This window comes from Schistocerca serialis, chromosome 11 (genome assembly GCF_023864345.2).
Source record: "Schistocerca serialis cubense isolate TAMUIC-IGC-003099 chromosome 11, iqSchSeri2.2, whole genome shotgun sequence".
NCBI classification, from domain to species: domain Eukaryota; kingdom Metazoa; phylum Arthropoda; class Insecta; order Orthoptera; family Acrididae; genus Schistocerca; species Schistocerca serialis.
The window spans coordinates 32,317,525-32,605,882 of NC_064648.1; the positions used below are offsets into that span (position 1 = coordinate 32,317,525).

Below are 288,358 nucleotides of genomic sequence, written 5' to 3' on the forward strand. Positions count from 1 at the left end.
GATATCATACACGTGTTACTTTGAAGAGAAACCCCGATTTCTTTTTTCTTTTTCTTTTTTTTTTCATGTATACGGCCACAGCATAGTTTGGTAATTTTGCTGATAGTCAGTGCTAGTCGCAAACATGGCCAGTTCAGGTGCAGAGCGACCTTTCTGTCTGTCGGAGTTCGATGAAAACAGGTGGGCTACCGCTGTTCAAAGATCTTTAGAACCAAGTACAGTAAGAAGCTACCAATAAGGAAGGCTATTTACCACTGGCACAATAAATTCCACCCCATTTTCATCGTGAAGTTCGTGGGTACCTGAGCACGGAGCTGCCGCATCAATGGATCGGCTGTGCTACAGAAGAGGACAGCAATTTTATGAAATGGCCTCCCCAATCACCAGATCTCGCTCCGTGTGACATTTTCCTGTGGGGACACATCTGGTTTATGTACCACCTCTACCATGTGATGTAGCAAAGCACCGGGAGAGAATACGAGAAGCGACTGCCACAGTCGAAGATGTCATGCTGGGACAGGTATGGCAAGAATTTGATTACCATATTGACTTCTGCCGGGTCACTTATGGTTCGCATATCAAATGTTTGTAAAAAGAAAACTTTCATAATTGAAAGTGTTCCCATACTTTATGTACACCTTGTACTATTATTTGGTATTTGTCTTGTAAAGTGTTTATTTGTGTTACTTTTTCAAACAACAGTCTCTTATTATTGTGCTTATTTGTTCATTTGATATTGTTTTAAGGTATTTTCACAATTTGTTCATTAAATTTAACTGAACTTGATTACCTTGCTGTTGTCGTCATACAATCAAAGGGATCACCCTTTGTTGTTTATTGTAAATGATTTATTATTTGTTCATTAGGTCACAGAAGCATCAGGTTTCCCAGTTGTCTTTTTATACTTATGTTACTTAAGTCATTTTGCATTATGTTACTAAAAAATCAAAGATTTCATGTTATGTTTTTGTTTCATTGTTGACACGCAATTTTCCTGTCTCTATCAATACATAATTTTTCAAACATTTATCAAACAATGGAAAATCCAGGATGGAATGTAACAATATTATGAAAAGGAATGTTGTTACTCACCATATGTTGAGTCGTGGATGGGCACAACAGAAAGACTGTCACAAATAAGCTTATGGCCAAAAACACACACACACACACACACACACACACACACACACACACACACACACAAACTGCAGTCTCTGGCAACTGATTTTGAAAATTTTAGATTGTTTAATAAGTACTTTATTTTAAGATAATTTGCAATGAGTTTTTTCTAGTTAAATAATGTTATTGTTGAATCTGAAATTTCACTCTGAAGAGGCATGTAACAAGAATGAGGAACCACTACACATATTTTGTATTTTTGTTTTTTTATTATTCATTACATTTCACAAATATTTTGCTTCAAAGTACAACAAAATGACAAATTTTACGATTACACACGAGAAGAACTCTTTGTGCTTGCCAGCACCACTATGTTTTTATCCCCTAGGTACACAAAGACATTAAGTTTTAAATGTTCATACTTTTCACTAGAACGTGTTGCTCATTTCACAGTGTGTTTACTACTAAGTAAGTGATTACTGACCATCCTTGTAAAAGCTAGCATCCAGTCATATAAATTGTTTTACGGATAAGATAGATGACTCCACGTCTATGTATGACGTTAATCCAAATCTTGATTAAGAATGATGTATAAATTGGAATGGACAGTTACAGAAAGTAGTCAGCTCACAACCTGTGACTACCATGTATTTTTTATAGTCCATAATAGCACTTATACAACCTCTAAATTAAGTAAAAATTGGTGCATGACTTTACACCACACCCATTAACAATGTGATAAACCTGCAATACGATGCACAAGGCAAATAAAAATCATGGATTAAGAAGATCCTTATATTTTCCTTTTACTGGGTTCAGTGGTCCATGAGCAAAGAGGCCAACATACACAATTTATGTTAAACTCTAATAAAATGTTAGAGTACTTGCTAATGACCTAAGCAGATAGTCTAGAAACAGCATTTGATGCTACGTGTATACTGATACAAATATTTGCTACAAGTTACTAAAGAGTGCAGACCTGAACCAGAATCACATTTTGTAAACAGTGCATTTCCAATTCAGGCATTTGTTGGAAATGAATGGATAGGTCTTTGTAGTAAGCTGACATTTTGAATCAATCCTAAGGCCCTACTTATACGGTACAATTGGAGAAGATCTGTCCATACCAGAGAGGTACCTGGAATGAACTCATAGTCCAGACCAATGTTTTCACTTGTTTGAGAAAAGTTTCATGTTACCCTTTTAATTATAAACTGCACACCTAAATCAGATCTTGCAATGTAGTTCACTATGCACCAAGGACAAATAATACCGCCAAACTTTACAAGGATTAACAACTACATCATTGTTCAATACCATATGCATAAATGTCCTAGCAGTACTTGTAGAATGTTGAAAATAATTCACAAATAAAGAAGGTGTAGTAGCAAAATATGTAACAACCTTCTCTTCTGAGCAATGCTAGTGACATTAATGCCTGGCCACTATGCAGAAATACAGAAATTATTTTTTCTAAATCACAAAATAAAGCTATATACAAAAGCACTTACCTCAATGGCAGTATTTAAATACTCAAGCCATATAGTTTCACCAAACTTCTTTACAGAACTGTGTAATTCAGAGCTCTTGAGTCATTGTATAAAATACCGTTACTTATAACACTTTTGTATAAACTTGCAGCATAGCTACAGTTACTGCATTTAGACTGTTGTGAACAAAGTGATGTTGATGGGGAAGCAGATGCTACAGAAGACTTGAGTCTTGCATTGTAGTGTGTATCTTGTGGGCTAATCTTAGTGGAAACCATTATGGCTTTTTCAAGGTGGCAATCGTTCATCAGGAGCAGGTACTGAAATGAATGAATAAGCATACAGTGCATTGTGTGATACAAGATTTACTTCTAATTACACAGGCAGCATTAAATAAATTGTAATAAATTACATACCAGCATTCCTTTCTAATGCTGAAAATATAATTAATCACAAAACAATGCCCTGAGCAAGAGTGAAGTTTACACGTTTTACTGGCTCATTTTCATTAATGTTTTACACGGGATCCCGGGTTTGATTCCCGGTGGGGTTGGGGATTTTTCTCTTCCCGGGGACTGGGTGTTTGTGGTATCGGTATCATCATCATCATCATCATCATCATCATCATTTGTGACGGTGGCTACAATGGATTGTGTAAAAAACTGGACTGTGTAAAAATTGGGACTTTGTACGGGCACTGATGACCGCGCAGTTGAACGCCCAACAAACCAAACATCATCATCATTAATCTTTTACAGAATCAAAGTAGTACCAATTTGTTAACATGCATTCTCCTGCAGTGCACAATTCTCAGAACATCAGAGCAGAATTTATCACAAAAGAAAAAACCACAAAAAAGTGAAAATTTCAATAAAGGTTTTAAGAATTGTCTACTAGAAAAATGCGGATAATTCAAAACAACTGATATGATTAATAAACTAATTTTATGGATACATAGGAAATGTACTAAACAAGATTTGGTACCTTAAGAATCACTACTTAATTAAAGAACTGTTGCACACAAATCATGTGCAATCATTGCAGCCCCAAGAGAGTCACATGTGCTTGCATTTTCTACCACCATTTATGTACGCTACTATACACAAATGATTACAATCACAGCACTGAATATTATCTCTGGCTTTGAGGATTGTGAAGACCCTACACACTGAAATCAGAAAATACAAGTGCTGCGGAACACATTCAAGGAGACACTGGACATGTTATGGGGACTCTCTCTCCATACAGTTTCCATGAGAGTCTACAAATAGTTTACAGTGTTCAATCAAGTATCCATGACAAACAAGTTGCTAACCAAAACATATCCAGGACACATTTTCCAGTTAACATGTCATGTGAAAGTGCAGTCAAGTACCCTGTGTATATGACATTATTCGAAGAGGTTTTCTGCATTCCTTGTCACACGTGGCTGGGCATAATCCTACTGAAGTACGCTGGGTGGTGTTGTCAGGAGGAAAATATGTACGTCGGACTCAAAACTATATTGATGCAGGAGTTGCTGTTCACATTTTCAAAACATTTACAATATAAGTCAATATATCATGTTGTATTGAAGGACCGTCAAATCATTGAACTCTGTGTTAGTCTGCTACATCACTCCACAACAAAATCAGCTGGACATGGATGGTTCAGTATGAAAGATGATAAGATTTCTCAGAGATGTATAAATAACCCACGCAAATTCAATTCCACATCTAGATAGACGGGATGTTCAAATCTATTAAATGTTACTCGTAGATGAAGGTAAATGTGCCACGGCACTCTGACATTCAGTGTCAAGACAGAAGCATAGACAGGCACATGGGCAGCAACTGAAGTCTGAAGTAAACGAACACTTTTATGTTTAACACTAACATTCCCAGCTACAATTTGTAGTGTATCAGAATGTTTTAGCAAGTATCCTGGTCGACTATGAAGAATCAGCCGAGCAAAAGATGATCACAATAGATGAAATAGGCACAAATAATGTGTAATGCGAAATTACAGACTCTCTGCACTGCTCTGTTTTGGCACAGTCATTGGCAGTGAACACACAGCACCTATCAGCTGGGCGCACATGTTATGATGCCTCCAGTTGAAGTTGTCACAGACTACCTGGAACACACACCTTACCGAAAACACAAGTTTCATCATTATGCCAAATGAATTAGTTTTTACTGTACCACTGATTGTCTGTACAGCCTTTTTAAGTCTGAAGTGTTCTAATGACTGATGTCTGTTACCACATATCCTATTTCAGTGGCTGTTAATAAGAAGTAATGCACTTTAAACTATAGAAGAGTTGAAATGAGAGTTCATTTTAAGTCATTTTGTGGCTCAGAGCAGAGATTGCTATCTTCCACTTAGTGTTCCCTGCAAGATGGAACAAAGTCTAAAAGAATTGGATGTTTGAGCATGGCCATGGCCTGAAGGATCCAGACCACTAGAATGAATTAGCAAGACAATAATTCATCAAGAAGAGACGTATGAGGTAACAGACAACAATCTAAAATGGTGTTCAAGGAATACTCAAGCTATGTAATGCATACCCACAGCTTTTACCACAGCCATTTCTCAGATTTTACACTTTACTTGATAACAATGAGGGGAGATGAAACTGTTATGCTGGAAATATTCCAAGTTTCGCAAGAAAGTATACCAATTTTCAAGAAATATTGAGAAGATAACATTTGTTGCCTGTGGCAACTGAGAATTAACAAAGTTACATTACTTGACGCATTACACTGGCTAAATATTTTGACAATTAATGAAGGATACTGAGAAATGATTATTGAAAAGTTCACAATAACATCATTCGTGAACAAAATACTTCAATAGAGGGTAGAAAACTGGCAGCCACGAATAACAACAGGACGGATGCATTACAGATATGCAACACAGATATAACACAACTATGATTTAGAAGAAAATTTGGAGAGTGTGACAGAGAAGACAGCCTGACTTATTTACTGCTGATGGACAAAACATCTACCATCTCAGCACATCCGTCGACTATGAGACTACATGTCGAACATGCCTAGCACAATATTCATTGCACCGGTAGCCACCGAGCTGATGTTGGCACTGTGGTTGCTAGTTATCGGCAACACATCCGACACAACATAACTTCTCGCCTTAATCCTGTGAGAAGTGACCAATTACTTCTCCTATTTGTTGTGTTGCACATGATTACACATCTGTGACTGAGATCACAGGAGGACTGTCATAAATTACAGGAGTAATAATAAAAAAGATTAAGTACAAAATTTCAAAAAGTTACTAGCTGATAACAGTGAAGTATCAAAAGACAAGACCCTTAAAAACTGGGAGACAAAATTAAATCTGACTTTGTGTCTAAATTGTCGAAACAAAATAACAGAATGATTACTTAGAATATAAAGTTAACATACTAGAGGAGAACTTACCATCATGGGTGCACAATATTGCTTGTAATGAGTTTTGTCATTATTTCACAATGGAAATACACGTTTTCATACAGTACAAACTGATATTTCAAATATGAAAGAGCACGTAGAGTCTTGCAACATGAAACAGTCGAGTCCTCAGTCTACGTTAACCGGCTTAGAGGAAAGATTGCAAATGTTTGTTGAATGTGAGGTGTAATCCACTAGAGCAAAACCACTTTTGTGGAAAGCAGTACTGATCACAAAAATGAATCTGAAAAGATTTGGGATGTGTTAGAGGAAACTAAATGAGCTCTAGAAATTAGAAAATTTCATCAAAGTCTGGCAGTACTGAAAGAATTATTTGAAGATTTACAGCTAGGAAATAATATGAATTTGTGAAAACATATTTCCCAAATTTAAACCGCAAACTGGGGGTGATGGTCGGAGGAGGGGGGTTTGTTCAACTAATGTATTTCTTATGTGTATTCTGATGTTCACTACCTAATAAGGGGGATGACTTGAAAAAGGTAGACTTCACACTAGATTACTTAGTGGGAAATTCAGCAGAAGGGGTAACACCCATTCAGAGGACTAAGTCATGGAATGATTTTCAGGAGAGTATTAAATCTAAGTACTGGTCTCCAAGCACTCAAGAGAAATTGATACTAAAATTATTAGACCCAAAACAACACAACAATTCTTGGGGCATGAACAAAAAGGTTTACTGAATGGCACCTTACAGGGTCATTCCATACCAAGCGGTCTAGGAAAAAAATAATTGGTTGCTCGACCATCTCAAAAATTTGATATTTACTGTGTGAGTTCCCTAATGTTCAGTCGGCTCAAAAAAAATTTAATTTCTTTTTATTTTTTATCAATTGGAAACTGTGGCCATTTTTGTTTCACTCTGTAAGTGGCTTTTTGCATTAACATGCCTTATAGGGTTTTTTTAAATTATTTTGTAATGAGTTGCCCCAGACCTTTCAAACAAGAAGCATTTAATTCAGCACACACTGGACTATAAATTAAAACTGTGATCACCTAGCATAATGTATTCCTTAATTTTTAATATCTCAAAGCTACTGGGCACAAATGAAAAACCTCAATTTCTGTAACAGTATTCCTCTAAAGGAGGAATTTCTCAGCCTTAATATTTTTTTTGCTATTACATTACACATTACTGTTACTTTTTATAGAGTATCAATGGTGAGAAGCTTACACATAAAACATACACTATTTAAAAAAAAAAAAGGATTTTGAATTTTTTCATTCTTTGGCCAGTAATATCTTTGTTACGGGACCAGATAAAAATCTGTAAATTACACACTTGATAGATCTTCATGATATCAAACTTCAGTACAAATTTCAACTTTGATTGAATGGAAACTTACGGAATGGGGAAAAAAATTGAACATGAAGAGTCAATAATATGTTTCTTAAGATCTGCAATATCAGAACTAATGGAATAAAATAGATCAATTAAATAATTCACACACAAGAATAACACATAAAATTAAAATAAATGATTACTTGTTGAATCAATCCTCTGAAGACAGTTTCACCCAATCCTCTGCAGACAGTTCCACCAGGCTAGGTGACAGCATCTGAAAGTCTGTACAAGCTCACAGATGAGCCTGTACAAGTCTGTGCATTGTCTTCCCCTTCGACCATCATCTGTTTACTCAACTTAGTTAGCAATGAGCTCTTGAAGTGTGGCATTTACCAGTGGAGTCTCAGTGTTCTATTGGTGTTCTTATTAATGAAGCTTGGCATAAAGGTGTGTATGGATTGTTTCCTAAAGACATTGCATTAATTGAAGATTATAGTGATGAAGAAAAAGTGTTGCTTTACTTACGAATTGGCTCAGAGGTTAATTCAACCTGCAAGTAGCATGAAATCACCTTTTTGACCACTCTTGCTTGGACCCTTTTAAGAATCATAACAAAAGGTCTAGAGAAATAACGTCTGATAATCATTTTTTTTTAAAATCTGTTTTATCAATATAATACCAGGGAAGTCGTTACGTCCAACATGTTATTCTAAGATATTTGTTATTAACAAAGAAAGGGATGGTGATGGTCTAGATAAAGAATTTTGTGATTTATCAGAGACTACAAAAAAGGATCGAGATTGTGAAATCCTATATGTATTGCTTACTAGTAAAATTAGAAAAAAGACCTTTCGTTTTGAATGTAAAACTGAGAATGTGGCAATTACTGTCACAAAGAATTTGGAAGTTTGATTTCAAAAGAAAAGTTGCATTAAATCGGATTGAAGTTCTAAGAATTCTCTGATCAAATATGATGATTTGACAGAAAAGCTAAAAACTAAGAATTGTATTTCAGACAAAGAGGATAAAGTTAAGATTATCAGTTCACTACAAAATTCTTGGAGTCGAGCAAAAGTTAGTAATGAATTTAATGTGTCAAAATAATTGGTTAAATTAACACGGCAGTTAATAAAAGAACACAGAATTTTACCAGCATTACAAAATAAAAATGCATCTAATTTCATAGATGAAAACACGACTGAAAACGCTATTACATTTTATGAATGAAGCAACAACAACTGTTTGATGGATGGCAAAAAAGGTTGTTTCTGTGAAAGAAAATGGTACTAAGGTTCAGATATAAAAAAAAGGTTGATATTGTGTAATTTAAATTAACTATTCACTGAACTCAAAAAAGAACATCCTGACATTAAAATTGGAAGATCGAAATATTGAGTTGAGATCAAAATGGTGTATTGTTGGAGGGGCATCTGGCACCCATTGTTGGGAACATTCATAATTTACTCTTTGATGTGTTATATGTATGGTAGTTTATGTTTTCTCCTTTATCTTAGTTATGTACAATGTTGAATAAATGGTCTCTAAAAATGTGTGTTCCTGGCAATATGGTGTTTCACGTATTTGATTAAAAGGTCAACTTTATAATCTCACAGAGGACTAATTAGAGTCAATATCTAATAGGTTATGGGCCCAGGAGAGATTAGTGAACTTTTCATACCAAAGGAATAAACTGATAAATCAAGGTTGCTATCGTATTTTTTTGCTTAGAAACTTTCAAGATTTATTTGTTTAACTATCTCAATGTATTCAAGATGGCTTTGGGTGGACAATCACTGTTTAATTTTGAGAAGTTGACCAGTACGACAAACTACAACGACTGGAAATTCACATTGGACATATACCTGAAACATGAGGGACTATGGGAAACAATTGCTGGCACTGAGGAAGATGAGAAGAATGTACAGAAAGTATTATCAAAATTATGTTTATCTGTAAATTCATCTGTGTATCCAAAACTTCGTGGAGCAACGACTGCTAAAGAAGCATGGTAAAATTTACAATTTGCATTTGAAAATAGGAGTTTATCTAGTTATATTGGGCTATTACAATGCTCAATGAATGTACGATTAGGTTCTGAGAAAAATATGGAGGCGTATTTGTCGAAAATTATGTCACTTTCTCAACAAATTCGAAGCATTGATATTTGGTAAGAAAATGGACGATGATTTCGTAGCTGCAATTACGCTAAGTGGACTCCCAGCAGATTTCCAACCCTTGATTACGGCCATTGAGAATTCGGGTGACAAGATTACTAGTGATTTAGTAAGTCAGCGATTAATTCAAGAATCGACGAAACGTCAAATTGCATCCACAAATGAGACCACAGATTCGGTGCTGGTAGCTAGTAAGCAGAATAGTAAACACCAGAAGACGAATATCGAACGTGATGTTTGAAATATCAAGCCTTTTAAGTGTGCTTGTCAGAAACCTGGCCACAAGGCGAATGGGTGTAGAACAAAGTATAAACCAAATAAATTTTCAAATTCTGCGAATGCAGTGAGTACTGAAAACGAAACTGTGTTAATGGCTCTAACTGCATCTTCGTATCATAGTGATGACTAGTATGTGGATTCGGGTATTCACGACACATGACGAATCAAACAAACTCGTTCAACACTTTCCAATGGACCACAGCTGCTGAAGTGACAGTAGCAAATAATAGCAATCTTCAGGCTATTGGAGAAGGCGATGTTCATTTTCGAGTTACTTGTGACGACAAGAATAAACAGATAACTGTTAATGATGTTGCGTATGTTCCAAGCCTTGCATACAACCTACTGTCGGTTAGTCAGATGACAAGACGTGTATTGTGTGTATTGTTTGACAATGCGCAGTGCGGTGTATACAATATAAGTGATGTAATTGTTTCTGGAACACCAGTAGCCACAGCAACTCAAATAAATGGTATGAAGTGCACCATTACGCAAATGTTGTAGAAATTGACAGTTATGAATTGTGGCATGGAAGATTGGGACTTTTCAATCGTGTAAGCATGCATTTATTAAAAAAAAAAAAAAAAAATGGCTGATGGACTGAACTGGTCTAACGTCAATTTAGATCCGTATATTCCCTGCATAAAAGGTAACAACCTTTTCCTAAGACATCAGGTAGAAGAGTAAAAGATCTACTTGACATTGTGAACTCTGATGTTTGTGAACCAATGGGCATGGCATAGTGGGGAGGATCACGGTATCTTCTCACTTTTACGGATGATCTGTCAAGAAAATCTTTTGGTTATATGTTAAAATCAACAACAGTGACACATTCATCGAATTCAAAGCACGAGTAGAAAATGAAACTGGTCGAAAAATCAAAATACTTCGAACAGACAATGAAAAAGAGTTTGTCAATCGGCGTATGAAGTTATTTTTAAAGACGAATGGAATTCAACATGAAACAGCAACTCCTTTCACGCCAGAACAGAATGGTGTTGCAGAACGCTTAAATCGGACAATCATTGAAAAAGCAAGATCAATGTTAACAGATGCAGGTCTAAGTAGACAATTTTGGGCTGAACCTGTAAACATAGAATTTGAAGAATCGATCTCCAACAAAAGCTGTTAAGAACGTCACTCCTGAGGAATTATGGAGTGGTGTCGTCGGATAAATTTGAGTCATTTACGAATCTTTGGACGTCGAGCATTTGTACATATACTAAAAGAAAAAAGGACGAAATTAGAAGACAAATCTAAGGAACTTATCTCTGTTGGATATTGCAAAGATTCTAAAGCATATCGTCTGACTGATCCAAATTCACCAAAGACAATTGTGAAAGACTGTGATGTGCAATTCATCGAAAACTCAAAGTGCACTTGTAGAAACAGTAATCCAAACAGTAACCCAATTGACGATAATCGTATAGACAGTCATCAACTAGTGCCAGCAACTAACATCACTGAAGGGGCAACTGAACTGACACAAATCTGCTGGAGTTGACAGAAATGCAGTTTATCTTGAATTAACACAAAGTGACACTGAGAAAACAGTAAATAGCAACGTACATAGTCGCACGGAAGTTGCATTACCAGAAATTAGAAAATCATCATGTGAAAGAAAACCCAATACTAAATATTTTAATGATGATTTTGCTTGTCTTCCCTGTATTTCTGAACCAAATTCGTATGAAGAAGCAATGAATTGTGGTGACTGTGGAAAATGGAAGGAAGCCTTAGATAATGAATATAAATCTTTACTTGAAAATGAAACATGGACTTTGACTGATTTACCACCAGGCAGGAAGGAAATTAATTCGAAATGGGTGTTCAAGGTGAAAGAAACGTCAAATGGTGAAATTGAACGATATAAGGCTCGTTTTGTAGCGAAAGGTTATTCCCAAATACAAGGAATAGACTTTGATGAAACGTTCACGCCTGTTGTTCGTCATTCTTCACTTCGCATCCTGTTAGCTTTATCAGCTGAATTTGATCTTGACGTTGAACATATGGATGTTCAAACTGCGTTCCTATATGGTGATCTCGATGAACAAGTTCACATTCGTCAACCTGAAGGCTACGTGAAGAACGGGGAGGAGATGAAGGTTTGCAAGCTGATGAAGGCAATTTATGGTCTAAAACAGGCGTCACGTGTTTGGAATATGAAATTAGATGTGACATTACATAAAATGAACCTAAAGAAGTCAGAATACGATTCTTGCATTTACTTCAGAATTGAGAAACAAAATATACTCATTATAGCTGTTTATGTGAACGACTTGATCATTTTCTCCAATAGAAATAATAGGTGGAAGAAAGACTTGAAGAAAGGACTAATGAATCAGTTTAAGATGAGAGATCTTGGTAAACTTAGTTGGTGTCTTGGCATGAGAATAAAATGTAACAGGAAACACGGGACGATTAGTATTGATCAAAGCAAATACGCAGCAAACATACTCAAGAAATTTGGTATGGAACATTGTAATCCGGTTGCATATCCATTTGAACCTGGCTCAAAGCTGCAAAAATGTGAAACTAAATTGACAGATGAGGAAAACCTTGTGTTACATCGCATTCTTTATCAGCAAGCCGTAGTATCACTACTGTATTTAGATCAAAGCACAAGACTGGACATTGCATATGCTGTGCAGGTTCTAAGTAGATTCAATTCTAATTATTGGAAAATCCACTGGGAAGCGGTCAAACGAATTATGCAATATATTAAAGGCACAGTCAATGTAGGAATAACTTTCCGAAAAAGTGGAACAACTGAAACTGAAGGTTTGTGTGATGCGACAGCAGTTTCCTGGACTTCAAACCGACAACAAACCGTCGCTCTATCACCTACAGAAGCTGAGTATATGGCTCTATCAGCAGCAGCGAAAGAATCGGTATAACTTCAAGGATTGCTTCGTGAATTGTGTGTTTCGCATAGTGAAAAACCAGTTACGTGTATGCTGTGACAATAGAGGTGCCATTGCACTGAGTCACAATGGTGTGCATCACGCTCGAACAAAACACATTGATGTGAGGCACCACTATACTCGTCATTTAATTAAAACAGGAAAATTCAGTTGAAACCTGTAAGTACCGATAACAGAAAGCTGATTTTTTGACAAAGGCACTGCCTAAAGGTAAACTTTCAGAGTTTACAAATTGACATCTCGAGAACTTGTGGGGGTGTTGGGAACATTCATATTTTACTCTTTCATGTGTTATATGTATGGTAGTTTATGTTTTCTCCTTGATCTTTGTTATGTACACCGTTGAATCAATGGTCTCTAAAAATGTGTGTTCCTGGCAATATGGTGTATTGCGTATTTGATTAAAAGGTCAACTTTATAATTCACAGAGGACTAATTAGAGTCAATATCTAATAACCATAATGTTTGAATTTGTTTGTATCATCAGAATGCAAATTTCATGATAGATGGCGCTAATCTTAAATAGTTGACCATAAAGACTTTTTGGAAGTTCTCATTTGCAATATTAACTGTTACAATTGTATGATCATGGGAAAATGTCAAGACTGTCCAGGCAAACAAGCTTTCCTTGACGTGTGTGAAGCATCAGAAGATGATTTGATGCCTGAAAATATACAATACAAACAATGGGTGGTAAAGACAGAATGGAAATGGTGACAATTACAAAACCACACAAAGAGTTTTTTGGAGTGTTAACCAGCAAACCTTGAAAACCTGAATTACACCATTTTATTGCCAAAGTTCAGGACAAATTTCTGAAAGACAAAAAGCAAACCTTGGCAGCTGAGTGCTTAGTTCTTGCCGACTTTTCAGAAAACAATTCCTTTATTGCTCAAGATGAAGTACAAGAGTACAACTGGATAAACAAAGAACCCACAATTCATCCATTTGTGTTCTATTATAAAGGTCAAAATAAAATCACAGTTTTTGTGTCATAAGTGACTACACTGAGCACAATGCTACAGCAGTGCATGCTTTTCAACTGCAATTAACAAACTAGATAAAACAGGACAGAACTTCCATAAACAAATTGATCTACTTCTCTGACTGTGCTGCAAGTCAATATAAAAACAAAACAAAAGAATTATTAACATCTCCTTTGCAGGAGAAGGACATGGATTTGATGCAGAACGGCACATTTTTGCATTATGCTTCAGGAAAAATGCCTGTGATTGAGTCGGGGGTGCAACAAAACAAGCTGTCACAAAATCTAGTCTTCCGTAGACCTAAGAGAACCAAATCTTGACACCTCAAGAAATGTTTAAATTATGTAAAGCAGAGGTAAAAGATTTACCAATGTTTTTAAAATGTGAGGAAATACAAGAACTCTACACCAATATCTTGGAGGAAAGATTCAAAACTTGTCAGAAGATTAAAGGCACCTGATCGTTTCATTGTTTCATATTTCAGTCAAACAACTTGCTGAAGTGTAAGATCACATCAACATTCCCTGATAGTGAACTTCCCCAGTGTGGAAAAGATGTAATACTGACACTTAAAAATAAGGACATAGTGGCATGGTTTTATGGTGAAAAATGATGGATTGGTGAAGTTGTTAATACTGATTGTAAAAACCAGTATGTGCATGTTTCATTTTACACCTACCAGGACAAAGGATCGTGTTTAATAAAGTTGAAAAGGATCTTGCCTGGACACCTGTTAAAAATGTACTGAATAACATGTCTCCCTTGGAATTTACGACTGCGACTGGCCGAACTTTTAACCTAATGCCAAAACTGAGTGAGGAAACTTATCTGTTATTCAATGAACAATGTAGTAAAAACAAATAAGGTGAGAACAAGATCAATGTAATTAGCTGGCTCATTTATTTAAAAAAAAGTGATCATAGATATGCTTAAATTATGTAACTGATATACTTTATCTATTAGTCCAGATACTGCCGACAATAAGAAAAGTCTTTCCAAATCATACGGGTAATTTTTTTTAGTAGCTTCCCATTGAGTCCCAAGGTTGAAATTTATACTGAAGTTCTACATCATAAAGGTCTATTAAGTGTGTAATTTTCAGATTTTTAAATGGTCCCCCAATGAAGATACTGCTGGCCAGAGAATGAACAAATTCAATTTTTTTTTTTTTTTTTTAGATAGTGAACTTTTTTAAGTGTAAGCTTCTCACAATTGACACTCCATTAAAAGTAACTACACTATGTAGTATAGCACCAAAAATATTAAGACCAACAAATTACTCCTTCTTTGGAGAAATACTGTTCAAAAATTTAGCTTTTTTTAATTTGCAACCAATAAATCTGACCCATTAAAAATATATTAAGAAATACATTTAGTTAGATGACCATGGTTTTAATTTATAATCCAGTGTATGTTGAATTACATGCTTATTTGAAAGGTCTGGGACAACTGCTTACTGTATAATTTTTTAAAAAACATGATGCTTCTAAATGCAAAAGAATGGTTGCAGCCCGAAACAAAATGAATGCTCTTTCTACATGAAAACAAATTTTTAAAAATTTGTTGTTGTTGTGGTCTTCAGACCTGAGACTGGTTTGATGCAGCTCTCATTGCTACTCTATCCTGTGCAAGCTTCTTCATCTCCCAGTACTTACTGCAACCTACATTCTTCTGAATCTGCTTAGTGTATTCATCTCTTGGTCTCCCTCTATGATTTTTACCCTCCACGCTGCCCTCCAATGCTAAATTTGTGATTCCTTGATGCCTCAAAACATGCCCTACCAACCGATCCCTTCTTCTAGTCAAGTTGTGCCACAAACTTCTCTTCTCCCCAATCCTATTCAATACCTCCTCATTAGTTACGTGATCTACCCACCTTATCTTCAGCATTCTTCTGTAGCACCACATTTCGAAAGCTTCTATTCTCTTCTTGTCCAAACTAGTTATCGTCCATGTTTCACTTCCATACATGGCTACACTCCATACAAATACTTTCAGAAACGACTTCCTGACACTTAAATCTATACTCGATGTTAACAAATTTTTCTTCTTCAGAAACGATTTCCTTGCCATTGCCAGTCTATATTTTATATCCTCTCTACTTCGACCATCATCAGTTATTTTACTCCCTAAATAGCAAAACTCCTTTACTACTTTAAGTGTCTCATTTCCTAATCTAATTCCCTCAGCATCACCCGATTTAATTTGACTACATTCCATTATCCTCGTTTTGCTTTTGTTGATGTTCATCTTGTATCCTCCTTTCAAGACACTGTCCATTCCGTTCAACAGATCTTCCAAGTCCTTTGCTGTCTCTGACAGAATTACAATGTCATTGGCGAACCTCAAAGTTTTTATTTCTTCTCCATGAATTTTAATACCTACCCCGAATTTTTCTTTTGTTTCCTTTACTGCTTGCTCAATACACAGATTGAATAACATCGGGGAGAGGCTACAACCCTGTCTCACTCCTTTCCCAACCACTGCTTCCCTTTCATGCCCCTCGACTCTTATAGCTGCCATCTGGTTTCTGTACAAATTGTAAATAGCCTTTCGCTCCCTGTATTTTACCCCTGCCACCTTCAGAATTTGAAAGAGAGTATTCCAGTTAACATTGTCAAAAGCTTTTTCTAAGTCTACAAATGCTAGAAACGTAGGTTTGCCTTTTCTTAATCTTTCTTCTAAGATAAGTCGTAAGGTTAGTATTGTCTCACGTGTTCCAACATTTCTACGGAATCCAAACTGATCTTCCCCGAGGTCCGCTTCTACCAGTCTTTCCATTCGTCTGTAAAGAATTTGCATTAGTATTTTGCAGCTGTGACTTATTAAACTGATAGTTCGGTAATTTTCACATCTGTCAACACCTGCTTTCTTTGGGATTGGAATTATCATATTCTTCTTGAAGTCTGAGGGTATTTCGCCTGTCTCATACATCTTGCTCAGCAGATGGTAGAGTTTTGTCATGTCTGGCTCTCCCGAGGCCATCAGTAGTTCTAATGGAATGTTGTCTACTCCCGGGGCCTTATTTCGACTCAGGTCTTTCAGTGCTCTGTCAAACTCTTCACACAGTATCTTATCTCCCATTTCGTCTTCATCTACATCCTCTTCCATTTCCATAATATTGTCCTCAAGTACATTGCCCTTGTATAAACCCTCTATATACTCCTTCCACCTTTCTGCCTTCCCTTCTTTGCTTAGAACTGGGTTGCCATCTGAGCTCTTGATATTCATACAAGTGGTTCTCTTTTCTCCAAAGGTCTCTTTAATTTTCCTGTAGGCAGTATCTATCTTACCCCTAGTGAGACAAGCCTCTACATCCTTACATTTATCCTCTGGCCATCCCTGATTAGCCATTTTGCACTTCCTGTCGATCTCATTTTTGAGACGTTTGTATTCCTTTATGCCTGCTTCATTTACTGCATTTTTATATTTTCTCCTTTCATCAATTAAATTCAATATTTCTTCTGTTACCCAAGGATTTCTATTAGCCGTCGTCTTTTTACCTACTTGATCGTCTGCTGCCTTCACTACTTCATCCCTCAGAGCTACCCATTCTTCTTCTACTGTATTTCTTTCCCCCATTCCTGTCAATTGTTCCCTTATGCTCTCCCTGAAACTCTCTACAGTCAGTTTATCCAGGTCCCATCTCCTTAAATTCCCATCTTTTTGCAGTTTCTTCAGTTTCAATCTGCAGTTCATAACCAATAGATTGTGGTCAGAATCCACATCTGCTCCTGGAAATGTCTTACAATTTAAAACCTGGTTCCTAAATCTCTGTCTTACCATTATATAGTCTATCTGATACCTTTTAGTATCTCCAGGATTCTTCCAGGTATACAACCTTCTTTTATGATTCTTGAACCAAGTGTTAGTTATGATTAAGTTATGTTCTGTGCAAAATTCTGCAAGGCGGCTTCCTATTTCATTCCTTCCCCCCAATTCATATTCACCTACTATGTTTCCTTCTCTCCCTTTTCCTACTGACGAATTCCAGTCACCCATGACTATTAAATTTTCGTCTCCCTTCACTACCTGGATAATTTCTTTTATCTCGTCATACATTTCACCTATTTCTTCATCATCTGCAGAGCTAGTTGGCATATAAACTTGTACTACTGTAGTGGTCGTGGGCTTCGTGTCTATCTTGGCCACAATAATGCGTTCACTATGTTGTTTGTAGTAGCTAACCCGGACTCCTATCTTTTTATTCATTATTAAACCTACTCCTGCATTACCCCTATTTGATTTTGTATTTATAACCCTGTATTCACCTGACCAAAAGTCTTGTTCCTCCTGCCACCGAACTTCACTAATTCCCACTATATCTAACTTTAACCTATCCATTTCCCTTTTTAAATTTTGTAACCTACCTGCCCGATTAAGGGATCTGACATTCCACGCTCCGATCCGTAGAACGCCAGTTTTCTTTCTCTGGATAAAAAATTTAGAGTCCACCAAACATGACGGAATTCACCAACTGAATATCAGTTTCTTCTGAGATGGTCAAGCTACCAACGCTGGACCACTTGATATGGATTGACCCAAGAATTAATATCTTTAAGCACAGAGAAAGATTTTTTCCCAATACTACCATTAACTGGAGTATATATTATCAGACTGAAAGGTATAAAGAGTAAATTAATTAAAAGGGAAACAAGAGCAACTATCAAAATTGGACCATTTACATTTCCATGAATTTTATTAGTGGACTTAATATAAATATTCAGGTGTTATATGGAGCAGATTGATTGAAGAAGTACGAAGCGATTTTAGATTTCCATGGATCATCAATGAAGTGCAATGTGGACAATCACCATGACAGAATACAATTTACATCACCACCTTAGCAAGTACTAAATATGTGAGGCTAAATCACATCCGTTTAGTAAATAATACAAAAGTAGTGGAGAAAGAAAATGTTAATCAGCTACAATAAACGTCACTTACATTCATAAAAATTGTATACGAGTCTGATTTATTAACTAATATGTAAAAGGAAGCATTGTACCATGTTTTACGTACCCATGAGAAAATGTTTCCAACAAACTAGGGGTCATAGGCAATCATACATGTAATTTTAAATTTAAGAATAAAGGACTATTTTTCTGCAAATCCTAACCGGTACTGATACATTTAAAACTTTAAGCACAAGAAGGTATTAATAAGATGACAGATAATGATATAGAATGTAGCATAAGTGCCTTCAACAATCCTTTACTGATAGTACGAAAGGTTACAGACAGGGTTCACCTCATGCTACATGCATGTACTTTCCATAGACATATAGAGAGTAAGGGAGGTATATCAGTGTATACCAATGAAATATTAGTACATTTTGAAGAAGCGAAGTACTTTAGTTTGATGGATTTGGCAATTGGCAGATGAGATTAAATGACAATTCAAAACCATACTCAGCATTTTTATATGATGGAATAAACTTTCAGTTTAAAGTATTACCATTTGGGCTAAATATATTTGTTTCAGTATTTATACAAGCCTTAGGTCAAGCTCTTAGCAGTCAGTTACTGGAAGAACTTTCAATCTACGTTGATCTTTCAGCCGGTCGGTGATGACATAATCGAGGCACATGCCCTGCAATTTTTTAAAATGATTTTACAGCTTGCAGCTTTATATGTCAGGTTCATTATGAGGTGCCCAACATTTCATTACTGGTCATAATTGTTATGATATTTACGTGGAAGTAAGACACAGCACGAAATTCGAAAAAGTTTGCAATGAAAAATTGGTGTCGCTATGACTTTGTGATCGGTGCAGGTTACATAATATGTTGCTGTGCATTGAAATTTAGCTAACATATTGAATTTTTCTTCAAACTTGGTGGAGGTCTGTAATTGTCACCAATCTCGAGAAAATTGATCTGATGTAGCATACTCATTTGTGGTCACACAGTGCCAGCAATAAAGCTAAGGTGATATATCCAGAACATTCCTCATATTTCATAAATGGTTTGAGATATCAAAATGAGAGTTTGACAAAGAAAAAGTACACAAACAGGAGAGTATTTTGCCATACGGTTATTATGTAATTCTTCATTATCTACCATATTGTTACACTAACTACAGACATTTCCAGTGAAGGAATGTTATTTTTAAGAGCCATCAACAGCTGGTGAAGCAAGAAATCGTATGGGCTTTGGAACAACATAAATGAACTCATTACATGTTTATTTCATACTGTGGATGTGCTTTTTCATAAAATGCTCACCTTAGTTTTCACCAGTTCCTCTCTTGATAAATTTAATGAACCACTGTGTAAGGATTCTCTCACAACTGCGTCTGCACAACACGTTAGTGAGGTTAGACTGTGTAAACTCTTTGGCAAAAGAAGCATATTTTAACATGGCAACAAGAGAAATGTGTAGGTTTTCCTCAAAATTCCCCATTCATGACACTTCTCTGAAAGTTACAAATGGTTAACAAACAAGGAGAAAATTAATCATTGTATTTTCGGTGGAATTCTTTTTGGATACTAACCACAGAAGAGGTGACAAATCTTTTTGAACAGGCACCATGCAAATGTGGGCATGAGGGGCCTCTCTTAATATTTACAAAACATGTGAGTGTAGGCTTCAGTTTAGAATAGCACTTGCCCTCCAGCACTCAGTATTTACCCTACAGTGCCTGCCCAGAGGCCCACCACCACGGATCTCCCCACACTTGCCCCATTGTCTGCGCATCTACCAGCTATGGTACTCTGCCTGCACCAGCCAAAACACAGTTCTTGGGTCACAACTGGCAGAATTTCAATAGTCCTATCTTCAGTCCTGGGTTTTCATCTTTGAATGCCTGATACAGTTAATGCAGGTTTCCCAACACTAGTCATTTTTGTGTATGATCCCTGAAACCATGCTCATTAACAGAAGCAAAATCCTTCTTCCCAGGCAAATAGTGGCTTATTATGTCTGTTGTAGAATATGACACCATTCACAATTGTTCACTTAAGACACATGTAGGTCTTGGCTTGGAATTCTCTAAGATACCACATTTGTTTTGCTTTTCTCACTAAATAGTTAGAGGATCCAAATTCATTTTCAATCCTTCGAAATCTCCAACTTTTCAGAAGATGTGTCAGCATCTGCATCTTCTCACTGTCTGCGGTGCTGGTACTGAATTTCTCTTTCAATTGCTTTACCATTTCCGATTCAACATTTGTTTCATAATCTGCATTTTTTCCACACTAGGTATGTATTTACTTTGCAATAACTCAGAACTTGCTCAATGTTTTTATGCACATATGTTTTCTTTTCCAGTCTGTTCTTTTTCACTGGGGACTTGCCAAGAGATAACAAACTATCATTTAATGCATCTAAAGCAACTTTTGGGGCTGCAGATGTGTGATTCATCTGAGGAGCAATACAGGTTTGTGGGTTCCACGTGTTTCAATGTAGCTGGGTCGGCCACCCACCCTTGACCCTGAGTTAATTTTTTTCTACATTTACCACATATTTTGTAATCTGTCATTATGCCACTAATCATCCGCATTTGCACTTTACATAGATTTTTCTTACATCTGCTGTGTCCATCTTTTCTGAATGGGTTACAGCAATACATGATGATCTCAAACTTCATCTCCAGGTGGATTTGTGTAATTTCAACACACAAGACCTATTGCAGCAACTATCTGTGTACACGTTGCAGGCACGCTACCATCCAACATTTGTTAGGTTGTTAATGGCCCGCCTACAATGTTACCTTCCAGTGCATTGTTAGACCACCACCTTTTTAACAATAAACATGTTTTTCAATGCTTTGTGTCATATTGTCAGACTCTGAACACAATTTATTTTGCATGAACAACACATTCCTGTATGTATTAATTAATACCTCATAAACCCATTATCACCCCAACTTGACTTTTTGCTGTTGTACAGTGTAACATGAAGAAGAAAATATATTATTTCATCAGTTTCATAGGTGGCATGTTTTTCAATGTTCAAGGTCAAAGGTCAAGGTCACTGATGTTAATTGTGTACATTCTTCAACTATGGCAATCTCACATATCATTGAAAAGCTTGTTTCAAGACCTTTCCAAAATTACCTGGTTCACTCTTGCGTCTTTATTAGAATGGAAATTTCAGCTGTTTTTGTCAGCAGTACTTGTCGAATTATCAGCACATTTTTAGAGCTTCAAGTGGCCATTACTCCTGTCTTACTTGTGCTAAAATTCTGTAATTTGTTATTTTTCATTCTCTTGTCATAAGCAATGAACACACCAAATTTCATGAATATTGAAATAGGTCAGGTTGAAAATTGTACTTTTCTGTGTTTATCTGACATGGAATGACTCGTTTTTATCTTTTCCCCTTTTAATCCTTTCCTTTTCACCTTTTGTATGAAGCAGAAAACTATCACCATAGTGATGATACTAAGGCGTTATAATAGGAGAGCAGGTTATACAGGGTGTTACAAAAAGGTACGGCCAAACTTTCAGGTAACATTCCTCACACACATAAAGAAAAGATGTTACGTGGACATGAGTCCGGAAGCGCTTAATTTCCATGTTTGAGCTCATTTTAGTTTCATCAGTATGTACTGTACTTCCTCAATTCACCGCCATGATTTCATACGGGGTACTCTACCTGTGCTGCTAGAACATGTGCCTTTACAAGTACGACACAACATGTGGTTCATGCACGCTGGAGCTCCTGCACATTTCAGTCGAAGTGGTCGTACGCTTCTTAACAACAGATTCGGTGACCGATGCATTGGTAGAGGCGGACCAATTCCATGGCCTCCACGCTCTCCTGACCTCAACCCTCTTGACTTTCATTTATGGGGGCATTTGACAGCTCTTGTCTACGCAACCCCGGTACCAAATGTAGAGACTCTTTGTGCTCGCATTGTGGATGGCTGTGATAGAATACGCCATTCTCCAGGGCTGCATCAGCGCATCAGGGATTCCATGCGACGGAGGATGGATGCATGTATCCTCGCTAATGGAGGACATTTTGAACATTTCCTGTAACAAAGTGTTTGAAGTCATGCTGGTACGTTCTGCTGCTGTTTGTTTCCATTCCATGATTAATGTGATTTGAAAAGAAGTAATAAAATGAGCTCTAACATGGAAATTAAGCGTTTCCGGACACATGTCCACATAACATATTTTCTTCCTTTGTGTGTGAGGAATATTTCCTGAAAGTTTGACCGTACCTTTTTGTAACACCCTGTATAATAACCATTTTGATTTTTCCAGCATAATTATTCATAGTTTTCTTATCAGGTTGCCTACTAGACTGAAAAACCATCATGACAATGTATCTAATTGACTGCCATTTCATATGAGATGCTATTTCTCAATAATGACATGCCTCGCTACTTCATTTTCATCACTGGCACCATAGAATGCACACAATGCATTAGGGGCAGCATTGATGTGCCTGGTACATATGTCACTCCATATTTTGATCTACATAATATTGCTATCTCCAAAAACAGTATCAATCAATACCTCACAGAGTAAATTTTATACATGAGATATTTCATCTACCTTTTTTCAATTACTGTAGAAGTAACATGGGGTCAAATTTCTGACACTACTCTGTTTGTTTTAGTGTAACTCAAACCATGTACACAAAATATGAATCATTCTGTACAGAAAGTGAACATTTCAGGAGTAATTTTCTGTTAATCAATAATGTAACGAAACAAATCTGTAAGCATGTAAGACTCTGAAACCCTTAACATGGGATTATAAAAGAAAGAAGTTATTTTGAAATAACAAATGAATGGAGAGGTGAAACAATTAGTAATAGGATAAAAGGAACTACTACTATCAATAAGTAAGATATTATGTAACAGACTACTGCACACAATGAAGCAGAGGAGTATATATGTAAAATAAGTTACAAATGTAAGACAGGACACAAGATAAGATAAAAAATACAACATTATAACAAGGTTTATGGTACATTAATAAATAATCTAGAGAAAATTTATAACTGGTAGAAAATAAACTTTTTCTCGCTTGCATTGAAATTTCAATACAAAACTTTCCAAGAAGAGACTTAACTCTGTCAAAATTTTAGGTCTGGTACTAATTTTATATTAACCACAACAGAGCAGAAAGTAAAAAAGAAGTCCATAAATGGAAAAAAAGTCGTTAAGATTTGAGCGTGATGCTATGTCATCACTAAAAGCATGCACAGTATAAGTGCTATCTTACGTCAATTTCGCCTCAACTTTCCAAAGTATCTAAAGAATCAAGAGTTATACTCTTATACAGAATGGCTAATGCTGAATATATAAAATTGTACTTAGGAAACTCGGGCAATAGCCTCAGACCACAGGGTACATACAGCTACTTCTGCATTTGATCACTTGGGCCTTAGAAACACAAATGTCTCTACAACTTCTTAAACAGTGACAATAAACTGCAGAACTCTGGGATCACGATCTAGGTTAGTGGAGTTGCAAGAGGAGTTAATTAAGACCAAATAATACGTAGAAAGGTTATCAGAAGCGTTGAAAAAATCCAGACCAAATGGAATTAAAATCATGCCGTATGTTTTATTACAGATACAAGTGTAGCCTTTGTAGCAAATAAGAAAATTAAAAATACTACAGGTATTAAAGGAAACTCAAATATTATATTAAAACTGGTTTTAAAAATAAAAAAAGAGATATACTGTGGCAATCAGTTGAACCTATGGACCAACACTCAGATGCTGTTGAGGTATAACACCTCTACAAATATTTACAGTTATTTCAAGCAGAATGACCTCCTCCAAACCAACAAGCACGAATTCTGAAAACCTCCATCACACAACACCCCCCTACACTTTTTTTGTATTTATTTATTTGTTTTACTCCACATACCATCCTCAAAGACAAAGATTGAGGGAATAAGGTAGATAGAATATTTCCTGATTTATAAAAACAATTCGACTTAATACTGCACCAATGTTTATTATCAAAAGTATGGTGATATGGGTATCAGACAACATATGTGACTGGGTTGATGTTTTCTAGGTAAACAGGGTACAGCACGTTTTATCTTAGATTGAGACTCTTCAACAGAAGTACTTTCTGGTGCACACAACACAACAGCAACACCAGAAATCCTGGAGCAGGTACATAAATACCTCAGCCAACTGTTCTCCTATAGATCTTGCACATCATTCTGACGGACAAAGACAAATTGAACCTGGAAAGAAGTATGGAAAAAGATGATGTCCATACCACCGTTAAATCCAGCACAGCTGGAAAATTGTCAGGATACATGGGATTCCCATTTAATTCTACCATATGTACTGGGATATCGTCAGGGACATCTTCACCAGTCATAAATGATGTGATTGGTGGTCAGAAAATACCAGAAGATTTCAAAAAGTAACACACTATCTTAATGCTGAAGAAAGCAGCATTGTGAAAAATAGAAGATTACAGACATATCACACTGACTACAATATAGCAGCACAATGCATGGCAGACAACTTAAAAGTGCTGATGAAGGAAATGATACACCCTCACCAGACATGCGCCGTGCCCAGAAGGGCCACCTATGAGGCTTTAGCCGAATATAGAGAAGTCATAGGCATTACAGCAGTAAACAAATTCGATGCTGCGATTGTGCCGATGGACTTTGATAAGGCCTTCACTAGAGTGAACCACGGCTATCTTTACAAGATTCTAGAAAAACTATGCCTGGATACTCTTTCATCTGAATAATAACGAATATACTTAAGAGCACCACCTCCAGGCCATAAATAAACGGCCGTGACACAAAACTGATGGAAGTTCAGAGGTTGGTGAGACAAGGCTGCCCACTCTCAGTGGCATTATTTGCAATGGACCTGGATCCCCTGCAGCGGAAAACCAACACCATTACTGGAATCAAGTTGCCCGGCACTACAGTGAAATGTAAAGCTTACACTGACAACATAGGATCCTTCATAAAGACAAGACAGACTTTCCAAGAATACAAGAGCCCTCCAAAATGTTGAAAAAGTGGCAAGGCCCAAAATAAATCTACACAAAACTCCACTCGTATTTATTGGAAACCACAAACTTAACAAAGGGAGCACATGGTACTTGAGACACACAAATGCCAGTGAAAATGGCAGCCAAAAACTGGCAATCAGCTCTACACAAAATAAGAGAAATTGCAAGATCAAACGGAAACAGACTGATGAACTTATTCCAGAATACAAGTCTCATCAGCGAACAACTACTCTCAAAAGTGTGGTTTCTGGCTACCTACTGGCACTTCCAAGATCAGCGAAACTGTAATGTCCTTCTTCTATGCCGAGGCAGAATTCTTCACTACGTGAAAGTGAGGCGACACAGAACTGTCTGATATTGCAGTCAATATTTGTTGATAATGTCCGCTCTTGGCACTTATGTGAGTCTATATTTGGGGTTACAAAATCAAGTCTCTTTAGCAAGCAAGCTTAGATTCAAATTATTACTATCAGCTAGCTGCACTGTTCAGTGGTTGCCACCAAAGTTACTCATTAACAGATACTAGGTGGTCAATTCACATTTCAAAATGAATTGATATCATTGATTGGCATAGCACATGTACAATGAATTAATTAATTCCTTCGAATGACAAAGGCTTCAGTTAATGCAGCATGATGTTTTGTCTGTTGAAAATTATTTCCTTTAATATTAATGTGGAATACTACATCATCATCATCATCTTTATTGTTATTCTTATTGTCCAGGGATAAGCCATACTTGGTTCACTTCTTGTGATGCTCGGTTCGAAAACGTAGGACACTACAGTTTTTCCTTAACTTGGTTTTTATTAACACAGTTTTTTTTTTAATATGATTCACTACTATGAATGGACACATTTGTTTTTGGACATGACACAGTATGAAACTGACCAACTGAGCTACATACAAAATGACAATTTCAGGGCCTACCCTCCAAATATATTTCTTGGCCAGCCACTGTCTCATCTGTCCTTAGTCCTTTAACTGTTGTTGTTGAGTGCTGTCTTCATGTTCTGCCGGTCACCAGGTGCTTTTGATGAGTTTAAGCACAGCTTGTGGGTTTTCCTTGAATGTTATTGATGAGTTAACTTAAGCCATCCTGCTGCCCCCTGACCACTATTGACAAGTACAAATGTGCAACTTCGCAGGCAGCTGTGTACTGTTCATGTATTTAAGTGCACAATAGAGCTTCTTTGAACCTATTTTTTAGCAGTTTCTCACAGTTCTGGCTACTAAGTTGGTAGTAGTACTGTGTCTACTACGATATTATTTCACTGCATTCAATTTTACTTCATCTTACTGTTCATCAAAATTAGAATAAAAATGTTTGGGATTACGGAAATGTCCGATTCCACCCGTATGCTTTGACCAATGACGTCACCAATATGGCGTACACGACTATTCACAATGTCTCCAATATGGCGCCTATCAGGTCATTATGTAAACACGATTACAAAATCCATAAATATAATCAAACTAACGGGACCAGCACGGGAAATTGGGGTTTTTTGGGTGGGGACAAACTAAACACACACACACACACACACACACACACACACACACACACACACACACACACACACACACACAAGACAACATAAAACCAATAAAAATTTCCCCAATTCCACTACATGCACAATATTCACAGGAATCTGCCACTTCCCTTCATCTACATAGCTCAACCACAATTGCCGATACCACAAAAGAACAATTGACATCTAGAAAAATTGCAACACTGCGACTACACATACCATCAAAAATGGGAATCGGACACTTCACTTGACCTATATAGGTCAACAGCAGCTCACAATACCAAAACACGTAGCTACGACGAGTCATTGGAATCGGACACTTCCCTTGACCTATATAACTCAAATACAACTGACGATACCAAAAAAATTGAAATAAAGTACTTCCCCTAAGATACATAAATCAACCACAAGTGCTGATAACAAAACACCAACCACCAACACATGCAGTAAATAACACTGACCCAACAACACACAAATACCCCACCAATCATCATAACATGCAAACAATAGATCCAAAAAAATGGCTACTTACCACAAAAAAGTTCCAGCGCTACATACTAGGTCAGCAACCACAATCCCCCCACCTCCGGCAAACAAACAAACAAAAACACATCCAAAACAAACCAGCCCCCCCTCTCCCTCAACCTTAACCCAATTAAACTTAGAAGACATATCCATACCAAACAAAAGAAGCCACAAATTAAATTAAATGAATTACCACTCGACAAACAGCAAATGACACCACAATAACATAAACACAACACAAACTTAATTCTTAACTCACTGAAACCAAGTTCTGTTCTTCTATAACAGTCATGACCGATAAATGCACACTTCAAGCAGTGATAACCAAATGAACCCAATACACCACATAATACGCGGACCATACACACGCCACTTGAGGACACCTCCAACTGCAACAAGATGACAGCTACAAACACAACACACTCATAAACTAAACTCCACACCGTCATGACGTCACACATCACAACATCCTCACGTCACGGATCAAAGCCGATGGGTGGGATCGGACGCCTCTGTTGATCCAAATGTTTTTATCTTCAGCCCTTCTATTGAATATGTTGTTGTTGTTGTTGTTCCATTCTATTGAGGAAGAAATTATGAAGATATGAAGCATGACAGTGGGGATGAATTATTCGATGTTGATACAAGTGGTAGCTCCTCCACAGATTCTGACCATGACAGTCTTGAAGTCATGTACCTCAACAAGTGTAACATGTAGTCTTGTGTCTACAAGATGTAATTGATAGTTTGTTCGAGGAAGAAAGGGTGGTGACAAATTTGACTAGAAAAAAAAATCATTTTAGTCCACTTAATCATGCATTTGAAGACTTGTCCTGAGGACACAGCAATCAGCCAGGGAATGATCCAAGCTCTCTGTCATTCTTCATGTTATTTTTCAGAGAAGATACTGTACTGACTAATACACAAACAGGAGGTTTGGAGTCCCTTGATGTCTGTTTTACACGTGTGAAGTGCACAGGAGTGAAAGTACCGCATACACTGCATCAGACAGACAAAAATTATAAATGATCCTCTGTTTATGGTATTGAAATATTCATAAATCAATAAAGATGTTTCATACACTTGGATTTACATTTCTTTGAAGATTTTATTGCACAATTGGGCATAAAACAGATCATTTTCTTTCATTTCGTGAACTGATGGTTTTAAAGTTTCCTTGAGGTGTATGGGTCTCAGCTTTATCTTTAATAATGATAGAAGATGAAGAAATTAATTAAAATTTGTATCACAGCCATGACTTGAACCTTTTTTCAACTTTATTCAACTGACTGTATACATACAAATAGAGCACATTAATAAGAAATGACACATTATATTTAGTTTCAGATTTTCTTTTTAAAAATTTCTCCTTTATTACATTTTTGTTGACTATCTTTTCAGTGTTGGGAGTTCATTTTGGTTTTACATTTAGGATATTTTTCCATGTGTGTGTTTTTGTAATGCTTTCAGCTATTTTTATGAAGTTTTTGAGTTAGCTTTGTTGACTTCTTTCCTCATTGATGATTAATGGCAGCAAATAAACAGTTTTATGTTACTAGTGTAGGTCGGCTCAGTGACAGAGAGCTGTGACATCTCTCCCCCGCCCCCCCTCCCCGCACATCTAGTACAGCAAAGGCTGCCCCAGGCACCCCATCCCCACCACACCTCAAGGTGGCACTCTGGAGCCAGTTGACTGTCGCCAACAAAGCTTCCAGCTGCATTTGGACTGTGGCTAACTCCTCCTGCATCCGCACACAACAGACACAGTCCCTATCCATCTAGCTAATATGTGATTTACTATAAGAAACTTAAGGAAACCTACTGCCACACAAGGTTAACAACTACACTCTAGGTGGCAGAAAGGACACTCAACAATGAAAAACAATAAAAATTTATGGTAGAAGCTAGATCTGGTGCTTATTTTGCTGCTAGGGGCTATCAAGTGGATACTACAGGAAAAAACAGTGACCTACAGTATACTGCTAGGGGCTATCTAGTGAATGTTACTTATAAATGTTAAACAGTAACCAGCGGTAAACTGCACCTACTGGTTATCCCTCGCATTTACAGTGTAAACAAACGTTTACGTACACGCGAAAATGACCTAATAAAACTATAAAAACGGCTACATTCAATGTATTGAGTCGAAATGACACAAATAAACGTAAATTCTGAGTATTGTACACTGACAGATGCAGGTACAAAACAAAACCTTTAGCTAACAATAAGAGTTCAGAATGAAAAGCACAAATACGAGCTCTTCTTTATAGGAACCCATAGGCTCACAGTACACGATCACTAATGCCCACAACAAACTAAGGAAAATAAGCAGACGGCGAGGAGAGTATTAGCTTTCTGCTGACTAAACCGTATGTAAGAAGGGCTCAGAAGTTTTACTGTAACATTGATTTACTCAGACAGTTTAGTGTAACACTAATTTACCACGTATTTTACGTCTACTTAACCGTTAACGCTCGCAGATTGCGCTAGTCAAACGTATGCAAGTGGCGTTAGAGTTCACCGTCAGTATCACTTCTCCTAATAAAACGTATAAAAACTGCTACCTTCAATGTAACGAGCCTAAATGACACTAATAAGCGTGAATACTGAGCATCCAACACTAACTTAAACTGATTAACCCTCGTATTTATAATGTAAACAAACGTTCACGTACACGCGAAAAATGACCTAATAAAATGTATAAAAACTGCTATCTTCAATGTATCGAGTCTAAATGACACTAATAAACGTAAATACTGAGTATTGTGCACTACTTAATTGATGATCCCTCGCATTTAACAATGTAATTTAAATGTAAACAAACGTTTGCGTACACGCGAAGCTGTCCGCTTTTCCTATTCAGACGCAAATAAAAACTGAAACCTTCAATTTATCAAGTCTATTTCACACTAATGCACGCAAATACTATAGAAAATACAGAAAAAAACTATTAATTACATATCTCGTAACACTCACTGAAAAAGACGTAAAATTCTGCTGTTGGCCACACGAGCGACAAGATTCACGCTGGTTTTGAATGCATCTACTGGTTCTGCGATACTGTCACCCTTCATGTACCTTGTAGTCAGCAGCAACTTCGTGGTGTTGTGGAAATTTGTGTGTGATATTTATAAACTGCAAACAAGAGTATGTGAAGAAATGTGTTTCGGAAGTAAATTAACATGGTACTTAATTTCTATCACAGTAACAGTTGAGTTTGATGAGCGTAATAGTTCGCGAATATCTTGTGATGACTCTGCTGTTTGAGGCTGCTGTCTTTTTTATGTTTTAATTTTTAATGGGTACATAAGGATGAGATTTTATTCTGTATTTAATTGTGATCACATCACCTATAGTGTGCTTGGTGACGGTGTGTGAATGTTGTAATTTTTCAGGTTATGTTCATAACAACTAAATACCTGAGTTGTTTGTGCTTGTTTTTGGCCTGACCGGTAAAATCGCTACGTGTATCTTCGTAAAAGAAACGGCTGAGTGTGTGACGTGCTGTCAGGAGCAGTTTGTCTACGAAGTAATCTCGTCATATACTTCGTGGCTAACGAGAAAAGGCGGACAGTGAAATTCAAAGGTTGTCAATGTTAGTACGGTTATTTTGACATACTTAGCAGTAATAAAATTGTGATGATAATTTTCTGTGATGTGATGTAGACATTCAGCGGCTCCAGATTTTAGGGCTAACGTAAGCATTTTTTCAAGTGCCCACAGTTACTACATCATTTCATGGTTTGAGTATGTTCGCATGAAAGGAAATGCTGCAATTCTGTTGCATTTTGTTAGTTTTCACTGTGCTTTGATTATTCGTGTCGTTAGTATTCGTGTAATCATATGTAAATACCAGTTTGTTGTAGTGTGTGGGTTTTAATGGAGTTCTGTATAAGAGTACTGTAACATCAATTACGAACTGGCGGAATACAAGGTACAGATTAACTATAATCTGTCTAACATAAAGCATTACATGTCATCAGAACTCAATAGATCATTCATCATATTCACAGTTAGTATGATGTCGTTTCAGTAAATCAGTTTTGTTAGAAAATGCTAACCAATGTTTAATCTTGATGGTAATCAAAAATGAGAACCTCCGCATTGCAATGTGCAGTCTACAGTGCAGGTATTGGTTTCCTTTAATAGCAGGTAAAGATTCTAAAATGATAACGCTTCCTGTAAACTGAGCATACATCCGTGAATGAATACAGATGAAGTAAGTTTCAAGGTAATGCCTATGTTGAAAATGCATATTCACTGATAAACAATCCGTATGTCCGGATTTTCTTCATGTCCCTATCACACTGAAATTAACACAATGAACCAAGTATAGAATGAAATATTTGATGTTATTAAGTAATATCGCTGCAATCAATTGACTGCTGTGATTGTTTGAAATGCTGAAGTTAATGCATGCACAAAAAATTACACATCTTCCATAATTGTCACAACAGGATGGTATCCATGAGCCAGTGTTACAAAGAAGCAGTAGCAACTTTAAATGCTCAGTTTCCATTGCATGTTATTTTATGATTGTTCTCACTCTTCATGACCTGCAAAATGTGAATGAGTTTATATCAGTGAACACACTTTTCCTCAGCCACTTTGAATCTGTTTCCTGTGTAATCACCCGTTTACTGCACGCAATATATGAGTGAAAATACTGCCTTTGAGCTATACCTCATCGTAAAAACGGAAACTGAGTGGGCCAAAAACTTTTCTTATCTGATTGCTTTTTCTTTTCAGACTGTAGAACTGAAGCGATGGACCAGGAGCCAACTAAGTGGATAAAAAAAGATGAAACTGATGAAGTACAAACTGAGTTACACTTCATAGTAAGTAGCTTACTTGTATTTCTTAACAGGGTTTCATTAATTTCTGTGTGCAGTGTGATGTGTGAATACATACAATTGATGTCATACAGCTGGAAACATGAATAATTCGGTTTACTAAAATGATGAACTTACTGTGTTAAATATGACATTTTGCACAGTGCATTGAAATAAGCGTTGTATTAAACCTCACATAGAATTGAGCAAGAGTTTCAATTTAATGTTTAGTAAACATGGAAAACTTTTTTTAATGCACAACCCAATTATACTGATAAACTGGTTGCCATAAAGTGGGTATATTCTGCTCTGATACACTTCTTTTGAATGACAAAATTTTGAAGTGACATTCGGATGGTCACTGATCTGAGAAGTACATTTTGTTTACTTTGAATATGTGAAACATTTGTAAGTAGAACTCTCAGCAGTAAAGTTAAATTTCAGACAAATATCACATGGAAGCATAAATTGTTACACAGCAGAATGAATTTGTATGTTGGCAGCAAAGTTTTGATGAAGCCATGGGGCTACACATCAAATATTGACAGGTTTGTTCATAACCACTTTCTGCATTTGCTGCACATTGTTACGCATATTGTTTGTGAAACTGTCACAATGTTACAGTTACTGGTGTAAATAATCTTACATATACATGTCACTTGAAATTTGATGTAGTGCAACCGGTTGTAGGGTATTCACCTATCAGCAGCAAACAAGTTCACTTGGTGCCACTAGTATTTTTATCCTGCAAATGAGAATTGAGCACACTGATACAATCACGCAAACTACTTGTGAACTATCTGTGCTGAAAAAATCTGTTTCAACATCCATCTTGAGTGCAACTGCAGAAGTACTGGGATAGCATTAATGCAGCATTTGCATTTGAATATATGTGAGTACTTCATTATAGATTATACAAACTATGTGAACAGCTTGCAATTCATTTGACAAGCATTATCACAACAGTAATCCTAAACAATCACTGTGAGGAAATGATAGGAAAATAAATATACTAAATTTTATTAAATACAGTAAAAGAGTGGTTAGACCCAACACAGTTCAGGCTTTGGCTTTGACCCCTGATGTAATGATGGTTTGGCATTCAGGATGATATGTATGCACAACACACATCATGTAAATGAAAAGCAGTTTGAAGATCCATTGACTTTGGACCTAAACTGGAGAACTATTCAAAGGCTACAAGGTTAAAATGTGGTTCTAGACCCACTCCCCCCTTGTAACATTAGTTGTAGAGGGAGTCTGATTCATAGTGCATCTCAAGGCTTAGCCTATGTTCAAAAGTGGCAGTGTGGCTGTGAGCTGACAAAGTCTAGAAATGTGAAAGCCAAGTAAAGGATATGGTAACAAATCGATCAGTATCACAGCCTAATGTTAACCAAAACATCCAAATGGTGCCCATAACGTAACTTTTTACCTACAAGAAGTCTTCTCATACTCTGTGTGCTGTGTTAGTTGATGAACTGAACTTCCCTATGACCTTAACATTGTATCAGTTGAAAGCCACCTTCTTTGCCAAATTAATTAAATGTTAATTTTTAATTGGTGTATATTTTGGGCATGAGCACATGCTGGAAAGTAATGACACAAAATTTCTATTCGGAAATTATTGAAGCATTTTAATTAAAACAAACTTAATATTTAACATATTTATTCTTCGTGTTTGTATATTTATTCTTCGTGTTTGTATATTTATTTCAAACATAGTCACCGTGGCACTGAACACCTTTCTCCCAGTGAGACACCAGGTTGTCGGTGTCGTCACTGTAGAATGCTTGATTTCGTTGGCAGACCCACAGCCTCACCTACGCTCACACTAATTCATCACTATCAAAGTTGAGTCCCTGAAGGTGTTCTTTAAGTTCTGCAAACAGTTACACACACACACACACACACACACACACACACACACACACACACACACACACACACACACACACACACACACATGTTACACCCTGCAGTTCAGAACTGTTCATCAGGAGGGTGCTGCATACTTTGTCAGCAAAGTGGTAACATCAACAGTGTCATATGCATGACAACTGATATTAAGAACAGAATCAAAATTTTAGAGGCATTATTTTCTGGCACACCCTTGTAATAAATTGATGCATTTTACAATTGCCTCAAATGTTGCAGAATGGTTCCGTTGGCATTGCCCAGAATCCACTTGGAAGTCATAATACTAAATCCATATACACAGCAGCCAAAACATTATGATCACTGATCTACTATCAGTACAAACTCATCCAAGCAATAGCATCTCACCTTGCCTTCTCGTCAGACGCACACACATTGCATGGAGTATCAGTGAGCATCTTGTCTTGTTGTAAAATAGGAAATGCGCACAATCTGAGTTTCACCTAGAGCAGATTTTGATGGCCTGAAGGCTTGGTATGAGCGTTTTGGAAGCTGCACAGCTTGCCGGGTGTTGAAGTAGTACTATGGCAGTTGTCTTCAACACATGGCAAAACAAAGGTGAGACCATGGCCAGACGTTATGGGGTTGGGCAAGTACTCCTCATCACAGACGGTAGACATCATAGGCTGGGCAGACTGGTAAAACAAGACAGGCAACAAACTGTGGTGTAACTAACATCAGACATTAATGCTGGGCAGAGTACAATTGTGTCTGAATGCACAATGCTCCAAACACTTCTAATGATAAGTCTGTGCCGCTGATGACCCACGCCATGACATCGACAACAACTGAAATAGGTATATAACTATTGGCGCTGGATGTTGGCACAATGGCCGAGCACTGCGTGGTCTGATGAATCCTGATACCTTCATCGTGCCTTTGTTGTTGTGGTCTTCAGTCCTGAGACTGGTTTGATGCAGCTCTCCATGCTACTCTATCCTGTGCAAGCTTCTTCATCTCCCAGTACCTACTGCAACCTACATCCTTCTGAATCAGCTTAGTGTATTCATCTCTTGGTCTCCCTCTACGATTTTTACCCTCCACGCTGCCCTCCAATGCTAAATTTGTGATCCCTTGATGCCTCAAAACATGTCCTACCAACCAATCCCTTCTTCTAGTCAAGTTGTGCCACAAACTTCTCTTCTCCCCAATCCTATTCAGTACCTCCTCATTAGTTACGAGATCTACCCACCTTATCTTCAGCATTCTTCTGTAGCACCACATTTCGAAAGCTTCTATTCTCTTCTTGTCCAAACTAGTTATCGTCCATGTTTCACTTCCATACATGGCTACACTCCATACAAATACTTTCAGAAACGACTTCCTGAAACTTAAATCTATACTTGATGTTAACAAATTTCTCTTCTTGAGAAACGCTTTCCTTGCCATTGCCAGTCTACATTTTATATCCTCTCTACTTCGACCATCATCGGTTATTTTACTCCCTAAATAGCAAAACTCCTTTACTACTTTAAGTGTCTCATTTCCTAACCTAATTCCCTCAGCATCACCTGACTTAATTTGACTACTTTTCTTTATCCTCATTTTGCTTTTGTTGATGTTCATCTTATATCCTCCTTTCAAGACACTGTCCATTCCGTTCAACAGATCTTCCAAGTCCTTTGCTGTCTCTGACAGAATTACAATGTCATCGGCTAACCTCAAAGTTTTTATTTCTTCTCCATGGATTTTAATACCTACTCCGAATTTTTCTTTTGTTTCCTTTACTGCTTGCTTAATATACAGATTGAATAACATCGGGGAGAGGCTACAACCCTGTCTTACTCCCTTCCCAACCACTGCTTCCCTTTCATGCCCCTCGACTCTTATAACTGCCATCTGGTTTCTGTACAAATTGTAAATAGCCTTTCGCTCCCTGTATTTTACCCCTGCCACCTTCAGAATTTGAAAGAGAGTATTCCAGTTAACATTGTCAAAAGCTTTTTCTAAGTCTACAAATGCTAGAAACGTAGGTTTGCCTTTTCTTAATCTTTCCTCTAAGATAAGTCGTAAGGTTAGTATTGCCTCACGTGTTCCAACATTTCTACGGAATCCAAACTGATCTTCCCCGAGGTCGGCTTCTACCAGTTTTTCCATTCGTCTGTAAAGAATTCGCGTTAGTATTTTGCAGCTGTGACTTATTAAACAGATAGTTCGGTTATTTTCAGATCTGTCAACACCTGGTTTCTTTGGGATTGGAATTATTATATTCTTCTTGAAGTCTGAGGGTATTTCGCCTGTCTCATACATCGTGCTCACCAGATGGTAGAGTTTTTGTCATGACTGGCTCTCCCGAGGCCATCAGTAGTTCTAATGGAATGTTGTCTACTCCCGGGGCCTTGTTTCGACTCAGGTCTTTCAGTGCTCTGTCAAACTCTTCACGCAGTATCTTATCTCCCATTTCGTCTTCATCTACATCCTCTTCTATTTCCATAATATTGTCCTCAAGTACATCGCCCTTGTATAAACCCTCTATATACTCCTTCCACCTTTCTGCCTTCCCTTCTTTGCTTAGAACTGGGTTGCCATCTGAGCTCTTGATATTCATACAAGTGGTTCTCTTTTCTCCAAAGGTCTCTTTAATTTTCCTGTAGGCAGTATCTATCTTACCCCTAGTGAGACAAGCCTCTACATCCTTACATTTGCCCTCTAGCCATCCCTGCTTAGCCATTTTGCACTTCCTGTCGATATCATTTTTGAGACGTTTGTATTCCTTTTTGCCTGCTTCATTTACTGCATTTTTATATTTTCTCCTTTCATCAATTAAATTCAATATTTCTTCTGTTACCCAAGGATTTCTATTAGCCGTCGTCTTTTTACCTACTTGATCGTCTGCTGCCTTCACTACTTCATCCCTCAGAGCTACCCATTCTTCTTCTACTGTATTTCTTTCCCCCATTCCTGTCAATTGTTCTCTTATGCTCTCCCTGAAACTCTCTACAGTCAGTTTATCCAGGTCCCATCTCCTTAAATTCCCACCTTTTTGCAGGTTCTTCAGTTTCAATCTGCAGTTCATAACCAATAGATTGTGGTCAGAATCCACATCTGCCCCAGGAAATGTCTTACAATTTAAAACCTGGTTCCTAAATCTCTGTCTTACCATTATATAATCTATCTGATACCTTTTAGTATCTCCAGGATTCTTCTAGGTATACAACCTTCTTTTATGATTCTTGAACCAAGTGTTAGCTATGATTAAGTTATGTTCTGTGCAAAATTCTACAAGGCGGCTTCCTCTTTCATTCCTTCCCCCCAATCCATATTCACCTACTATGTTTCCTTCTCTCCCTTTTCCTACTGACGAATTCCAGTCACCCATGACTATTGAATTTTCGTCTCCCTTCACTACCTGAATAATTTCTTTTATCTCGTCATACATTTCACCTATTTCTTCATCATCTGCAGAGCTAGTTGGCATATAAACCTGTACTACCGTAGTAGGCATGGGATTTGTGTCTATCTTGGCCACAATAATGCGTTCACTATGCTGTTTGTAGTAGCTTACCCGCACGCCTATTTTTTTTTATTCATTATTAAACCTACTCCTGCATTACACCTATTTGATTTTGTATTAAAACCCTGTATTCACCTGACCAGAAGTCTTGTTCCTCCTGCCACCGAACTTCACTAATTCCCACTATATCTAACTTTAACCTATCCATTTCCAATTTTAAATTTTGTAACCTACCTGCCCGATTAAGAGATCTGACATTCCACGCTCCGATCCGTAGAACGCCAGTTTTCTTTCTCCTGATAATGACGTCCTCCTGAGTAGCCCCCACCCGGAGATCCGAATGGGGGACTATTTTACCTCCGGAATATTTTACCGAAGAGGACGCCATCATCATTTAATCATACAGTAGAGCTGCATGTCCTCGGGATAAATTACGGCTGTAGTTTCCCCTTGCTTTCAGCCGTTCGCAGTACCAGCACAGCAAAGCTGTTTTGGTTAATGTTACAAGGCCAGATCAGTCAATCATCCAGACTGTTGCCCCTGCAACTACTGAAAAGGCTGCTGCCCCTCTTCAGGAACCACATGTTTGTCTGGCCTCTCAACAGATACCCCTCCGTTGTGGTTGCACCTACGGTACAGCCATCTGTATCGCTGAGGCACGTTAGCCTCCCCACCAACGGCAAGGTCCATGGTTCATGGGGGGGATCGTGCCTTTGGGAGGGTTCATTTCCGTCACCCACAAAGGGAACAGCCTCTTGACTCCTGTACTGTTGGGGCCTCCATTATACTCTGGGAAACAAACACGTGGGCACCCATGGGTCCAGTGGAGCTCGTGTGAGGCACTGTGTCACAAAAGAAGTATTGTAAACTGGTTGCAAAGCACATCCACCCCTTCTGTTGTTGTTGTGCTCTTCAGTGGCAAGACTGGATTGATGCAGCTCTCCATGCTACTCTATCCTGTGCAAGCTTCTTCATCCCCGAGTAACTACTGCAACCCACATCCTCCTGAATCTGTTTAGTGTATTCATGTCTTGGTCTCCCTCTGATTTTCACCCTCCACCCTTCCCTCCAATACTAAATCGATGATCCCTTGATGGCTCAGAACCTGTCCTACCAACCAGTCCCTTCTTCTATAGGGTGGCGCACAAAATGTGTTACCATTTTGTTTTTGAATATAAACTTTATTGTCGATACAATCTGAAAGGAACATACACTATAATGAAGAGCCGTCCATGGAGATTTGTTCGAACTCAGTACATGCTCAATATGCCCACCATTTCGTTTCCTAACTTTCTTCAAAGGAACGCTGAAGTTAGTGAGTAACCTACAGCACATGTCTTCCTTAATTTCACTGAAAGCTTAAAGAATAAGTCTTCTGAGCTCCATTAAATCACGTGGACATTTCAGGAAATTTTTTTCCTTTAGGTACCCCCAAAGAAAAGAGTCACATGGATTGAAGTCTGGACTATTGAGGGGCCAATTTTGTCCATCATTAAAGCAACCTGGAAACCTGAGTGAAATGATCCGCATGTCGAAATGCTCGTGTAAAAACTCCAACACAGTGTTTGCAGTATGTGGCCTTGCTCCATCTTGCATGAATCACTGTGTGTTGTTCAGCAAGGCAGTAGCAAGAAACTGTGGAATGAATCTATTGCGAAGCATGCTCAAATAACGTTCACTGTTTAGTTTCTTCAAAGTAAAAGGGTCCAGTAAGTCCGTGACTGGAAATTGCTGCCCACGCTGTAATCCTCAGAGCATAATGTCGTTCATGAACCACTTGTGGGTTTTCAGTGGCCCAAAAGTGTTTGTTAACCACACCATCTAAATGAAAATGCGCCTCATCTGGAAACCAAACGTTGTTGAGAGTTTCTTCCCTATCCTCCACCCACTGAGCAAACAGTAGTCTCTCCGCCCAGGGGGTCCACAACTCTTTTGTGGACACATGCATAGCGAGCACAGGACCCCGAGCTAATGTGGCCCTCCTTCCTTTCCGGGCTGCATACCTTCCCTTTTCGCATCCTTCCCCGTCCCCCATCTTGCCCCCCCCCCCCCCCCCCCCCCCCCGCTCACCTCTGGCTCTTTCCTTCCCTTTCTCCCCCTCTGGGAGTATGGTTTGTGCCTACGTCCGGAGACGGACGCTCGAAACTGTTACAGATTCCTTGCTTTCTACACTTGCAAGTCTTCGTCTTTCCTCTGTCCTTCTCTTTTACTTCCCTCTTCTCTTTGCCCTTTTCTCCGCTGCGGCGTTTGAGACCCCTCTTCCTTTCCCTTTCCCTTTTTTCCTCCCTGTGCGTGTCTGAAGGCCGACCCACGCACTTCCATGCGTAGCCGGTGATGGGGTAACGCGTAATTCCCCGCCCCGGGTAGACAGGTAGGACACGTACGTACCTCCTGGTAATGGCCAGGCCCAGGGAGGGGTGATTACCCGAGCTGATACCTTCCGAAAGTGCCGATTGGTCCCTCCGTCCGTTTGTCGGGAGGTGTGACCTGAGGTGTGAACAAACACCTAAGGCGGGCGTGCACTCAGTGAGGGCCCCCACAAGGGAGGAGCGCGCCATCGGAGACGCCGGTAATCATGGGGGATTCTTCCGCAATGGTTTCCCCACCTTCCACTCTGTCTGCTCACATACGTAAGTTCACTGAGTCTCAGCAACAGACAGTTCTTCCATCGTTGCCACAGTTCCTTGTTGTTTCTCGGTCTGACGAAGGTCACGACTTCTCCATGGTCAACCCTTTCATTATTCAGAAAGGTGTCGACGCAATTGCAGGTCCTGTAAAGTCTTGTTCCAGATTACGGAATGGCACCCAGTTGTTAGAAACAGTCAGTGCCCTCCAGGCACAAAAATTGCTGCGTACTTCTCTGCTCCACACCTTCCCTGTCCGGGTGGAACCGCACCGTACCTTAAATTCCTCGCGTGGAGTCGTTTATACACGCTCCCTCGATGGATTGTCTGACGAAGAAATTCAGCACTACCTGTCTGACCAGGGCGTAACAGCTGTTCATAGAGTTATGAAAAGGGTTGACACGAACATCATTCCAACCCACACTGTCTTCTTGCCATTTGACAAAGTTCAACTCCCATCGAAAATCAAAGCAGGCTATGAGATAATTTCCGTTCGCCCTTACGTCCCAAACCCTACGCGTTGCTATCGGTGTCAGCGGTTCAATCACACCAGCCAGTCCTGTTCCAATCCGGCCAAATGTGTTACGTGTGGCAAGGATGCCCATGAGGGTGCTTGTCCACCTCCATCCCCTCGCTGCATCAAGTGTATGGGTGACCACGCTGCTTCCTCTCGAGATTGCCCCGTTTTTAAGGACAAAAAGCTCACCCAGGAAATAAGAGTGAAGGAAAAGGTGTTGACCTTTGCTGCTCAAAAATTATTCGCCAGTCGACAGCCCACCATGCCTCAGACAGGAAAATACAGCACTGTCCTTGCTTCTCCTCGGCCAATAACGGAGGCTGCCACGCAGACTTGCGACCTCACTTTTAGTGCCACGGTCGTCAGATCGGCCAGCGCAAAGATCGCCCGTTCAACCTCACCACTTTTGCCTGCCCACTCTATGGCTCACCCTTCGTCGGGTTCTGCTAAATCTCGAGCCCAAAAGACAGACACCACGACTTCGAAAAAAGAGCATACTCGTGAAGAGTTTTTACGTACCGCAACTTCCCAACCATCGGTTCCTCCTTCATCTAAACATCATACTTCCAAGAAGGCTACAAAGAAAGCCAGTTCCTCTCCTTCTCCGCCAAGGCATGTCCCATCTACAGCACCACCTGGCAGAAATCGCCCTCGGCCGTCTTCTGTGTCGCCGAGGCACACTGCTGGTGGCCGGTCAACCGGCCGATCGCTGGTGGCAGGAGCTGCTCCTGACCAACCTATGGATCAGGATCTTCTGCCTTCGGCTGAATGCCATTCCATGCTGTCGGTCGCAAGCTCTGAGCAGTCGTTGAGTTGACAGCACCCTTGGTCACATTCTTCCATTTTCGGTTCACCCTATGTCCATTATCCACTGGAATATCCGCGGAATTCGTGCCAACCGGGATGAATTGTCGATCCTCTTATGATCCTACTCGCCGGTCATCTTCTGTCTTCAGGAAACAAAGCTGCGTCCCCATGACCGCTTTGTTCTTCCTCATTTTCAGTCCGTCCGATATGATCTCCCCTCTGTTGAAGGCACTCCAGCACATGGAGGACTCATGATTCTTCTCCATGAAACTCTCCATTATTACCCAATCCATTTAAACACTTCCTTCCAAGCTGTCGCCGTCCGTCTTTCCCTTTCCGGATACACGTTCTCTCTTTGTACTGTATACATTCCATCGTCCACACCAATGGCACGAGCTGATCTCCTTCATCTTCTTGGTCAGCTTCCACCCCCCTATTTGCTGGTTGGGGACTTCAATGCCCACCACCCGCTTTGGGGATCTCCACATCCTTGTCCACGTGGCTCACTATTGCTAGACGTCTTCCACCAAGCGGGTCTAGTTTGCCTCAACACTGGGGTCCCTACATTTTTATCTGCCTCCACGACAAATTTATCTCATTTGGACCTTGCGGTCGGTACTGTTCCGCTAGCTCGGCGCTTCGAATGGTTCGCCCTTGATGATACATACCCCACAAGACAGATTTTTAAATTCAGTTGTGCACTGGAACTGATATTGTCAGCAAAGAAAACTGCTGCTTGGTTACAGTTAAACTTTCTATATTTAACATGTTATAACATGGAAATAAATGGTCCTTATTAGAGCCACCTTTAACTATCATATCTATAAATATTGAAGGCATATCATCAGCCAAAGAACATCTGTTATCCAACCTATGCCATGACAAAAAATGCAACGTCCTGTGTATACAAGAGACGCATAGAGATGAGCGACAGAGACGACCAAAAATACCGGGCATGAAACTAGCTGCAGAAACACCGCACTCTCAGTATGGAAGTGTTATATTTGTTAAGACCAGGGCTTTAGATAATCAGTGCTCACTGCACCGTAGAAAATAACATCGAAGTCATTTCAGTGGAGCTGAGTAACTGCGTGGCTACCTCTGTGTATAAGCCCCCTTCGGCTGCATTTTCCTTCACACCACCCAGGAACTTCCATAACAGCAAGACGTCTGTAGTATTCGGTGACTTTAACAGCCATAGTCATTTGTGGGGATACTCTGAAGATGACGAAAATGGGGAGGCAGTCCTCTCCTGGGCTGAATCCTGCCAGTTGTCTCTTATACATGACAGCAAGCTACCCCCCTTCCTTCAACAGTGGCAGGTGGCAACGTGGATTTAACCCTGACCTCCTCTTTGTGAGTGAAGACATCACACAGCTTTGCTCCAAATCAGTGTGCTCGCCCATACCAAAGACGCAACACAGGCCACTACTGTGTCAAGTTCTTCCAGCAATAAGGCCACAGGAGGTGAATTTCAAACGGAGATACAATTTCAAGAGAGCTGATTGGAAAAAATTTGCTAAGATGCTGGACAAGAAGATTAAGTCTGTGCGGCCTATTCCTGAAGAATATGACAGCTTTGTTCAAACTGTCAAACATTGCTCCCGGGCATCAATTCCAAGAGGGTGTAGGACAATGTATCGGCAGGGTGTGACACCTGAAACAGCTTCTCTGCTGTACGGATACTATCGACTATATGAAGAAAACCCTTATAGCGAGGAGACTTATCTGGCTGCGCAAAATACTCTCTCCTCAATCTCTGAGGTGAAGAGAGAACAGTGGATTAAACTGATGACAGAATGTGAGATGAGTAGAAGTAGTCAAAAGGCCTGGAGATTGTTACGACACCTTAACAATGATCCCTCCCAACCCAATACGCATACAAATGTGAAGGCAGACCAGATCGCATACCAGCTTTTGAAAAATGGTAAACCTGATCATACCAGTAAAATCGGGAGATGAACCCTGGAAAGGGAGCCCGAACAAGAGGGAAACACTCTGTCTCGACCATTCAGTTTGAATGAGCTCGACTCAGCTCTAAATAAGTGCAAAGTCGGAAAAGCAGCAGGGGTAGATGACATAAGAAGTGAACAGATCAAGAACTTTGGTCCAGGCGCAAAGTGCTGGCTACTTGAGCTAATGAATAATTGTCAAGAGTGGCAAGATACCAAAATCTTGGCGGAAAGCAAAAATTATAGCTATACATAAACCAGGGAAAGACCGGGATGACCCCGAAAGCTATAGGCCAATCTCCCTCCTATGCCACTTGTATAAGGTATTGGAAAGGTTGATCCTCCAAAGAATTACAGGTATGATAGAACCATTACTGATCCCTCAACAGGCAGGATTCAGACAAGGAAAGAGCTGTACAGCACAGGTGTTGAATTTGACACAGCATATAGAGGACGGCTTCCAAAGGTGGCAGATAACAGGAGCGGTGTTTATAGATCTTTCAGCCGCCTAGGACACTGTCAACCACAGACTCTTGTTGTTGAAGCTATACAACCTCACCGAGGACTATAAACTAACCTGTCTAATTAGAAATCTTCTGCAGAACCGAAGATATTTTGTGGAATATCAAGGACAAAGAAGCAGATGGAGGCAGCAGAAAAATGGGTTTCCACAGGGCAGTGCACTGGCACCCACCCTCTTCAATATATACACTAATGACCAGCTGTTACCAGAAGGAACACAAAGCTTCATATATGCAGATGACCGAGCAATCACAGCACAAGGTCACAGCTTTGAGAGGGTGGAGCGGAAGCTAACTGATGCTCTGAAAGAATTAACTACCTATTACAGGGACAATCAATTGAAACCAAATCCTTCTAAGACCCAGACCTGTGCTTTCCACCACCGAAACAGACAGGCTAGTAGAACCTTGCAGATAGATTGGGAAGGAACCTCTTTAGAACACTGCAAGACTCCAAAATATCTCGGAGTCACTCTGGACTGTGCTCTTACATATAAGGAACACTGCTTAAAAACAAAGCAAAAAGTGGCTGCCAGGAACAATGTGGTTAGGAAGCTGACAGGAACAACATAGGGAGCACAGCCAGACACAGTGCGCACATCCGCATTAGCCCTCTGCTACTCTGCAGCTGAGTACGCTTGCCCAGTATGGTGCAGATCTACACATACAAAGAAAGTTGATGTTGCTCTGAATGAGACATGTCGTATCACTACTGGTTGTCTAAGAGCCACACCTTATCCGGCATAGCGCCCCCGGACATCCGAAGAGATACAGCAGCACGGAGTGAAATGAAGAAGGCATTAACATCCGAAGCCCATCCACTACATGGGCACCAACTGGCACAGCAAAGACTTGTGTCTAGAAAGAGCTTCCTTCACAGTACAGAACCACTCGCTGACACTCCACATCAACACCGGGAGAAGAGATGGCAGGTCAGATGCCAGCATCTGGAGAAGTGGCTGATCCCGCAAGAAGTATTTCCCCCAGGCCACACAGAGAAATGGTCCACTTGGAAATCACTCAACCGCCTGCGTTCTTCTGTCACAAGATCCAAGAGTAATCTGGAGGGGTGGGGCTTCCAGGTGGACTCTCTCCAGCGTGACTGCGGAGCTGCCATGCAGACATCAACACATCTACTACAATGCACATTACCTCCAACTGTGTGCACCATGGAGGACCTCGTAAACGCTACACAAAGTGCACTGGATGTTGCAAATTTTTGGGCATCCACTGTATAGATTAAAATTACCTTACGTTTGACAACACAATCTGTGTCTAATATTTATTTCATTCTTGACTAGTTTAATTTATAAACCATAATGTATGTATGTATGTATGTAGTAATGTATCTAATATTTTTTTTTTTTTTAGTTTGCTTCTGACACGATAAATAAGTAAAATAACATGGAAACTAATTACCGTACAAGAACATAACTTGGTAGCATTAATGTCAAGGACATGGGGAAGAGAGATAATGCAGAATCAATTCAATTGAAACACTTTTAATGTGCTGCTACAGTACACCATACCATTACATACCAGTACCATTACTGGTGACGGTGATGGAGGCTGTTATGAAAAGCTTGCGATATTATTCGAATCTAATATGGCAAGTTAATAGAACTTTTGATCCATGTCAGTAAAATTATTGTGTAAAATCGATAGTGCAGCTTCTTACAGAAGTCTGTTCAGGGCCTTCGGAGTCTTTCACTTACATGTCAACATACTTACTCCCTAATAGTATTTGTTGTCCATAATAGGGGTAATTTTACTCTGTTCAGTGAAATGAACTTGCAAAATACTGGAAGGAAATGGAATTTCACATTCTGATTGAAAGTCTTTAAGAGGTTGCTGCAAGACATCAGGCAGCAAACTGAAAATCTTAAGATATTAATAAAATACAGAGTAAAAAAATTATTTTATTAGCCTCTCCTTCTATAATTATAATTAAACGTAATGTTCTTACTCAAGGATGCATATGATAGTTAACACTAAGGTTCAAATTAACAGGGTTTTAATGTTACCGTTATATGTAGGGCTGCCAGTACTCATTGTAAAATTCTGAAATGCTTGGTACAAAGTATGAGAGAAACAGCACTTGAATAAAAAAACCATTTCTAGCTTTCAGGGTCATTACTTCCTTCCTTTGGGAAGATGAATATGTTTTGTGACTGGAAATGAGGGGAAGATCACTTAGACCACCCGTATCGAACACTTACGTGACACATTCATGAGTACTGCTCCAAAGTTTGAGATCCATGTCCGATTTAAGCAACACACTGAAGCAACTCAGAGGCTGGATGGTAGATAGGTTACCAGTAGTTTCAAACTATGTGCGAGTATTATTTTGTATAACACTATTGAGAAAATTTAGAAGGCATGAGAAATCAGGGCTCGGATGATAGACAGCCTTTCTTCCCTCTCTCTATTTTCGAGTGGAACGGTACCATTTGGTTGCTTGTGTAGTATGTATATACATAAAAATATGGAAGAAAATTGTGACTGCCTACTACATTAAGAAGTAATAGTTGAACTAACCTAAAGCTTCAAATGTTTTGTCCCACTGACACACTCTGACAATCAGTGACTTCCATCTATAGCAGTCTTACAATTTGGAGATGTCAGTATTGCTTCGATCTATTAATATTCCCTCACTGAGCTCTTTTTATTTTAAGATCACATAAACTGGATTTTTGAGAAACTACATACAAGAAGATGTGATTGGCATATAGCTGTTTATTTACAGAAAAACAACGACCAAAATTTAAGCATATCGGTAACGCACACAGGGCAAGAGCACATATCTGGGCAAGAGCACTATACTGGATTTCGCCCACTTTTCCCTAGAAACCTTGACTGGAGTAATAACTTTATTTGTAGCATAGTCTGAGGTCTACATTAGGTTGAAAAGCGATAATTTCGTTGACAGTTGTGGAACACAGCGAATGAGAAATAAAGGTTGTGGTAACAGACAGACGTGTGTCTTTGCCTAATATTTGTTTGTGGCATATTTAAATGCACTTTCCCACATTTAACGCATTTCTCATAATACAAAAAAATAAAACTACTAGGTCATCCCCAAAAAACATATATTAGAAAATGAACAAGCATCCGACGTGTTTTGATGCATATTACGTACAGATATCGTACACAAACTGGAAAAATGCAATGGGCGTTCCACTACGCATCCTTTACCATATTTGATTCGTTTTTCCGCATTTGCTACTGCTGGTATGGGTTCAAAGACAAATTCGAGCTGCAAACGTCTCAGTGGTAGTTAGCCTACATTAGTAAGCAGCACTTAATGCGTTAAAAACATTTAGACACATTGTTCGCAATGCGTAATATGTGTTATGCTATAAATCACTCTGCCTTTCGACCAATAATTTGTAATGAGTTGGTTTCAATCAATCACGTACGGCTCTAATGTGTAACCTTGACTACACTGCGGATTTATCATGTCACCATAATACAGATTATTCGCATTTAAACCTTCTTTCTACATTTTATTCTGTTAATGGAAGCTTCATTCAAACAATCTGGATTGATTTGACATTCCAAAACAACAGCTGAAGGCAAGTCTGTATAAACATTGTAGCCAACGTGTGACGTCACTTACGTCAACAGAGTTGTTTACAGGTCTAGTCACCAGGCAGCGCTGTCAAGCTTTCAGCCTTGTTGATGACGTCATGAAGCGATTCCTCGGGGCCTGCGAGACGCACTTTATAGCTTTTGCACAGCATGGCCAGTCTACTAGTATCTATGGTCGAAGTATCCTGTCTAATTTAATTTTCGCGTTTTATCTTTCCGGTTTTTCCGTACTGGTTATCTCACAGCCCACGGCAGAGTGCTTTGTCTTGCTATAAGATCTTTGGTTTAGGTGGTTTCTTTGATTCTTTCAGTGTGTGTGTGTGTGTAGGCAGGTGCAACGTCATAGTTTAGCGGAATTTTCTGTGTGACATTCTCCAGGTAAATTTTAAGCGTTTATAAACTGCAAGCAAGAGTAAGTGAAGAAAACTGTTTCGTAAGTAAGTTAGTGCGCTACTTCATTTTTATCACAATAACAGTTGAGTTTGACGAGTGTAATAGTTCGCGAATATCTTGTGATGACGCTGTGGTAGCTATGTTTGAGGCTGTTGTGTTTTAATTTTTAATGGGTACATAAGGATGAGATTTTATTCTGTATTTATGATCACATCACCTATAGTGTGTTTGGTGAAGGTGTAAGAGTGTTATAAATTTTCAGGTTATGTTCATAACAACTAAATACCAGAGTTATTAGAGCTTGTTTTTGGCCTGTCCGGTAAAATCGCTACGTGTATCTTAGTAAAAGAAATGGCTTAGATTGTGATGTGTTGTCAGGAGCAGTTTGCCCATGCAATGATCTCCGCCATGTACTTCGTGACTGATGAGAAAAGGCGGACAGTGAAATTCATCACATTTGCTATGTTAGTACGGTTATGTTGACTTACCTAGATATAATAATGATTGTGATGTTAATTTGCTGTGATGTAGACATATAGCGGCTCCAGATTTTAGAGCTAACGTAAGCATGTTTACAAGTTCCCACAGTTACATCATTTCATGCTTTGAGTATGTTCGCATGAAAGGAAATGCTGTAATTCTGTTGCATTTTGCTAGTTTTCCCTGTGCTTTGATTACTCATGTCGTTAGTATTCATCTAATCATGTGTAAATACCAGTTTGTTGTAGTGTGTGGGTTTTAATGGAGTTCTGTATAAGAATACTGTAATTTAGGAGCTGGCGAAATACAAAATACAAATTAACTGTAATTCGTCTAACATAAAGCATTACATGCCATCAGAACTTAATAGATCATTCATCATAGTTACAGTTAGTAGGAAGTCGTTTTATTAAATCAGTTTTTTAAGAAAAAACGAACCACTGTTTAATCTTGATGGTAATGAAGAATGAGAACTTTCGCACTGCGGTGAGCAATCTATGGTACATGTATATGGTTTTCTTTAATTGCAGGTAGAGATTCCAAAATGATGATGCTTACTATAAACTGAATACACATCCATGAATGAATACAGATGAAGGAAGTTTCAAGGTAATACCTATGTTGAAAATGCATATTAACTGATAAACAAACAATCTGTACTTCTAGATTCTCATCATGTCCCTATCAGACTGAAATTAACGCAATGAACAAAGTGTAGAATGAAATATTTGATGTTATTCAGAAATTTCGCTGCAATCTCTTGCCCACTTTGATTGTTTGTAATGCTGAAGTTAGTGCATGCACAAAAAATACACATCTTCCATAATTGTCACAATAGAAAAGTATCCATGAGCCAGTGTTAAAAACGAGCAGTTGCATCTATATATACTCAGTTTCCAGTGCATGTTACTTTATGAGTGTTCTCACTCTTCATGACCTGAGAAATGTAAATGAGTTTGTATCACTGAACCTACTTTTCCTCATCCTTTCTGATTCTGTTTCCTGTGTAATCACCCATTTGCTGCACCCATTAGATGAGTGAAAATACTGCCTTTGAGCTATACCTCATGGTAACAACGGAAACTGAGTACCACTGTTCTTATCTGATTGCTTTTTTTTTTTTTCAGACTGTAGTACTAAAGCAATGGACCAGGAGCCAGCTATGTGGATAAAAAAAGAGGGAACGGCCGAAGTGAAAACAGAGTTATACTTCATGGTAAGTGGCTTACTTGTATTTCTTAACAGTGTTTCATTAATGTGTACAGTATGGTGTGTGAATACGTAAAATTAATGTCATACTGCTGGAAACATGGGTAATTCTGTTTACTAAACAACTGATGAACTTTCACTCTTAAATGACATTTTGCACAGTGCATTGAAATAAGCCTGTTATTAAACCTCACATAGAATTCAGCAAGAGTTTCAATTTAATGTTCAGTAAACAACGAAAACTTTTTAATGCACAATTCAATTATACTGATAACGTGGTTGCCATAAAGTGGGTATATGCTGCTCTGATACGCTTCTTTTAAATGACAACCTTAATGTGCAACTTAAGAATGACTATGACCATAGTGAGTCTTAGCAGTGCCATTAAATTTATAAATGGTATGGCTGCAGTTAATGCATTATTGCAGTGTATCGTGGTATTGAATAAGAAATGTAATTTATGGGTGATGTTGAAGTGACATTTTCACGTCACTAATCCGAGAAGTAAATTTTGTAGTGCTATTAACATTAGGTGTTGACCTTGAATATGTGAACAAAGTGTAAGAAGAACTGTCAGCAGAGTCATTCCATGTCAAGTGGCCTAAGGATCCTCACTCGACCATCTCCAATTTCCATGAAATTTTTAGAGGTTGTACATAGACCTTACGTGAAACACTACCAAATTAAAGCTTCATAAATAGTATGGTGGGGCTACTAGCCACCTTTTCATAAAGGCTCAATTTTTGACATTGCGATTGACTAGAATAAATTATCAACTTTGTTTTACCATTGTTCAGGATCTGAGAGACCTGTCGTTCTGGAACTTTGTGATTCTGTTCAACTTTTTGAGTACAATTTCGTAGCTGTAAAAGAAAAGGTCAAACTATAGTAAATTCATCATAGTGTGCTATCAATGTGGCTCATAAATCTTTTCAAGCCAAATTTTGACTGTACTTCATTGCCTTGTATCTACTGAAAGAATAACTTTCTGAAGCTGGTACTTTAGTTATCTGCAGCCTGTCAGCATATCATAAAGCACTGCCAGTGGCATCCAGATTGCTCAAATAATAACTGAGTTATCTGAGCTCACCTTGTCTGATCAGAAAAGTTTTTATTTTAGAGACAGACCAGTTTAGTGTCAACAGTTGAGTTTAATAACATGCTTCAACAATCAGTCTGAACGACATTGTTATGTAGCGAAGAGTGTTCAGATGTTGTGTGTGCCTTTTTAAATGATGTAAAGTGTGTTGCCATCACTGAATAAACATCGTTTATTGGTAAGTAAAAATTATTTCAAGGTATGGGGTGACTTTTTAGAAGTGTTTCAGGTTGTTTAATTTTTCTGTTGTATTCTCAAGGAAGTTCCCATTACCTATGATTGTTTAATATTTTTCAGTTGGAAATATACACTACTTTTACTTTATCTAATAGTGAAACAAACAGCAATTAGAAGCATAAATTTAATTGTAGTGTAATGGATATCAATGAGGTTTCAGTACGGTGTGTCATTGGTCCTGCAGATAATTATGCATATCAGCTGAAAATATACACAATCAGTGAGACTCCATTCCAATCAAAGATTTTTAAGTAGTGATAGGAATTAATAAACCAAAGAAGTGAGGTATGTCTTACTGAAAATGCATAAATATGCTTTCATCACAAAGCAATACTTGTGGAAAAATATGACTTTCTACCATGATATTGTTGTAACCCTTTTGGTGCAAAGAACCATTCTGTTAATAAGGGTTTACAGATTGTCAATGTGGAAACAGCAAAACAATTGCAAGCAGTGACTAAGAGCAATGTGAAACCTGGTCGGAAGATATGTCCAGCTTGCAGAAACAATTTTTAGCAAAGAAAGCAGAAAAATCACAGTCAACTTCAAACCAGTCTGAAGATGAAGCATATTCAGAGGTATCAATTGATTCAATTCTAACTGCTTTTGGGGTCTCCCCACCAAAATTTCAGAGAATATCCAAAAGGGATGTGAAAGGTTACACAAAACAAAAAATAAGCGTAGCTCAACAGGCAATTGTGAATAACATTGCTGCTGCTGGAGGATTCCCCCCAAAAGATCTTCAAACACCTAGTACAAGCAAGACATGTCCAGATTGTGAAGATCATAAGCAGCTGATTAAGGAATTGAAAGAGAAGTTGCAATTGTCAAGGCAGCCTGAAAAATAGCAGATACTGACATTAGTACCACAAAGCTGTACTATAAAAGAGGCAATGCAAGAATTTGGTGTTTCAGAGAGGATGGTAAAAGCAGCTAGGAAGTTACAGGCAGAAAAAGGTATACTAACTCTTCCAAAGAACAAGTGTGGCAAGAAGATTCCAGATGCTGTAAAAGAAAGAGTGGTAACATTTTTTCAGAATGAAGAATTAGTCGAATTTGTCCAGGTAAAAAGACTGTATCAATTAGAATAGAAAGAAAGATAGTTTTGATGCAAAAATACCTTCTCCTGAATAATTTGAAAGACATGTTTGCTGCATATCAACTTCGGCATGGGCCTGAAATTGGATTTGTCAAATTTTGTGAATTGAGGCCAAAATGGTGCATCGCTGTGGGTGCTGCAGAACCCACTCAGTTTCTGTCTGCACTTTACACCAAACTGTGAAACTGATGCTTGCAAGCACTCCAATTAAAGAAGATTATAAGATTCTGATTGCTAAAACAGTGTGTAATTTGGAATCCAGACTGCATGCTTCATCGCTGAAATCTGTCCGGGAAAAGAACTACTTGAAAGTTTTTAGAAAGTAGTTTATAAGACAGTGATCCAAATGATACCATTGAGTTCAAACAGTGGGTGCACACTGATAGATACATTAGAAACAAAGCAGATGACTGCTGAGGATTTTATTGAAGATCTGATTTCAAAAATTTACAAACTTTCCACTCATTCTGTTGCAAAGCACCAGAGCAAGCACCTAAAATTATAAAAGAAAACTGTAAGCCACCTGAAATGATCATATTAATGGACTTTGCTGAAAATTATTCCTTCATTGTGCAGGATGCAGTTAAAGGCTTTCACTGGAACAACAGCCAAGCAACTTTACACCCATTTGTTGTGTACTTCAGAAATAACTTGGACATCAGCAGCATCAGCTACTGTATAATAAGCGACAGCCTGAAACATGATGCAATTGCTGTAAATGCTTTTATAGTAAAATTAATAGACGATCTAAAGTGTCTCCTTGGAAAAATGACACACATTTACTACTTCAGTGATGGGTGAGCAGTGCAGTGCAAAAACTTCAAAAATTCTCTGAATCTCTGCCACCATCAAAATGACTGGAATCTCAGCTGAATGGAACTTTTCTGCTACAAGCCATGGAAAATCTCCATGTGATGGGATTGGAGGAACTTTAAAGTGCCTGGCAGCAAGAGCAAGCCTTCAAAGACCAACTGAGGACCAGATTTGACACCAACTGACTTGTTTAAATACCGTACAGAGAATAACAGAGGAATCCAATTCATTTTTTTTAGGAACAAATTGAAACATTAAAAACTGAGCAGGAAGCAAGGTTAAAAAATGGCTGCACAGTATCAGGAACAAGAGAATCGCCATTTTGTGCCATTAAATGAAGAGCAACTTAGAAGAGTATTCAATGATACAAACTTCTTTGTGGCAAATGTTCACCAACATCAAGCGTTTCATTCAGAAATATTAAAGCCTTACAACTGGGCCCATAAATTGCCTGTATATATGATCAGAAATGGTTGATTGGTACTGTGTCTGAAGTTTCAGAAGAAGAAAATGTTTCATTTTCATGCACCCCAATGGACATGCACATTCATTCTATTGGCCAGCTAGGCAGGATGCTTGTTGGATTCCAAACCAACACATTATTTCTGTCATTCCAGCTCCATCAGCAAGAAAGCTTGTTAGAATCAACTGTAATTTCTATTAATAACAAATTTTAGCAAATGAATTAATAAGAACTGAAATATTTGGCTTGGAAACCATAAAGAGTACATGTATTTTTTAATGTAATATAAATGTAAGTTTATTTGATATGACAAGATTTATGAACCACTTTGATAGCACACTATGATGAATTTACCGTAGTTTGACCTTTTGTACTAAAATGAAGCTATTGTACCCAAAAAGTTGAACAGGATCACAAAGTTTGAGCACAACAGGTATCTTAGATCCTGAACAGTGGTAAAACAAAGTTTATCATTTATTCATTTCAGTCGCAATGTCAAAAACGAGCCTTTATGGAGAGGTGGCTGGTGGCCCCACCATACTATTTATGAAGCTGTAATTTGGCAGTGCTTCATGTAAGGTATATATATATAATAGAGGGAAACATTCCACGTGGGAAAAATATATCTAAAAGAAAGATGATGAGACTTACCAAACAAAAGCGCTGGCAGGTCGATAGACACACAAACATACACACAAAATTCAAGCTTTCACAAAAAACTGTTGCCTCGTCAGGAAAGAGGGAAGGAAAGGGAAAGACTAAAGGATGTGGGTTTTAAGTGAGAGGGTAAGGAGTCATTCCAATCCCGGGGGCGGAAAGACTTACCTTAGGGGGAAAAAAGGACAGGTATACACTCGCGCACACACACACACACACACACACACACACACACACACATATCCATCCACACATATACAGACACAAGTAGACATATTTAAAGACCTTAAATATGTCTGCTTGTGTCTGTATGTGTGTGTGTGTGTGCGCGCGAGTGTATACCTGTCCTTTTTTCCCCCTAAGGTAAGTCTTTCCGCCCCCGGGATTGGAATGACTCCTTACCCTCTCACTTAAAACCCACATCCTTTAGTCTTTCCCTTTCCTTCCCTCTTTCCTGATGAGGCAACAGTTTTTTGCGAAAGCTTGAATTTTGTGTGTATGTGTGTGTGTTTGTTTTTGTTTGTGTGTCTATCGACCTGCCAGCACTTTCGTTCGGTAAGTCACGTCATCTTATATATATATATATATATAATCTCCTGTAAAAATTTCATAAAATTGGAGATGGTCTAGTGGGGAACTTGTCTAAATTTCGGCCAACTTGACATGGAATGACCCAATAGTAATGTTAAATTTCTGACAAATACCATATGAAACATAAATTGTTACACAGCCCGTATCTGCAGAATGAATTTGTATGTTGGCAGCGTAGTTTTCATGAAGCAATGGTGTTACACATTAAATATTAACAGGTTTGTTCATAACCACTTTCTGTCTTTGCTGCACGTTGTTACACATACTTTTGTGAAACTGCCAGAATGTTAGTTACTGGTGTAAATAATCTTACATATACATGTCACTTGAAATCTGATGCAGTGCAGCCATTTGTAGGGTATTCAGCTATTAGCAGGAAAACAAATTCACTTGGTGCCACTAGTATTTTTATTCTGCCAACCAGAATTGAGGTTCCTGACACAATCACAACTACTTGTGTACTATCTGTGCTGAATAAGTCTGCTTCAACGCCTGTCTTGGGTGCAACTGCAGAAGTACTGTGATAGCATTAATGCAGCATTTGCATTTGAATATATGTGAGTACTTCATTATAGTTCGTATGAACTACGTGATCAGCTTGCAATTCATTTGACGAGCAGTATCACAACAGTAATCATAAACCATCACTGTGAGGAAATGATAGGAAAGTAAATATACATTTTATTAAATACAGTAAAAGAGTGGTTAGACCCAACATACTTAAAGCCTTTGCCTTCACCCTTGACGTAATGATGGTTTGACATACAGAATGATATGTATGCACAACACACATCATGTGAATCAAAAGCAATTTGAAGAGTCATTGACCTTGGACCTGAACCTGAGAACTATTCAAAGACTAGGTCAAAATGTTGTGCTAGACACCCCCCCCCCCCCCCCCCACTCCCCTCCCTCCTTGAAATATATGTTGTGGCGAGAGACTGTTCCATAGTCCAGCTCAAGGCCTAGCCTATGTTGAAAGGTGGCAGTGTGATTGTGAGCTGACAAAGTCAAGAAATGTGAAAGCCAAGTAAAGGATGTGGTAACAAATTGACCAGTAGCACAGCCTAATGTCTACCAAAAAATCCAAATTGTGCCCAGAATGTAACTTCTACCTCTGACATTGTGTGCTGTGTTAGTGGGACTGAACTTCCCTATGACCTTAAGAGATGCATGTAGAGATTATATTAGTTGAAAGCCACCTTCTTTACCAAATTAATAAAGCTTAGTTTCTAAGTGGTGTATATTTTGGCATGAGCACATGCTGGAAAGTAATGGTACACAATTTTTATTTGAAAATTATCAAAGCATTTTAATTAAAACAAACTTGATTAACATTTTACATCTTTATTCTTAGTGTTTAAATATTTATTTCAAACGTAGTCACCATGGCACTGAACACCTTTCTCCCAATGAGACACCAGGTTGTTGGTGTCATCACTGTAGAATGTTTGACTTTGTTGGCAGACCCACAGCTTCACCTCTGCTCACACCAATTCATCACTATCAAACTGAAGTCGTTGAAGGTGTTCTTTAGGTTTTGGGAATAGTTGAAAATTGGGTCAAACTGGGACAGTATGGAGGATGATCAATAGCAATGAATCAAAGGTGTCAGCCTGTTGCAGGTGCAAAAAAAGTTGTGTGTGGTCTATCATTGTCATGCTGAAGGAGAGGGTGCTCCACATGTGGGTGAACTATTTGAATTTGTGTTCTGTTTTCTGAGGGTTTTCTGACGTGCTGACACTGTTAAATAACACACACACCTTACACACTGCAGTTCAGAACTCTCCAGCAAGAGGACGCTACATATTGTGTCAGCAAAGTTGTAACATCAACAGAGTAATATGTATGACAACTGACATGAAGAACAGAATCAAAGCTTAGGAGGCATTATTTTCTGGTACACCCTTGTAGTAATTTGATGCAATTGACAATTGCCTCAAATGTTGCAGAATGGTTCCCTTGGCATTGCCCAGCATCCATTTGGAAGCCATAATACTATATCCATAACATCAGCCAAAACATTATAACCACTGATCTGCTGTCAGTATAAACTTATCCAGGGAATAGCACCTCACCTTGTCTTCTAGTCACACTCACACGGTGCATGGAGTATCAGTGAGCATGCTGTCTGGGTGTAAAATAGGGAATGCACACAATCTGAGTTTGACTGAGAGAAGATTTTGATAGTCTGAAGGCTGCAAATGAGCATTTTGGAAGCTGCACAGCTTGATGAGCGTTTGAGGAGTGCTGTGGAAGTTTTCTTCAATACATGGCAAAACACAGGTGAAACCATGTCCAGACATTATGGGGGTTGGGCAAGTACCGCTCATGAGAGGTGGTACACATCATAGGCTAGGCAGACTGGTAAAAATAGACAGGCAGAAAATTGTGGCATAACTAACATGCAGCATTAATGCTGGGCAGAGTAAAAGTATGTCTGCATGCGCAATGCTCCAAGCACTCCTAATGATGAGTCTGTGCAGCTGATGACCCATGAATGTGCCAGTGTTAACGTCATGACATCGACAACTACAACTGAAATAGGCATGTAACTATTGGCGTTGGATGTTGGTGCAATGGGAGAGCACTGCATGGTCTGATGAATCCTGATACCTTCATCATGCCTTTGGGAGGATGTGTTTCTTGTTGCGATCTTCAGTCCTGAGAATGGATTGATGCAGCTCTCCATGCTACTCTATCCTGTGCAAGCTGCTTCATCTCTGAGTAACTACTGCAACCCACATCCTCCCGAATCTGTTTAGTGTATTCATGCCTTGGTATCCCTCTGATTTTTATGCTCCGCCCTTTCCTCCAGTACTAAATCAATGATCCCCTGATGACTCAGAATGTGTCCTGCCAACCGATTCCTTCTTCTAGTCAAGTTCTGCCACAAATACCTCTTCTCCCCAATTCTATTCAGTATCTCCTTATTAGTTATGTGATACACCCATCTAATCTTCAGCATTCTTCTATAGCACCACATTTCAAAAGCTTCTGTTCTCTTCTCATCTAAGTTATTTATCATCCACGTTTCACTTCCATACATGGGTACACTCCGTACCAATACTTTCAGAAAAGACTTCCTGACACTTAAATGTATACTTTAACAAATATCTCTTATTCAGGAATGCTTTCCTTGCCATTGCCAGTCTACATTTTATATCCTCTCTACTTTGACCATCATCAGTTGTTTTTCTACCCAAATAGCAAAACTCATCTACTACCTTAAGTGTCTTATTTCTTAATCTAATTCCATCATCATCACACGATTTAATTAGACTACATTCCAATATCCTCGTTTTGCTTTTCTTGATGCTCATCTTATATCCCCCTTTGAAGGCACTGTCCATTCTGTTGAACTGCTCTTCCAGGTCCTCTGCTGTCTCTGTCAGAATTACAATGTTGTCGGCAAACCTCAAAGTTTTTATTTGTTCTCTGTGGATTACAATGCCTTCTGAAAATTCTTCTTTTGTTTCATTTATTGCTTGCTCAATATACAGAGTGAACAACACTGGGGTTGGGCTAAAACCTTGTCTCACTCCGTTCCCAACCACTGCTTCCCTTCCATGCTCCTCGACTTTCATAACTGCCATCTGGTTTCTGTACAAATTGTAAATAGCCTTTTGCTCCTTGTATTTGATGACTGCCATCTTCAGAATTTGAAAGAGTATTCCAGTCAACATTGTCGAAAGCTTTCTCTAAGTCTACAAATGCTGGAAATGTAGGTTTGCCTTTCCTTAATCTATCTTCGAAGATAAGTCGTAGGGTCGGTATTGCCTCATGTATACCAGCATTTCTATGGAATCCAAACTAATCCTCCCTGATGTTGGCATCCACCAGCTTTTCCATTCATCTGTAAAGAATGAATGTTAGTATTCTGCAGCTGTGACGTATTAAACTGATAGTTCGGTAATTTTCACACTTTTTTTTTATTGCAATTATATTCTTCTTGAAGTCTGAGGGTATTTCACCTGTCTCATACATCTTGCTCACCAGATGGCAGAGTTTTGTCAAGGCTGGGTCTACCAAGGCTGTCAGTAGTCTTATTGGATCTTTCTACTCCCAGGGCCCTGTTTCAACTTAGGTCTTTCAGTGCTCTGTCAAACGCAGTATCATATCTCCTATTTCGTCCTCATCTACATCCTCTTCCATTTCTGTAATATTGCCCACAAGTACATTGCCCTTGCATAGACACTCTGTATACTCCTTTCACCTATGCCTTCCCTTTGCTTGTAACTGGTTTCCCATCTGAGCTCTTGATATTATTACAGGTGGTCCTCTTTTCTCCAAAGGTCTCTTCAGAATGCCAATAGGCAGTATCTATCTTACACCTCGTCATATATGTCTCTACATCCTTAAATTTGTCCTATAGCCATCCCTGCTTAGCCATTATGCACTTCCTGTCGATTTCATTTTTGAGACGTTTGTGTTCCTTCTTGCCCGATTCACTTACTGCATTTTTATATTTTCTCCTTTCATCTATAAAATTCAATATCTCTCCATTATCCAAGGATTTCTACTACCTTCATTTTTTTACCTACTTGATCCTCTGCTGCCATCACTATTTCATGTCTCAAAGCTACCCTTTCATTTTCTACTGTGTCTCTTTCCCATGTTTTTGTCAATGGTTCCATAGTGCTCTCTGAAATTCTCTATAGCCTCTGATTCTTTCAGTTTATCCCGATCACATTCTTAAAATTCCTAAATTTTTGCAGTTCATTCAGGTCTGCATAGATGTCTGCCTATTACACATTAAAACCATCTTCAACTGTCAGTCGTATCTGTCAGTCAAGAGACTAGATTGGCCTGCATGTTTTTGTACTGCTTGTGTCCCTTCACATTTCCACTTCACTATCACATCGAAATCAGTGGACCTAGGGATGCTCAGGACTGAGGAAATCACATACAGATGCGACACAAGTGACACCCAATCACTGACAGCGTTTGATGTCAACGAATTCCGCAGAGCACCCAATTGTGCTCTCTTATGTTGTCTAATGGCTACTCAGGTTGCAGATATGGAGTGTCAGGCAGTATGTAGCAGCATATTGCACCTAATATGAAAAAGTGTGTTTCTGGCGGTAACCGGATACCTTTGAGCACATAGTGTATGATGAAAATATGCCCTGTCCAAAATTCTAACAGATGGCATCCTCTTACATTCCTTGTCCACATTCCATATCCGCCCACTAATTTTCCCCCTCTGCCTTGCCTCTTCCCCCCCCCCCTGCCTTGCCTCTTCCCCCTCTCTGCCTTGCCTCTTCCCCCTCTCTGCCTTGCCCCTTCCCCCCCTCTGCCTTGCCCCTTCCCCCCCTCTGCCTTGCCCCTTCCCCCCCTCTGCCTTGCCCCTTCCCCCCCTGTGCCTTGCCCCTTCCCCCCCTGTGCCTTGCCCCTTCCCCCCCTGTGCCTTGCCCCTTCCCCCCCTCTGCCTTGCCCCTTCCCCCCCTCTGCCTTGCCCCTTCCCCCCCTCTGCCTTGCCTCTTCCCCCCCCTCTGCCTTGCCTCTTCCCCCCCTCTGTTTTGCCTCTTCCCCCCCCTCTGCCTTGCCTCTTCCCCCCCCTCTGTTTTGCCTCTTCCCCCCCCCCTCTGCCTTGCCTCTTCCCCCCCCCCTCTGCCTTGCCTCTTCCCCCCCCCCTCTGCCTTGCCTCTTCCCCCCCCTCTGCCTTGCCTCTTCCCCCCCCTCTGCCTTGCCTCTTCCCCCCCTCCTCTGCCTTGCCTCTTCCCCCCCTCTGCCTTGCCTCTCCCCCCCCTCTGCCTTGCCTCTTCCCCCCCCTCTGCCTTGCCTCTTCCCCCCCTCTGCCTTGCCTCTTCCCCCCCTCTGCCTTGCCTCTTCCCCCCTTTTCCTTGCCTCTTCCCCCCCCCCTCTGCCTTGCCTCTTCCCTCCCCCCCCTGCCATGCCTCTTCCCCCCCTCTGCCTTGCCTCTTCCCCCCCCCCCCCCCCCCTGCTGCCTTGCCCTTTACCTTCTCGGCCTTGGCCTGTAAAACTCAACTGAAAACCTGACGTAACACGGGGCACAATGCCTGAACAACAGCATTATTGGAGATAAAGTGTCAGCATGAATCATAAATTTGGTGATCCACAGGATGGATTTCACCTGTTTTTAAATTCTTAATTGAAAGTTCAATTATAGCTTGAAGCAGTAACATATTTGGTAAGGTAATTTCCCAAATGAATTCCCTTCTCATCTTTGAAGGTGTCCTATAGCATTACTACTAATTGCAGCAGTTATCTGTTAGTGGGAGGATCTTGTTCACCACCTATTGCTCCTAATTTGTCTAAATTAATGTGGGTGACCCCTCTTAGCAAGTAATGCGCCTGCCCCTGTAACTGCAGAGCTAATGTATCCTGCTCAGAATAGAGATTACATTGTGGAATATCCCACAAGTGATTATCCCATTGGATCAATTGTGCCTGGATTGTATGTATTTGCTTATGGTGGGGCTGACAACTTTCTAAACACTCTGTTCTGACACAAGGGTCTCATGATCGGAGCTCAGTCAGCTAGTACAACATATACCTCCTCGGTGCAGTTGGTTCTAATCACCAAGGGGTTGTCCACACCGGCATGCAGACAAGCCACAAGTTCGGCAACACTACCCTTACTACATGGAAGCTGACACACTTTCAATTCGTAGATTAACTGTTGCTTCTGCAATAAGTACAAACTGGGTGAGACATGGGACCCCATGTTCAGCAGTGGATACCTACACACACACACACACACACACACACACACACACACACACACAACCTCATGGTGAATTGAACAGTATGAGGATACCTCTCCTTTACTTGCAGGGAAGTAACCATCCTCTGTTACCAGCCAAACATCCAGCGGGAGAAAGGGAAATGAAGTGGAAGCACTGGATGGATTGGGGTTCACATGCGTCACCATTGTTTATTGAAATGTATTTATTTAGGAAAAATAACTAAAATCAGATACATTAGCAGGATTACAAACGACACTCTGAACTTTGATTTTATCCATACTGGATGAGAGGTCATGGTTGTGATTGTCAAAGTTAAAAAAATATATCAGCTCAACTACTTCTTTATAGTGTAAAACACTAAGATTGACAGCTGGAAATTGATACATAGCATGGATAATCAGAACACACTGAATGAACAGCTAACTGATGATACAAATAACTTTTTGAAACATTTCACTGGTTTCTTTTGGTAACTACATTTTTAGCAATTGGCAGGATACCATCATTCATGAGGTCCTTGGAACATGTATACATTATGTTTGTATAGACATCTGTGACTTCCTTGTTTACTTGTGCGTGAGCTCACTCGCATTTGTGTCGTGTTTGGCTACGTGGTGTGTGGTATCAATGAAGATGCATGGGCGATTTAAGACGATAGAGGAGACAGCCATGTGGTTAGATGTTGAACACCATAGGCGACACCATTTTAGAGTATTTTTTATATTTTGACAACTATGTGGAGATGCACCTCGGAAGACACGGCTGCAACTAGGGAAGTAGCCACGATGTTTTAATTTTATTATCAGTTTATTGTGCCTGGTGCATGTTCCATTTTAGCAAGTTTTAACAGGTTCCTTTACTTTTTATTATTCTGATGATGGAAGCTTGACTTCCGAAACGCATCAATCTTAGTGTTTTACACTATAAACAAGTGGTTGAGCCGATATATTTTTTAAGATTGACACTCTGAACTTTTGAAATTTATGACGTTACCCACCCTAGTTTAGTGACAATGCAATTGAGGCAATAGTGAAAGAGAAAAGCTGTGTCTGACATCAGTCCTTAGATTTTACATTCAAAATATTCAGCTTCACAAACTGCAGCTCAGAAAATGCTTCAACAAATGAACAAATAATTGTTTGGAAAGAGATGGCTCTTTAAGATGACACAGAAGCATAATTCATCTCAAAGGTTAAAACTGAATAGCTATACTGGAAGACAGAGAAATTTATATCTGCCTCGAGACCACTAGAAAAAGGAAATTATTAAAATACACCTCAAAGTGCATCTAGATAGTTTAATAAAGTAAACAGGTGCACTGATTTCTAGAGCAGCGTTCAGCAGACAGGGCAAGTTGCTTTAAATCTTGCCCCAATGAGCAGTTAAGTAATTGAGAGTTAGTGTGCACAGATTGATATAACTGGCTTCAGACACGGTAAAAATTCTATGAAGTTATACTGTAGCAGATGCGCAAGTGCTTCAGTAAGTGAATGTGCATGCATAGGAGCTCAAGAATGCTATTTAAAAAGGAAAACCAGTAATTAGTACTCAGAACAGACTTTTAGCAGTACATAAATAAAAGGTGAGGAAAGGTCACCCCATGACAACTTTAAAATAACAAACAGTTGGACAATTAAATTTCTTTCACTCTTCAATTCACAAATGGCCAGTGAACAAACACACAAAAAACGTTCAGAGCTCAATAAGACTTACAGTTCTACACACTTTTGCTTCTTCCAGCCCGTGAGCCTCTAATGTGCCAGTTACTTACCAACAGGCTATATTTTCACAAGTCTGGATGACATCTAAATATGACGTGAATGATTCACATAGAGCTGATCAGCATGTGGCCATTCTAACAGTGCGCAGTGGTATGTACAAGAAAAGCACTCATCCCATCAAACCCCCAAACATCAAAAGGTACAAAATTTTTGTACACATTTCAAATAGTAATTTACATAATTTGAGTGAAGGCTGCCCATTCGTAACTGGCAGTGGTGCATTCCATGAAGCTGATGTACAGAGGCAATGTTAACAGCCACAGTATGATGAGCACGCCCTAAGAGTCGAGGAGGGTGGTCTAGGGGTAGCGTCTTTGATTCATAATCAGATGTCTTGGGTCCCGTGTTCGATCCCCGCCACTGCCTAAATTTTGATAAATAATCAGCATTGGCGGCCGAAGACTTCCGGCATAATAAGTCAGCCTTATTCTGCCAACGGCCTTGTCAAAGAGGACGGAGGAGCGGATAGAGGTTCAGGGCACTCTCTTGTCCTAGGGGTGGGAAATTGCCCCTAAAGGCGGAAGGATCAGCAATGATCAACGACATGAGGATGCAGAAGGCAATGGAAACCACTGCATTAAAGACATGTAACGTGTATCCACAGGACAAGTGTCCTGTAATTGAAGAAGTGTCATGGTGATCTCTCCATTGGCAAAAGATTCCGGAATAGTCCCCCATTCGGAGATCTGAGAGGGGACTGCCAAGGGGGAGGTTACCATGAGAAAAAGATTGAATAATCAACGAAAGGATAATGTTCTAAGTGTCTGGGCATGGAATGTCAGAAGCTTGAATGTGGTAGGGAAACTAGAAAATCTGAAAAGGGAAATGCAAAGGCTCCATCAAGATACAGTAGGTGTCAGTGAAGTGAAGTGGAAGGAAGACAAGGATTTCTGGTCAGATGAGTATCGGGTAATAGCAACAGCAGCAGAAAATGGTATAACAGATGTAAGATTCATTATGAATAGGACGGCAGGGCAGAGGATGTGTTACTGTGAACAGTTCAGTGACCGGGTTGTTCTAATCAGAATCGACAGCAGACCAACACCGACAACGATAGTTCAGGTATACATGCCGACGTCGCAAGCTGAAGATGAACAGATAGAGAAAGTGTATGAGAATATTGAAAGGGTAATGCAGTATGTAAAGGGGGACGAAAATCTAATAGTCATGGGCATCTGGAACGCAGTTGTAGGGGAAGGAGTAGAAGAAAAGGTTACAGGAGAATATGGGCTTGGGACAAGGAATGAAAGAGGAGAAAGACTAATTGAGTTCTGTAACAAGTTTCAGCAAGTAATAGCGAATACCCTGTTCAAGAATCACAAGAGGAGGAGGTATACTTGGAAAAGGCCGGGAGATACGGGAAGATTTCAATTAGATTACATCATGGTCAAACAGAGATTCCGAAATCAGATACTGGATTGTAAGGCGTACCCAGGAGCAGGTATAGACTCAGATCACAATAAAGTAGTGATGAAGAGTAGGCTGAAGTTCAAAACATTAGTCAGGAAGAATCAATACGCAAAGAAGTGGGATACGGAAGTACTAAGGAATGACGAGATACGTTTGAAGTTCTCTAACGCTATAGATACAGCAATAAGGAATAGCGCAGTAGGCAGTACAGTTGAAGAGGAATGGACATCTCTAAAAAGGGCCATCACAGAAGTTGGGAAGGAAAACATAGGTACAAAGAAGGTAGCTGCAAAGAAACCATGGGTACAGAAGAAATACTTCAGTTGATTGATGAAAGGAGGAAGTACAAACATGTTCCGGGAAAATCAGGAATACAGAAATACAAGTCGCTGAGGAATGAAATAAATAGGAAGTGCAGGAAAGCTAAGACGAAATGGCTGCAGGAAAAATGTGAAGACATCGAAAAAGATATGATTGTCGGAAGGACAGACTCAGCATACAGGAAAGACAAAACAACCTTTGGTGACATTAAAAGCAACGGTGGTAACATTAAGAGCGCAACAGGAATTCCACTGTTTAAATGCAGAGGAGAGAGCAGATAGGTGGAAAGAATACATTGAAAGCCTCTATGCGGGTGAAGTTTTGTCTGATGTGATAGAAGAAGAAACAGGAGTCGATTTAGAAGAGATAGGGGATCCAGTATTAGAATCGGAATTTAAAAGAACTTTGGAGGACTTACGGTCAAATAAGGCAGAAGGGATAGATAACATTCCATAAGAATTTCTAAAATCATTGGGGGAAGTGGCAACAAAACGACTATTCACGTTGGTGTGTAGAATATATGAGTCTGGCGATATAGCATCTGACTATCGGAAAAGCACCATCCACACAATTCCGAAGATGACAAGAGCTGACAAGTGCGAAAATTATCGAAGCTGCTTACAAGAATAATATACAGAAGAATGGAAAAGAAAATTGAGAATGCACTAGGTGATGATCAGTTAGGCTTTTGGAAAAGTAAAGGGACGAGAGAGGCAATTCTGACATTATGGCTAATAATGGAAGCAAGGCTAAAGAAAAATCAAGACACTTTCATAGGATTTGTCGACATGGAAAAAGCGTTCGACAATATAAAATGGTGCAAGCTGTTCGAGATTCTGAAAAAGTAGGGGTAATCTATAGGGAGAGACGGGTCATATACAATATGTACAACAACCATGAGGGAATAATGAGAGTGGACGATCAAGAACAAAGTGCTCGTATTAAGAAGGGTGTAAGACAAGGCTGTAGCCTTTCGCCCCTACTCTTCAATCTGTACATCGAGGAAGCAATGATGGAAATAAAAGAAAGGTTCTGGAGTGGAATTAAAATACAAGGTGAAAGGATATCAGTGATACGATTCGCTGATGACATTGCTATCCTGAGTGAAAGTGAAGAAGAATTAAATGATCTGCTGAACGGAATGAACAGTCTAATGAGTACACAGTATGGTTTGAGAGTAAATCGGAGAAAGACGAAGGTAATGAGAAGTAGTAGAAATGAGAACAGCGAGAAACTTAACATCAGGATTGATGGTCACGAAGTCAATGAAGTTAAGGAATTCTGCTACCTAGGCAGTAAAATAACCAATGACGGACAGAGCAAGGAGGACATCAAAAGCAGACTCGCTATGGCAAGAAAGGCATTTCTGGCTAAGAGAAGTCTACTAATATCCAATACCGGCCTTAATTTGAGGAAGAAATTTCTGAGGATGTACGTCTGGAGTACAGCATTGTATGGTAGTGAAACATGGACTGTGGGAAAACCGGAACAGAAGAGAATCGAAGCATTTGAGATGTGGTGCTATAGACGAATGTTGAAAATTAGGTGGACTGATCAGGTAAGGAATGAGGAGGTTCTACGCAGAATCGGAGAGGAAAGGAATATGTGGAAAACACTGATAAGGAGAAGGGACAGGATGATAGGACATCTGCTAAGACATGAGGGAATGACTTCCATGGTACTAGAGGGAGCTGTAGAGGGCAAAAACTGTAGAGGAAGACAGAGATTGGAATACGTCAAGCAAATAATTGAGAACGTAGGTTGCAAGTGCTACTCTGAGATGAAGAGGTTAGCACAGGAAAGGAATTCGTGGCGGGCCACTTCAAACCAGTCAGTAGACTGATGACCAAAAAAGAAAAAAAAAAAAAAAAAGAGACGAGGTCCAAAACAGTGGGCCACAATAGTAGAAAACTGTAGCAGACAGGGAGCATCTAAATTCCACTGTCATTCTCACTTAATACAGCCACATGACCACAGTAGTTGTACAGATCAACGGACTTGTCAGATGATTCTCTTCAAAAACTTTGTCTAATGCTAAACATGGTCACTCTTAAAACAGTGTTCAGGTTTACCAAATCATTGAATCCACTGTTGAACATGGGAATTGAATAGCAATAAGAAGCTTGTCTGGTTGCTAGACATTACCCCAACCCCTTCCAAAGCAACGCCACGAAGTATTAAGTCATGCAGCACAATCCAAATCAGGCAGTTGTTTGGATGGGAAAGCTCCTTGCATAATGTGACTTCCACAGAGAAGAACCGACAGCAGATACAGACAGCCAAGACCACACCAATGTTCCGTCTTTTGTTAACAGTTCTGCCTGCAACTATTAAATTGACATAACTTTTAAAGGGCTACCAGTCTCTTCAATCTGTTCATTTCGGCTGAATTGCAAATACTGTTTACGTACCCTGTGCGGCTGTACCGTGCCCCATGGTGCCACAAGCTCCAAGGAAAAGAAATGACATACACCAGGTGTGGGGCATGAATTCAAAGAGGAAGCCTGCCATGGCTCAGATAGTAATAATAATAAAATCATTGTTATCATTATTTGTACTAGTATATTAGTATTACTGTAGGCAGTTAATTAATACAAAGATCAATTAATAACATAATGTTGCTGTATTCTTTTTATCTCCTGCCCAGCATCTCTCTTCAAGCCATCCTCTTTCTGTACACCATGTTGTTTCATTATTGTATCGATATGCTTTTTCTTAAAGTTAAATGGTCTACTATGTTTCTGTCAGTAAGGTGATTTCCAATCAAATTCTTTGGCTGCTAATTATCTAACATTCTCAACAGATGTCGATATCAGTTTAATGAATTTCATTCTATTCTATCACTGTTTCATTTGTTCTCATTCCAGCACTTACTTCAACATTACAAGTTTTTCAGTCTTGATATGCTGGTGCTGCTCCATTAATAATCTTTCTAGAATTTTGTCTTCTTTTGAGATCAGCAAGTAAAACCCATATATAAAATCCAAAGAATAGGACTGTTTCAGCCTGTAGCTCATACTCTTTTTGTACTGTTAGAAACATGCTTGCCCCACCAAAAGGCGCTAATGATGTTAGAAAAGTAGTAAGTAGTGTGCCAAGGTAGGGTGTGTGTTTTTTAAATAATTTTATCACAAATAAGCATTTACTGAAGTGAAAGGTTTTGATTTAACTGTTCTAGACATTTTATGATTCTGATCGTAATAGTAGTATGAGTGATGTGCCACTTGACAGTCCAGTTCCTCCTTCCCAACACAGTTGATGTACGCTGTATTGTGTCATTTGATATGAACAACATTGATTTCATTGTTTTAGGTAGTAGCTGTGTCATTTTATTTGATTACACTACCATTATATGCATATGAAGATAATGAAGTTAGAAAATATGACTGAAAACAATAGCATAGGGAGAAGGCTTAAGTTGAAGGTCATAATGGATTTTCAAAGGTGTCGTCATTAATTAGTCTTAAAATTTTTTCTGCCTCCCATTGAAATATACCATGGTGAACTTGTCACTCAGAATTTTGAACTCAAAAGAGAACACTTAACCAGAAATACTATTTAGTTATTAAAAAGTATGACAATTGGGCTTTATATATGTGATACATTTTATATAATATGGGAGGACTGTGACTGCTTAAGTGTATTTATTACAGTTTGTTATTTTTACCACAGGCCCAAGTTTACCCACACAACATGAATATAAAAGAAGAGTTGGAGGAGGGTGTGAATAAAGAGGTAATTATAGAATTTATATGACCACATGGAATTAATCATCGCTGAGTTGTTGTGAAAAAATGAGATGGTTATCAATTGTGTGTGTATTCACTTTAGCAGTCCTGTGTTTACTTTAAATTACAGTATTATAGCATGACACAGGTTGGAAACGAGGAAACAGGTAAAATAGAACATTTTGTTATAGTATACCCATATGGATTTAAACATTGCCTTTGAGCAGGTGTAGTAATTTAGCTTATGAGTTCATAGAATTGCTTCTTTACATTATAAGCACAAATAAGAATTACGTAAGATTGCATTGATGAAGTTATATTAAAATTCGTACCAAGTCCCAAGACTCAAGCTATGATTTCCTGTTGTAATGAGTAGTTCCCTTAATGGTTCCATGTATGTGAACGCCAGCATTGTATGTTTTTATTTGCCATGTGATACTGCTGTGACAATTACATTCAAGGAAAACCTACACAAAGTTGTGCAGAAAAAAACAGGTGATCCTAACCTACTGAGTAGAGACACTGCAGGTGTTATGGACAGGCAGTCTTGTGAAGTACTATTGAGCAGTTTTCTGAAAAGTCACAGGAAATATGTGCAAGACTACAGACATATCTAGTTGGTGTAAAAATCTTCTTGAATGATTTTGTGACTCTGTATGATGGCTCTTGAAAAAAATAAATTCATCTGCAAGAATGGAAATGGATCCCAAAATTACTGGCCATGTGAAACATTTTAGTGTGCTTATTCACAGTGCTACTGTAATGTAGTCAGCCTGTAAAATGGGACCATAGTTCTGTAGTAGTATTTGGGGGGAAAGCTAGCTAAGTTGATGAGCCTTTCAATGACTCAGCACTTCTGCCGTGCAGTTAGTCGTTACCTTATGCCTTAAATTACATGCAAACAGTAAGATACATTAGAACTGAATGGTACAAATGGATAGGTGTGATGTACCTGCCATTACCACATTGTAAACTATACAAGTACCTTTCCTCGTGATGGTGTCAGTCATAGCTAACACACACAACCTGTGGAATGAAAATGAATCTTCCCATAACTGCCTACCTATTTGTCGCAACAAGTATTTTAAGTATAGTTATATGTTGGCAATATAAAAATATTATTGAGTCGAAGAATCCTACTTTCACTACTGTTTGGGGGTTACCACCAATAGCATGCGCTTTCATTTATTGCACAAATTTCATCCATATTCATTCTTGCCCTTCGTCTCCCCTCCACTCTTCTGATGCTACCGTCCCAGAGGTGTATCATTTCTCTCTTCAGTCTACATTCCATGGCTTGCTAAATATTTCGAGGGTTTCTGCTCAAGGTTTCAGCCAGCTTTGGTCCAAGAGTATTTTGAACATGACAACTTTCTTGGAGGGCATTACATTCAGGAACTACAAATACATCAAGAATTTACTACTCAACAGTTTGATGGTAGTATGGTCTTTACATTTTATTCAGTCTGATTTCTGTTTCTCCGCAGTGACTCTCCACACAGCGTGCACATGTTATGTCCATTCCAGCACTACTATTCAAGAATTAACTATAAAACACACAGAGAAAGCAATATATCTAACTTGCTATTGTTATGATGTTTCACCAGTGGAGGCTAATGCATTACTGTGCTGTGTAGCTGTTCATTCAAAAGAATTAAGCTGTGTAACAGACCACATATACACTTTAAAGTTACTAAAATATGGGATTGCACCTTTTGACTAGAACAACATGGAAGGAATGTAATCAAGAAATAGAGAGGGGGAGGGGGAGGAGGAGAGCGAGAGGAGTGCTACATATGTAACTTGATTCTGAAAAAGCCCAATTAAATTACAGTATTCTTAGCAGTTGAATAAAATACAGGCTTAATCTTTGTTTCAAGTAACGGAAATGTAATGCGTACATGCTAATTGGTTTTGATTGCTATGGGTGTTGTTTCAGCCAGAATTTGGCTGCTCAATAATGCTACATTCGAGGAGCAGAGATTTTTGACTAAACAAGGTCATGAAAGTTAGCCCGAAGTAAAGTTACATATTTTTGGTTAAAGATAAATGGAAGGAGTAACTATCACTGCAAAATAAATTTTTATTCATATCTAATCTCTACATGTCAAATATGCTTGTGTTGTCCATTGTTTTGGACATGTCCAAGGGGACAGACAGTATTTTGATCCTGCAACCACAATGACTCAGGGGACAAAGTAGAGACATGGGTTATCTGTCGGCATCAATTTACATAAATGGGGAGTGTTGTTAGACACTGTAAAGGACAATACTACTACTTCAATAGCAGCAGGTGAGTTTCTCACACTTGTAACTTCGCAGCTGCGAGAGGCAGTTAGGTTGAGATGACGACTTCGACATGGTGCTACTTGCACGTTGATAGCTTTCTTTTTTATTGTAGTCATAGCTCCTTTCAATTCTGACATCTTAACTGAGCAACTGTCACAGCCTATACCCACACAGTTCTCCAGGGTCAGAGAAAGGCTTTCCATTCTCCTTAGAATTGTAGTACCTATACTTCACCAGTAATGCTACGCTCATCATCTTAACACACTTGAGGTTCATCTTCCACTACAATCCTTGTCTTTATTGATATCAATGAAACTCAAAGAATCTTTCGTGTAATTTGCCATCACCATCAACATATCTTGCAGCTAAATTCAGTTGGGCAGTGTGTGCTATGTCCATAGCCTCACCGAAGAGTATCCTGTTATAATGATAATCTTTGATTTCCTCCAGTAATCTCGATAACATCACTGTTTCACAGCATGAATTAAGTTCCTTACACATTGTTTTACATATGTAAGTGGCATTCGCTTAAGTGGTCTCAAGGTGATGGTTTAGTTGCAAGTCTCCAGTGTCAATTCTAAATCTTACAAGAGCTCTAAAGTTTCCCATGTTACTCACTATACTTTCACGATCATTATCGTTTTCTAATAGACTTCCATCATCTGTATGACCACGCAGGGGAATATTTTGATTTCCATGAAATATGATTGTTTTTATTATAGGTACAAGATGGTCTCTGTTTTCTCTAATTGATTTATGACATCAGGTTTGCATTCCTAGTGTAGTGATTTAATTTTGCATCTGTTGGTGCTTTAATGTGGTACTTGAGCTGAGAGTGAGTCTCGAGGTCACCATATTTATCAGTAAGTTTGGCAAACTTTGTTTGTGGTTCAGTCACAATTTTCTTGGTGATAATGGATTTCTTTCCTCCAGCCATTTTATTATTCACAAAAAGTGAACAGTTAGTGCAGAGAAGTCCCTTTTTAACTTGTGAGAACACAAGCTGTGGATGGATACTGTTTAAAATAATTATCTTGCACTTGCTTACGTTCAACTCGCCCTTCATTGTTGTGCTCAGAAGTAGGAAAGACAACTTTTTCCAGGTTTCATTGGAGCTGTGAGAAGCTTGTGTTTTATATCATCAGTAATATACGGATTGTAATACATCCTATTAAATGCCAATATCTGTGTGTTTAAAGGAATCGGTTGATGAACTTCGTTGTGGAAGTTTCGACGAAATGCTGGTTTGTGCCTTTACATCTGGTGGTGTTTTTTGCGGCTGAATGGTGACCAGAATCATCAGATGTGTCTACTTTTTTTTTCTTTATTACATACCAATCCATTTTATTATATTGTTATGATGTAGGTAAATTACATGCAAATTATTCACGAATAAACACTTTATTCGCACTGAAAATTGCAACACTGGTACACTTAGCACTGAAACACACTCAGTCACGCTCCCCATATTTCTAATATCACTAAGCACAATACTGACTGAAGTCCATGGTAATAGCCAATATTGCAGTTGCTCACTTTTAATCACTTCGAAGTTATGGCGAAGATGGTAGCTTTCAAACTGACTACCTGCTTCTCATATGTGGCTCGGTTGTTTTGAGAACATTCACTGCCAGAATGTCAAATGTACTTTTGGCCACTTCTAAGTCACACTGGTGATGTTGCCCTCTGAGCTAGGTTTTCAACAGATGCTTGTCTGTCACATGGTAGTGGCAGCTACAGCAGGGTTAAGATTAATGAAATAATTAGTAAATGAGGGCAAGGCTCTCACATTACCACAAACAAGGAAAAGCTAAATGCAGATAGAGAAAAGCTTACAATATTGGTTTCCACACAGAAAGACAGAGTAAAAGGAAATTAACACAAATATATTTATGCACCTGCTAATATTGCTACTGCAGAAGTGCTGTATTTGTTCTGCACACATTGTACCACTCAGTTAGCTTTTTTCACACACGTGCCATGAGAACCTTTCAGTTGAGTGGCCCAAAAACAAAATTTCTTATGCCACTGCTTTTATAGGGATACATTTGAGATACTGGATATTGTGGATGCAGAGAAAGTCCACCCATCAGATAGGAGATTTCACAAAAATCATGGAAGAACAAATACGGATGTAACAAGAGGGAAATTGCTGTAAACTTCACTTTGGTGGCTTGCATGGATATTCACTGACAGCTGTAATAGTACCAAGAGTGTGACTGCATAATTACACCACTTGACTGAGAAAAGTGGTGGAGAGTAAACCAGCTGTGAATTTGTACTCTACTGCACATAAAACAAGTGGTCACTGCTTTTTACATCAAAGGCTATTCCTTGTGCCTGTTCATTATAGTGGAAAATTTATCTTTAGTTTTGAGGTACTAGCACAAATACCATAGGTGTCCAAAGGGCATATATGTGAATTGTTCTCTGTGACTTCTGAAGGATTGTTAGTGGTGCAAGCCAAACGATTATATTCATTTTTATTTGTAAAAATTTAGGACAAATTCACAATTACATTCAATTGTAAAATAATTAAATTTGTAACTGACATAGCATCCATAATTCACATCACTACCGTGACTGTGACACTGGAGAGAAGCAGAAAGTTGTCATAATATCTTATATGTTTTATATTTTGTATAATAATATGGCATTGATTTTCAGAAGGAAAGAAGTTTTATTTAAATAAAATTAGTGGACTTCTTGGCTTCAGCTGGGTATGCATTTACTCCAGTTCTAACCTCCTCGACCGCCATTACATTTCACTCCATTCTCTGTCCATGTCCCACCCCTCCGCCCCGGGGGCCTTTTAGGGTGATTCATTGGCTGAAAAGGTCAAGGTGGTGGTACACTGATGTGATGTGAAATCGTAGATCTCTTCCCCCCACCCTCCCCCCCCCCCACCCCCATCCCACCCCTCTCCCTGTGGTGCTTAGTGTCTGGAATTTGGGCACATGTTTGCATTGCAGCACTAACCTCATCTGTAGAGACTGTGGATGAGTGTCGCCTGCAAATGCTCAGTGTGCCTCTCTCCACATCTGTGTTGACTGTGGAGAGCACCGCACTCCCTGCTCACCAGATTACACTGTTCTCTAGAGAGTGAAGAAGGTACAAGAGTACAAGACTCAGGACAAACCTACTGACAAAGAGGCCGAAAGGAAGTACAAGCATTTGCCCCCAGCATGTACACAATGTCATATGCTACAGCTACAAAGACATTTCCCCTTTGCTGATGGTACTCTGGCCTGTTACTCTTTCTGTAGTGGGCCCCTCAGGGCCACTGAACCATCCTTGCACCCCTGTTGGTTTGGGGGATCCCCTTTTGCTGCTTTTTCCACACCTGCTTTGGGATCGATAGCTTCCCATACACCAGGGACATTTGTCCCCACCTCCCAGCCTGAGATGAATAAGCTTCTTCTGGCTTCTCTTGCAAGTAAGAGGTCCTTGGGGTCATTTCCTTCGCTGGGTTGTACTGGTCTACAACTGGACACCAGCAAGTGCTAAAGGAACTACAAATTGTTGGTCACACAGCTTCATGATCATCATCTTTACCTGAAACTGATTCAGAGAAGTCCTTGGCATAATCAAAATCCTGTAAGGAGAGAAGACAAGAAAAGTGTTTTAAGGAGGAGGATGACCTTCCAGTGGTCCCCCATACCAGCAGATCCACCTGTTCAACTCCTGTGGCCAAGGCAGAGATTCCAGCAACCCCTGAGGCCCTAGTTTGAACCACACAATGGTACCCAGAAAGGATTTCACACATATGTTCTGGATACTCTGTATATCAAACTTTTGCCTCTTGATACAACTTTGAAGGCTGTGGTTGTTCAGGTAAGTGCATTCGGCATAGTACGATCTGCAGTGTTTACCTCCCTCCTGATGATAAAGTATCTCATGAGATATTGTTTGCATTGATTTCTCAGCCCCCCCCCCCCCCCCCCCGGCCCCCATATTCTCTAATCTTGGGCAATTTCAATACATATAACCCTTTGTGAGCTTTAACCATGATCACTGGCCATCATAAGGACCTCGGAGTCTGACTGGCACAACTTGATTTGCCTCTTAAATACTAATACCCCCTCACGTTTTTGGCATGGCACACCGAGTGTTCTTGGTCATTAACCTTTTCATATACAGCGCTTGGCTTCTCCCATCCATCCACTGGGGAGTTCATGACGACCTGTGTAGGTAGGGACCATTCCACAATCTTCCTGTCCCTCCCCCAGCATAACTGCCCTGGATGCATGACCAGATGGGGTCTCAACATTGCTGACTTAAGTGCTTTTGCCTTTGCTGTCGGCCTTGACTCCCCGCCGCATGGAGGCATCAACAAGGCAGCCCAGAATATAATTACAGCCATTCATTTGGCAAGTGATTTAGCAATCCTCTGTTCTTTGGGCCTGCTCTGACGAGAGATTACCTTGGCGGTCATCAGAGAGTGCAGAGGCCATTAGTGATAGTAGGCAGGCTCTCCAGTACCATAAGTGGCACCAATTGGTGGAGCATCTTATTTACTTTAAGTGGCTTCATGCCCAGTTCTGCCACCTGATGAAATAATAAAAAGAAGAATGCTGGGAGCAGCATGTTTCAACCATCAGACCACGTACCTCCTCTCTTCATGTTATCAAGCAGTGGGTAGAGCAAAAGCAATTATCTTTTACTACATGCCACCTGGAGCTGTATAAAGCTCCATTCATTGAGTGGGGATTCATCAGTGTCCTAGTCCTCTGTGCTGATACAGCACCAGGGCCAGGTCACATCCACAACCAAATGATCAAGCACCTATCAGTGGATTGTCAGCATCATATCCTTGCCATCTGTAACTGGATCTGGAGCGAGGGCCAGTTCCCATCATAACAATTAGAAAGTATCGTTGTCACAGTGCTGAAATTGGGTAAGCTCCTTTAGAGATGAGCAGTTATCACCCAGTAAGTGTCACCAATGTTCTCCGTAAATTGCTTGAATGCGAAGTGAGCTGGCAGCTGTGTGGCTCCTTGAGTGTCGGGGTCTTCTGGCTGCATCCCAGTGTGGTTTTCACCAAGGCTGTTCCACTACAGACAATCTGGTTTGCCTGCAGTCTGCCAGCCAATCAGCTTTTTCCCAATGTCAATGCATTATAGCCATCTTCTTTGACTAGCAAAAGCTGTATGACAGCTGGAGGTGATGCTATATCCTTGCTGCCTTACACAAGTGGGGTCTGTGGGATCCACACCCAATTTTTATGTAGAATTTCCTGTCACAGTGTATGTTCTGGCTTCTAGTTGGTGCTTCCCGCAGAACTCCACATATCCAAGAGAATGAAGTCCTGCAGGGCTCTGTACTGAGTGTCCTTGTCTTTCTACAAGCCATCAGTGGTCACCTCCAGCTGTGAGGTCATCAGTATCACCAACCTTACATGCTGACTATTTGGGCCTCTTACTATTGCTCCTCTAGTGTGGGTGTCATTGAATGTAGACTGCAAGGCACCATATGAAAGATGCTGTCATGGGCACTGACCCATGGATTTTGGTTTTCAGGTGCCAAGACCTATGTCATGGTTTTCTGTCAACATGGTATGGTTCATCCACAACCAGAACTTTATCTTCCTGACAAACTACTCAATGTGGCAGGAACTTACTGCTTTTTAGGACTGGTCTTTGTTTCTTAGTTGACATGAGTTCCCAGTATTTTTCAGTGTAAGTGAAAGTGCTTGCTGCACCTCAGTACACTTTATCACGCGAGTAACACCAGCAGGGGTGCATAGTGCACTACCCTTCTGCAGCTTTACAAAGCCATGATACAACCCTGTATTGGTTATGGGAGTCTGGTATATGGTTCGGCATCATCCTCAGCATTGTGGATACAGGATCTGATGCACCACTGTGGTGTTTGATTTGCAACAGGAGCCTTTTGAACTAGTCCTGTGGACAGCTTATGTATGGAGGCTGGGGTCCATTCATTGTGTATCAAGAGCCAACAGCAGCTTCTCAGTTATGCTACCTATGTTTGCGACTCTCCTAAGCATCCAAACTATCATCCCCTCTTTCCAAACATGGAAACCCATCTTCCATAATGGCGGCCTGGATAAGGGATTTTGATCACATTCCACACTGTCCCTCACCTCTGAACTCCAGTTACTTCTTCCTCCACCTCTCCTCTGGGCCCACTCATGTACACCTATGTGGGGAACCCATTGGTCACAGCTTTGTTTTCCCCCCAGGGGGTCCACAACTCTTTTGTGGACACGTGCGTAGCGAGCACGGAACCCCGAGCTAATGTGGCCCTCCTTCCTTTCCGGGCTGCATACCTTCCCTTTCCTTTCCGCATCCCTCCCCGTCCCCCATCTTCGCCCCCCCCCCCCCCCCCTCACCTCTGGCTCTTTCCTTCCCTTTCTCCCCCTCTGGGAGTATGGTTTGTGCCTACGTCCGGAGACGGACGCTCGAAACTGTTCCAAATTCCTTGTTTTATAAACTTGCAAGTCCTCGTCCATCCTCTGTCCTTCTCTTTTCCTTCCCTCTTCTCCTTGCCCTTTTCTCCGCTGCGGCGTTTGAGACCCCCTCTTTCCTTTCCCTTTCTCTTTTTTCCTCCCTGTGCGTGTCTGAAGGCCGACCCACGCACTTCCATGCGTAGCCGGTGATGGGGTAACGCGTAATTCCCCGCCCCGGGTAGACAGGTAGGACACGTACGTACCTCCTGGTAACGGCCAGGCCCAGGGAGGGGTGATTACCCGAGCTGATACCTTCCGAAAGTGCCGATTGGTCCCTCCGTCCGTTTGTCGGGAGGTGTGACCTGAGGTGTGAACAATCACCTAAGGCGGGTGTGCCCTCGGTGAGGGCCCCCACAAGGGAGGAGCGCGCCATCGGAGACGCCGGTAATCATGGGGGATTCTTCCGCAATGGTTTCCTCACCTTCCACTATGTCTGCTCACAAACGTAAGTTCACTGAGTCTCAGCCACAGACAGTTCTTCCATCGTTGCCACAGTTCCTTGTTGTTTCTCGGTCTGATGAAGGTCACGACTTTTCCACGGTAAACCCTTTCATTATTCAGAAAGGTGTTGACGCAATTGCGGGTCCTGTAAAGTCTTGTTCCAGATTACGGAATGGCACCCTGTTGTTAGAAACACACAGTGCCCTCCAGGCTCAAAAATTGCTGCGTACTTCTCTGCTCCACACCTTCCCTGTCCGGGTGGAACCGCACCGTACCTTAAATTCCTCGCGTGGAGTCGTTTATACACGCTCCCTCGATGGATTGTCTGACGAAGAAATTCAGCACTACCTGTCTGACCAGGGCGTAACAGCTGTTCATAGAGTTATGAAAAGGGTTGACACGAACATCATTCCAACCCACACTGTCTTCTTGCCATTTGACAAAGTTCAACTCCCATCGAAAATCAAAGCAGGCTATGAGATAATTTCTGTTCGCCCTTACGTCCCAAACTCCACGCGTTGCTATCGGTGTCAGCGGTTCAATCACACCAGCCAGTCCTGTTCCAATCCGGCCAAATGTGTTACGTATGGCAAGGATGCCCATGAGGGTGCTTGTCCACCTCCATCCCCTCGCTGCATCAACTGTATGGGTGACCACGCTGCTTCCTCTCGAGATTGCCCCGTTTTTAATGATGAAAACCTCATCCAGGAAATAAGAGTGAAGGAAAAGGTGTTGACCTTTGCTGCTCAAAAATTATTCGCCAGTCGACAGCCCACCATGCCTCAGACAGGAAAATACAGCACTGTCCTTGCTTCTCCTCGGCCAATAAAGGAGGCTGCCACGCAGACTTGCGACCTCACCTTTAGTACTACGGTAGTCAGATCGGCCAGCGCAAAGATCGCCCGTTCAACCTCACCACTTTTGCCTGCCCACTCTATGGCTCACCCTTCGTCGGGTTCTGCTAAATCTCGAGCCCAAAAGTCAGACGCCAAGTCTTCAAAAAAAGAGCATTCTCGTGAAGAGTTTTTACGTACCGCAACTTCACAACCATCGGTTCCTCCTTCATCTAAACATCATACTTCCAAGAAGGCTACGAAGAAACGCAGTTCCTCTCCTTCTCCGCCAAGGCGTGTCCCATCTACAGCACCACCTGGCGGAAATCGCCCTCGGCTGTCTTCTGTGTCGCCGAGGCGCACTGCTGGTGGCCGGTCAACCGGCCGATCGCTGGTGGCAGGAGCTGCTCCTGACCAACCTATGGATCAGGATCTTCTGCCTTCGACTGAATGCCATTCCATGCTGTCGGTCGCAAGCTCTGAGCAGTCGTTGTGTTGACAGCACCCTTGGTCACGTTCCTCCATTTTCTGTTCACCCTATGTCCATTATCCACTGGAATATCCGCGGCATTCGAGCCAATCGGGATGAATTGTCGATCCTCTTACGATCCTACTCGCCGGTCATCTTTTGTCTTCAGGAAACAAAGCTGCGTCCCCATGACCGCTTTGTTCTCCCTCACTTTCAGTCAGTCCGATATGACCTCCCCTCTGTTGAAGGCACTCCAGCCCATGGAGGACTCATGATTCTGCTCCATGATACTCTCCATTATCACCCAATCCCCTTAAACAGTTCCTTCCAAGCTGTCGCCGTCCGTCTTTCCCTTTCCGGATACACGTTCTCTCTATGTACGGTATACATTCCATCATCCACACCAATGGCACGAGCTGATCTCCTTCATCTTCTTGATCAGCTTCCACCCCCCTATTTGCTGGTTGGGGATTTCAATGCCCATCACCCGCTTTGGGGATCTCCGCATCCTTGTCCACGTGGCTCACTATTGCTAGACTTCTTCCACCAAGCGGATCTAGTCTGCCTCAACACTGGGGTCCCCACATTTTTGTCTGCCTCCACGACAAATTTATCTCATTTGGACCTTGCGGTCGGTACTGTTCCGCTAGCTCGGCGCTTCGAATGGTTCGCCCTTGATGATACCCACTCGAGTGACCACTTTCCATGTGTTCTTAGACTGCAGCCTCAACTGCCATATATGCGCTCGCGACGCTGGAAGTTTGCCCAAGCCGATTGGACACTTTTTTCGTCTCTAGCGACATTCGATGACCGTCGCTTTCCCAGCGTCGACGATGAGGTCACACATTTTACCGACGTTATTCTCACAGCTGCGGAACGTTCAATACCACGCACTTCCGAATTGCCCCGGCGCCCCCCAGTTCCTTGGTGGAACGAGGCATGCCGTGACGCAATACGTGAGCGGCGACGTGCTCTTCGCATTTTCCGTCACCATCCAACTTTGGCCAACTGTATCCGATATAAGCAGCTCCGTGCGCGATGCCGTCGCGTCATCCGCGATAGCAAGAAGGCGAGCTGGAAATTCTTTATTAGCTCATTTAACACCTTCACTCCCTCCTCGGAAGTTTGGAGTCGGCTTCGACGGTTCTCAGGCGCGCCTAGTTTCTCGCCGGTCTCTGGGCTCACTGTCGCGCATGATACCTTAGTGGACCCCGTCGCAATTTCCAACTCATTGGGTCAGCACTTTGCTGAGATTTCGAGCTCTTCAAATTACCCGCCAGCGTTTCTCCTGAAGAAACGTGCAGCGGAAGTGCGACATCTTGCTTTCTCCTCTCAAAATCACGAAAGCTACAATACTGTTTTCTCCATGCGGGAACTCCAACATGCCCTCTCTTCTTCTCGCTCCTCCGCCCCAGGACCGGATGGTATCCATGTTCAAATGTTGCTGCATTTATCAACCCATAGTCTGCGTTACCTCCTTTGCCTTTATAATAGAATTTGGACCGACAGTACCTTTCCCAGGCAATGGCGGGAAGCTATTGTCGTTCCCGTTCCGAAACCTGGAAAGGACAAACATCTCCCCTCTAGCTATCGCCCCATTTCTCTCACGAGTAGTGTCTGTAAGGTTTTGGAGCGTATGGTGAATTACCGTTTAGCTTGGTGGCTGGAATCCCGCAGTCTTTTAACACCAGCCCAATGCGGATTCCGAAAGCATCGTTCTGCAGTTGACCATCTTGTTGCTCTCTCCACGTATATCATGAACAATTTTCTCCGGAAACGCCAAACGGTAGCAATATATTTTGATCTGGAGAGAGCATACGATACCTGTTGGAGGACAGGCATCCTCCGCACACTGTTCTCTTGGGGCTTTCGAGGCCGGCTGCCCCTTTTTCTTTGCGAATTTATGGCAGAGCGCACATTTAGGGTGCGGGTGAACACTACTCTCTCCCGTACTTTCTCCCAAGAAAACGGGGTACCCCAGGGCTCCGTGCTGAGTGTTGTACTGTTCGCCGTCGCCATTAATCCAATTATGGATTGTCTCCTTCCTGATGTCTCGGGCTCCCTCTTTGTGGACGATTTTGCGATCTACTACAGCTCTCAACGGACCAGCCTTCTTGAAAGACGTCTTCAAGGATGTCTCGATCGCCTCCACTCGTGGAGCATCGAAACCGGCTTCCGTTTCTCACCTAGTAAGACCATTTGTGTTAATTTTTGGCGACGTAAGGAGTTTCTTCCGCCCTCCTTACATCTAGGTCCTGTCAACCTTCCGTTTTCCGACGTCGCTAAATTCTTGGGTCTTATGTTTGACAGAAAACTGTGCTGGTCCTCCCACGTTTCCTATCTTTCGGCTCGCTGTCTGCGTTCCCTTAACACCCTTTGTGTCCTGAATGGTACCTCCTGGGGAGCGGACCGAGTGGTCCTTCTCCGCCTCTATCGCGCCTTAGTGCGCTCGAAATTGGATTATGGAAGCATAGTCTACTCCTCTGCTCGGCCGTCTATTCTTTGGCGTCTCGACTCTATCCACCACCGTGGATTACGTTTAGTGTCTGGAGCTTTTTACACCAGCCCTGTGGAAAGCCTTTATGCTGCGACTGCTGAACCTCCGCTGTCCAATCGGCGGGCAGTCCTTCTGAGTCGTTATGCTAGCCATCTGTCTTCCATGCCTGCTAATCCAGCCCATGACCTTTTTTTCGACGCCTCCTTTGATGTAGGATATGCAGGCCGCTCCTCCTCCCTACTACCCCCGGGAGTCCGCTTCCGTCAACTGCTCCATTCTCTTTCCTTCCGCTTTCCTAAAACCACCTTGACAACCTGGGGTACAGCACCGCCTTGGCTCCGTCCCCGGATCGACTTGCTCCGAGACCTATGTCAATTTCCCAAGGATGGTACCCCTCCACTTGTTTATCGTAGGGCATTTGCTGCTCTATGTGCACAAATGACGGACGTCACATTTATTTACACCGACGGCTCGAAAACATCGTTAGGTGTAGGGAGTGCCTATATTGTTGGCGACACCCCAAATCACTTCCGGCTTCCTGACCAGTGTTCAGTTTATACTGCGGAGCTTTACGCTGTTCTCCAGGCTGTCCACTACATCCGCCGCCATCAGCGGATACAGTACGTAATCTGCTCAGATTCTCTCAGCTCTCTCCTAAGTCTCCAAGCTCTTTACCCTGTGAACCCTCTGGTCCACCGGATTCAGGACTCTGCGCCTGCTCCACCTGGGGGGTGTCTCGGTGGCGTTCGTCTGGCTCCCGGGACACGCTGGTATCTGTGGGAATGAGGCGGCCGATATAGCGGCCAAGGCTGCAGTCTCTCTTCCTCGGCCAGCTATTCAGTCACTTCCCATTACCGATCTACGGAGCGGTTTATGTCGCCAAGTTGCTCATTTATGGCATGCGCATTGGTCAACACTTCCTCATAATAAATTGTGGGAAGTGAAAGCCCTTCCTTGCGCTTGGACCTCTTCCTCCCGAACGCGTCGTCGGGAGGAGGTAATTTTAGCTAGACTCCGGATAGGGCACTGTCTTTTTATCCATCGACATCTTTTAAGTGGCGATCCTCCCTCACTCTGTCCCCACTGCTCTCAGCTGTGGACGGTCAGACACCTTTTAATTGAGTGCCCCTATTTTAATCCATTACGCTCCCGTCTACAGCTATCGCCTGATCTATCGTCGATTGTAGCAGATGACACGCGCTCAGCCGACCGCGTTCTCCAGTTTATTAGTGACAGTGAAATGACGTCAGTCATTTGAAGCTTTTTTTGGGGACAACCAACCCCTTTCTATAGTGGATTTTTAAGCATTCCTTCTGCCTTTAGTTTCTCAAATTTTATGACTTTGTTCCCATTGCTGCTGGTTTTAAATTTCGTTTTTTCCTGTTTCCTACGTCACGGGCTGGGCGCTAATGACCATAGAAGTTTTGCGCCCTAAAACCACAAAAAAAAAACAGCTTTGTTTTGACCCATCATGAGGTCCAAAAGACATGGACCCTCCTGAGGCCCTCTGCCACCAATTTTTCTCCATCCTTGGTACATCCTGGAGTTCAGCAGTAGTCTATACTGTTTGCTTAGTGGTTGCTGATCACATAGGCTTTGCTTACACTGTCATGGGTCCTACTGAATTGTCTTCCCTGCTGGAAGCTGTAGAGTTTGTAGCCATCTCTCATGCTCTTGAGTATATGCTTTCCTCCACTGGTGGGTCCTTCATCTGCAGCAACCCCTTGACCAGTTTTAAAGCTTTCAAGCAGTATTACCCTCAGCATACCTTGGTCATTGCTAACCAGTATTCCCAGTATGCCCTTCAGCACTGTGGATGCTCAGTGATGATTGTTTGGACTCTGGATCACATTGGGATCCCTAGGGACAAAGTTACTGATAGCTTGCCCAAACGGGCTACCGGTAAACTGGCTCTGGTAATCAGTATTCTGGAAACAGACATCTGATCAGTATCACACCGTCAAGTTTTAGGAACCTGAAATGTGGAATGAATCACTGTGACTTCAAACAACCTGTGATAAGGAGACTATGAATCTATGGAGGTCCTCCATGCAGGCCCCTCACAAGCATTCTACCATACTCTGCCAGCTCCACATGAGCTGTATCTGGTGGTCTCACAGTCATCTCCTCCAGTACCACACCACTGTCGTCATTCCGGTTCAACAGTGGTCTACATTTTGCTGTACTGTCCAACCTAGCCTCCCTGTGGCATAATCTTAATCTCCCTGACTTACTACCCCTGATGCCTCAGTGGCTGACTTAGTTTTATATAATAAATTCATGAGGAGGGCTTTTACCACTCTCTTCAAGGGAGGGCAACTTAACCTTATCGGCACATTCAGGGGTTGGCAGAACACTCTGTTGCCCCCTCTGCCCAGACCAGGCTGTGGCTGGCTAGACTTGGTTGACCAGCCCGGTTCTCACCCTACCTGCTCTTTTACTCTTCTTCCCCCCTCTCCCATTAATCTTTCGTCTCTGTACTTCTCTTGCCCTGTCTATGTTGCTAGTCTTTCCGAGGCAGTTTCTGAGTGGAGTACCTCTGGTAAGTGGTGGGGACTGGGGGATATATGTCCCCTCATTGCTTTCTGCTCTCTGGTGCTTCTGGCTGCTCCCTAAATGGGGCACCTTGGCCTGCCTTTCGTCCTCTGTCTCCTGTTTTTCTTTTTGTCCCTTATATCAGTTTCATAGACATCGGGTTTTTCTTCCTCTGGATTGTGTGTGGTAGGCTTTCTCTTACAACAGTCATGTAGACCTGCCTACCTGTTTGAGAAAGAAGGGATGTATCACCCAGTAGTTTGGTGCCTTTAATCGTTCAATCAGCCAACCACCTCTGTCCATCTGCCACCCCTCTCTGTCCATCTGTTTCTGCCACCCCTCTCTCTCTCTGTCTGTTTTTCTTCTGTTCCTTTCTCCACATCATCCTGCCCACCTCCATAGGAGGTTGCTGTTTCTTACCTTCTTAGTATTTTAGTCTAGATCTGATGGATCTGAGCATAATGTAAGTTTTCACACAAGCACTGTATTGTGCAGGAAGTGTAGTAAGAATGTCATGACACAAATATGGGGTATTAAAGCTAAATTTCCATGGATGGTGAACAATTGTAACCTATGATACCAGCAATTTTCAAAAATGTTTGTGGTCTTCCAGTTGACTCTAGTTAGCTGTGTTATTTGTAGGTTATTACCAATAGTATTTTAACAGCACTTGTAACAAGCATATCTTTACAAACCATTACCTTTGCATTAATTTTTTTTTAATGATTGTATGTAATGAATGCCTTAAGTACGTATTTGGTGCCAACAGAGCAAGGAGGACTTCCTTCTACATCTACATAACTACTCTACAATTAACATTTAAGTGCTTGGCAGAGGGTTCATCGAACCACAATCATACTATCTCTCTACCATTCCACTCCCGAACAGCGCACAGGAAAAACAAACACCTAAACCTTTCTGTTCGAGCTCTGATTTCTCTTTTTATTTTGATATAGGTTGGGCTCAACAAAATATTTTCGCATTCGGAAGAGAAAGTTGGTGACAGGAATTTCGTAAATAGAATGACTTCCATCCCAACTCACGTATCATATCTGCCACACTCTCTCCCCTATTATGTGATAATACAAAATGAGCTGCCCTTTTTTGCAGCCTTTCGATGTCCTCCGTCAATCCCACCTGGTAAGGATCCCACACCGTGCAGCAATAGTCTAACAGAGGACGAATGAGTGTAGTGCAAGCTGTCTCTTTAGTGGACTTGTAGCATCTTCTAAGTGCCCTGCCAATGAAACGCAACCTTTGGCTCGTCTTCCCCACAATCTTATCTATGTGGTCTTTCCAACAGAAGTTGTTCGTGATGTTGACACCCAGGTACTTAGTTGAATTGACAGCCTTGAGAATTGTACTGTTTATCGAGTAATCGAATTCCAACGGATTTCTTTTGTAACTCATGTGGATCACCTCACACTTTTCGTTATTTAGCGTCAACTGCCAACTGCCACACCATACAGCAATCTTTCCTAAATCGCTTTACAACTGATACTGGTCTTCGGATGACCTTACTAGATGGTAAATTACAGCATCATCTGCGAACAAGCTAAGAGAACTGCTCAGATTGTCACCCAGGTCATTTATATAGATCAGGAACAGCAGAGGTCCCAGGACGCATCCCTGGGGAACACCTGATATCACTTCAGTTTTACTCGACGATTTGCCGTCTATTACTACGAACTGCGACCTTCCTGACACGAAATCACGATTCCAGTCGCACAACTGAGGTGATACCCCATAGGCCTGCAGCTTGATTAGAAGTCGCTTGTGAGGAACGGTGTCAAAAGCTTTCCGGAAATCCAGAAGTACGGAATCAACCTGAGATCCCCTGTCAATAGCGGCCATTACTTCGTGCGAATAAAGAGCTAGCTACGTTGCAGAAGAACGATGTTTTCTGAAACCATGCTGATCACGTATCAATAGATTGTTCCCTTCGAGGTGATTCATAATGTTTGAATACAGTATATGCTCCAAAACCCTACTGCAAACCGACGTCAATGATGTAGGTCTGTAGTTCGATGGATTACTCCTACTACCCTTCTTAAACACTGGTGTGACCTGTGCAGTTTTCCAATCTGTAGGTACAGAACTATCAGTGAGCGAGCGGTTGTATATGATTGCTAAGTAGGGAGCTATTGTATCAGCGTAATCTGAAAGGAACCCAATCGGTATACAATCTGGACCTGAAGACTTGCCCGAATCAAGCGATTTGAGTTGATTCGCAACCCCTAAGGTATCTACTTATAAGAAACTCATGCTAGCAGCTGTTTGTGTTTCAAATTCTGGAATATTCCATTCACCTTCCCTGGTGAAGGAATTTCGGAAAACTGTGTTCATTAACTCCGCTTTAGCGGCACAGTCGTCAGTAACAGTACCATCGGCACTGCGCAGCGAAGGTATTGACTGCGTCTTGCCACTTGTGTACTTTACATACGACCAGAATTTCTTCGGATTTTCTACCAAATTTCGAGACAATGTTTCGTTGTGGAACCTATTAAAGGCATCTCACATTGAAGTCAGTGCCAAATTTCGCGCGTCTGTAAATTTTAGCCAATCTTCGGGATTTCGCATTCTTCTGAACTTCGCATGCTTTCTCTGTTGCCTCTGCAACAGCATTCAGACCTGTTTTGTGTACCATGGGGGATCAGTTCCATCTCTTACCAATTTATGAGGTATGAATCTCTGTTGCTGTTGCTACTATATTTTTGAATTTGAGCCACATCTCGTCTACATTTGCGTAGTCAGTTCGGAAGGAATGGAGATTGTCTCTTAGGAAGGCTTCTAGTGACACTTTATCCGCTTTTTTAAATAAAATTATTTTGCGTTTGTTTCTGGTGGATTTGGAAGAAACGGTATTGAGCCTAGCTACAATGACCTTGTGATCACTAATCCCTGTATCAGTCATGATGCTCTCTATTAGCTCTGAATTGTTTGTGGCTAAGAGGCCAAGTGTGTTTTCGCAACCATTTACAATTCGCGTGGGTTCGTGGACTAACTGCTCAAAATAATTTTCAGAGAAAGCATTTAGGACAATCTCAGAAGATGTTTTCTGCCTACCACTGGTTTTGAACAAGTATTTTTGCCAACATATCAAGGGAAGGTTGAAGTCCCCACCAACTATAGCCATATGAGTGGGGTAGTTATTTGTCACGAGACTCAAATTTTCTCTGAACTGTTCAGCAACTATATCATTGGAGTCTGGAGGTTGGTAGAAGGAGCCAATTATTAACTTAGTTCAGCTGTTAAGTATAACCTCCACCCATAGCAATTCACATGGAGTGTCTACTTCGACTTCACTACAAGATAAACCACTACTGACAGACACAAACACTCCACCACCAATTCTGCCTAATCGTATCTTTCCTGAACACCGTCTGAGACTTCGTAAAAATTTCTGCCGAACTTATTTCAGCCTTTAGCCAGCTTTCTGCACCTATAAAGATTTCAGCTTCTGTGCTTTCTATTAGCGCTTGTAGCTCAGGGACTTTCCCAGCACAACAACAACAATTTACAACTACGATTCTGACTGTTCCTTGATCCAAGCATGTCCTGTATTTGCCATGCACCCTTTGAGATTGCAGCCCACCCCGTACTTTCCCCGAGGCCTTCTAACCTAAAAAACCGCCCAGCCACACAGCCTCCACTACCGGTGTAGCTGTCAGCTGAGTGTAGTGAACTCCTGACCTATTCAGCGGAACCCGAAACCCCACCACCCTATGGCGCAAGTCAAGGAATCTGCAGCCAACATGGTCACAAAACCGTCTGAGCCTCTGATTCAGACCCTCCACCCGGCTCTGCACCAAAGGTCCGCAGTCGGTTCTGTCAACGGTGCTGCAGATGGTGAGCTCTGCCTTCATCTCGTAAGCAAGACTGGCAGCCTTCACCAAATAGATAGCCGCTGGAATCCAGAGAGAATTTCCGCAGATCCAAAGCGACACACGTCATTAGTGCCAACATGTGCCACCACCTGCAGCTGGCTGCACCCTGTGCTCTTCATGGCGTCCGGAAGGACCCTTTCCACATCAGGAATGACTCCATCCGGAATGCACACGGAGTGCACACTGGATTTCTTCCCCTCCTTAGCCGCCATATCCCTAAGGGGCCCCATTACGCGCCTAACATTGGAGCTCCCAACTACCAATAAACTCACCCTCTGCGATTGCCTGGACCTTGAAGGCCGAGAATCATCCTCTGAAACAGGGCAGGCAGCTGCATCTGGCTCAGCCAGAGCCAGTGCCTGAAACCTGTTTGTCAGACGCACCGGGGAGGCTTTCTGATCAGCCTACGGGGACATCTTTCGCTGCCTGCCACGCCTTGGAACAACCGTCCAATCAACCACAGGCGAGGGCTCAGTCCCACTGCAGGCAGCAACCGGGGCAACCACAGCGGCAGACCGATCTGGGGACAGACGGGACGAGGTTGACATCCCCGTGATACCTAAGTCCGGCTCCCCACAAGGGTGCCCATTGGCAACAGCCTCAAGCTGCGCGACCGTAGTCAGCGCCGCTTGCAGCAGTGAGTGAAGGGATGCCAACTCAGCCCTCATCCGAACACAGCAATCACAGTCCCTGTCCATTCTAATTGATGTTGAACAACAGTTACTGAAACACGAGTCTGTGCCTAGATAACACGCAAAGACACAACAAAGAAACACGCAAAGAATATATGAACTAACCTGTACAAATGCCTAACGACTGCGCTACAATTTGCCTGAATTTATGATTACAGTAACTAAAACTCGAAATAACACCTCCTACACGAAACTTACATGTAATATAAGTAAGAATCTACGAAGTAAATACTAAACCGCGATACTACAACTCTCAAATACTATAATACGCCCGAAATTTATGAATTAAACAATGCAAGTATCCAAAAACATGCAAAGAAATTAAGAATTAAACTATGTAACAAATAAGTAAGCTAAGAGTATACGACTTGCTGCTGGCAGCTGCTTATCCAACGGCGACAGGGAGAAGAAATTGTTAATCTTGTTACATGCCTCTGTGTCACAGTGCTATAACAGATGATGTGGAACTATGATATGTGATTGGTATTTTGTAGAGTTCCCAGTCATTATTCACTGTTGTATTTACATCATTACTGACATCCTGCTTTCGCTGTATGTAATTCTGTATGATTTTCATCCAGTACAAATGATATAAATTTTAATTGTTTCCTAAAGAGCAGGCACTGAAAATACATGGTGTAAATAGCATTAAATTTGGTAAATTTTGCTGATAATGTGTGGAATGCCATATTCATTTGATTAATGAACAAAAGTCCTCTTGTTTATGGGTTTACAGCTGGAAGGTTATTTGCATCTATTTATTACCTGAGCTTAATTTAGAAATGTTGCTGCACTCATATATAAAGTTCGTATGTTGGAGTACGACCACCCGATAAAGCATCCCATAGTGCCTTTGAAATCAGAGTGGATTATGTGACAGGAATAGAAAGAGAAAGTATGCCAAATAAATACTACACAATGGCTGATAGCAAAATTAGAGACAATAGAACTGATTTGGATGCATTCTGACACTCACTCTTCCCAATCGATAAGAATCTCTGTAAAGTTGGATGATACTCTTGAGAAAGGAATAGGTAGAGCTGTCATATACACACAGAAGTTAGCAAGCAGTTATAATTCACAGAATGTTTCCTTCTTTCAGTCCATTGAAGATCCATTGGGAATATCGTGGTCCACTGATTTTATCAAGGAGGATCCTGAATTAAATTTGGAAATGAGTGTAACTGAGAATATTGTAAGTATTTACATGTCTGATATATTGCCTGTAGTCAAGTAATAAGTCTTTTGTTAAGTTTGTAGAGTAAAAGATGCATTGCAGTGAAATTGGCAGATTGTCAGTTTTTTGGAACTTGTTGCTGTTCATAATTGTAGAGTATTCTTGTACTTCTGCACTTGACTTTCATTCCACCTGTTATGTGCTAACTCTTTTAAATAGAAATAGAAATGGAAGGGGATTGGTGACTGGTATAATCTTGTTTTATGTAGCCCTTGTTCGTATCAACTATATTGTATAATGGCTGTGTGCGATGGTCGCAAAATTCACATTTAGGTGAAGTGTAAGTTCTAATAGTGTAGGTCATTTGAGAAATATTCCTCCTTTCAATAACTTCTGATAAATGCAATTCAACAGATCATTGGCTGTTATCTTTTGTGTGAATATTATTCTTACATTTGACCTAAAAAAATTTTGGGTTATGAAAAAGAGAGATAAAATTCGTGTGTTGTAGATCAGCCCTGATACTTTGGCCACAACCTGTATATATTGTGGCAGCTTCTGTGGTGCCTGTTGTATTAGTTATAAAATTTTCAGTAATAGAATAACTCTGTATATGGCTTTTGGTGAATGATAGTACATAGATGAAGCCATGTATGACCTTGTCATTAGAGTCCTTTCAGATCTAAAGAAGAAAGATAAATTTTTTACATATGATTTATGACCTTAGTAAGGTAAAGAGATGCTCAAATTGATAAATATGTCACAGGAATGAAATTAGACAATGATTGGGGAACATTTAACATACAATTGCAGAAGGTTAGGTACTGGCTTGCTCTTGATCTCATTGTTCATAATCAAACTTGTTGCAGTTGCAAAGCATTCTTCAGGCACAAAATGTTGGCTTCTTCAACACAGAAATGTGTGGTGATGATACAAGCATACAGGTCAAGGAACCAAATGATCATGCTAGGGACAGCTCACATTATGTAAAGGAGTGTAGCTGATTCACAGGTAACAGGCCAAGACTTTGACTCATGTTATGCCATTTTAAACAAATTAAAGGGATGCATTGGCATCACAAGTAGACAGGACAGTAAGTGAAACAGTAGTACTGTTGTTCCACAAGAAGGGTTTTACAGAAATGAGAATGCCACACATAGTAGTCAGGGATGTGCAAATGAGGAGCTAGGCCAAAACAATGAACAGTACAGTGTCCTAGGGCATACCTGTAGTTGTCAAAGTGGCTGGATTGTAGTTGGTGACCACTTACCGTGAAAATACAAAAGGCCATACTGGCCTTCGTATGCAGTCAAAGAGATCACAGGTCAAACAAGATGTCTCCATGGCACCAGGGCCAGAGGTTCAGGGATAGTGTCCACTTCATGGAGTGCTGCTCCCATAGCAAGTGTGTAGAACAGTGTGTTTCTGGTTGTGTGGTCTGGAAAACCATGTCATGTGGTTGGCACTGAAATCACTGATGTGTACCTCCCCCCCACCCCACTTGTTGCTTTGAAAATATGTAACTTAGATTAAATAGTGGTAGACACCTGAGCAAATCTACAAATAGGATGTGTGACGATAACAGTGATCCTGAGAAGTACATGAAGTTGTGCAGTGAACATCTTAGCTCTGTCAGCTAGTGACATGCAGTGTTTGTGGTCTCAGGAGCATAAAATGCTAGGGCTTAATGATGCAGATAAATTGGGCTGACCATTTTGATACTGGCACATGGTCAGCAATATTCTGTATTAATTGTGAAATTGTGAACTTTTTTAGGTAAATACATGAGAAGCTAGAGCAAGCTAGCAAGATAGCAAAGTAATACTTTGCTGGAGAAGCAATTAAGTGATAGGCTGCCACATCTGTCATTGGTAGGTTCAAACAGTACATAGGTGTTATGGAGATGCTTCAGAAACTCAAATGAGAACTTCCAGAAGGAAGGTAATGTTCTTTGGAGGAACACTATGGAGATAATTTAGAGAATTGCCATTTGAACCCGATTGCTAAACAATTTCGTTGTTTCCAACATACATTGCACATAAGGACTATGATGATAAAATTTGAGAAATCGGGGCTGATATGGAGGCACATAGACAGTCTTTTTCCCTCATATTTGCGAGTGGAATGGGAATGAAAATGACCAGCAGGGTTATGGTGTACCCTTCCCAGTGCGCCATTAGCTGGATAGCGGAGTATCGATGTATGTGGAGATATTAGGTAAAATAAGTAGCTGACTAATGTAGTAGGAGGAACAGTGATATTTTACATAGTAGTAAATGTACATTTACATACAAAATAATCCATTAGCAGTTTCCATAATTAGCAGTGTCAGTAGATTAGCACTAGTCACAAACAGCTGGTTGTCAGTATACTTCAGAGGTAAATTTCCTGTGGGAGCTTCTGCCTTAAGATTTGCAGACTGGCTCACCCCACTTCCATCCACATCTTCATTTATGGAATGCAATGTGTAAATCAAGGAATGAACAAATGAATAACATTCACATCCCATCTCTAGTCAAAGCAGAGGTTACAGTGTTGAAAGCAAATTTAATTTTATGGAAAAATTTCTGAAACGTTCAATAAGACGCAACCCATCAAGGCAAATTATCATATTTTACTGAAAGAAACTATACCTGTATAAGCAATTCTTCAGGATGTTTAAAATCATCAGATTTCACAAAGCTGTAATATTGTAATAAATAAAGGTACAGAATTGGTGTCGGATTTTTACTTCTATATATGCTTGCAAATCCTTTATTTACAAAGGAACCATATGATCTTCCCATTGCTTACAATTCATGTGTGTGCACATGTGGTTTAAGGTGGTTTTCACAGCTGTGTTTAGGATCAGATTCATCATTTACTGATCACAAAAATCAAAATTCTTTTCAACACATTTAAGCAGCCATGTTATAGACTTGATCCATGCATTTGCAACCGTGTCAGTTTAGGAAACTCACTGCTGTTGGCATGTAGTATCATAGTTCATCCAATGATGTTGGAAGAGGAGGCACATATGTGGAGCCTTTCACAAACTCCTGCCAGTAAAAGAGATCGAGAGATTGGTCGATCTATGTTTTTTTCTAATATTGTCAACTCTCTTCAGTTTGTTACAGAATTCCCTTCTCTTCAGATTCAGTTCAGTGCCAATCCCATAAGTTTGATAATAAATCATGATCACTACCTACAAACTTCCTGTCCCATGTTGCACAGCACATTACCCTTATTAATGTTGCAGCTACCAGTTCAGGTCATCCCTTGAAGACTCATTTTATAACATGTAATGTAATTAGAAACAACCTGCTACTGGAAGAAGTAGACATTACTGTACACACACTAAATGATACATACTGCGTACAATTCCTTGGTGTCTGCTTGGGTTTCAATTGAAATGGGGTCAAGAAAATGGTAAACTTCTCAGGTTGATCCCCTCAGCATTGCTCACCTTGAGGCAATTATGATAGCATCTCTTGGAGTTTTGACTTGTTTTTGGAAATATCTTCTGGGAAATCCAACTGCAAATAAATAAAATTTTTGTTACTTAATGTACAAGCCAATAGGTAGTTCCATAGTGACACGTAGGTGAAAGATCCCCTAGGTCAGTGAAGAGGTTTATGCGAGGTGTTCAGTTGTCAACATCACATCATTCGTACTATAAGCTTGTATAGGATAAATACTCATTTGTTTATAGCTGCCATGTCCTATAAGATTATACTATAGGGTAGTACTGAGTGAAAGCATGCTAGGAAGCATTTCTGCAAGTTGACACTCTGGAAGAACACTCATTAATTGCAAGGCAGAGAGATATGAGCTTTTTGGTTAACTAATTCTCATGCTGGTGCTTCCTTAATTTAATATCCATCCAAATGCGCAAGAACTTAACTCATAAATCCTCATCCAGTGCCTGTAATTGATATCTCCTTGTATCTGTAAGCCATTTGGACTTGTTTGGAGTTGCATCATGTGTGCTTATGTAAGTCTAAAGGTTGAATTTTTATTCTGTTGCCTGTAAACCAGTTGCAAGCATGATCCATTATTCTTCTGGCTGTTTTTAGTATGAGTGTGTTTGCTGATTATCAGTGTACTTATTGGCAAGCATTGCAGATTTTGAAGAAGGCATCTCCAATGGTTTTAGCACAACATATATGTAGGTCAGGATAAATCAAATGCTGAGCCCTGTGGGACATTGTATGTATTGTTTCCCCATTTTGTATTCAGTTTTCCTCCCAAGGCATCATTTATTACTACGACCCAGTTTTTGTTGCTAAGCTAAGATTCCGTTCTTGTAAGTGTAATTCTTTTAACACCATAACACTGTATTTCCTGACTAAAGGGAGATGAAGGTTGTAATGTGATGCCAATAAGGTTTCTCCACTTCTACTGCATATTTCAGTCATGCTGTAAAGTCAGCACAATATTTTAGTTATTAGATTGTTGCAATCTTAACAAGAAGAGTTCCTGCTTCTATCAGCAGATGATTCTTGTGACTGATTTGACCATTCATCTGATGAAACTGATGTCTGGTCAAGTATACACTTCCTGACTGAGTCTGATGTAACTAATTTCAATGGTCACCTCCCCCCTCCCCCCCCCCTAGTTTTTTCAGCTACTGTTAAGAAATTATTGTTTTCATGACCTGATATTATCTCAGTTTTTCCTAAATATTAGGCTGGTGCACAAGTTGATAATCAATTGTCATTTTTTATTTGTAGTTCACTGTTGCTCTTTGAGTCTACATATTGTCATTTTGTCATTTGAATATAGTAAGTGGAACTGTGGCCACTAGATATTGGAGTGCCAAGTGGAGAAAGAGGAGCATTGTTGGGTTCTATATAGGTGTAAAAGCAATGGAGGCAGCCAGAAACATTTGCATCCTGTTTGTATTTAATACCATTGGACAGAGCTAGTCAAGAAAATTGTTTTTTCATTCTAGGGAGAATTTTTTTGCCATTAGTGACTTACCTTCAAGGTTTGATGGAGATCGTTTAAATGCATTAATTCACAATGACCCATGTCACTGTACTTGAGAACTGGCAAATTCGATGAACTGTGGTCATTTCATGACCTTCTGATATTTGTGTGCAGTGGATAAGGCTCAAAAATAGGGTGTGTGGATACCACATGCACTTAACCAAAATCACAAAAATGGAGGCCATATGCACATTCTTGCTTGCCTTTAATCAGTTGTATGTGAACAACACTAATCATTCCTGCCCTGTATCATTATGCTGATCTGAAATGGTAGCTTTGTGCTAAAATAAGGAAAAGAAAGGAATGGTTGAGCCCAAACAAAGCATCAACAAAAAGCATCCACAAAAGATAATGTACATTCTGTGTGGTTTACTATGAATTGCATCCTTGAGATGTAACCACTGATTACTACTGACATTTACTGTCAACAGCTGAGACTGGTTGCAGATGCTGTACATGAACAATGACCAGGAAGACAGTACTCAAGGAAAATGCCTGCCCACAATCTGCTAGACTGACAAAAAACTGTACACAGGAGTTGGGGGTTGGTCATTGCACACCCACCTTATTCAACTGATATTGCATCCTCAGATTTTCTCCTTTTCTGCTCTCAATCAAACAGCCTTAAAGGAACTTCCTTTCCAGATGAAAATGCGCTCAGTGCCTTGCTTAATGAGTTCTTCGCCTTAAAACCAGGTGACTTCTACAGTTACAGAATGAAAGTCATCTCAACATTCAGAGACTGTTGTAAATAGTGAAGGAGAATATTTTGTTGATTATTTAAGTTTCTCTTATTTGTATCTGTTATAAATTAAAATTACAGAAAGTGCCATGAACAGTATACCAACCAAATAATTGCTGCAAAAGGGTACATATGCCTTATCTTTTTTCATTTTACTGGTAAACTGTGTTTCCTTTCATCTCTGTCTAACCAGTATGTATAATGTTTAAAATAATACTTGGTCTGTTAAGCCCAGTGTCTCAATAGAGATGTTAGTATTATACATATCTTTTGCAACACAGTTAACTCGATGTGTGCTAAGTCTTCAATGATGAATCATATTGTCTTTAGTTGTCAAGTTTATAAAGAATTTAATATTTTCTCAAAATAATTCTGATCCCCCAGTAAGGTTATGGCTGAGTAAATGACAGAAGATTTTTAATTTCTTGTCACAAAATGATGTGCTCTGTTGAGAGGTTAATGTAACATATGCACGGTGGTTTCTCAGGACATTTGAGTAGTGGTGTCAGGGTCAGCTGTGTTGTGACAGTTATCCAACATCAAAGCTAATTACTCTTGTTCTGCGGTATTAGTTTAAATAATTTTAATGAACAACCCAAAGGGTTCATTGAAATATTATCAAAAAATGAGCATAGCTTCTAATACTAATTACATATGAAAAAATTCAATGAAGAATTGACAGAATCTGTAAATTAGTTATTAAATTTGTTTACTTCAGTGTAGAAATGACTGAAGCACTAAATATCCACCAATTGATGTTGGATGTTGTAAATAATTTGAATTTGTTGTATAATCAGTAGGCCTGGTAATTGCAGTGGATAAAGATACAATTATTTCTTAATGGAGTACAACAGTATACTTACTCATTAATGGTCAGTTGAATCAAAAGTAGAATTCAGCTGAGGAAAGAGTAATTCCAAGTTTCCTCTTGGACAATCACACACATGAAAAATGAGTTTCATTAATTGTTATAGTAACATTTCCTTTTCTAAATGATTGATGTGTTCACACAGTTGGCTGTGTGGAATTAAAGGTAGCTCCTGAAAGAATTTTTTAAAATTATATTTAAATCAGAAATTGTTTGAATTGCACCCTTCCTTTAAAATAAAAATACATACGGAATGGGTTACATTAGGCATGCAGTAATTGTATCTAAAACTTGTAATCTTGAAGATGAAAGTCAAAAACTAATTGCATTTTGGACACCATAGATTCTATACATGGCTCGCACAAATAGCGTCATTCATAGTGCAATTTTGGATACTCTAAGAAACTAAAACTATACATAAATCATATGATTTAAACACACAAGTCTTTCAGTTTTTCATTATATTACATTTTCTTCTTAAAAGATTCATGTTGCAACTCAGTCGTATTTCCCAATTCTAAACACATAAGAAATATCGGTTGCTTTTTAAATAATCATTCGTTGATTTATTAATGTTCAGATTTGTTCAGTTCTAACAAAAAGTGCTGTCACTTTTGTATTGTGTGAAAAAATTTTAGCCTGTGGAATGGGTTTCAAAAACATTTCCATAGCCAGAGATGCCATAGATATTGTTTTATACCTCTTTTATTTAAAATTTCTACAGTGACAAACAATCCAGGATTTATCAGATCAACATGCAGATCTTTGCAAGCATCTGTTGCAATTGTCTTCATCTGCAGCATTTGATCCCCACAAGAACCACTTTCCACCGGAATACCCGGCATCCTTAGATATGAGAAGTAGTTTGGTTTTTTCAACCTTCAGGGTTGTTGGGTCAACAGTATTATGATAGTGTAAGGTAAAAAATAATAATAGTTTTGAATATGAGCAAAAAGTTTGACCTGAATGTAATTTATGCTCACGCAGTTGTCCAGAAACCATCTTCCAGTACCATAAAACGTAGTTTTTCCTTGAATCTGAGTTTGTGCACATTCATAAAAATCAGCCAGCATGCCATTTTCTTTGTTTCATCTGGTTCCACACTCCTCTCCTCATTGTACCACCAATAGCATCTGTCACAACTTCACCATTACATGCAGTAAAGAATAGCAGTCCATTTCCACTTAAAATACTTTCAATCACAAACTGGATATCGTGTACTTGTTTTCAAATAGGTAGGTACAGCCATCTCAAAAAATTATCAAATTTTTTGGAGACATGAGATCATCTTTACATCAGCTATTATTTATGTGACAACACAGCAACAGAAACTGTTTCATGTGTTAGATCTCATTGGTGATGGTGGCATGATTAAATATTCCTGCAGCATTCAGGCGCAACCTGTGAAGACTGTACTTGTGCATGTGATGAATGAGCACTTCAACTTTTGTCTTCATTAATCAAAGAAACATTATCTACAAAGTCTGTCTGTAGATTTCCAGATTTGAGAGATCGATTTTGCACATATCCCTAATTCAGCAGATTGTGAGTTTTTCATGAAGCAGTGAAATGTTAAATATAAAATTTATCAATTTCTGATACAACATCAGTGATGGTACCATTAACTTCTTTATATTTTTGTTGCCTGTCAACATCAATCAATTTTTCCATTTTACTTCTTTGTCAGTGAACTTCATTATTTAATGTGAAGTGAAGTTTAGGAGTTACAGCTTTTACACTTTTTACACGAGTTCATAGTATACATGAATTAACAGTAAACCACATGTCCCAGCAACTCCTTACCTCAAGAAAAAACGCTCTTGCCAGTGCATTCACCAGATAGTTGGCATGACACCTACATACATGCATACATACATACATCGAGGTGTATTCAAAACCAACAAAATGTGTAATGAATGAAAGTATTTTTTATTTGCCCCATTTCTTTGTCTGCATAACATTGTTTATAAGCTCCCTGAGGTGAAAATACTATGTAGTGTTTTTGCAGCACTTTGTGCATCTTAGTCTTCGGATCTTTAAATAATTAAGTATGCCATCCGTCAGGTGCTTGACAGATTGTCATCTCTGTTGTAAAAAATTCAGCTGTTAGCTTCTCTCCTCCTTAAACCTTGTTATTCAGTTTGTGTTGTTTATGTTTCCTTAAACATTATGGAAGTTGTTGCACTTTAACAATTAATTTGTTTGTTACCGCATATTTCCATGTTGCGCTCGTGGATGTAACTATCTTTTTACTGATTTTCGTGAAGTTTATGCGGATTAGTATGAACCTAAATAGGGTTCTGATTGTTACACTCCAGTGACAAGAGTGGTTTTGCATTTACTTTCTTTGTACATACTCTTCACAACTCTTTCTTCCTCTTTTCCTTTATTTTAAAACTAGACATTTGTTAAGTTGCTCTCTTCCCTTTCTTCTGAAGTCTTGTAACATTTTCTTATATTTTTCTCTGAATTGAATCAGTTGTAATTGATTTGAATATAGTTTTGTAATATATATAGATATATATATATCTCCCTCTCCCTCCCTCTCTCTCTCTCTCAAACTTACTATCCATTATCTTTAACAAAAAGCTAGTATTAATAATGTGTAACAATGCACCAGCCTTCATATACCGATGTATTACTCTGTAACTTATTCAGCAAATGAAACTTTTATTGTTTCATCCACAAAATAATTTCCCCATAAATTCTTTTCTTTACAGTACATTTGTTTAAAAAATTGTTTAGGTTGAATTTAACTAACAAAAAATGTAAACTTTGTTCCTGACCTACCTTCTGTGTAGTAAGAATCATTGACGTTAAATTCTTCTTTGGATATCACAACTTAATCAGTATTTTTAGTTGCAAATCTGGCCGCAAACATGATGAATTTAAACTTAAAATGCCTGTAACACTGTAGCCAAACTAAATGTATTTTGTAACATGGTGTATGCAGTTTAAATCAGCACACAGGAAGTGTCATAATGATCAGTAAGTTAGGTATGGTATGTTATGACAGTCTTCATATCATTGTAACCTCTACTTGTAACTTTCAAAAAATAGATGTGAGAAATTATTTATATTTTTCCTCCCCAGACAGGAAAATAGATACTACAGCTAAACCATGATGCAAAAAACAAAGATAAGGTTCAGAAAATTATATTTTACTCTTGTGCTTACATTTTGGAATGACTCAAAACTACAAATTGGTCAGACAAAATGGCTGGCCATGACTTAACTTCAGGAGGTGGAATAGCTAGTACTGACAATGCACGCACACAAAAGTACAAGCAACTTCCCTAGCTCAGGGAATGATTAGTTCCTTCATCTGGAAAGAGGAAGGTTAGGAAAGAAGGGCAGGTCACTGAGACCCAAAGAGTGTCACTCACAAGGAAACATCGTCAGTTGGGCCTTATATTTTAGAGAGAACAAAAGCACTCCATATTTTATGGAGTAAGACACACTTTTATCTTCAAAAAATTTCGTGCAACATTCAGGTGTGTCTTTTACTCAAAATGTAAAAATGTCCTTTATTTGATGTAAAATTCCTGCCAGGCTTAAAAAACAGGCCATATATTCAATGCTGTTGGGAACCTATCTATCTGGCAACACTGGATTCAACTGGCAGCAGCAGTGCACCGATGCGATGAACATGAGTTGTGGAGCTTCACAAGCTTGCTAACACTGTCCCTCCTGCCCTACCATCACAAACCCAGAACACTGTCTAGCCTATGATGTGTCACTGCAGTCTACAGTGCCAGTGAACTTGAACTGAAAGTCATTTGTATTATCGGTAACAGAAGAGTATTTTCTTTAGTAGTTTCCTAATGGAAAAAGGAGAGGTTTCATATGATGTGAGCTATAAATTGAAGGTAATAGCATATGCAGAACAATATGGAAACAGAGCAGCTGAGTGACATTTAGGTCCTCCTCCACCAGAAAGAGCCATTCGTGATTGGCTTGCTAGTAAGGAAGAACTGAAAATAATGAGGAAGACTCAATGTGCAAATTGAGGACTGAATGCAAAATGGCCAAAACTACACTGTTATCCAAAATTAAAGCAGCAAACAACACCCCTGTCCTGTGCTTAATTCATGATACAGTCCTACATACTGTCAACCAGATGTCTGTATGATCGTGTTCTGCATGGAAGATGGCATTCCGGTCAACTGAGAACTATGCCAATGATGTCAGGGCATGTATGAAATGAGGTAGTGTTTTTTGGGTAACCCCACATCCACAGTAACTGTGTACACAGCTACAGACAGTGCAGTATGACACAGAGAAAATGCCTACCAGACTCGGCAGTGGAGGGCCGTAGGAAGAAAGGAAGCAGGACAGTAAAAAGTTAATGTGGGCTGATGGATTTGTGTGAATTGTTCCAGTGTTTCTTGGATGGGGTGACAGCTCATAGAGACTGAAACTATATCCCAAAGTCCAGGGCAGGGCTGACCATGTGCGACTTCAGAAGAGAGCACCATTATTTTGCTGCAAGGTCACAACAGACTGCCTTAGAACTGCATGGCAACTGGCATATGAGCTTGCATCATCCACGGGACATGTTGTATCAAAGTAAACTGTGTGCATATGGCTTTGGCAGAGTGGCCTTCATTGTTGGAGACTGCTGTATGTCTAGCTCTGACACATCTTCACAGAAGTCAGCATCTAGAGTGAACAGACAGCTTGCTTATGACTCAGGGCAGGCTGCCCTGTCTTGCATTCTTTTTGCTGGACCCATGCTGCATTCCAGGATGTCACTCTGTGTGTCACAGTCATGTGGCATAGGCTGTGATAGTGGGACAAGAATCATGTAGTATACAAACTGCTGAGTACTTCGGCACTCCAGTTTGTTTCTTTAGGGTTTAAGGCATGTGTTATAAATAGTATTCTGGTGGCAAGTGATGAAAAGCTTCTGTCTTTCCACTAGCATGTTGCAGCATTGGCTGTTGCTATACTATGCACAGCTGGCTCTGCTTTGCAAAGCAAGTTGGCCATGTTTTGCTTCACAATGCATAACACCCTCACCCGTCTGCAGCTGGCTCTGTTTCAACTCTCTTCTGCTCTGGCGTATTCTTTTACCATTGATGGTCGATACACTACATTGACCTTTTAATTAAGACTGTCTCTCAGGTTGACCAAACTAAACTACCCATTACATCAGTGTTACTGGCGACCATTATTTCCAGCGTTATTTTCCCTCTTAAGAATCGTTCTAACAATTAGTTACCTGAACCTTTTCACTGAATCTTACACATTTCCATAGACCCCCTTGCCCTGAACCTTAACTGGAACACCATGGTACTAATTTCGTTACTGTGCTTCTTGCACAATCATTTCATACTCTATACTCCTCACTTAAAAGCGAAAATAAATCAGTTATTCTTCATATTATATCACTGTGAATTCTGCTTCATTCTGCTGCTTTTATGATTCAATTATCCAATGAGGTGGAATCTGAACTATGGCTGGGTCTGAACTTGGTGGTGTTCTTTGTTTTTTATGTACCGGAACACCACCAGGCTCAGCAGAACGAGTGCTGCTGTGGTGGTTAGTATGACAATAGTCAGTGTTGTCTCTTTCCAGTGCTGATTTTCACAATATGAATTTACACGCTGCATAAGGTTTCCAGGGAGATTGGTCCCTCCTGCTGATTCAGAAGTGTTTTTATAGATAACATTAGTTCTGGCTCTAGAGTTTGATATAAGCTTCTCAGATTTGTGGCATGTGGCGCTTCCATGGGCTCCTTTGGCCAGTACAAATGTGGCTGGGAAATACTAAAGTGAGTTATCTCTGCAGCCACGGTGGACAGGCAGAAAGTAGGCCCCATTATGTTGAATACTGTTCCATTTAATAAGAAAGCATTCACCTTTCATTCTACCCTCCTTGATGTACCCCTCCATTTCTTGCAACAACTATCTGCTACTACCATGTTCTCAAAGCTAGGGTACAATCCATGTGCCTTGACCTGCTGCAAGTACGATTCTGGCTGGACCACTTTTTAATTGCATTTTCTTTCCTCCTTTGTCCCATTAGCAATTTCACTGCACAGGAATCCTGCCCCACTCATATTACCATACGTGGACAGACTATGATTCTCTCAGTGGCATTTTTGTAACTTTGCTTCCTCCATTTCTACATATCTTCCTTTGTCTTTTGCAGTTAATAAGTCGCTGAGTTTTTACTCTTACAAATTTCTTTAGTATTCCCCATGTGATGAGTTATGCACAAATTATGTAGCACTCATGATGTGCTTGTTTCCCTGCTGCTGTTACAGAAATGGAAATGGAAACTTTTCTTCCATCAGTTCTCACTGATGCTGCAGCTACTCCAAATTAAAGGGCAAGCCTTTGTGCTCAGGTTCTGAAACCAACCTCATCTTCAGTAACAGTGCCTTCTGTACTTTCCTTAGACCCTTTAAATACTGCCCTTCTTGCAACAAATTTACCCCTAACTGAAACACTATCTTCTATGGACTGCAGCCGTTTTATTAACTACTTCCCTATTCAAGACCTCTACTTGGGTTTCTGGTTCCCTGATATTCTGAGTAATATGAATACTGCTGCTTTTCTACTTCAGCTATCTGCATTTCCATGCATCTTCTCAGTTTTATATATAAGTTCAAAATCTTATTCGCTTAGCCTTACTGTTCATCATGTCAACCTATTGGGAATGATTCTTTAACCCCAACAACCATTTTAATGCCACATGAGCTGTTATTACTCTAAATGTTTTACTGTACAGATAAAATTTGAAATACGTGAGTCCGCAAATAAGGTTAGCATCCCATTCTCCATTGTGGAATTATTTCATTCTTCAGAATTCAGTTCCCTTGAGCATAAGCTACTGAATGTTCTGCACATTCCACCTCTTCTGATGAGACACAGCCTGTTGCATGGTTATCATGCATCACATAATAAAGCAAATTCGCTATTAAAATCAGGAAACGGCACAATTGGACTCAATTTTAAAGCTTCTTTTAACTCCTCGAAAGCATGCTGGCACTGTTCTGACCATACAAACTTGGTACCCTTCTTTTAACAATTGTGTAACCTTCTGGCAATATCGGCATATCCTTTTATCAACCACTGGTAATAGTTCACAAGTCGATAATGATTGCAACTCTTTTACAGATTAAGGTACAGGAAATTCCCATACAGCTCTAATTAATCTTGGGTCTGTCTTAACTCCATCTTGTGGTATGTCCTCGGTATGCTATCTAACCTTAGGAATACTTCCCTTAACCACTGCATATGCTATTTGATATCACTTCCATAGACAATTATTTCACAAAGATACACAGAGCTTTGCCATTGTTTCAGACTTCTGGGTATTGCGTCCAACAATCTCTGAAATGTTACAGGTGCATTTTTAATGAGGATGGCATCCGTCTGATTAGGTAGTCGTCCCAGGGTGCCTGAAATTCTGTTTTGTCAGTCCTGCGGTGCAGGCTCTATCTGGTGATACTCACTCGTCAAATCCTTTGTTAAAAATATTAGCATAGCTCTAAATTATCCATAATTTCTGTGATGTTTGGGAAAGAGTAGGCATCCATTATGGTTTTCACATTTAGGTGTCTGTAATCATACCAAAACCTCTATTTTTTGCAGAACTATTCCTGCCCACTGTTGACATTACATTCTTCAATTATTCCATCTTTCAGCTGTTGATCGATTAATAACTCCAAAAGTGGGTGCAAGTACCTAGCTATTCTGTATGGCTTGTGGTAGACTGAAGATTTATTTCCTATAGGTATGTAGTGTTGTGTAATAAGCGTACCTGATAATAGTCCTTTTGGAGAAAATAAATCACTGAATTCCAGAAGTAGTTCTGTCATCTGTTCCCTATTGCTTCCCTCTAGAGGCTTCACTTTTGGTCCTCATACAGCTTCAGTGATGTCTGGCAGTTCTCCATGGCTGACTCCCCCACATGTCCCATCCTTCTTCCTCCAAGATATTAGCAATTAGCAAATGGTTTGTTAATCATATGCCCTATGTGCTGAAATGGTACATAGAAACAGATATGTGCATGATATGTCTGTTAAATGAACAACCCACCTGATCTAATACTTCATTCTCTTCTAATGGTTCCATCACACACAAAATTCATACCGGCAAGCTAGACTCAACAGTGACACAAAGTAATTTCCAGGACCCTTAGATACATAATCATGCGAATAAAGTCTTTCTATGGGTGTTCATGGTTTAATTGATTCACCTTTCGCAGCACTCTCCTTGCCGCCTCTCTACCTTGACTTAACCTAACTGAACCATTTTTCTGCCACTTTCCACCCTGTGTAGCTGGAAGTTGATTATGGCACAATGCTGATAAAAGAAATCTAATCCCAGAATCATGTCATAGGCCTCAATTTAGTGTGCCACAATCTGTAATTATTGTTTCAATTAAGCCGTATCCAGGTGGATGCCTAAGTCCACTGTCCTAATGGTGTGATGTCTTTATTCCCACTCCTCGCAGTCTGTACTGTGGTGGGTCCAATTGCTTACATTCCACCAAATCACTACTGGTGACTGAAACATGTTCTTCTGTGTCTCATAATATCATGGAATCCTTTTTCCCTACTATTCTTCTTATCGCATCCACTTCTGCATACAGTTTTGTAGCATCTAGTCTTACTAAGAAGACCATAGGTGGACCAGGGGTCCCAGCTAGTGTTAAATACCTCACTTCTCCCTGCTCCTCTACTTTTAAAACTGTTACTTATTCACATCACCATGAGGCTGGGGACACTTTGTCGTTACATGGCCTGTTTGCCCAAACTTGAAATGTTTTATGTTAGCTGCAAACACTGTCCATTTGCCCTGCATTCCAGTCGACAAATTGATCTCCTCACACTCTGTAGTTAACCGCACTGCTGTGCGCAAATCTTTCGGACACCCTGTCCACACACATTCTGACATTTCCGCATGCAGCCCACATAAAAAAGAATTGGAGACCCTCTGCTCTGCTTCTTGCAAAATATCATTGACCTCAGCATCCTACCCTAATGCATTAATTTTCCTCATCCTATCTGCAAATTCTTTCACAGTTTTTGTATTTTTCTTAATTATTGCTGCTAGTTGTTCCCTATAGTGTTTGGCAATATTTTGCTCCATATATCTTTGAATAACCCTTCTTTAAATTCTTGGAATGTTGTGGCTCCCTTCAGAGCTCCTGTATACGATAAATATGTTTATACTTCCCCTGTTCGTCTCTTTGGAACAGTAAATAATACTTCATTAGACCAACCTTGCATCTGAGCCAGATATCGAAGGTGAAGACCTGCTCATTGTTGGTTTTTTTATCAGGGGTAAGGAGCAATTAAACAGTTGAACTTTTATCTGACAAATTTACACTCTGTTGAATGATTGTGATCGTGTCAGGCGACTAAGTTCTTTACTATCTGCTGGTAATTGTGCTACCTTCTGTAACAAAATGCATTCTGCTTCTAGTTATGGCACACCTTATGTGTCTGGTTCTATTGAAGCTTCGTCCTTGACAACACTCACTTCGAGAACTAACATTCACAAGACAAGAAGACAAAATACATTAATTTTGTTCTTATGTGTAATTATGAGCCGTATTGACTTCCAGCACTGCCTAGTTGTTTGGCCCAAGTGATTACATGTGTAACATTTTCCTAGAAGTGACTTCAAACATTGCACTTAAGTAACCCTTGAGGTTACACTGTGCACATCTAACAGTCTCAAACTAATCATGCCTTCTATTACCTCTAAGCATAGAAATATCCACTTGTTCTCTATTTGCAATAAAATCTACTTCATAATATTCACGACTGTCAGATGCCTTTTCCATGACCAAAATATAAGAATTTTCTTTCTTTTTTTTGGTTTTTGATTCACTGTAACATAAGGTGTAGGTTCTAACATAGGCCTACAAAGAGATGACAAAGTTCTGACATCAGTGTTGCATGACTCTTGGATTGTCGCATGTGGAGAGTGAAATGAGATGTCAGGGCAACTGTAGATATGTTTAATTCCTTTCGTTTTTCCAGCCCTAAGCCATAGTACATCAGGAACAGCTTGGTAGAGGCTTCCAATTGCCTCTCATGTGAAATAGTAGACATCTGTCATTGCTGACAGTGCAAGGAGCATGGTTGAATATGGGGTCACTCAATGCCGCTGTCAGCAGTCTCTGGCTGCGACAGTGATGACCCCACAGTGGTGCAGCTGATGATGGCCGTGAATTTCCTCCAGTGAGCAGACAGCTCCCTCGTGCCTCATAGCAGGCTACCCTGTGTAGTGTTCAAACGGCAGACCCCATACTGCATTCTAGGATGTCACTCTGGGTGTCACAGGCTTGTAGGTGTTGTTCGCTCTGATGTTGAGAGAAAAATCATTTAGTACACGAATGGCTGAATGTTTATACATTTGACTATGTTCATTGAGGGCTTCAGGCAAATATTTTAATATGACTGTTGGCAGGTAAGGAAAGGCTCCCGAACTTCCACTAATGTACTGCAGTGTTGGCTGTTGCTATACCATGCCCAACTGACTCAATCATGTTTTGCTTTGCAGCATGTGATACTCCCACCCACCTGCGGCTGGCTCTGTTGCGGCTCAGTTCTGCTCTTGCGTTTTTTCTGACCAAATTCAGTTGACATGCTACAGACAAAACCCAACAAACACTCGCACCAGAGAGCATTGAAAGGACCTACAGTCAAACTAGTGTGTCAGTGGAAAAGACAGCTATGGTGTAGAGTAAGAGAAGACATTATGGTCAAATCTTTCAAGAAGTACAGTACAAATAGTTCTCTGGCGGGCAGTGAAGACCATCTCTTATATGAAGAAGACAGTGGTCATGAACGAGAAGAAGTTAAATTTTGATATTCAGGGGCGTTTAGGTCAGTTCGGTTTTATACACTAAGAATTTTTTGTTTAGCCTGGCTTTGCAATCTAATATTAAAAATTGTAACAATGTTACTTTTTTAAAAAGTGGTTAAAATGATTGTATGCTTTATAGCCTGCAGCATCTTAGTCTGTAAAATATACTGAGGGTCTCACTGAAGCCTTCACTGATCATAATTATCCTTCCAATCTTGTACAAAAACAAATCTCTCATGCCTTATCTTTAGAGTCTCCCATTGTCTGGCCACAGAGGAGCATTCCTCTTGTAACTCAGTACCACCGAGGACTGGGACAACTGAATTACATTCTCCACAAGGGTTTTGACTACCTCTTGTCATGCCCTGAAGTGAGAAATGTTCTGCCCACTATCCTTTCCACACCTCCCACAGTGGTACTCCACTGTCCACCAACCTACAGAATCTACTCATCCATCCCTACACAACGCCTGCTCCCAACCAATTACTTCATGGCTCATACCCCTGTAATAGATGTAGATGCAAGACCTGTGCCATACATTCTTCCACCACCATCACAAGCATCACCTATCCCATCAAAGACAAGTTTACCTGTGAAACCAGTCATGTGATCCACAAGCTAAGCTGCAGCCACTGTGCTGCATTCTATGTGGGCATGACACCCAACAAGCCATCTGTCCGCATGAATGGCCACAAAAAAAGTGGACCACGTGGTTGCTGAGAATGCTGTCAAACATGACCCTACATTTCAATGACTGATTCACAGTCTCTGCCATATGGATCCTTCCCACTAACACTAGCTTCTCTGAATTGTGCTGGTGGGAAATTTTCCTACATTGACGTAACCCTCCTGGCCTCATCCTTCATTAGCCATTGTCCTCACCTATTCAGCCTCCTGTTTTATTCCAGCACCATACAGCCCTCATTCCACCATCATACCCAGTATATTTACTTCTCTTCTTTTCCGTTAGCCCCCTCCCCACCTCTCCCCTGCCCACCATGTAACTCCGATAGCTGCCCTACCTTCTTTGCACCTCATTCTTGCACCCTCCCCAGCAGCACTGCACTGTACATCACCACTACACTACTATCCCTCCCCACCCCAGCCTCCTCGTTACCCCTGCCCCATCACCACTCCCATCATGCAGTAGTGCTGCTGCTGCTGCTCACTGTGTGGTTGTTCCAGTCGTGTGTGTGTGTGTGTGTGTGTGTGTGTGTGTGTGTGTGTGTGTGTGTGTCTGTGTGTGTGTGTGTGTGTGATTTTTTTTGGACGAAAGACTTATGGGTCAAGAGTTTTATTTGTGAGACACTCTTTGTTGTGCCTATCTGCCACTTGGCATCTCTGCAATATGAAAAGTGTCAACTTTGCTTTCTCTTGCTAGTCCAGGGATTAGAATATGCTTGAGGTATCCCTGCCTGTCATAAGAGGTGACTAAAAGAAGTCTCTCACTTTTCAGCCCTATAAGCTTTATGGTTTGACCTACCACTTCCAAAATTCTACATAAGCACGGGCCATATGGGGAATGACGCCTTACGTGGTGCGTGAGTTATCCATAGTGCCCCTTGATTTGCTGTCCTGAGCCTCTTGTCATGGCTTTGCATCTCCACCTGCAATTCAACTATTTGGGCGAGGACACTTTCGGGGGTATGTCATCTTCTTACGTTGTCTCCTGTACTCTTTTGCCCCCATGACAATATTAGATTTCTGTGAGCCCAATATCCAGTATGGTAGCCAGTTCGCTGGGGTGGAGCCATCATGTACCCATTTAGTGGTAGTCCCCTGACAACACAGGGCTGATGCTTGAGCTGTAAACTGCCCACATATGCCAAGGAGTAGATGCCTGTCTTCCTGGGGCATCAGGACTCCCGGCAATGGCCATCATGTCAGGTGGTTTTTGCTGTGGCTGGGTGCCGCCCATGGGGGGAGCCCGATTGGCGTGGGTGGTACCAGGGTGGCTGACCCACAATGAAGCGGACTAAGTCATCTCTTGCTGGTGACCGTGGCGCCAGCAGTCTGTAAGAAGGGCAAGATCCAGTAAAATGCTGACAGATATGATCCTAAATCATTTCCCTCCCTTGCTACACAATGGGATGAATGTAGTGCTACAGAAAGAAGAGAGCCATATTCACCTCGGTATTTTGTCTGTAGCAGAATGGTCAGGGACTCCTTTCTACCTATGAAGCTTCAATTTTTTGTTGAACATCTTGAGGATAAGTTTGAGGAAGTGACAGCACTGGCAAAGATGAGAAGTGGTGCAGTCTTGATTCAGACAGCATCCTCAGCCCAATCCCAGACATTACTTGCTTGTGACCAGCTGGGTGATATTCCTGTTTCTGTTACTCCCCATAAAAGCCTCAACATCATCCAGGGGATTATTTTCCATCACGACCTCCTCAGTCCGACAAGCTCCACGCCACTCTAGAATGGTGGTTCATTTTATCTGGCAGGTTTATAGGGGACCCAAAGATAAAAGGGTCGCTACTGGTGCCTTCATCTTGGCCTTGGAGGATGATTCATTGCCTTAGAAGGTCAAGGTGATGGTTTACTGCTGTGATATTAAACCATACGTCCCTCCTCCTATGCGGTGCTTTAAGTGCTGGAAATTTGGGCATATGTCTTCCTGTTGGACTTCCAATGCCACATGTTGAGACTGCGTATGTCCACTGCATCCAAATACTGTCTCTGCATCTCCTCCCACTTGTATCAACTCGGTGAGCAGCACTCCCCCAGCTCACCAGACTGCACAGTACTCTAAAAGGAGTGGAAAGTCATGGGAGTACAAGACCCTGGACCATTTGACTTATCAAGAGGCTAAACAAGCGTATCGAGCAACTTAACCTCTTACCCGTGTTTACATTCCGCGCTGACCAGTTGCAGCTGTAGCGGCACATCGAAAGCTAAGTACTAATTAATTGTTTGTGTATAGTAGTTTATTTAGGAACTTTAGTAGTCTTCAACCGGTGTTCTTGGTGTTTTCCGGTGAAATAACTTCAGAAGAAATTTTTGCGAACTGCTTTCAGTTTCGTTACTGTCATTAGACATTTGATTTTCTTTCTGTGTTAGTATTTTGTTATATTCTCATTTGTTGTTGATTAATACTGTCAATAATAGTAGTTACTTCCCTTGTAGAGCAAGTTTGTGATAATTGTAGTCAGTTTTTAACATCTTCTTATTGTAGTATCGGAACTTAGATAAAGTTGTTTTCTTGTTTCAATAATTGTAAAATTTTACCATGAGTGAGAAGTGTGGGCTTTGCCGTAGGTTCGTGAGTAGTGGATTGCGGTGTGAGACTTGTTCGAAGTATTTTCACTGGGGGGAATGCAGTGGGGAAGCCAGTGGGCATTCTGGTGAGATCCTCTCCTGGAACTGCAGGTTATGTAGCAAGAGTAAGTTGATAGAGGAGCAGGAGCATAAGATCTGTGCCCTTCAGGTGCAGTTGAAAAATGCACAGGAGGAGCTAGATAGGATGAGGAGGGAGAAGGGGGATGGGGAATGGGAGCTGGCTGTTGGCAAGAGATCTGCTAGGAGAAGGAGATTTTCAGATAGTTTTACTATTGGTGTTTGCAATAGATATGACCAACTGTCAGAGTCTAGTGGAGAGGAATCTCTAGTAGCTGTAGATGTAGGAAGTATGCAGCAGACCTCAGCAGTTACGGTGGCTAGGACAGTTGCAAAGTCTAAGAGAAAGAAGAAGGTTCTGCTGTTAGGTAGTTCTCATGGTAGAGGTGTAGGCCAGCAGTTGCAGGAAGTTTTGGGGAGTGAGTACCAGGTCACCAGCATTGTGAAGCCTAATGCAGGATTGGCTCAGGTGACTTTTAACGTAGGGGGGTTATGTAGGGATTTTACTAAAGAGGATCAGGTAGTGATTGTGGGTGGGGCTGGTAATAGTATTGATAGGGATGGGGAGTATGACATAGATGGTGACCTGGAAAAGATAGCCACTCAGACTGGCAACACGAATGTGCATTTCGTGGAACTGTTTCAGCGTCACGATCGGCCTCATCTTAATACAGCCGTCAGGCGTAATAACATGAGACTTGGGGGTGCGCTGATGACAGAAGGCATGAGTCACATTTCAGTGGTGTCGGTGGAGTCTATCAGTAGGACGGGTTTCACTAGACATGGCCTGCACCTCAACAGGTATGGGAAGGGGAGGTTGGCAAAACTTATAGGTGACAGCATAGGTGGGGGTGGTGGGATCACTCATGGGAAAATTCCGGTAGTTGTGGGTGTTAGAGCTGTACCTTTTTTAGATTGAAGTCACCTGATAGGTATTCCTGCTTAAGGGAAGTCTCTCTAACAAAGAAACCACTTTCTACAAAGCTTGGGTATCCGATTAATGAGGGAATTAGTATATTTCATCAAAATATACAAGGTATTAGAGATAAAGTTAGTGAACTGCTTATAGATGTTGACTCTGAAATTATTGGTATATCTGAACACTTCTTAAATAAGGAGATAATTCAGAGGCTTCCTTTACCAGGATACAGGTTGGCTAGCAGCTTTTCTAGGAGCTCTTTGCGGTGTGGGGGAGTAGCCATGTATGTGAAAAACGGTATCCCATTTGTGTCAATTGATGTTTCAAAGTACTGCACTGAAAAGGTGTTTGAATGTTGTGCAGGTGTGGTTAAATTTAGTGGAGCTAAACTTCTTACTGTTGTTATTTATAGATCCCCAGACTCCGATTTCACAACATTTTTGCTAAATCTAGAGGAGGTTCTTGGTTCACTTTATAGGAAATACAAAAAGTTAGTTATATGTGGTGACTTCAATATTAATTGTATAAGTGATTGTGCAAGGAAAGGGATGCTGGTAGACCTCCTTAATTCATATAATCTTATGCAAACCGTATTCTTTCCAACGAGAGTGCAAGGGAACAGTAGAACAACCATAGACAATATTTTTGTTCATTCGTCATTATTAGAAGGGCATTCTGTTAGCAGAAAGGTGAATGGCCTTTCAGATCATGATGCACAAATTTTAAGTCTAAAAGATTTTTGTGCTGCAACACATGTTAAATATAGTTACCAACTTTTTAGGAAAGCTGATCCAGTTGCTGTACAGACTTTTGTAAACCTTATCAAGGAACAAGAGTGCCAAGATGTTTATAGTGCTGATACAGTAGACGATAAATATAATGCTTTCCTCAAGACTTTTCTCGTGCTCTTTGAAAGTTGCTTTCCGTTAGAACGTTCAAAACAGGGTACTAGCACAAACAGGCAGCCTGGGTGGCTGACTAAAGGGATAAGAATATCTTGTAGAACAAAGTGGCAATTATATCAAAACGTTAGAAACAGTCAAAATCTAAATGCAGCAGCCCATTACAAACAGTATTGTAAGTCTCAGGATAAAATTAAAACCATATGGTCAGTCGTAAAGGAAGTGGCTGGTCTGCAGAGACAGGTCGAGAATATAGAATCAGTGCGTAGTGGGGATGTCTGTGTTACTGATAAGTCGCATATATGTACAGTACTTAATAATCACTTTCTGAATATAGCAGGTGAACTAAATAGAAACCTAGTCCCAACAGGGAATCATATAGCGCTCTTAGAAAAAAGTGTTCCGAGACTGTTACCTGAAATGCTCCTCCATGATACTGACAAGAGGGAGATTGAGTTAATAATTAAATCACTAAAGACCAAGAACTCTCATGGATATGACGGGGTATCTAGCAGAATACTGAAGTATTGTTCCACGTATGTTAGCTCAGTACTTAGCCATATCTGTAACTATTCCTGTAGGAGTGGTCGGTTTCCTGACCGATTAAAGTACTCGGTAGTGAAGCCACTTTATAAAAAGGGAGACAGGGATAATGTTGACAATTATAGACCTATTTCTATGGCATCGGTGTTTGCTAAAGTTATCGAGAGGGTTGTATATACAAGGTTACTGCAGCATTTAAATTCACATAATTTGCTGTCAAATGTACAGTTTGGTTTTAGAAATGGCTTAACAACTGAAAATGCTATAGTCTCTTTTCTCTGTGAGGTTTTGGATGGATTAAATAACAGGTTGCGAACGTTAGGTGTTTTCTTTGATTTAACGAAGGCTTTTGACTGTGTTGACCACAAAATATTACTGCAGAAGTTGGAACATTATGGAGTAAGGGGAGTAGCTTACAATTGGTTCGCCTCCTACTTTAAGAACAGAAAGCAGAAGGTAATCCTCCGCAATATTGAGAGTGGTAATGATGTTCAGTCCCAATGGGGCACTGTTAAATGGGGCGTTCCCCAAGGGTCAGTGCTGGGGCCACTGCTGTTCCTTATTTATGTAAATGATATGCCTTCTAGTATTACAGGTGATTCAAAAATATTTCTGTTTGCTGATGACACCACCTTGGTAGTGAAGGATCTTGTGCGTAATATTGAAACATTATCAAATAATGTAGTTCATGATATAAGTTCGTGGCTTGTGGAAAATAATTTAATGCTAAATCACAGTAAGACTCAGTTTTTACAGTTTCTAACCCACAATTCAACAAGAACTGACATTTTAATCAGACAGAATGGGCATGTTATAAGCGAGACGGAACAGTTCAAGTTCCTAGGCGTACGGATAGATAGTAAGCTGTTGTGGAAAGCCCATGTTCAGGATCTTGTTCAGAAACCAAATGCCACTTTATTTACCATTACAACAGTATCTGAAATAAGTGACATTTCAACACGAAAAGTAGTATACTTCGCATATTTTCATACGCTTATGTCATATGGTATTATTTTTTGGGGTAATTCTTCTGATTCAAAAAGGGTATTTTTGGCTCAAAAACGGGCTGTTCGAGCTATGTATGGTGTAAGTTCGAAAACCTCTTGTCGACCCCTATTCAATAGTCTGGGAATTTTGACATTGCCCTCACAGTATGTATTTTCTTTAATGTCGTTTGTTGTTAGCAATATTAGCTTATTCCCAAGAGTTAGCAGCTTTCACTCAGTTAATACTAGGCAGAAATCAAATCTGCATGTGGAATGCACTTCCTTGACTCTTGTGCAGAAAGGAGTGCAGTATTCTGCTGCATCCATTTTCAATAAGCTACCACAAGAACTCAAAAATCTTAGCAGTAGCCCAAACACTTTTAAGTCTGAACTGAAGAGTTTCCTCATGGCTCGCTCCTTCTATTCTGTCGAGGAGCTCCTGGAAGAGATAAAAAATTAAGCAAATTCCAGTGTTACATTCTTGATTTTCTTTATTTAAACTAACGACTTGTCGCCTGAATATGTTTCTTATATTTCATTTTATCTGTTTCTACAATCGTGTTATAATTTCATGTATTGACTCGTTCCATGACCATGGAGACTTCTCCTAAATGTGGTCCCACGGAACAATAAATAAATAAATAAAAGATTACACCCCACTCAGTTGATGTCAACATATGCTGCAGCTACATTACCATTGCCATCACAAGTACCTACTTTGGGAGCAAGGATCACCCAAACACAGGGGACATCGGTCCCCTGCCCCAAGCGGGAGAAGCAACAGCCTCCTCTCGCTCATCTCCTGCAGAAGAGGTCCCTTGCGACCCTCTCTTCCAAGGTATCCACTTATTCCACAGTGGGCACTCGGCAGTGGCTAAAGGAGCCAAAAGCTGCTGGATGAGGAGGTTCACATTCTTCCTCCGTGCCTAAAGCTACTTCCGAGAAGTCCTCCCAGCAAACACCGAAAGAAGAATGAGAGGTCAAACAAACAAAGAAGACTGCTAAGAAGAAGAACCCTCCGGTGGCCTCAACACCAACACTACGTACCAAATCTACACCTGTGGATGAGGTGGAGATCTCAGCATCTCCTGAGGACCTAGATGTCACTGATGCCTCATCTACAATAGGAATGGATACAAATGCTCAATCATTGGCAACAGGTGACCCTGAGGTGTAACCTGCCTTCTTGCATGCTTCATACCTTCCCAGCCTTACGATAATGTTGCTCTCCAGTGGAACGGCTGTGGTTTTTTCCACCACCTGCCTGAGCTACAGCAACTATTTGGCTTTACACTTGCTTTCTGCATTACACTCCAGGAAACCTGGTTCCCAGTAATGCGGACCCCTGTGCTTTGTGGCTGTAGGGGATATTCCAAGAACTGTTGTGACTATAATAGTGTCAGGTAGAGTTCGTGTCTGTCCCAAACTCAGTATGTAGTGAACCTGTGCCCCTACAAACCTACATCTACATCCATACACCGCAAGCCACCTGACGGTGTGTGGCGGAGGGTACCCTGAGTACCTCTATCGGTTCGCCCTTCTATTCCAGTCTCATATTGTTCGTGGAAAGGAGGATTGTCGGTATGCTTCTGTGTGGGCTCTAATCTCTCTGATTTTATCCTCATGGTCTCTTCACGAGATATACGTAGGAGGGAGCAATATACTGCTTGACTCTTCGGTGAAGGTACGTTCTCGAAACTTTAACAAAAGCCCGTACCGAGCTACTGAGCGTCTCTCCTGCAGAGTCTTCCACTGGAGCTTATCTATCATCTCCATAATGCTCTTGCGATTACTAAATGATCCTGTAACGAAGCGCGCTGCTCTCCGTTGGATCTTCTCTATCTCTTCTATCAACCCTGTCTGGTACGGACCCCACACTACTGAGCAGTATTCAAGCAGTGGGCGAACAAGTGTACTGTAACCTACTTCCTTTGGATTGCATTTCCTTAGGATTCTTCCAATGAATCTGTCTGGCATCTGCTTTATCGACGATCAACTTTATATGATCATTCCATTTTAAATCACTCCTAATGCGTACTCCCAGATAATTTGTGGAATTAACTGCTTCCAGTTGCTGACCTGCTATTTTGTAGCTAAATGATAAGGGATCTATCTTTCTATGTATTCGCAGCACATTACACTTGTCTACATTGAGATTCAATTGCCATTCCCTGCACCATGCGTCAATTCGCTGCAGATCCTCCTGCGTTTCAGTACAATTTTCCATTGTTACAACCTCTCGATACACCACAGCATCATCTGCAAAAAGCCTCAGTGAACTTCCGATGTCATCCACCAGGTCATTTTGTATATTGTGAATAGCAACGGTCCTATGACACTCCCCTGCGGCACACCTGAAATCACTCTTACTTCGGAAGACGTCTCTCCATTGAGAATGACATGCTGCGTTCTGTTGTCTAGGAACTCCTCAATCCAATCACACAATTGGTCTGATAGTCCATATGCTCTTACTTCGTTCATTAAACGACTGTGGGGAACTGTATCGAACGCCTTGCGGAAGTCAAGAAACATGGCATCCACCTGTGAACCAGTGTCTATGGCCTCTGAGTCTCGTGGACGAATAGTGCGAGCTGGGTTTCACACGACCGTCTTTTTCGAAACCCATGCTGATTCCTACAGAGTAGATTTCTAGTCTCCAGAAAAGTCATTATACTCGAACATAATACGTGTTCCAAAATTCTATAACTGATTGATGGTAGAGATATAGGTCTATAGTTCTGCACATCTGTTCGACGTCCCTTCTTGAAAACGGGGATGACCTGTGCCCTTTTCCAATCCTTTCGAACGCTACGCTCTTCTAGAGACCTACAGTACACTGCTGCAAGAAGGGCGGTGAGTTCCTTCGCGTACTCTGTGTAAAATCGAACTGGTATCCCATCAGGTCCAGCGGCCTTTGCTCTTTTAAGCAATTTTTAATTGTTTCCCTATCCCTGTTCGTCTATTTTGCTCTGAAAGCTGTGGCTGTCAGGATAAGGATGACACAGGAAATAACTGTCTGCAACGTGTATCTTCCTCCAGATGGTGCAGTACCCCTGAACACATTGGCTGCACTGATTCATCAACTGCCTAAACGTTTCCTACTTCGGAGATTTTAACGTCCATAACCCCCTTGTGGGGTGGTACTGTGCTTACTGGCCAAGGTAGAGATGTCGAAACTTTCGTGTCTCACCTCGACCTCGACCTCTGCCTCTTAAATACAAGGGCCCCCCACACATTTCAGTGTGGCTCATGGCACTTACTCGGCCACTGATTTATCCCTCTGCATCCCAGGACTTATCCTATTTGTCAACTGGAGAGTCCACGATGACTTGTATGGTAGTGACCACTTTTCCTTCTTCCTGTCACTCCCCCAGCACCATTCCCACAGACATCTACCAAGATGGTCTTTAAACAAGGCAGACTGGGAAGCTTTCACCTCTGCTGTCACCATTGAAACTCCCCCACATGGTACCATCGATGTGGTAGTTGAGCAGGTCAGTAGAATGATTGTTTCTGTGGCAGAAAACATGACCCCTCGTTCTTTAGGGTGCCCCCAACGAAAGTCAGTACCTTTGTGGTCGCCGGAAATTGCTGAGGCTGTTAAAGAGCATCAGAGAGCTCTACAACGACATAAGCAGCACCCTTCCCTAGAGCAACTAATAGCTTTTAAAGGGGTCCTGCCCACGTTCACCAGCTTATAAAAAGACGGAAGCAGGCATGTTGGGAGAGGTACGTCTCAACCATTGGGTGCCATACATACCTTCCCATGTCTGGACGAATATCAGACGTGTTTGTGGGTACGACACCCCGACAGATGTTACTGGCATTAATGTCAATGGCATGTTTGTACCAATCCAAAGGCAATTGCTGAGCACTTTGCTGAGCACTATGGTTGAGCCTCTGCATCAGAGAACTATCCCCCATCATTTCACACCCTCAAACGGCAAATGGAAAGGAAAGCTCTTTAGTTCAATGAATGTCACATTGAACCTATAAAGCTCCATTTAGAGTGGGAGTTCCTCAGCATCTTTGCACATTGCCCTGACACATCTCCTGGGCCAGATCGGATCCACAGTCAGATCTAACATCTTTGTTCAACTACAGGTGATATCTCCTCATCATCTTGAACTGGATCTGATGCAATGGTGTTTTTCCATCGCAATGGCATTCCAGTGTTCAATCCCAGTAAAAACCCACTTGATGTGGGTAGCTATCGCCCCATCAGCCCCACTAACATTATTTGTAAGCTGTTAGAACATATGGTAAGTCAGCGGTTGTGTTGGGTCCTGGAGTCATGTGGCCTATTGGCTCTATGCGAGAGTGGTTTCTGTCAGGGTCACTGTACCATTGATAATCTAGGTTCCCGCGTCTGCCATCCAAACAGCCTTTTCCAGTCACCAACACCTGGTTGCCATCTTTTTTGATTTATGAAGAGCTTAAGACATGGCCTGGTGACATCATAACCTTGTCACATTATATGAGTGGGGTCTCCGGGCCCCACTCCCGATTTTTATCCAAAATTTCCTATCGCTCCATACTTTTCATGTTCAAGTTGGTGCCTCCCACAGTTTACTTCATATCCAGGAGAATGGTGTCCTGCAGGGCTCTGTATTGTGTGTATCTGTATTTTTAGTGGCCATTAACTGTCTTGCAGCAGCTGTCAGGCCATTGGTCTCAGCTCCTGTGTATGCAGACGACTTCTGCATTTCGTACTGATCTTCCAATACTGGTGTTGCTGAGCAGTGCCTACAGGGAACCATTCACAAGGCATAGTCATGGGCTCTAGCCCCCGGCTTCCAGTTTTCAGCTGCTGCAAAGTCATGTGTCACGCACTTTTGTCTGCATCGTACTGTTCATCCGGAACCAGAAACTTCACCTTAATCATGGTCTACTCACTATAATGGAGACATATCAATTCTTACAACTGGATTTCGATGCCCGATTGATGTGGCTTCCTCATCTTTGTCAGCTGAAGCTGAAGAGCTGTCAGCACCTCAATGCCCTCTGCTGCCTGAGCAACGCCAACTGGGGTGCAGATCACCCTACGCTGCTGCAGCTATACACAGCCCTTTTTCAATCCTGTCTTGACTATGGGAGTCTTGTTTATTGTTTCGCAGCACCCTCAGCATTACGTTTACTCGACCCAGTGTACTACTGTGATGATCGATTGGCAGCAGGAGGTTTCAGGATGAGTCCAGTGACCAGGCCAGAGTTCCTCCATTGAAGGTTAGGTGTGCCTAACTGCTCTCCAGTTACTTTGCACACATTCAGTTCTCCTGAGCATCCGAATTACCATCTCCTTTTCCCATCCATGGCGTTTCTCTCCTGCATTGGGGGCCCATGTCAGGGCTTAAGATTGGCGTTCACATCCGATCTCTTCTGTCTCGAGTTCTTGCTTTTACCAACTATGCTGTAGGTCCATTCACGTACACCACCATGGTGTACACTGAGGCTGAATCTTTGCCTGGTCATTTCACACGGCCCTAAGGACTCAGTTAACCCTGTAGCTCTCTGCTGTCACTTCCTCTCAATTCTTAACATACACCGGAACCATGAAGTGGTTGGCACTGACAGCTCAATGGATGATGGTCAAGTTGGCTTCTCATATGTTCATGGAGGACATATTGAACAGCACTCCTTGTCAGACAGCTGCAGTGTTTGGACTGCAGAGCTGGCGGCCATTTCTTGTGCTCTTGAGCACATCCACTCATGCCCTGGTGAGTTGTTTCTTCTCTTGAGCAGCCTACAACCTATCGACCAGTCGTACCCTCACCATCCTTTGGTAGCGACCATCCAGGAGTCCATCTGTGCCCTGGAACGATCCAGTCGATCCCTGTTGTTTGTGTGGACCTCATGCCGCATTGGAATCCCAGGTAATGAACTTTCCAACAGGCTGGCCAAACAGGCTACATGGAAACCACTTCTGGAGATTGGCATCCGTGTAACTGACCTGCGATGATTATTATGCCACAAGGTTTTTCAGTTTTGGGAGACGAAATGGCATAATCTCAGTACGCACAACAAACTGCGTGCGGCTAACACCTCCTCTGTCTCGATGACCCACGTCGGTGTCACTGTGGCTCACATATTACTTGTCGTGCACATCTTGCTGGACTGCCCACATCTAGCTGCACTGCGGTGGACTTTTAATGTTCCCAGCACCCTACCTTCAGTATTGGGCAACAGTGCTTCAACAGCAGATTTAGTTCTTCTTTTTATTCGTGAGGGGTGTTTTATCGTACCATCTAGGGTGGGTGTCTAGTCATCTCTCTGAGGTCGCCACCCTCCCTCCATTTTTATTTCTGTCGCACTTTCTATGCATTTATTTGTCTTTGTGGTCGTCTTTTCCCTACATGTGTTCATCTCGCCTTGTCTTTTTGGAGTGGAAATTTTAATGTGTTGCAGAGTGGCTGGCTCATCCTCTTTTATTATTGTGATCAGCTGACCCAGACCATATGCTCTGTGGTTTTAATACCTTCTTCTGCTTTTCCTTGTGGTATATGTGTTCCCCATTTTTTTGTTCCATTTGTTTTATTTTTAGGTGTGGTGTTGGGTGTTTTTGTACCTTGAGCCCTTCTTGTCAGGAGAAGGGTCCTGATGACTCTGCAGTTTGGTCCCAACCAACCAATCAACTTTGCTCTTCATAATATTGTTACATTCCATCCAAGGTTTTCCATTACTTGATTCTATACTTGCAGGACATCAGTGCTGTAGGTGATGCGACATTGAAATTTGGGCCATAATTCTAATATTTTGCAGTTATGACCAACTGAAAGGACAGCTTTTAAAGGTAGGCATTCTTAAGTTGTCTGTTACTCCACTCCACTGGAGCCACATAATACCAGAGCAACAAATACTACACTGTTGAGTAGGTAAAGTGTTTGTGAAATACTGTTTTGGTGTTGCTTTTATGTTTAGTTCATTGTGTAAGTGTGTGGTTTCTAACCTGTAACTGGAGACAGAGATCTCCTCCTTCAAATATTCTTATGTTGCAATGCACAAATGCAGTGAAAATGAATGAAGGTCATGTTATAGTAGTAGTATAGGTCTCACTCTGTGTGGTTTTTTTTTTCCTTGAAATTTATAGCTGGCGTTATTAAAGTGAAGCACATTTTGTAGGAGGTTCACTGTTCTTAACATAATTGGCATGATCAAAATGTAAATCAAAAATAGGTAATTTAATTTCATGATAATTCTGAAGTTTGCTAGGTTACTTATTATCATCTTGTGGTGTGTATATGTAGCTCCAGAATATGGATACATTAATATTGTTAAAATACAGGGTGTACATGAAGTCAAAGAACACTTTCAGTTATTTATTGCACAGCAACTAAGCATTGACAGATATACATATTGCAGTTTGAAAAGAAACTCTGAAAGTTTTTTTTTTACAAACACTCAATATGCGAACCATGAGTGACCCAGTGACCCAGCAGACATCAATGCGGTAATCAAATTCTTGCCATATCCATCCCAGCATGTCTCTCATATGCACTCCACTCTTACTGGAATTACACTTTTCTTTGCTGGGCATAAGCAACCTGTCATAACAAATTTGTTGTGTCAGTGGTAAATAGCCTTCCTTGTTGGTGGCTTCTTAGTGTACTTCGTTCTAAACATCTGTTGAAGAGCTGTAGCATACTTGTTTTTGTCAAACTTCAACACACAGAAAGCTTGCTCCACACCTGAACTTGCAGTGTTTGCAAGTAGTGCTATCATTGGCAAATTATCAAACTGCACTGTGCTGGTATACATCAAAAAACATTTTGGGGTTTCTCTTCAGAATGACATATGTATGACATCTGTACAATGTTTGGTTCTTATGCAATAAATAATAGAAAATTTTCCCGGACTTTATGTACTCCATGTAATACACTACTGTTCCTACAAAGTAACACATTCAGAAGCAGTGGTCTGCACCATGCCACGATAAGAGGACTGTAGAATAGTTGAAACATAATATGTGATTTAATTGGCAGAGAGGTTGTGTGCATATAGGCCCAGTATTGCCCTCTTTTGTGTGATAGGACAGGTCAGTGTTACACAGCACTGGATGCAGAGATGTCATATGAAATAGCAACATGTAATCAAGTGCCACTATTTCTTTTCAGTTTCACAAGGTGAAATAGGTGTGTGTGTGTGTGTGTGTGTGTGTGTGTGTGTGTGTGTGTGTGTGTGTGTTTAAATGGGGCAGAATTATTGGTCATTCTGTCACATTGTGGCTCACATGAGGCAAGCTGCATCAACAGTGAGGCAGATGTGGAATCAGTGGAGACTAGATACTGGAGGACACAATGTGACCACAGTGTGAGATGACCACAATCTTGTCTGCTTGCAAGGTGTTACAAGTATTGCATAGTTTCGGAAGGTAATGCTTACAGTAAGTGGTCCAAAAAGGGCAAATAATGCACAGAAAAGGAAAATTAACTTCGAGTAATTGGCAGGATATTAAGAGAGAAAGACTACATGACGGCAGATTGGAACAGAAATCACAAAATGTAAGGTAGTTCCTGTGAAACAGCCACCAATGCAAGTGAGTGGAATAATGCTGGATTGGTTTCTTTGGTTTTGTAAAAAGACATATGTTTATTGAATAACATGTCCTGAATGACAGCATATGTGCCCTGTAGAGTACATGGCTCTAACAACATACGTTATGTGCATCTTCTGACAATATTATAGTAAAAGTTGAATACACACTGCTGTATTATTAAAAGACAATGTAGGGTATGATACTTCAGTTGAATATTGGGTAGTAATATTGACAGCATGATTCAGGATCATGTACACAATACTGAAGTGTGTACAAAAGGAGGATTCTAGAACATTTAAGTATGAAAATTAAGTTAAAGCTGTACAAAGAATACCATGCCTTGATGCACAATGAAGTCAATTTACTTGATAAACTCCATGTAAATAGGTGTGCCAGGCAGATGAAAGAAAGGTAAGACAGTACTTCATTGAAACAAGCTACTTTCAAATATGAAGTCCAGTCGAAAGAAGTGTGTTAGAAAACATTGTTTGGCATATTCTGTATCACCCGAAATGAAAGCTCTCTTCAACATAAACTGGAAAGTGGAATTAGAACTCCTGAAGGTGGTTGAGGAAAGTATTTGTGTAGGCCACATGCCATAACAAATGAAGACACGTCTCATATTCAGGAACTCAGTTTGAGTTTCTCAAAGTAGGAATAAATCTTCAAAAGAATGTCTGTACCACAGTCTAAATCTGTCCAGAATTTGTCACTTGTTTACGCTCGCAGCTTCAGGTGAGATACAAATGCACAACATGGAACTTAGGTCAGTTGTCATGCAAAAGCAGACTGAGCATACAGACTGCTAAAAAAACAACCCAGAAATGGCTACAAAAGAACAACAATATGTATGTTACATGTGTTGACGTACAACAGGTGTTACTTTGTCATACATTGGCACATTCCATGGTATTGTGCCAGAGACAGCTGACATCATATAATTTCATAGTTCGTGACTTTGGTACTTAACTAACACAGTAAATTTAGGGGATGGATCTGATGCAAGATTTGGTTCAGCAAAATAGTTTCTGGTCTGATTAAATTTGTTATGCTTGAAGAAGGTATGGAATGCAAACTAATTATATGGCCTGACCACCATGTTGGGCAGAACAATAACTGGAGAATTTTAGCACTTCATTTCTATCTGGTCAACTGCAAGTACTATGTAGAAAAACAAAAGGTTTTTATGTTAGAGGATTAGTTTCCTACATTGTGACAGGAACTTTGCAGTGATTGAGAAAAGAAAGCATCAAAAGTTATGGCTCCTTTAGAATGGAAGCATGTCATAGCTTAGGCCTCTGTAGAACCTTCAAAACTGACCATTCCGGAGATGATGGAAGACTTCAAGGGCATAGGATCTGTGGAGCTGGTTATCAAAACACCACATGCTTTGAAAATTACTGGTGTACTCTGGTTGAAGTTATGCCTTGAGGCATAAGGATGCTTCATCCATGTGGAAGACATTTCATTTTGAAACATGGGTGTGAACATGAAGTAAAAGAAATTCTGTTGTGTTTTGCTTTTTGGTTGCTGTACAATGGGTACTGAAACTTGTAAGGAGCAGAAAAGTGATCTATTGGACGTGACGAAATACATGGAATCAAAATACAGGCATTTTATAAAAACATTGTCTACCATCTGGTAATGTGCCAGCTTTGGGTCTCAACTTGATAACAAACTCATGTTCTATTATTTTAAGACCAAAGTAATCAGTTTACAATAAAAATCTGTTTGATCTGCAGTAATGCTGTATATCAGTTGCTATACACTGTTTTTCTGTTACAATATTTATTTATTTTCTAAAACCGACCCTTAGTGCAATTTTAAAAAGCACAAGCAGGTATTTTCAACAGTCGGCATCTTCAAACAACACATATCTGCTATAACATTATTATTAATGTTTTTTGTTGATTTCCTAAAAACTCCGAAATGTGCCCTACTGCATTATTTGTGCACGTGCTTTATTTTGCTATGATTATGTGCATCTGTCAGGTGACACATAGAGAATGTGATTGATTGGTGCCTTCTTCCAGTAACTAGGACACTTTCATGGGCTCAGAGACTTACGATATGCTGCTGTTAGAGAAGGAACAAGTTCATTTTAATATGAGCGGTATTGTACAGCCATCTCATATGGTCCAGGTGCCTTTTTTCTATTAAGTGGTTACTTAGTAGAAAATCAACAGTTGTTGATCATCTCAAAATCTGTCATTTTGATGTTTATGCTGGTACTGAAAGGAGGAACTCCATTACAATATTCCATGGTAAAATAACATTGGAAGATCAAATTGAATTTTTTGGCCTTGTATCTGTTACCTTCAGTTTGTGTGCCAGTAGGGTCATTGATGATGATTTCAGTCCAGCTACTGAGACTGAGAGCTTACTCCTTAATGAGAAATTTTATTCAAGATATGTAATGTTAATGTTTTGAAATTGGTCCTATGATGCTAAAAGTATGAAGTTAGGCATATATTGCAAAACTTAAGCAAGTTGTTTAAATGGAATTTAAATGCAATGAAAACTAAACAAGGAAATATAAACACAGTGGCAAAGTTAAACTGAATGTTGTATACTGTCAATGTAAGACACAAAAGTAGAAATAGCCATACTTAAAATCATTAAATTGAATTTTATAGGTTCACATAGCAAGGTTGAACTCTTCAGACTGAATATAATGCAATTTAATTATGTGAATAATTAAGAATATTTGACAGATTCTCCAGTACATAGGCTACTTTGAAATCAGAACTAAAATCTAAGTTCCAACTTTGGGTCAATATAAGTTCATCTTTCATGCTGTGTCACTGTCTGATCAAAGTTCAGCACAAAACAGAACTATCAGTTGCACAAAGTGAAAGTTCTTCAGTCACAAAAAGATAAAACAATGAGAAAATGTGAAAATCCTCAAGTTTTGCTCAAAGTCATATTGTCCATACAATTTTAGAGAACTGAAGTGACACAACTGGTTGACTGCCCAGAGGCTTCAGTTCAACTGCTGTCAAAACCTACGCAGACTTAACAGAAACTGTTCACCAGCCCAGACTGTGAGAAACACAAATATATTACCAAAGAAACCATGAGGCACAGCAGCACTGCTTATTTAAAACCTCAAGAAACCATACAATGCTAGTCAGCTTCAAAGCATTTTACAAAAGTAAATTGAAATAACAGTGATTAAAAGTACATTGTTTTTGTTGAAACTAAACAACTTGAAATAAGAACCTTCCCATGCTGTTCACTTTGAGGCTTACCAAACATTCTAAGATTAATTTTGCGTTATATATCAGTGAAAACATGATACACTGCCATCATATGCAACTGTTAAAAATAAGCAAATCCAAGTAAATATTTCTGTACAGACAAGTATGTCATATCAGATGAGATCATAATTTTATGCTCATGAACTTGGTGCTTTAGGTTACTATGTAGCACATACCAAGTTTGAATTACGACCAATTGAACTGGACTCATCTTGATCTCACTGCATAATAGTTAATTTGTCAAAAAAATACCTAAACACAAATTCACGAAGGATGATTGATTTGGTTCGATTTTGACAGGGAAACTATATCAGCTTTGGTGTAACCTGACTCTGCCTGCACTAAAATAGTTTGTGTGGTATTGCTCCCTGTGTATCTAGTAAAGCCAACCAGTGTCCTTAGATAGTGCAAGGAGTCCCTTTACCAGTTCTTTGTTAGACACAATTTCTCCACTTCTAGTTGCCCCAAAATTTCTCTCTCTTGCTGTGCAGTGACATGCATTCGATGATTAGGTGTGATGCAGTTTCTTCACTCCCGTCACAGATGCTACATTTAGGGTCTTCTTCCGTTGTGCCCATGGTATGTAGGTGTTTTTTGAAATTCTCATGGCTGGTCATCAGCCCAATCTTAAGTTTAATCTCTTTCCCATTCAAGCTCTAGGATTATAGAGCTTCTTTTAAAACATGGCTTTGGCAACATTACCTTACCATGTTTTGCTTATAGACCTTGGTCCAGTATTCTATGTACTGTCTTGTAAGCCAGTTCTGTAGTTCTAGTTTGATCATAGTCATGGTGATTGTAAGGACAGGTTAGAGTCCAATGAGTGGAGTCTTTGCCCCCATCCTGGCCAGTCTTTCGGCTTGTTCATTACCACCAGTCCCTGAGTGGCCAGTGACCCACATTAGGTTTACCCTATTGCTTCCCCTAGCTCCACCAGAGCTCTGTGACATACTACAATAATCGTAGATCTACTTGCAAGAGCTGCCAATGATTTCAAGGCTGCCTGGCTGAATAGATATAGTGGCTACAGTCCTTGTAGCTCCTATGTATATTCTCCTCCACACACACCCTGATTTCAGCAATTTCAGCTTGGAATACCAAGGCCAGTTTTCCTAGAGAGATGATGCCCTCCAGTCTTAGCTGAATCCCATACACCACAACCCCAGCACCTTGGTCTGATTTCTATCCATATGGTGTCGAACTGGTTTTTCCCACTGCTCCCTACTTCCATTTACTATATTGTAAGGCTTGTTGAAGCAGTAAGGAGTTGTTATACAGTCGGCCGGCATTTCCCCAGCCATTCCCCTATTTGCCTCACTCACTATTTTAGTGTGTGTTATGGCTAACCAGGCCAGTCTCTGCACCTTAGCAAGATACTTAGCTGCAACCTGATGTTCTACCTTCTTCCATGACAATACGGCCCCGTAGGAGATCCTAAGTCAAACCATCATGATGTATATCCAGTGCATACCTCAGGGTCTTAGGACCCAGTTTTTGCGATAAGCCCTGTTGGTACTCACTAGTGTACAATTCGCCTTGGAGCAGATGATCTTAATGTGAGGGATTCATGTTACTTACCCTTAGATATTTCACTGTCCTCTTCACAGGTAGGGTTTCATTGAAAAGCTTTACATTCCGACTTGAGTATTGGATATGATTCTTTGTGACTGATACAACAGTCTTCTTAGGATTAACCCTTAGGTCCTGTTTAATGCACCAATCTTGCACAATGTCAAGCACTCCTTGTGCCAAGTATTACAATGACAAGGTCATCTGATTATCCTTGGTAAAAACATTGACTGGAATTTAGTTCCTAAATGAGTTCATTCACCACTAGATTCCACAATATAGTGGACAAAAATCCTCCTGGTGGACAACCTCTAGTGGCGTTCATTACCATCATTTCATTCATCATTGTGGCCTCTACCCTCCTTCCACTAAGTGTGGCCCTAGTTCACCCAGATATAGTGGTCAGTAGATCATGTACCTCTGCTGCCCTTACCATGGGATCGAAGGTTGAATTACTAAAAGCCCCCTCGATGTCCTGGAAGATGCAGAGCGCTGTTTCTTGAAAGCAAAGTGCTTTCTCCACCCTCCCAGCAAATTGACGGAGAGTGGTCTCACATGGTTTACCTGGTTGAAATGTGTGTTGGTGTGTATGTAGAGGAGCCCTATTTAGCCTCCTTTCCCCAACATGTACATTAACCAGACCGATTTGTCTCATATCCTTGGCCTTGGTATGATCAGTTCTCCCTGAATTTGGAATAAAGACAACCTTCACTGCCCTCCAGGTATTGGGAATGACTCCCACTACTAGGCTAACCCTGAATAACCTGCTGAGGACTCATAAGATTCTCTTCTGCTTGTTTCAAGAGAGCTGGAAAGATTCCATCTGGGGCAGGTAACTTGACCACTTGGAATGTTCCCACTGCACATTGGATTTTACTGAAATTGACACACTCCTTGGCCGGTTCCCCATCCTGTCTTTGAGTGCCTGAGAACCACTGTCTTTTAGGGATCATGTTCTGATCTACATTATCAGCCAGAGCATATTGAGGAAAGTAAGTTTTGTGGAGCAGTTCCAGTGTCTCATGTGCTGTCTTTGTATATTCTCCTCCTCCTCCTTCCTCAATATACCGTCTGGATTACTTGGTACTCTAGTGAGGATTTTGTGAAGCCTGGCTTGAGATAAGCACCTCCACATGCTGGTCACTTTAGAACCTTACGAAATATTCTGAGATAAATATTACATTAAATATCAGTGAAAACATGATTAACTGCCATCATATGCAACTGTTACAGTAAGTAAATACAAGGAAATATTTCTATACAGACAAATGTGTCATATCAGGTGAGATCGTAATTTCCTGCTCATTTACATGGTGCTTTAGGTTACTATGTAGCACATACCAAGTTTGAATTACAACCAGTTGAAGTGGACATATCTTGATCACACTGCATAATAGTTAATTTGTCAAAAAAGTACTTAAGACACATTCACTAAGGATAAAGAGTGTAAAATATACTGTCTTTTTGTGTATGGAAGTGTGGAGTATATTTAGCTCTGGTCAAATTGAGAAGTTTTAGTCAAATATCCTGGATCCAGTTGAGTTCCAGGCAAAATATGTATTCACTGTACAGTTTGATGTATTTTTTATGCTTGTGGCAGTTATGGCTTACCAGTAGTACAATTTAGCGTTATTGTAATCAGTGTTTATGAAAATTTATTAATGAAAAACTAGTCAGAGCTATATTTAACTCCTGAAGTTGAGATGCATAATTTGATATAGTAGCGTTGAATTCAATTTTAGTGTTTTTTCTATGTAATATTTGTGAATAATATTTTATAGCTGGAAAGTGACAAATTAGCAGTTGGCTATGAATGTGATTTTTTGAGAGAACAGTCAGCAGAGTTAGAATATTTGATTTGTTGAATCCTTTGTTTATTGCTGTTCCTCACTTATTTTGACCACATTCATCTTTTGGTCGTCAGTAAGTTTATGAGTATATTTAAATCTGTGACCAAAATTCTACTTGCTATCATGGCACTGACCTTGGAAAAGTCCTAAAATTCCTAAAAGATAATAGTGCAAAAGTTGTATGAATGTGAATTTAAATACTGCCTTACAGTCATCAGCTTATTCTCACAGAAAAGTATTCCCAATGGATAGCAGGTTATTGGCATTTCTCTTGGCTTGGGAGGAACATAGTTCACAGGAGCAAAATATTAAATGTATATTTGTTTCTGTTTCAATGTTAAATGAGAAACGTTCAGTGTCAATCAGTTGGATTTAGATCCAGGCTATGGCTTAGCACTCAACAAGTTCGTTTTTGGTCTGAAAGGAATTTTTTAGAAAATAATCAGAGGTGTGTTTTGAATCATTGACCTGCTGAAATATGCAATTATGTGACATATTCTTTTTCCTACATGGAATCATATTCTTTTCTAAAATGTGACTACAGGAAATATCCCCACACCATGACACTTCTACTACCAAGCTTAGTGACCTATACCTCATCCTTGTTTTCCCCTTCAGCTTTTTTGTTATGTATATAGGGCAAGTAACTATTGCCACCTAGAATAACTGCGAAAGTATTAGAGTAGCTGAAAAGTTTGTGGGACAAATGTTACATGGGACAACGGGGGCCATAATATGATGTTGGTGTTTTGTTGCTAGATGGGTTTGCATCAGATATGAAGGTCAACTTAGTTTTTCTTTTTCTTTTTTTTAATGGGATGCTATAGTTTAGTACTCATTTTCTGATAGCGGTCATCAAGAGGAATCAAATCGTGCATTACAGTAAGGTCTGTGAAGGTCAAAGGAGGTCAAGAAGGTGGCACGAACGTCCACTTACAGATGATGTTCGAAGTGATGACCATTCAATGCCATGCTGCAACCATCTTATCATGCATTGAGTGGTATTCCTTATCACATTGGCACTTATCGAAGCACACAATTCTCTCTCATAACTCGTGCAAATAGTAAATATCCGTCAAATAGGCCATATCCATCTAATGTGTCATTGATGTGTAAACGCCATTTGACAAGTTTTGCAATACAACACTAACAGGAACAGAAAGACTAGTCTCATCAAATAAAGTGAATGTGAATGATGTAGTCCTTTGAAGAATGTCGATATGCTTTTCATTTACAGAGAAGACCAACAAAATTCAGTGAGAGCTGGTACTGTTGTACTGCGGTTAGAGATTCTAGCGCTAGTTTGCATCAAATTGCAAGGGAATTTGGGATGAGCCAGAGTACTGTTGTTCATGTTCTGCATGACCATAAATATCATCCATGCAATATCAGGCTTCACCAAGAATTAACTGGTACGTATTGTATGCATCGCATTAAATTCTGCTGATGGCTCAAGCTCAGATTGAGGGAGGAAACATTTATTAATTTATTTAGTGGCGAGGCTTCATTCGTGAGCCATGGAAATACTAATTTGCATAATATGGATTATTTGGCAACTGAAAACCCATGTTCATTGCTGCAAGTTACACACCAAAAACTGTGGTCAGTGATGGTATAGTGTGGGATTCTGGAAGACATAATTAAAGGTTCCTATTTCATCAAAGGCAGTCTTAATAGTAGGAAGTACACCAATTTCCTGCAAGAAACATTAGGCCTGTTATTGGAAGAAATACTTTTAGGAACAAGGAACAGAATGTGGTATCAATACAATGGGTGTCTGGCATATTTTTCGCTGATGGCTAGAAGTGAGTTGCAGAGAGAATTCCCAAATCATTGGACATGGAGGTGATTTCGTGGCTGGCTGGTTTGCCGGATTTGATGCCTTTGGATTATTTCTTGTGGGTATTCATAAAAGACATTGTTTATAAAGACGTTCCAACTACACCTGAAGATTCGCGAGAGATAATTTTCAGCGCATGTGCTTCAATATGTGCCAAGGTGATACGGAATACCACTGAATCCATGATAAGAGAATCGCAGCACTACATTGATACCAATGATCATCACTTTGAACACCTTCTGTAAATGGATGTTAATGCCACCTTCATTGACCTTCAAAGCCCTTACTGTTACTCATCATTGGATTTGTCTCCATAGCCGCTATCAGAAAATGTGTAGCAAACTATAGCATCCCATTAAAAAAAAAAAGTTGACCTTTATATCTCTGAAGCAACAAAAAAACCACCATATTATGGCCCCTGTTCTATCATGCAACTTTTTTCCCACAAACTTTTCAACTCCTACCATACTTCCAGAGTTATTCTTGGTGCCAATTCTTACTGAATCATCCAGTACACTGGACACCATCAGAAAATAAATATGTTAAATTAATTTTTGTTTTTCCATGATATCTTAGACTTATCTTTGGCATTCCAAGTTCGAGGTTTCCTTGCAAACTCTATCCTGTCCTTATTTTTTGAATTTATGAGTGGGTTTATGTCATTTATCATGTAAATCATCTGTTACTTAGTGACTTTTTACAGTAGATGTGCATTGGCTCAATCCATTATGTTGCTTCCTATTATCCCTGACTTGTTGAGATGTTTTTCACTTGGAGCAGCAGCTGATTGCTTACAAATCATTCTGCCCTTCCTCATTGCTCTTCAAGGATGACCTGACCTTGGCTTACTGGTTACTGTTATTTCCTATTCTGGCCGCTGACTGCACACTTCTTAGTAGTTGTGATATGCCATAGTCTCTAGCAGTGCTAAATTGCTACCTCCCAATCTTGAAGTCATGCAAAACAGCTTGTCTCACATCAAGCAAGTGTTTCGTTTTGCTATACTTTTAGTTCTCTACAAGTAAACGACCACTGAATGAATACATGAGTCATAGTAGTTAATGAATACCATACCATCAAGGCAAGCTACATACTTTAAGCTAAAGAAATACATACTTACATTGTTGTATGATCTTGCTCTTTCACTAGATATGTAACCCCAGCAGCATGAAGCTCTTGATGGAGTGACACATACATGTTGCTCTCTTTTGACTGCATGCAAACAGTACTGACAGCATAACACAACTGCAAAACATTTCTGAGCACTGCTGTAGCATAACAAAACACTCCAAATACTGTTCCCTGCATATTTGCAGAGACTCTTTGACCCCCTTGCTGTAATGTGTTTGCAGTACATATACAATTGCTGCGCTTTATTGAGATGGTACTAGAAATGTGGAACAATATTTTTTTTTTCCTTCTCAGCTACAGGCCAGCTAAGGCTTTACATTTCTTTATGCTACTCTTTCATCTGTACGCTTTCTTGTTTCCACTCAATTGACATCCAGTTTCTGTCTTGTCTTTTCGGAACTATTTTGCTGTGGTGAATTTATCAACTCAATTCTGTTTCTGTATTTGGTTTTAAATTTCTTGCTTATTTATACTGGTTTCTGGTAGGTCTTGGTGCAGTTCTGTAAGCCATTGAGTTCTTTTCTTAAGTTTTTAGTACTGTTGCACAGTTTTTCTTTTTAGTATGATAAAATTCATTAGCCTTCTTTGCCAAATTTTGTCTCCAGTTATTTTCCTACATATTTATCTATACTTCTTTGTTGTTCCTGAATTTAAATGATTGTACTGGTGTCCTGTTTCCTAATATCTTTCCGTTTTTCATAATTTTCACTATCGTTTGTTGATTCCAAAATTAGTGTTTGTGATGCAGATGTGTATCCTGGCCAAATGACTGCCTTGCAAGTCTGAGGTTCTGTAATTTTGGAGAAAGAATTTTTACTGTAAACATCTTTTGTTAACAGAAATGCAAAGACCATCTTTCATAGTCTACCTTTTGTGGCTCCATTTTCCCCACCATTTGGCTACATGACTTCTCATAGATCCTTAAATTTGTCTTCCCCTGATACTCCCATACTTACTATTTGATTGGGATATTGCAGTCCTGTTGTTACCCACTACTGCTTCTTACCAGAGTAGACAAGTAGTCACGCTTTTCCTACTGTTTTTCTCTCTCTTTGTTTTGTGCTTTCTCTACTCCATGAGTATTGCTTAATTATGTACAAAAGTTGAACAGACAATTTTGACACCCAGTATTCAACTTCTGGTATTGGATTCTGACAACTGCTCCATCAGTTGAATGTTCACTTTTCTAGTATGGTCTGAAAGAAGAATGGCGTTAGTCCTTTGCCTTGGCTAAAGTCTGTTCTTGTCTCAAATGAGGCTGTAGTTCTTTAAGATGATTTGTGTTGTCTTCTGTATTACAGATTCTGTAAGGATTTTGAATAAAAGCAGTCTTGCTTCATAGTCATAAGCCTTCTAAGGTTTACAGATGTATTCCAATAGTATTTTGCTCCTTCAGTCCTTTATCGATTTGCCCTTCAGAGGACCATCCTGTCCTAAGCTATCTCTGATAAATCTCCTATTTTGTAATTGTTAGTGTTGTTTTCTCCTCGAACTTTTTGTGGAATTTCTTTTAATCTTCTGTGAACATGGCTATCTGTTATTACAGGCCAGGAAAATTACTTTTATGATTCGGTGATAATAGTCAATTTCAACAGGTATCTTTGTCCAACTCTGGAAATCATCACCTTTTTGGAATTGTGCTTTGTTGTTGGAACATAAGCTATCTGATATTCTCAAATCATATTATTGTTGACCTCATATCTTTATACTGGTGTATGTGGGTGGGGTGTTATCTGCCAACAATTTAGCTAAATGTCTTTTTCTTACCATTTTTCCTTTTTTCTTACATCCACAGTCAGGCAGACATAAATGGAAACATTTTCTCCGTGGACGGTTATGGAATGTATGTATTCAAAATTAATTTGGCAGCTGTACAGTTCTCAAGTGGTAGTCCAGTGTGACGTCTGAATCCTTTTGAGGTACTACTTTCCTAGTGTTAACCATGTTCACAAATTCCATATTCATTACAAGATAGGACTCTTCGTAATCTGTATGTCCAGACAATGGTAGTACTTCATGTACTAATTTATTTCAGTCATGTCATACTGCACGTCTTAATATCCACTCCCCAAGCACTAGGTGTGACATTTAATAACTTCGATGTAGCTTGTAGTAAGATGTCACTGGAGAATGGCATAAGTCAAAATTCCAGTTGTGAATAAATACAGTTAATAGCAGTTGAGGCAGAAAATGTTCTCATCTCCATCCTGTGCCAGTCTGAGGATAAAAATTTAATAAAATTTTTATGTATTCCTCTAGCACTTCACCAGATTCTTCTCAACATTGTTCTCAGGACTGTTTTGCTTTCTGCATTGTTCTTGTTACCCTGATTTATTGGTACATGACCATTAATTATTGTGTACTTCTCATCTAAATGTTGAATTATTGCAGGGAGAGAGTCTTTCTGGAGGTAATGAAAAATTTGGTACTGACTGCAAAATAGATTTGCCATTTATGAATGCAGAGCCTAGTTCTGGAGTAGTTTCATGACTTTCTTCCCTGTGTTCTTTGTGAAAAATCTATAGTTCTCTGAATGTGGTATTTTTTCATCTGTGAACATGCTATTTTATAATGCCAATTTTAACTTGTTGTCCATTTACAATGTCTGAAAGTATTTTGAGTCTGCCAATATTTATTAGTGTTTGTATATTTAATGGTCAAAGCGTGTATGTAGTTCTGGGAGTGAACTTATGGTTGGGTTTAGAAGTCACTCCTCATCTCTGCAAGTTGGTCTGGACTGCCCAGTGAACAAAGGCCCAATTGTGTCACTTGCGATGATAGATTCATCTGTCACTTTTCATAATAAAAAAAAAGTGAACGAAAATTTTACACAAGTAGTAGGTGCATGTCAGATTAAAGATGTTTGTGGTCAATTTTCTTTGTGAAGTGTCTAGTAGGAAGTATGGCTACAACCGAATTACTGGCTTGTGTAGATATTTACAGTACTGAAGACAAAGTGAGAAAATGGAGAGTGAATTCTTACTAACATTCTGTTTCATTAACTGCAACTATTTATCATGTCCTCTTTAATGATATTTTCAAGCCTCACTTAAAGCATTTTTTGGACCACTCACATGTTGGTGGGCATTAATAGAATTATATTTATTTACTGTCTCATCAGTTGTAAGTCACAGGCCATTTCTTCAAATATTTCAGGTGGAAACCTCAACAGGATATGCATCTGATAGTACAAGGTACGTTTTCATAATTCACTGCAAAACATTTTGAGAAATATAAATTTTTATTACTTGTGAAAGTACTTAAGGAATAAAATGCACTACTGTAATTATTCAATATTACCGATAAGCAACTTCATTACAATGCAGTATGGTCAGTAATGTTGTTCTCTGCAACAACCATTATGTGACTGTTCCTAGATAAATAGAGCAAATATCTAATATCTGTACAGGAAAATAAAAGTTCAGATGATATGTCAGCAGCTGTGGTGTGCTTAATGCACATCACCACATGAAAATCACTGAAATTCAACCGATTCATCTTGATGGACACAAGCTAATGTCATACTGCAGTAGAACAAGTAAGAAGAAAGGGTGAGTGGCTATATATCCAAAAATTGGAGCTGATTCCCAATCTTTCAGATTAATGCATATAGTGTTGAACAGCTCTTTCAATGCTGTACCACAGTGGTGCTCAGGAAACACACAAGCTTTTAGTGGTGACAGTTTATGGGCCACCATCAAGAAGAACCGTAAGTAGCTGGTGCCAGTTTCAGTAAGGTTGTGAAGACTTAACTGGTGAATCCTGATTCTCTTTGTTTCTCCTTTGTCCCGGTGTTCCCTGAAGGCTGACCCATTCATTAAACACATTACAGGTGAGAAGGTAATGATTAATTCCCAGCTCTGCATCAACAGGTAGGGTTCACACATACCCTCTGATACAGGTCAGGCCCAGACAGGGGTGACTGCCTAAGCTGTTACCTTCCCAAATGCCAATTGATCCCTCTGTCAGGAGTTTGGGAGGTGTGACCTGAGGAGTGAAGTCATTTATGGTGGGTGAATCCTCCTTTGAGGGGACCCCCAATTGGAAGGAGCATACCATTGGAGATGTTGGCAATCATGGCTTATTATTTAGCAATGACTCAATCACCATCTTAGTTCGTGTCTACTAAATGTCCTCACAGTATCATGTACCAGAGGTGGTCAGTCCTTTTCTATTGTTAATGCATACATTCTGAAAGTTGCTGTAGCAGTTGCAGACCCTGTGAAATTCTTTTGTCATTTATGTAATACAACTTTGCTTCTGAAGACGTATTGTGATTTCCAAGCCCAACAATTGCTTACAGCATTACTCCTCCAGAGTTATCCTATTTGTGTTGAGGACCATCGTTCACTGAAATCTTCACATGGTGTTCTTTACATTCTGATGCTAGATGGCCTCACTGAGGGAGAAATCCACACTTACCTCTCTAATCATGGCATCACTGTGACCCATTGAGTAATGAAGAAGATGGATGCGAACTTAATGCCCACATGCACTCTTTCTACCGTCTGCTCAAGTAGTGATTGCCTCACAGATTAAGGCAGGCTATGAAGTCATCACGGTCCAACCATGCACTCCAAACCAGATGAGCTCTTACAAGTTTCAACATTATAATAAAACATGTATCCTGTCAAAACATAGCCAAATGCGTTACTCTCAGCAAAGATGTTCATGAGGGCAGCTGTTTGCCTCCTCTCTGCTGTATCAACCGTAATCCCATGAATGTCCAATGGGTCTTAATGATTGAACCATCCATGAGATCTGAGTGAAGGACATCAAACCCCACACTTTAACTTGCAGTTGTTAGCTAGTCAAAATCCATGCATTTTACCATCTGGCATTTACAGTACCAATTTTGCTATGCCATGCATAACGGAGAATATGCCCACCCAGACTTGCAACCTCAAGTTCAGTATTGCAGTAGTGAAATCACCCAGGTCACAGTAGCACCGCCGTCTCCTACAGCTGTGCAACAGGCCTTCAGATCTTTGCCCCTGGTAGCGAAATCACCTGCTACACAACTGTCAGGCTGAAAGGATAAAAGCTGTACTCCTGCAAAGACTTTCTACAGTTAAAACCATAGTCTTCATCTGCCAACTAGAAAGTTCTAAGAAATCAAACAGAAACGAACGGTTTTCTCCTTCCCTGACTTAGAGATCTTCTTCAGTGGTGTTGCCACATATACCCTCACCCGGCTGACCTCCATTTTGCTGGTGCCCACTGCTTACTGGTTTTCTGCCATGGAATTCACAGGCTGACCCAGGGGGGAAGCTAATATGTTTGTAGACCTCATGGAACAGTATTCTGCAGCATCTGCCCCCTGTAGTAGTGGATTTTTGAAGGCTGGCACTCAGCAGCCACCTAGGTGACTAACCATCCTGTGTTCGCTCCTCCCCAATCCCCATTCCCCATTATGACTCTTCTCCAGTGGAACATTCGTGGCATTAGATCTAACAAGGAGGAGTCACAGTTGCTCTTGGAATTGCAGTGTCCACTTGTTATCTGCTTCCAAGAAAAAAAAATTGTCCTCACAACCCCTTTGATCTCTCATGTTTCCTTCTGGTCCTCTGTGATCTTCCCCCAAGGACAGCATTCCACCTCATGGGGAGCCATGCTGGTCATCCATCTCATTGAACACTCGACTGCTAGCTGTTGCCGTCTACATTTTCCTCCCTCATTTCACCTTTCCTCTTCATAACTTGTACACCCCTCTTTCATTTGCTGTTACTAAGTTGGACGTACTCCAGCTCATTGATCAGCTCCCTCACGCCTTTTTGCTGCTGGGCGACTTTAATGCACACCATCTGCTTTGGTGCTCTGGGAGAACCTGTCCAAGAGGTTCCCTCTTAGCTGACTTCCTGAATCTCTTAGCACTGGAGCACCCACGTTCCTTTCAGATTCCATGCACATTTATTACCATTTGGACCTCTCATTCTGCACTGTCCAGCTCGCTCATCATGTTGAATGACCCATTCCCTCTGATACATACTCAAGTGATCACTTTCTGTGTGCTATCCATTCGCCGACTACTAACTCACCTGAGTGCAAATCCAATTAGCAGCTTTCCAAGGCCAACTGCAGGCTTTACCCCTCCCTCACTACATTTACACAGCTGTGATGACCACTTAAAGTATCTTCCAAACGTTATCCCTACCGCCGAAGTATGTTCCATACCATGCACTTCATGTTTACTGTAGCATGTTCTGTTCCCTGGTGGACTGAGGCATGCAGCAATGTGGTTTGCTTGCGGAGATGTGCTCTCCACATTTTGAACCATCATTGTGATACATCTGCTGGAGGGCTGGTATCCTCTGTAGTCCATACATCTGGGGCTTCAGCGGCCATCTGCCACATTTACTAGAGGAAATTTTGAAAGACAAAGTTGTCTCAAGGTTTATATGGTTTGGATTTGTCACACACACACACTTATGCAGGAAAACATGATGCCTGAATGCCCGTTGTATCATTGCCTTTGCTGTCCCCATTAACCATGTGGACTCTCCCACCAGGTATCTCATCTCCCTTTTCATCAAGGATTTTACAATCAGTTTCAGTTCTACATCAACCTGTCTCCTAAATTCAGTGACATTAGGTATGCTTTCGTGTGTTTCCAGCCAGTCAACACTGTACGTCACTGCCCCCTGCTCGTGTATTGGAGGAAAGTAGTTTGCTTTAAATTTAGACCAATTAGGATTAGAGTGAAAGTCAGTACATCAAAGCTTCAAATGATGCAGAGGTTTGCATACTGCTTGTTTTTCAGCAATTTTCAGAAAAAATATCATTCAGAAATATCCTCAGAGGTATGAACTGAAGTCATGGTAGCACCAAACATTGTACAACAGCTGATTCCTTTTGGTGAAGTGACAACACAATTCTTCAGGTGGCCTTAAATCACCAAAAGCTTCATACCCCGAACAACATCTAAATTTACAGTTCCACCTTTTGTGGATTTCCACATTGTCTCATGCAAAGTATCCTACATAAACACACTGTAAAATCTTGTGTTTTAAAATTTTCTGATGAGTTTAAGCAGATCTATGTTTTTAATCCTTCTTTCCAGTACCATTGCTGTGGAAGTTTTTTTTTAATGTACAACCCAAGCAATTTTCCGTATTGTAAATACAGGCCTTTACCTATAGTGACGGCCTCCATGGCCATATTACACCTTTTAGTTGCTTGTAATTACTTTTCCCTTTTTTGGGCATTCTGTACTGCTTGAAATATTTCAGCTCTCCTAGCTAATGAAACCAGTGGCTGACAGCCCAGCAAATGTAGGAATCAGAACCTGAATTACTTCACCAGATGTCTTTGGTATTGGTAGGAACCTGGGCGTTTTAACCCGTCATTTCCTTCCATGTTTCTGCCTCAAGGCACCTTTTGCTACTGTCACCAATTCTGTAAATATCGCATCGGTTTTTCTTCATCTTTAGCATATAGTGAGTTGTATTCAGTATTGCTTGAAGGTTAGTCCAGTACCCAATTTAAGTTCGAGCAAACATTGCCTTATCAACATCATATGCGGGAATAGGTTGTCCTATATGAATATCCGTCCCTTGACATACCTGCGCAGCCTTATCAATGAGTATTTGGTGTGCAGTATGGTGATCTTTATTTGTAGTGTAGGTGATGATGATGTGCTCTTGCACACATTTTCCAATGTGTTAAAGCCCTTATCGCCATAATCTAGGTGCTATTTCAATTTTGTTCCAGCTCCACAGACATTGTATCCAGAAATACAAAGTTCGCATGGCAGACTCTTGAGAATACCACCTCCAAATTTGTTGACACATTTCCTATCACTCGTGCCACACTACTGCATGGTTTGAGCTTTGATTTTCGTATTGCATAGCAATTTGCGACTGTTCACCCAGCTGTTGAGCTTCGATGAGAAACTAAACCATTTCATCAAAGCCCTGTTCCCTCGACATCTTACGATCTGCTCTATGAGGAACATAACGGGTTTAAAGCTTTCCCATAGTTCATAAGGTTTGTTCTTAATTCTGTGGTGAATAATGCGATTATACTTGTCAATGATCTGTGGCTGTATGTTCAGCCATTTGCACATACGTAGAAGATTACATTGCTTCCACATTCGGTTTTCGATTGTCCAGTTTAACCATTTGGCAGTGCTAGTTTCCAAATGGGAGAATGTTGAGTAGTGATTTATCCAACATCATTCCAATTCTACCTTGATATGCCTATTGTAAAATTTACTTCCATCACATGCTTCAAGGTTGTTGGGAGTCGAGTTAGTCCTGTCTGCAACAATTGTTTAGAAACCTCTCAAACCTCCTTCCCTATCTTTACTTTCAAAGGTGAGGCCCAAGCAAAATTGGAACGTGTGTCTGTGACCATGAGAATGTACTTGAAACCATTATTTCATTTTAAGTAGTCTTGCGTATCTGAGACCAGCCTGCCACGCATAATCCATTCCTTGTATTATCAGAAATATTCTGCATACAGGTCTGTAAAGCTCATGAACAACTCCCTCCACAATTACTCGACGATGCATATTTTTCAAAGCTCAGGTAAGATTGATAATATTTTGCTCATGTGATCAGCATTCTCTTCACCAGCGGAAGTTGTAAACAGTCGTAATCGAGCTATGATTTCATTTAGTTACCATAATTTGTATACTCTAGAGGTAGATTGTTCAGTCTTTCAGGCTAAACTTCGGTTATTTTACCTGCACTATGTGGAGCTGCTACTGCTGGTACAGTTAAAATCCTGTATTCGTCACTATATGAAACTTCCATTCATCCTTTTGGGGTTTTACATGTGTTGGTAATTCGTAATAGTGGACTACATGTTTTTATAGTTTCAGGGTATATTTTTGACATTTGACATTTTCAGAATTATTAACTGTAAGAGCCTAGGCAATCTTTCAAATTCCTTGTTCCCAATTCTTATGGCCTTCTTGGTTAAGCATATTGAGTGCTTACCTACCAAATATGGTTTCGTCCTGATGACCCCATATGTTGTCTTAACTCATCATTGCTACTTCTCCTCCTCCTCCTCCTCCTCCTCCTCCTCCTCCTGTTTCTGCTTATATCTACAGTGCATGACAGTTCTTCCAGCCTGTCAGTTCCTGGCTTAAATGTTACTGAGAGATGCTGGTCTTGTTGCAGTTGACCCAACTTTCACAAAAGTAACTTCTATCACATTGCCTTCCACACCTCTATTTTTAGCATTACACTTTTTCGGCAACATCCTGCTGTATACTAAGGCATTTTTGAGACAATTTACAATCTAAATGTGCTTTGAGACTATGGGTGGTGATGGGAGTAAAGTGCCTTAGCCATCACATTCTTGTTCCACACATACGTTAGTTTTGCATCGACTTCTTTAATTTCTTGCCCGCCGGAGGTTCGAGTCCTCCCTCGGGCATGGGTGTGTGTGTTGTCTTTAGCGTAAGTTAGTTTAAGTAGTTTGTAAGTCTAGGGACCGATGACCCTAGCAGTTTGGTCCCATAGGAATTCACACACACACATCTTTAATTTCTTGTTGACACACAGTTCACATTCCTGTATTAGAGCATTCAATACCTCAACATTCATAGCACCTCCCTTGACAAGACCTTCAGTTCCCTTAATTTAGTGTTGACTGCCTCCATTTTTTTTTTTTTTGTCAAATGCATGTGCTTTGCATCCTCTGAATGAATGTACAACACATGTTCAAATTTGTACATAGTGTACAATATACTGACACATGTGCATTTTGGTGCATTGCCTTTTTGAAGGTATTTGTTCAAGTTCCGTTTCTATTGACTCTCATTCAATTTACTAGTTTTATCTGTAACCAGCAAGCTATACTGAGAGTTACTCCAGCAATCCTCACATGTAACAAATTTATTGAGTGGCATGTCATTTCCTACATGTACTTTGAAAATATGCTTTAAATTTAGATAGTCCTGTTCGAAAGTTATAAGATTGATGTATCCCATACAAATAGCTTTGGGAGGCTTAAGTATTTCTCACTGAAATAAAATACGTTGACTTGCATGTGGCGAGCAAATCAGAAATACCTGCAGATATCCTGATTTTCCACTGAGATGTTGCCAAATATGAATATGGTGTTAGTTTTACATTTTCAGGTGGTAGAATGTCGCTGCTTTTGCTGGCTGTTCAGTATGTTACTCCCTTAACGCCATGCAAAATTTCCTGCAGTAGCTGATATTTTGACTGAAACTGAATTTTTGAAAAATATATACATGCTCTAAGTCGTCTCCCACAGGATGTGTCAACAGTGTAAAAACTAGATTATTTTCCGCAGCATGAAGCCCCAATAACCAAAGCATTTCTAATATCAGGAAGTAATGATCCATTTGCCTTGTTCTTCTGGTTTCTACCTTCATCATAGCAGGACCGGTCATTTAAAGACCCTTGTGGTGAGACTGTTTCTTCCACTTGGTTATGGTGGTAACTGTTTATTTACATTGAAATAGAGAGGTTTTATAAACTCTTACTTACAGATGGGTACATAAACAATTGTAATTCAGTGCCCACATCTGGTAATGTTGAATCATACATTTCCACTGCAGTCAATGCACAGAATGCATCAGGGAGTCGAGCTATTATAGTTTCCAATGAATGGAGAGTTTGGCAAGCTATGGACAGTAGATAAGTGCACAATGTGCTGTAGAATTGGAGGATATGTGACTGCCTTCTTTGCCAACACATTAGCTCATCCTGTACTGCATTTCATTAAACTTGAAAGTCTGCTCCTGTAGATCTGTGCTCCTTCTGTGGTGAAATATTTTAACTATATCAACTGACTCCCTACAGAGATGGTATGATCACGTGGTAACAGCAGGGGAGAGCAAACTTTTCTGTGGAACAAGGCTGAAATTAACTTTGACATATTGCGTGGTCAACGTCATTCGTCCAACGAGAATATTATTTTGTCATCACTAAATCAATGGTTTTCAACTGATTCCACTTATTAGAACTCCCTATTCAATATTACACACTCTGACATGCTTACACCCACTGGTATGCAAACAGTAGGTTTGATTGAACAGCATTTTGTTGACACCAGATGCCTGCTGCTGCAATGACTTCACCTTTGCTGCAAGGAAAGCATATAGTGTTCGTTAGAAGCTTATTTGCTCATTTTCTCTGTTCATCAGCATTAATAATTAAACTGGCTCACAACAGGGACTTTGGATGCATGACTTGCATCCTTATCCTTTGATGTTTGTCACAAGTGAGCAAATTATTTATCCATTGCTGTAAGTATATTTTCACGACATCTACTACTATCATAGCTATAATTGTATTATTATTATTATTATTATTTCTCTTTCCTGTCTCAAACGTTATGTCTGGTTAAAAATGGAAAGTGACGTCGACCTTGATCAAGCATGCCTTCCTTTTAACTATACAGTATACATTATATTTCATTTAGGAACTTTTGGGTAATTGAACATATATCAATAATTACAGATTTCTGGATGTAGCTGTTTTCTACATTTGGTTGTAGCTGTATTGCGTTGTTGTACTGGTGGATATTGTTTGGTATGACTCCTGTACTTAATAGTATAATTGCTATGATGTCAACTTTATCCTGATGCCACATGTCTTTGACTTCCTCAGCCAGTTGGATGTATTTTTCAATTTTTTCTCCTGTTTTCTTCTGTATATTTGTTGTATTGGGTATGGATAGTTCGATTAGTTGTGTTAATTTCTTCTTTTTATTGGTGAGTATGATGTTAGGTTTGTTATGTGGTGGTGTTTTATCTGTTATAATGGTTCTGTTCCAGTATAATTTGTATTCATCATTCTGCAGTACATTTTGTGGTGCATACTTGTATGTGGGAATGTGTTGTTTTATTAGTTTATGTGTATGGTAAGTTGTTGATGTATTATTTTTGCTACATTGTCATGTCTTCTGGGGTATTCTGTATTTGCTAGTGTTGTACATCCCCTTGTGATGTGATCTACTGTTTCTATTCGTTGTTCGCAAAGTCTGCATTTATCTGTTGTGGTATCGGGATCTTTAATAATATGCTTGCTGTAATATCTGGTGTTTATTGTTTGATCCTGTATTGCAATCATGAATCCTTCAGTCTCACTGTATATATTACCTTTTCTTAGCCATGTGTTGGATGCGTCTTGATCTTGTAACACTTGCAAGTGAATTATTTTAATTCCCATCTAAAAATTTCAAATCAAATTGGCAGTGACTCAGATTAATCATTATTTTTACCTCATCAGTTCCTTCCTTGTGGTGGAATATTTTAATTTTAAATCACTAACAGTTACTATATATGTAACTTCTTATGCAATTTTATGAATTCTCGCTTATAGTACTGGATTTATGGACACCTAAATATTATTTCTTTGTTGTACGTATATCAATATTTAACATTATCCTCATTACTCTTCAGATTGACTCAGTGTGCTGGTGGGTGCTGTGACATACCATGTGAAGAAACTAGTCGCCATAGAGTGGTCCAGGATGAGTTGGTGATAGACATGAAGTCAACACATGAGTTTGGTACCAATACAAAAGATATGACTGTTGATAAGAACTGCTCAGTTGCCACACAATATAACTGTAGTACGAGGGAAAAGGAATTATATGTATATAGCTGTAATTTCTGCCAACAGAGCTTTCCTTCAAAATACAGATTCATAAAGCATGTGTTTATGCACATTGATGGCATGCAACCACCTTCGTATGTTTGTAAGTGGTGTGGTGAAGTATTTCACAGTAATGTTAGTTTGAAAAAACATTTGAGAATGAGTGAGAATCATCATGTCTTAACTGCTGGAAACCATGAAAAATATGGCTATAGTGAAGAGCATCAAAGCAGTATCTTCTCAGATAGTGAGCCAGAAGTTTCTATCGCAGAATACAATGAGCTGAATTCATACAAGGAAATGTGGAAAGCTGCTAGTGACATAGGTAACACACACATGACAAATGATACAGAGGAAACAAATCATTATGGATCTCTATCTACAACTGTTAATGTCAGATCCCAGGGTGATCTACTTACTGCAAACAGAATCCACAAACGTGATATTTGTGGCAAATCTTTTGCTGGTGCAGGCAATCTTAAGAAACATGGATTAATTCACACTAGAAAAAAACCTCACAAATGTAAGATTTGTGGGAAATCTTTTGCTTTCCCAAGCCATCTCAAGAAACACATGGTTCTTCACACTGGAAAGAAACCTCATAAATGTGAGCTTTGTGGACAATCTTTTCCCAGGAGAAGCTCTCTCAATAGACATAAATTAATACACACTGGAAATAAATCCCACAAATGCCAGATTTGTGGGAAATATTTTGCCAGGACAGACGCTCTCAGAAGTCATTCACTAATTCACACTGGAAAAAAATCCAACAAATGCGAGATTTGTGGGAAATCTTTTGCCAGGACAAGCAATCTCAAGGCACACAAATTAATTCACACTGGGAAGAAACCTCATAAATGTGAGATTTGTGGGAAATCTATTGCTTACTCAAGCAGTCTCAAGAAACATTTGTTACTTCACACTGGAAAGAAACCTCATAAATGTGAGATTTGTGGGAAATCTTTTGCTTTCTCATGGGAACTCAAGACACATGTATTTCCTCACACTGGAAAGAAACCTCATAAATGTGAGATTTGTGGGAAATCTTTTGCTTTCTCAAACGGTCTCAAGAAACATGTATTACTTCACACTGGAAAGAAACCTCATAAATGTGAGATTTGTGACAAATCGTTTGCCCTCACACGTTATCTCAAGAAACATGTATTAATTCACACTGAAAAGAAACCTCACAAATGTGAGATTCGTGGGAGATCTTTTGCTAGAGCAGGCAATCTCAAGACACTGAATCATACATGCCAGGAAGAGACCTCACAAAAGTGATGTTTGTGGCAAATCATTCTTAGATCAGCTTATCTCAAGATACATGCATTAGGACACATTGGAAGGGGACCTCACAAATGTGATACCAGTGACAAAAGTTTCACTCAGTTGGGCACTCTCAAGATACATCAGAAAGAAACTACAAGTAAGTGTTAGTTTTTTGTAAATAGGTTTTCCTGGTTGATGCCCTCAAGGTGTGTAAAATAATGGAAGAAGCAAGGGGAGAATAAATTGTAATGCCCGTGAAATAACATACAAATATGGTATAATTGTGAAACAATGTGTACTATAGAGTGGTAACAGATAATGTGACAATATAAAAATCCATATCTGCTGCTTGAGATGTCAAGAAATTGTATTACTAAATACTCGAGAAACATGACTCAAATGTGTTTTTGTCAATAACACTTCTGTTTTTTCCTATAGCTCTTGAGAAAAGAAAATTGTGTATTGTGATAAATCCCTGTTTGTCAGGAATCATAAGTACCATGCAATATTCAGTATAAGGCCAAGGATAGGTGATGACTTGCTGCTTATTATTCCAAACATAGTCATCATGTAGTACTTGTAACTGTGCATTTTAGAAACAGTGACATCAAAAATATATTCATGGCACTTCCTTCACAAAGGCTAGTAAACTCAACACTGGAGAAACATGATTATGACAATTATTTTAGTCAGGTATGTTTTCGCAAGAGATCTGCTGTATGTGAAATGAATAGAGTTTACATTTATGTTCTGTTAGTACTAATCCTGTATTAGTAAGAGTAACAACAAATATAGCAACCTGCTTAATAGCATGTTTGTCCACCTTTGGAACACAATACTTCGACAGTTTTACACGATATGGACTTGGCATGTCATTTATGTGTTTCTGGATGTATGTTGTACCAGTTGCATTCCACACGTTCAGATCAGCTACATGGTGTGATCAAGATGTTAGGTACCATACTACTAACACAACTGTAGAGTCGTTCTGCATATGTGTCATCGGCAGTTATCCTGCTGTAAGATGCCTTCACCGTGGGAGAGCATATCAGGCATGAAGGAATCTATGCAGTAGCAATAACCCACATAGTCGGCAACTCTCATGATGCCTTCAATTACTACCAGATGTCCCAAAGGAGCCTGAGTGACTGTCCCCATAGCATAATGGGCCCACCACGTAGTGCCATTCGCCTAGATGATAGCATATCTGGATGTTGCAACTGACCTGGTGTAACAGGAAATGTCACATATCCTGACAGTTGGCAGTTGACATTAGCATTGACCTTCATTCCAGCATCAATGATCCCTTGCCCACTGCAGTTGCAATTGAACATTTTTGTGGAGCCCCATGTTCAACAATATACATTGATTTGTGGGTTCAAAAACGTCTATGGCTGCTCAAGCATTGTTTTCTGTAATTAGATATGACATATTGCCACATGTCAAGCTTCACAGAGCAGGCAAGCCTCTGACCTGCATGATTTGTAATGGATAGGTGTATTACATGTTTTCATAAGTTTATCAGTTTATCACCTTTAAGCCACTTTCCACAGATGTTCACAAAAGTAGCATAGATCTAGCCTACCAGCTTCACCACTTTTGAGGTGCTTGTTCCCAACTACAATCCCACTGTAACCAGCCCTTTGCTAAAGTCACTTATGTCATTGGATTTATATGTCTGTGACCCATCTAATTGGTAGAACAATTCAATGTTAATTTCTGGTCTGCTTATATACTTGTAATCTGCTTATTGCATCATGTGCATACAACATGGGGCATTCATACTCCTTGCAGGCAGTATTCATGACAGTTTTGCTCACCAGTGCATCTCTACATAAATGGGTCAGATGTTAAAATGTGTAATCTAATAAATTCATTGTTCGTGGTTGCCATGTACACCAGTGCACAATAGCTATATTTTTTGCGAATTTTTTTGTTTTACTAAGCTCTGTACGTGATAGAGATAATGTAGATAGGTGTTATGCACCAAAGCTCTTAATTATTTTTTCAGCATTCAATACCATGTAAGTTATACACAAAATGAAATAGGTAAACAAACATTAGGTCTTACAATTTGATTCCAGTTATTCGTATACACAAGAACAACACTTGGGAGAGCTCAGAACATGAGTACTAAATATTTCTTGCATTTCATTCAAAGTTGTTTTCAATGTGGATAGTTTCCTTAATTTGTGTAAATAAACATGACGTCTTTGGAAATCTGTATTCATGCTTTATTTTTAGTTTCAGAACGATTGTTTTTATTTTTGATTTCCGACCTGTTTGTTATTGGTGAAAGTGGGTTAGTATGTCAACTACACGTGTAACAACTGGAGATAGTTATAAGTAAGTGATTGGCACTGTTCCGTTTTGCTACACTTCAGCTGTGACAATTTGTAGTGATGTGATTACATTTTATTCCATCTTTCTCATGATGGGACATCCACAACTGCTGTATAGATTACTCATAATAGGCAACATCCACATACCATTGTATTAAATATTATTTTCCAATGAAAGGAAAGAAAAGCCATGTTTCTGGACAATAGGCTTATATTCTGATGAATCTGAAAATACGCTACTAAGTGTGGCGAGTATACATATCATTAATGTCTAAGAAAAACAGTAAAATTTGTAGTAACGTGTTTCAAAAGGTACACAATATGGACTGAATATCTATTTGTGTGAGCTAAAGATGGTTCATGTAGCATTTGTCTGGTACACGAGATGTAAGCAGAAAATGAACATCTTCAGTGGTTGTGTGGAAAACTAGGCAAAGAACTGAGTCTACATAAACACAATAGATACCCATAAATTAAGAGTGTAACAGCACCTAATAAAATCATAACCTAAGCTTATCATCACAGAATAAACTATTGTACTAGAATGGTCAAGGATAAGTCAATTTTAGGATGTGGATTCAATACAAAAGGAGGTTTAGCTCAATAATATTTAGAAGATTCATTATTTTTCCTATAATCTGCAGTTTGTAGTACAAAAGTTAAAATTGCAAAGTTATTGAAGGATACATTAAAACTGATAATATACTCATAATAAACTAATATCCTTAAGAAACTGTAACATTATCGTTGTTTTATTAAATGTTATTTCATGTACTTAATTGATATTGATTCTTAAGTAATGTCATTGGTTCGGTCCTTAGCTAAGTGGAATGTAATGCTCTCACATGTTGCAAAATGACAAAATTACACAATAGAAACAAACTAATACATATCAGCATCTCATCTCCTAATGTTTAGTTGTAAATGAGTCATGACTGAATTTTGCCAGGATCCAAAATCCACTTAAATATTAAATTACCCAACGGCTGCTGCTCGTGCACCACGTGATCTGAATGGTTCACAATATCTTTGATTACATATGATCCATACAACCATTCTGAGGACAAGTACAGTGACTGGAAGAGAGATGACACTGGGTCAACCACTCTGTATAGGTATTCCAGCTTACTCCTCTGTGATGTGTGCAGTGCCGTGGTCAATGGTAACTTGCAATTTTCCAAAGCTAGTATTCATGAGTGGTTTGTAGAAAGTGTGTGTGTGTGTGTGTGTGTGTGTGTGTGTGTGTGTGTGTGTGTGTGTGTGTGTGTGTGTGTGTGTGTGGGCAGGCTGTTGGTTGGGTGCCACCACGAAAGGTGTTTCAGGCAAATTAGCAGAAAAGTTCAAAGCTGTAGCATGTGTAAGTTAAATGATCAGATAACCTAATGGTGGGTGTGATACATATGTAATAAGAATGTTGAATAAAAGTCTACCATCAGAGAAACTCAATAAGTCTGAAGTGTTAATGCATGGTCACAGCAGAGAACTGCTACTATAGTTGACTGTGCTATCAAATATGGTAATCTGTTCCCAATGGGCCTAAACAAAAATTTGTACATTACCTCAACAGTGTGAGAGCAAGGGAATTCTTTAGTTTCCTCTAAAATCAATTCAGTTTCACATTTAATGACACTAGTGCAGAGTAATAAGGTAGGATGCTTGTAATATTGTTAAAGCACAGATGAATCTCTAAGTACATGACAGTGTGATGGGACACCCCTTGCAAACAATCAGAATGTCAGTTTGTCAAACATGGCATTCATAATTAGGTACACAGGTGACAGGGAAAGAGGTGATAACACTCAAATCGGCAACTGGTGTAAGTTACAGACAAGGATATCTGTATATTTAACACATCTATAGACGATGACAGTTGTACAATAGCAGCAGTGCAATAATACGGCAAGGGTGACACTTACATGGAGTACATCATTTGCATGTGTACTGATGCAGGAAATGAAGTACTAGTTATGGTTTGCTGGAAGGTTTCAGTGGGCACTAAGTTAGGGCTGAGTCTCTGTTGCAGTCTTGGCTGAATGGTAGTGTGCAGGGTATTAACATGCAACTGTTTTGTGGGTGTTACACAACAAGATCTGTAAGGCTTTGGTTACTTCCAAAGTAGCAGTCAGTTTGCACAGTTCCGTATGTATTAAGTCACGCAGGGTCGCGTTTTTAAGTTCTTTATATTGCAGTATTAGCACAGTGGCTGTATTATGAATTTGTCAGTTGGTAGCCAAAATGTTGGCTTCAGTGTGATTGAGCTGCACATGCCAGCATACTAGGATTTCGTGATACAGCATAACAAAGAATGAAGCTCGCAGGAGCTTTATCACAGCGATAAGCATTAGTCCGAGCAGGGATACCAAATTTGTTTTCAGCACAGCTGCACTTCCATTAAAACCAAACTCGCATAGCATTGTGGAGTGGTACTGTGACTGGTTGTTCACAGAATGAACAGTGTGTGTAATTCAGTGAAGGAGCATTAAATCGGAGTGAAAATACAGAGATGGTAGTACATATTGTCTGGTTGTTTCTGCTTACATACTGCAAGAGTTAGCACTCATGTAGAGGCAATTGCAACAGAGTACAAAGGTTCAATGGATTTGCAGTCAAAATGATTGATCAGCAGTATTTATAGCCTGGCACAGGTGCTAGTTATCTTGAAACTTTGCATAAGTTGGTCGTTTATTATTCTTTCGAAAAAATAGTGATGGTTTATGTTAAGTGGGGCTGAATGTTGAGAGGACTGAATACACAGCCAGTTGTTTTTGGCATGGTGTTAGAAAGAACACAAGACGTTATAGCCTGGTATATTTCAGAATTAGGTCAACATTTGGCCAAAGTGTGTGATTTACTGTAGTTGTGCTAATTCTATACTTTGTTAGGAAACCAAATGTGAGTTTCTATCCCCACTTTCCTGAAAATCTAGAGAGAATGAAACCATATTCTGGAAGTGTCCATTATGTAAACTGGCATGAATATGGAGATGTTAGATTTAGGACAAGAATATCACAATAGGAGGCAGTAGACCTACCCAGTAGTGATAACTTCCTTGGTGAGCTATGGGAAAGAATAGAGGGCTTAGCTATTAGGGAAATGGCCAAACCAGCTTCAATTGTCTGTAACGAAATTAAAGTTGAGACTATTCGTTACATTTATAATTATAATGAATTAAAATATAACGGATGGTGCAATAAGTATAGGAGGTGAACTAGGAAGGGAATCACAATCAACTGTCTAGGCTCATGATGTTTCAAGCAAACTGGCATGTTGTGCGCCACACAGGATAGCCTATGTAATGAACTGAAAACAGGTGTTCACAATAGTCAATTTTTGAAAAGGACTGTAGTCTTGTGACTGTTGAGGGAGCTAACTGGTCCATACCAGTCCTAATTAAATTAGGTGGTAAATACAGATGGCAGAACATGACAATATGAATTGGAAAACAGAAATACATTAACAGGAAAAGAGGTGACATCATGCACTACAATTACTGAAACTTACATTTAATCATAAAGAGAAGCAAAAGGAAGGGCAGGAGCTTGTTAGTAGATGAATCGGACGTTTTTCGTCATCTCGTCAGCCTATCAAGGTGTAATGAACCTACGAGTGGTAGGAATCGAAGTGAGTGTGCCCCTGGCATACACGATTTGTGTCATGAAGCCATAGAAGATTATTCTGCTGCTATAAAAGTATGTCAAAGCTAAAGGTGGTAAAGGAAGGTGAAATGAGCAGAAACGCCTATAGATACGCGAGATAAGTGAGTTTAAAGAGGGTAAGCATTTAAAGTTTTTCTCAGTGATGCAGTGCTGGCAAATAGTACATTAACTTTTTAGGTGTGTAAGGCACTGGGGTGGGTCCAACGGTATAGCTATTTAGAGTGTACTATGTGTGAATGCAAAATGTGGTACGTATCAGTGGAAATGAAAGGATCACAAAATTAACCTGTATCAGTAATGTATCCAGATACACAGATATTTTGGTTAGTGACACATGGCGAAGCACAGAGCAGTTGAACAGTTTGCATGAAGCATTCAAAATCTTTCCATAAACGGAATTGTGATCATCAGATGAGTTTGCATTTACGTCATCAAAATAGCAGAGCCTAACTGGCAGGTAAAACACTTTACTGGAGGGACAAATGCACAAAATTGTGGGTTAGTGTGTATTTAATTAGAGTATGAGCGTAATTTATAACATTGGTGGTGGCCACATTGGTAAAAGACTTCATTATTCATATTTCTTCTTGAAGCAGTGAGCAAGGCTGAAATTGGTGTGATGCTAGGTGCATCGGCTAGGAACTGCTTGGGAAATGTGGTTCTGTTCTGCTGAATGCCTCATTTTATTCGGTGGAGGAAGTAGATAATGTCTGAGATCCCTTCTCGCACAATGGCGTCCAGTAATGTAGGACAAGTGTTCATAAGCATCAAATGGAGGTTCCATTATTATAAAAATATAGATCAGTGTTCAAACTGCAAACAATATGAAACATTATTGCCTGTGTATACATAGTATTCAAAGCAGTGTAATGGTAGGTGAAACACTGAGTCAAAATAACACAGTAGTGTAGCAATTGAAGATAGTTATGCACTCAGGGAACACACTGCTAATTGTCTAAGAGCGAACGTTGTGTTTCATAGATGTTTGAGTTGGGTGTGAGTGATTGGAGCCACTACAACCCTAGTTGAGGTACTGTAGTTCTCAGTGTGCAAGTAGGTTACGCATGTTTTTGTGTGACATCAAGATGACAGATGGTAGAATGGACCATAGTACAAAGACGAATCAGAAATAAGGGACATGACTAGACAAGGGTCTCTTTGATCGCTAATCGCTCCATGTTATGCCCCTGGAGGAACCAGAAGGCCCAACAACATCCTCCTGTCTCATCTGCGTGGGGTAGATGTTAAAAGACACTAACTGCCTGTCTAGCGAGTCCCATTGGTTCCTGTCAAATACAAATTGTTGAGCAGTTAATAATATGGAATAAACAGGAGGGCTGTACATCGAGCAAGGCATGTCACATTTCTCACACTATATCGTTGTTTAATGGGCTTACATCTTTACGTTAAATGTAAGTGGTTGTAAGAGAGAGCAGTGCTATTATCTTTCAGATTATGATGCACACAGGATGCAGTTCTAAACTAGATGGAATTACCTTTGTGGGTGTTGCAATTGAAACATGCCATATGAATATCTTAAAAGAATGATCAAGGTTCCAGATAGTTCTCTTTGGGAGTGGTAAGTCCATAATTAACAGAGCATACATATTCCAATTGCCAAGATGATGTCAATAAATCATATATAGAATTAGTGGGGGCCAAGACGAAGTGCTTAGCGGTATTCCTGTCACTGCTCAAACACTTACTGTGCCAAATCATTCCTCTAGAAAATAACACTGGCTCCTTGCTTAACTAACCAATTGAGACGGCACATACCAGGCAGTAAATCTCTGGGGAATAGCTAAAGCGGACACTGTACCAAGGTAGCAGTGAAAACTCTGTACTATTGGCTGGAATAGTGAAACGGAACTATGAATGCTATGGTACTAAGAGAGTGACATGGGCAAGATTTTTTCAGACATGTCCTTTCTTAATGGAAGAAGGATAACAGAACAGATTCAGGGACATGGTAGCAGGGACAGGAATAACAGGGAAGGTTAAGAAGCTAACTGCAATGATGTGTGACTACAGAATTTCTCCAGAAGTAGAGGATGACTGTTCGTCACGCATTAGCAGTAGTGTAAGAAACCATGTCATTGAAAAGTTGTCCCTATTCCTCCTTGTTTACTGAGAATGAGAACCAATGGCTCTACATGGATTTTTTAACAGATAACCAGGTTAAAAGAGGCTAGCATAATCTTCAGTATGATGTGCCAGCACTATTGGACTAACGGCAAAATGGTACAAGCATGGATCCATGCATAAATTTATTCATATCTGCGGGGTTGTATCAAAATTATGTCCACTTGGACGTTAACCATTTGTAATACAGGCAGATACCACCAGGTCTTGTGGGAACAACTTGTTTTAACTTTGACTAGACATCTGAATAGTGGTAGATGCAGTAGAAGCGCAACTACAATTAAGAAATACTACTATATTACTTGGCCAGAGTTCATGCAGTGTAGTTCACGATACCAAAAGTGGATGGAGAGATAACATATATCACTGCAGTGCGCGTAATAAATAAGTTTTCCCTGGAGTTACCCATAGAAGAAAGAAATAAAATCATTATTGCATAAGAATGATGCACATTGACTGATCAAGAGTATTTCAAATGAAATACTGTGTTGAAGCTTAAAGGGAGATAATCTACCACATACTAGTACCAACCATAGATTCCCTATATTTTTAACATGCTGGATTTAGGGTCTCGACATGTAACAGTATCTTCTGACAATGGACTTACCTATTACGTTAAGGACTTCACATTTGAAGTCTATTGTAAATTAGGTGGAAAATCGAGGAAAGTGTAGTTTTTAAAGGAGTAATACATTTCCTATAATGACATATGGCCAAATTCGTAACCATAAATCGCTTGTTTCACCAGATCAATCCACGTGAGTTATGATACATTTCACCGCTTATTACGAAGACGAGAACTTATTCTTGTAGTGTTATACATTACATACAAAGAATATAGATTATGTGATGTGCAAAGATGCTGCCAAACAGCAACGTATGCCACACTATATGCATGCATTGGCCTGACTACCAGTAAAATGTTGCAGAGCAAGTTATTCTTTGTCTACAAGTGGTTAACACAACTTCCAGATAATAATGTTTTATACAACATAACTTCCCAGTACTGTATACTACGAGAGTCTTGGGTAATTTCAAATAGCTGTGGTTCGCATATTTTAGGCGAGTTTGTCAAGTACATGATATCTGTAGGTTACTCATTGCATGAATTAGTCTTTAGTGTTAACTCCAAACACTTGATATAGAGGTCCTCTGGTTGTTGCAAATTTGGTTACTATTGTTGTTGTGGTCTTCAGTCCTGAGACTGGTTTGATGCAGCTCTCCATGCTACCCTATCATGTGCAAGTTTCTTCATCTCCCAGTACCTACTGCAACCTACATCCTTCTGAATCTGCTTAGTGTATTCATCTCTTGGTCTCTCTATACGATTTTTACCCTCCACGCTACCCTCCAATACTAAATTTGTGATCCCTTGATGCCTCAGAACATGTCCTACCAACCTGTCCCTTCTTCTCGTCAAGTTGTGCCACAAACTCCTCTTCTCCCCAATTCTATTCAATACCTCCTCATTAGTTATGTGATCTACCCATCTCATTTTCAGCATTCTTCTGTAGCACCACATTTATCGTCCATGTTTCACTTCCATATGGCTGCACTCCATTCGAATACTTTCAAAAACGGCTTCCTGACACTTAAATCTGTACTCGATGTTAACAAATTTCTCTTCTTGAGAAACGATTTCCTTGCCATTGCCAGTCTACATTTTATATCTTCTCTACTTCGACCATCATCAGTTATTTTGCTCCCCAAATAGCAAAACTCCTTTACTACTTTAAGTGTCTCATTTCCTAATCTAATTCCCTCAGCATCGCCCGACTAAATTCGGCTACATTTCATTATCCTCGTTTTACTTTTGTTGATGTTCATCTTATATCCTCCTTTCAAGACACTGTCTATTCCGTTCAACTGCTCTTCCAAGTCCTTTGCTGTCTCTGACAGAATTACAATGTCAGCGGCGAACCTCAACGTTTTTATTTCTTCTCCATGGATTTTAATACCTACTCCGAATTTTTCTTTTATTTCCTTTACTGCTTGCTCAATATCCAGATTGAATAACATTGGGGAGAGGTTACAACCCTGTCTCACTCCCTTCCCAACCACTGCTTCCCTTTCATGTCCCTCCACTCTTATAACTGCCATCATGTTTCTGTACAAATTGTAAATAGGCTTTCGCTCCCTGTATTTTACCCTTGCCACCTTTAGAATTTAAAAGAGTATTCCAGTCAACATTGTCAAAAGCTTTCTCTAAGTCTACAAATGCTAGAAACGTAGGTTTTCCTTTCCTTAATCTTTCTTCTAAGATAAGTCGTAAGGTCAGTATTGCCTCATGTGTTCCAATATTTCTATGGAATCCAAACCGATCTTCCCTGAGCTCGGCTTCTACCAGTTTTTCCATTCGTCTGTAAAGAATTCGTGTTAGTATTTTGCAGGTGTGACTTATTAAACTGATAGTTCTGTAATTTTCACATCTGTCGACACCTGCTTTCTATGGGATTGGAGTTATTATATTCTTCTTGAAGTCTGAGGGTATTTCGCCTGTCTCATACATCTTGCTCACCAGATGGTAGAGTTTTGTCAGGACTGGCTCTCCCAAGACCGTCAGTTGTTCTAATGGAATGTTGTCTACTCCCGAGGCCTTGTTTCAACTTAGGTCTTTCAGTGCTCTGTCAAACTCTTGACACCGTATCGTATCTCCCATTTCATCTTCATCTACATTCTCTTCCATTTCCATAATATTGTCCTCAAGTACATCGCCCTTGCATAGACCCTCTATATACTCCTTCCACCTTTCTGCTTTCCCTTCTTTGGTTAGACCTTGGTTTCCATCAAAGTTCTTGATATTCATGCAAGTGGTTCTCCTTTCTCCAAAGGTCTCTTTAATTTTCCTGTACGTAGTATCTATCTTACCCCTAGTGAGATAAGCCTCTACATCCTTACATTTGTCCTCTAGCCATCCCTGCTTAGCCATTTTCCACTTCCTGTCACTCATTTTTGAGACGTTTGTATTCCTTTTTGCCTGCTTCATTTACTGCATTTTTATATTTTCTCCTTTCATCAATTGAATTCAAAATTTCTTCTGTTACCCAGGGAGTTTTACTAGCCCTCGTCTTTTTACCTACTTGATCCTCTGCTGCCTTCACTATTTCATCCCTAAAGCTACCCATTCTTCTACTACTGTACTTCTTTCCCCCATTCCTGTCAATTGTTCCCTTATGCTCTCCCTGAAACTCTGTACAACCTCTGGTTTAGTCAGTTTCTCCAGGTCCCATCTCCTTAAATTCCCACCTTTTTGAAGTTTCTTCTGTTTTAATCTACAGTTCTTAACCAATAGATTGTGGCCAGAATCCACATCTTCCCCTGGAAATGTCTTACATTTTAAAACCTGGTTCCTAAATCTCTGTCTTACCATTATATAATCAATCTGATACCTTTTAGTATCTCCGGGATTCTCCATGTATACAACCCTCTTTTATGATTCTTGAACCAAGTGTTAGCTATGATGAAGTTGTGGTCTGTGCAAAATTCTACCAGATGGCTTCCTCTTTCATTTCTTACCCCCAACCCACACTCACCTACTACGTTTCCTTCTCTCCCTTTTCCTACTCTCTTATTCCAGTCACCCATCACTATTAAATTTTCGTCCCCCTTCACTACCTGAATAATTTCTTTTATCTCATCATACATTTCTTCAATTTCTTCATCATCTGCAGAGCTAGTTGGCTTATAAACTTGTACTATTGTAGTAGGTGTGGGCTTCGTGTCTATCTTGGCCACAATAATGCGTTCACTGTGCTGTTTGTTGTAGCTTACCCACACTCCTATTTTTTTATTCATTATTAAACCTACTCCTGGATTACCCCTATTTGATTTTGTATTTATAACCCTGTATTCACCTGACCTAAAGTCTTGTTCCTCCTGCCACCGAACTTCACTAATTCCCACTATATCTAACTTCAACCTATCCATTTCCCTTTTTAAATTTTCTAACCTACCTGCTCGATTAAGGGATCCGACATTCCACGCTCTGATCCGTAGAACGCCAGTTTTCTTTCTCCTGATAACGACGTCCTCATGATTAGTCCCCGCCCAGAGATCGAAATTGGGGACTATTTTACCTCTGGAATATTTTACCCAACAGGACGGCATCATCATTTAACCATACAGTAAAGCTGCATGCCCTCGGGAAGAATAACGGCTGTAGTTTCCCCTTGCTTTCAGCCGTTCGCAGTACCAGCACAGCATGGCCGTTTTGGTTATTGTTACAGGGTCAGATCAGTCAATCATCCAGACTGCTGCCCCTGCAGTTACTGAAAAGGCTGCTGCCCATCTTCAGGAACCACACGTTTGTCTGGCCTCTCAACAGATACCCCTCCGTTGTGGTTGCACCTACGGTACGGCCATCCGTATCGCTGAGGCACGCAAGCCTCCTCATCAATGGCAAGGTCCATGGTTCATGGGGGGAGATTGGTTCCTAACTGTTATATAAATGAATGCACTTATCTGTTGTCTGTTCATGTATTTAATTAAGACGTTTACGTGAAACTTCCTGGCAGATTAAAACTGTGTGCCCGACCGAGACTCGAACTCGGGACCTTTGCCTTTCGCGGGCAAGTGCTCTACCAACTGAGATACCGAAGCACGACTCACGCCCGGTACCCACTGCTTTACTTCTGTCAGTATCTCGTCTCCTACCTTCCAAACTTTACAGAAGCTCTCCCGCGAACCTTGCAGATCTAGCACTCCTGAAAGAAAGGATATAGCGGAGACTTGGCTTAGCCACAGCCTGGGGGATGTTTCCAGAATGAGGTTTTCACTCTGCAGCGGAGTGTGCGCTGATATGAAACTTCCTGGCAGATTAAAACTGTGTGCTCGACTGAGACTCGAACTCGGGACATTTGTTGGTAGAGCACTTGCCCGTGAAAGGCAAAGGTCCCGAGTTCGAGTCTCTGTCGGGCACACAGTTTTAATCTGCCAGAAAGTTTCATATCAGCGCACACTCCACTGCAGAGTGAAAATCTCATTCAAGAAGTTTACTTGCCTGTTGTGGACAAGAGAACTATGAATTCTAAATAAAATTTTGATAGTAAAGTGGAAATATGATAATAAGTGAAAATTTGGTGTATGTTTTTTTTCGTACGAAGCTCGGCAAAAGAAAAATATTTATTGCTGTAAAGAAAACATTCGAAGAAAATGGCTCTGAGCACTATGGGACTTAACTTCTGAGGTCATCAGTCCCCTAGAACTTAGAACTACTTAAATCTAACTAATCTAAGGACATCACACACATCCATGTGTGAGGCAGGATTCGAACCTGCGACCGTAGCGGTCGCACAGTTCCAGACTGTAGCGCATAGAACCGCTTGGTGTATATGACTATTTTACGCAGAAGTTACATAGGCGACCTACCTGTCCCAGTCACTGAGTGGTTTATGTAGTAAGACAAAATCCTAACTGTTGTTTGATGTACACATTGGAGGTGGGTATTACCTGTTGGATGGAAAGGAGTGTTTCTCAGTTGTTTGGTTCGTAGTAATTTGTACACTTGTAAAAACAGGATGTACATAAAATTAATCCTCTGTTCAGTCAAAATATGATCAGAACTTCTGAATGATAGAACTTAACTATTGACAAAGGCACTTGTTGCTGTTTCTGTAGTCATATTTGCAACTTGTACTATAATTACATATTTAGGAAAAGATCAGTGATAGGTAGGATATATTTATTATTTTATGTGGTCTGTGACAACGGTCTGACAAAGTCTAAGACAACATTCTGAAATGGTGTTGTAATGTCTGTAGCGCCTAGACGTGTTTGCAAGGCAATTTAAGTTCATGGTAGGGCCACAAGGCAAGTAGTTTATTATGTCCTTCTGAACATCAGTCTGTCTATCTTCCCATCAATACCGTGTGTCTTTTCTGGCATTCATGGCTTTTTGTCCATTAAGACACACCTGCAAACTGTCATGATACTGAGCTATTATACATGCTTGCAACTCTTTCTGCAATGATGACTCTGTTGCTCAGGGGGATTTATGTGGCATAGGATATAATGAACTGTGACAAAATGTGGAAGATAATTGTACCAGTGACACTGTACGTCTCTCAGTTCTTCTATTAAAACATTGTCAGTCTGAATCATTTTGACCTTATGGCTCAGTGCATCAGCATTCGGGTGTGAGCAGCCTGGTTTGTGGCATACGTCATAATCCTATTTCAATACTTTTAATGCCCAACGAGTCAAATGACTGTTGGGGTCCTTTAAACTGAGCGTCTACAAAATAGCAGTATAATCAGAGACCACAGAGAATTTTCTTCTATGGAAATAACATCTGAAATAATTGACTCCGAATTTAAGTGCTAGCAACTATTCTTGACAAAGAACAGCACTGATAGCATATTTGAGGTGTCTGTTAAAAGGATAAAAGGCTTTTCATAATCAGTATATTACTACTGTGAACCTCTCAAATCATATTTAAGTTTCCTCATAGCCATTTCAAATCCCTCTGTCCACTTAAGCACTATACCTTACTTTAACAACTTCGTCGGCTGTCATAGCATAATCCTTTACCAAAGATGGTAATAACTAGTGAGGCCAAGAAAGGTTGCATCTCTTTAATGACAGTGAGCCTGGAAGAGTCTTAACTGCTTTGGTTAGCAGTGGATCTGTCTTAACCTCATCTGAACTGATAATATGTCCCAAGTTAACCTTTGACTGTGCAGAACAAAAGCTTTAAATTCAAATGTGTGTACTGTAACCTTGATACAACGTACCTCCATCTCACCAAACGTTCCTCAGTACTCCTTGAAAATATGATACCAGCAAAATACACAAAAGACGTTGTAGGCTTTAATCATCTTAATAACAAGTCAGCGAACCTTTGGAAAGTGACAGGCGCATTTATAAGGCTGAAAGGCATGTGTAAAAACTCATACAACCTTCATGGAACCACAAATGCGTTTTTTTAGGTATTCTGGTGCAATCGGAATTTGGTGGTAATTAGAATATGTGTAAAAGGTAGTAAAACACCTATAGTTTCCCAGTCTGTCCAATGTTTCTTCGATGTGTGATAGAGGGTAAGTATCAATGGTAGTTACCTTGTTTTCTTCTTGTACGTTAATGCATATGCGATAGGGTTTTTGGGTACCACAGTGGTAGGGACCAAGCAGGGGTTCACAGAGGATTGATCTATCCCTGCAGCCAACTGTTGTTGTGCAATATCCTGAACAACAGATTGTAGATAAAATAGGAATCCGTCCAGTTCCGAGCCAGTCTAGTTTCTAAGCAATTGACCTAATGTCTTCGGTTTGAATTTCGTGTTGTACAATGTCAGTGTTTCTCTGCCTCATGATGACTGGGTGTTGTGTGTTGTCCTTAGGTTAGTTAGGTTTAAGTAGTTCTCAGTTCTAGGGGACTGATGACCATAGATGTTAAGTCCCATTGTGCTCAGAGCCATTTGAACCATTCGAACAACGTCAGTGACTGGCATATACTGCGGTTTCTCGAATAACCAAGCATGTTCCTTTAATACCGAGTACAAAAGATTTCACTGACACTGGCAAATGTGCTAACTTTTCATAAGCCTGATTTTTAAGTAAGGTCGTTACTGTGCAAACTCTTCTTCTGTCAGTTGCTTCCTGCTCTAACACTTTCTTATTTTCACTCTGAAATTCTTCCTCTACAACTTCCTGAGCACCAGTAAATATTGTTCCGTGTGTCATCTCTATATCTCCTTACCGAAAGTCATCAGTAAGTACTGGAGCACAAAACTTTTTTACCAGTATCTCTATTTTATTTACACTTCTCACATGAATCAATGACCTGTAGAGAACATTGTTTAGACAGAGTGTATCAACGAGAAAGTCCACTCTAGGCAGCATTTGGTAGTCTGTCCTGTGCCACCGCTGATTGTTACCAGTTGTTTAAATTTCAAATGCCCATGTATGTGGTTCTGTTGCAGGTTGTGGAAGAGGCCTCATTCCACAAATTCCTAGCGATTGAGGGTCGCGAGTTCCACTGAAATACTTGCCTCGCTGATTCGAACAATATGCGTCCCATAATCTACCAACACTGAAATGACACTGAATGACACTGAAATCCCTTCTGCGTCTTCTCCCAACATTCCTAACAAAACCATAGTTCTTACCATGCATCTGCAGGTTTACAAAACATATTCCTGTGGCAGTGTTACTTCTTCTCTTAATCCACTAATGTAACAGTGCAACGATTTAACTGCACTCTTATCATTAAGAGAAACAAATAATGCTCTAATTTGTGTCCCTGTATCTACTGACACTTCGACATCTCTTCCTCTGATATTGGCCTCTAAAATTATGCTACCCACCTCATTTACACTTTAGTCTTGGGCTGGATACATTACCCACGTTACGTGGACGATGGGTGGTGGGGCCTGATTCCTGACCATTTCCCCTGCGTGTACTCACATTTTGTCTGTGATCACGTGGAGAATTCCGCTATTGTAGATTCTGTCTCTGATGTTTTTGGCAGGCAGTACTTGTATATCAGTGGTTGGAATTCGTGTCATTTACAAAAATGTGGCGCAGCTTATTGCTTTGCGACAGAGAAGAGACGAGCTTCGCAGCCACCTTGCAAAAAAGAGTCAATCTTACTGCTTCATGTCGTGAAGTAGGTGAGGCCACCTTCACTTCACTACATATCTGCAGATTTATTCCACATATGAAAACACCAATTGTTCTTGCTCTAGCTACCTCAATTAACATGTCATTACATGTGGCATCCCACCCTAACACATATGTGCCACCCAAGACAGCTCGTATTTGATCAGCAAAATCTTCATTTAGCTTGTGCCTTAAAGTGGATAAATGGTCTCTGTAGTAGCTGACTTCTCATTTGTCAGAATAGTGCTCTGCCAGGTCGTAGGCCTGGGCTTCACAGAAAGGTAATTAAAAAGATTACCAAGGGCTGTCCTGAAAGTTCCGTAAGTGGTCTACTGGTTTGGGATCTTAGTATTGAACTCCGTTACATCTGGGGCAGATGCTATTGAAGGTGTTGTCGCATACGCAGGTGACATCCTAGTAGGTGTGTCTGCAGACTCCAGGGCAAGACTTAAAGCAAAGGCTAGCGATGTGCTTGCTCAGATGCAACGTCAGTGCAAGAGCAACAACTGACTATAGCTGTTCATAAAATCACATACATATTTCTGAAACGAAGGCTTTCTCCTAACAGGAATCCTTCCCTGAGGCTTGACGGAATACCTGCAAAATGCATCACTGCTAGTAGATATTTACGCTTTCTTCTAGTCGAGGAAAGAAACTGTTTAGATCACTAAAAATCTGTTACTCAGATTGCGGCTAAAATTATGCATATTATTGCCTATGCTTGGAGTGCTGACTATAAATTATCATGTCATGTGGTGTGGTCATATCACGAAGCTAACTTCGGCACTATTATGGACTTCACTGCCAGCATCTTGACAAATCATCTTAGACTAGAGAGCAACAAAACAATACTGCGACGAATTCAGTACAGCATACTTCTGCAGCTCGCTGTGTCTTTCGCACTACACCTGTAGAGGGTTTATTGGCGATAATCGGATACGTCTGATGGGTGTCGTGATACGTTACAGGGCAGCGCTGTTTTGGTTAGGGTGTGAGCAATATGATCATGTGTGTGAGATCGCAGGAATGCACATTACTGATAAAAGACATTTATGAGCCTGAGTGTTTGATGAATAGCAGTCTGATTCGGACACTAGGAGCACTACAAGGAGTGTTTAACGCATATTGTCAAGCATCATGAACATATTCAAATTGCACGAGGAGGTATGGGGCACGAGGTCGAGGTTGAGGGCACGGTCTGTATCCCAAACGTCTGCACTGTGTGGGATGTAGAAACACACGAATCTGTGAATGTAGAAAGGAAGATTATGGTGATCATGTCGTTCTCAGATGTCCCCTATTTCAGGTAAAGAGAGATTGCAGAAAATTAGACTGCAATCTGCAAACAATTGCATGCGACCAAAATTTTTAGGTCTAAAGTCAGTATGATAGCGCATCAGATATAGAAAAGGCAACTGCTTAACTTTCAGTCTACAAGATCAAGTGGACGTTCTGAGTATCAAAATAATGTCAACAGTTGACAAAAAGCATTTTCTCAATTATAGATAATAATAGGCACATACAAATGTAATTAAGGGACCACCCACACGGCTATGCATTGACATGAGGATTGTTGAGTCATGCACATACCAATGCGGGTGATGTAGAATAGTGTAGCAACGATAGATTCAGAAGTAGGTGTAGCTGTAGTTAGTTGGCAAATCTGACGTTCTTAAGACAGAAGTCATTCGCTTGGATCTTGTGTTAATTCCCATTAATTTCATTTTTTTAAAAAAAATTCTTATTTTTCAACTGTTCTGTTTCAATTCTACGTTAATATTACCAATGGTTGCTGGTTACATTATTTACTACTACATACATAATATGAAACAATGTGTGTCACCATTATTAACGAATATGTACGACCTGTGTAGAGTTTCCAGAAAACAGATCTAAAATTCGTAGTAATGAACTGAATTGAAATGAATTGTTTGAAATTTTATTTCATCTTATAATGCATCAACATATTCCATGTACTTATGTCTGTCATATGACAATTTTAACCTCACTATGTTTAGCAAAATTTCATTCGGCCAAGTCCAAAGATGCCACAGATCGTGAACATTCTTTAAGAAAGCAGTAACACTTCCATTCTGCTTTTCCGAAAATGTAGGCGTAAAAGAGACTGCAGGGAAGCTGCTTGCAATGGTTCCTACAGATGCTGCAGAACTAGCTGTAGGGGTTCCTGAAAAACTTGCAGCTGTCCGACAGGCATTGTGCTCAGTTTCATCCCTTTGCGCCAGTTCTTCACATTATTTCTGTAACACTAACTTCTGCCAGGTAAGTATATTGATATGTTCAGCTGGCGTATGGAAAGGGTCCGTGTTGGCATTCCCAGCAGCGGCTTCTTGCACTCGAATCCCTCCAGAAGGAAAAACAGTTACTTGAAAACCACGTAACTTTGACAAGAATGATGTCACAACATTCGAATGAAAATTAGGTCGTAACTACAACGATTTACAACGACGGCAACTCACAGAGAAGCAGCAACTGAGTATAAGTAAGCATGGCTAGCGGGACTTACTTTGATTTCTCGGCAGGGAAAGGTGCGCCAACGACGGCATCGACATCAATAACGGCACGTCGACAGCAGGACGACGACTGAGACCCTCGAAAATGTGGCACCGACCCGCGGTGCTCACTGGAACTCTCGCTGAATGAAGGCATAGCGACGGATGCGGTGGCTCGGGCGGGACTGTCACCCACAACGATGTATTCGAATCCTGCAGATGACATCTGCGTACAGGAATTGGTGAGATCAAGGCAATTTTAGGATGTGGGCGTCGGGGAGTGCATGTAAACCGAGGGAATTTTTCAAAAATGACAAGTGGATTGTGATTCAAAACTACTGTCTGATTTTTATTTCTGAAATCAACATCTAACGGATGCAAGTGGCGCTTGGGAGGCGACTAACAAACTGAGGAGCATATTACTCAAGAGATGGACAGATGATCCTGTCGAAGGCTAGCCGCCAAGAGCGAGTTAGGTCAGACCGCACATTACCATTTGCAGTTCTCTGATTCGCTGCTGGAGGATTTTCTAGAAGAGTTCCATTGTCAGCAACGCTTCACCTAAGCATCATCCTCTCAGAATTCTCGCTGTCAGAATGATATGAATGTGACCAAAGTGTGGACTGGTGACGATATCCAGTGGTAACTGGTACCAAACCAGCAATCCCTGCCTAAGCATGGCTCTGCAGCGAAACACAGTTTGGTTGTATAAAGAACGAAACTTTAAAAAAATTTAAATATTATCACACCCCATTGTGGAAGAGAGAACTAGTGTGAGCTCCAGGGAATTGACAGATGGCAGAAGCAAGAGTAAAAATATGTTGATATAAATCTAAAAACCGCATACTGACACCCCCTATGTTTTATAGAGAGTATTGGTTTCTCTATTTGAAATCAATACTCTGAAAACAGTTTATACAGTTATTAAACACGCCATACTGCCTTAATTTCGGCCGTCTAGGGTGGCCGAGTGGTTCTAGGCGCTAGAGTCTGGAACCGCGCGACCACTACGCTCGTAGGTTCGAATCTTGCATTGGGCAGGGATGTGTGTGATGTCCTTAGGTTAGTTAGGTTTAAGTAGTTCTAAGTTATAGGGGACTGATGACCTCAGTAGTTAAGTCCCATAGTGCTCAGTGCCGTAATTTAGATTGCTCCATAAGAGCACTCTTTGGATACATAGTTTTGCATTTTATGGTTTCAGTTTCTTTCAAGAAGCTAAGCATCAGACCTCTAGGTTGTATATGAGAGTTTTCTTCCCTAATGTCATGTAAGCTATGGTTGTTAAATCCTAGGTACAGAGAAAGGGCTTGCAATATTATACACCACAGTGTGCTCTTTATATTTGGTATGCAACCTTCTTCCCATTTGTCTACATATTTGCAATCATGCTGTAGGCACTTAATCTGATAAACACGTATGTTACCATAGGCTGAACCGGCCAGTCTTTATGTATAAACTGTTGTCCATTTTTGTTGTGGATAAAATGTGCAGGTATGAATTTTAAGGCACTCATTCACCTATCTGCTTTACCCTGATTTGGTCTACAATACGTTAGTCTACAATATCTTTTCTTATCATCGTACTAACGATAACCAACATCTTGCTAAAATTATAAACGAGAAGTTAGGTGAGAACGTGGCCCTCGGTATTCGGTCAGACGGGGGTATAACCACTGTTGTACTGTCTCAAGCTGAGTATAAACAGAAGCCAGAGCCGTTTATTGTGGCTAACGATGTATAACTGGTTAAATGTGATCTTATTGGCAAAGACATGGAGCATGAAATGTATCCAATTAGTGTGCAATCAGTGCAACCACATTAATGGGTATATCACGAGACGTCACCTCTCAAGACCTATTGTTAAGACCACCGATAGTCTGGGATGTCAGCTGGCTAGGTACCTCAATGATATCCTTAAATGAGGATTTTTTTTCTTTTGGAATCGAATATAGTTAAAAATCAGAAGGAAGTTGTTGAGCATCTGGAGGCACTGAACATATTTAAAGGAGCGGTACTACAGTCCTATGATACAGAAAGTATTTACTGAAACATCTGAACTTAGGAAGTTCTTGATCGTAGGCAATAATCTGCAACAATCTCTGGACTTAGAGTAATCTCGTGTATCACTAAAAGGTTGTGCTGAAGAGTATTGTCTCAGAATAATTTATGTGAAAATTCTTAAAGCTTTTTAAATAAAACATACTTTGTTAACATTATGCATCTTTATCCTTCATGTTTCTCAACATAGACACCCTGGTGATGAACACATTTCTCTCACGAGAGACCAGTTTATTGATTGTATCACTATAGAATGTTATACTTTGTTGACAGGGCCACAAACCCACTCTGCTTGCAGCAATTCATCACTAGCAAATTGGTGCCCTCGAAGGTGTGTAATACTCTCTGTATTTTTACTTTTGAAACAAATGAAAATCAGATGGGGCCAAGTCGGGACTGTATGGAGGATGATTGATGATAGTGATCCCAAGGCGTCGGATTATTCCAGATGCCACAGCCCTCGTGTGTGGTCTGGGAGTGTCATGCTGAAGAAGAGAATGGTCCATGTGAGGATGCTCCATATGTGGGCACACTCTTGGAATTCGTGCTTCCTGTTTTTTAGGGATCTTCACGCATTGACATAGTTGTGTTACATGGTGTCATGCTACACGCTACAATTAGGAACCCTCTACTAGCAGAGGGTTGCAGCTTGTGTGAGGAAAGCGGGAAGATTGACTGAGTACTATGCATGACATATAAAATATCAACCGATATTGATACAGAATAAAAAAATTGGAGGCACTACTTTTCAAGATGTCTGCAAACTTTACTGATCTTATGAAACTATAATTGGTAGTCCTATTTATAATTAGGGGAACAAGCTTACGAATGAAATATGGGGTTGGCTGAGGGCTCCCCCGCAGCCACTGCCTCACATGGTACGTTTTGAACAAAGATTCTTTATTGCACATCCACGTCTAAGGACAAGACAATGGGCTACAAGGGGTATACTAATGATATAATTACGATTTTTATGGTAATAGTGATCAGGTAGATGAAATGTATAAGGCGGTTAATAGCCAATATCCTTATATTAAATTTACTGTCGAATTATCACAGGAAGATAAGCCACCCTATTTGGATTTAAGCATCTCTCTGAATGAATGAAAAATTCGGTTCAGTATTTATCATATGACCACCACAACATAATTTGACACAAAGTTCTTCTGGACATCCCATGTCCCTTAAACATGTTGCCTTTAGAGGAATCCTCTATAGAATGCAGGAAATTCCGTTGAGGGATAGAGAGATAAAGAGAGAACTAGATACCATTAGATATGTGACCCAGGTGAAAGATTATCATTGGGAGATGGTTGACAAATATAACAGGGGGTACGAAAAAGGGATCAGAAGGTAGTTCCTCCTTAAGCAGGAAGTGGACGATAAGAAGAAGAGATGTTGCAGAGTATCTTCACGTCGACCAGTCTCAGATTAGGTGGGTAAGTGGCTGAGAGTCTTAAATGTCATAGCTGCATATTTAATATCCAAGTAAAATGGTCAACATTTTATACATCATGAAGAACGATAGGTTAACCTTATGACAATACAGGTGTTCATAAGATTAAGAGACCTCAGTGTGACTGCAGATTCTCAGACAAAATGAGTCAAGCTTCCATATCAGATATAAGGAGCATGATGCAGTGAATAATCCTGTCAGTCGTTTCCTTCCACCTAGCGCTCAATAACCAAAACTTACAGGATGTTAGCGAAGATTCAGATATCTACCACGAGTGCCCCATAGGCCGAATACTGGCATCTTGGAAGAAACTGAAATCATGAAATGTAAAATCAACCGTCCATAGAGTGATGTTAACAAACTGCGTTAAGGCGTTACGGAATGCTTCATATCTATATGTATTAATTTTGAGGTAGTGTATCCCAGTAGACATACCCTATTTTCTGTAAAAGGTAAAGAATGGTTCAAATGGCTCTGAGCACTATGGGACTCAACTGCTGAGGTCATTAGTCCTCTAGAACTTAGAACTAGTTAAACCTAACTAACCTAAAGACATCACAAACATCCATGCCCGAGGCAGGATTCGAACCTGCGACCGTAGCGGTCTTGCGGTTCCAGACTGCAGCGCCGGGTAAAGAATCTTAGCGTTTTGCGTTTAGATTTACATTATCATATATTTTTCATTTTCTTCCGCCACGACTTTTTTCTCTGGAGCTCGCACTAAGGCACTCATGTATGTTGATGTGAAATTATATTGACATGAGAAAGCCACTGGCTTTTTAAGCTGTGCAAATGATGTAGAGTTCACGTGCTTTCCTTAGCATGAATTAAACAAGTGTAGTAAGTATTACAGTGGGTTGGGGACTTGTTCACATTAGCACAGTTATTCACTTGTTGCTTACAGGCTTCCTTCTTGAAGGTTCTCCTTTGTTAATATGTTCTTATTCATACATTGATTCTAATATGTGGTTGTCAACTGCATTTTTATTGATGTTGCCATTGTAGCAGTGATCTTTATAGATTGGTGGTTTTAAAAACTTCATTTAAGGTTTGTGTCCTAGAGGTATTAGCTTTCTGAAAGCTCAGACTGGGTACAGCTCAGTGACAATCTTTTGTCTGTGATGATACATTGTGGTATCTGACCTTATTAGTGGTGTTACATGGTGGTATCTGCCCTTACTACTGGTGTTATGTGGTGGTATCAAATCCTATTATTGGCGTTGTAGGAGACATGTCCACTTACTTACTTTTTATCACATCTGTTAGTAGTGCAATTGGCTTACTGCAGGTGTAGCTATATGTAATAATAGTGCATTTCTTGTTCATGGGCTGTTTTAGTGTGTTAGTGATAGTGCTTTTCCATAACGTTTTAGATATGATGATAGCAGGGATACAAGATTACAGCTTTCTCAAGAGATGCCAGCCATTGTGAACTCGGCCCAGTATGTTGACCATCATATGACATTTTAATTTTGATGTTCGGCTGGTATGGTGTTCCGTATGCACATGAATGCAGTATTGGTAAGTCAGAATCCTTACATCTTTATCATGTATGAACTGATACCTGCACATGCAGGCACATTGTACTGTCTCTGTTTATAATGTTAGTGTGTGGAAGTCTGGTTACCTCACTGTGTGTGAGCACATATTACTGACAAGGCTAACCCACGAGCATGTAAGTTTGTATTGGTTTTATGGATTGTTTGACCGTAATTAGTTCATGTTATGATATCAGTGGGCGTGATTACAATCTTTTATTTATGGGGCTCTGTTGTGCGTTATATTGACCTAGTTCGCTTAACGGTTTTCTGTGCAACCACGAAATGAATGAGATTTATTTTCTGCTTACATGACATATAAAAGAGAATCACTATATTTCCCCGTTTTAGATGACCTCTTTGTATATTATGTATGTATTGAGGTATCCTTTTCAATGTATTACTACAATTCTTTTGGTTTTTCTTAGAGTTTCATAGTACACTGCCTGAAAAATGATCGCAATACCAAGAAGGAGTTGTACGACATAAACGAAATTTGGTAAGCGTGTTTCTACATCAGGAAGATGATGTGTATTCACCTTTCACGCCACTCACAAAAGAGTGGCGTTAGTAGCGCCACTACGAGAATCAAAATCAAATTTGTTTTTAATACACGCTGTAATGGTCTTGAGCGTTACGTACTTTTGAGGATGGATGTGGTGAGCTGATGTTAGTCAAGAATGCCTTTAAGGCGACAAAGACACCGTTACCAACACCTCACTGAGTTTAAACAAGGTCATGTGACAGGGCTATGAGTAGCCGGATGTTCCTTCTGTGATATTGCTGAAAGACTTGACAGGAATGTTGCCACTGGACATGATTGCTGATATCAGTGGTCATGGGAATGTATGGTCATAAGAAGACTGGGCTCCAGATTACCATGTGGCACTAATGAGAGAAAAGACTATCATGTTTGGCGTATGATTCTGGGCCATCGTACTTCATCTGCAGTAGAAATATGAGCACCATTCAGCACTACATTGACACAATGAACATTTACAAATCGGTTACTTCATTGATAGCTTCGAGCCAGCTGCCCTGTATTATGCATTTCACTGACCCTAGACCACCACCATTTGCAACCTCAGTGGTATTTAGAGAATAATACTATTACGAATCTCATTATGAGTAGCTGTTCATTACTAACATCATCATCATGTTATGTTCTTGCCCTTTTTTGGATGTTTTTCTTTCAGAATATATATAGCAGGTGTCATAAGTGGAGGAATATCGTTCACATTTTCAAAAACTCTTATCTTGCACTTCATGGCATAATCCATCTTTGGAATGTTAAATGAGCCTTAAGAGTGTGGAGAGTGAAATGAGACGTCAGGACGACAGTAGATTTGTTATATTATGTCCTTTATTCTGGCTCTGGGCCATAATACATCAGCAAAAGCTTGGTGGAGGCGTCTAGTTGCTCTGATGCAAAAGAATTGACATCTGTCAACTCTGACGTGATGAAGAACGGGGCCAAGATTGGTGTCACTCCAAAGCCACTGTCAGCGACATCTCTGGCTGTGATAATGAAGACAGCGTGACAGCGCAGCTGATAATGATGGTGAACTTCCTCCAGTCACTGGGCGGTTTTCTCATGACTCAGGTTGTGCTGCCCTGTCTTGTGGTTGAACAGTGGAGTCCATACTGCATTCCAGGATGTCGCTCCAGATGTTACAGGCTCGTGGTTTAGGCTGTGATTCTAAGACAAGAATGGCTGAGTACTTACATACTGTAGACTATGTTAATTAAAGACTTAAGGCATGTACTCCAAACATTTTCGTGGTGGCAAGTGAGGAAAGGCTTCCATCCTTCCGCTAGAGTACTGCAGAGTCGCATGTTGCTATACTGTGCACAGTGGCACTTGGCCGTGTTTTGCTTTGCAACTGTTACCACTTCTGCACCACTTGTTAGCAGCAGACACAGAGGCTGCGCCAAAGACTGAGACAGCCTGAAGTTTTGCAATTATTTATTGAACTTTCTTTACAATTTCTCCCTCGTCATCGCTGCCCAGCCCTGCGGATCCCTCTGCCTGGCTGCTGCTGTGTAGATTCTCCGACAATGCACGCAACGCACGCCGTTGATCGCACTCGGGAGCCACAGGCCACCAGTGCCCCACAGAAGCCAGGATGCCCTGTGGTTGAGATGAACTCGGCGCCCCAATACGGGCACGCCCATGGAGCCACGTCGCTGTGAGGTCAGCTGCCGACGCCTGCTGCACTGTCGGCGGGGAAGCTGTCAGTCGCGATGTCCGCGAGGTTCCGTCATGGACGGACCATGCGCCGTGGGGCCAGGTTGCTGTGAAGTCCGGGCGTCAGTCCCCGCCAGCGCCTGTGACGAAGACCAGGCTGCGGCCGGCCCTGCCTTGCTGTAGTTAGTCAGCCATGGTGCCGACCAAACTCGGGCCGACCTCCAGAGCTGAAATTGACATCTGGCGGCGAACGGATGACTCCTGCGTGCTGGAACAGACTTCCAGAATCGTCACATTCGAAGATTGAACATTTGGACATGGACCACGTCCGTCCTCAGATCCAAACTGCTTCCTAATGGCTTCTGTCTGTTTCTGCCTGCGCTCCACTATTTATATCCAGTAGGAGGACGTTTTTTACCCTCGGTGGTAGCTTTTTGTTATTACTCCCACAGTATATTGCAGTGTAACTTAGCGTGCTGGTCTCACTTCCCTTACTCAGCACTCTCCAGGCTTCACTCGGCGCTCAGTCTGCGTGCGTCCTTGCGTCAGCCTGTTGGTAGACTGCTGCTGTCAGTAAGGCTATCTGTGCATGCTTACTTTGCAACGCCTTGGTCGCCGGCGTGCCTCTGTTTTGCCATTCTCCACTGCGTGAAGCAATGCTTACTACTTGTGGCTGCAACACTGCCTCCTGCTAAAGATTAAATTCGTCCCCGAATTTACCCTATACCTTAACTGTAGTTCTATCCTATATTCTACTTCTTTTCTATATACATCCAGGTTGCCCTGGCTCATGCCCTACTGGTAATCCATTCTACAGGAATCCCATGGAGCAGTCTTGCATTAACATGCTGAATCCTCCATTTTAATAAGACATATACCACACCGATAAATACAATCAACACGGTACTGATTGAAATACCAATGGTCACTATGCTACGTTTCCACCTGGTATCGTACTCCTCCACATGCCTTAATAATTGCTGCATTGAAATTTGACCTTTCTCCATATCTACTAGTTTATCTATCGTTTGCAACAGTGTAGCATCCAAGGTGTTGTTAATATCTGTCAAATTTTCTCCTGGAGCGATGCTGAATGACGCATCTGGCCAGTACAACGTCACGTGAGTATCAGTAACCTTGTTGACTCCCGTGACTGTCGCTGGTAAGCTGAAACGACCCCCTACCATTTCACAATTTGTCCCGTTGATTAGCAAAACACTGTCCCGTAATTCCATCTCCGTGGTTGCTGTCCAATTCCCATTGTCATAACACTTGGCTTATATCCTCTCCGTAGCGAATACTGAATACAACCTATGCCTCCCAACTTACTGGAAATGTCGTGTAGTCTTCACTATTATTCTCCGAAGCTTCTACTTCTGCCCTAAATACACTCCTGGAAATGGAAAAAAGAACACATTGACACCGGTGTGTCAGACCCACCATACTTGCTCCGGACACTGCGAGAGGGCTGTACAAGCAATGATCACACGCACGGCACAGCGGACACACCAGGAACCGCGGTGTTGGCCGTCGAATGGCGCTAGCTGCGCAGCATTTGTGCACCGCCGCCGTCAGTGTCAGCCAGTTTGCCGTGGCATACGGAGCTCCATCGCAGTCTTTAACACTGGTAGCATGCCGCGACAGCGTGGACGTGAACCGTATGTGCAGTTGACGGACTTTGAGCAAGGGCGTATAGTGGGCATGCGGGAGGCCGGGTGGACGTACCGCCGAATTGCTCAACACGTGGGGCGTCAGGTCTCCACAGTACATCGATGTTGTCGCCAGTGGTCGGCGGAAGGTGCACGTGCCCGTCGACCTGGGACCGGACCGCAGCGACGCACGGATGCACGCCAAGACCGTAGGATCCTACGCAGTGCCGTAGGGGACCGCACCGCCACTTCCCAGCAAATTATGGACACTGTTGCTCCTGGGGTATCGGCGAGGACCATTCGCAACCGTGTCCATGAATCTGGGCTACGGTCCCGCACACCGTTAGGCCGTCTTCCGCTCACGCCCCAACATCGTGCAGCCCGCCTCCAGTGGTGTCGCGACAGGCGTGAATGGAGGGACGAATGGAGACGTGTCGTCTTCAGCGATGAGAGTCGCTTCTGCCTTGGTGCCAATGATGGTCGTATGCGTGTTTGGCGCCATGCAGGTGAGCGCCACAATCAGGACTGCATACGACCGAGGCACACAGGGCCAGCACCCGGCATCATGGTGTGGGGAGCGATCTCCTACACTGGCCGTACACCACTGGTGATAGTCGAGGGGACACTGAATAGTGCACGGTACATCCAAACCGTCATCGAACCCATCGTTCTACCATTCCTAGACCGGCAAGGGAACTTGCTGTTCCAACAGGACAATGCACGTCCGCATGTATCCCGTGCCACCCAACGTGCTCTAGAAGGTGTAAGTCAACTACCCTGGCCAGCAAGATCTCCGGATCTATCCCCCATTGAGCATGTTTGGGACTGGATGAAGCGTCGTCTCACGCGGTCTGCACGTCCAGCACGAACGCTGGTCCAACTGAGGCGCCAGGTGGAAATGGCATGGCAAGCTGTTCCACAGGATTACATCCAGCATCTCTACGATCGTCTCCATGGGAGAATAGGAGCCTGCATTGCTGCGAAAGGTGGATATACACTGTACTAGTGCCGACATTGTGCATGCTCTGTTGCCTGTGTCTATGTGCCAGTGGTTCTGTCAGTTTGATCATGTGATGTATCTGACCCCAGGAATGTGTCAATAAAGTTTCCCCTTCCTGGGACAATGAATTCACGGTGTTCTTATTTCAATTTCCAGGCGTGTAACTGGATCTCACACGACCCCTTGCCCGTGAAAACAACCCGTGATGGAGAAATGGAAACTGACTCTGTTAGACATCTACTCAACTCTAAACTCGACATAGTAGCATGAGTGTCTCCCTCCTTAGAAATTAATAAAACCTCCTGTGTCCTGAACTGTACACCCTTCCCCATGCGCTCCCATCTGACCGCATAAGGATGCACTGTGTAACTGTGATACTGTCTCCCCACACTAGTTACTGGAAATCTAATCTCTATATACATCTTAACTAGATCCGTTGTTACCTTAATTCTAGACATGTGATAAAAAAGAGACATACTCGCTTCAATTATCGGCACTACGTGCTCTACCTCCTCTGGAAACTCTCCCTCTTGCTGCTTCAGACTCCATCATGCGTGTCACGTTAAACAACTCTGTATCTAATCCCCGTATCTCTGTTGTGTGTATATCCACTAACTTCCCTATGCTTTCCTCCCTGTCGCGAATAACTGTTAAAGAATTGTTCAAACCCTCAATATCGTCTCTATCTGCTGTTCCAAAAATTTTCAGCAACTTCCCACCTGCATTCAACCAAGCCTTCTTTACTCCCTTTCTGCTCCCTGGAATCATGCTCACGACTTGGCGCAGTTATTCCCTTATTTCCTTACATGACCTGTTCAAAGCCTCGTACTCTTCTTGCACGTCCCGTAATATTCCGTTCTTAGATGCAACCGTTTCCACAGTCGATACACAGTAGCTGCAGCATATTGTTCCTTACCTGTAAGTTGTTGAGTTCCAGCCGAAGTGTCCACTTGTGACTCGTGAGGACCACATCCGGTTGTTTCCCGAACAGCACCCCACTTCGCAGCGGCATATCCTGTACCTGGCCAGCTTGTGTCAGCTGCCAGAGGACTACGCCCCATACTTTCCACTTGTATCCTATCCTGTGTCACCTACAGAATGGAGAGAGAAGGAAAAAACTTCCATCACTACCCCCTTAATACCAATAAAATAGCTCTAGTCCGTGCACAAAAATAATACACACATAATAATTACTGCAAACTACACATCCCTCGAACGCAACTTATACTTAATACCCGGTTTACTGACGGCTTCTGGCGCTTCTTTTCGCTTTCTACCAGAAGGAGAAGTACATATACACGGATCTACTGCCCCCTGGAACGGCTTAACTCTACTAACGTGAACCACCGTTGTCTTGGTAGGCAATTGTAATTTTACATTGACAGGTGATGTCATTTCCACTACCTGGTATGGTCCCTGGAACTTGTTTGTGAACTTCTTGGTTCTCCTTTTTGGAACATACGGATTACCTAATAGCACCCGTTGGCCTACTCTGTACTGTGCCAACTTCCTCGTTGTACCTCCCATCCGTTCTTGTCGTTCCAACACTTTCGTGTTGGCTCGACTAACTCTCTGCCATACTTCCTTAATGGTTTTCGCAAACTGCCTTACATGCTCGCCCTCCGCTCCCAGCCTTAGACGAATCATGTCAAAAGGTTATGGTATCTTCTGCCCATACACCACTTCGCACGGCGACAATCCTGTCGACGTATGTACCTTACTATTATATGCACTGGTTACGAATTGCAAGTACACATCGCAGTCGGTGTGTTGACTATTTACATAGTGACTCAACTTCTTAGCTATAGTGCGATGCACTCTCTCTGTTCATCTGTTTGCTTGGGGATGGAATGGATTTGTCTGTAGTTTCTTTACCTTTAGTAACTTACACAGTTGCTTCATCAGGTCAGATGTGAAATTAGTACCTTCATCCTAGATTAAGGACTGAGGTATCCCATACCTGAGTAGCCAATTATTAACTAAAGCTTGTGCCACCATACTTGCTTTCTGATCTGGTAATGCAACCATGACTAAATACCTATAAAAGTGGTCAATCACTGTTAACACATGCTTATTCCCTGCTGCACTCCTATGAAATGGGCCTAATACTTCAACTCCGAATTGATGGAAAGGTCTGTCTGCCTCTGGTAATCTTTGAAGCTGAATCTTTTGATGGCTCAAGTCCACATGCTGTGCGCATGGCACACAATTCCTGACGTACTTGTCCATGTCTTGACGTCGAGTCCTCCACCAAAATTTCTCCGCTATCCGCCTATCCGTAGCTCTTCTCCCGTCACGTCCTGAAAGAAAATGGTCAAGCGCCTGTTGCAAAACTTCAGATCTTAACGCTGCTGGTCCGACGCCGCGCAGGTCGCATTTCGTAGACCTGCAAAGTAACCCGTCCTGTACTAGGAACTGCGGTTGCTTTCTGAACAATTGGCAATCACTATCCATGGCTTGTGCCCTTTTCCACTCATCTTCAGTCACCCCTGTTACTTATAATACTGCCATTTTCCTGCTCAATGCGTCAGCATTGACATGTTTCGCCCCTGGCTTGTGTATCACCTCGTATTCGAACTCACTGAGTTTCAGCGCCCATCTCACTAGCCTACTCGCTGGGTCTTTCAGACCTAATACCCATTTCACAGCTGAATGATCCGTCACAACCTTAAACCTTCTACCATACAGATAGCATCGAAAGTACGAAATCCCGTATATTAACGCTAACAATTCCTTCTCCATCGTGGAGTAATTTTGTTCCGCCTTGTTAAGTTGATGAGACACGAACGCAATCAGATGTTCTTTGCCATCAATTTCTTGCCCAAGTACAACCCCAAGAGCGTGATTAGACGCGTGACATTGTAGTATGACCTCCTTCGAAAAGTCTGGAAACTTCAAAACTTGATCTGATGTCGGTATCAGTTTCAACTCTTGAAATGCTTTCTCGCATTCTGACGTCCACTGGAAGGTAACATCTTTTCTTAGCAACTTAGTAAGTGGCCTCGCTATTTCTGCAAACCCCTGTACGAATTTTCGATAGTAGCTCGCAAGACCAATATACGATTGCAGTTGTTTAACCATTTGTGGAACTGGAAAATCCTGTACTGCAGAAGTGAGATTAGGATCTGTCCATACCCTGTCCTGACTGATAACATGCCCGAGATAATTTACTTGTGCTTGCACAAAATGGCATTTGTCCAAACTTAATGTTAGCCGTGCTGCCTCTAATCTTTTAAACACCTCCTCTAACCGTTCCACATGCTGCTCTATATCTCTTGAAAAAACTATAATGTCATCCAGATACACGACGCATTTTTTCGGTTTCAACGCGCGGACTCCATCCAACAACCTCTGAAATGTTGCTGGAGCGTTTTTTAGTCCAAACAACATTCTTTTATACTCGAAGTGACAACAACGCGTCGTAAATGCTGTTTTTGGCCTGTCCTCTGGACATATTTCAATCAGGTGATAACGACTTCGCAAATCCATAGTGGAGAAAAATTTACACTGCCCTACGTTGTCTAACGTTTCTGTGATATTCGGATATACGGCCGCCACTGTCCATTCATTCAAATGTCTGTAATCGCAACAAAAGTGAAATTTTTTCGCCCCGTCCAGTGTCTTCTTCGGAACTAGGACCACGCTACTAGACCAAGGACTAATACTGTGCTGGATTATCCCATCTTCTAGTTGTTGCTCTATTAATTGCTCTACTACTGGTTGTAATTGTTTCGGTAGTCTGCATGGCTTACGATACACCGGAGCGTGATTCCCTGTTGGAATACAATGATGTGTTATCGGTGTAGCAAGTAACTTATGCTGTGCTTCAAACAATGCTTTATACTTTAGTAGTAACGCTTCCATACCCGAACGATCGTTTCCTCTCAAATCTTTGCTTCCCACAATGGTAACACTCTTTGGAAGACGAAAAAATTATCTTGTCATTGCGACTTCTGGTGGCGCTATCCACTTCCTGCCAATGTCTAGCTACACACAATGCTGCTGCTAACTCACTTGGATTTTCCATCTGTATCCGGCATGAAAAATCCCGCGAGACCCCTCGCAAAAATGCGTCTAAAGCTCTATTCTGTGCTTCTTTCAATAGAACTTAATTTGCACTCCCATCTTGCGTTAACTCATACGTGTGCGCATTCGTTTTCCTAATTCTGTCTGAAAATTCGTCTACCGTTTACCCGTGTTTTGCATCATCGCCCCAATTTTTCTCTAAAAAATCTGGCACTGTTTTGTTTCCTAAACCTTTGCAATAATCCCTCAGCCAACTCTGTGAACGTAGTAGCATCCTTTAACCCTTCGTGGTATGCCACGTAAGTCTTCGCGTCACCTACTAACCGTAACCTCGCCATTTGCAAACACATTTCATCCGAACAGCCACACAGTCTAGCCGTAGCACATACGTCACCAATGAAAACATTCACATCCTCTGATGTTTCACCCGAGAAGGAAGGTATCAAATTAGCCGCTGAACAATCTGCACACCGGAAAAGACCCCTTGCATTCTACATTATTGCTTCCCGAGCCTGACTGAGTATTTTGCAACAATTGTTGCTCCATCCCCTGCATGTGCTGCTTTTGCAACTTATTTTCTTCAATCGGTTTCTTAACTTGCTCTGTCAATGCGACTATGGCGTCACTTGTCCCAGTTGCACGTGTCTCTAGCATTTTCCGTGTGGTATACCTCACAAAAAAAAATTGTATTACCCAGAAGCAAGTTAATTCGTAGCACATCTAATGGCAAGCCATCTAGACTTACCACATTGCCCCGTTACATTACCATAGAAGCCACACACATCATAAGTGCTTGGTACAAATTCATTGCAAGGAGTGACATGACCTGTTAATCCACATACTACACATTCAGATGTTACTAAGTTAACGTGACTATCATTCCCACGAAACTGCGGTAAGTCTACAGGGCTGCTAGGCCTTTAAAATGACACTCTCACATCCCGTAACGTTACCCTCGGCGTGTCTAGCTACACAGAAAACAGAGAGAGAAGGCAGTTGCTGGACTCACCCTATTCGGTGTTTCTCAGTTGCTCCGCACAGTGCTGTCAAAGTCGTGGCGTGGGTGTGCCTGACACCACTTGTTACGACTTCTGCACCACTTCTTAGCAGCAGACACAGTGGCTGCGCCAAAGACTGAGACGGCGTGGAGTCATACAATTATTTCTTGAACTTTCTTTACAATTTCTCCCTCGTCGTCGCTGCTCAGCCTTGCGAATCCCTCCGCCTGGCTGCTGCTGTGTAGATTCTCCGACAGTGCACGCAACGTGCGCCACTGATCGCACTCGGGAGCCTCAGGCCACCAGTGCTCCGCTGAAGCCAGGACGCCCTGTGGTTGAGATGAACTTGTCGCCGCTTGGCGTCCCAGTATGGGCACGCCCACGGAACCGCATCGTCGTGAGGTCAGCTGCCGACGCCTGTTGCACCGGCGGCAGGGAAGCCATCAGTCGCGATGTCTGCAAGGTCCCGTCCTGGATGGACCACGCACCATGGGCCGGGTTGCCGTGAAGTCTGGGCGTCAGTCCCCGGCGGCGCCTGTGACCAAGACCACGCTGAGGTCGGTCCTGCTGGAAGTTCTCACTGTAGTTAGTCAGCCATGGTGCCGACCAAACTCGGACCGACCTCCAGAGCTGAAGTTGACATCTGGCGGTGAACAGATGACTCCTGCAATCTGGAACAGACTTCCGGAATCGTCACCTACAGAGATTGAACATTCGGACATGGACCACGTCCGTCCTCAGATCCAATCTGCTTCCTAATGGCTTCTGTCTGTTTCTGCCTGCGCTCCACTATTTATACACTCCTGGAAATGGAAAAAAGAACACATTGACACCGGTGTGTCAGACCCACCATACTTGCTCCGGACACTGCGAGAGGGCTGTACAAGCAATGATCACACGCACGGCACAGCGGACACACCAGGAACCGCGGTGTTGGCCGTCGAATGGCGCTAGCTGCGCAGCATTTGTGCACCGCCGCCGTCAGTGTCAGCCAGTTTGCCGTGCCATACGGAGCTCCATCGCAGTCTTTAACACTGGTAGCATGCCGCGACAGCGTGGACATGAACCGTACGTGCAGTTGACGGACTTTGATCGAGGGCGTATAGTGGGCATGCGGGAGGCCGGGTGGACGTACCGCCGAATTGCTCAACACGTGGGGCGTGAGGTATCCACAGTACATCGATGTTGTCGCCAGTGGTCGGCGGAAGGTGCACGTGCCCGTCGACCTGGGACTGGACCGCAGCGACGCACGGATGCACGTCAAGACCGTAGGATCCTACGCAGTGCCGTAGGGGACCGCACCGCCACTTCCCAGCAAATTGGGTACACTGTTGCTCCTGGGGTATCGGCGAGGACCATTCGCAACCGTCTCCATGAAGCTGGGCTACGGTCCCGCACACCGTTAGGCCGTCTTCCGCTCACGCCCCAACATCGTGCAGCCCGCCTCCAGTGGTGTCGCGACAGGCGTGAATGGAGGGACGAATGGAGACGTGTCGTCTTCAGCGATGAGAGTCGCTTCTGCCTTGGTGCCAATGATGTCCGTATGCGTGTTTGGCGCCGTGCAGGTGAGCGCCACAATCAGGACTGCATACGACCGAGGCACACAGGGCCAACACCCGGCATCATGGTGTGGGGAGCGATCTCATACACTGGCCGTACAGCACTGGTGATCGTCGAGGGGACACTGAATAGTGCACGGTACATCCAAACCGTCATCAAACCCATCGTTCTACCATTCCTAGACCGGCAAGGGAACTTGCTGTTCCAACAGGACAATGCACGTCCGCATGTATCCCGTGCAACCCAACGTGCTCTAGAAGGTGTAAGTCAACTACCCTGGCCAGCAAGATCTCCGGATCTGTCCCCCATTGAGCATGTTTAAGACTGGATGAAGCGTCGTCTCACGCGGTCTGCACGTCCAGCACGAATGTTGGTCCAACTGAGGCGCCAGGTGGAAATGGCATGGCAAGCCGTTCCACAGGACTACATCCAGCATCTCTACGATCGTCTCCATGGGAGAATAGCAGCCTGCATTGCTGCGAAAGGTGGATATACACTGTACTTGTGCCGACATTGTGCATGCTCTGTTGCCTGTGTCTATGTGCCTGTGGTTCTGTCAGTGTGATCATGTGATGTATCTGACCCCAGGAATGTGTCAATAAAGTTTCCCCTTCCTGGGACAATGAATTCACGGTGTTCTTATTTCAATTTCCAGGAGTGTATCTGGCAGGAGGACGTTTTTTACCCTCGGTGGTAGCTTTTTGTTATTACTCCCACAGTATATTGCAGTGTAACTTAGCGTGCTGCTCTCACTTCCCTTACTCAGCACTCTCCAGGCTTCACTTGGCACTCAGTCTGTGTGCGTCCTTGCGCCAGCCTGTTGGTAGACTGCTGCTGTCAGCAAGGCTATCTTTGTGTGATTACTTCGCAACACCTCAGTCGCCAGCGTGCCTCTGTTTTGCCATTCTCCACTGCGTGAAGCAATGCTTACTACATGTGGCCACAACACAACGCATAACACTCTCGCCTACCTGCGGCTGTCTCTGTTGCAGATGACTTCCGCTCTAGATTATTTCTTGACCAAATTCGGGTGATACACTAGACTGCCCTCCTTTTTATCAAATCCCGTCCCGCAAGCCAACCAAGCTAGGTTATCCTTTACACAAGAGTTCCTGGCGCCTTATTCTGTCAGCCCTGTATTGTCTCTTAAAAATTATTCTAACAGTTGTTTCCTTTATTCCGATCACTTAATCTTACACATTGCCACAGGGTTCCTTGTCCTGCCTATTAACTCAAATACCTCGGAACTTGTTTCATTATATGCTTTTTGTCCGCCCCCGGTAGCTGAGTGGTCAGCGTGACAGACTGTCAATCCTAAGGGCCCGGGTTCGATTCCCGGCTGGGTCGGAGATTTTCTCCGCTCAGGGACTGGGTGTTGTGTTGTCCTAATCATCATCATTTCATCCCCATCGACGCGCAGGTCGCCTGAGTGGCGTCAAATCGAAAGACCTGCACCAGGCAAACGGTCTACCCGATGGGAGGCCCTAGCCACACGACATTTCCATATGCTTTTTGCACAATTACTTCTAATGCTCTATGCCAAACTTAAAAGTTTAACTAAACCAATTATTCTTAATACTATCCTCCTGTGTGTTCAGCTCCATTCTGTTGTTTTTATGCTCCGGGTATCTAAGCCACTGGGTCCAACCTCAGTGTTGTGCTTCATCTTACGTGTACCAAAACAAGGACTACACAGCAGAACAAGAGCTGCTGTAGTTGATGGTAGAACAATAGTAAATATTGTCTCTTTCCTGTACTAATTTTCCCGATATGAATTTACATGCTGCAATAAGGTTTCCAGGGAGACTCGTTCCTCCTGCTGGTTTATACACGTGTTTATAGTCTGCGTTAATTCCGACCCTAGAGTTTGATTTGAACTGCTAAGATTTCCGGCTGGTAGCAGTTCCTTGAGCTCCACTGGCCAATACATGTGAGGCTCCGAAATATTCAGCTGAGTTACCCCTGAAATGGTGTCAGGCAGACAGAAAGTAGGCCCCATTATCTCGCACGCTGTTCAATTTAATGACACATCACTCCCACCAGAATTCTAGCCTCTTCGCTGGTGTAAGCTTCCCCTGATCGAAACAACTAGCTGTTACTACCATCTTGTTAAAGGTAGGGTACAACCAATGCGCCTCAACCTGCTAAAAGTGCAATTGTGACTCGAGTCGTTCTTTATTGCATTCTCTTTCTTCCTTTTGTCCCATTAGCAATTTCACTGTGCAGGAATCCTGCCCCTCTCTTATTACCATATTTGGACAGATTGTGATTTCCTGTCAGTGGCATTTTTGTAATTTTCCTTCCTGCATTTGTTCATATCTTTCCTTGTCTTCTGTAATTAACAGCAGTTGGTGCGTTTTTACTCATACAAATTTCTTCAATGTCCCCCACATTACTGGACTTGCATGAACTATGTAGCACTTATAATGTGCTTGTTTCGTGGTAACTGGTATAGAAACGGAAATATAAACTTTCCCTTCATCAGTTCTCACTGATGCTGTGGCTGTCTTGAAATAAAAGGGTGACATTTTGCGCTTGGATTCTAAAACTAACCTCAACTCCGGTGGTAGTTCCTTCTGTACATTAATTAGACCCTTTAAATACTGCTCTGCCGATAGCAAATTTACTCCTAGCTCACCCTTTACAGCCTGCTACATAGCCTCCTATAGTTCTGTCTCTTTCCCTTATGCTTCCCAAACACTGAAATCTACGAACTGCAACCACTTTATCGTCACTACTTCCGTATCTAAGAGTTCTACTTCAGTTTGTAGTTCCCTGGTATTCTGATTAAGTGCCTCTTCTGCAGCTCCGGCATACTGATATACTTCTCAGGTGAGCTGTAGTAGTCGTGTGTTATTCAATACGTCCTTCTCTAAACCTCACCTATGAGCAGGAGTACCTATTACTACCCTTCTCCTTTAATTCTTTACTGTTCCACGGCTGCTTATATTAAATGCATTAAATGTAAACATAACCGCAAAAATGTTAATGTCTGTTTCCTAGGCGTTAATCAATATGGGTTCCTCATTACTGTTTCTTTCACAACTTCTTTTTTCCTCTTCTGATACATTTTGCCCCACTCTTCCTTTCTGGTTCACATTCGTATCCCTGGAATAACTTCCGTACTCAGTCGAAACGCTTTCAACCGCCCTACACACACAATTATTGGTCTCATCAACAACTGAATCTAGATATTTCCTGGTGACGTAGTATGTACCATGTAATTTCTTAGACTTTCCCGGCGATTTGATGACATCTCGTGGAAATCGGGTTTTCTGCCGGATATCAGCGTCTTCCAAACACGATATTTCGACGTCATTACTTGACGTCTTCATCAGGTGTTCCCTGAGACTGGCTGCTTGCTGGACCGGGTCGCATATTTATGCCTACACAGTGCCTGGTGTTCTGTTTGCCGTTCCCTAGTCGGTCCGCGCCTGCGAGTCGCGCTATCCTGCCGCTCTAGGTGTTCCCTATTCCGTTCGCACCCCCTCTGGCCGCCTGCAACTGCGGTCGTGGCCTCCTGGTGTTGCCTTCTCGGTCCGCGCCCGTGAGTGGCGCTCCCCTGCCATTTTGGACGTTCCCTATTCCGTCCGCGCCGGCTCTGGCCGCCTCCATCTGGGGTGGTGGCCTCCTGGTGTTCCCTTTTCGGTCCGCACCCGCGAGTGGCGTTCCCTTGCCGCTCTGGACGTTCCCTATTCCGTCCGCGCCCGCTCTGGCCGCCTCCGACTGCGGCTGAGGCTTCAGGCAAGGGAGCGCCACTCTCGGGTGCGGACTGAGAAGGGAACACCAGGAGGCCACGACCACAGTTGGAGGCAGCCAGAGCGGGCGCGAACGGAATAGGGAACGTCCATTCTTTTTTTTTTTTTTGTCACGTGGTGTTTACAGTTCCTTCGGCTTCACCGAATCTACGTTTACTTGTGTGTGGTTTCTGTTGTTGTTCTCTGGGATTATATTTTTATTTGACAAAAACAAATCGTGCGCTTTGGAGGGCATGGTCGGCAACAATAAGGCCTTGTGGCCCCCGACCATCCTCGATTTATGGGGCGTGGGTTTATGGTTGTTGGGTTCTGTGCAGTGGGTGCAGTGGGTGCTGCTTCCCCACTGCTTTCTTTTGTACAGTTGCGCCAGTCGGCCGCTCAGCGAGATGTTGTCGTCGTTTCGTGGCGGTCGCTGTGCTGGTTGTTGCGTGATGATGGTCTCCCTACCTTGGTGTGGACGGTGTTTCCCGCTGCTTGCCCACTGAGGATGGGCGTCATGCAGTCGTAGGTCTGCAGCTGGTCTGCGTCTACACTTTAACATATACTCTATATCATCTAGTCTAGTGTGGTTTACTCTAGTTTAATCTATGATGCTAAAGGTGATCGCACAGCCAACAGAGAGTGGGGGGGGGGGGGGGGAGTGGGCTTAGTCACTACGTCTTACTTTAATTTGGGTTCCTATGCTAGTAATTACTTGGGAGCAAAGCGGTAAACAAGGTACATCAATTTAAACATTTATCTAAACACTATTGGATCTCAACAAGGGAGCAAAAATCGGCTAGACAAAGTAACTACAAACCAAAGCAAAACCAATTTAAACATTTATCTGTTTCCTATTCGTTCCAAAAAGGGAGCAAGGATTAGCAAGGACAAAATAAACAAGGGTATATTATATCAAAGGGGAATACTAATGGACTAAACTAGAACAAAAAACATATTAACCGATTAAGCTATTCACTATTTCTTACTAATATACTCATCTAATCTACCGGGTCTTGTACAATTAGGCATGGCACTCTCTGTCTGTGCCATGTTTGGGGTATCACAGTACCTGTGCCCCTGAGTTGTCTACAGTTTTCTCTTAGTGTTTCTAATTTGTCAAATAGTGTGTTTACTAATCTTTTAACAGTATCCTGTATCATTTCGATTTCAACTGTTTCATGGAGCTCGCGTAAGGGTGTCCATAGTGGGGCGTCCAGAATCCACGTTAGTACCTTGTTTTGCACCATTTGCAATTTCTTGTGGTTGGTCTGGCACGTGATTACCCATGCAGAACACCCGTACGTTAGTGCCGGGAGGACTGTTGTCTTGTATAGTGTTCTCTTTGTTTCCATCCACATCTCCCTGCTGAGGAAGAAGAGCAGGAGGGCTTTTGCAAGGTATATACCTCTCTTCCTCTTTTCCCCGATGTGGAGGTGAAACAGCATTTTTTTGTCTAATGTTACACCCATGTATTTCACGGAGTCTCTCCACGGTAATTCCTGGGCGTTTAGAGATAGCTGGTTTCTGAGTACTGGCCGCTTTCTTGTCAAGTAGACACCTGTAGTTTTGTCTGCGTTTAATGACATTTTTTCCCCTACACCAGTCTTCTACCACGTCTAGCTGCCTTTGGAGGCGTGCTATGTTTGAGTGGTGCTGCCTGCCACTCGTGTAGAAGGCTGTGTCATCCGCGAATTGGGCTATCCTGGCATGTGGTGACAGGGGGATGTCGTTTGCATATATGTTAAAGAGTGTGGGTGATAAAACCAACTCCTGGCGGATGCCGGCCCTCAGGGTCTTTCTTGAGGAGCGTTTTCCGTCTACCTTAACAAGGAGTTTCCGGTCTGTCAGAAAGCTGTCTATCAATTTTGTGTACACATCGGGGATTGTTGTGTTGTGATGTATCTTGAAGGTCAGGTTGTCATGCCAAACCTTGTCGTAAGCCTTTTCCCAGTCGAGGAATACTGCTGCTGTGGAATTTGTGTAGTTGAAATGGTGTGTGATGTGTTCTGTTAGTCGAAGGACTTGTAGCTCTGCAGAGACCTTTTTCTGGAACCCGAATTGTTCCGGTCTGATGGTTTCATCGTCTATGAGACATTTGTTGATCCTGTCCAACACTACTCTTTCAAGCGTTTTCCCCATTGTGGAGAGTAAGCTGATTGAGCGATGGTTCGCTGGTAGTTTTGGGTCTTTCCCTGCCTTCGGGATAGTCATAACTTTTGCTGCCTGTAGCAGCATGCAGCTATTTATTATGCGTGTTAGCAGGACTAGTGGTTTCCTAGAGAGGTTCTTTAAGTTTATGTTTGAAGTTTTGTCTAGTCCTGGTGCGGATCTGCCCTTTCTGCAGGCTAATATTTTCTTTATTTGTGTCGGTGTTGTGAGTTCTGGTGCTGTTTGTGTCGGTGTATCTCGCAGATTTTGTGTGGTATTCTCTTCCTCAAGCTGCTCAGCGGCTGTGAGGTCGATCTGTGGTGTTTTGCTCCTTGTACGTGTCCGCAAGCAGTTCGGCTTTCGACAAGGCATCAAATACGATTCCCTGGGGTCCTAGCATTGCCCTTTTGGCTGGTGGCTGCTGTCGAATGTTTTTGATCAGTTGCCACTCGTTCTGGGTTTGCAGGCAGAAGGTCTTCATCCTGTCTTCCCAGGTTTCTGCGTGCCATTCTTTCAGACGCTTTCCGAGTTCACGAGACAGTCTGTTCATTTCTCTCTGCTCCCGCGGGTCCCTGCTTCTTTGCCACTGTTTTATGTGTCTGTTTTTCTGGCATCAGAGCTCCCACAGTAGTGGGGGGAGTTCTGTCTCGTGTCCTTTCGCTAGTATTGCAGTTATGCTGGTCTGCCTTATGGCTGCCTGTATTTTGGATGTCAGGTAGTCGACAGCATCGTCCAGCCAGCTTTTCCTCTGACGACTGGTCAGCGTTGGGTTTATTGTGTCTATGAGGACCCTGCGATACTGTTCCCAGTTCATCTGTATCACTTTTATTGGGACGTCCGGGAGAGAGTTTATCCTGAGGAGCCTCACTAGTACCGGATTGTGGTCAGACGTTAGGTCCTGGATCGCATCTAGCGTGACGTCGTCTCCGATGTTTTTCGTCAGCAGTACATCCAGGACGTCCGGTCTGTGTCCGGCTATAACTGGGAAGTATGTCGTGTCATCTGGGCCGCGGATGATGTAGTGGTACGCATCCTCCAGTTGCAGGAGTTTTGTTCCTTTTGGGTTCGTTGTGCGGGAGTTCCACGCTGGATTTTTGGCGTTTAGGTCCCCTCCCAACGCCACCCTTTGGTGCCTGTCGAAGATCACTCTGAGGTCTTCTTCCAGCATCTGGCTGTTTGGGGCTAGATATACTACCCCCACCGTCAATTTCCCTCTTTCCATGTTTATTGTAACCAGAGTGACCTCGATGTCCTGCACTGGAGGTGCGATCACCACATCGTGCGGAATTGTCCATTTTAGGAACACGGCCGTACCGCTTCCTCGTTGATTTTGTCTGTCGGTGCGGTAACCTGTCATGTTCCACGGCTTAAATGTATAGCAGGGCCGGAGGTGTGTTTCGGAGACTAACAGGACGTCCACATTGTGATCCTATATGAACGTCTGTAGTTCTGTTTTCTTGTTTCTGATGCCGTTTACATTCCAGATGCAAAGTGTTGTGTCAGTGTTTTCTCTGCCTCGTTGCGCCATCTAACTAAGCAGACCCTGTAGGATTATGTGTGTTTTTTCCGTCCTGTCCAATGTTTGACGGAGCGTGTTTGCTGTGTTAAATATTGTTGTGATGATGTTTGAGTCCTGCTCGAGGGTACGAATCGTGTTTCTGATCTCCCAGAGGGCGTCCACGAGCAGTACTTTTTCATTTGTGAGTGGTGTGGCAGTTTGTTTGTTTTGTGTGGTCTCTTTTTGCATCTGAGTTGGTTTTGTAGTGTTAGTTGGGCTGTTGTTTGATTTTGTAGCGGTCGTTGGTGATGTTAATGCCTCTCTGAAGGAGCGGCGGCGAGGTGTTGGTGTGTTCGTGTCTGTGCCTGCCGCTTCCGCCTGTGCGGCTGCGGCAATGTCCGGATGGACTTGTCGTCGTGCAGGGAGGGGTGGAAACTGTGGTCTTGACTGTGGTTGTGTTTGTTGGGAGCGTGGTGAGCGTGCGCCCTCTGTTGGGTGTGTCTGGTCTGTCTGTTGCACATGACGTTCTTCCTGTTTCGTCATTCGTCGCCTTTTGTATTGTTTTCCCAGGAGTGGGGCCTCTTTCTGGGGGTTCACCCTGTTTGTTTGGTCGTGTTCTGTCTGTGGTGTGTATTGTAACTCGTGGATGGGGTCTGTCCTCGTCTGTCTTTCGCCCTTAATTGTGTTTTGTTGGGGTTTTCTGTTTCCCGAGGGCGCGCGCTGTTTGTGCTGTCCCTCTGTCATTGTCTGTGGCGGTGCATGTACTTTTGGTGTTCTGGGCAGCCTTTCCAAGATGCTGGGTGGACTCCGGAGCACAGCACACACTTTGCCGGCTCGTTCTCTGGTTTTTGGCAGTCTTTTGTGGCGTGGAGGCCCGCACACTTTACGCACCTCGCCGGCATGTTACAATAGTTTGCCGTGTGCGTTAGGCACTGGCAGTGGTGACACTGCAGGTGACCTTCCTTGGGACAGTAGGTTTCTACCGTCACCTTTGTGTGCAGGATGTACCGCACTTCGTATATCCTCTCACCGTCCAAGCCCCTGGGAAGGGTGACTTTGTACGTTAGCTCTCTGATGGGCATCGTGACATTCGGGCTCGTTTTTTAAATTGGTGGATGTATGAAGGTCTGAAACCTTCTTCTACAAGGGCCTCTCTTAGTTCCTCCTCTAGGACTTCGGCTGGGAGGCCCTGGATGACCACATTTAGTTCCTTTTTCTCAGGCGGTTGGTGGTTAAAATGCGGTACATCCCTTTGTCTTAGAAAGGATGCTGTGGCATAGTAGTCACTTAAGGACTCCAAATTGTATTTAACCGAGTCACCACGGAAGATGGCCTTTAAGGGGCCTGATATTCTACTTTTTATCTCTCTGTTGAGTTTTGTTTGCCCCTCTAATTGGCAGACCGCTATTGGTGGTACATTTCTGGGGTTTGTCTCGTCCTCTCCACTGTCGGTGGGCTGTTGTTGACCCTCGACGGCGGGAGTCGAGTTGTCGTCGTGTGACGTAGCGGTGTCCTCGGTGAGGACTGCTGGTGTATCCCCTGGTGGTGTTCGTTGTGGTGGCGGGTTGTCATCTAGTGGGGCGGTAGTCTCGCCTTCCTCATCCGAGTCCCCTAAGGCGTCGAATCTGTTGGGATTCTAGAAAGCTGTGTGGTATCCTTGTGGGGATCTGAGACTTCCATTTCCCTGCCCCTTGCTGGTGTCGTGGGGTGATGTTTTCTGGTGTGTTCGTCGTCGGTCTGCTCGCAGTTGCGGAGGTCGACGCGACGCGGTTGGTCGGGCTTTTTTGTGTGACTTTCGAGGTGCTGGCGCGGGTGCCGCGAGTGTTTTTTTGTGGTGCGGACAGAGCGCGGTTTTGGCGGCTCTGTCGAGCTGTGCTGTATTTGGCTATCATCAGTTTGGCGCTTTTCTTTTTCGCCATTTCATTTTCTAGTATTTCACTCTCCTTTTCTCGTCCCCGCCGCTCAGCGGGGAAGAGGAGTCGTGGTGGTGTGTAGTTTGGCACGGTAGTGCCTTCTGTTTGTCATTTTTCCGCGTCTGGTGTGGTGGTGTTGTTTGCCAGTTTTGTGTGGGATCCTATTTTCCCCATTTTCCTGGCTAGTAGAGGTGGTGATACCTTACGGGGAGGGCATTTTTCCTATCGTTGTGGTTAGTGTGGGAGAATTACTTTCCCTGTTCGCGAGACTCACTTCTGCCCTACTTTTCTGAGCCTGGCCTGGCAAAGCGCGGGCTTGTCCTGCCACAGCAGGGGCCCTGACCTTGCAGCGTTCCCTATGCTATCCAGTCCCTAATAATTCTGGCTCTCCAGAATATCTCGCCTGTCTTCTATTGCGACCTGACTGGACATGACAATTTTGCCTCTTGTTTCGGCGTTCCTGGCAGTGTAGGCGGCGGCCGAAACGCCTGCAGCTGCTGCGTGGCGGAGCGGCGCGGCTTGCAGACTACCTCACGCTACGGCGGCGTCCGACTCCGACTCTGATACTGTCGTGCCTTCCTGAAGCACGTGTGAGGGCAGGATAAGCACTTGAATGCTGTGCCTGCAGATCCTGAAAAAAAAGTTTAGAACGACGTCCTGTCTGGTTGTGGGGTCCATGCTAAGGTATAGTGTATGTCCTGATGCTGTTGGGGGGAATAGATTATTCACGGATAAGTCTGTTGGTGGACGTTCCCTGTTCTGCTCGGACGTGGAAGGATCTGCCAGAGAGGTAGGAACTGAGAAGGACTGCATGCGACGTTGGTACCCCGAGTACAAACAGCTTGTAGACGAGGCCGTCATGCCACACTGAGTCGAAGGCGCGTGAGACGTCCAGGAATAACGCCCCAAGGTATTCCCTCGTCTCCAGCGCCCTCATCGCGGGTTCCACGAGACAGAGCAGCTGGTGGGTCGTGGAGTGACCACCGCGAAAACCAAACTGCTCGTCTGGCAGTATTTGATCCTGGTCCATGTGCTGTAGGAGTCGCCTCACGTAAAGTCTCTCGAAAACCGTCGAGAGACATGGAAGGAGGCTGATGGGCCTGTAGCTGGATGGCGACCAGAGGTCCTTATCCTGCTTCGGGATGGCCACCACTTCGGCATGTTTCCACACCGAGGGATAGACACCCGAAGCAAGGATTTGGTTGAAGACTGTGGCTAGGTATGGCTGATACTCCAGAGGGAGGTTCCTAAGAAGTGAGTTTGGGATGCTGTCGATGCTGCCTGTCCTCTGGGAGTTAAGTGATCTGAGTTGCAGTGCGATTTCTTCGGCGGTGATGGGATCTATGCTGTCTCCCTCCTCTCATGCTCCGAGGAAGGCTGGGAGACGTTCTTCCACGAGCCGGACGTGGGCCTCGTCAATGTCGTCTTGTACGGGCTGGAAGTTTGCCTCGAAAGTGTCCGCTAGGGCACTTGCCTTGGCATCCGGCTCACAGACGTGGTCCTGTCCGAGTTCCAGGGGAGGAATGCACTGCTTGCGGCGCAGGAAGCCCCTCATGACGCACGATGCACTGCCATCATCTGGGTCGAGGGACTCGACAAGGTCGGCCCATACTTTGTTGCGGTGTTCGCGGACGGCCGCAGTGATGGCTCGACGCATGCTGTTATTGCTCGTTATTTGCCACTTGCGGAAAAGACTGGTTTTCGCCACTATAAGCTCCCATATTTCTTGTGGGAGGCGACGTGACCTGTCTTGTGGCTGACGAGTGCGACCAGGTGTGTCAGCCTCTGCAGCTCGCAGGAGCGCCTGAGTTAGGGAGGTGATGACGGCTTCCGCCCCCGCCTCCTCCGGATCAGGGGCATCTGTGAGGTACGCCTGTACCTCGTCTTGGAATTGCTCGACGTTGACTTTCCTGAAGGATGGACGACCAGCCCGCACCGCCGCGCCGACGACGTCTATGTCAAAGATTACTGGCAAGTTGTCTGATGACAAAGCTGTCCTCGTCTCGGCAGTCGTAAACCGATCGACCCCCCTCAGTATAGCAATGTCGAGCACGTCAGGTTGTCCGCGCACTGGGATGTGGGTCGGGTCGTTGGGCCCTAGAATGATGGCGCCGTGTCTGAGGGCGGCGCCCGCTGACGTTGGTAAGGCGGGAGTTCCAGCTAGCGGACTTTGCGTTAAAGTCCCCCACGATGAACAGCCGCCCCTCCATGGACAGTAGGTCGTTGAAATCAGCTTCTGGCAGAACACCCCACGGCGGCCGGTATGCCGCCACGAAAGTGATCTTGTCGACGGACGTGTTAACGGTCACACCAGTGACTTCAAGGTGATCGAGTTGTGGCAGTTGCACGGGATAGTGCTGCAGGGACGACCTGACGTATGCCGCCGTACCGCCGCCGTGGGTCGGCCGGTCGGAGCGGTAGCAGCTGTAGTTTGCGACCTGGACGTGTACACCAGGTTTTAGGAAGATTTCACAGACGAGGCAGATGTCCACTGCCTCGCTGTGTAGAAATTCCCTAAATTCGCCCTGCTGGGGTACAAGACTGTTTGCGTTGAAAACGCAAATAGTCAGGCCATGGGTATGGTCGTTATCCATGACTGGGGGGCTGGGCGATGGCCTGGAGGGCCGTTGCAGCTGCGGAGACTAGAATTGGGGAGTTGGGTCATGATTTTGTTTAGTGTTTGCAGTAGAATCTGCAGATCGTCGGTGATAGCGCTTGCGGCCGCGGGGGCGGGGGGCGCTGGGTCAGTACTAGGCTGGCACTGTTTTGCAACGGGACTCTGCGCAGTGGGGGCAGCCTGTCCATTTTTGGTGCGAGTCGGGGAGGGCGGTGGGGGTAGCCCAGCGGCACTGGGTTCCGGCTGTGGGTTGGTAGGCAGTTGCAGGTTGCGGGTGGGTGGGCGACATTCACTGCGAGGCAGGGCCTGCTGTTCAGCAGCCCGTCCCCTGGCAATGGACGCAAAACTAACTCCAGGCTGCACTATCTTGGCAGCCTTGCCACGTCTGCGGGATTTGAATGCGCTACAGCCCCTGTAGCTGGCAACGTGGAGCTCACTGCAGTTGCAGCATTTGGATTGTTCGTCACGCTTATTTGCACATTCACAGCTTTGATGTGCACCTGCACACTTCATGCATCATGCGGGCATGGTGCAGTTGTGTGCAACATGGTCTAGGCCTTGGCAAGAGTAGCATTGAGGTCTCTTGCCCTTGGCCTTGAGCAGTTCGACTGAAACGTCGATGTCCGCAATTTTATCGAGTTGGAAGATTTTTTCTGTTGTCCTCGTTGTCCACTAGGACGACGAGGAACAGCGGCATCTTTTTGTGTATTCGAGGCGATGTCATAAGTTCTACCATGCGTGCGGTATAACCCGACTCCGCGAGTTCATGTTTAAAGTGGGCGGGGTCCGTCTTGATTGGTAGGTGACATATAACCACCTTTAGTTGCTTCAGGGACTCGGTGTTGTGGGTGTAACAGTGGAGTCGCTGATCCATAACAAATTCCATGAGCTTTTTGTGCCCGTCTATGGATGATGGGAAGACCTTATAGAGGTCATTCCTGGTAACTTTGAACAACTTTATATCCGCTAATTCCATAATCATGCAGCGGAAGTTCATGTAGTCGTTGTACCACTTCATGACTACCGGTGGCGGGCGTGTTTGTTTATGCGCTGGGGGGGTGGGGGCGGGTTCCGCTTCCATGACCTCTTCAGTTGCCACTGCGAATCGATTTGACATGGCTGGAGGTGGAGGAAGCACATTTTCAAGCCTTTTGGGCTTGGTGGTGTGCCGCCAGTTCGGTACGGTAAAACCGTCTTCCTCGACTGCTGGAGGTGCCGTGGGGGGCGTCTGTTGTTTGTTCGTTGGAGTCGGAGGTGGCCAGCCATTTACGTGATGCCTGTTGCACTTCCATTGGCACTTCTGTCGATAGAAGCGTCTCCAGGTTGGCTTCCGGAATTTCCAGAGAAACGGGAGTTGTTGAGGGCCCTGTTGGGTTTGGGTAGTCACTGTCAGTCAGTCCCTGCGCGGCGAGAACTGGCGCACTAGCGGCTTCTTGATTGGAATTGTCCTTTGGGGCGATCAGCGGCGCACCGGCTTCTTGGGTAGCCAGGTCTGGTGACGCAACACCATCTTGAGTTGCTACACCCGGCAGGACTCCCGGCGGAACAAACTCCTCTTCTGTGGCCGAGCGCAGCAGTTCACTCGGCAACATGGGCGACTCGGTTTGCGGCTGTTGTGCCTTGACGGCGGCTTGCTCGTAGCGCACGAACATTTCGTACGCTTTTTCTGCGGCCTCTCGTTCTGGAACTGTGGTTGCTTTTGTCAGGCGATTCATAATCGCAAACAGTTCGATGTCAGAGAGGGGGCGGTAGCCTGGGGGGGGCGCAAGAAGTTTCGACTAAGGACGTAGTCTCGCCAGAGGCGGTTTGTGTGGCAGATGTTACCGCCGTCAGAGCGCGCTCTGTTGGGACAGAATCCTCCATGGCGGTTAGGCCGCTATTTTTCGGGTCCATGAGGCACCTGTAATAGAGAGAGAATAGAAGGAGGTTTCTAACTCTAGTGATCGCGGACTGGTCCCACGTGAAGGGGGTCCTGGATCACGGCGTGCCCTAACGTTCCCTAGGCATGACGCAAATCGATTCCTGAATCGATTTGTGCCACAGCCGGTAGCAGTTTACATGACAATTCTGCCGCTAACAAACTCGCTTGCGAGTGGTCAGCAGGAGAGACATGCCTTTGCTTCTGCCATGCAAACGCCGTTGACCAACGCACATTAATAAAGGCGAGCAGATAAAGACGCGCGAGAACAATAGCGCGAGCGATACAATAGCAGCTGCGATGAGCCAGAGCGTCCTCTCGCTACGGCGGGCGGCTCAGCGCAGACTGGAGGTGCACGGCGGCGTCCAGAGCGGCAGGGGAGCGCCACTCACGGGCGCGGACCGAAAAGGGAACACCAGGAGGCCACCACCGCAGATAGAGACGGCCAGAGCGGGCGCGGACGGAATAGAGAACGTCCAAAGTGGCAGGGGAGCGCCACTCACGGGCGCGTACCGAAAAGGCAACACCAGGAGGCCACGACCGCAGTTGGAGGCGGCTAGAGGGGGCGCGGACGGAATAGGGAACACCTAGAGCGGCAGGATAGCACGACTCGCAGGCGCGGACTGACTAGGGAACGGCAAACAGAACACCAGGCACCGGGCAGGCATAAATATGCGACCCGGTCCAGCAAGCAGCCAGTCTCAGGGAACACCTGATGAAGATGTCAAGTAATGACATCGAAGTATTGTGTTTGGAAGACGCTGATATCCGGCAGAAAACCCGATTTCCAGGAGGTAGTATGTAGCACTTCGTGCAGCCCCTGATACTTTGCAAAAAAACTTCTTTATCTTTCCCTTTGGCGTATACGAAGTTGACAGCATCACCCACTGATCAACCTTATACTGTGGTATTCTTCCTGTATGGTCCACAGCTTCTTCCTGGTTTTCCAGTGCTCGTGTATTTGCCCTCTGTACTGTATTCCAAATTTCCCTAATCGCTCTGACAAATTTCTTAACAGACACTCTAGACTTCCTTTTTTCACTTCCAGTATGTAAAATGGTGATGTAGTTTTACGACCATATGCTATTTCATATAACCATAATCCTGGATTTGTATGCTGCTTTAAGTCGTAGGTGGAGACGATGTACTTCAAATAGGAATCCTAGCTGGTTTCATGTGAGTCAGTGTAGAATCCAGGCATCTTCCTAATCATCCTGTGCATTGTTTCACTTCCATTGGCTTGTTGATGGAGAGAGCTCATTCTTAACTTCTTCACATTCAGTAACTTACACAAATCCTTGAATAGGTCTGACATGGAGTTCGCTCCCTGGTCTGTTGTTATTGTTTCAGGCAATCCAAAATTCAATATCCCATTATTCAAAAGAGTTTGTGCCACTGTTTCTGCCTGCTAGTTTGGCATTGTGAACATTTCTAAGTATCGTGAAAAATGATGTATGATTGTGAGTACGTACTTATCCTCTGATGGTGTTTTATTGAAGGGACCTAAAACATCAATCCCCAGAAATACGAATAGTGCTAATGCTTCAGGTAACCCCTGCAATGGTACTCTCATTGGACACAAATCCGCTCTCTGTGTGCCCTGTATGCAATTCCGTGCGTACTGGTTTGCTTCTATTTGCCTGTTCCTCCATCAATACTTCTCCACTACTCTTCTGTTGGTAGATTTGCAACCTCCATGTCCTGCTAATATGTGATTATGAGCTTCTTGTAGCACTCTGTTCCTCAGCTTCTCATGCAGCCCCAAGTTGGTTTCTCTGCATAGCAACCCATCCTCCATACAAAACTATGATTGCTTAAAATACTGCTTAATTCTTCATTCGCTTTTTGTGCAGATTCCCATCCTCATGATTATGACCCCCAACATGAAATACTGCTACTTTTCTACATTTCTGTGGTTCTTCCCACATTTATGCACAACTTCAAAATCAAATTCACTTAGTCTTACTGCCCATTGTGAAAATCTACTGGAAGTATCCTTTAATTCCAACAACCATTTCAACCATTTTAATGCCGCATTATCAGTTATTACTGGAAACTTTTTATGGTACAGATAACATTTGAAATATGTAAGGCTTAACATCTCTTTCTACTTTGTGGAATAATTTCTTTGCACAGAATTTAGTTGCCCTGATTCATAGGCTACCAGATGTTCTACGCCTTCTACCTCTTGTGACACCACACTGTTTAGTGTATGGTTTCATGCATCACATGATAAAAGAAACTTTCTATTAAAATCCGGAAATATCAACATCGGATTCGTTGTTACAGCTTCTTTTATCTCCTTCAAAGTTCACTGGCACTCTTCCTACCACATAAATTTAGTTATCATTTTTAACAATTTAACTCTGTCAATGGTATGGTAGTATCCACAAATCCTTTTATGAACCACCGATAATAGTTCGCTAGTCGCAAGAACGACTGCAGCTCCTTTACAGATTCTGGTGCAGGAAATTCACATACAGTCGTAATTAATGTTGGGTATGTCTGAAACTCATTTTTATTTATGATGTGACCTAAGTATGCCAGCTGTTCAAGCACAAAATTGCACATTGCTGTACCCAATGTTAAGTACGCTGCATTTAACCTTAGGAAGACTTCCCTTAGTTGCTGAATATGCTGTTCCATATTACTCCCATACACGATTGTGTCATCAAGATACACTAAGCACCGCCATGGTTTGAAACCTCTGAGTGCTCTGTCCAACAATCCCTGAAATGTTGCAGGCGCATTTTTTAATCTGTATGGCATTTGTCTCAATTCGTATTGTCCACACTATGCTGAATATGCTGATTTGTGTCGATCCTTGGATGAAGCCTATACCTGGTGATAATCACTCTTCAAATACATTGTTGAAGAAATTTTCATTACGCTAAATGATCAAAGATTTCTTAAATGCTTGGTAAAGGGTAGGCGTCCATTATGGTTTTCGCATTTAGGTGTCTGTAATCAAAGGAAAACCTGTATTTCTGCGACCCATTCAATGACTTTTTTGACATGACAACTATTCATGACCCCATGGACTATTAGTTTCTTCAATTATTCCATCTTTCAGCTGTTGGTCGATAAATTCCTCCAAAATTGGCTGCAAGCAGCTATTATCCTGAATGATTTTCACTAGAATGGTGATTTATTTCCCATTTGTATGCAGTGCTGTGTAATATGCGTAAGTGCTAATGACTCTTTTGAAAAAAATAAACCCTTAAATTCCAAAAGAAATTTTTCCATTCATTCTGCATAGCTGCTCTCTAGGTGCTTCACTTTTTCTCATAGTGCAGTTTCAGTGGTGCACGACGTGGAAGACACCCCTCGTGTCCCATTCTTCTTGCTTCAGGACATCCATGTTAGCGATTAGCAACCCCTTTGTTAATCCTATGTCCTATGCGCTGAAATTATCTGTAGAAACAGGTTCTTCTCTTCACGCTTTATTTCTTGAGTGCGTACAATACCTCTTTTGACTAAGCACCACACCTGACCTAATACTTCATTCTCTTCTAACAGTTGCACCACACACAAAAGTCCTACTGGCAAGCTAGTTTCAGTAATCAACCAAAGCGGTTTCGCAGTACCATTAGGTAAACAATCGTCTTAATCAAGCTTCAGTGTGATCGTCTGTGGTTTAGTCGGTTTGTCTTTCATGACAGAATTCTGTCGTGACATCGCTACGCTGACAATGACTTCATGTAACTGAAAATTTTTTCGATCAAGTTCCACCCTATGTAGCTGGAGATCGGGTATGGCGCGATGCTGAAATAAGAAATCTAATCCAAGAATCCTGTCATAGCCCTCACTCATGTGTGGCACAGTCTCTAGACATTGCTTAAACTATACTGTATCTAGGCAGAAGTCTGTGTCCACCGATTCTAATAGTGTCACTTCTTTTCACGCCAATTCCACTCAGTCTGTACTGTGTCGCTTACATTTCACCAGATCACTACTGGCGACCAACACATGAGCCCCTGTGTCCAACAATATATCCTGCGACCTGTCTTTCCTACTATTACCCCTCTGCATACGATTTCGTAGCATTCAATCTTACTGGGATGCATCGTAGGTGCGCTTGGGGCTATGCCTTGAAGCATCCCCAACTCTCTTGTGTTTCCCTTTTTAGGTACTCCACCGCGACGTCTGCTCGTAGATACGTATCGCTGGTAGGTTTTCCGGCTTTACTTCCCGACGTGACAGCGAAGACTCTTCGATGAGGCGTGGGCCTTGTGTTTCGCTATTACTGCGAGTCTTGTAAATATCGCTTTTACTTAGTAATTTGCCTGGCTAAAACTCTCCCCTTTTATGATTAAGACAGCCTGCGCCACCTTTCGGAGGGAGTGGGGACATCAAAGAGTCACAAAAGTTCATATTAAGCAGTCTGTAAAACACGTAAACGTTCACTTCAGTTAGCGTGTCAGTTAATGCTTACGCTTTCCGGTAGATGGTGCTGACTTACTGCTGAATAGCTTTGGTTCCGCAAAACCTTCACTGATTAGTACTAGGTAAATGAAATAAGTACAACACTCTTGTATTTCACTTTCACTCTATATTCAAGGATTAAGATGGTGATGGACGATGACCTATTTAAAAGGTTCCTAGCCTGGAGGAATCTAAATAGTCCGTAAATGCCGATATGCACGCGCTCTACGTCCAGATTCGCAATTAACGGCACACGACACTTTCAAACGTCCACACGTTAATATCTGAATAATGGTACCTCTGAATTCACTCGTATCAGCAGATAATTTGTTTCTGTCGTCTATATGTCCGGAAAGTTCCAATCTGGCACTGAAGTCCTAAAATCCCCTTAATACTCTGTTGCTACCAACAGTCAGAGATCGTACACTACAACACTTTTAATCTCCATAATATTCTAACAGTTTATCGTGAATCTTAACACAATAAAGTCCAATCTAATTATTGTCCCGCTGACTGACACGGGTTCCCCATCCATTAACGAAACAATCAAGGGAAAAAAAGGCGGCAATAATGACGATCAGGCCTTTTTATAGGTTTTGCATCACAAGGATTTAACGTCACTGCCTTCTCCATGACGGAGCGTCCATGGCTTTGCTGTACTTAGACGTTAAACTACTTGCTGATACACTATAATTTTCATCTGCAATTACCGAACTATGATTCTACACTATTTTCCCCTATAGAAACTCTATTCTTAATTTTAAATTATTCTTTCTATGGCTTTTGTCACTGTAAACTGAACCGAGGTGTTGCATGCTGCCTCGTTTTCTACTTCTAAAACTATTACTTTCTCTTACTTTATTCACATCATCTGGAGGCTGGCAACATTGCCTCCTTACATGCCCCATTTGTCCACACCTGAAACATTTCATATTTGCTGCCAACACTGTCCGTTTACCAAGCATTCCAATCACCAAATCTATCTCTTCACATTCTATAGCTAACTGAACTGCTGTGAACAAATCCGTCTTACTCCTGTCTACACATGTCTTGATATATCTGCATGCAACTTTCGTGAAAAAGTGTCGAGCGCCGTCTGCTCAGTTTCTTGGAAAACAATTTCATTAAGTGCAGCATCCTGTCCCAGTTCATAGGTACATCCATTAATTTTTCGTATCCCATATGCAAATTGTTCCACAATTTGCATATTCTTCTTAATTGCCAGCCCTAATTGTTCTCTATAGTGTCTGGCACTATTTCGTTTCGTATATCTTTGAACTGACCCTTATTGAAATCCTTCGAATGTTGTGGCTGCCTTAAGTGCTTCTGTATACCCTACATAAGATTTTGCTTCCCCTGTTAGTCTCAGTTTTGCAACACTCTATCATTCCTGATCAGGCCAACCTTCCATCTGAGCCAGATTTCGAAAGTTTCCCACAAAGTCCTGCACATCCTTGGTGTCTTACACTTGCAGTAATATCTACTTTACAAAATGCATGAACATCAAACTTCTTCTTCATTTTTTTTGAATCACTATACAAAATATTGCAGGTTCATACATTGCCTGAGAAGGTGACATCAGTGTTCTGACACCAGTGCTTAATGACCCTTAAGATTGTCTCCCATGAAGAGTGAAATGAGACATCAGTATGACAGTAGATTTTTTCAGTTAATTTCTTTTTTCTGGCCCTCGGCCGTAGTACATCAGCAACAGCTTGGTGGAGGCCTCCAGTTGCTTCTCATGTAAAAAAATAGACGTCCATCATTGCTGAATGCGCAGAGAGTGCGGCTGAGCATGACATCACACAATTGCTGCTGTCAGTCACATCTCTGGCGCCTCCCTTGTGACTCATGGCAGGCTGCCCTGTGTCGTGGTCGAACAGCAGACCCCATACTGCACTCTGGGATGTTGCTCTGGGTGTCACAGGCTCGTGGTCTAGGCTGAGTCATTTAGTACGTGAATGGGAATGGCTGAGGACTTAAACGCTTAAAGCACGTACTCTAGACTCTTCTATAGTTGCAAATAAGGAAAGGCTTCCATCCTCCGCTAGCGTACTGCAGAGTCGACATCTACATCTACATCTACATGGATACTCTGCAAACCACATTTAAGTGCCTGGCAGAGGGTTCATCGAACCACCTTCACAATTTTCTGTTATTCCAGTCTCATATAGAGCTTTGAAAGAACTAACACCTATATCTTTCCGTACGAGCTCTGATTTCCCTTATTTTATCGTGTTGATCGTTTCTTCCCATGTAGGTCGGTGTCAACAAAATATTTTCTCATCCGGAGGAGTGAGTTGGTGATTGGAATTTCGTGAGAAGATTCCATTGCAACGAAAAACGCCTTTCTTTTTATGGTGTCCAGGCCAAATCCTGTATCATTTCAGTGACACTCTCTTCCGTATTTCGCGATAATACAAAACGTGCTGCCCTTCTTTGACATTTTTCGATGTACTCTGTCAGTCCTACCTGGTAAGGATCCCACACTGCGCAGCTATTTTCTAAAAGAGGACAGACAAGCGTAGTGTAGGCAGTCTCCTTAGTAGATCTGTTACATATTCTAAGTGTCCTGCCAATAAAACGCAGTCTCTAGTTAGCCTTTCCTACAAAATTTTCTGTGTGTTCCTTCCAATTTAAGTTGTTCGTAGCTGTAATTCCTAGGTATTTAGTTGAATTTACGGCCTTTAAATTTGACAAATTTATCGTGTAACTGAAGTTTAATAAATTCCTTTCAGTACTCATGTGGACGACCTCACACATTTCGTTTTTTAGGGGTCAACTGACAGTTTTCGCACCATTCAGATACTTTTTCTAATTATTTTTTTTTTTTTAGGAAGATTTGGATCATTTTGACTTACCCTCGGACATTGTGTCCTTTGCAAAACTGCAGTTCGCTTTGTTTGGAATTACTTGATTGAATTAAGTTTGCCGGGAGATGATACAAGTGTCACTTAAAATTAAAACACAGCTCCTCATTAGAATATAAAAATAGAAAATTAATTTCTGGTGCATGTTACTCATTTACGTTTTGTGTATAAATGTTGTTCCTGTTATTAAAATTCTCCTGTTATTGATATTTATGAGGTAGTTGCCCATTTAACAAGGTTAAATTAATTATTCAATTAATTAATTGTGTTTCATTTGTAAGGGCTAAGATAATGCTGTGCACCGCATAGGCTACATACATAGGCCACGCATTTATTATTTGTATAAATTTATGCGAGGTCGAGCAGTGAAGGTGCACGTCTATGTAGTGTTATGTCTTTGGTTACAGTTCATGGCACATGAGAGAGCTATCTGATATAGTCATTTCATGTAAAAATATATGATCAGGGTATATGAGTATCCCACTGTAGCGGTTATTTAAGTTAAGCTTCTTTTTGTAGCATCTGATCAGTTGATTTTCAACAGATATTGTTATAACGCAAATTGTTAAACATCCATTAGCTTTTTACATAGCTACCTGTAACCGTTTTCTCTTCAGACAGAATTAAAGCTTCGTCTAAAATAATAACTTCTGGAGAAGAAATATGTATCATTTGTGAAAGAGACACTACAGTAGCGGACTTGCAGCATTGTGATACCAACAATGAAACATTGTATCCTTAGGAAAAACTCATCAAACTTCAGCATGAAATGCTGTCACCTGTGTTCATACGAGTTTCTGCAATGTAAAGCATGCCAAGTGGCTTGAGGGTGGAACAGAACTATTGTTTATAACGAGGTTCACTGAGACATAATTACAATCAAAGAATTCTGTGTCATTGGCAGTTGAGAGTTATCACTATAGTCTGTGATTATAGCACTAATATAGGTTACATTGGGACACTCCATAAGGTGTTCTCCATCTCATGAACATCAAGGCTGTGCCTTCTGCTCTATAACAGAGACAAAGACGAAAGCGGCTGTTGCAGATGGCCTAAACCAGGGATGGACAAACCACAGCTCTCACAGTTCATATGATGGTGGCACGCCGCTCACTGTACACTCTAGTAAACTTTTTACCTACCTTTCACTCTTGCCTGGAAAGGAGTGGCTCAGCCCTTAAGCAACTTTTGAGTCACCCCATTCTAGCTGGAACTGCGGAAGAGGGATCCATATTCGAAATAATAACTTATTTTACTGGAAATTATTTCTGAAGTGGCACACTTCCACAACAGAGCAGTTCCAGTAACAAGAGCTGCACGTGGGTCTGTGGCGAACAACATTGTTTAGTCGTCAGTGGGTTGGGTATTCTACAGTACATGTTTTGTGTCAGTGAGCTTCTTCACCCTAATCATTAGCCCACTGAACATGTATTATAATAAGAAAACCATAAAAAACAAATAAAATGACACCGAATTTCCTTCCCTGGCTGCGACCCTTACATAGTCACAGTGAGGAGTCTGTGGCTTGTGGTACTAGCTAATCTGAAAACCCTTGGCGTAAGACATCTTCCCTTTAGCTGAATCAAATTACAAACGAAGAACTCACAAGTATGTGCAGGTAGGTATGAGAGGCGTTCTCCCTACCCATTCTGTTTAGTTCTTGAATAAATACTGGCCTATGCTGTAACTTTGTAAGGTCTCAGTGCTGCCCTTCAGCTTTGATACACCAAAACAATACTCACGTAGCGGCATATGTTCCTCGCTACAACAACTGGGCACGGAAGGTGAAACTTAATGAGAAACGAAAAGATAAAAATTAACTTTAAGGAATCACTGTTTCGACTGACATCTAGAGTTGTTTATCATTCACACTTTCGAAAAGACATATGAGACATTGATGAATAGGTCCTGTAAGTAACTTATATTTAAAGTGTAACTGTTTTTGATCAGACACAGTTCACTTCACTTTGCAATAACAGAAATGTAAAAACATATGTGCATAATAAAATAATTTCCTGGCCTTTGCAGTAGCTGGCTTAGGTAATATGATATTCTAAAGTGAATTCTAAAGTGAGCTGCTCAAAAGGTACAATATCTCAAACACTCGGATGATCATAATGAGATTCGTAATTGTAAGACAAATAAATACACTTTGTCAATACCAATGAATAAGCATATTAAGCAATTTCTATTTTAAGAGTGGGAATTAACATTAATCAAAACTAATTAGGACCCACACAACAAACATAAAACTATCAGGGCACGTACTGTGAAGAGAAAAACAAATGTCCAAATGTGTGCGAAATCTTATGGGATTTAAATGCTAAGTTCATCAGTCACTAACCTTACACACTACTTAACCTAAATTACCCGAAGGACAAACGCACACACCCATGCCAGAGGGAGGACTCGAACCTCTGCCGAGACCAGGCGCACAGTCCATGACTGCAGCGCCTTAGACCGCTAGGCTAATCCGGCGCGGCTGTGAAGAGAATACTTTACACTGTCCAGAAGATAGAGTACCTTTAAAAATTGGTGGAATTTTAAGATTTTTTTTTGTCTGGTATTTAGTGCACAACACGTTAACATGAAAGCAGAAATTATTACTGAGAGTTCACAGAAACTGAGGAACAAGTGTATACGAGTATGTATCGCCAAAGTTCTTGACCTTAATAGCTGCCACTACATAACCATCATATAATTAAATCCCTGGAAATGAAAAAAGAGAATTATTCCCGCCCAGTGGCAGCACAAAAAAAGCTTAACCTCACTGTGAACATTTTATCAAACCCTGTTACGGGCAAGACCTAATACTCAACTTAAACTAGACCAAGCACAATTTAACAGAGCATTTATGTAAAAGGCAAATGTCATTATAAATGTAAACAAGTATGAAAAATCAGTAAATCTCTCTATCGATCATCATAACCATCATATATCACATAGTGACATTTAGGTACATGAGAAACAATGTAACCCAATTAAGTAAGCAACAAATAGATGACTACAGTAGTAGTCATAGAATAAACCATTGTCATTTGTTTGTCATGTATTATAAAAAAAAAAGAAAAGGAAACTAAAGTATTACCTTATTCTGTATCCAAAACTGACCTTAAGGAATTGCACAGGCGTTTCATGTTTTGTTTCATATTTATCTATTTCTCGAGCTTGAAGGCCTACGGGATATTAAGCACGAAATTCTTTGAAATAAAAATGAACATCGAAATGCCAATAACGAAAACAGAAAAAATCAGGTTTCCTACAGCACAGAAATAAGTTATTTGAGCGCATAATCCCAATTACAGGAGAGATTTGTGACAAACGATGACTAGTAACTTTACAACGATTTGCAGTCGTATGTGACGGAAACGAGGCACATTCTGGCTTAATTTTTGCGGGTAATCACAGTGAGCAGGAAATTCAAGAAGACGGTGGTCTGCACTTTCTATTGTACTTGTAAACAACACAGACCGAAACCGGGCCAGCGACTTTCAATTAAAAATGTCTCTCCTCTGTGGGAATACACATCATGGATATACGAGTGCATATTGTAGGCACATGGTTGACGACGTATGGAAGCCTGGGTCTGGCCATGACTCGTGCGTGCATAGCCTATTTGTTAGGCGACTGCTTGCGATAAGCGGGAAATCCGGGTTCGAGCCGTGGTCTGTCACAAATTTTCCCTGTTGTCATTTGGGCTGACAGCTGACGAATGCCCATATTTGCAACTGTGAATGGATTTCGTGTGTTTCATAACTGCTTTAGTCGCTACTGTGCCTGTTCCTACGGACTTGTGTACATGTCCAGAGGAGCTTTGTATCGTATTTCTGAACAACTCAGGTATTTTAATATCGTATTTTCGATAGTTGTTGCATAAACTAAAACACAGTGGAGACACATCGGAAAGAAAAATGATTTGATACAGTGAAGTGCTAAGGATTGCCAGAGAAAAGACCAATTTGGTCGTCAGGTAAAATTGGACCACTTAGGCAAAGCCACCAGTGCAAGAGTCCACGTGATTTCGCTAAGCACAGGAACGGAGATGACACGGGCGTGAATGTTACAAAGAACCACTGGAGCTGCCAGTAAATAGTCTTCTATTTGGGAGGATTTTAAAATGCGAAGCAATGTGTAATACTTTCGTTTCCAGTGCAAGACGCTTTAAAATAGGAACAGGAAACAGAATGGATTTAACTTCAAAGCAACGCAGCATTGCGTTCACAAAGGGGTGCTTGCTGCAGTTTATCTTGAGGCACTGGTAGTCTGCATATTAATCAAATAAAATAACTGTTCGGAAATGTGGACTCCACCTCCGATACTTGGCAAAAAATGAAACAATGAATGTAAAATGGGATGGTAGCCCAGCAGATAAACGTCGAAATTCTTCTGACAGGCAAAATTATGAAAACTTATTCCCATCACTCTAAAACTATCCCTTATAAATAGCAGACATCACAGAGGAATAATTTGCAAGATAAACTTGACACATGTTTTTCATTCCATAAGAACTCTTCATGCGTAAAATATTAGAAATCTAACGGTTTTTGGGATAACAGAAAAAGACAAACTAAAAGTCTGACAATACAGAGACTTCAGAAAATAGTATACAGGCATTGCAGAGGTTGACATAAATACACTCCTGGAAATGCAAAAAAGAACACATTGACACCGGTGTGTCAGACCCACCATACTTGCTCCGGACACTGCGAGAGGGCTGTACAAGCAATGATCACACGCACGGCACAGCGGACACACCAGGAACGGCGTTGTTGGCCGTCGAATGGCGCTAGCTGCGCAGCATTTGTGCACCGCCGCCGTCAGTGTCAGCCAGTTTGCCGTGGCATACGGAACTCCATCGCAGTCTTTAACACTGGTAGCATGCCGCGACAGCGTGGACGTGAACCGTATGTGCAGTTGACGGACTTTGAGCGAGGGCGAATAGTGGGCATGCGGGAGGCCGGGTGGACGTACCGCCGAATTGCTCAACACGTGGGGCGTGAGGTCTCCACAGTACATCGATGTTGTCGCCAGTGGTCGGCGGAAGGTGCACGTGCCCGTCGACCTGGGACCGGACCACAGCGACGCACGGATGCACGTCAAGACCGTAGGATCCTACGCAGTGCCGTAGGGGACCGCACCGCCACTTCCCAGCAAATTAGGGACACTGTTGCTCCTGGGGTATCGGCGAGGACCATTCGCAACCGTCTCCATGAAGCTGGGCTACGGTCCCGCACACCGTTAGGCCGTCTTCCGCTTACGCCCCAACATCGTGCAGCCCGCCTCCAGCGGTGTCGCGACAGGCGTGAATGGAGGGACGAATGGAGACGTGTCGTCTTCAGCGATGAGAGTCGCTTCTGCCTTGGTGCCAATGATGGTCGTATGCGTGTTTGGCGCCGTGCAGGTGAGCGCCACAATCAGGACTGCATACGACCGAGGCACACAGGGCCAACACCTGGCATCATGGTGTGGGGAGCGATCTCCTACACTGGCCGTACACCACTGGTGATAGTCGAGGGGACACTGAATAGTGCACGGTACATCCAAACCGTCATCGAACCCATCGTTCTACCATTCCTAGACCGGCAAGGGAACTTGCTGTTCCAACAGGACAATGCACGTCCGCATGTATCCCGTGCCACCCAACGTGCTCTAGAAGGTGTAAGTCAACTACCCTGGCCAGCAAGATCTCCGGATCTGTCCCCCATTGAGCATGTTTGGGACTGGATGAAGCGTCGTCTCACGCGGTCTGCACGTCCAGCACGAACGCTGGTCCAACTGAGGCGCCAGGTGGAAATGGCATGGCAAGCCGTTCCACAGGACTACATCCAGCATCTCTACGATCGTCTCCATGGGAGAATAGCAGCCTGCATTGCTGCGAAAGGTGGATATACACTGTACTAGTGCCGACATTGTGCATGCTCTGTTGCCTGTGTCCATGTGCCTGTGGTTCTGTCAGTGTGATCATGTGATGTATCTGACCCCAGGAATGTGTCAATAAAGTTTCCTCTTCCTGGGACAATGAATTCACGGTGTTCTTATTTCAATTTCCAGGAGTGTATATTGGACTTCCAGCACAAGACGAGTTTCAGCAAACATCTTATCAGAAGGAGCAGGATAGAAAGCAGAAAAAAAGGACTACCTGTCGTATGTGCCACCTCGAAATTTACAATAAGGTAAAATACTTACTAACAAACAGCAAAACGCAGCACAAGAGGTGCATTCGATATGTGACTGGCGTTTGGCAAATTGAATCTGAAAATCGGTTAACTTCTTAAAAATATTTTGAAACAGAATAAACTGACGGATTCTCTTCCACGAGAAATGGAATTCGAGGCAACTAAATAAACAAAGTAGTATTTGCGCTTAAAAGTTCAAAGGCTACATGTGTAAAACACTTCTGCAAGAGTAACCTAAAAAAACAATGATTTCTAAGCATATGCACAAGTATTTTAGTTGCTACTTAAATAACTTGAAACTTTTATATGAAACAGAGAACGGGGAAAGAAAGGTAAATGGTTGGTGGGAATTTCTGACTTTCAGCTGCACTGCATATTGTGGTAATGCAATGGGAAATGTTGAAAATTTACGCTGGACCAGGACTTGAACCCAGATTTACTGTTTTGTGTGAGTGGTTGCTTAACCGCTTCGGCCATCCGGACACAGTCGCTGACCGACTCAAATTTATGACTTATCGCACGCTGCAACACAGTGTCCCCCTTCCATTAACCATCTACTCACAAATTACGGATAGCCATAGTAATTTGGATGATATTAGCGCATCTGTACTGAGGCAAACGTCCAGGAGTCGTCGTGCTTTTACAGAAAAGTATATATCTCAGTGCTGTCTATCCTGTTCGACGTGTCTGACGGAGCAGACACCACTCAAATATATTTATAACTTGAAACTGTAGCAGCTGGGGTGCATGATCACCATGGTGGACATGTGGCTAGTTGTGACAGGTCACGATGTCTGCAGTTCACTACCCTGGGCCTGGTTCCAGTGGGATGGTGGTGGTTATCGTGGTGGTTCATCATGGAAACACTACTGGTTGAATAATCCCTATATTTCCTATCGAGCTAGTGCGCTAGAGATGGTGCTGAAGAGGTGGCAACCATTCTTCGTTATGTATGGTGCTTCATTTTGCAGAGGCCTTCTGGTGTCATCAGTGGCCCATCACACAGACAGTGCACTGCATGTTCCCTCAGGCATTGAGGACATCCAGTGGAATGGTGCGGTCAGCACAATAGCAGAAGTGCTAACGCCAGCTGATGTGCAGCAGGCAGTGGTGGATAGAAAAGGCAGTCACAGCAGTTGCTCTGTTTATGCTGTTCAGTTCGAAGCACACTGGGGCAGCTGGAGTCAAACCATGGCACCCAGCATGGATGACGGCAGTGGTGGGTCCCTACTCAGGATGATGAACAGTGACGTTGTTTTCCTGCTGAGGCTGTGACGGCAGGACATCTAGAAGACCCAGTCTCAAACCCCCAGGCCGCCAGGAAGGCAACTAACGTCAGTTGACAGATACCGAGTGGGGGTCCCACAAGTGGAGAAGTACCAAGTGGACAGCATCCAGATTTAGCAGGAGCAGAGACATGTGGCTATTGTAGACAGATTCCAGCAATGGTAGCTCCCTGTTTCATATCAATTTGAAGACTGGAATAGACCTTCCTTCACAGCTAACAGCTAGTGACGACCACATGTCTGTTTGAATTGAAATGGTATAATAACAAGCCTGACCAGGTAGAGTTTTTGAAACCACAATGCTCCTGGCCACTACAACAGAACAGGCTGGAGGTGCCAGGAATTTCTGTTGGGCAATCATGACATTATTTGGCCCAGGTTTCGCATCATCTCGGTACCTCCAGAAGCCCCGCCTGTGCCATAACACGTAGTGATTCCTCTTTTCAGAGGCTCAGGGAGGTGTTTTCTACTGCGCCAGCTAACTGTTCATGCCTCAGCATGCTCTGTGTTTGAGAGGTCTTGAGACACCTATCTATGACATCATTTGATTGCTGTGGTTGCAGGAGGTAGTTGCTATGAAAGATGGAACTAGGGCGCAAAAAAACAAAGTGTACTCATGTATTCCTCTCCATCACAGTTGAAATAACAACACAAATAGATGCACAAAATAATCTTTGTTAAAAAAAAGGCCCAAGGTACACCCACAAAATACTTCTTTAAAAGCAAACTAAATAATAAATGATTTGTAACCAAGGAATCAAGTATAATAGTTGTTATTTAGTGCTGTAGTACAGGAAATCGCTTTTTTAATGAAATGATTGTAATTGTTTCAAAGTTTCATTGTAATGTCATGTGTAAGATTCGCATTTACCTCAGGATCACAATAACTTCTGAATGTACTCATCTTAACATCATTATGATAACAATTTATAAAACATTTTAAAAGCTTTCCTGAATATCGTTAGCATCATCGTTTTATAAAACTCCTAAAACAACATAAATTTTCATAAAACCTTAAAAAATCGTGAAGAAAAGTATCATCATAAAATTTTCAATGCACTATCCATTCCTCCCACCTCACAATACTCACTTCAAGAGTAACAAAACATGTCACATGAAATTTATGTTATCATTTTAAAGGCATTCAGCTGATTATCAAGTGGGGTACCTAAACACAAGAAATTACATGTTTGTGGGTTATAGCACTGTAAATGGAAACATCAGATACCAATGTAAACAGGCCATGTTAACACGCGTGGGAGTCCACTGCCCATTGCCAGGATCGAACGTGGGTTTGCTGCTGGGGGTAAAGACGAGGATTATCGGGTGTCTCCACAGATTGCTCCTGATGATAAAATAACAACATTTATTAGTCATCTGCCACATATTGGTTGTAGGTCGTCTGGGCGAGGTTTGCTTCCACTGACGTGGCCGCCCTACGCTGGGTCTGTAGCGGCGCTGTCGTAACTAGAATCTGCTGCCTCGACAGCGGCGCTCCGGCCAAGGTGGATTGTACTTGCGACAGCTGGAACCATATGCCATTGGCCTCTCTTTGATCGTGGTTCTGGGGCGTGGCAGCTGTGGTATGGATCAGTGCTCTAGTGTCCCAGTGTCCCATCTCTGCATCTCTGCGACTATCCCAAGTGGCAGCTGTCTGGTGTCGGTGGGGAATGGTCCCTGTCTCCGACACCGGTCACGGCGTTTGAGGTGGCAGTGCCCCAGGACCATGTCGGCAGTGCGTTACCACAATGTACCCCAAGTGATGACTCCCATGACAGGTGCCTGTCTGTTGACGGCATCTGACGATAGTTACGCCGGCGGCGTCACTCTGGCGCCTTCTAGGTGACGACTTGCATTATGGGCGTGACTATTACGATGATCGCACTGACAGTGACGACACCGAACTGGTGTCTGAAGTAAGTGACAGAGTCTACGCATTCCAACCCTTCACGATGTTCGATGTTGACGAGATGAGTGCCTGTCCTTAAATATGGCATTCTGCAACTGACATCTGCGGTTCTTCTTCCCCAATGGAACGGCGGAATATTTTGGTGTTGCTGGGCTGTCGTAACTGACCTGATTACTCCCCTCGATGTTGACACCCAGGTGTGCAGCGAGCTGGATGGTTACACAGCATCCTCCTTTGTGTTGCTGAACTCGTCTCTCCTCCGACCCAATTACACAGTGGTATCATAGCACTAATCTGCGCAAAAGAGTGCAGCACATATATGACTTCTGGCTCCCAAGATTTCTGCACGTTGTCACTAACTTCATTACTGTGAAAGTCCTACCTTTATGCAACTTAATCGCTTTAATCATTTGACCATCTACACCCACACCCTCTATGGAAAGAATGCGCCTCCTCATTCCGCTTCTACATCTATTTACACATGACTCTATTTACATCATTTTGAACTGTCTACCAATTGTATGATATTTACACAGTCAACTTCCTCTGAAACTACATAATATGGCTTGTCACTACTAACTACATTACAGTTCTCTCTCACATAAACTATTGTTCCTTGCGGTCCTTGAGCATACTTAGTCCTTCCCTTCATGAATGTTCACTCATTACACTCCCCTGTTGTTCTGTTCAGTTCAAAATCGTAGGTTGAAGGTTGGTAGGGGTTGAATTTGGGCATCTCTTCTTTTGAGATAGAAACACACAACTCCAATAACCACAGGGAATACACAAGTGGCTGGCGTTAATGAACTGATGACCACCTGTTGATGCTTCTGCTTACTTCTGTAGCTTTTCATGTGATGTAACAGGTGTTCCATGCTAACACGACCATGGTTGGTGGCAGTCATCTGATCCAGACGAGTGAGCAAATCCTCATGAATGGACTCATTAAGAAATGAAAGATTTTTGGGGAGCAAACTGAGGAAGGTAATTAGGTCAGGTACATAAATTTAAGAATGGATCATACTTATGGCTATGGTTCCCATTATCGCGGCTGGTAAGCAAAAAGAAAATCCTAATGTTAGTCCCACATCCATGCTCTAGGTCTTAGCATATACTGATAAATCGTTATATTATCCTGTTTCCTTCACTTTGCTTTTTCCTTTTTCTTCTCCTCATCCAGTGTTCCTTTCCCCCATTCTACGGAATCTAGGTTCAGACTAGGCAAATTGTCCATATCCCTCCTAAACAGCCGAATTCGGATTCTGTGACTATCAAAGGGCAGTTGGGCAGCTGCAATTCAGAGTTAACCAGCGACATCATCTCTGTTAATTGGTAGAGGCTATTATGCTGTGATACAAACTTCTTAGTTTTTCCCTTCGGCACATAAGGATTCTAACGTAACTCACTGACTCACATGGTACTTAGGAAACACTGCTGTCATACTAGTTTCTCTAAAGCGTTTGTATTTAATTTTGCACTTGTCTCCATTTAAGTTTCCCTCTCGTAACAAAATTCTTCACTGATGAGATGTCTTGTTGTGGCGGGGCTTTGCAAAACTCAAAGGGCGTTGGCATCTTGCACCGAAAAATTACTTCTTATAGGGATAACGCTGTGCTCTGGTGAATCCAGGTAGACAAAGATGGGACTATACGTCAACAGATCTTTTAACTTCTGGAAAACGCCTCACGCTTAGCTGTCCTATGAAACTCACCATGGTGGGTGTTGGAAAATTTTGAACGGCCTCAAGTAGCTTTGGATCGGTACAAATTCCGTCCTGCCCTACAATGTGACCCAAATACCAAACATCCTGCAATACAAAATGACATTTCTCTAAACTGAACATTAACCATACTGGACACAGACGATGAAACACTTCGCGCTATCGCTCCAAATGCTCAGAAATACTCTTTGAATACACGATTATATCGTCTAGGTATATGATTCACTGTTAGTAGTGTTGCAGGGTTGCAGGGGTCGAACCTGGGACTTTAAATGGCCGAACTGAAGCCAGGACCCACCACGGCGCTTCTCGTCAGGAGGCCGAGCATGTTCAATAGCATCCAGGGGCAGTTCAGAGTGATACAGAGGTATTTGGTAGAATATCTTTATTCACCTGATTTACAGTGTTTTGATGAACACAGCAGAGCTTCAGTGTGCCACCTGCACGCTGTTCCATGAATCCAGCTGGCTCAGCAACTGCTGGTGTGCCGACGCTGTACCGACGCCGCTGCTGGTGTCAACAAGGCCACTCAGCTGTAAGTCGGCCACGCTATGTCCACTCACCGCCCGGCATGCGTTGCGCTTTGCACCGCGCTGGTGCCCACGTTTTCAGAGACTGTTACAGTCCCTGGTCCTCGCCGCCCTCTGCCCCATTTGGCCTGCTCTGTCTGACCATGGGATGAAGGTGGTTGTACTGGTCACCCGTGGCCCTTGGCCGCTGCTGCTCCTAAGACAGGGCCAGACTCGAACCCGCGCCCTCCTGGATGCAGTGGTGCAACTTTCCGCTAGTGCTGACTGCCAGATGGCAACACTCGCCGTCGTCACCAATGCTGTTCAGCACTGCTGCACCTCCCGCAGTGTACGCCTCGCCCGGACCTCGGTACCTCAGGTGGGATGTTAACATGGCCTGTCCTGGAGATGCTGCAGACTGCTGTCACTGCCCTCCTTCAGGCAGACCATGCAGTCACCAAGTACGTGGCTGCCATTCCGTCCCAGTATTGGGTCCCCAGAGGTGGAATACAACCTGAACATGTACATAGAAATAAACTACAGATTTACATAGAATATTTACAACATCGCTGCCAGACTGGCCCCTATAATCGTAGACCAGCACAGGCGACCCAACTCTCGACTGACCTGGGACACACTGTCACTAGCTCAAATTGCACTTCTCTTTATACAATTTTTCCCCTCGCTTCTGATGTGGTGTCAGAGAGAGACAGAAACTATGACAGGGATAAAATCTCAAATTTTAGCCGTCTACAAATCTTCACTCGGCTCTGGCCTAATTCCTCGCCTCATATCGCCATAACTTCAAGCAACACAACAGTTTGCTACCTCATGTTGCTTCATTGAAAGCAAATCGTGCGCGCAATACCGTCGTCACAGCAACGCGCTCGCGAGTGCCATGTTTGCATTTCCTGGCCCACTAGTTGTCGACTGTTACAACACTCTGAGACTAGCAATCTCTGAACAAGATTCGCCCCGAATCGAAATATAACAGACGTGGCCTGTGGCCTGTGGCTGCGTAACATACCTTGTTCACAAAACTTACATTCTACAGATAAAACTAACGAGAACATCAAAACATTAATTCTACGCCTATACACACTGGTTGCCCATGCCATAGGCAACTGAAGTGTAGGCACCTCCTCTACTGGTGCACGTCTCCACACTCTCCACACAGCTATACTCAAGAAAAATAGAAAAACCACAGACCCTGTGGCTGAAATGCTCACTGTCATTATCCTGTTGCTCTGATGCTGTTGTAACTTTCGAACGTATTCCCATAGATCCTCCTGTGCATTAATAAAGGAATGCAACGTTACGGAAAACTCTGAATTTAACGTGGAGTTTAAATATGTCAGATTCTGCGTTGTTAATATCTCCTGAAACCCCTTCGGATAAAACAACATTCCCTGTGACAAAGTTAAAGCTGTTTCACCCGTACGCGATGCTGGAAGACTGAAATCCTTGCCCACAATTTCACACACAGTACCATTTATAATTATTCCACTCTCCTACGGTTGCAACCTCCTTATTTTATCCGCTCTCTGATTGGTATGATGTCCTCCTCGCCGTGTCCGGCGACAGCGACTCCGTCAGTCTTCTCTGTCCTTGTGGTAGGCTCGGATGTGGCTCGCGAATCCGAATTTCGCTTTGAATATCCTGTTGCATGAAGCACAGTGAAGTTGACCAGCAGAGTACTCTAACTCGTATGAGTTCAGGTGGGCCACCCTTCTTACTCTGAATGGTCCATATAAACAGAAAAAAATTTTGGCAGAGCCCCGTTTGCTTGCATGACAGTCAGTGGGATTTCAATAGGACTCAAAGTGTCTGACCTCAAAGTGTCTGACCTTCGCCCCTCTGTCTGCGAACCTTTTGCGTTTTTCTGCCGCCGCCTTTATATTTTCCAATGCCATGTTTACTACAGCTCTAGCCGGCCGGAGTGGCCGTGCGGTTCTAGGCGCTACAGTCTGGAGACGAGCGACCGCTACGGTCGCAGGTTCGAATCCTGCCTCGGGCATGCATATGTGTGATGTCCTTAGGTTAGTTAGGTTTAAGTAGTTCTAAGTTCTAGGCGACTGATGACCTCAGAAGTTAAGTCGCATAGTGCTCAGAGCCATTTTTGAACTACAGCTCTGTGCTGCGTCCGCTCTCGATGAGGGAAGTCAACTAGCCCCCTGACTCGGTCTGTCGGGTGCCTGTTTCTTAAAACCGTAGACGGCGGAAACTTCGTTGTCCCGTGAGGCAGCTCATTCATAACCTGTTGAAAATCAGAGATAAGAAAACCTCCCAGTAGGCGTGCTGCTTAGCGCAGTACATTCGGCAAAGGTTTCCTAAATTCTTAATCACGCGCTCAGGCGGATTCGAAGACGGGTGGAAGGCTGAAATGAAAATCGGCTTTATACCGCGTCGTTCCAATGTTTCAACGCAATTCTTCGCCCTGAATTGCGGCCCATTGTCGGTAATGATGCTCTCAACTTTACCTACTTGCGATGAGAAGCCCCTGCAGATTGCCTCTGATACCGTCGCTGCTGTTGCCTTACGTAATGGGGTGAACGTTACGTATTTTGACGTAAGCTCGACCGCGTCGAGCACAAAACAATAACCCCGACTCGCCCCTGGTAATGGAACGAGATGATCCGCGGCACCTAATTGTTTCGATCTTTGTGGGATTATCCGATACAAGGGAGCTTGGAAATTCTAGTTGTTGTGCGTGGACTTTTGGCACAACTTGCAGACGGAGAACACCTTCCTAATGCGCCTCTCCATATTCCTAAAATTGTACAGCGTTTTTAGTTTTACATAGCACTTTCTGCCGCCGAAAAGTGCATAGCTCAGGTGCGTGTACCATATTATTTTATTGATCGTCTCTTCGGGGATGCACAAAACCCAACGCGCATCCTCGATTTCCCTACGGTAGAAAATGATGTTTTTTCTTACGATATAAAATTGTCGAGCTCCGACCTGTTCTTTATCTCTCCATTGTTCCTTAATCTTTCGCAAGACTGGGTCCTTATCCTGTTCTCTTGCAATATCTTGCATTGAGGCCGTTACGAAATTCTCGAACGCAACCTTTCTCATGTAGAAGATGCTAAAATTACTTTCCTCGAGGTCGTCCTGTACAGTGGAGATTAATCCGATAGGGGATCTGGACAGTACGTCGGCGATAATATTAGTCGAGCCCGGGATGTGTACGATCGAGAATTCGTGGTGTTGCAGATAAAGTACCCATCTTCCTAATCTCCTGTGGTTTAATTTGGCTGTTAACAGGAATTGTAGCGCTTTGTGGTCAGTGTAGACGCGATTTTTTCTCCCGAACAGGAAATACCTGATCTTCTCAAACGCCCATACAACCGCCAATGCCTCCAGTTCTGTTACCGAGTAGTTCCTTTCGCATTTCGACAGGGTTCTGCTGCCGAAACCGAGTGTCCGTCTTTCAGTGCCCTTCTCGGACTCGAACTCCTGGAACACTACTATGCACAATCCTGTTTTCGCTGAGTCTGTAGGTATACAACAACATCTGGTGAGGTCCAGATGCCATAGTATTGGGGAGCTTCTACTAACGCAGCCTTTAGCTTTTGGAACTCATTCTCAGCTGTCTCCTCCCACACCCAAGGTGTTTTCTTTCCCATAAGGGCACAGAGACGAGGGGTAGCCAGACAGGCTGGGTTTATGAATTTTTTGTAGAAATTGTATAAACGTAGAAAACCCCTTAATTTCTTTCTGGTGGTGGGGGTGGATAACTGTTCAATTGCATCTAATTTCTCTGGGTCGGGGTAGATCCCTTCGGCCGAGATTATGTGGCCTAAAAACTTTACCTGTGACCTTCCAAAGTATGATTTTCCTAAATTTACCGTGACACCATATGCTTTCAAAGTGCTCAACAGGTTCCTCAGTATTTCATTATGGTTCTCCCACGAGGCTTCGGCGATAATGATATCATCCACGTATGTCGTGATCCGATCCATGTGTCAAAAATAAAATATAACCCTAGAATTAGGGTTTGTCGCGTAGATATAAAATAGCTGATGGATCTTGCAGCGCTCACAAACGACTATTTTTGACACATGGATCTATGCCGACAATTGTAAAAACGGCGATGGTACATTAGCCCTTACTAATGTAAAATTGCTACCTTCTGAAGAAGACAAATTTATACTTGTCGAAGCCTAGGTAAAGAATTTCTTTATCCATTGCAACTGGTCGACTGTTTATAATTTTATTATTAGTATCGTCGTCGCCGTCTTGCGACTGACGCCATTGCCTGCCGTTGTTCCGATACGACGTTCCGTTCCTACCATTGCCTCCATTGCCGTTGTAATTGCTATTACGCCTGTACGGCTGTTGGCGCGGACCTCCTCCGACAGAATTGTTATAATTGTTATTGTCATGCCTACGGTCCCTGCGCTGCTCTCTTCCCGTTTGCTCAGCCCGACCGTTCGCCTGTACTTGTTGCCTTCTGCGGTTTCTGCCCATCTCTCTCTCTAATGCAAACTCTAATTCTCTGAGAAGGTTTTTAAACTCCTCAATATCACTGCCGCATCGTCCTATCGGCGACTGTTGGTAATTCAATGGCAGTTTCATATAGCAATAACGGATGAGCTCGGTATCACTACATGGTGCATCGAGGAAGACATTCTTTTTAATTAGAGCCTCGAAGAACTTGAAAGGGTTTGTGAATCCCGAGTTGCCAGTCTTTACAGAGGATAATCTCCTGCTTGATACGTTCTTGGGTCGCCTTTGACCAATAAGTGCCCAAAAAGATCTCCTTGAATTCCTCATAGGAGGTGAAATTATCTCCGACACCTCGCATTCGCTCGGATACGCTACCCTCTAGAAATCCGCAAATGAAAGATAGCTTAAATTTGAGGAGCCAGTTTGGTGGAATTGGCACTAGAAATTGCTGTAAAAGGCCTGAGGATGCAGAACGTTTCCACTGTCTTTATAGTGGTGAAAACCCTGCACAGAGAGCAGGTGTTTGTAATCCATGTCGGTGATCATTTGCACTCCCGAATTCGAGTTCGCGCTGTCTACAATGGTTTCCTTTCCTTGTGGCGTGTTGCACGTTTGGCTTGCAATAACCAGTTTGGCCATTTCGCCGACAGCTCGCCTACTATCACCGTTACCTCCCCTGCAATACCGGAAGTTGCTCTACGGATACCGCTAATTTAGAGATCTTTGCCTCATTATTCCTAGTCTGACCGTCGAGCTGCTCAATTTCCCCACGCAGTTTGTTATACATATCTTCATGAGAGTCTGTGATCTCCTTGTGGAATTGTTTAACCTACATTCCAGATCCATCTTCATGCTTTCTATGCTTTCATTATGTTCCTTCATTTGACGTTCAGTACCTACCTGGATGTTCTTTATATCGCCTTTGATTTTCCGTCCTAGGCTTTCGTTATTTTCCTTCATTTGGCCTTCTTTCTCTCACAGTCCTTAATTCGTTTTTGATTTGACTTGTTAGTTCACCTTTCAATTCCTGCATACATTTCATCAGTATCATAAATTTATCTGCTTCTGTTTTTTCTGGCGCTTCACCACGATTGTCTAATTGGACACCTATGTGGTACTGTCGTGGCGACACTGCCCTATCGGTTTCGTCCTCGCTGTCTTCTTCCCAGTAATTTACAAAATTAACCACAGCCTTAACGTGTTGTTGGGCCTCCGTTATAACGACCTTATTCTGAAGTTGCGGAGCGCCTATCGGGGCCGAGATGTCGACATCCGTGTTTTGTACGTCAGGATTTTTCATTTGTTCGAGCTCAGCCGGCGTTAGCGGCTCCTGACCTATTAATATGATTTCATTTACGTCGCCCGTTTCTGACATCTCGAAATGAGAATTTGTTACTTTATTAGCCAGAAGTTTAGCCTTGCATCTAGTGAACATTGACTAATTACCGCAGGAATTTACCCCCAGAAGACAAAACAAAACCTATCTCGAATGTACAAAAGTTGCCTGATTTGCACACAGTAAAACAACTTACTTACAACCTCAACGCTGGAAAGCAACGTGTTGTAGGTCAGAACCTACAATAGTCCAAGCTGAAAGAGAAGATTTTACAGTTAGTACACTGTGCTAGGTGAAGATAAACTAAAAGATTAACAGAGTGCAGTAATTCACCGTTGTCGCTGCATTAATTTCTTTAGAATGAATGAAAACTCCCGTAAAAAAAAAAAAAAAAATTGTGTATAACAGCAATCTGACTACTTCACAAGGGAACCACGTCATTTCGTATCCTGGCAGGATCGTACATTTATATACAAGATACCTCGTGTGGGAGGGAGAAAGAGATGTGAATTTTATTTAAATGCTATAAATGAAATGCAAGCAGAGCTGTTCAACAGGTAAGTGGCTTATTCAATGAAACTGCATTAAACTGCATATACAATATTTATTGAAATTTTATCAAATTCATTTAACAATCACTCACAAATTATTCAAATTATGATAAAAAAAATTTAAAAATTTGGGTCGGCAGATACTGTAGAAAGAATAAAAAAAGGCAACAAATAGAATTGAATTGGCACCAAGAGCTCACAACGAGTGAATTATATAAGCTGCCTGCTAAGGTATTTGTCTTTTAACATGAACATTGTATGAACTCATTCTTATTTAACATATAAATAAATTACACGAGACGGGTTGACCTGGTGTAATAAATGAGGAAGGAATGAAAACAACAGCTGAACATATGACTCTCTTAACGGGCAAACGGTGAATACTGTGCCTTGCGTCTTTATGGGCATCTAACACATTGCAAAGAAATTGAAAAAAGCGAAAGAAGAATGCGCAGCTAGGAAAGCGGGCGTTTTCTTTATTACCATGTTCATAACGTGCTCGGCGTGGCGGTGGAATCGGCTGATCGAGTGCGGCTGCATCAACGCTCTGCCGGCGACGTAGTTGATAGCGTCTAACATGCCCTACGCTGAAAATAGTGACCGAAAGCTGCTACTGAAAGTTATCATTACTGGACGACGGTATGCGTCCATCTGCAAGTGCAGACCTACGTGCAGCTGTATTAAACAAAGCTCAAAACTGTTTTAACACTACTACCGTCATCGGACATGTAGTAAATAAAAATGTGATCCTGAGTTAGGCTCTTGATAACGCGCACAGTGATTGAAGCTCGCCTACTTAGATCTAACAAACTTTGCTCTCTACACTGTTTGCGACGAATGCAAAATGCATTGTCTCAAGACAAGCGATAAGAGAATCCTTGCAAGTTATCGGAAGTAGTCAATAGTGAACTCCTGCCTCCTCATAAGCAATATTCGGAATGCCCAATGCTAGTGTGCTCCTCGCACCTGGAGAGAGAGAGCCGCTCCCCTCCATCGTCTCGTCTCCTCCCTTCTGCAAATTACGTAGCTCGTACTATTTTTCAAAGCGAACATTAGATTCTTGCCAATGAAGAGGTCCCTTTCAAAATTTCTTCCCTCCTTGCCATCGCATTCCACGAGGAAAAGAGACAATACAAATAAATTAAGAGTTCTCCCCCTGAGTATTGCCGCTACGTTCCCAGGTGTTCTGCTCGCGGGAAACGGCCAAAATTCCCCGGGTCACTAGAGATTCTTGGACACCCAAAAGTCGTGCTGTTGCTATTCAACTCGCCGCTCTGTCCGCGTTACCTAGAATCGTGACAAAGCTGTTTTTCGTTCTAAGTTTGTAGCCTAGGGCACAGGTGCGAATGTCCACGGCTTCCCTTGGCAGCGTGTCGATGTATGCGGCGTTTTCGCCTGTCGCTAATCCTCTGGGGACCTGCCCTCTGTGAAGCGTGCCGACATAGACGCGCGACCGCCGTTCGCCCGAGGGCACTACCTGTGTCCACCTGGTCGCCGGCCTTCCCAGCTAGGAAAGCATCAGAAGAGTTCCTTTCATGCACAAAGTGTACCGAGTTTGCAAAGAGAAGAACCATAGCCCTTTACCGATGCTTAATGACGCAATAATTCACCTCCATCACACTTCATATATTGCAATAAACTAATGACTGATTTTAAAAGCAATTATCTCCTTTGATTATAAACATTAAAAGCTTTGACGTTTTTCACCTTGACTGTGATTGGCGAGACAAATGCGGCAGTCCAGTTTCTTGGTGAGGCTCTTAAGGGCCCTGAAGACACTATTCGACTCTTAGAAGGAACTCAACCTAGTGACAGCCAGTTGGGTCGGATCCGAGCACAGTTAGCGCATTCAACCAATCGGGTGGCTGACTTAAATACTTAAGATGTGGGAGAGCAGCAAAGAAAATAGGCCGCTGAGTTGGGATCTCTGGTAAGTGTGTTGCAATTTGAACTTACATATTTGGAATGGGATGGGATGAAGTCCCCGCCCACCTCCCCCCATGAACCATGGACCTTGCCATTGGTGGGGAGGCTTGCATGCCTCAGCAATACAGATGGCTGTACCATAGGTGCAACCACAATGGAGGAGTATCTGTTGAGAGGCCAGACAAACGTGTGGTTCCTGAAGAAGGGCAGCAGCCTTTTCAGAAGTTGCAGGGGCAACAGTCTGGATGATTGACTGATCTGGCCTTCTAACCAAAATCGCCTTGCTGTGCTGGTACTGAGAACGGCTGAAAGCAAGGGGCAACTACAGCCATAATTTTTCCCGCAGGTATGCAGCTTTACTGTATGGTTAAATGATGATGGCGTCCTCTTGGGTAAAATATTCCGGAGGTAAAATAGTCCCTAATTCATATCTCCGGGCAGGGACTACTTAAGAGGACGTCGTTATCAGGAGAAAGAAAACTCGCGTTCTATGGATCGGAGTGTGGAATGTCAGACCACTTAATCGGGTAGCTAGGTTAGAAAATTTAAAAAGAGAAATGAATAGTTTAAAGTTAGATATATTGGAAATTAGTGAAGTTCGGTGGCAGGAGGAACAAGACTTTTGGTCAGGTGAATACAGGGTTATAAATACAAAATCAAATAGGGGTAATGCAGGAGTAGGTTTAATAATGAATAAAAAAATAGGAGTGCGGGTAAGCTACTACAAACAGCATAGTGAACGCATTATTGTGGCCAAGATAGACATGAAGCCCATGCCTACTACAGTAGTACAAGTTTATATGCCAACTAGCTCTGCAGACGATGAAGAAATTGATGATATATATGATGAGATAAAAGAAATTATTCAGGTAGTGAAGGGAGATGAAAATTTAATAGTCATGAGTGACTGGAATTCGAGAGTAGGAAAAGGGAGAGAAGGAAACATAGTAGGTGAATATGGATTTGGGGTAAGAAATGAAAGAGGAAGCCGTATGGTAGAATCTTACACAGAGCATAACTTAATCATAGCTAACACTTAGTTCAAGAATCATAAAAGAAGGTTGTATAAATGGAAGAATCCTGGAGATACTAGAAGGTATCAGATAGATTATATAATGGTAAGACAGAGATTTAGGAACCAGGTTTTAAATTGTAAGACATTTCCAGGGTCAGATGTGGACTCTGACCACAATCTATTGGTTATGAACTGTAAATTAAAACTGAAGAAACAGCAGAAAGGTGGGAATTTAAGGAGATTGGACCTGGATAAACTGACTAAACCAGAGGTTGTACAGAGTTTCAGGGAGAACAATTGACAGGAATTGGGGGAAAGAAGTACAGTAGAAGAAGAATGGATAGCTCTGAGGGATGAAGTAGTGAAGGCAGCAGAGGATCAAGTAGATAAAAAGACGAGGGCTAGTAGAAATCCTTGGGTAACAGAAGAAATATTGAATTTAATTGATGAAAGGAGAAAATATAAAAACACAGAAAATGGAGCAGGCAAAAAGGAATACAAACGTCTCAAAAAGGAGATCGACAGGAAGTGCAAAATGGCTAAGCAGGGATGGCTGGAGGACAAATGTAAGGATGTAGAGGCTTATCTCTCTAGGGGTAAGGTAGATACTGCCTAAGGGAAAATTAAAGAGACCTTTGGAGAACAGAGAGCCACTTGTATGAATATCAAGAGCTCAGATGGAAACCCAGTTCTAAGCAAAGAAGGGAAAGCAGAAAGGTGGAAGGAGTATATAGAGGGTCTATACAAGGGCGATGTACTTGAGAACAATACTATGGGAATGGAAGAGGACGTAGATGAATATGAAATGGGAGATACGATACTGTGTGAAGGGTTTGACAGAGCACTGAGAGACCTGCGTCGAAACAAGGCCCCAGGAGTAGACAACATTCCATTGGAACTACTGAAGGCCTTGGGAGAGCAAGTCCTGTCCAACCTCTACCATCTGGTGAACAAGATGTATGAGACAGGCGAAATACCATCAGATTTCAAGAAGAATATAATAATTCCAATCCCAAAGAAAGCATGTGTTGACAGACGTGATAATTACCGCAATATCAGTTTAATAAGTCACAGCTGCAAAATACTAACGTTAATTCTTAGAGACGAATGGAAAAACTGGTAGAAGCCGACCTTGGGGAAGATCAGTTTGGACACCATAGAAATGTTGGAACACGTGAGGCAATACTAACTCTACTATTTATCTTAGAAAATAGATTAAGGAAAGGCAAACCTACGTTTTTAGCATTTGCAGACTTAGAGAAAGCTTTTGACAATGTTGACTGGAATACTCTCTCTCAAATTCTGAAGGTGGCAGGGGTAAAATACAGAGAGCGAAAGGCTATTTACGACTTGTACAGAAACCAGATGGCAGTTATAAGAGTCTAGGGGCATGAAAAGAAAGCAGCCATTGGGAAGGGAGTGAGACAGGGTTGTAGCCTCTCCCCAATGTTATTCAATCTCAAGCAGTAAAGGAAACGAAAGAAAAATTCGGAGTAGGTATTAAAATCCATGGAGAAGAAATAAAAACTTTGAGGTTCGCCGATGACATTGTAATTCTGTCAGAGACAGCAAAGGACTTGGAAGAGCAGTTAAACGGAATGGACAGTGTCTTGAAGGGTTGATATATGATGAACATCAACAAAAGCAAAACGAAGATAATGGAATGTAGTCGAATTAAGTCGGGTGATGCTGAGGGAATTAGATTAGGAAATGAGACTTAAAGTAGTAAAGGAGTTTTGCTATTTAGGGAGTAAAATAACTGATGATGGTCGAAGTAGAGAGGATATAAAATGTAGACTGGCAATGGCAAGGTAATCGTTTCTCAAGAAGAGAAATTTGTTAACATCGAGTATAGATTTAAGTGTCAGGAAGTCGTTTCTGAAAGTATTTGTATGGAGTGTAGCCATGTATGGAAGTGAAACATGGACGATAAATAGTTTGGACAAGAAGAGAATAGAAGCTTTCGAAATGTGGTTCTACAGAAGAATGCTGAAGATTGGATGGGTAGATCACATAACTAATGAGGAGGTATTGAATAGAATTGGGAGGAGTTTGTGGCACAACTTGAGAAGAAGAAGGGACCGGTTGGTAGGACATGTTCTGAGGCATCAAGGGATTACAAATTTAGCATTGGAGGGCAGCGTGGAGGGTAAAAATCGTAGAGGGAGACCAAGAGATGAATACACTAAGCAGATTCAGAAGGATGTAGGTTGCAGTAAGTACTGGGAGATGAAGAAGCTTGCAAAGGATAGAGTAGCATGGAGAGCTGCATCAAACCAGTCTCAGGACTGAAGACCACAACAACAACAACAACAACTGGATGAAGTTTGAGGATTTTGACTTGCGCCTTAAAGGGGAGCATGGAGGCGAGCCCAGGAGTCGCATGGGTCTGGTGCCCATTGAGATAGACGGCGTGTTTGCTAAGTTGCCGAACTCTTTGGTTTATTGCTTTCAAGGTCTGACCGAGTTGATGGTACAGCGGATTGACAAGTAGAAAATTTTCTGTGGTTGTTGGGTCAACTTGAACAGCACGAGGCCGCTTTTTGCGTCCCGGACCGCATCGTTTTGTCGTTACTGTACCAGCTAACTAGAGGCGAGTTGCAGAGCATCCTCTCACGAGCTATAGCCCAAGGAAATTCCTTGGAACAGTTAAGGGGAATTGTAATTAATCAATGGTTAAACACCAGGATTTGGAAACAACACAAGCGCCGCCACACTTGGGAAGTGCAGTGAGGTAACGAGCAGTATATAAATATCTTGATAGAGTCGACAGAGCCTCTTTGGTCTTGTTGACTGAACTACTGGAAAGTGGATTAGTTTCTATCGTCCTCAAAGGAATGCGTGTGGTGGATAAGTCGCATTTTATTTTGGGAAAGCAGCCTGAAACTGGGGAGAACTCCATGATGCCGTTATAGCAGGATCCACATTGCCCCTTGAGAGCAACGGACTTCGGGAGGTTGCGATGAGCGACATGGGTGTCGATTACGGATTGCCCACATCAGTAGAAATTAGTAAAAGTGAACCTGTGCGTTGTTTTCGATGTGGAAGTTCAGCTCATTTGGTACGCTCTTGTGTTCAGCCTCGTGATCCTAGAGCCAATAGAAGACGCCGGGTTGCCCCACGAACCTGGGTTTGAAAGTTTAGGCCTTGATATGCCCATGTGGTCAGCCCCGCGTCGTCTCTTTTGCCTTATGTTTGTGTTCGGGTAGGTGGCGAGCCCCTTTGCACTCTCCTGGATTTAGGCAATTGTTTGTCATTATTGAGTTTTGAATGGTTTTTGGAATTTGGGCGTCTTACTAGGCTTCGTTCAGTCCCATCTCCAGTGCAGAAATGTCGAGAGGCCAATGGCCAGGAATTGCCTTTGCAGGGTTGGGTCCGGGGTAGTGTATTGGTTGCCGATTTTTCCTGGCCTGTATCCTTAGCCTTGGTTAAGGGACTCCCTGTTAATTTAATATTGGGGTTTGATTACATTTATAAAACCGCGCTCATCTTGGTTTATTCTGGATGCACCTTTTCCTTTAAATTTCCTTCTAGTGAGATGTTTGACCTTTGTGAGTGCACAAAACCTGGAGTAAGCTGAACCGCCAGGACTTTCGGCATGGAGGTTAATGCTTATCAATTTGATCTACACCACCTTTCGCCCAGTTGGGCGTCCCAGCTGCGCGACTTGTTACACAGTTTTCTCAACTCCTCAACGATAACCTGGAAATTACCAGCGTTCTTGAATGTCATATACGTTTGTCTGATGACACCCCCATTAGGCAAGCTCCTTATCACCTCTCACCCCCGAAGTTTAAATTACTGAGGACTAAGATATCTCAGATGCTGGAAGAGGGAGTTATTAGACCCTCTACTTCTGCTTATGCCTCTCCAATCTCTCTGGTACCTAAGGATCAGGGGCGCGATTTCAGACCAGTTGTGGATTACTGGCGTTTGAACGCAAAGGTTGTACTCGAGTCAGTACCCTTGCCCAATTTGCATAATACTTTCGTTTGGTTTACTGGGGATAATTGGTTTACTTTTCTCGATTTGAATCAGGCCAATTATCAAATTTCTTTGGCTGAAGAATTTAAACATGTCACCGACTTTAGCACGGATTGGAAATTGTTCGAGTTGAGCAGAGTTCCCTTTGGGTTAGCCACCGCAGCGGCAGTGCTTACTCGTTTAGTGGACAATATTCTTGCGGACTTGAAGTTAGTTTGTGTCTACAATTATTTGGACGAGTTGGTTATCTACAGACTTACGTTCGTGGATCATTTGGAGGAAATTCGGCAAGTTCTTTTGAGGTTACAGCAAGCTGGTCTGACGGTGAAATATAGTAAAATCACGCTGGCTAAGCGGGAGGTATTCTTCTTAGGGCATATAGTCCCGGTCAGAGTATACGTATTGATCAAGAGCGAACGATAGCCCTCCAGGCGTTGCCTCCACCTGTTGATAAGCGGGGAATCGCCAAAATTATAGGCATGGCAAATTACTTTAGGCGTTTTGCCCCAATTTTGCTCAGCTGGCGACACCCTTAAATCAGTTACGCCATAAGGGTGTGCGTTTTGAGTGGGAACTTGCCCAGGAGGCTGCCTTCGAGCATATTAAAACTGCCGGAGCTAATCCGCCGGTTCTTGATGTACCGGATTTTAGCAAGAGGTGTTTGTGCAGACTGATGCCTCTAATGCCGGAATTTCGGCAGTTCTTCTACAGGAATTCGAGGGGCAGCGACAACCATTAGCTTACACGTCTCGGCGGTTAACATATGCCGAGTGTAAGTACTCAGTCTACGAGTGCGAGGCCTTAACCGTTTTATTAGCGTTAGAGAACTATCGATTCTACCTCGAGCATCGGGTTTTCCAATTGGAAACCGACAACCAAGCTTTGAGCAGGTATTGGCGAGGCCGCGTAAGACTGGACGTATTGGCAGATGGGCAGTGCGTATTCCAGCATTTAAGTTCGAAGTTGAGCATGTTAAAGGTTTTCGAAAATGTCTTGGCGGATGTTCTCAGCAGGATGTTTGCTGAAGAACTGCCTAGTGCTGGAGGGAAGCAGATGGGTTGTGACACTCTTAGATACAGCGTATTAGGTCAATTTCCGCTTCTGCACAACATCAGGATCAGGACCCTGCGTGTCCAAACATTAAGCAGCTTGTGTTGGCAGGAGAGCTCGAGGAAGAATATGAGGTATTCTGTGCAGGAAGGTCGGCGATGCTCGGCAGTCCAAAATCTGTTTGCCAGCTACCTTGGTCCGTCCGGTTTTCAGTTATTTTCATGATTCCTTGGTGGGTGGTCATTTCGGTACTTATAAGACACTCCAAAAATCAAGGAGCATTTAACTTGGCCCTTCGTGGACCAAGATGTTAGGCAGGTGGTAGCTCCGTGTCGCTTATGTAACGTAGCCAAACCTAACAATGCCCTTCAACAAGGCTGGTTGAGTTCCGAATAAGAGTCCTCTCCTATGCACAAGCTCTACATAGGTTATTTGGGGCCATTGCCTCGCACTAAAAGGGGTCATCGATATGTATTCGTAGTAACTGATGCCTTTTCTAGGTTACTTGGCTTATTCCTAGCCAAACGTTACCGCTACCACCGCGATTAATCACTTGATTAGTGTTTTTAGTGTTTTCGGGCCACCTAAGCAGCTGGTTAGTGATAACGCTCTTACCTTTATTTCGGGCCCTTTTAAGACCTCCTGCTTCCAGAAAGGTGTTTAACATATTACCACCACCCCGTACTAACCCCAAGGGTCCTTTGCGAAACGGGTTATTTTCAATCTCAAATCCACTTTGACTATTTATCATCAGAAAACACGCAGCAAATGGGATTCCAATCTTCCCTGGCTCAGTTTTGCTTTTAATACAGCCATTCATGAAGCCTCACGAGTTACGCCTGCATCCTTGATTTTTTCCTACCCAGTTAATTCCCCACTTTCCATCTTGTGGGAAATTCAGGATCTTATTCCACCCCAGGTTAATCTGCGAGTCGTCAAGGAAAATTGGATTGGGGCCAGGCATAATATACTGAGGGCTCATCATAGGCAAGCCCAGCGTTACAATCGTAATTGCGAAACCTTTAAGGGTAGGCCCGGGGACCGAGTTTATGTCCTCAATTTCCGTGGGAGGCAGGTGCATCGGGACAACCTTAGTAAATTTACTAATCGTTTTCAGGGGCCTTGCACTATTATACGTGTATTAGGCCCGGTCAATCTCTTGATTATGAAGAACAGCTCAGGCAAGCAGTATCAGGTTCACGTCAGTCAAGTTAAGTTCACGATTGGAGTTAACCCCTTCCTGGGTTAAGTTTAAGGGGGGGGGGGCGGGGGAGATTGAGCCGTGCATGACTCGCCGTCTTACCATTTGGTATTTTACACACTGTTTTAAGGTATTTCCATCTCACCACATTGATTTAAATTACTGGCGTTACTGAGTTGGTATTTTGCCTGACCGTCATCAGTGCAAGTAGTGTGTATCCCCCCTGATAGGATCTTTGGTCAGCTGCTATTACTTCCCGGTTTCCATCTGTCGTGGAGTGAGTCAGAACGTGCGAGAAGGAGAGTTCATGGCAGGTCGTGAGTTGGGCCATGCCAGATGCCAGTCAGTTGCAACACATCTGGAGTGCAGCCCATGCCAGCCATTCGCCAGCTTCCAGCAGCAGTGTGCCCTGCGTGGACATCACCTGCCCAACCATTACCGCCACACATCACTTAAACTGGGCCTGAATTTTGGTGCATTGTTTGTCGGTCGGTTGCTCCAAGGACATCTCCTTGCGGCTTAGTCGACTGGGTTGCTTGGGGTCTCTGCACAGTGCTGGATTCTGTCTGGAGCTGTCCGATCGGTATGAGCATCGTCGCTCGCCGAGCCAGGACGTGAAGGTTGAGTGGTTTTGAGCATTATGTTGTAGGTTCCGGCGTTGCTGTCGTGGAGGTTTTCCTGTGAGCAACAACGAGTGAAGTGAAGTGTTCTACATAGCCGCCGGCCGCGGTGGTCTAGCGGTTCTAGGCTCTCAGTCCGGAACCGCGCGACTGCTACGGTCGCAGGTTCGAATCCTGCCTCGGGCATGGACGTGTGTGCTGTCCTTAGGTTAGTTAGGTTTAAGTAGTTCTAAGTTCTAGGGGACTGATGACCACAGATGTTAAGTCCCATAGTGCTCAGAGCCATTTGAACCATTTTTTGTTCTAGATAGCCGCCGCCTGGTGGAATTGATCAAATTAATTTACCCATAGTCAAGTGCACCAGCCGAGTTCTCTGCCCTGTGGCCGTTACTGTTCTGGTTACCTGAACTGGCCGCTAACGTAAGTGCAGGCAGTGTTCATTTTGGATGAATTCAACTGTATTATCTTGTTTTGTAGTTAAGTGAACCAGTGGAATTTTCTGCCTTGTAGTCATTAGTGTTCTGGTTACTTACCCTAGCCGCTAACGTAGATTTTAGGCAGTGCCTTTTCCTCACCTGTTATTGCTACTCCCAACATGGTGTGTAGTTTTGGGACCTCAGTTCACATACGTGTTTGTTCGGGGATAGTGATACGTGTAATTTTTTGGGGCCTTGAATCTTCGTGTACTCCGTCGTAGCAAGCAAGCAGCTGGTCGGTCGGTCCGTGACTGTCCCTTGGTTGGTTTCGCACGAATCAAGTGTAGTTTAACTCACCACCTGTCTCGCCTAAGTGAAAGAGGGCAGACCAATCCACTGGGGACTCTTGAGTGCCGTTCTCTTATTTATCCTTTTGGCAGTGTTAATGTTGTAATTTAACTGTATTTTATATTTTTAATTTGGCAAGGTTAGTTGTGCGCCTTCAGCTTTGGCAACATGTTCTCAGAGTTTCCTTCAAGTCCAAACATTATTGGCTTTGCTCTTGAAAGGTTATTGTAATTTTCTCTGAAAGATTTTACAAGTTATTGTGAGCCTTCCACCGTTGGTGTTGCATAAGGAAATTTTTAAGCTTAATGTATTGCTTTACCTATTGTTGCAATATATATTTCCTTAATTTGCAGAATTGAACTTCCTTGCCTTCAGCCATCTTATTGCATTTGTTTTTCTTTCTGTGCACCTTGTGGGCCATCAACCCTGTTAGCATCTCGAAACATTGTTTCCTTCTGCCTTCAGTAATCCTCATAGTACTTCGTCGTCAGGCCACGAGTGGCCTACCGGGATCATCCGACCGCCGTGTCATTCTCAGTGGAGGATGCGGATAGGAGGGGCGTGGGGTCAGCACACTGCTCTCCCGGTCGTAATGATGGTATTTTTGACCGAAGTCGCTATTATTCTGTCGAGTAGCTCCTCAATTGGCATCACAAGGCTGAGTGCACCCCGAAAAATTGCAACAGCGCATAGCGGCCTGGATAGTCACCCATCCAATTGCCGACCACGTCCGTCAGCGCTTAACTTCGGTGATCTCACGGGAACCCGTGTATTCACTGCGGCAAGGCAATCCTCATAGTATATTTGGAATTTTGAAGATTTAATCAGGCGGCCTTCTGCCGCTCCGCATGCTGATCTCATATATGTATACGATTTACGTTTTCGTACGTTTAACTGTGTGTCATATCTTATCAAAATTGAACTTATTCCAAGGCATCTGTTTAAAGTTCTTCAGCAGTGAAGCAAATTTAATTCTTTCAAAAGTTTATTTGTGAACTAAATGATAATAAATTACAATTGTGAAATGAATTTGACAGCAACTCCCTTGGCCCTTTCCACAGTCCTAATTACCTGCTAGCCCTGCATGATTTAGCGGGAGTTCAGGGAATATAGAAGAGCATTCAAACTTGGTGACCATGTTAAGTTATCTGGAAAATATTATTAAGTGCAGGGTTTCTAGTATACATGTATTGAGGAATGTATACAGGAATGAGTAAGCTGCGAGGTGAACCCAGCCTGATCACAAATGGGAGATGATAAATACATCATTGCCAACTGCCTGCATCCATCATCAAGGTGACACGTCAACCAAGCATAACTGTAGACTTCCAACTATCAGGATAATACTATATTTTCTGATAGCAATTTTTCACTGTTATTTGTTTGTCATGGATTTTTAGATTTTTGTGATTGTAACTGAGAGAAAGACACTATTCCCATAGTGTGTTTCTTCTTTTTCTTCTTGCATGTGCTTTTTTCACTGGCCTGATCACATGGTGATAGTCGTGGATGGAGGTATCTCGGATAAGGAGGAATCTTTATGTCTAATAAAAAGAAGTAAATTTTTGTTTTTGGAAAAAGTAAAAATCTGAAGATCATGTTTCATAAGGTGACTGAAGAACAGGAACAGTTAGTAGAAGAACTTAAAGAAATAGTGAAAACTAACCAGAGAAAGACACACAGCAGGGTTAAGAGATATAAGAAAAAGAAGGAAGATAATTTTTTGTAGATAGAATAGATCAGAAACAAACTGCAACAACGAAGTGTATGCTTTGAGCTGTTCTAAATGCAAATTTGTAGAAAATTCATTAGCAGTTATTTGAGAGAGTGACAGAAAGTAACACAGCTTTCAAACAAAGAATTCCTTTGAGAAGGGTAAAACATATATTAATGAACCAAATTCAATTAGCAGATGCTTTGGGGCGTCAGCAAAAGGTAGTGAACACAGAATGTGTAGTAAGAATAGTAGTAGTAAGAATATTCAGACAGAAATACAGAATTACGGTAAGCAGTACTACTAGTTGTGAGAAGAAATTCGAGTGGTTAGTCAAAATAAGAAATAGAATGAAGAGAAAATTAAACTGTTTTCTCCATTTCGGTAGTGATAGCGATGAAAGCTTTTGTAAATGGATGAGATTGGTTATAATATCAATTTTGGGTCTAGAAAATACTAATGAGGAGCTGGAGAATATAACAATAAGGGAGATAAACAAATCTTTGATGAAATAAAGTATTGGAGAATGTTAAAGGCTTTTTCAAGATGCAAAAAGTAAAATGAAGAGAAATATGTAATTAATGTGTCGACTAAGATTCAGTGCATACAAGTGGAGAAGAAGTATAAGAAAAGGGATGAGGAATAAAAAGTTCGAAATAGAAGGTGAAAGACATTGGCATACATGAAGTAATGTAGGAACTGTGGACAGGTAGGTTTATCCTGTACAGGATCAAGATGTACTTATTGGTCCCAGGGGCATCATGCTGTTAAAGAGATGTTAGAATACGTTAATTCGAAATGGTGGAGAACCCTCGATATTAACATAGAGTGACATTAATAGAACTTTTGTTAGACAACATAAATAGAGAATCTCACAATAATTCATCGAATAAAAGAGAATTCTGGACAGAATTGACAGGTGTGAGGTAGTTATACAAAGAGGTACCACTGGAAGAAATAAAAGTGATCAGAAGTAGAATAAAGGATGAAAATTTAGATGGTGAGTTTCCTAAATACCAAGTTGGAAAATAATTGTCTGACTATCTTTACATAAAAATTTGACTTGTTCAGAGCATTATTTGGGTGACTGGATGTCTTTCTCCTAGAAGAATGGAAATTGATTATGGATTAGGAAGGAAGGTTGCGGTGTTTGAAAGAACTTATCTGGTTGCAGTAATGGAGTATGCAAAAAGATGAAAGTCTTGATGTTGTATGAGGTGGTTGTGCACCAGGAAATGGACCTTGTGTATTAAGTAGCTATGGATTGGAGAATATTCTGGCTGTAAGTTGTTCTGAGTAAAGGTGTAGAGCCTGCCAATAGCATGTGATTTGCATAGCTAGCCTGTAGGGGCATATGGATCCAGTAATCAGTTTCACTTTTCGAAACGCACTTGCGTCTAACAGTCATCTCTTTCGCCTGACTTAACTGTTCCAGGCTGTTACCTTCTTTGAAGGCGAGCGTGTACTCCAGCCGGGCGGAGAAGTTGGCAACACTTAAATGGTCGAATACACGACGAGCATTCCAGAATTACTCCAGCAATTATGAAAGATGTGTTAAGAAACTGAGTGAAATGGCTCGAGTATTCTGTAGATCCGAAAGATCCACATCTACATGGATACTCTGCAAATCACATTTAAGTGGCTGGCAGAGGGTTCATCCAACCACCTTCACAATTCTCTATTATTCCAGTGTCGTATAGCGCGCGGAAAGAGCTCTGATTTCCCTTATTTTATCGTGGTGATCGTTTCTGCCTATGTAGGTCGGTGTCAACAAAATATTTTTGCATTCGGAGGAGAAAGTTGGTTATTGGGATTTAGTGACAAGATTCCGTCGCAATGAAAAACGACTTTGTTTAATGATGTCCGGCCAGAATCCTGTATCATTTCCCTCTCCCCCATACTTCGCGATAATACAAAACGTGTTGCCTTTCTTTGAACTTTTCCGATGTACTCCGTCAATCCTATCTGGTAAGAACCCCACACCGCGCAGTAGTATTCAAAAAGAAGATAGACAAGCGTAGCCTAGGCAATCTCCTTAGTAGATCTGTTACATTTTCCAAGTGTCGTGCCAATAAAACGCAGTCTTTGGTTAGCCTTCCCCACAACATTTTCTATTTGTTCTTTCCTATTTAAGTTGTTCGTAATTGTAATTCCTAGGTATTTTGTTCAATTTACTGCCTTTGTATTTGACTGATTTATCGTGTAACCGAAGTTTAACGAATTCCTTTTACCGCTCATGTGACGACCTCACACTTTTCCTTATTTTGGGTCAATTGCCAATTTTCGCACCGTTCAGATAAGATTTCTGAAACTTTTTGCAATTTTTTTTGATCTTCTGATGACTTTATTAGTCGATAAACGACAGCGTCATCTCCAAACAATCAAAGACTGCTGCTCAGATTGTCTCCGAAATCGTTTATGTAAATAAGGAACAACAAAGGGCCTATAACACTAGCTTTGGAAACGCAGGAAATCACTTCTGTTTTACTCGATGACTTTCCGTCAGTTACTACAAACTGTGACCTCTCTGACAGGAAGTCACATATCCAGTCACATAACTGAGAGATTCCAAAAGCACGCAATTTCACTGCAAGCCACTTGTGTGGTAATCTCATGCGCAAAAGTATCCTAACGACCTGAATTGTGATCCACCTGATTTGCATGCAACCAACATAACGTAGCTGTCTAGTGGGTCCTCTAACCGCTTTGCGGTACAGTCGTTCGACTATACAAAAAGGATATCACGAGAGACCACTAAATAACACTGTTCTTTAAGGCAATCAGTGCGATCTAACATCACACCATGATACTGCAAAAATTAGAAAAACACGTAATTAGAGATGAGTTAGTCGCTAACGCCTGTACAGGTTACAATGATTTTCAAAAGCATTACCATCTCATTACAATCTGAAACAACTAACTATGGCACATAAACTATGTAGCAGTCCTTAAACAAAGTAAATGTTTGCGTGAACAATATACTACGAGACAATGTCTGGACTAATAAAGGTCTATGATAGTTCGAAGTATTTTTCCTCTGCGCTCCTGCTAAATGTCCCAGTGACGATTAGTTTTTGCATAAACTGGTCGTTAAAGGAACTAGTTAAAGAAAACACGATAAACAGCAGTAAATGCTCTATAGAAACCGCAATATCAATGGAGTAAGATTATTAATGTCACTGTACTAATTATTCATGAAGTTTTATTTGCCCACACGTTTTAACTATAGTTGACATGACGAATTTTTTTGTTCTGGTTCTGGACAGAAACCCAGCAGACGTAGCCACTACTAACTAAAATACACTTTCGCACCTGCCAGGGACTTGATCAAGGCAACGATAATAATTGCTAACTAGCCTTAAAGAGGCGTGAAATGTAAAGGTTTTCACCAGTATTAGTTAACACGTCTGAACTTTGAACGAAATGACGAAATTATTTCTGATACATCAAAACCATTATTTCCCTGTTAACTAACCATGAAAGACGTTTAATATACTCTCCTTCACAAGTAACTAAGTATGCATGTACTGAAAATTGGAATGCTATGATTTAAAATGTTGTGACGGGATTTTCTACCCAGCACGTTATCGGATTGTTGACTAAGTAAAATCAGACGTTAGAAATCGAAGTTATTTACCAGCAGCGAGCCGTATCAATGTGAGATGTGAGATGCGAGAAAGAAACTTTTGCACCAGTTCAGGAAGTAATTCGAAGGCCACATTGCTGCCAAATGTATGGTGCAATGTTGCCAATTCTCTATCAGTCTAGTGATAAGCAGAAGACGCCTGCTAACGTGAAAAGTCTCTTCAGCTTGTAGCCATAGGACAAGCTCGCGCAACACAGACGTGGCAGGGATGGCGTTGGCGGGGACCTGAATTAACAAACGTAAGCGCAATTAGTTACCGATTGCAACTTGAACATCAGATATAAATATCAGGGGAATAATTTAAGGGACCCTCCTTTTAAGTAGCTGTTTTAGCAATTTTTGTTCTTATGTCTTATAAGAAGTGCAAACTAAAGAAAATTATTCTCCAGAAGCGATTATGTTCTGTAGTATCACCTGACGCCGTTAACAGAATGAGTGAATAATATTATTTTTGCTATTAAATACGTGAAAATAATTTTTATTACGTAGGACTTCTTGGCACTACTACTGACACATAATGAAACAGATGGAACCACTACATGACACTGCTTACAAGACGCGAACATCAACAAAGACATTTCCTAAACTGCAAATTACACATTGTTTCGTCTATATCTCACAATCCGTGTTACTGTGTGTGATAGAGGGCACTTTCTACATCACTATCACTTCTCCAATCGTTTGTTCTGCGCACGAATGTTTCGTGGGAAGGACGATTGCTGGTAAGCATCTATGTGCATTCTAATCTCTCTAATTTTATCTTCACGGTCTCTCTGCGAGATATAAGTAGGCAGAAGCAATTTACTGCCCTACTATTCAAGTTACCTACGGTCCACGTATCAAACAGTAGAGTATACTGCCGTGGAGGCTGTCTCTTTCGCAGCGTCTTCACCTGGAATTGAATGAGCAGCTCTCTGACGCTTTCGTGCTTACTAAATAATCCAGTAACTAAAGGATTACTTGGATCTTCTCTATTTTGGCTATCCGACTTGGTACAGATCTCAGAATGATGAGCAGTATTTACGTATTGGTTCTGAATTGCACACGATCCTTATTTACAGAAATCTTGTTGATTCTTACAGAGTAGATTTTGAAACTCCGAAACTTGTTCAATGTGCGAACATGAAACATATTACGGAGGTCTACAACAGACCGACGTCACAAATGTGGACCTATAGGTTTGTGCGTCTTTCCGACGACCCTTCCTGAAAATGAGAATAATCTGTGCTTCTTTCCAATCAATAGGAAGGCTCATCAGGGCATCTACGGTAAAATGATGTTAGGAAAGGAGCAAGTTCTTTCGCATACTTTGCGTACAATCCAGTTGGTATACTTGCAGGTGCAGTGCCCATTCTTCTGATGAGCTTTACTATCCCGTGGTCACGTAGTTCCATATCTATTTTGTCGTTCATGCGACTGTTTATAGGGGGGACGATGTTTCGTTTACAGAAGTAACTGAAGTCCACGTTTAGTACTATACCCAGAAAAATGAAATAAAGCTTATCACGATAAAGGTACAAAAAGCGTCTGTCCGATTAATTCAAAGTACTCCAAGTCGCTAAGGATTATCAACATATTATGTAAATTCGCCGCGAAATGCTCTTTGTCTATATTGAGTCCGTAGTCATACAGGAACGTTACAGAACTACCACAAAATTTTTGAAATCAGCAGTGTGTGCAGGTACATAAAGTAATAAAGTACAAGTAAAGGAATAAACCCGAAAATAGTTGATTTGTAATTATATGGTCGGAAAAATACATTTTCTTTACCATTTGCTATCCATCTGCCTGTCTTTGCGTCTGCTAAGACCTCTTGTTCTCGGGACAAGTATTTGATATGAAGTAGAAATTTGTGCTACATGCTAAGGTCCACGGTCCCGTGGCTGTGTAAATAAATTTAAGCTCCTAAGTTACTTCTCTTGAGAGATACAGCCTGGTATATCAAACGTTCTGATACATAAGTGCGCGCCTGCAATTAGGAAAGTCTCAGGATCGAATGTCGTTTATACCATGGATTTTTCAGTCTTCAATTTAGCCTAGAGTTGACCTCTCAATGATGTAACGATTGACCAGAAACATCGCGTGTTTCGGTTTACCTATTTAACTGTAGTTGGCTTCTCCCCGCTTGGATGACTAGAGTAGTTTAGGGACACACACGTCGTCGAAGTGATGTCCAATACAAAAACTGGCACCAGGGCACTAAGCAAAAGGAATTACTGTTATGTGTGTTACATAATAGTGTTTGTACAGAACTCACATAGTGCGAATCATTCTCGCACGTTTCTGATTATTCGCTTTCGGTATTGTGTTTTCCACTCAGTATTAAATAAAAATAATATCTCTTATATGCTCCCGTCGGCACTGGAGTCCTGGCTGCACAAATAACTGAAAGTAATATGCCTTCTCATTGACGTCAAACAAAATTAATTCTCTCACTTTGATGGCCTCATCGGATTTGACGTCATTTTCCATGTGAAAAAAAAATATTGTTCCCATAGTCATCTTGATCTTCTTGATCATCATCATCATCATCATCATCATCATCATCATCATCATCATTTAAGACTGATTATGCCTTTCAGCGTTCAGTCTGGAGCATAGCCCCTTTATAAAATTCCTCCACGATCCCCTATTCAGTGCTAACATTGGTGCCTCTTCTGATGTTAAACCTATTACTTCAAAATCATTCTTAACCGAATCCAGGTACCTTCTCCTAGGTCTGCCCCGACTCCTCCTACCCTCTACTGCTGAACCCATGAGTCTCCTGGGTAACCTTGCTTCTCCCATGTGTGTAACATGACCCCACCATCCAAGCCTGTTCGCCCTGACTGCTACATCTATAGAGTTCATTCCCAGTTTTTCTTTGATTTCCTCATTGTGGACACCCTCCTGCCATTGTTCCCATCTACTAGTACCTGCAATCATCCTAGCTACTTTCATATCCGTAACCTCAACCTTGTTGATAAGGTAACCTGAATCCACCCAGCTTTCGCTCCCATACAACAAAGTTGGTCGAAAGATTGAACGGTGCACGGATAACTTAGTCTTTGTACTGACTTCCTTCTTGCAGAAGAGAGTCGATCGTAGCTGAGCGCTCACTGCATTAGCTTTGCTACACCTCGCTTCCAGTTCTTTCACTATGTTGTCATCCTGTGAGAATATGCATCCTAAGTACTTGAAACTGTCCACCTGTTCTAACTTTGTTCCTCCTATTTGGCACTCAATCCGTTTATATTTCTTTCCCAATGACATTACTTTCATTTTGGAGATGCTAATCTTCATACCATAGTCCTTACATTTCTGATCTAGCTCTGAAATATTACTTTGCAAACTTTCAATCGAATCTGCCATCACAACTAAGTCATCCGCATATGCAAGACTGCTTATTTTGTGTTCACATATCTTAATCTCACCCAGCCAGTCTATTGTTTTCAACATATCATCCATAAATAATATGAACAACAGTGGAGACAGGTTGCAGCCTTGTCTTACCCCTGAAACTACTCTGAACCATGAACTCAATTTATCATCAACTCTAACTGCTGCCTGACTATCCATGTAAAGACCTTTAATTGCTTGCAAAAGTTTGCCTCCTATTCTATAATCTCGTAGAACAGACAATAACTTCCTCCTAGGAACCCGGTCATATGCCTTTTCTAGATCTATAAAGCATAGATACAATTCCCTGTTCTACTCATAACACTTCTCCATTACTTGCCGTAAGCTAAAGATCTGGTTCTGACAACCTCTAAGAGGCCTAAACCCACACTGATTTTCATCCAATTGGTCCTCAACTAATACTCGCACTTTCCTTTCAATAATACCTGAGAAGATTTTACCCACAACGCTGATTAAAGAGATACCTCTGTAGTTGTCCCAATATTTTCTGTTTCCATGTTTAAAGATTGGCGTGATTACTGCTTTTGTCCAGTCTGATGGAACCTGTCCCGACTCCCAGGCCATTTCAATTATCCTGTGTAGCCATTTAAGACCTGATATTCCACTGTATTTGATGAGTTCCGACTTAATTTCATCCACCCCAGCTGCTTTATTGCACTGCAATCTATTGACCATTTTCTCCACTTCCTCAAATGTGATCCTATTTCCATCATCATTCCTATCCCATTCTACCTCGAAATCTGAAACATTACTGATCGAATTTTCACCTACATTGAGCAACTCTTCAAAATATTCCCTCCATCTGCCCAAAAAATGGCTCTGAGCACTATGGGACTCAACTGCTGAGGTTATTAGTCCCCTATAACTTAGAACTAGTTAAACCTAACTAACCTAAGGACATCACACACATCCATGCCCGAGGCAGGATTCGAACCTGCGACCGTAGCGGTCTCGCGGTTCCAGACTGCAGCGTCAGAACCGCGCGGCCACTTCGCCATCTGCCCAAGGCATCCACAGGACTCACCAGCAGTTTTCCTGACCTGTCCAAGATACTTGTCATTTCCTTCTTACCTCCCTTTCGAAGACTGCTAATTACACTCCAGAATGGTTTTCCAGCAGCTTGACCCATAGTCTCCAACCTGTTTCCAAAGTCTTCCCAAGATTTCTTCTTGAATGCTGCAATTATCTGTTTGGCTTTGTTTCTTTCTTCAACATAACTTTCTCTGTCTACCTGAGTTCTAGTATGTAGCCATTTTTGATACGCCTTCTTTTTCCTTTTACAGGCTGCCTTGACTGTGTCATTCCACCAAGCTATTTGCTTCATCCTACCTTTACACACTACTGTTCCAAGACATTCTTTAGCCACTTCTAGTACTGTGTTCCTGTACCTTGTCCATTCCTTTTCCAATGACTGTAATTGACTACATTCAACTAACTGGTACCTTTCTCAGATCGCTGTTGTGTACTTGTGCCTGATTTCCTTATCCTGAAGTTTCTCCACTCTTATCCTCCTACATATGGACCTGACCTCCTGCACTTTCGGCCTCACAATCCCAATTTCACTGCAGATTAAATAATGATCAGTGTCATTAAAGAATCCCCTGAATACACTGGTGTCCCTTACAGCCTTCCTGAATTCCTGATCTGTTATTATATAGTCAATGACAGATCTGGTTCCCCTGTCTTCCCAAGTATACCGGTAAATGTTCTTATGTTTAAAAAAGGAGTTTGTGATTACTAAGCCCATACTGGCACAGAAATCCAAGAGCTGTTTCCCGTTCCTGTTGGCCTCCATATCCTCTCCAAATTTACCCATAACCTTTTCATACCCTTCTGTTCGATTTCCAATCCTGGCGTTAAAATCACCCATGAGCAGAACACAGTCCTTGTCCTTTACTCTAACAACTACATCACTGAGTGCCTCATAAAAACTATCCATCTTACCTTGATCTGTCCCTTCACAATGCAAATATACTGACACAATCCTAATTTTCTTGCTAGACACTGTCAAGTCTATCCACATCAGTCGTTCATTTACATACCTTATTGCAACTACGCTGGGTTCCATTTCTTTCCTGATGTAAAGCCCTACACCCCATTGTGCTATTCCTGCTTTGACTCCTGACAGGTAGACCTTGTATTCTCCCACTTCCTCTTCTTTCTCACCCCTTACCCGAATGTCAGTAACAGCTAAAACGTCCAGCCCCATCTTACTTGCAGCCTCTGCCAGCTCTATCTTCTTCCCAGAGTAGCCCCCATTGATAGTAATAGCTCCCCATCTCATTACCATTTGTTTGCCAAGTCGTATCTTAGGAGTCCCTGGTTTGCCAGTTAGAGGTGGGACTCCATCACCTCCAAAGGTCCGAGGCATTTTGCTCTGATTGTTGCCAGCATCAAATTTAAAGTACCAGGGAAGCAGGTTGCTAGCCTTACCTGCCCCGAGTCCCATTGGGTATTACCCGTAACGGCTGAGGGACTAACCAGTGGATTTGGTAGTCTTTGCCATATGAGCACAAAAGTGACCACGACTCAGAATATGTCCAAGATGCCCAGCCTTATTCCAAAGTAACTGGTATCCCGACTGTCGGGACCACTTACTTGGCCACTCATACGTTGCCCGTGGTTCATGAACTAGGACATGACTACAGGAACCCACACCATGAACCACTCTTCTTGATCAATTATCACAAAATAATTTAAAATCAATAGTCCTTTGAATGATTGAAAAAGAGTGAAACAGAGTAATTGAGTTACGTGTATATTATGGTCGTCTTCTTTCAATTAAATATCTTAGCTGGTGATGATCAGTCGTTTTCGATTTAGTTATATCACACCTTCATTTGAAAAAAGTTTCAGGGAAACACATTTTCTTTTTTGCTCATAGTAACGTAAATGCTCAGTAAGAGTAATCGAACGGTAAACAAAACGTTCTTTTGCCATGAAGTTTCCTCCCTAATGACAAAATGGATTCAATATTGTGTCCAGTTTCCATCCTCCTCTACAACAGCATTTAGCCGCCGGGGAACAGAGGCAACAAGTTTCCCGATGAATCTGTTATCTTGCGACCGATCTTCCATGAATCATGAACTGCTTTGGGCAGCGATGCCTTGGTTGTTGATGTAGGTCTTCTACTCCTGATAATTTTCTCCCTCTCTGCCCATACGTGCTCTACAGAATTGATGTCAGCACCTTTTGGAGGCCAGTCCAGGAGATCGATGTCTCCATTCATTTGAAACCATTGCTTTACACAATTCCCTGCATGGACTGGGGAACGGTCATGTTGGAATATTATACTGCCTCCCGGAAACCTCTGACGAACAGAAGGAAGCATTATGTTCTGCAGTATTTGGCAGTAGTACTGACTAGCAAGCGCACGGTCCAGTTCCCACAAAACGCCACAACCATCTGCTGATATCCATCCCCAAACTGTGACAGAAGTTCGGCCACACCTTTGCCTCTGTTGAGCACAGTTTCTGTCAAATCTCGCTCCACGGGGACGATGTACAAGGACAGAACTATTTGGCGCAGTAGAAAACACCCTCTCGTCAGTAAATATAACTCGCTCCCAGTATGAAAGTGACTTATTTCTGTATTCCAGAGCGAAGTTTAAACTGGCAGCCCTATGTTCCTCTTTCAACGTTTCCATAAACGCGGATTTTCGTCCATACCTTCCCTTCTCGTTGAGATGTCGTCGTATGGTCGACCTGCTCTCGCTTAGCTGAAGGATGTTCCTTATCTCCCTGCTGCTCCTGAGTGGGTCGTCACCACTTCATCGGAGTACACTGTTGTCTTGATACTCCGTGGTAGTCCGTGGACGCCCAGGGAGACGACGGCGGTTCACGTGGCCTTCATCCGCCATCCTCTTTATCCAAAGATGAATCGTCGATTTGCTACATCCTAGGGCATGGTAAATGGCGCTGATACAGTATCCATCTTCATAAAGTGCAAGAAAGCGACCTTTATCGAATTCCTTGTGCTGAGACATTGCAGGTAAGAACCTAGTGACAAGGCAAGAGGACGAGGTGCTATACAAGCGAGACAGCACTTTCTTCACCTCCGAAGTCACATTCATTCCCGTCTACATGCTAATAAATATTTCATAAATAAAGCTCTCTTAAGTTTTATTTTGAGTATCATGGCAATTATCTTGTTTCTAATCTTCATACATAGTAATAATGAAATCGTTTTCGGAGATTTAAAGCGACATTTAGAATCATGTAGTGATTCAGGCCATGGTGCTCTCGCTACAGCACGCCTTACACGTCTGTAACAACACATTCAGCCAGTGGCGGGTTAGCGTAGTGGCTAAAGTGCTAGGTTTCAAAACTCTTAGAATTAGGTGCGAATCCTGCCATTACAATTATTTTTTAATTTGATGTAAACATCAAGTTACTAGTTTAGATGGAAAATGCCACTTTTATCGTTTACATTATTTGTAGTATTGTGTGTATACGCCTTCGAATGCTCTGTGGAGGAAATCAAGAACATTTAATCTCCAGTTGCTTCCGTAATATAAATACGCCTCAGTTCCAAGATGAACTCCGCCTTCAGTACATAATACTTCTGTATTTCTAGCAGTACCATACCTACAGGTGCTAAACTATACTTCAACTAATGATTTCTACAGCTATACGAACACAACTTGTGATGCCTCTTAGGATAAGTACTTACGCATTGCCATCAGACAAAGAGACATACCTTTGATTTAAAGGTCTTCCTACCTCGACAAAGAGCGTTTCATTTTAGGGAAATCGGAGAACGTTGTTGCTCGTTTTAAGAGGAAACTAAACTCCTTCACCTACAACAACACTAAAATAGCGGGCTATGGATCTATTACAGGCCACATTATGTCACATTTCACTGGCAGGAAGGAAAAGAGCTGATCAATTGTAATGTTGTTACATTAATTTGCTATGAAAGCAGTACTGATAGACAATAAAAGCAGGTTAAAGCTGTGAGCTGTCTGGGGAAGTTAACCTTGCATTACTGAGCAACTGTTTCACAAGGCATCCAGTCTAGCTTACCGAATTCCCAACCAGACTACCATTAATTATAATCTTTTAATAGTCATACGTCAACCGCTGATACATATATATATAAAAGAGAATTTAAATAAAAAGAAATAAATCAGTTTATATTTGGAAATTTATTTTAACATTGATCATTGAAATTTCAGCATATTAAACGTGAGTCATAACTAAGCTGGTGCCTTATTTAGGACTGTGAAAATGTGAGTTTGTAATCTTACGGAACACATCAAATAGGGAGCCAAGATTGGGAGACTACATACAACACTGCATTCATAAAATAACACACAAAGAACGTTGAAACATATGCAAGGGGAAATTAACCACAACCAACCGATTCAATTTTCACCCAAAGAAGTTACGTTCGTAGCGCAATCCTGTCCGTCATGTAATTACCACACACTGATATACTAAATTCATACTAACTCTCTGTTAAATCTTCCCGAAAAGAATAGCTGAGGGTTACGTTGATGCTTTCACCACATGCTTCACGTGGTCAACTTGGTTTACACAAAGAGTGTAACTCCACAATAATTTTGATAATTAAAATAAATTACATCGAAACGCAATTTACTAAAGAAAAACCTTGAACTGGTTACTATCGTCTTACTATTAACCTGATGGGTCAATCAAGTGGTACTGGTCTCGCAAAGTACACCCCACGTGGGTTGAACATAAAGAAAAGTTGCTATATTGAAAAATATTGTCAAGACGAGACGTTATAATCACACAAGCATTCGCATTTAAGACTGGTGATCTTAGTTAGAGTTACTGATCAACACGTGGTTCCACTTTACTCACAAAGTAGTGACAAAGCAACTACCGGAAGATATTCTGAACTTCACACGCGAATTACACTGCGTTGAAATTTAAGATAACATTAGATATTTTAGAGATAAACCTGAAATAAAGGTGATTAAATTTTCAGTTAGGCTGAACTTAAGAAATCCATTGTCCTGCGGACTTAGCAGACACACGCTTAGCCGGAGATCTTACCACTTCAGACGCTCGCCGCGGACAGACTGACCTGGGCTCCTACCGAGCGTGCTTAACAGATACAAACGGGAGTGACCAGAGGGGCAGCTTCCTATGCCAACATGACAAGGGACGGACAGAAACATGCTAAGAATGGAAACCTCTCTCCTTTTAGAAAGCGTAGCTACCTGTTCCGACGTTGGTCCTAATGTTCTCTAGCAGACAGGCTTGTCTGCTACCCTCAAGCATGCAACTAGAAACACATTTGCTCATTCATCCTCTCACACAGAAGGGAAGCGGGATGACAGTATCTTATCATATACAGTATATAAAAGAAAGCGGATGTAGGTTCTGTATGAGACTGTGTGACATGAATTACATATAAACTGTGTTTTAAAGTGTAGTAGTGTGACAGATCGTTCTTGTTTATGTGTAAAAGTAACACGTTTCACTGCTCAGTCTCCTCCCAGATAGTCAGAAATACCACAGTAAATTTGGAAGAGGAATTTATGCCGTAAATGACATCAGATTTAAGAAATTAACATGAAAGGAATCCAACAGAGACCTTTCACAATAACACAACAAATTTCCCAGCAGGAATGGAGAAACGAAGTTAAACCTCTCGTGTTGGGAAGTTACGTGATTTTATTTAAGTGATTACAGAATCAAGTGAAAAGAACAATGCAGTTGGCATCACGAGCTTACTGCTGGTGTATGATGTTGCACTGCCTGAACCGCAAAGCCTTAAAATCTTAAATTCTGCAATCTGTATGTATCCATTGCACACGAAATTACTGTTACGGTACAGTTTTGGATCCTAGTTTGATAATTGCGTGGTGTGGGTTCGATTCTCACATAGGTCGTTCATTTTTAACACTCACTAACGGATCTACTGCATCTCTGGTGACACCAAGTGAAGAATATTATGTCACCCCATAGTTCAGAATCCGTATAAACACCATATCCCTTCGCCAGCAACAGGGCCAGAGTGTTTAAATTGCGCCACAAGAAAGGCGGTAGTCGCAGAAGACAGAAATTCTGTTTGGGTAAACCTGCACTAAAATTTTGTTTCATTTAATGACTCAATGGGCATTACTTCCACAGGGCTCATATTTAATGTAAATTTGAGACGTAGAAAATTCTGGTGATGGAGTGGAGTTCGAATTCGGGTCTCTATGAATGGAACGTATCTGGGTTCGAAACCTGGTCCATATTTATAGTTTCCTTGTAAGCCATAGTGTGTACACACCGAAGCATCAGCAAAAAATAACTTTCATTTTTAATGTCCCTTCATGAATTGTCAACAATAACGATAGTCAAATGTATGAGCATCTTACTACTGGTCAGTAAGGAGTTAATGTTTATATCTGTGTATGGATGGATAAAGGGGACACTGGGTGCCAGGTTTGTTTCTGGGGGCAGAAAATAAGTGTATCGTTATTACATATTGATAAATCTCGCTGCAGGCGATTTTACTTATTTACCCAGCTGATAATGTGCTGGGTACAATACCCTGTCGCCAAATTTTACATCACACCATTGGAATTTTCAACACGTACTCACGTGGTTACTTGTGAAGGAAGGTATATTAAACGTCTTTCATGGTTAATTAACAGGAAGATAATGGTCTTGATTTAGCACAAAAAACTTAAAAAAAAAAGTTCAAATGTGTGTGAAATCTTATGGGACTTAATTCCTAAGGTCATCAGTTCCTAAGCTTACATACTACTTAACCTAAATCATCCTAAGGACAAACACACACACCCATGCCCGAGGGAGGACTTGAACCTCAAGTTCAGGTGTGCTAACTGATAGCTTATAAATCAATCGTTTGACAAATACTTGAAAGCTACTCATCATTCTAAAAGCCAAACAAGAGCAACACCGTTAGGTATACGGTTATTTAGTAAGCACGAAAGCTTCTGTGAGATGCTTAGTTACTTTCAGTTGCAGACGCTACAACCGAGGGAACCCACACTCCCATCACGGCACACAGCATCAAAATTGTTCTCAACCCCTAAAGCAACACTGCCCTTGGTCACCACAGTGTCACCTACAGCCACCTGAAGGAATCCCTTTTCCTCTCTTGTTGCTCTTGCTACCCTCATAACGTCCTCCTCTCCACCACCTTTTACCCTGACCTGTGGAAGACTTCCTATGTTCTGCTGTTCCCTAAGCCCAACAACCCCCCCCCCCCTCTGACACCCTATCGTCCCATCTGCCTCACCTCCATGTTCAGTAAGGTCTTTGAGTCACTCGTCTCCAGCCATATTCATCAACACCTTAACCAGCACCACCTCTGTTCCCTCACCCAGTGTGCCTTCCGGCCCTCCTTCTCAGCAAACGACCAGCTCCTTAACCTTACAAATCTTCTTTCTCCCCAACTTAACTCCCATCGTTTTGCTATCTTTGTTTCCCTTAAACTTCAGAACGCCTACATCCGTGTCTGGCATGCTGGGCACCTCTTTAAACTCCATATCTACACCCTTCCCATCAATTTTGTCCATCTTGTTGCTTCTTTCCTCTCCTGTTGTCCTTCCAATCTTACTATCCACAATACAAACTCTCATACATTGTACATTCTATTCCACCTCTGGCGTGCCCCAGGACTCCATCCTTCCCCTTCCCTACTATCTCCTGTACAGTGCAGATATGCCCAAACCTCCCACACCTGTTCACCTCCTCCAATTTGCTGATGACATTGCCTTCCTGGCCCTTGATAGTACCATTCAACAGTCCCAATGTACCCTTCAAACCCACCTCAAACAGTTCACTGCCTGGTGCAACCAGTGTCTCCTTCGCATCAACCCTTCCAGGATACAGGCAATCATCATAGGTCATACCACCCGCTCCTTCTGGCTCCACAATTTTTACCTCAAATTTACAGTCGTCCTATCCACTTCACTCCTACCCTGAAATACCTTGCCCTCACTCTTGACCATCACCTCACCTGGACTCCCCATCTCCTTACGTTCCAACACAACGCACACAATAGACTCTGCTTCCTGAAACTCCTGTCTGGGTGGACATGGGGACTGCAACCTTTCACCATCCTTCACACCTACAAATCCTTGATCCACCCCATGCTTTGATATGCCAGCAATGCTTGGATTTCTGCCCCTCCCATATACAAAGCTCTCGCCTTCCATATCTGCCCCCTGTTCCCCATGTGGATCCTCTATGACCTCATCCCCTTCCTATGACTCCTTCTTTTCCTCGAACACATTCACACCCTCTGCATTGTCTGACAACTTAATCCCACCCACCCCATGACATCGTCTATCCTCTCTACCCCCCAGCCTTTTGCCATGCCTTTACCATTATATCCCACCCTCTATCTCAACACCCTCCACCTCCTTTCCTAACACAACTTCCAACAGCTACCCCTCCCAGATGATGAGCTTTGCCCTGATCTCTACCCCTCCTACCAACTCTAACCCCACCTTTCCCCTACCTATTTTTCAGGGCTCCTCCTCCCCTCTTCCTCCCTTCCATTGAGAGGTTTTTCTTCCTTCTACACCCCCACTCCCTTTCCTGTGCCCCCCCCCTTCTGTGTCGCTGCACTCTCTCCTGACTTGCCTTCCCTCTCCATCTTCCATCCCACCCATCTCCTGCCTCTCAGTGCACACTCGACCCCCCTTCTTCCACACCCTCTAGGCCCCCTCCCCCAGTGCACCTCCCTCTCCTCTTTTTTCCCTCTTCTCAGGCCTCCTCTTCCTCGGCAGGTCCTTCCCAGCAGTTTTTATTCTTCGTGTGTGTTCCATTGCTTACAATGGTTTTTTCAAGTGTCTCTCGCTCTGTGTGTTATTATACTGTGGTCAACTTTTAACTTGTGCTTGTGACTCCAGTGTATTTGATGTGCTCCATGACTCGCGACCTATGTTCTTTTAACTTTATGTCGATTTTTTTAACTATCCCACAATGAACGTCCCATTGTCAGTGTATATTGTAGCCACATTGTCTTCACTCACTATATTTTTATGTTTTCCTTATGCCGCCTTTTTATGTATGGTTTACTCTATTTGTTAACTGTAATGTCACTTGGCTGAAGAGCAGCGGATTGTGCCACAGCCAGCCCTCTCCTGCCCGTATGGGGCATAGGAATGAAATCACAATGAAGATTATAGTGTGACCTGCAATTTTTGTTCCACATTTAAATACATTTTTCATCATAAAAACTAGAACTGCAGGGCAATTTCAGGAAACATATTAGATTATGAACAAGGCTCTGACGAGCATTTTGACATGTATAACACATATATATTGTACATAAACTACTGAAAATTTAACCTGGGGTCTGGTATGTAATGTTTAGCAAATGTGTAACAACAGTGAATACACAAAATGCATATTTTATTCTGAAAGTACACCACACAGTTAAATTTTTGTGTATTTTCAAATATTACATTAAAACTATTCCTGACGTCCACTTTCAACTGGAAGTTCAGTGCTTTTAATTGTTTTCATTTACACATCGTCAATTTTAAAACAATGTAATGCAGAAATTGGGCTAAACTACAGGGCAGTCTATCATCAAAACGAATATTTCAGGGCAGGAAGGCTAGTTGGATAAGTATCACACTCTAGCAGGTCCTGACCACTAACTACACAGCGGAATATTTTGATGTATAGGATGGCTTAATCAAGGGGAAAATGGAAATTTCATTATTCACTCGCAGTGTAATTCATATTTATTTATCATCCCTTTCAAATCATATAATGACTTCAATGACACATTGTTCCAACACTCATTTTCCACACTTACGTTATCAATCATGATTCCTTTAAGCTGAGAGTTTTTTAAGAGTTGCCTCTAATCTTCACAAATATCTGTTCTGGATATGGATGGATACATAGAACAACCAGTAATCGAAGTGGGAAATGCATCTGGAAAATCACAAGGATCATTAAGCCTTCCTACTGCTACTAATTACTAGCAATATAATTCGCATTGTAAACATTTCCAGTAATGAAAGCATGTAGTGGCAAGTGATATCGATCATTAGACATAAACGACAGTGGTATGTTTCAGTGTGTTTTATCTGTATGAATGTTCTTCTTTGTTCTGTTTTTCTGGTGCTCGCTCTCGATGTGCTTTGTCGCTAACTCGCCACATTTGTAATTTGTGCTTTAGTGTAAACATATCAAGTTATCTTGCAAGTCAAATTGTTGAGACTTACCGCTTATGGTGTGATAAATCACAGCGTACATTACGTCCTTGCATTCTGCTGAGACATAGGAAAGAGGTTTTCTGCGCCTTTCATACTTTAGCACACCTGGAGTCAGGGCTTCAACTAAACTGCTGGCAAAATAGTCACACACAACTAGCAACCACCCAGCAAGCAATGGGATAGTTGACTTCATCATTCTCTCAAGGCTACGTTAATGACACACAGTTGTAAGTGGATGAAAGCTTTGCCTCTGGCGTTGTGAGGCCTTCGATTGGCGGTAAATTAACATGTAGCTCTTTCTTTGGCAGAGTCGGTGTTTGGCAAATGAGTACATCTATCTGGTGAGCTACCGACAGACAAACAAACCTATGAACGTATCGCCTGAGGAACTCGTGTCTGAATTTGGTAGCTTATTAAAAGAGAGACTGGCACATATCAACATGCATCCTTGCCAGCAGAGCAGTTATCACAGATGAGGATCTGGCCACAGTGTCGCACATCTGGCTACATACTGACACTGTACGTCCCCCTCTCCACCAACCACGTACAGGTCTGTTCCGAGTACTGTGTAGATTACCAAACGACTTCATGATAGATTATAACGGAAGACGGTCTCTGTAGAGTGGCTGAAACCCATTCACCTTGATGCAGAGGACACAGAACAGAATAAAATATTTATTCACCTTTGAACATGTTTACATATAATCGGTGTTGTCATATGTTATACAATTACAGTATTACAGTTATTTTGCAATTATCCTTGCCTAATTAAGTTGCAAGGAGGTTTTTACATAAGTAACGTTAATATATGAGATTATTTACATATTCTGTTACTGCATACGATGAATTTCATTAAACACTTGGACACCTGTGCTTGTGTAACAACAGTACTGACTGTAAGTAAAGTAAGAGGCGCTTTACCTCATTAAAAACAGAACTCCCTTCCCAGTGACAGAGTGACAACCGAGTTTCTCCAGTTCTGGGCCACTAGTGTCTCTGCTGCAACATTGATTAACTACCAAAGTGAAATGGAGGATAGTAAAATTGTGTCCCAGTGTCTCGATCATACAAAATCACGTAGTGCTTAGAGAAAAACAAAAAACTGTGTTATTCTCTGTAACTTAAGCTCCTTGTGAAGTAAACGTCCTCAAATGGCTTATATGATACGATTACAAATAAAGTCTAAGTGGGAGCCACTGCCTTTGTCAGGTAACAAAGTAAATATTTGAAGTACGCCCAAGTTGCAATCTTACTCTTCCAGACCGTGAAATGTAAACAGATTTCGTATGGAAATCGTTAACTGCACCTTATGTACCATAAAAATTCTCTACATTTCACAGAGTGTTTGGTACGTGTGATAAACGCGGTTGAGAGAGCTAACTACATCGAATTTTAAGGAAAAGAAAACCCTAACGTAAGAGAATCATTTATCTGAAGAAATAAGAAACTGAATGAAGTCATTGAACTGCCAGCAGCAGTCTGACGTTACTGCGTTCCGTATTTATACGTAACTGAAAGAAATGAGTAAAGTAGTAACTAGAGAAGATGCACCCACAATGAGATTTCAACCGGTGATTTCTACAATGAAAGTGATTTTATTTCACAAACGCAGCGTAGTTACCGCTTACATTGGTCGGAAACACGAGATCAGTACAGAGATCTTCTACCAGAACTGAAGTCATAGCCGGAGGCTGCCCAAATGTTTTGTGAGAGTCGTGTTCACGTTATTACCATTCCTGAACAACAATTGCAGTATGACAACAGTCAGAATTTATGCAACAAAAATTTGTTTTACCCTAAATCGCTTAAGTAATTAATGGTTAAATGACGTACTGAAAATAAAAAAAAAAACCTTATAGAATGGCATCATAAGAGTAGGTTAGAAGTATAACTCACATGCTCCTAAAACATAATTTATCACAAATGACTAAAAACGTGTTTTACATGCGTCGTGCGCATGTTCCATATATTGACATCAGTATGTGCAAGAACAATGGGTATAAATCATTAGCTATATTTCAGATAATGTTTGCCAATTGAGAAATTGCAATTATTTAAGGTTATATTATGGATCATGTGAGTTTTGTTAATGAGCTATGGAACATGTAAGTTTTGACAATCCCCATTTTCGATCTTGTGAGTTTTGGTACTGAGCTCTTTGGACGATGTTGGTTTCGCGGGAACTATCGTGTTGCGACTCGATATGCAACACTTTTTGATCTGACTGCAAGCCACTTTCTCTTCTACAGTGTATATATAATATTACATTCCGATGTTAATCGCGATAAATACCAATTAATCATCTTTTATGGACTTTACTTGTGTTAGTTTACAAAAGTTATTCTCTAGTTTGGAATACCGTTTGCAATTTCATAAAAGAAATGTCTACCATGCACATTTCTTCAGTTTAATTATCAAAGAAATTTACAAACATTCCATTCATGAGAACTAATTATTGATCACAAAGAAAAGTAGAATATTATAATCCGGAAAATAATTCAAACTTGTTAAGCAGTCTTTGAGAAGAAAGGAACTATCAAATACCAAAAGAAAATAAGCTACTAAAATAAAACTGAAGATTTGAAGGAGACTCACTTCTAAAACTGAAAATAATTTTACTCTTCTATATCACAACATTAAGTTCCTCTTAAATCATGTCACTCATACACTCATGATCAGTTTGATCCAATGTACTCTTATCAATGATGTGCTTATAGAACTTGAGATCCTCAATTTCGCTCCAGTTTTCCCCATAATGGGCAGTCAGAAGTTTTTCAACATCCCTCCTTTTCCCCAAAGAGTTCGAATTCTTTGGATGGATGAGTTCAGGATGTGTAAGTGCGTTTACTCCTGATTTAAACATAGATCTAAACACTCCAAGGTCATTTCTGTACGTTTGTTCACCACACACAAGAATTTTATTTCCCACTCCACGCTTTATGTAAATACGCTTACATTTTGAAATTGAAAAAGCCATGACCCTGAATTTCGTAACGCAGTTTTCACACAATTCTTGAATTCGGCAACACTGGGGTCTCTTCCTACCAATTTCAATGTTGACTGACTCGAAATTATCTCATACACTTGTTCAGGCTGTACTATTACTTCCATTGTTTTCCTTTTTTTTTCTATATTTCCAAACACACGGCCTAGAGGAATGTAACTGTGACTGGTGACTGGAAAAATCATTTCAGTTCCATCGATATGTGGGGGAGACTTTATGGAAAGCCAAAACATACACATCGCAACGAAAGTAGAATTCTTATTTTGTGCAGCACACACGTCACATACCAATCGAATTTGTTTGCAATGGGACATTTCTAGGGAGTTAAACGTATCAAACACACATGAGGCTATAGTGTTTGAATCTCGACTGAATTCATTTTCTGTTCAACAATAAGAAGTGACAGTGGAATGGTGGCGTTTGACAATGGTAAAATTCTGGACATAAATGTGTCTGCTATAATAGCATGACTGATCTGGAACTTTCGGCAATGGAATATTCTTCTCACAATCAAATGAAAGAATTAACGTTCCAACGTCTTTGTCCTTCAGGGTGTTAAAAAATGCCATACTTTAACTTGTGAACCCTTTTTTCAGTAATTTATTGAGTTTTCTTGCTATGGTCTCTCTGATGTATTAACTTTTCAGCTAGACTTAAGCATGTGGAACACACATCAGTTCTCGGTGTGCCAAAGCCTACGTTCTATTTTGTGTTAAAGATGTACCTGAAGTAAGATAGCTTCACAGGGAAGTTTTCGGGCTTGGAAGAATAAATTTTCCATAACATTTTACAGTTCATTTTTTCAGGCAGATACCGTCTTTCTGTTCGTCCTCTACAGTAATGTGTCTCTACACACTTTAGACTATTGATAAACTTCATGACACAGTCTCTCTTGGGTTCAAATTCTGCCACCCTCCTGAAGCCACCTCTCCGGTCTTGTACAAAACCTTTCTGATGAAACTGTTTAGTGATATTATTTATTCTGAATCGTGACACTCCCAATACATTTATAAAGGTTGACATGCAAACTGGAACTTTATTTTTCTGCGTGCTTCGTATAAAATATTTCGTCGTTCTAAGCAGCTGTGACTTTTGGTTTTGACTTGATTTGTCTTTTCTAGGTCGACGTCTGATGACGTTGCAAATTTCCACATGCTTCAATATGAACTGATTCTCTTTCCGTTGTTTTATAAAACAAATCATGAAAGTTTTTAATATCGTTCGTAGAAAGTGAAGAGCAATTAAATGCTCCTCCACAGTGTTGACATGTCGGATACTGGGGCAGAACTGAAGGTTTGTACCTATAATGGTAGAACAAACTACACTGTGAGGTTCTGTTTATTTCTCAAAAATGGACTTAAAATATTGAATTTGCGATTCCTCAGTTTAAGTTCCAAAGAAAGAGTCCTATACATTCTTACGTGGAGGAACAAATCAAGTCAATAACAAGAATCAGTTTAATTTGAAAACAATGAAGAAAACAGGATATTCTAACCTCATTCGTTTGGCTTCCTGATTTTTCCACATTTCTGGGTGCTGTGAACGTTTCCTTGGCCTTCCTCTTTCTCCAGCGGGTGAAACGTGTTCTTCCATGACTTGTGTCTCAAATCAGTTTTATTCCAACCAGTATATTGAATTTTATTCCCGAAAATAACTGAACAGAACAGAAAACACACTCCGCTGGCATCAACACTTATTTACTACTACACAAGAAAATGGCACCGAGTGAACTAATCGCTGATTCGTCAAGATGAGGTACGGGATAAAACTCACAAGATCCCGCGGATCATGAGACTTTTGAAACTAACCATGAAGTTTAACACCAGTTTTCTCAAGGATCTTGTGCCAAATGTGAATAACTGTTTCGTGAATTATATTCTATGTATAAAGCTATATGAGAATATGTCAGCATCTCAATTTTCGTTATTTTGGAGCATGTGAGTTATGACTCTAATGTACACATAAATAACATAATGCATACAACGCCAAGATTTTTCACGAAACTAAGTGGATTGAAGTACAATCGTTCCCAGATAAGGATTTCGGCTTCATTTGATTTAATGTTCAGCGTACACAAGTTTCCTCAGAGTTACCTGCTTTTCACCTTTTTGTAAGGCCGCTGAATTAGACGGTGGTGGAATGACTCTTCTTTCACGTTGGAGCTTTTTGAATGCTTCGTTTCCAACATTGTACAGATTCTACATGTCCTTTAAAAGAAGTAGTTGTCCGCCGTGTTCCCGACTGCTTTTTCCCTCACATTGTAGACTTAACAGTGCTACCGTCAACTTCACTAGAATAATTCTAAAGCGCATTTCTGTCAGACATCGTCGTGACTGCTTTTCTTCGAAAGGAGCAGGTGGTAAACCATAGACACGGCACACAGAATTCTTCTTAATCTCAGGATTCCCCACCCCACTTCGACAGACGACGCAAGAGTAGAGTGACTGCTGTTTAAATTTCCTGGCATATTAAAAATGCATTTCTGATCGGGATTCGAACCTGGGACTTTTACCTTTCGTGAGCAAGTGCTTTTTCAAATGAGGTATCCAAGGACGACTCAGAATCAGTCGTGACATCTTTACTTCCGCCAGTATGTCATCTCCTACCCTCCAGACTTCATTTTGGTGACTGGCGTTCATATAGAGAGACGCTTCAATCGTTTACTGACATAGCGCAAAGATCCAAGAGGCTACTGAAGGTATTCCCTTTCCTGAAAGTAAAAGGTGTCCGTGGCTTTGACAGACAGATAGAGAGACAGATAGGGGGATAGTTGCAAATTTACAGTATTGGCATTGACCTCAACGTCAAAAAATAGTTCATTATTTGCAGAAAAGAAGATTAGCTCTCTCTGTCGATGCTGTATGGAGTCTCCATCCAAATTAAAGGGGATTTGTCTAGAAAAGTCAGTGAGCTGACGAACAAAATAAACGATAAGCTAATAGGTAAGTTGTCGTTATAGGAGTTCCACGGTATCAGCCCACGAAGATTCGGTCATGTGTGCCACACTGCCCACTTCCTATGTCTCCAGATCATCTAAAAATTTAATCCTGCACTCTTTCTGCTACATTGTACACAAAAGTAATAAGTGAAATTTAGTTGCCGCTAATGGTATTGCGATATTAAAGGCCATCAGTGGATAAATGCCAACGGCCTTGCTTCAGTGGTAACATCGGTTTCCGTCAGTTCACAGAAGTTAAGCGCTGTCGGGCTGGGCTAGCACTTGGATGGGTGACCATCCGGTCTGCCGAGCGCTGTTGGCAAGTGGAGTGCACTCAACCCTTGTGAGGCAAACTGAGGAACTGCTTGACTGAGAAGTAGCGGCTCTGGTCTCGTAAACTGACATACGACCAGGAGAGCAGTGTGCTGACCACACGCACGTCCGTATGCGCATCCAGTGATGCCTATGCTCTGAGGATGAACCAGCGGCCGGTCGGTACCATTAGGCCTTCCAAGGCCTGTTTGGAAAGGGTTTTTTCAGTGGATGAGTATTTAATGTTATGTAGAAAATTTTCATTTAATGATGTAATATGTATCCCATTTTAAATGTTTCACATCAGGCTGGTCAATCGAGTCAAAAAGAACTGACCATGAAACATCAGATCTACAACCACACATCTCCTAAATACAACTGCAAAATAGACTGTATTATGATGTTAACTCTTTCAAGTCTGGTGGTACAATTTGTGTACCACCTTATGTTGCACTGAGGTTGTACAGTGGTACATTACTTGTACCACCAATTTGGATGCGTAGAACAGCGCATTCTTGTGGTAGATTACTTGAACTACTAGCAGGATTCTCGCTTCCCACGCCCGGGTTCCCGGGTTCGATTCCCGGCGGGGTCACGGATTTTCTCTGCCTCGTGATGACTGGGTGTTGTGTGATGTCCTTAGGTTAGTTAGGTTTAAGTAGTTCTATGTTCTAGGGGACTGATGACCATAGATGTTAAGTCCCATAGTGCTCAGAGCCATTTGAACCATTTGAACTAGCAGGATATGTTTTTTGTAGTTCTTAGCTGTATGCACCAGATGGCAGTTGTTACTGGGTTCTTGTAGCAGCACCAGTACTTCATTTGTCTACGTCAGGTGCGCTCAAGTGCACTGTGGAGACATTGTTTGTGCAACATTGTTATTTGTTATTTGCTAACGGAAGTTTCCAAAAATTTATATTGGAATATGTAAGTACATTTGTTTATTGTAGTTTTTTGTGTTGTTCAGACTATTTCTTTGAGAAATTATTAAAATGTAGCTAACTATTCATCGGTTCAAAATATGTACCTCTGTACCACAACAGTCAGTCTACTTCAAACATAGGTAAATCTTACTCTTTACTTTCCAGGAATAATGAGGGGTCAGAGAAAGCTGACTGAGTCTGAAATTTTGAATGCCCTTGAAGAGGATATTCCATCTGACATATCATTTGATATTGGGGACAGTGATGACACCAATGACAATCAATTCTTATTGTCTGGAACCAACTACATCCAAAGCTATTCTGTTTGATTCTGATACATCAAGTGATTCTGAGGATGAGTGCCCAGCTACCATTTCAGTGACTAGGTCACTAGAGACAGAGCTAAGTCAAACCTTCACAGTGCATCAGGCTCCATCTGAGATTGCTGATCATCAGTCTAAGACTGAACATAAGTGGAGCAAAACTGAACACCCTGCTGATGCCCCCGCATTTACTTCCCAGTGTGGTCCCAGTGATTTTATTGTGAAGTTAGGCACACCATCACCATATCAGTTATTAGGAGCTCTGCTTTCTGATGATATCTACATCTACATCTACATCCATACTCCGCAAGCCACCTGACGGTGTGTGGCGGAGGGTACCCTGAGTACCTCTATCGGTTCTCCCTTCTATTCCAGTCTCGTATTGTTCGTGGAAAGAAGGATTGTCGGTATGCTTCTGTGTGGGCTGTAATCTCTCTGATTTTATCCTCATGGTCTCTTCGCGAGATGTACGTAGGAGGGAGCAATATACTGCTTGACTCTTCGGTGAAGGTATGTTCTCGAAACTTTAACGAAAGCCCGTACCGAGCTACTGAGCGTCTATCCTGCAGAGTCTTCCACTGGAGTTTATCTATCATCTCCGTAACGCTTTCGCGATTATTAAATGATCCTGTAACGAAGCGCGCTGCTCTCCATTGGATCTTCTCTATCTCTTCTATCGACCCTATCTGGTACGGATCCCACACTGTTGAGCAGTATTGAAGCAGTGGGCGAACAAGCGTACTGTAACCTACTTCCTTTGTTTTCGGATTGCATTTCCTTAGGATTCTTCCAATGAATCTCAGTCTGGCATCCGCTTTAACGACGATCAACTTTATATGATCATTCCATTTTAAATCACTCCTAATGCGTACTCCCAGATAATTTATGGAATTAACTGCTTCCAGTTGCTGACCCGCTATTTTGTAGTTAAATGATAAGGGAACTATGTTTCTATGTATTCGCAGCACATTACACTTGTCTACATTGAGACTCAATTGCCACTCCCTGCACCATGCGTCTATTCGCTGCAGATCCTTCTGCATTTCAGTACAATTCTCCATTGTTACAACCTCTCGATACACCACAGCTTATTATGGATTTATTTTTGTTTCAGACGAACTTATATGCGCAACAGTCGTCTCTGACTACTGGTAAATCTTATGTGCCAGCATCCACGGAAGAATTAAAAACTTTCTTAGGGATAAATATCTTGATGGGCATAAAACCACTTCCTAGTTACAGAGACTACTGGAGTTCAGGTGCTGATCTACATGATAGTTATGTGAGTCAGCTGATGTCAAGGAGGCGTTTCGAATGGTTCCTCACCAACTTACATTTGAATGACAATAGTAAAATGCCACAACGAGGGGACACCAACTATGGTTAACTTTATAAGTTGCATCCTTCCCTAGAAAGAATTTCACATAACTTTCAGAAAGCACTTAATCCAAATGAATGTATGGCAGTCGACGAATCTATGATTAAATTTAAAGGAAGATCTTCTATAAAACAGTACTTGCCAAAGAAGCCTATCAAGAGAGGCTACAAGGTGTGGGTACTAGCAGACAAATCTGACTATGCATGGAAATTGGATATTTACACTGGGAAGAAAGATAATGCTGTGGAAAAGAAATTGGGAGAAAGATTTGTGAAACACCTCACTGAAAATATTAAAGGTAAGGATCACAGAGTTTACTTTGATAATTATTTCAGTAGCCTAGATCTCCTTCGAGATTTGAAAGAAAACAAAATACGTGCTTGTGGTACAGTGAATCCAAGTAGAAAATATTTACCTATGCTGAAAAGTGACAAGGAAATGAAAAGGGGTGACTATGATTGGGCTACTAGCAATACAGGCCTTAGTGTGATGAAGTGGAAAGATAAGAGATCCGTCCATCTGCTTTCACATCTCCATGATCCAACTCAAACAACAGAGGTTACAAGAAAGGAAAAAGATGGAAATGAAATAAAAGTTTCTTGCCCTGTTGCTCTCTCCGATTACAATGCCAACATGAATTATGTAGATGAATTTGACCAGCTGAAGGGCATATATGAAACTGACAGAAAGAGCAGAAAGTGGTCGCACAGAATATTTTGGCACTTTATTTATGCCACCATGGTGAATGCTTTCGTCATCCATAAAGAAATGAAGTTGCCTACGATGACTCTGAAGGACTTCAGAACAGAAATCGCAAGGGATTTAGTGGTACCTGCCTTGGTACCTTCAAGAGGTAAAAAGCGAAGTCTGAACAGCCATCTCCAGTTCAACAAGAAGAAACCCAATGTTCCGAAATCGGTACGTCTTGAAAGTTCATCTCATCAGCCAGAAAGATCTACAAGGAGGAGATGTGCAGCATGTAGTTCCAAGAAACAACAAATTCTCACCGGCTGGATGTGTAGTGTGTTTAAGGTTCCAAAACGCTTAGGGAAAAGGGAGACATGCTTCCAAGACTATCATGCATCTTGATGCACGGTGGTACAAAAAATGAACCACCTCCCTTGTGACCAACAATGATTATAAAAATTGAATTTTTGTGTACAATGGTAATAATTATGTTCATTCTATTATAAATATGTTGCTTGTATGAATTTTTGACAATAAAAGCAAGTCGTGTACTTCTAGAGCTGGTTTTTGGTCAAATTAGTTGTACGTGAAAGAGTTAAAACTGAGATCGTGACAAAATTTGCAGTGATGCAGCACCAAATTTCAATCAGTTACAAAACGAGTACTTAACGTTTCGCATTCCCGGGTATCAGTGTTCTCTGAGAATCAAGGGAAGGTTACGTCAGCCTACTCACAGAGCTCAGTCGTTAGCTAAAGCCATCACGCCTGACAATAAACGATCGAGACAAGTGATAAGATGGTACGTGCCACATCCGAATGGCCACCTGTGGAGCAAGTGAAGAACGCGGTGACGCAATATTGCCCGCTGAGAGGTACATATGCATCAGTGGTGGTCAGGCTGTCTCTGCCTACAGTGCTGGTCTGGCTGGGCTGTTGACGCGACGCTGTGTGTGCTGGGCTGACCCACCTCACTCTGGGGTGAGTAGAGACTCTGCAGGACGTGTCTCTTTTGTTACCTTTCAACGTTTCTGGGATTACTGGGCAGGTGATGCACTGCCCTGTCAGTCGATAACTCCTCTTTGAAGTTAAGACTCAGTTTATTCTGGGTGGGGCAGATTTTTAACTTGCAGAGGAACACAGTGCACGGCCATAACAAAGGCAACTGTTTTGCGCCAGAGTGCTCACTGCGACAGAATCGGAGTCACTACGTCCAAATTTTGCTGCAGTCTTATGCCTCCCTCTCGTGTGTACGTAGTGTAAGAGAGCGATCAAGATGTTTCCATTTGAGGGCATATCGGCAGCACATATGCAGCGTAGCGTGACTCTGATGCGGGAACATAAGCACCGTCATGTAGGCAAAAGATCAGTGTGTCATTTGTGTGTTTCCGACGTACACGCAGAACCGTGAACTACGGCGATGTTATTGGCAAATGCGTCCAAACAAGACCAACGAGGTGTTATTTCTTGGCTGCTGAAGGACAAACACCGGTCCATCGGAGAGTGAAGAATGTGTATGGGGCAGCGTGTCTGTCCCGAACCGCGCCGGCCGTTGTGGCCGAGCGGTTATAGGCGCTTCAGTCCGGAACCGTGCTGCTGCTACGGTCTCAGGTTGGAATCCTGCCTCGGGCATGGATGTGTGTGACGTCCTTAGGTTAGTTAGGCTTAAGTAGCTCTACATCAAGGGGACTGATGACCTCAGATGAGAAGTCCCATAGTGCTCAGAGCCATTTGAACCATTTTCTTTTGTCCTGCACCACAGTTGAGGAATGGTATCCCAGATTCTGCGATGGTCATAATTTGGAACGATCGTCTGCTTAGCTCCATTCGGATGTGGCACATACCACCTTATCGCTTATCTCGATCGTTTATTGTCAGGAGTGATGGATCTAGCTAACGACTGAGGTCTTTGACTAGGCTTACGTAACCCTTTCAGTGTTTCTCACACTGATATCCAGGATTGAGAAATGTATTCATTCTGTAACTGATTGAAATTAGTTACTGCTTAACTGCAAATTTTGTCATGATCTCAGTTCAAACAGCATAATACAGTCTATTTTGCAGTTGTATTTAGGAGATGTGTGGTTGTAGATCTGATGTTTCATGGTCAGTTCTTTTTGACTCGATTGGCCAGCCTGATGTGAAACATTTAAAATGGGATACATATTACATCATTAAATGAAAATTTTCTACATAACATTAAATACTCATCCACTGAAAAAACCCTTTCCGAACAGGCCTTGGAAGGTCTAATGGTACCGACCGGCCGCTGGTTCATCCTCAGAGCATAGGCATCACTGGATGCGCATACGGACGTGCGTGTGGTCAGCACACTGCTCTCCTGGTCGTATGTCAGTTTACGAGACCAGAGCCGCTACTTCTCAGTCAAGCAGTTCCTCAGTTTGCCTCACAAGGGTTGAGTGCACTCCACTTGCCAACAGCGCTCGGCAGACCGGATGGTCACCCATCCAAGTGCTAGCCCAGCCCGACAGCGCTTAACTTCTGTGAACTGACGGAAACCGATGTTACCACTGAAGCAAGGCCGTTGGCATTTATCCACTGATGGCCTTTAATATCGCAATACCATTAGCGGCAACTAAATTTCACTTATTACTTTTGTGTACAATGTAGCAGAAAGAGTGCAGGATTAAATTTTTAGATGATCTGGAGACATAGGAAGTGGGCAGTGTGGCACACAAGACCGAATCTTCGTGGGCTGATACCGTGGAACTCCTATAACGACAACTTACCTATTAGCTTATCGTTTATTTTGTTCGTCAGCTCACTGACTTTTCTAGACAAATCCCCTTTAATTTGGATGGAGACTCCATACAGCATCGACAGAGAGAGCTAATCTTCTTTTCTACAAATAATGAACTATTTTTTGACGTTGAGGTCAATGCCAATACTGTAAATTTGCAACTATCCCCCTATCTGTCTCTCTATCTGTCTGTCAAAGCCACGGACACCTTTTACTTTCAGGAAAGGGAATACCTTCAGTAGCCTCTTGGATCTTTGCGCTATGTCAGTAAACGATTGAAGCGTCTCTCTGTATGAACGCTAGTCACCAAAATGAAGTCTGGAGGGTAGGAGATGACATACTGGCGGAAGTAAAGATGTCACGACTGATTCTGAGTCGTCCTTGGATACCTCATTTGAAAAAGCTCTTGCTCACGAAAGGTAAAAGTCCCAGGTTCGAATCCCGATCAGAAACGCATTTTTAATGTGCCAGGAAATTTAAACAGCAGTCACTCTACTCTCGCGTCGTCTGTCGAAGTGGGGTGGGGAATCCTGAGATTAAGAAGAATTCTGTGTGCCGTGTCTATGGTTTACCGCCTGCTCCTTTCATAGAAAAGCAGTCACGACGATGTCTGACAGAAGTGCGCTTTAGAATTACTCCAGTGAAGTCGACGCTAACACTGTAAAGACTACAATGTGAGGGAAAAAGCAGTCGGGAAAACGGCGTACAACTACCTCTTTTGAAGGACTAGTAAGATCTGTACACAGTATTGGGTACGAAGAATTCTAAAAGCTAGAACGTGAGAGGTATCACTCCACTACCCTCCACTTCAGCGGTCACACGAAAAGATAAAAAATCAGGTAACTCTGAGGATTTGTTGATGAGAAATTAGGACTTGTGTACGTTGAACACTAAATCAAATAAAGCCGAAATCCTTATCTGGGAACGATTGTACTTCAATCCACTTAATTTCGTGAAAAATCTGGGGTTCGTGTGCGCTATGCTCTTTATGATGCCATTTCACATCGCTTTGCGAACGTTACGCCAACTCAGGGGTGAGACACCCGAGCACCTGAGCCAGAGTCCCTATCTCTCCTCATGCGACCGCCACGCCCTTTGCCCCTTAAAGTAAGCCCTGGACGATGCACGACTCCAGTAGGACGAGGGCGTGCAGCGGACAGTTAGGGACCTCTTCCCGCAGCAGCACAAGCTGCTTTACCAAACGGCTGTGTTGAATCCGACGCGTCGGGCTCATGATTGCCTCAATACTCACGGCGATTTTTCCTGATTCCCATACCGATTCTGTACTGTTCGTTCGCTTTACTTTCGACCACGTCTTTCATCTTTTACGTTTGACAGAATGTTTTTGCTGAAGCTTAGTGCGACAATGCAATACATTCTTCTATGCTTAGGGCAGGTATCAGGCAGCATAGACGTATTAAGATACAGAACTACCGTTTTCGGATTTAATTTGTGTACTGAACGATTTTCGTTCACTTGCAGATTCATGCAGTCTACTCACACTTTTCTCGTCCACTAAGATAAGCACAGAACAAATTGCAAAAACTACTTCTCAAACTATAAAGTGGAACATCTTTTACCTACTCAGTATTGAATCTTTGACTCCATTACAGAAATACAACCTAATTACACTATTGGCCATTAAAATTTCTACACCACGAAGATGACGTGCTACAGACGCGAAATTTAACCGGCAGGAAGAAGATGCTGTGATATGCAAATCATTAGCTTTTCAGAGCATTCACACAAGTTTGGCGCCGGTGGCGACACCTAAAACGTGCTGACATGAGGGAAGTTTCCAACCGACTTCTCATACACAAACAGCAGTGGACTGGCGTTGCCTGGTGAAACGTTATTGTGATGCCTCATGTAACGAGGGGAAATGCGTACCATCACGTTTCCGACTTTGATAAACGTCGGACTGTAGCCTTTCGCGATTGCGGTTTATCGTATCGCGTCATCGCTGCTCGCGTTGGTCGAGATCCAATGACTGTTAGCAGAATATGGAATCGGTGGGTTCAGGAGGGTAATACAGAACGCTGTGATGGATCCCAACGGCCTCGTATCACTAGCAGTCGAGATGACAGGCATCTTATTCGCATGGCTGTAACGGATCGTGCAGCCACGTCTCGATCCCTGAGTCAACAGATGGGGACGTTTGCAAGACAACAACCATCTGCACGAACAGTTCGATGACCTTTCCAATAGCAGCTCGGAGACCATGGCTGCGGTTACCCTTGACGCTGCATCACAGACAGGAGCGCCTGTGATGGTGTATCCAATAGCAGCTCGGAGACCAAGGCTGCGGTTATCCTTGACGCTGCATCACAGACAGGAGCGCCTGTGATGGTGTATGCATTGACGATCCTGGGTCCACGAATGGCAAAACGTCATTTTTTCGGATCAATCCAGGTTACAGCATCCTGATGGTCGCATCCGTGTTTGGCGACATCGTGGTGTACCCACATTGGAAGCGTATTCGTCATCGCCATACTGGTGTATCACCTAGCGTGATGGTATGTGGTGTCATTGGTTACACGTCTGGGTCACCTCTAGTTCGCATTGACGGCACTTTGAATAGTGGACGTTACATTTCAGATGTGTTACGACCCTTGGCTCTAGCCTTCATTCGATCTCTGCGAAACCCTACATTTCAGCAGGACAATGCACGACCGCATGTTGCAGGTCCTGTACCGGCCTTTCTGGATACAGAAAATGTTCGACTGGTGCCCTGGCCAGCACATTCTCCAGATCTCTCACCAACTGAAAACGTCTGGTCAATGGTGGCCGAGCAACTGGCTCGTCACAATACGCCACTCACTACTCTTGATGACTTTGGTATCGTGTTGAAGCTGCCTAGGCAGCTTCACCTGTACACGCCATCCAAACTCTGTTTGACTCAATGCCCAGGCGTATCAAGGCCGTTATTACGGCCAGAGGTGGTTGTTCTGGGTACTGATTTCTCAGGATCTATGCACCCAAATAGCGTGAAAATGTAATCACATCTCAGTTCTAGTATAATATATTTGTCCCATGAATACTTGTTTATCATCTGCATTTCTTCTTGGTGTAGCAGTTTTAATGGCCAGTAGTGTAATTTCGACGTTACAATCCAGTATAACGGCTGTGATTCATGAATTAGAAGTACGTCCTTTTGCGTTGAATGTTGATGTGCCAGAACCATCTGGAACTTTGTATAGTTCTTCCTAAAATATTAAAGTCTCCCCAAAATAGAGATGAATTGTTACTTCCATTTCAATGTTCCATTATTTGAGACATCTAGTCAATTTGTTTCTTTACCGGTTTTCACCATAATGTAAACTTCCCATCTTGTGACTGACAGTAGGAGAAAGTTTAGAAAGTACTTATAAAGAATTACACATATTTCTGATATTTTTTTAAAGCTCTACATCACAGGAGCAATCTGGTACTGGTAAGTCAGACATGAATGACAAGTGAGTTACGCTCTTTTGTTATCTTGTATTGCCTGCGAGCGAAACCCAATTATAAGTCTTCTGTATTGGTGATTTTACTTCTCCTCGTATGGTGGGAAAGGGGGCTTACAGAATAAAACGACAGCATATGTTTTAGTTTAGTTGTAAGACATATTCTCTATGACAGACTCAACACTTCACCTACGGCTGGTTCGGTATTGTCTGCGAGGAATCTCTGGAATTGGTGAGAATGAGTTACTGTCTGACTGCGGCTGTCACCCTGCTTAAGTATTTGCTGGTAAGACACCCCAGACTTCAGTAGCAAACGGTCAGTCTACTTTGTGAACCAACTCCTACAAGACATGCCTGACTGGTTGTTATGAGCAGGATAATACGAATTCCGATACCAAAATTTCGATTTCCTCAATAACAGGACAGATTACAGGCATCGGTGGTTCTATGAAGTAGCACTACGGTTCCTTCTGACGTTGTTAGTATCTCTATTCTGAAAGACTTCGTGGTCAAGTGACACCACTCTCTCAAAAGAAATATGGAAATTATGTCTACGCCCTTTCTGAGAACATGTACAAAATAATTTTGCTGCAACAAAATGGGAACTCCTCAAAACGTAGTAGATTTTCGGCTGTTCGCTTGTGGTAGCAGTTTCGAAGAGAAAGGATACCTTGGTGTTATCACACACCAAAAAAAATTTTGCATCACCTCAGTTCCAAGAGTTCCTCGAACCTGTACAGAAAATTGGAATAGAGATCAACATACGCATCATTTCCGCCCTTTTTATTGCTCATGAAAACCACACATTGCATGTTGTTCCGTCATACAGTAAGACCTACAAAGGTGGTGCTCCAGATTGCTGTACACACTGGTACCTCTGACACCCAGTAGCACGTCCTCTTGCATTGATGCATGCCTGTATTCGTCGTGGCATACTATCCACAAGTTCATCAAGGCGATTCCGCGTAGATCCCTCAGAGTCGTTGGTGAGTCACGTCGTCCATAAACAGCCCTTTTCAATCTATCCCAGGTATGTTCGATGGGGCTCATGTCTGTAGAACATGCTGGCAACTCTAGTCGAGCGATGTCATTATCCTGAAGGAAGCCATTCACAAGATGTGCACGATGGGGGCGCGAACTGTCGTCCACGAAGACGAATGCCTCGCCGATATGCTGCCGATATGGTTGCACTATCGATCAGAGGATGGCATTCACGTATCGTACAACCGTCACGGCGTCTTCCATGACCCACCAGTGGCGTACGTCGGCCCCACATAATGCCACCCCAAAACAGCAGGGAACCTCCATCTTGCTGCACTCGCTACACCACGTGTCTAAGGCGTTCAGCCTGACCGGATTGCCTCCAAACACGTCTCCAACGATTGTTTGAAGGCATATGCGACAATCATTGGAGAAGAAAACGTGATGCCAATTCTGAGCAGTCCATTCAGTATGTTGTTGGGCCCATCTGTACCATGCTGCACGGTGTCGTGATTGCAAAGCTGGACCTCGCCATGGACGTTGGGAGTGAAGTTGCGCATCACGCAGCCTATTGCGCACAGTTTGAGTCATAACACGACGTCCTGTGTCTGCACGAAAATCATTATTCAAATTTATGGCATTGCTGTCAGGGTTCCTCCGAGCCATACCCCGTAGGTAGCGGTCATCCACTGCAGTAATAGCCCTTGGGTGACCTGAGCGAGGCATGTCATCGACAGTTCCTATTTCTCTGGTTCTCCTCCATGTCTGAACAACATCGCTTTGGTTCACTCCGAGACACCTGGACACTTCCCTGGTTGAGAGCCCTTCCTGCCACAAAATATCAATGTGGAAGCGATCGAACCGCGGTATTGACCGTCTGGGCATGGTTGAGCTACAGATGACATGAACTGTGTACCTCCTTCCTGATGTAATGACTGGAACTGATCAGCTGTCAGACTCCCTCTGTCTAATAGGCACTGCTCGTGTATGGTTGTTTACATCTTTGGGAAGGTTTAGTGACATCTCTGAACAGTCTAAGGGACTGTGTCTGTGATACAATATTCACAGTCATTGTCTATCTTCAGGAGCTTTGGGAATTGGGGTCATGAGAAACTTTTTTTGATGTGTGTAGTTGTCTTGCAGTGGACAACATTTACCAACTGTGTCTTCATACAGGTTTCATGTGCATGTGCAATAGTTGAAGGTGCTGTGTAAGAGCAAAGAGCAATGATGGTGTGTTTCAGTATCATCAACAATGTCTGCAATGAATAAGGTTCGAGACACTGGAGCTGTGGACCTGGGCGCCCTTCTGGATGCTGGACAGGGCGCTATGGTAACGCTGCTGCCTGGAGAGACACAGCTCGTGGCGCACAGAGCGGTCCTGGCCGCCAGGAGCCCCGTCTTCGCCGCCGTGTTCCGGCACGACACGCTGGAGGCCAGCAGCGGCCAGGTCACCATCGCAGACGTGGAGGGACTGACGCTGAGGCAGCTGCTGGCTGCAGGCCTCCCAGCTGCAGGCCTCCCAGCTGCCCGGCATAGCCCCCCAGCTCCTTGCAGCTGCTGATAAGTACGGATTTTCGACCCTAAAGGCCGTGTGTGAACATCAGCTGATTGCACAGCTGACCGTAGAGAGTGTGGCGGCCACAGCTGTCCTCGCCATCAGGAATTCGTGCACTGACCTAACTGTGGCTGTTGTCGCCTTCATGAAGGCCAACGTCCAGGTAATGGCCACACAGGGTTGGGCAGATGCATTGCTGAACCAGCCTCAACATTTTATTCAAGTGACTCGCCTTGTTGCTGCGCCACTTGGAGAAATTAGGTAAGCACAAAACAAGACACTCCTCTGCATTTTCCAGTTCTATCCTTACATGGGTCTGTACCATAAAATTGACCATCGTCAACAGCAATTTTCTAATAGTTCACGACATTTTCATTGCTTTCTCATAACACGTTCATCGAATCTCTAATCTGAACTGTTTTCATTAGGAGTTAAGTTAGCTAAAAGAAGTTTTGGAAAACTCGATATTTTCGTAGCTTCCTAGGTTGTATTAACCTCGAAGCAATCCATCCTTATATGTAGTCACTATTTCCGTTATACTACTTGTGTACAACACATTATTTGGGTTTTGGCATCATGCTTCTGAACAAAGATCATGTTGATAGTGTACTCAGCAGGTGGCATTTTCGATTTGGGCAAGATGATGTGCTGCTCAGTATAGACATAGACAAAGCAGAATGAGATTTTCACTCTGCAGCGGAGTGTGCGCTGATGTGAAACTTCCTGGCAGATTAAAACTGTGTGCCCGACCGAGACTCGAACTCGGGACCTTTGCCTTTCGCGGGCAAGTGCTCTACCAACTGAGCTACCGAAGCACGACTCACGCCCGGTACTCACAGCTTCACGTCTGCCAGTGGTAGAGCACTTGCCCGTGAAAGGCAAAGGTCCCGAGTTCGAGTCTCGGTCGGGCACACAGTTTTAATCTGCCAGGAAGTTTCATAGACAAAGCAATTTGTGTGTTTTTAAACTGTGCACGTGAGTGCTTGAACCATTCTCTGCATGATGTACAGGTCCTCACAAAAAGTAATTGTTCTTCACAAAAAAAGTAATTGCTCACTGCCACTACTTCGCTGGCAGTAAGCTAGCCACAAATGGTGTCACACTACATAAACACAAGCTGAAGGGGAGGATTAAGTACGTCTCTCTTTACCAGTACCAAGTAGCAGTACGCTGGAAAACGAGTCAATCAAGGAGGGCAGCAACGTATTCATAGTTATCCATTTCTCACGTTGCCGTGCTGTAAATGCTGACTTGCCACAACTTTTAGTTCTAGTAAATGATATTGCTTTGTCAACATTGGGTCCACATTTATGTCTCACAGTTCCCATTCAGCTGCCAAAATGACAACTAGAACTGACAGGTGAATCTCTGCACATATAATCAACCTATTACCTTACAGTACACAGCTCGTGGTCTAGGGGCTAGCGTTACTTCCTCTGGATCACGGGGTCCTTGGTTTGATTCGAAGACGGATTGGGGATTTTCTCGCCCTGGTGACTGGGTGTTGTGTTGTCCTCATCAATTCATCATCATCCTCATTATTTGTGAGAGTTACTAGATTGGATTGTGGAAAAGAAAATAGACTGTGTAAAAATTGGGACTTTGTTCAGGTGCTAATGACCACACACTTGAGCACGCCACAAACCAAACATCATCATCATCATCATCGCCACCACCTTGCAGTTCCAACTTTCACAAGCATCCCACCAGATGCGGGTAGTAGTGGATAGCTTTGCATTAGTACACAGTTGAGGATATTAAAACTCAGTGACTCAGAAGCATAAACCACATACTTGGGAGTTCAATATGTCAGTGTAATCCAGAGCTGGTGTTCCTTTCAGACTGCCAAGGCACATATCTGCTACAGCGCAGGACAGTAGGAAAGTTTTCTGTGTCCCGTAATTGTCTTTTATTTTCTTAGTATGTGTGTGCAGTATGCCAGGCATTTTGGAGGAAAAATTATTTTACTACCCGCAAGCAGTATGGGTATAGTTTGATATAACTTTTAAGGAACATCAAGTGAAACATTTCACACTCCACTGCTCTGATCCACAATACAACAAACCAGTCATCTCAACAACATGGCAGTTTAGAGTGGTCCTAGACAATGCCTTATCTTTCCTTCACATTTTCTTCTCGTCTCAGTCGATTAGTTACCCCAAAATATTTGCTCTACTTTGGTACAATCTCGTTTACAACACACACGAAATTTTGTGTAGGTATTAACAAATTACACTATTGGCCATTAAAATTCCTACACCAAGAAGAAATGCAGATGATAAATGGGTATGCATTGGACAAATATATTATACTAGAACTGACAAGTGATTACATTTTCACGCTATTTGGGTGCATAGATCCTGAGAAATCAGTACCCAGAACAACCACCTCTGGCTGTAATAACGGCCTTGATACGCCTGGGCATTGAGTCAAACAGAGTTTGGATGGCGTGTACAGGTACAGCCGCCCATGCAGCTTCAACACGATACCACAGTTCATCAAGAGTAGTGACTGGCGTATTGTGACGAGCCAGTTGATCGGCCACTATTGACCAGGCGCTTTCAGTTGGTGAGAGATCTGGAGAATGTGCTTTGCCAGGGCAGCAGTCGAACATATTCTGTTTCCGTACAGGACCTGCAACATGCGGTTGTGCATTATCCTGCTGAAATGTGGGGTTTCGCAGGGATCGAATGAAGGGTAGAGCCACGGGTCATAACACATCTGAAATGTAGCGTCCACTGTTCAAAGTGCCGTCAATGCGAACTAGAGGTAACCGAGACGTGTAACCAATGGCACTCCATACCATCACGCCAGGTGATAGTATGGCGATGACGAATACACGCTTCCAATGTGCGTTCACGGCATGTCGCCAAACACGGATGCGACCTTCATGATGCTGTAAACAGAACCTGGATTCATCCGAAATAATTACGTTTTGCCATTCATGCACCCACGTTCGTCATTGCGTACACCATCGCAAGCGCTCCTGTCTGTGATGCAGCGTCAAGGGTAACCGCAGCCATGGTTTCCGTGCTGATAGGCCATGCTGTTGCAAACGTCACCTAACTGTTCGTGCAGATGGTTGCCGTCTTGCAAACGTCCCCATCTGTTGACTCAGGGATCGAGACGTGGCTGCACGATCCGTTAGAGCCATGCGAATAAGATGCCTGTCATCTCGACTGCTAGTGATACGAGGCCGTTGGGATCCAGCACGGCGTTCTGTATTACCCTCTTGAACCCACTGATTCCATATTCTGGTAACAGTCATTGGATCTCGACCAACGCGAGCAGCAATGTCGCGATACGATAAACCGCAATGGCGATTGGCTACAATCCGACCTTTATCAAAGTCGGAAACGTGATGGTACGCATTTCTCCTCCATACACGAGGCATCACAACAACGTTTCACCAGGCAACGCCGGTCCACTGCTGTTTGTGTATGAGAAATCCGTTGGAAACTTTCCTCATGTCAGCACGTTGTAGGTGTCGCCACCGGCGCCAACCTTGTGCGAATACTCTGAAAAGCTAATGATTTTCATATCACAGCATCTTCTTCCTGTCGCTTAAATTTCGCGTCTGTAGCACGTCATCTTCGTGGTGTAGCAATTTTAATGGCCAGTAGTGTATATAAAATCCTGGAAGAGCAAGCATCAAATCCCTACGCTCCTTCCTTGTTTGAAATTCTCTATGGTGTTAATAGATCCTGTCCATAGAGTATCAAAAGTTTCCTTCTACTTTGACACAGCAGGTGATCTTCCCTATCCAACATACAGGAGCTGCTGATACATTTATAGGGATGACAGTATTGAGCAGATGTATACATACCACTCTCCTTTGTTATAAACTGTATCACAGGTATGTATGCCCCACTCACGTTTATTTCCTATGTTTTTCAACTATTTTTAAGCATATGTCTGCAGTACACAATGGTGTGTTTCAAGAACTGTAAACGTTGAGATGATATTGTTTACAATGTCAAAGACGATTTTTCTTTTAACTGTAGCCATTGTTTTAAACTCTTCAAGCAACTTTGTTTGTTCAACGTTATGTTAAATGAAAATTAATGTGTGAAAATGAAACACATCACCAGTGGTGTGTTTTCGAGAATTTCTGACTCTGAAACATTGCACGTAAATTTACTTTTACCTGCTTTACTCAAAAGTAAATTCGGGAAATACTCTTGATAACTTTTAAAATCTACTTAATGTAATTCCTGGTTACAATTTTCTTCAGTCTTTTAGACTTCACACCATATTGCTTGGTATCTGTTCATCTGACTGTGATGAAGTCAATTTGTTACATAACTTCCCATTCAGATCTGTATGGTCATGAGAAGCTAGACGTTGTTTCTGTAGTAAGCTGATAACCCACTTTACCAGATTGTATTGCCATCTCTCTCTCCCTCTCTCACACACACATGCACACACACACACACACACACACACACACACACACACACACACACACGTCGATTCATCATTTCTGTTGGATCGTGCCTCACATCGACCTCTTGAGTAACAGTGATCGTTGGCCCATGTGTATCAATTCCGTTTATTGTACAGCATTTACATTTCTGTGTAATAATGTTTTAATGTCAGTTAAATTTCCCACTGGATTGGCTCCATTCTGTCATGAATCGTCATCTTCCTGCACTGCTACTTCCTCTGAAGCACCTTCCCAGCTAAGTTCAAAACTTGCTGTCCAGTTCATTTTCGGTGTCTCTTATAACCCATTCCCTGGCACGTGAGCTACAAACACTTTGAACACTGTCTGATGATGATAGTGTTACGGTAACAACAGTTAAGAACAATTAAAGGTCTGAGACAGCCTGTTTGATGCCCTTCTAATTTCTGTGTGATGTATGCCGCTGAAAAATTCTTCTGCCAGTCCAGATTTATTGTGGGCCATTGTAATTATCTTTTATTTGTGCTTAATTTTGAACAATTTGTTTTTTGGTATGATAAGCTCCATCTGTAGGGAGAAATAATCTAGAAATTTGTAGTGGTCTGTACCGCCTATGCAATTAATTGAAGGCAGTTTGTTTATTGCTATATGCTTTTCGCTTCTTTTACTTGGGAAGCATCATCAGTGGCATGTAATACATCTATCCTTTTATAGACGCAATAAACGTATTATGTGGTAGATATACTATGCTGCTCTATTAAATTTTGTCATGCTTTTCTCTTTCTTTTTAGATTAGAATCAACTACTGTAGCACAAATTCCGTAATGTGAACTTATCGTTCGGTGTTACTTACGATTTACAGCGCTGCTGACTGATATGTGTGGTCCTGGAGATGTATTAATTAGTTTCCATACCTCAGCTGGCCGATTTATGGCGTTCTTTCACCCATATTTGTCACGTAGCATATATCACTTGCACCTTCCATTTTGTGATCAATTGTTTGTTGTTGCTGTGGTCTTCAGTCCTGAGACTGGTTTGATGCAGCTCTCCATGCTACTCTATCCTGTGCAAGCTTCTTCATCCCCCAGTACCTACTGCAACCTACATCCTTCTGAATCTGCTTAGTGTATTCATCTCTTGGTCTCCCTCTACGATTTTTACCCTCCACGCTGCCCTCCAATGCTAAATTTGTGATCCCTTGATGCCTCAAAACATGTCCTACCAACCGATCCCTTCTTCTAGTCAAGTTGTGCCACAAACTTCTCTTCTCCACAATCCTATTCAACACCTCCTCATTAGTTACATGATCTACCCACCTTATCTTCAGCATTCTTCTGTAGCACCACATTTCGAAAGCTTCTATTCTCTTCTTGTGCAAACTGGTTATCGTCCATGTTTCACTTCCATACATGGCTACACTCCATACAAATACTTTCAGAAACGCCTTCCTGACACTTAAATCTATACTCGATGTTAACAAATTTCTCTTCTTCAGAAACGCTTTCCTTGCCATTGCCAGTCTACATTTTATATCCTCTCTACTTCGTCCATCATCAGTTATTTTGCTCCCCAAATAGCAAAACTCCTTTACTACTTTAAGTGTCTCACTTCCTAATCTAATCCCCTCAGCATCACCCGATTTAATTTGACTACATTCCATTATCCTCGTTTTGCTTTTGTTGATGTTCATCTTATATCCTCCTTTCAAGACACTGTCCATTCCGTTCAACTGCTCTTCCAAATCCTTTGCTGTCTCTGACAGAATTACAATGTCATCGGCGAACCTCAAAGTTTTTACTTCTTCTCCATGAATTTTAATACCTACTCCGAATTTTTCTTTTGTATCCTTTACTGCTTGCTCGACATACAGATTGAATAACATCGGGGAGAGACTACAACCCTGTCTCACTCCTTTCCCAACCACTGCTTGCCTTTCATGCCCCTCGACTCTTATAACTGTCATCTGGTTTCTGTACAAATTGTAAATAGCCTTTCGCTCCCTGTATTTTACCCCTCTCAACTTCAGAATTTGAAACAGAGTATTCCAGTTAACGTTGTCAAAAGCTTTCTCTAAGTCTACAAATGCTAGAAACGTAGGTTTGCCTTTTCTTAATCTTTCTTCTAAGATAAGTCGTAAGATTAGTATTGCCTCACGTGTTCCAAAATTTCTACGAAATCCAAACTGATCTCCCCCGAGGTCCGCTTCTTCCAGTTTTTCCATTCATCTGTAAAGAATTCGCGTTAGTATTTTGCAGCTGTGACTTATTAAACTGATAGTTCGGTAATTTTCACATCTGTCAACACCTGCTTTCTTTGGGATTGGAATTATTATATTCTTCTTGAAGTCTGTGGGTATTTCGCCTGTCTCATACATCTTGCTCACCAGATGGTAGAGTTTTGTCATGACTGGCTCTCCCAAGGCCATCAGTAGTTCTAATGGAATGTTATCTACTCCCAGGGCCTTGTTTCGACTCAGGTCTTTCAGTGCTCTGTCAAACTCTTCACACAGTATCTTATCTCCCATTTCGTCTTCATCTACATCCTCTTCCATTTCCATAATATTGTCCTCAAGTACATTGCCCTTGTATAAACCCTCTATATACTCCTTCCACCTTTCTGCCTTCCCTTCTTTGCTTAGAACTGGGTTGCCATCTGAGCTCTTGATATTCATACAAGTGGTTCTCTTTTCTCCAAAGGTCTCTTTAATTTTCCTGTAGGCAGTATCTATCTTACCCCTAGTGAGACAAGCCTCTACATCCTTACATTTGCCCTCTAGCAATCCCTGCTTAGTCATTTTGCACTTCCTGTCGATATCATTTTTGAGACGTTTGTATTCCTTTTTGCCTGCTTCATTTACTGCATTTTTATATTTTCTCCTTTCATCAATTAAATTCAATATTTCTTCTGTTACCCAAGGATTTCTATTAGCCGTCGTCTTTTTACCTACACGATCCTCTGCTGCCTTCACTACTTCATCCCTCAGAGCTACCCATTCTTCTTCTACTGTATTTCTTTCCCCCATTCCTGTCAATTGTTCCCTTATGCTCTCCCTGAAACTCTCTACAACCTCTGGTTCTTTCAGTTTATCCAGGTCCCATCTCCTTAAATTCCCACCTTTTTGCAGTTTCTTCAGTTTCAATCTGCAGTTCATAACCAATAGATTGTTGTCAGAATCCACATCTGCCCCTGGAAATGTCTTACAATTTAAAACCTGGTTCCTAAATCTCTGTCTTACCATTATATAATCTATCTGATACCTTTTAGTATCTCCAGGATTCTTCCAGGTATACAACCTTCTTTTATGATTCTTGAACCAAGTGTTAGCTATGATTAAGTTATGCTCTGTGCAAAATTCTACAAGGCGGCTTCCTCTTTCATTTCTTCCCCCCAATCCATATTCACCTACTATGTTTCCTTCTCTCCCTTTTCCTACTCTCGAATTCCAGTCACTCATGACTATTAAATTTTCATCTCCCTTCACTACCTGAATAATTTCTTTTATCTCGTCATACATTTCATCAATTTCTTCGTCATCTGCAGAGCTAGTTGGCATATAAACTTGTAGTACTGTAGTAGGCATGGGCTTTGTGCCTATCTTGGCCACAATAATGCGTTCACTATGCTGTTTGTAGTAGCTAACCCGCACTCCTATTTTCCTATTCATTATTAAACCTATTCCTGCATTACCCCTATTTGATTTTGTATTTATAACCCTGTAATCACCTGACCAAAAGTCTTGTTCCTCCTGCCACCGAACTTCACTAATTCCCACTATATCTGACTTTAACCTATCCATTTCCCTTTTTAAATTTTCTAACCTACCTGCCTGATTAAGGGATCTGACATTCCACGCTCCGATCCGTAGAAGGCAAGTTTTCTTTCTCCTGATAACGACGTCCTCCTGAGTAGTCCCCGCCCGGAGATCCGAATGGGGGACTATTTTACCTCCGGAATATTTTACCCAAGAGGACGCCATCATCATTTAATCATACAGTAAAGCTGCATGTGATCAATATGTGTGTTTTTTCAGTGTGTAGTGTTGCCAACTGTCGTTGTGTGTTTGTCTGTCTTTTGTGTGTGTTGTGTTGCGGTTTGATATTTTTCATTTTTTACTTGTGTGTGTGTGTGTGTGTGTGTGTGTGTGTGTGTGTGTGTGTGTGTGTGCGCGCATGTGTGTGTGTGTGTGCGTGTGTGTGTGTATCTATTTCCTGTGTATAATCGTGTAATTCTTTTTTGAGGTGGTAATTTTTTGGGTAGTTCATTATAAAATCATTCATGTTAACTGACAAACTATTCTTGTTCAGAGTGTGTGTTCAACTATCCCTGTAAACACTCCCTCAGCAGTGCTGCCTGTACTGTGGAGACCCCTATACACCCCCACCCCCTATGTGAATAGACTCACCCATGCAGTACCTCTCTCTGCGCAGTGCGCTGGCCACCACAGGGGGTGGCCCCATCCCTGGCAGTCACCATCAGCCTCTCAGTGGCCACAGCCGGACTCCTGCCACAGCTACTCCACCCAAAACTCCCCACCACACACCCCCAGCTGATGATGCAATTGTCTCTCGCGTGCAGTGAGTTGCAGCACTGTTTAAACACTTTTTGCACATGTGGTACCACATTCTGCGGTGTTAACTAAGTGTTACAGGAAAAAATTGAATCCCTGGTTTTTTAGTTTATGAATGAAGCACAAGTTACAGATCTTGGAAAAATATATTCTTTTATTGTATTTGAGTAGTGGTATCATGAAATCATCATTTGAGTAGATATGCATAAGACAGATAGTTTCTCTGGCTTCACAGTGAACAATATGTTCTGTTCAGAATTATTGAAATGCTCTTATATGATAAATGTGGCATAGGAAGCATATACATTTCAAAAGATTCTTCGTTCATTGGTGTGCAGTTTCTGCTTTCAATAATACTTATTTATCTTACAACTCATTTCCAAAGAAAATGTCTGTCGAAGCATGGTTTTGTTGAATTACGATTCAACAAAACCTAGATCTCAAGTAAATGAGTAATTGTGGATGTAAGTGCATACAGTTTCTCAGAAATAAATGATGAACAAAGAGTAAGTGGGTAAAGGAGTAGGAGGAACAAAAAGTAAATATTCGACACAGGATTGAGGGTATGGCTTGTTTTGAATGTGTGTTCAAATATACTTTGAATTTTCTCTAACTGACATTTATCAACATTTATATATATAGTGACCATTGAAAATTTGTGTTAAATTTGTGCCCAGATATCCTGATTATCACAGGCAGTCACCTTAACCTTCAGTCTATCTGACCACACCCTGAGCCGAGACTCAGTCTTTCTCATAGACGCCCCACCACTGATTTCCATACACTAGTATGAGAGTTTCTGCCATGGGGTATGTGTGAATAGCAACAATGGGTAGAGGAGTTAGTGGGAAACCTTGGTTCATCTTAGTACAATGTGTTTGAGAATCTCTAATGGTAGTGTTTGGATATCATGGGCGAAAACATCAGCCACAATGAAAGTTGGAGAGAAGTGCAGGTGTTCTCATGTGGCCTAAACGTTAATGCACCTGCATGCAATAATCAGAAAATCTGGCCAGTCTTGTTGTGGGTGTGATTGAGTGGAGATGCGTGTGGTGCAGTGTGCCTTGCCTCCGAGCAGGTGACAGAGTTTTGTAGGTGTTCTAAGTACAGTTTTCTGTTCATCATGGAGCAGTTTTTGTGAAATTCCAACCTAAAGTTTGTTGTTGTTGTTGTTGTGGTCTTCAGTCCTGAGACTGGTTTGATGCAGCTCTCCATGCTACCCTATCCTGTGCAAGTTTCTTCATCTCCCAGTACCTACTACAACCTACATCCTTCTGAATCTGCTTAGTGTATTCATCTCTTGGTCTCCCTCTACGATTTTTACCGTCCACGCTGCCCTCCAATGCTAAATTTGTGATCCCTTGATGCCTCAGAACATGTCCTACCAACCGGTCCCTTCTTCTCGTCAAGTTGTGCCACAAATTCCTCTTCTCCCCAATTCTATTCAATACCTTCTCATTAGTTATGTGATCTACCCATCTAATCTTCAGCATTCTTCTGTACAACCTAAAGTACATATTTTAAATCAATTACCAATGGTAGTAGTCACATATAGTTGGATTTATGAGAAAAAAATTTAGCTATCTGAGAGTGGATTGGTAGTTTTGCAGTATGACTGCATTGCCCACACAGTTCACTTTAAAATTAAAGACCGTGCATTTTGCATCTGAATCTTACTCATACAGACCTGTACTACCAACGGTGAGCTTATTTAACATCTTTTAAATTAATCAGTGCAGAATACAACGTGATATTGTTAATTATTGAAAGGCGAAAAATAGGACCAAAACGATCATTTTACTAAAGTTGACAATGTGGTATATCATAGACCATCCACACACCTTGATGCTTGATTACATCTATGTCAGCGATAGCATGATCCAGCAGGTTAAAAGCTCATTATACAAAGCCAGAATCGTGTAACAGTTCTTTCAAGAGGACGATAGGAAACCAAATTTCATGTCGTGGCCACCAAAATCGACTTGCCTGTACCTAGTGGAACACACATAGGATGCTCTTGGGTGCCAACTCCTTGCCAACGAACAACCGGCCCAATATGTATGGGAATTGATCCGTGCATAGTCCCAAAACCTACCAAGGTCTTGTACAATTCATGCCACGTACAATCGTTGCTGTATTTCATAAAAAGGTAGATTGATGTGCTATTTAGCAGCTGATTATAAGGTTTTAGCTTGTGTGTGTGTGTGTGTGTGTGTTTTACCAGCGCTATTTGACAAAAGTTCTTGACCAAATGTGAACAGCATGTGCAGTAACAGAGCAACCACAGTTCTAAAATTGTAGACATTGATAGCTATGATACACAAAATACAAAATCAGACGAGTCCTAATACAATACACACAGCAGCATACAGATTGGCAAAAGGAAACAACGCAATATTATTCCCCATGCCTCTACAGATAACACGGAGCATAACACAATTTCTTGAGGTATGAACAACTGAACGCCATAATAATCAACACAATGTGACAAGCAAGGCAAGCACGTGTGATAAATAATAACACTGATGACAAAATATTGGTTCTACACAATAAACAATAAAGTAAAAGGCCATGACGCCAGCAGAACAGTTAACTAGTTAGAAATGACAGAATGTAAAGCCAGATGCAGTAAGCAACTACGAAACACATTTTTATGCATTTCCGCACACTACATGTTAATCCATAGAAAACTATGTTTTGTCCTCACCACAGCAGCAAAGAGACTGTAGACTGGTATAATCTTTTTGTAGGACAGACCGTCTGGAAATGATACTTTTGCTACAAACATTTGTGATCTCCAGCTCTGAAGGAGCAATTTAACTTTATTCGTTCAGAAGTAATTTGACAGTCACTGAAATGAATTTACTTTACTACAGTTAATATTCAGTGCTCTACCTGGAATCAAGATGGATGGAAGCTTACGTAGCACAATAGCTACCGTCATTAAAATTTGAAGTCACATATTAATGAAAATTTAATATTGAAAATTAAATGAAAGAAATCTCAAAACCTGAAGCACTAAGTGAATTAGCAATGCGACGAGCCAGTATTATAAACACGCAAATAAAATTAAAGCTGTATTTTCCACCTAAATACACTTGTGACAATCTTGCACTGTCGTAATTCTGAGATTGTTTTATATGATCTTTTGATCGTTTAGATATACTCAGAATTATTTAAACACAGTGACAGGGAAATCAGAATTCAATTTCTGAATTTAGGATAACTACTTAAAAGATACTTTTAAAAAAATTGTTGTGTTCAGTAATTAGCCATGAAGTTTATGGCCGTAATGTTAAATGCACTACGGCGAGTTGAAAAACAGTGAGCGAGAGAGAGAGAGAGGGTGATACATACGTACGTACGATAAATCCCTCCCCCCGAAAATTTCTCTCCTTCGTATTTCCTCTGTGTTACCATAGGCGACGAGTCACTGATCTCATTTGTACTAAGGTTGCCGCACAAGCGAGGTGCCTATTTGCTTCCATCGCCCTGAGTGGAATGTGTTCAGTTCTAACAAATGTTTGCCAAAATACAGTATTCTACAGTACTTGTCCCCTGCGCAGAAAACTGCACGTAGGTCGTGAATCCGTAATCTTGAGGCTGTAAGAAACTCTTAGCGAAATTGATATTATGTGAATAACTAAATTTTCCGGTATTTTTGTTTATATGGGACGCCACTCATTTTTTATTAGTACAACACCACAAACTGCACAGTTACATTCCATTTTAAGAGTCATAAATAATTTCCGTTCTCCAACAAAATAATGAGCTACGTATTTCCATAATTACTATAACACTGTTCTCAGCTATATGTATAAATGACCAGAAATTGCTGACAACGTCTTAACTCTGATCTTACAGCCTAACCACTTCGCCCGCCAACCAAGCTAGGTGCGATCCGAAGATTACCAAAGTGCTTCGTTTCCTTTTCGTTTAGCAGTTGTTTATTATTCTGCTGGTTATTAATGCTTGTGAAATAATGGAATGAGAGCACGCTACTGAGAGATGCTTTAATTTGAAATGCAAATAAATATGCTCTTTGGTTTGCCTCATATTAATAACGGAAGATGATCATTTTAGGCGCGCAACTTCCGAACGCAACAGCCAATCGCGGAGAAGGACCACAGTTTAAGCGCTCTTTCTCACGATACCATAACCGAATAAATCATCTGTCACCGGTATCTCACACCACATTACGTCATCTTGCCACTTCTGCCTTCTCAACTGCTCTAAGAAGAGCTTCTTGTACCTGTATATGACGGCTCTAAGGCCAGAAATATTACAACACTTCTGGTTACTTAGGTTCACTAAATATTCTTGCCTCGTTTATCGTGGCTGTTGCGGTCCTGTAGTTGACGTTCACTGACCGATAATTGGTTAGGACCTTCATGTCTCCAGTAAGATGGAATTAATTTGTTACTACCACCTTTCTTGCAGTAGCCACTTTCCTTGGAGTTGCGTTGGCTCCATATACCATCTTAGATTATGTTGGATATGCTTGCTTTCCAGAAACTGAATTTCTGGAGACGACTTTACGAGACGAACGCCGCTGCCATTACAGCTTTCTCTCTATCACGCACAGTTTGACCACTCCGGAAATTTTGACATCGCCAGACATGGCACAGGTAACTAGCTAACCAGGTTACTCTGCCTGCAGCTTCTGTTTTTCGTTTCCTTCAGGACTTTCTGAGCCACTTAAGGTGGAAGTCATGCACACAACCACAGGCTGAAAACCCTAAGAGGATCCCCGTCTTTATTTGCTTTGTCGAAAGTAACATACATTTTCAAATAACCTACGAATATTACGGTCATTATAATTGTAGAAAACATTCATTATTATGCTTTTGGTTTCCTTAAACAATATCTGTTACTCCATTCACTTTCACACGACAGTTAACATACTTTAAAAAACGTCAATACCTTTATGCATTGGCCACAGTTTAATTGAAAATATTGTCATATCTGTAGGACTGTTACGTTAAATGTGTCCCCCTTATTGTTGAAGTATCATGTAAGTATTACTTCAAGGAAATATTTCTTCAGATAACGTAACTCTAATTGAATCATTAGCTACTTTTAATAACATCACAGTTTCCAACAGGATAACATACTTAGATAAAACTTACGAATGACGTAATAAATAAAAGTCTTACTGACTAATAACTTTTTGAGTTTAGTATATGTTTTTATTACAACACTCTGTCATATATCACATATAAATCATTTATCGTTTACTTACTGAAAAGTCCAATTTTCAGTTTGAAAACCTATAGACTAAATTACTATGTACTTCTGCTCTATACTTCTTTCTAAACGCAAATCATTCATAATATTGACAGATTTTCTAAAATGGCAGAGGGCAATGGGTCTAAGAGCATCCCTTGCCCACACTTTCATTTGCTTTGAGCTTTCACTTATAGTGAATTTTTTAATAATTTTCTCAGTCTCTTTCACAACAATTTTTCACTGTTTTCCAAGTCCTTCAACACGACTCACATTATTTCTTTTATTTTTTTCAAGGCCCTTTTTCTAAAGCACTGCCACTTTTGTTACATTTTATATCTTTTCAAACTTGAAAAACTCAAATGCATGCAAGAAATACTAACTAATCTAGTTTTTATGGTTTTGCACATATTAAACATCCGTTTATTTCAGACTATATTTTATGCCTGTTAATTATTATTTTGACCTCTATGTGTGTATTTTCTCAACTCTACTATATTCCTTGTACCAAATGTCTTCATCAGTGTTAGAAATTCCAAAACGCAAGCATCAGTATGAGGAATATTTGCAATTTTCTTAAGTCCACTGTAAATAAATTTGATTTTTGTTATTTCACGATTAATTTTACTCGCTTTCTCTTGAGTCTTAACAAGATCCAAATGTTCTGTCAGATTTTCATCTTGCCCACAAATCTTATCTTCAGTTCCTTCTGTCATTTTGTTCTACAGTCGCTGTTTCTTCTCATTTAGAGTAATTTCCTTACGAGGGGGAAAGTCTAAACTAGTCATCACTACTGCTCTCAGCTGCATCGTTCCCTAGATATAACTGTTTTATTTTCCTTTGCTCGACATGCTGCTAGAAATTCTTCAGTTCATCGATAAATTTCTTTGTCATCTTCATCCTCTTCTAACAAGTTCCTCTTAGAATCTTACATGTAATCTTCCTCTTCATCCTGCGTTGATAGTGTATCTCCCTGATTTTCGGTGATTTCAGGAAAAATACTGTCAGTGTCACGAGATTTTATTTCATTGGGTACACATCCTATAACGTTCGTGTTACCTTCATGACCGATGACTTTCCTCCCACACTGAATAAACACCAAAACCAAAATGAGTTTTGATTACAATTATATCGGGATAAGCTTCATTTTTCTCTTCGACAGTTACCTTCTTTTGCTAGTCTTCTCTACTTACTCTTCTCATTTTGAGAATGGGATTATCTCATCAAAATCTATTTGCACAATTTCACATTAATTGGTATGCAAGGCTTCTTCCTTTCCTCCCTTTCTACTATTGGGGTAGCCTCTTATAGGTCACTATCTGTCCTATTTTGTTCAACTTTTGCATTTTCCAACCTGTCATACGTTTGACAAAGTTCCCAAAACCACGCAACATCAGCTGAGATGGCTTCTAAATAGCGATTTATTGTTACCTTCCACAAAAATATGGCCTTTCTTCGGTACTTCCAGACAATGTTCGTCTTAACCATTGTCTTTATTTCTTGTCCTGTCACACTATACCCTACTCTATTTGATCTTTTTAGTTTCACCTACCTCCACACCAATCAAGTCTGCTCTTACTCTGCATGTCTGTACCTCAGTGTCATACTGCCGTGGTTGTGGAATGTGTTTCCAACAAGATCATACTCTACATTTCTGATGCTATCTTCAAGCTGACAATACTTTTGCAGTCATCCTTTCTTGGTTCAATTTCTTTTTTCTGCACACAATGGACCCGAAATCTGAAAAGAGGTTAATTTTCCTCATCTCTGAGCCCCCAGCAATTTTTGAAGTTACCTCTATCAGGATTACCAAAACTTCAATAACGATGTCCTCTCATCATAGTTATTTGGTGCCCATTGGAGCTTCCTATTTCAGGTAGATTATGATTCCTGAAAGTTCTTTGGTCGCTCATTTTATGTCACCGATCCTCATATTCAGTTTTCTCCGAGAAATTGTCAACTGTTTCGTGATTGCTGCTGATGTAACATTTCTAATCATCAGCCAGTTTCTTGCATAACTCCCACAATATCTCAAATTCTAAAGGCCTATCCTTGAAATACTTTATAGTCTTTTATATCAGGTCTCACAGTAGGCCTTCATAGTATTATGCCCAAGAATGTCTGACATTTTTGCGATGACATTTTTGCACAGAGCAAAACTCCTTTAAAATCATCTGTATGAACGCCAAGAACGTCATTTGAGACATGTCTAAGTTCAATCCCCATGTCTTCGCACTACCAGTCATACCATCAAATGCTAAATTAATCTTTCCCTCACCTTTCATGTCTTTTGGTACCACTCGTTCGCAATACCTTATGAAATCCGCCAGGTGCCAACCTCCCTGTTTGGTCTGAGGATTGTTTATCTACTCTTTGCTCAATAGCTCTGTTTTTTGCACAAGCAAACGAGTACTATTCACTTCATTTTAAAACTATATGTGATATGACTCTATTTCACTACAAGTTCGTGACCAGTGAAGACGTGACTGGAAACGCTCCAGACAGCTGTAAGATAACAACAGTACTGTCATTCACTATGCAGCTCGACAAACTGTATTGATGGCCTTGGGTGCCATTTCTTTTCATTGTGGGACTCTTTTGGTTGTCATCCGTGGCACCCTCACAGCATAGCGTTATTGTTTCGTCTGCTTGTCTTCGTGCTTGCCAAGTCCTACCTTGGCCAGGAAGGTCATCACGTCTCTCTCCAACTGCTTGGACGTTCGACGATCTAACGCGCCAGTCGGACAGAATTAGGTACACTATCTCTGAGCAATACATCAAACAACTTCATGAATCCATCAATCAGTGGCAAGCTGAATAACTGCTTACATAAGAACCAGAGGTGGACCAACACATTACTGAATTGCTCAGTCTGTGGAGCTCTTTCTCTTGAATCAATCATCAAATTTTTCTGAAATAGTAATAATTTGTTTGAGTGTACATGTGCTTCAGACCTACAGATTTCCATCCCATTCGGATAATTTCTTTGTTGTGTGTCTCTTTTTTTCTTAGAGTGTACATCTAAACGACAGTACCGAAAAGTAACTATAAAAGATATCCTAGCTCATACAATTAGATATGCCTTCTAATTACCTATACATGAAGTACTTTGACATGAACAGGATATATGGTTTCAGCTAACTGGGAGCATGCACATAATGATGTCTGTAGTGATGGCCATGAAATGAGAATTTCTGGTAGGTTCAAAATGATAATTTTCATGATTACATTTGTCATCAGTAAAATAAATTATTTAACAGCAGTCCTCTCACTGAACGTCACATTTTCTAACAGAACACAGGAAGCAGAATGTTAGCTTAGTATGATCTGACAACATCCTCAAGGCTGTGTTTAGTAACACAATGGTATACCACACGTAAGTACCACTGGGATTCTCGAAGTCACAGATACTGGATATCTAGCCATGGCAGTAAACATTGTGGATGACAAGAAAATACTATAGAGCAACAATTCTGTACCCAAATATCTCTACACTGCACTGGATTCCCATGGTAAAGACATACCGATCAACATAGGCTACATAAATCAGAAACTAGGTTTTATTCCATTGATTTACATGGAAACTAGCTATTAACAAGAAAGGCTGACCACAATGATAAAAGTTGGCTGGTTGAATGTAATTAATGACATGATCTTCATGAGAGAGAAATTGTACAGGATTCTATCAAGTCCACATCAGCAATGCCCATAATGACATTTAACATACTACTGTTTAAACTGAGTGAGGAAAACAGCAATTGACATGCAAAACGAAATGAGTCTCATTCTTCAACTGAATTAGACTGATTACGTTTATGTTGAATCATTATTTTAAGGAAAAGAAAGGTTGAAAACACACATTCTTTATGAATAAAGAACTTTTAGTTATAATTCAAAGTGAAAGATTTAAAGTAACTGTTTAGGTAAATTTTCATACTAAATAAGAAATTATTGTTCTTGTGCTGATCTGATACAGATTTTAAATTGTCTTTACACATGTGCAGGTTCAGCACATCTGACTGGTCTCCACTAATACCATATCATTTGAATGCATCTTCATTGACTTAATATTGTTTGTTTTATTCATATCTTTTCATTGCGTTTAATTCAGTTCAATATCATTATTGTTTATATGACATACAATTTCTCAAATTATCTTCATAATAATGGAATGATATGTTCACATTA

General features: G+C 41.7%; 1 protein-coding gene and 1 long non-coding RNA gene across 13 annotated transcripts; one reads left to right on the top strand and one right to left on the bottom strand.

Annotated features, from left to right (window-relative positions):
* Nucleotides 1-1,368: 1,368 nt before the first annotated feature.
* On the bottom strand, nt 1,369-30,841 carry LOC126427333 (uncharacterized). Its single transcript, XR_007576635.1, has 3 exons — nt 30,702-30,841; nt 19,935-20,005; nt 1,369-2,929 (listed from the first exon to the last, which is right to left on the bottom strand). It is a non-coding gene; the product is annotated as an uncharacterized LOC126427333 (long non-coding RNA).
* Nucleotides 30,778-148,605, top strand: LOC126427331 (zinc finger protein 708-like). 12 transcript variants are annotated; one of them, XM_050089643.1, is made up of 8 exons: nt 30,778-30,910; nt 32,475-32,563; nt 49,365-49,443; nt 49,962-50,050; nt 68,900-68,962; nt 90,170-90,262; nt 135,689-135,726; nt 144,921-148,605. In XM_050089643.1, exons 4-8 carry the CDS (start codon nt 49,979-49,981, stop codon nt 146,395-146,397), a joined length of 1,743 nt encoding a protein of 580 aa, XP_049945600.1. In that variant the 5' UTR covers nt 30,778-30,910; nt 32,475-32,563; nt 49,365-49,443; nt 49,962-49,978; the 3' UTR covers nt 146,398-148,605. The 12 variants fall into 12 exon arrangements, with proteins under 12 accessions (XP_049945600.1, XP_049945606.1, XP_049945605.1 ...); XM_050089644.1 differs by lacking the exon at nt 30,778-30,910 and adding an exon at nt 31,073-31,320; XM_050089645.1 differs by lacking the exon at nt 30,778-30,910 and adding an exon at nt 31,073-31,311.
* The last annotated feature ends 139,753 nt before the right edge of the window (nt 148,606-288,358 follow it).

Bases quoted from the DNA above. Each gene is read 5' to 3' on its own strand.
- LOC126427331 (XM_050089643.1), top strand. From the start codon at position 49,979: ATGGACCAGGAGCCAGCTATGTGGATAAAAAAAGAGGGAACGGCCGAA. The intron at 68,963-90,169 runs GTAATTATAGAA...TCCTTCTTTCAG, and splicing joins AGGAGGGTGTGAATAAAGAG to TCCATTGAAGATCCATTGGG. The intron at 90,263-135,688 runs GTAAGTATTTAC...CAAATATTTCAG, and splicing joins TGAGTGTAACTGAGAATATT to GTGGAAACCTCAACAGGATA.